Here is a 288358-nt window from a genome sequence, read left to right on the forward strand (position 1 = left end):
CAATCACAGAATTAACCAAGATTATAATATTTTGTTATACTACTGATAACATGTCCAAATATATATAGGATATAGGAAAAGTTAACAAGGATATGGTTAATATAGTTTTTATAATATAAATTTCGTTCATACAACGTTAATTTTAGCAGATTTTGTTTTACTCGCCAAATATTCATTATAACTCAGTTTAAAGTGAATCAAATTGCTATGGATTCATTAAGAAGTAAATTTTACAAAAAAAATTCTAAAAGTTTATCCCAAGTAGTAATTTTTAGAGCTTTACCCTCTTTTTGTGTCAGTGGACAGATTTAGAAAAATCCCAGCATCCACCCAATATATGATTTTTGATAAAAATACTTCCACTTTGTCTAAAATCATGAAAAAAATACTAGAAGTCTTATTTACATATATTAACATATTTCCAAAGTCTTAGCCTCGAACTCAAAGTCTAAGATAGGTTTTTAATTCCCAACCCAAAACAGCCCGCTTTTTACCGAATGGAGATTAAAGGATATATGTTAAGTTTCAAGGTGTTCTTCATATCTACAAGTTATAAGTTCTTATATTAACTTAATATAACATCATAATACATATAAATAAGTGTTATTAGAGTTAAGTTAGAAAGATTAGATCAGTTTTTCAAACAAGCTTGGTGTTCACCAAAATAAGTTCTAGTTTTTACAAGTTTTATAAGTATAATAAGATAGCAACTATACAAGGAATTGAACAAGGATTTTGAGAAGTATTTTACCTTGATTATGAAGAGGAAATTTACAACCATGGAATAAAATAAACAACAATTATTCAAGCCATAAAAAAATAAATTTAAAATTTATAACAGTGATTTTTTTTTAGATTTTATTCGTGTGTCATGAGGTAATCAACAAAGTTGACTTTCAAAACCATAAAGGTTTTGACTTTTACCAATTCACCACAAAGCTAAATCTAAAGAAAATCACGTGACAATTAAGATGGTGTAAAAGCGGCTCGGATACCACTGTTGGAAAACCATGTGTACTTTTACCAATTTCAGATTAACGCAGCGGATAGTTAAAATAATAATCTTTTATTATTTCATAAAAACATTTACAAGATTATATATTCATATATTTAATGAAACATGCACACGATTAATTTATCCCAATGATCCAATTACACCATAATATTTGTCATGAATATAAAAAAAGAGTAGTTAACGATATACCTTTCTTGGAGAAACTGATGAGACGGAGAGAAACTTACGATCAAAAGTATGACCGTTTCTTTGGATAGTCCACACTACACTTCAAACGACCGTCAATGGATGCTAGTCCAAACTCAAATGTCGTATTAATATAATCCAATTATATTAATACATTAATCGATAATACTCTGTATGTGTATGTTGAGATTTATCAAAGGAAAGCAAAACAAATATGTTATTTTTCCTCTCTTCTCTCTTACTGATCTCATAACCCAACGATCATATATATATGAATATATGATATACTCTGTTTGTTTGGTAACAAAAAGCAAATCAAAAGAATATATTGTTTTTGTTGTGATTTAGGAGTTTATAACTACCTTTAATAATGTAGTCTCTAATTAGAGAATAATAGAAAGAAGAGAGAGAGAGAGAGAGAGAGAGAGAGAGAGAGAGAGAGTATATGTATATGAAAATATATATTCAAAGGTGCATCTTCTGCAAACTACATCTTCATATATTTATAGTACAACATAAGTTACTGTGCAATTCGGTGGAAAATTTATAGCCACAAAATTGGCAGACATATTTTACTTTCATAACACTCCTCCTTCGATGACAATTTTAGTTCATTATAGAGTGATGTGCGTAGAGGTGTATATAAAATAGTTATAATTTTTACAAGAAAATACTATTAAATATGATACAATTTTACACAAGATATTTATTTATTTATAGAATGGATATACCTAAACCTTGCTACAACACTTATAGGCAGTGTATCTAATCGTACAGTAGTGTAGTTTTTAGTAAGTCCGGCTCATTCTACAGGGAAAATTAAACAAGCTTAACGCTATATTAGTTTTAAATTTATAAAAATACAAATATATATATAAGTAATATTATTATTATAAAAGGGGGGTTTTACCGTTTAATGACCGGTTTGTCGATTTTAAAACTTTAGTCGCAGTTAAAACCTAATGTAAAATATTAAAAATAAATACAACTTAATTTAAAACGTAAAGTAAATAACGATAATAAAATTGCGATAAATAAAAATACGATAATTAAAAAGTACGATAATTAAAAGTGCAATTAATGACAATAAATAAAAGTGCGATAATTAGAAGTGCAATTAAATATGAAATAAAAGAATTATGCTTATTTAAACTTCCATAATCATGATGTTTGACGTGTTGATTTTTAGTTTATTCACATGGGTTAATTGTCCTTTGTCCTGGATTATTTAATATGTCCGTCTGGTTTTTGTCCATAACAGTCCATCGGTCATAAATTTAAAATGCGAGTGTCCTCGTCAAATCATCATTATATCCGAAGTCAAATATTCCAACTAATTGGGGATTTAAACTATAATTACACCAATTTTCCTTGTATATAATTCACCCCTGTTTTAATAAGTCCATTGACTATTAATCCATTCTCGTGTCCGGTTAAATGAACGATTATTAGTACTTATAAATATCCCGCCCATCGTGTCCGATCGAGTATATATGGTTATTTATAGGTACGTCCAATTGTAAATCTTTATATTAAATTAACAAACTATCATTTAATTAAACAAATATAAAGCCCATTAATAGCCCATAGTCTAATTTCCACAAGTGTCGTTCTTTTGTCCAAACCCCAATTATGGTACAAAGCCCAATTACCCAATTTTAGTATTTAGTCCAGCATCACGATTACTTCGGCATTAAATAAGCATAATAATAACTTAGCTATGAGACATTAAATTAAAAATTACATTAATCATAACTTACAGTGATTAAAAATATCGTAGCGTTACACGGACAGAATTTTGACTTACACCCTTACAACATTCGCTAACATACCCTTATTATTAGAATTTAAAATTAAAATTAAAATTAAAATATATATATATATATATATATATATATATATATATATATATATATATATATATATATATATATATATATATATATATATATATATATATATACGTGAGTGAATGAGAAGAGAAAAAGATGTGTTTTATTTGCTCAAAAACTGCAAAATTTATAGATGTGGCCTCACACCTACTGCCACTTTTTGCCTCACACCTACTGCGAAATTTATATATGTGCTTTTTGCCTTCCAGGCCATGCGATCGCATGGCCACTTTTTCCAGCTCACAAGACTTTGTTTCTTTGCTTGCCGACGGTTTATAATAATATATATAATATATAAATAATTTTAAGAATTATTTAAATATTATATTATATTCGTGTGCATAGTTGACTTGTAATTTTTAGTCCGTTGCGTCGAGCGTTGAGAGTTGACTTTGGTCCCGGTTCCGAATTTTCGAACGTCCTTGCGTACAATTTAATATCTTGTATTTTGCGTTTCGCGTCTTGTCCTCTTGTAATTTTGAGATGTTTCTTATCAATAATTGGAACCACTTTGATTGTATTTTGTACTTTTGAGCTTTTTGGTCGTTTGCGTCTTCAATTCGTCGGATCTGTCTTTTGTCTTCACCTTTTATTATTTAAACGAATATCACTTGTAAATAGAACAATTGCAACTAAAAGCTTGTCTTCCTTGAGGGATAATGCTATGAAATATATGTTCATTTTTAGCATTATCAAATATTCCCACACTTGAGCGTTGCTTGTCCTCAAGCAATATAGTCTTGAAATAAAAATACTAGAATCACTTCTTTATTCTTCACACTTTGTACATCAGTGATTTCTATACGGCGGTTTAAACAATGGCAGTAACGATGTGGTTTACAGTCCCACATGACTATAAAATTTAGATCCTTAAAGAAATTGAATCTTTATGAAAACATTTGATCTTTTGAAAATTCATTCTAACTTTTACCCTAGATAAGTTTTCCGGAATAACCCTTCACCGGTGTTTGCAAATTATTTTTGTGGGTTTGGTGGGTTTCAGATTTGAAAATTTTAGCTCAAAACTTGTGGTTTTGTGTCACTCACTTGCTAACCTTGTATTGGAAAAGCAACACGTCCAGTATACTTGTTCCGTATATTACCTTTCGGTAAACTACCGTCCGGTTACAAAGGAAAGCGTTGAACAAGCAACTGTTAAGGCAATGTCCCCTGACATGCTTTTAATTATGGTCTATAACGTGTCAGATGCAATTACTATCCTTGGTATGAGCAATAGTAAAGCTCACCCTTATAATTTTTCGGTCTGGCACAAGGTCCTGTCTTTGACCATGCTATGCAACCATCGTTCTTACAGTTGACACCCGATTTGATTCCGGTGACCTAATGAATTCTAGGTGAATCCCTAGAATTTTACATTCAATGGTAATGAATGCATTAAAAATGGGTTTTTAGAAAACAAATCGGTTTGTAATTTTGATCAAAATATTTTCTCGTTCAAGCTCGAGTTTAGATATCATCGAATTCCATGAGTTTGTAATTCTCAATCTTTAAGATCAATCTCTAGGATTGAGTAATATCAGGCTTAAAAGCTGATTTTTGATCTTTAAGGAGATTATCCTTTATGGGGATCTGATTCATTAGTCTTATCAAGCTAATTTGCACGGCGCCCTCCCCATTTTACGAGACAGATCCTCTCATGGTTAGGATAAGTCTGACCACTTGGCTACCCTGTTTGATGCTGAGGTCCGTGGATTTCCTGCTGATTTTAGAGATGACTTTTCTAGAATTTTCGTCAACCTACAGCTGGTCTGGATGACAACTTCTTGACCTAAATCAAGAAGCGCGTTTCTTTTTTGGAAGACTTTACTTCCTTTTAATGATGGAATTGATTCATCGTGTAGATCCATCTTTCTTTCAAATATATTACATTAAATTGGGTAAAACTGTTTAGATTAGTCCAAAGCAAAAGTATCTTCAGTTATTTGTACAAAAATATGTGATATATGTTTTAAATAACTTGGTAAATTTTCCCACACTTGGCTTTTATTTTCCTTTTTATTGTCCTCTATTCCATTTTAAATGAATTCTAACATTTTGGTTTGTTTCTCAATTTATGTCCTTTCCGAGGTAACAATAATTTCGGTGTCAACACCTAGTTTTATCATTTATAAATATGTATAAACATGATTTTGAGTTCATTTAATTGAAAATTTTGAAAAATTTTACTAGAATTGGGTAGTCAGTATATAAGACTAGGGCTGTTCTTTATTATCAGAGAGCACTAGATTCTAATACAACTACTGCGTTACTAGTATTTCTAATGGTAACCAAGTGTTTAAATTTAAAATTTTAAAAATCCGAAAGAATTTAACCCCTTCCCACACTTAAGATCTTGCAATGCCCTCATTTGCAAGAAATCAGTAACAATTTAAATTATTGAGGGTGATTAGCGTAGAAAAATGATTAAATTTTACCAAAGTTTTCAAACATATTGGCATTTGTTTGTTGAATGATAAATGATGCACATCATTTGTTCATTCCGTCTTGTTGTTACATCACATTTGTTTTTCATTTTATCGTCAAAATTAGTAGCATTTGCTGAACTTAATGCCAGTCTTTGAAAATGCGCTATTTTACCCTGTTGTGTACATGAAATAAAATACATACAATACAAATATAAACATGCATGGTAATTTGAAATGGGACTTTAAATCCCACTTTCAAATCAAATATGAAATATTAGTACAAAATAATAAAAATATTAAACAATACATTAATGTATCACAATATCATATGTTTAAACATAAATAAATAAAAATAATAAAAAGATGAAAAATCATAGAAATCACCAACCGGAACTAAATCAATCTGGATAGGGGTTCCAGTTCATGTCATCGTCTGGGTTCCATGGTTGGTGATAGGTGTACTGGTAGGCCTGGTTAGGGTCGTAGAGAGTATATGGTGGTCTCATCTCGGGCTGGTGTTGAGGATAGTAAGCGGGTCGGGTCGGAACGTAGTGATCCTGAGGTGACAGCCGGCTCATAATCTGACGCTGATGATAGTCTCATCTATCATGATGTCATTGCCTGGAATGCTCGTAATCATTTCGGGCTTGCCACTGCTCCATCCGACAAAATCTCTCCGCGTTTTTCATATCTACCTCATCTATACGCTGGTAGACATCAGTCATAGCCTCCCGAATGACATCCCTAATGTCATTTGCTTCCTCCATCTCCTCATCTGAGCCTCTCTCTACCTGAGGATGACTACCTTCATAGGGTATTGCCTGGTTGCGTCTACTCTTTAATACCTTAGCACCCGCATAAACCCTCAATCCTAAAAGCTCAACCTGTTCCCTACATTCCAAAAGTGGACCCCCTTGGTCCTTATATACACCTAAATACTCTCCAATGAGAGTAACAAAAATACCTCCTCCAATTATCCCCCCTTCCTGTATTCCTTCAACCATCTTAGATAAATAAAAACCAACACAGTAAGGGATATTAACAAAGCCTCTTGGGTCTCGAATACACTTTAAGTAAAATAAATCATGTAAGGTCAATTTTTCCTTGTTGTGACCTCTCTGTGTAATCGAGTTAGCCAAAAATCTATGAATTATACGAAGCTTGGCTCTGTTAATATGTAAGTAGGTATGTGTTCCTCCCCGCCCAAAAACATAATAATCGGACATACGCCTCCTGACGGCGTTCGCATCAAAATTCCTATCTACCCTTTCACCACGATAAATCAAATTCATACAATTGGGTAGTAGTAATTCAGCGGGCGTATATATCTGCAAAGCCCTGGCCGTGTCCAGCATGGACATTCTGTACATCCTACGGCCAAGTATAAATCTAAGAAAACTTCTATCATCTAATCTATCTACATCTACATTTAATGCTATAGTACTCATCAGCTCAACACACCATTCCTTATATACAGGTCTACGAATGGTGAATAAGCGTTCCCAATCAGTAAAAGAAGAACTGTCATACCTTTGGATCAAATGCTCCCTAACACGGTCAGCAAGTTGGACCCTTTCCAAAGGATTCCAATCAATTACCCTAGGCACCTCTACATCTTTCGTTACTAATTTGAATTTATTACTTTGATATGCCGGGTAATCTCTCCAGCTTCTATCGAATCTCAGATTAGGATGCAATGTATGTTCAGGAATCGTTGGGTATTCTACTGGTGAATGCATCAGAATTACTATGAATTCATTAGCAAACTGTAGCGGATCATAATAAGGTACATGTTGATCAGGCTAATGTTTTTGTTCCTGTTGTAGTTCTTGTTCGGGTTCTGGCTCGTATTGCGGCTCATATTCTGGTTCAGGTTCTTGTTGTGGTTGTCTAGATGATGATGAAGCACCAGCAGTATCAGTTTTCTGTAAAACACATCAAACACAAAATTTGTGCATCCAAATATGCATTAGTGTTAGCAAAATAACAACTTAAATTAACCACAATAACATGTTCAATCAAATTTAAACTTATACACAATTTCACATTTTTTTACAATTCTACACTTTTTCAAATAATCTCATATGAAAATGTATACAAAGTTCATAAGCATTTAACTCAAATAACATGTAAAAACAACCTTTACTTGCAATTAAACAAGTCTCTAATGGCAATTATATCAAATTAATCAAGTTCATGAATTTTAGACTTAAAAAGTCTACTTTAATCTCCAAAAATCATGTTTAGGATCAATGTTTGGATCATTTAGCTACCTAAACATGTTACACTACTTAATTTAGCAATAATTCATGACAAAAATCGGCCATAACCTGTTTATATCAAAAAGCCCCAAATTGCTCAAGAACACAAACCCTAGATTCCTAAAAATTTTGAAGTTTTTGGCTTCAAATCATGTTAAATAGCATCAATCTAGGTTATACATGCATAAAATACTAACAATTTAACACTACTTACACTAGAAACTAACAAAATTGCATTAGGTAAAATATTGGTAATTATCACAAAAACTAGGAAATTTTAGAGTTTAGGGGTGTAATTTTTACCTTTTTGTTGAAGAATCCGAACCTAGGCATGATTAGAGCAAGAAATTTGACGAATTACGGTGAAAAAATGGGGAAATTTGGTGAGGATTTGAGAGATTTTCGTGTATGTGTGTGTGTATTGTGGAGAGAGCAGAGCAACTCGCTGGGTTTTATCATTCTGGCCTGAATTTTATCCCCATGCAATCGCATGGCACCAAAGGCCAAACTCCAAGCGATCGCATGGAGTCCGGGTACAGTGACTTTTCACTTTTTTTTTTTATATATATATAAAAACCTTACACTAATAAATCATATAATTAATTAAAAATTAAAATTTTATTTCTTTTAGGAGTGAGGGCGTTTCAGATCGTTGTCCTAGTCCGTCCCTCGACAAAATTTTAAAATGTGTCAATTTTAAGCGCAGTTTTAAAAGTAAAGATTTTCGGGTTTTTTAAATGTTTTTGGCATACTTTAGTTCAATAAGATTAAAAATAATGATAATAAAAGTTCTCGTCCCTCCCTCGGGTAACGCAATTTCGGTTCAACGACCTACTCTTCAACTTACGACGAATTTTAAAAATCATATTTTTAACTTAGCGAAATAAAGTAAATTTTTGTTTTTAAATTCACACAAAACATAAATTTAAAATGCATAAAATTAAAAATTCATATTATTAAAATTTAAAAAAAAAAATTTATATTATACTTTTGTTTTTATACATACAAACTTATATTAAAAAAATATTAATTTTTCAAATATTTACAAACTTAAATATATTGATTTTAAAAAGTTTACAATAATATTTTAATATTAATTTTAAAAACAAAGTAAAAATAAAATTAAAAATCTTTTTAGTCTTTTATCCCACTTTAATCAATCAAATATTATCAAAAATATACGCCCCTCTTTTCGGTAAAGTAATTTCGGCTATATTACCTAGTTTAACTCATGACGAATTTTTGAAATATTTTGGGTTGATTGATTAAAGATATTTATACCTTAAGAATAAATGGTAAATTTCGCAGTGATGTAATAAATTTTTGTATGATATCAATAATTTCGGTCAAAAAACCTAATTTTATTGAGTACCAATTTAATACTTTATAGCGAATGATTTAGCGTTTATTATCAAAAGGTTCAAAGCAATAAAAATAAAAATAAAAACTGTACATATTTACCTGTGAAATAGAATTCTTAGTGACCTGCTTTAGCCCACTCATAAGATAGTCGGACTAATTGGTTTTCCATAGCTACATAGGCGTAACCTCGAGCATTCAATGTTTTTTCTTCGAAACATATGAACGGTCCATCTCTGTATAAAGTAACGAATTCGGTATTGGAATATGTTTGATTATTTGAACATTTACCTTCGTGTGACTATTTTCCGCATTTGTGACATCTTTCAAAGTGTCGTCCTCTTCTTTTTGCTGCGGATTTTGATTTTCCTTTACCAAACTGTAGCTTATTATTTTCGTTCCTGGATTCTTTTCTTACTCCGTCCAATTTACCTCTGATTAATGATACTATTTCACTTGGAAGGGTGTCATTATTTCGTTTAGTGATTAAAGCGTGTAGCATTAGACCATGGTTTAATTCACAGGAAGTCTTCATCTCGTAAAACCTAAAAAAAATAAAAATTCAGAATGGGGGGAGAAGACTAGTTCTTTAGGGTCTGCTAGGGAAAGACCATTCGGATTCCATTCTCGGAAACTACACAAAAACAGAACATCTAACTCTAACAGAAATACATATTATCCTTTAAAAACTTGATTCTCCCCACACTTAGTTAGATGTGGTGTTGAAATTGTGATTAACTTCGTTGTCAACTTCCATCGGACTATCTATATAATGTTTAACTCTGTGACCATTAACCTTAAATTCAATCCCATTTGAATTTATTAATTCTACTCTTCCGTATGGGAAAACTCTTTTGACTATAAATGGTCCAGACCATCTTGATTTCAATTTTCCAGGAAATAGCTTGAATCGTGAATTGAAAAGAAGAACTCTGTCTCCTTCTTTAAATTCTTTTGAACTTCTGATTCTTTTATCATGCCATTTCTTCGTTCTTTCCTTATAGATTAACGAATTTTCGTATGCTTCTTGTCTTAATTCTTCTAATTCATTTAGTTGACTTAATCGTAGACGTCCGGCTTCATGTAAATCAAGATTACATGTCTTTAAAGCCCAAAATGCTTTGTGTTCAATTTCTACTGGAAGATGACATGCTTTTCCGTAAACGAGTCTAAAAGGTGTGGTTCCACTTGGAGTTTTGTAGGCTGTTCTAAAAGCCCAGGGTGCATCCTCCAATTTCATGGACCATTCCTTCGGATTTGATCCTACGATTTTTTCTAGAATACGTTTTAATGCTCGGTTGGTATTTTCAACTTGTCCACTTGTTTGTGGATGATAAGCAGTGGAGATTTTATGAGTTACTCCATATCTTTTGAGAACTTTCTCAAGTTGATTATTACAAAAATGAGTACTCCGGTCACTTATTAAAGCTTTCGGTGTTCCAAACCTTGCAAAAATACGTTTTAAAAAGTTAACTATAACTCGTGCATCGTTAGTTGGGAGAGCTTGTGCTTCCGCCCATTTGGATACATAATCAATGGCAACGAGAATGTACAGATTATTATGAGATTTTGTAAATGGACCCATAAAGTCAATACCCCAAATGTCAAATACTTCACATACTTGAATGACATTTTATGGTATTTCATCACGTTGACTTATTTTTTCGGCCCTTTGACAAGCATCACAGGATTTGCAAAGAAGGTGTGCGTCTTTGAAAATTGTAGGCCAATAGAATCCAGCATTGTAAACTTTTCTTGCTGTGAGTTGAGGCCCATAATGCCCTCCTGTTGGTCCTGTGTGACAACGGTTTAAGATTTGACTAGCTTCATCTCCGAATACACATCGGCGTATTATTCCATCGGGACAACTTTTAAACAAATGTAGATCTTCCCAGAAATAGTGTTTTATATCACTAAAGAATTTCTTTCATTTTTAGTACGATAATCCTTTTTCAAGGAATCCACATACTAAGTAGTTTGCATAGTCTGCAAACCATGGAATTTAATTATAATCTATCTTCAATAGATATTCATCAGGAAAGTTGTCTTGTATAGCCGATTCATTTAGAACTTCTAATTCGGGATTTTCAAGACGAGAAAGATGATCATCGGCGAGATTTTCTGCTCCCTTTTTATCTCGGATTTCAATATCGAACTCTTGTAAGAGTAAGATCCAACGAATTAATCTTGGTTTAGCATCTTGTTTTGAAAATAGGTATCTAAGAGCAGAATGGTCGGTATAGACCACCGTTTTTGCTAGAACGAGATATGAACGAAATTTGTTAAAAGAAAAGACAATAGCAAGGAGTTCTTTTTCAGTAGTTGTGTAATTCGTTTGTGCTCCTTGTAACGTCTTACTAGCATAATAAATAAGTTGAAATCATTTTTCAATCCTTTGTCCTAAAACGGCTCCCATTGCAAAATCACTTGCATCGCACATTAGTTCAAACGGTAGATTCCAATTTGGAGTTATCATGATCGGCGCATTAGTGAGTTTTTCTTTAAGAATATTAAAAGATTTGATACATTCATCTGAAAAGATGAATGGAGCATCCTTTTCTAGGAGTTTATTCATAGGAGTGGCAATTTTAGAAAAATCTTTTATGAAACGTCAGTAAAAACCAGCATGCCCTAGAAAACTCCTAACTCCTCTAACATTGGTGGGATGTGGAAGTTTAGCAATTACATCTACTTTAGCTCTATCCACTTCAATTCCTTCCTTTGAAATTTTATGACCAAGAACGATGCCTTCTTTAACCATGAAATGGCATTTCTTCCAATTAAGTACTAGATTTGATTGTTCGCATCTAATAAGCATTCGTTCAAGATTAACTAGACATGATTCAAATGTATCACCGAAGACTGAAAAGTCATCCATGAAAACTTCCATGCATTCTTCTATCATGTCGTGAAAAATCGCCATCATGCACCTTTGAAGGGTTGCAGGGGTGTTGCAAAGTCCAAATGGCATGCGTTTGTAAGCAAAAGTACCATAAGGGCACGTGAATGTGGTTTTCTCTTGGTCCTCGGGTGCTATTGGAATTTGAAAATATCCGAAAAAACCGTCAAGAAAACAATAGTAACTATTTCCGGCTAATCTTTCCAACATTTGATCAATGAAAGGTAAGGGAAAGTGATCTTTTCTGGTGGCATCATTTAATGTTCTATAATCAATACAAACACGCCATCCTGTTACAGTCCTAGTAGGAATAAGCTCATTTTTCTCATTTGTGATGACAGTCATGCCACCCTTCTTAGGTACGCATTGAACTGGGCTTACCCATGGACTATCAGAGATTGGATAAATTAAACCTGCATCAAGCAGTTTAATAATTTCTTTCTTAACAACATCTTGCATATTAGGATTTAGTCTTCTTTGGCGTTGCACATACGTTTTATGACCTTCTTCCATAAGGATTTTATGTGTGCAATACGAAGGACATATTCCTTTAATATCATGAATTTTCCATGCAATAGCTGCTTTATGAGCTTTTAGCACAGAAATAAGTTGAGATTTATCATTTTTAGTAAGAGAAGACGATATTATTACAGGTAATTCAGATTCACCATGTAAATAAGCGTATTCCAAATTGTTTGGAAGTGGCTTTAATTCTAATGTCGGTGGTTCTTCTATCGATGATTTGTATCGATATCTGTCTTCCTCTTTTAGCATTTGAATTTCTTCTGTTGTTGGTTCATATCCATTAGCCATAAGTGTAGCTATCATTTCAGTTTCATCAATTGGTTCAGTTCCTTCTTCTAAAGAACATTCTCCTGTTCCTTGTAATTCTGGAAATTCTTCTAACAATTCTGCATGTGATTCTATAGTTTGAATATAATAACATGTATCATCTGCAGATTGCGGTTGTTGCATTGCTCTATCAACAGAAAAGGTAACACTCTCGTCCTCTATACTTAGGGTCAGTTTCTTACCGAACACGTCTATCATTGCTTTAGCCGTGTTTAAGAATGGTCTTCCTAATATGAGAGGAACTTGAGAATCTTCTCCCATATCCAAAATAACAAAATCTACTGGAAATACTAAAGTACCAACTTTAACTAGCATGTTCTCCATTATCCCTCTAGGATATTTTACTGATCGATCGGCTAGTTGTATACTTATTCTTGTTGGTTTCAATTCTCCAAGGTCTATTTTAGTGTATAATGAATACGGAATTAAATTTATACTAGCACCTAAGTCTGCCAATGCTTCTATTGAACTAAGACTACCCAGAAAACATGGAATCGTGAAACTTCCTGGATCTGATAATTTTTCTAGTATCTTATTCAACAGCACTGCAGAACAATTAGCATTCATTGTAACAGCCGAGAGTTCTTCCATTTTCTTTCTATTTGTGATTAGATCTTTCAAAAATTTAGCATATCTAGGCATTCCTGAAATCACATCAATGAAAGGAAGATTTACATTTATCTGTTTAAACATATCCAAGAATTTAGATTGCTCGGCTTCAAGTCTCTCTTTTCTCATTTTACTCGGGTAAGGAAGTGGTGGTTGGTATGGTTTAACATAAGGTTTAGCCTTAACTGTGTTATCTTCATTAACCTTTTCAACTACCGGTTCTTTTTCCTTATCTTGATCAGATTGTAGTTCTTGTGGAGTAGGAATAGCTTCATCAGAAATTATAGGTATTTCAGGTGGTTTAAGTGTAATACCACTTCTCGTGGTAATGGCTTTAGCTGTTTCATTCCGGGGGTTAGCATTAGTATCACTAGGTAGACTTCCCGGTTTTCTTTCACCTATCAATCTTGCTAGGTTGCTTACTTCTAGTTCCAAATTTTGAATAGAAGCTTGTTGATTTCTAAATGCTTGAGCATTTTGTTCATTGGTTTGTTTCTGAGATGTGAAAAACTGTGTTTGAGATTCAACTAGCTTTGACATCATATCTTCTAAATTTAGCTTTTTATCATCGGTTTGTGGTGGTTTGTTTTGAAAAATAGGTCTTTGCTGATTGTAAGTATTATTGGATACTTGTTGATTACTAGGACCTTGTTGGTTGTTGTATGGAACATTTCGGTTATAATTCTGGTTTTGATTGCAGATCGGTCTTGGCGGTTGATAATTATTCTGATAATTATTTCCAGGCCTTTGGTTTATGTATGAAACATTCTCTCTTTGTTCCATTGTTAGTTCAATACTGAGAGAATCTTTTGTCAAATGTGGTCCTCCACACTGCTCACAACTAATTCGTATTGAGTGTATATCATTAGTCATCTTTTCCATTCGTCTCTCGACAGCGTCTATCTTTGCAGAAATGGAATCTAAGTCATGGCTAGAATCGGCTCTAGCTGCTTTAGATGATCTAACGATATCTTTTTCTTGGTGCACTCATGTGAGTGGGAAGCAGTGTTATCAATAATTTTGTAAGCATCAGTTGCGGTTTTCTTCATAATGGAACCACCAGCTGCTATATCGATGTCTTTTCTTGTAGTGATGTCGCATCTTTGGTAGAATATTTGTACTATTTGACAGGTGTCTAAACCATGTTGCGGACATCCTCTTAATAACTTTCCAAATCTTGTCCACGCCTGATATAAAGTTTCATTTGGCTTTTGCGTGAACGTAACAATTTCTCCTTGAAGTCTTACGGCTTTAGATGCCGGAAATAATTGTTTAAGAAATTTTTCAACTAAAACGTCCCATGTATCAATCGCCCCTTCAGGTAACGATTCTAACCAATCTTTGGCTTCTCCCTTTAAAGTCCAGGGAAATAACATGAGATATATCTGTTCATCCTCCACTTCTCTTATTTTAAATAGAGTACAGATCCTATTAAAGGTACGAAGATGTTCATTTGGATCTTCCTTCGGCGCACCACTAAATTGGCATTGATTAGTTACCATGTGTAGGATTTGTCCTTTGATTTCATAATCTGGCGCATTAATGTCTGGTTGAGTAATTGTGTGACCTTGGCCAGTGCGTTTAGCTCTCATTCGGTCTTCCATACTTAGAGGTTCCAGATTTTCCATGATTGGAATGGTTGATTCTGAATCACTAGAGGATTCTGATTTAATGGTTGGTTCCTCGACAATCTCTGTTTGAATGATTGGTGGTTCCGGAGGAAAGATTAATGGTTCAGGATCTCTGAATTGTCCCTAAATATTCTCCGGATTCTCAATTGTGAGGTCGGGTTCAAAAAATGGATTATCGGAAATTTGAATTGGAGTACTTGGCCGACTAGATGACGATTCTAAAGAAAAATCAACGGCGACAATATTTGCGAGATGTCTTAATCGAGTTACATGTGGTGAACGTACAAAAGGTGGTGAACGTTTTGCTCGGTGCATTCACTGAATATCCTATTAGTTATAAAAGATAAAAGTTATTTAAGTTATCAAATTAATAGACTTTTCTGCTTTTGCCCACGTTTCGAATAGCCAATAGATGCAGCAGGGAGCCAGAACCCTTTAAATCGGAAGCTCACAACTCAGCCACTAACAAATCCAACTATTACTACGAAGCAGAAAATTTGGATGTCTATCAATTTAACCAATTAAAATAATTTTTCGTTGAAATTTTAAAGAAATTTAGAGAAGAAATAGAAAATTCTACGTCCTAAAAACTAGAATGTCGAGAAATAAGAAAGAAAAAGAGCGCGTCGGAAAACGTTGAAAAATAAATGGAAGGTCGAAAAATAAAAATAAGAAAGTAGCGCGTCGATACTTAAAAAGGAACTAAAAACTAAGAATTAAAAGTTGCATCTAAAAATATTAAAGCTTAAAAGAAAAACTATATCCCAAATGGCAATAACTTAAAAAGGTACTAAAACTTAAAAAGGCGTCGCAAAATTCTAAAGCACCTAAATCTTAGTCAAAAGAAAAAGCACTTAAGAGATTTTACAGCAAAGCCTAAAAATCTAGAAATAAAAATAACTATGGCAAAAACTATATCTTAGAACTAAATACGAGCGAAAAATACAAAAATTACGCTAAAACGAATAAAAAGATACAAAATATAAAAATAAACTTAAAGTTGTAAAAAGTACAATTTTTATAAAAATATTATTTTTATAATATTTATTTTATAAAACTATTAATTTTATAATTTATTAAAACTAATTAAACTAAATATACAAAATAAATAATAAAACTAAACTAATTAATTAAATAAACAACCCTAATTAGGGTTTTAAAAAATAATAATAATAATAATTACGTAATAATTGCTGAACTAGGGTAAAACTGTGGCGTGTCAGACAAGGCCATGCGATCGCATGGTCCTCACGTTAAAAATCCATGCGATCGCATGGATAAAGATTTCGGGCCAGGCTTTGGGCTGCTACAGTACGGAGCCTCGTGGTTTTTATATATTTTTTTTTCTGATTTAGATATTTATATAATATATTTATATAAATTAAATAAAACTTATATTTTTACAAAATAAAGATAAAGAAACTTTATAGAACTTATATATTTAACAAACTCTTAAAAATACTTAAATTTTGTTTTTTTTCTTTTTATATTTTTGTATTTTTAAAATTAAAAACGCATATTTTTACAACAAAATAACTAAAACTTACTAAAAATCTTTTTTTTTATAGCGTTGCACTTTCGGCATTTATGTGTTCCCCGGCAGCGGCACCAAAAATACTTGATGTGCGTAGAGGTGTATATAAAATAGTTATAATTTTTACAAGAAAATACTATTAAATATGATACAATTTTACACAAGATATTTATTTATTTATAGAATGGATATACCTAAACCTTGCTACAATACTTATAGGCAGTGTACCTAATCGTACAGTAGTGTAGTTTTTAGTAAGTCTGGTTCGTTCCACAGGGAAAATTAAACAAGCTTAACGCTATATTAGTTTTAAATTTATAAAAATACAAATATATATATATAAGTAATATTATTATTATAAAAGGGGGGTTTTTACCATTTAATAACCGGTTTGTCGATTTTAAAACTTTAGTCGCAGTTAAAACCTAATGTAAAATATTAAAAATAAATACAACTTAATTTAAAATGTAAAGTAAATAACGATAATGAAATTGCGATAAATAAAAGTGCGATAATTAAAAAGTACGATAATTAAAAGTGCAATTAATGACAATAAATAAAAGTGCGATAATTAGAAGTGCAATTAAATATAAAATAAAAGAATTATGATTATTTAAACTTCCATAATCATGATATTTGACGTGTTGATTTTTAGTTTATTCCCATGGGTTAATTGTCCTTTGTCCTGGATTATTTAATATGTCCGTCTGGTTTTTGTCCATAACAGTCCATCGGTCATAAATTTAAAATGCGAGTGTCCTCGTCAAATCATCATTATATCCGAAGTCAAATATTCCAACTAATTGGGGATTTAAACTATAATTACACCAATTTTCCTTGTATATAATTCACCCCTGTTTTAATAAGTCCATTGACTATTAATTTATTCCCGTGTCCGGTTAAATGAACGATTATTAGTACTTATAAATATCCCGCCCATCGTGTCCGATCGAGTGTATATGGTTATTTATAAGTACGTCCAATTGTAAATCTTTATATTAAATTAACAAACTATCATTTAATTAAACAAATATAAAGCCCATTAATAGCCCATAGTCTAATTTCCACAAGTGTCGTTCTTTTGTCCAAACCCCAATTATGGTACAAAGCCCAATTACCCAATTTTAGTATTTAGCCCAACATCACGATTACTTCGGCATTAAATAAGTATAATAATAACTTAGCTACGAGACATTAAATTAAAAATTACATTAATCATAACTTACAGTGATTAAAAATAGCGTAGCGTTACACGGATAGAATTTTAACTTACACCCTTACAACATTCGCTAACATACCCTTATTATTAGAATTTAAAATTAAAATTAAAATATATATATATATATATATATATATATACGTGAGTGAATGAGAAGAGAAAAAGTTGTGTTTTATTTGCTCAAAAACTGCGAAATTTATAGATGTGGCCTCACACCTACTGCCATGCGATCGCATGGCTTTTTGCCTTCCAGACCATGCAATCGCATGGCCACTTTTTCCAGCTCACAAGACTTTGTTTCTTTGCTTGCCGACGGTTTATAATAATATATATAATATATAAATAATTTTAAGAATTATTTAAATATTATATTATATTCGTGTGCATAGTTGAATTGTTATTTTTAGTCCGTTGCATCGAGCGTTGAGAGTTGACTTTGGTCCCGGTTCCGGATTTTCGAACGTCCTTGCGTACAATTTAATATCTTGTATTTTGCGTTTCGCGTCTTGTACTCTTGTAATTTTGAGACGTTTCTTATCAATAATTGGAACCACTTTGATTGTATTTTGTACTTTTGAGCTTTTTGGTCGTTTGCGTCTTCACTTCGTCGGATCTATCTTTTGTCTTCGCCTTTTATTATTTAAACGAATATCACTTGTAAATAGAACAATTGCAACTAAAAGCTTGTCTTCCTTGAGGGATAATGGTATGAAATATATGTTCGTTTTTAGCATTATCATAGAGCAATTAGTACTGCCTCGTTAAAAACTTTGCTAAAGAAAAACCCAGTGGGATAAAAACTTTAGTCAAGGGAAAAAGAGTGCAGTATAGAGTTAACTCCCCCTCAAGTAGACATCGCAGAGTCATCACATCTTTTGAACTTGCCTCATGCCAATATTGTGAACATATGTTCTGAAAACAGCGTTTGACAGTGCTTTGGTATAAAGATCAGCAGAGTTGTTGATTGAACGTATCTCATTTTAATCTGGTTGTCTTTTACGAGATCTTGAGTATATGAGAAGAATTCGAGGTTTTCATCTAAAACTGTATTATCTAAATCTTTTATGTACAAGTTTAGCCCCTGTGATTTGTCTACAGTCTCCTTCATGGTTTGCTCAAACCCTTGTTTCAATTCCTATTCCCTTTTAGTCTTTTCCGAGCCTTACCAACATACCATTCTTTTCCATCAAACTTATGACCGTTAAGACCGTCTATAGCTTTGGCGCCTCGTCAGTATTTATATTTTGTTCTGTCACTTTTGATACTCTTCTTTCATTTGTATTATGTAAGCTGCATTATCTTCATATATAGTTGTTGGTGAAGATAGTTATTGGTCTTTTATAGCGTTCTAGTCCACAAGAATCAATAATGATTTGTGTCATTGATCTCAACCAAACACATTTTCAAGTAGTTTCATATAATGCAATCACTTCGTCATAATTTGATGATGTTGCAACAAGTGTTTGTTTTAAGAACGCCATGATTTTGTGGTACCTCCATTTAGGAATACATATCGAGTTTGAGATTTATCTTTATGAGGATTTGATGAATGACATGCATATACATAATCAACCAAATCTTGTTTTGAAGCGTTAGAATAAAATAATTTTAAATCAGAAGTTCCTCAAGGGTATCAAAATATCTGCTTGATCCCATTTCAATGTCTTTTTGTAGGGGTTGAGCTTAACCTTGTCAACAAATTAACTGCAAAAGAAATGACAGGTCTTGTACAATTTGTAAAATACATAATAACCCCAATTGCACTAAGATATGGAACTTCTGATCCGTAAAGATCTTCATGATCTTCACGGGGATGAAGTGGATCAGTGTCAATATTGAGTGATATATCAACCAATGGTTTTGTCTTTAAAAATATTTTAATATCTTTTTGGTATAGTTTGTTTGATGTACAAGTAAACTATTAGGCATATGCTCAATTTACAATGCAAGGCAATACTTGGTTCTTTTTTTTTCAAGATCTTTCATTTAATTTTTTTTTTTTTTAGAAGTTGAATGATTTCATAGATCTCTTTATTTGTTCATATGATGTTATGATCATTGACATAAACAACTTACAATCACATATCCGAACATTGTTTTCTTAATAAGAACACATGTTTAAATAAGATTATTTGTATACCCTTTTTCTTATGAAGTAATCACTTAATCAGTTATACTATTGTATCAACCCATATAAAAATCTTTGTGATTCAATGAAATACATTTCTTTGGGTTTTGGATTAGATGTTTCTGATACCTTAACCCTTCATGGATATTCATGTATATATCACTATCAATTGATTCATTTAAATAAGTAGTAATAACATCCATGAGATGCATTTCTAAATTTTTAGAAACTGTTAGGCTGATTAAGTATCTAAAAGTGATTGCATCCATAACAGGAGAATAAGTTTTCCTCATAATCTATTCATGGTCTTTGAGAGAAATCTTGAGTTACAAGTCTAGCTTTACCTTGTAACTTCATTTTTTCTCATTTCTTTTTCGGATAAAAATTCATTTTTTATCTCATACGTTTCACATCTTTAAAAGTGATAACGATTGATTCGAAAACTTTTCTTTTATTGAGCGATTCTAATTCAGCTCGTATTGCTCCTTTCCATTGAGTCCAATCATGTCTATTTTGACATGCAATGTGTAACATCCCGCCTTTTTCCGTTTACTTTCCGTCTATTTATTTTAAAGTCCCTTATATAGTTATAACATCTTCCGTTAATACGCATTTTAAAATATTTCGTTTAGGTAATTCGCGCACCCGCTTTTAAACTTGAGGGACTAAACTTGCCAAGAGACCAAAGATTTGACTAGGTCAACTAGTCAAACCTTTCTCCTCCACTCACTCATTCACCTCCCTTTTTTATCTTTGATACTTCCATTTTCTCTCAACTCACTCAACATAAATTCATCATCTAAATCCGATATAGCAAGCGTTCTTCAAAACAAATTACATATTTGGAATCCTTGCAACTTCTTCTTCGATTGCATACCAACTTCATCTTGTTTGGATAACTTTCTAAAAATACTAGATTCTTTGTTCTTGATGTTTTTAACTTATAAAAGTGTTAATTAGTGTCTATGGCTGTAATGACCCGCACTTTTTCGATCGTTCTATACTTATAAGATTAATATTTACATAAATTAAACCTTACCAACATGATAAGCAATCCAAATTGTTGAGACTTATGTTTTTGAAATGAGTTTTACACAACGTTTGACCGTCTAGTTTGACCGATGATATCACGAACTATATAACATATGATAATTATACGTTTGTGTATATATATGTATATATACATATTTAACATGATCTAAGGATGTTTTAATATCTCATTTTGTATTAATAACAATAAGTTATAAGTATATTTTGAAACTACTAACTTAAGTTTTCAAAACGATAACCATACGTAACGTTATTTGACATAAATACTTATAACATATAATGTATATACATATATCGTATATGTAATGTATTTAATCACTTTTAAGGACTTAAATACATAAAACAATATAAGTATATTCACAAAAGATAGCTATATTTGAATTCTCATTCCATTTTTCACAAGATTTCTATACGTATATCTAGAGTACATGTACTCGTATCATACCTAACCTCTATACGTATTTACTATTGGTATATACACATCAAATCACCACCAACCAGCCCTTGTTCAATGCCTTATGTATAAGGTAACTACTTTTGTTATCTAGTATGACAATTTCACATGATTAAAAGATTTTTTCACAAAATTACAAACTTATACACCTTTTACACCACCATTTATACTCCATTCCATTTTCATTTTACTACACATTTCTTTAACCAAAAACACACTCTTAAGAAACTCCATAACCATTCAGCTAGTATCCATGAAGATCTAGCCATAAAAATATCACTTAAACACCATAAGAAAAACCTTACAAAAACACTTCAATAATCCTTCCAAAAATACAAGTTTACTTCCAACCTTTCAATCCAACTCCACCACTCTTTTGATTCTAAGATTTTTCTCATCTCTTACAGTAACTTTGTCCAAGTAACTTGAGGTAGTAACCCTATTCATAATCTTATTCAATTCATATTCATATAGCTATCTTATTTTGTGGTATAAAATTTTAACAACAAGAACATAGTTTGAATGTTTTCAAACTTGTTTGCAAACTAAATAGATCCTTCTCACTTAACTTTTAAAATACTTCAAGACCTGTAATATTTCATAAATATATGCTAATTTAACAAGGTATAACTTGGTTTTTCAAAGAACACCTTAAAAACTGAATTTACGACGTTGGAGTGCAACCGGGGGCTGTTTTGGGTTGGATAATTAAAAACCATCTTAAACTTTGAATTGGAGGTTTATTTTCTGGAAAAATGATTTTTACTATGAATATGATAACACATAAAAATTTCATGATTTAACTCAAAGTATAAGTATTTTTAGAAAAATAATCATTTAAGGTTGTTTACATGATGGAAAATGATTAACTTCATAAGTTTTACTAAAGTTTGACCTATGACCTGTGATTTCGAATACAAACTAAGGTATTTACAGTTCATAATCTTAAAGAGGGACTCGATCCAAGGAAGTGGCAAGTTGAATCAACGAAAACGGAATTGTAACGAAGAAACTATGACCAAAACGAGATCGGATATCTAAGACTAGTTTAGCCACGAAAATAATTGGAGAAAATTTAAAAAATCACATCTTTCTAAAATAACATGATATTTTATATATATGTACTCATAATTTAATTTTATATGGTTCAGGATCACCCGTAAACAATACGAGAAGATTAATCATAAGATCCCATGATTGTACGCAACACGTCATTTGACAACACCGGTACTTTATGTACGCAACACGTCATTTGACAACACCAGTACCGTGGGTCAAGATTAATCTCGACCAATACATATACGATGGGGGTTTTTTTCATTGGGGGTTTATTAAACACCTAAAAATGAACCATTAAAATTGAATTACTAACATCGGACTGCTAACTACGGACTAAGGAATTATTAAAAGTATTAAAAGTATTATAAGTATATATATGTGACGTTTGTTTAAAAAGAAAAGGTATTGATATATTATATATGGATAGGTTCGTGATATCAATCGGAGACCAAGTCGAAATTACATATCTTCAAGACAAAAGTGAGTATATAGTCCCACTTTTAAACTCTAAGTATTTCGGGATGAGAATACATGTATTTTATGTTTTACGTTATGGACACAAGTAACTGAAAAATATATTCTACGTTGAGTTATACCACTGGCATACTTCCCTGTAGCTTGGTAACTATTATTTACAGCGGTATTGTAAACGCGAATCCTGTTGATAGATCTATCGGGCCTGACAACCCCAACCGGACTGGACGACCAGTATTCAACGGTTGCACAGTACTTCGTTTCGTGACTACACTTGGTACGGTGTAGTAAGATTTCATAATAAAGGGAATATGCGACGTGATTAAATGTTAAGTATGGTTACCAAGTGCTCAACCACTTAGAATATTTTTATTAAAATGTTTACATATGAAATCTTGTGGTCTATATATATATATATTGCTGCCGGCATTAAACCTATATCTCACCAACTTTATGTTGACGTTTTAAACATGTTTATTCTCAGGTAATAATTAGAAGCTTCCGCTGCAACATGTTGAATTTAAGCAGGATCTTGCGTACTCATATTTGTGTCAAAAACAAAACTGCATATCCGAGGATTTGTATTGTAAAATATGCTAGAAATCGTGTTGTTATCATCATATGTAAAGTTTGTAAGTCTAAGATTATCGCTAAACGATAATCATCTTTTTATTGTCTAAAGCTTGTATCAAAAATAAGAATTATGGTTTGTAATGTAAAATATATGCAGTTGTTCTTTTAAAAATGTCGCATATAGAGGTCAATACCTCGCTATGAAATCATACGTTATCTAACACGTTCTTATGGTTAAGGACGGGTTATGACATGTGGTATCAGAGCGGTGGTCTTAGCGAACCAGGTTTGCATTAGTGTGTCTAACTGATAAGTCGTTAGGATACATTAGTAAGTCTGGACTTTGACCGGATCTGATTTAACAACCATTGCTTATCATTGTTGGTTAAAATTTATATGTAAATATTATGTAGTACTAATGGGTTAGTTGTTGTGTGATAGATGTCGGGCTCAAAACTTATTATCACATTCAGCGACTCCGAATCAGAATCTTCAGATGGTGTTTCAGTCATTAACCTATCCGATGACGAAAATAATATCTTTGGGGAAGACTCACAAATTCCGGATGAACCGACTATAGAGAACCCGGAAAGTGAACCCGAGGAGGAAAGTGAACCCGAGGAAGAAATACAGGAAATTACAAAAGACAAGTTCGAACTAGGAAAGAAACGAAAGGCTAATGAATTAGAAAATTCAAATCCCGAAGAGGATGATGTGGCACCAACTCCACTAGACACTACCACCCCTATTCCCGCTATTCCTATTCGTTCTATCCCAGCATCTAGTTCTTCAGCCCCACAGCCAAAATATAGGGAGACACCGCCAAAATATAGGCAGACAGCCAGGATAAGCGTTAAGCGATTCTTTGAACCTAAACGTCCTAGAAAATAGACCAAACGATGCGCTGCCATATTAAACCATGGGATCATATAATGTTTTGTATAATATTATTAGTGTGGTTTGCTTAATGTTCGATGTAAGATAAGCATATGTAAAATAGTGAAGTGTGAAATGCAATAATTTTCCATGGTTAAGTATTATTTGGGTGGTAGTAATTGATTTTCGTACTAAGCTATTAAGTATGAACTTTAACGGGTAGGTACTACCCTAGATATAATTATAAAATGCTAATAAGAAGAAAAGGCTTTTATAATAATAACTGGTTCATATTATTAATAAGCTACGATGTACTGTAAATACATACTACATCTATAATATTCCATGTGAATAATTATTTTTTTTTTCATTCTTATTGAAGATTATGGCGCGATTGAACCGAATGACGGAACAAGAAATCCAGGAACTCATCAATCAGCGAGTGAACGACAGAATGTTATGGGTCGAGGCTGCAAGAGCTGCTGCAGTTAACCCAAATCCTCATGTAGGATGCACCTACAAAACTTTTCAAGCTTGCAAGCCCTCATCATTTAGTGGAACAGAAGGACCGATCGGTTTAACCCGGTGGATAGAAAAGATGGAGACTGTGTTTAAAATCAGTGGTTGTGTTGAGAAGGACATGACCAAGTATGCATCGTGCACTTTACAAGATAGTGCACTCACGTGGTGGAAAAATTTTGTGAAGGCTGTAGGAGGAGATGTAGCTTATGATACTCCATGGGAAGAATTCAAAACAATGTTAATCAACGAATATTGTCCAAGGAACGAAGTTAGGAAGTTGGAAGATGAATTACGAAGTCTGAAGGTTATTGGTACTGAAATCACCAAATACAATCAGCGATTCATGGAATTAGTTTTGCTATGTCCTGAATTGGTTCCAACCGAAGAACGGAAGATTGAAATGTACAAAGATGGTTTGCCCAAAAAGGTCAAGGCAAATGTTACAGCATCGAAACCTAAGACAATTCATGAAGCTATAACCATGGCAAACGAGCTAATGGATCAGGTCATCATGGATAAGAAAGTATTCAATACTGATGTGAAGGTATCAGGTAACAAAAGAAAGTGGAATGGAAATTATGATCGAGGTAACCAACAACAATCTTTTAAGAAACAAGAAATCACGCAAGGCGCGGGTAGTGGTTTAAGCTTTGGTTACAAAGGACAAAATCCTTTATGTAACTGATGCCACAAACATCACTCTGGCTACTGTAATGTGGTATGCAACAAATGTAATCGAAAGGGTCATCTTGCTGAAGATTGTAGGGCTCTCGTTACAAATACAAATGGTATCAAGACTCCTGCCACCAATGCAAATAGAACTGCTTTGGCTACCATTACTTGTTATGGGTGTGGAAAACAGGGTCATTATAAGAGCCAGTGTCCGAATCCAGAGAAGAATAATGGATCTGCACGAGGAAGAGCATTTGTTATTAATGCTAGAGAGGCGTGTGAAGACCCGGAGCTTGTTACGGGTACGTTTACCATTAATAACTTATCCGCATCTATTATATTTGATACTGGTGCTGATAGAAGTTACGTGTGTAGAGACTTTCACGCTAAATTGAATTGTTCATCATTACCTCTAGATGCTAAGTACATGATTGAGTTAGCTAATGGTAAACTAATTAAAGCCGATAAAATTTGCCGTGATTGTAAAATAAATTTAGCCGGAGAAACATTTAAGATTGATTTGATACCCGTAGAATTAGGAAGTTTTGATGTAATAGTCGGCATGGACTGGATGTCCAAAGTAGGAGCTGAAGTTGTGTGTGCCAAGAAGGCAATTCGCATTCCTTGTAAGGATAAAACGCCAGTAATGATTTATGGAGAGAAGGGTAACTCAAAGCTAAAACTCATTAGTTATTTGAAAGCTCAAAAGTGCTTGAAGAAAGGGTGCTATGCTATCTTAGCACATGTTAATAAAGTCGAAACGAAGGAAAAAGTGAAGAGCATTAATGACGTGCGTGTGGCAAGAGATTTTCCTGAAGTCTTTCCGGAAGAGTTGCCGGGATTACCTCCATTTAGATCTGTAGAATTTCAAATAGATTTAGTACCAGGAGCTGCACCAGTTGCCCGTGCTCCATATAGACTTGCACCGTCCGAGTTAAAAGAACTTCAGAGTCAGTTAAAAGAATTACTGGATCGTGGATTCATACGACCAAGTACTTCACCATGGGGAGCTCCGATTCTATTTGTTAAAAAGAAAGATGGATCTTTTAGGATGTGTATAGATTATCGTGAATTAAATAAGTTAACTATCAAGAATCGGTATCCACTACCGAGAATTGATGACTTATTTGATCAACTGCAAGGATCACGTGTTTATTCGAAAATCGACCTAAGATCGGGCTATCATCAACTACGCGTCAAAGAAGAAGATATACCGAAAACTGCTTTTCGGACACGTTATGGTCATTACGAATTTTTAGTCATGCCGTTTGGATTGACGAATGCGCCAGCTGTATTCATGGACCTCATGAATCGAGTTTGTAGTCCATATTTAGATAAGTTTGTTATTGTTTTCATTGATGATATTCTTATCTATTCCAAGAGTGAGCAAGAGCATGAACAGCATTTAAGGTTGATATTAGAGTTGTTGAGAAAAGAACAGCTATATGCTAAATTTTCTAAATGTGCTTTCTAGTTGAAAGAAGTGCAATTTCTTGGCCACGTTGTTAGTAGCAAAGGAATTCAGGTTGATCCAGCTAAAATTGAGGCCATTGAAAAATGGGAGACTCCTAAAACACCAATGCAGATACGCCAATTTTTGGGTTTAGCCGGTTATTATAGAAGGTTCATTCAAGATTTTTCCCGAATAGCTAAGCCGTTGACAGCATTAACGCAAAAAGGGAAGAAATACGAATGGACCTCGGAGCAGGAGAACGCATTTCAATTACTGAAGAAGAAGTTAACTACGGCGCCTATTTTATCGTTACCTGAAGGGAACGATGATTTTGAAATATATTGTGACGCTTCGCGACAAGGTTTTGGTTGTGTTCTTATGCAACGAAAGAAAGTTATTGCATACGCATCCCGACAATTGAAGATTCACGAGCGGAATTATACGACGCATGATCTAGAACTGGGAGCAGTCGTGTTTGCGTTGAAGATATGGAGACACTACTTATATGGGGTTAAATGCACTGTGTTTACTGATCATAAAAGCCTTCAACATATTTTTGATCAGAAACAGTTGAACATGAGGCAACGTAGGTGGGTCGAGCTGATAAACGACTATGATTGTGAAATTCGTTATCATCCCGGGAAGGCGAACGTGGTGGCCGATGCTTTAAGCAGAAAGGAACGGGAACCAATTCGAGTACGAGCGATGAACATAAAAATTCGCATGAATCTCAACTCACAAATCAAAGAGGCTCAACGAGAAGCTCTTACTAAAGAAAACATAGGAAATGAAATAATGAAGAAGTATGAGAAGCAACTCGTTATACGAGAAGACGGAATTCGATATTTTGCAAACCGTATTTGGGTACTGAAGTTGGGTGGATTAAGGAAGTTGATATTGAACGAGGCACATAAGACAAGATACTCGATACATCCTGGAGTTGGAAAGATGTATCAAGATCTTAAGACACATTATTGGTGGCCTAATTTAAAGACAGACGTTGCAACATATGTTGGGGAGTGTTTAACTTGTTCCAAGGTCAAAGCAGAACACCAGAAGCCGTCAGGGTTACTTCAACAACCAGAAATCCCAGAATGGAAATGGGATGGTATTACCATGGATTTCATCACAAAGTTACCTAAGACTGTATGGGGTTATGACACCATTTGGGTAATAGTTGATCGTCTCACCAAATCTGCACATTTCTTGCCTATAAAGGAAACAGATAGAATGGAGAAACTATTACGACTGTACATAAAGGAAATTGTTTCAAGGCATGGAATACCTATTTCCATTATATCTGATCGTGATAGTAGATTTACCTCAAAGTTCTGGCAATCACTACAAGAGGCCCTAGGAACTCGTTTGGATATGAGCACCGCATATCATCCGCAAACCGACGGGCAGAGTGAAAGAACAATTCAGACTCTTGAAGACATGCTCAGGGCATGTGTGATCGATTTTGGAAACGGATGGGATAAGTATCTACCATTAGCAGAATTCTCGTATAATAATAGTTATCATGCGAGCATTAAAGCTGCACCATTCGAAGCATTGTACGGAAGGAAGTGTAGATCTCCTATCTGTTGGAATGAAGTAGGAGATCGACAATTAACTGGTCCCGAGATCATACATGAAACTACTGAAAAGATAGTACAAATCAAGGAGAGATTGAAAACAGCCCGTAGTCGCCAAAAGAGCTACGCCGATGTTCGAAGGAAACCATTAGAGTTTCAAATCGGTGACATGGTTATGTTAAAGGTGTCACCATGGAAAGGTGTAATACGTTTTGGAAAAAGGGGTAAACTAAACCCAAGATATGTTGGCCCGTTCAAGATCATCGAACGCATTGGACCGGTAGCTTATCGACTCGAGTTACCGCAACAACTCGCCGGAGTACATAATACCTTTCACGTCTCAAACCTTAAGAAGTGTCTTGCAAAGGTAGATTTCACCATTCCTCTTGAAGAAATCCATGTCGACGAGAAACTACAATTCGTCGAAGAACCAATCGAAATCATGGACCGTGAAGTTAAACAGCTCAAGCAGAGCAACATACCGATCGTTAAGTTTCGTTGGAATGCTCGAAGGGGTCCCGAGTTTACTTGGGAACGAGAGGATCAGATGAAACAAAAGTATCCACACTTGTTTCTCGATGACGCAAAATAGGTACAATTTTAAAATTTCGGGACGAAATTTATTTAACGGGTAGGTACTGTAATGACCCGCACTTTTTCGATCGTTCTATACTTATAAGATTAATATTTACATAAATTAAACCTTACCAACATGATAAGCAATCCAAATTGTTGAGACTTATGTTTTTGAAATGAGTTTTACACAACGTTTGACCGTCTAGTTTGACCGATGATATCACGAACTATATAACATATGATAATTATACGTTTGTGTATATATATGTATATATACATATTTAACATGATCTAAGGATGTTTTAATATCTCATTTTGTATTAATAACAATAAGTTATAAGTATATTTTGAAACTACTAACTTAAGTTTTCAAAACGATAACCATACGTAACGTTATTTGACATAAATACTTATAACATATAATGTTTATACATATATCGTATATGTAATGTATTTAATCACTTTTAAGGACTTAAATACATAAAACAATATAAGTATATTCACAAAAGATAGCTATATTTGAATTCTCATTCCATTTTTCACAAGATTTCTATACGTATATCTAGAGTACATGTACTCGTATCATACCTAACCTCTATACGTATTTACTATTGGTATATACACATCAAATCACCACCAACCAGCCCTTGTTCAATGCCTTATGTATAAGGTAACTACTTTTGTTATCTAGTATGACAATTTCACATGATTAAAAGATTTTTTCACAAAATTACAAACTTATACACCTTTTACACCACCATTTATACTCCATTCCATTTTCATTTTACTACACATTTCTTTAACCAAAACACACTCTTAAGAAACTCCATAACCATTCAGCTAGTATCCATGAAGATCTAGCCATAAAAACATCACTTAAACACCATAAGAAAAACCTTACAAAAACACTTCAATAATCCTTCCAAAAATACAAGTTTACTTCCAACCTTTCAATCCAACTCCACCACTCTTTTGATTCTAAGATTTTTCTCATCTCTTACAGTAACTTTGTCCAAGTAACTTGAGGTAGTAACCCTATTCATAATCTTATTCAATTCATATTCATATAGCTATCTTATTTTGTGGTATAAAATTTTAACAACAACAACATAGTTTGAATGTTTTCAAACTTGTTTGCAAACTAAATAGATCCTTCTCACTTAACTTTTAAAATACTTCAAGACCTGTAATATTTCATAAATATATGCTAATTTAACAAGGTATAACTTGGTTTTTCAAAGAACACCTTAAAAACTGAATTTACGACGTTGGAGTGCAACCGGGGGCTGTTTTGGGTTGGATAATTAAAAACCATCTTAAACTTTGAATTGGAGGTTTATTTTCTGGAAAAATGATTTTTACTATGAATATGATAACACATAAAAATTTCATGATTTAACTCAAAGTATAAGTATTTTTAGAAAAATAATCATTTAAGGTTGTTTACATGATGGAAAATGATTAACTTCATAAGTTTTACTAAAGTTTGACCTATGACCTGTGATTTCGAATACAAACTAAGGTATTTACAGTTCATAGTCTTAAAGAGGGACTCGATCCAAGGAAGTGGCAAGTTGAATCAACGAAAACGGAATTGTAACGAAGAAACTATGACCAAAACGAGATCGGATATCTAAGACTAGTTTAGCCACGAAAATAATTGGAGAAAATTTAAAAAATCACATCTTTCTAAAATAACATGATATTTTATATATATGTACTCATAATTTAATTTTATATGGTTCAGGATCACCCGTAAACAATACGAGAAGATTAATCATAAGATCCCATGATTGTACGCAACACGTCATTTGACAACACCGGTACTTTATGTACGCAACACGTCATTTGACAACACCGGTACCGTGGGTCAAGATTAATCTCGACCAATACATATACGATGGGGGTTTTTTTCATTGGGGGTTTATTAAACACCTAAAAATGAACCATTAAAATTGAATTACTAACATCGGACTGCTAACTACGGACTAAGGAATTATTAAAAGTATTAAAAGTATTATAAGTATATATATGTGACGTTTGTTTAAAAAGAAAAGGTATTGATATATTATATATGGATAGGTTCGTGATATCAATCGGAGACCAAGTCGAAATTACATATCTTCAAGACAAAAGTGAGTATATAGTCCCACTTTTAAACTCTAAGTATTTCGGGATGAGAATACATGTATTTTATGTTTTACGTTATGGACACAAGTAACTGAAAAATATATTCTACGTTGAGTTATACCACTGGCATACTTCCCTGTAGCTTGGTAACTATTATTTACAGCGGTATTGTAAACGCGAATCCTGTTGATAGATCTATCGGGCCTGACAACCCCAACCGGACTGGACGACCAGTATTCAACGGTTGCACAGTACTTCGTTTCGTGACTACACTTGGTACGGTGTAGTAAGATTTCATAATAAAGGGAATATGCGACGTGATTAAATGTTAAGTATGGTTACCAAGTGCTCAACCACTTAGAATATTTTTATTAAAATGTTTACATATGAAATCTTGTGGTCTATATATATATATATTGCTGCCGGCATTAAACCTATATCTCACCAACTTTATGTTGACGTTTTAAACATGTTTATTCTCAGGTAATAATTAGAAGCTTCCGCTGCAACATGTTGAATTTAAGCAGGATCTTGCGTACTCATATTTGTGTCAAAAACAAAACTGCATATCCGAGGATTTGTATTGTAAAATATGCTAGAAATCGTGTTGTTATCATCATATGTAAAGTTTGTAAGTCTAAGATTATCGCTAAACGATAATCATCTTTTTATTGTCTAAAGCTTGTATCAAAAATAAGAATTATGGTTTGTAATGTAAAATATATGCAGTTGTTCTTTTAAAAATGTCGCATATAGAGGTCAATACCTCGCTATGAAATCATACGTTATCTAACACGTTCTTATGGTTAAGGACGGGTTATGACAATGGCTCAAGTCTAACATGAATATGTGATTTATATGCTCGACCTTGTTATTTTAAGTAACTAACATGAACTTAAAATTTGGTGTGTTTGATCTTGTGATTTGATTGCTTAAATGTTGTTAGATGTTAAAAGTGCATGTATTAAATGTGTTACTAGCATCACTAGCTTCAATTTGGTGTGTAGGTTGACATGGAAAAGCTTCATAAACATAATTGTTAAGTTTATGATTTTGAGTTAGGGTTTGATAGACGTAAAATGAACTTTTGATGCATTGAATGCTTTGCAATGTTATTTGTAAGTGTCTAGTTGTATTGTATGCGTAATTACCTACGAAACGGCGTATCATATGTGTGCATTTAATTCTCTAATCATCAATATGCATTTATGAACTTGAAGCATTTATGATGAGCATTAATTTATCATTCAATTTAGAAATTTGATTATTGCAAATGATGAATTTGATTGATGAAACGTGTTTAGTTGTATTCCTCGTCAAATTACCTTTCCAACGATATAAGATACGTGTTTTGAATGTTTACGGTTCGTAATTTGTGTTTGAATGAAATTTGGTTTTGAGACTTAGACATTTGAAACAGCCCAGACACCAGCTCACGCTTAATGTCGCGGCGCGGCCCTCATTTGTCGCGGTGCGGCAATGGCCGTGTTCAGGGACTGATTAACTTTACAATTTTACTAAAAATTATAACTATGCTACGCACCTCCAATTAACATGTAACTTGTTCTAACATGCTTATATATGAATAATTAGCTTAGAAAAATAATTCGAGACCCGACCCGAACGTGTTGACTTTTTCGTTGACTTTGACTTGACCAAAGTTGACTTTTATTCAAACGTAACTGATGCTTTGTTTAAACCATTCTAGTCTTCTTGTATACTTGATTCTTGCATGAAACTTGACAACTTGATTCACATGCTATATAATCGAGTCGTAATGAGCCATAGGACTAATTGAACACTTTGACCGACTTCACACTTTACCGATATTGATATAACCTATTGTTTAGGTCGAGACTAGCATTCATTCTTGCACACATTTACTTTGTGAAGTACTTTTACATTCGTGCACTCAAGGTGAGATCATAGTCCCACTTTTACTCTTTTATACTTATACTTGGGATGAGAAAACATAAACGATTTATACTTCTATACATTGACCACAAGTACGAAAACAAACATTTCACGTACGAGTTAGAACAAAAATCCTCACTTTAATTATCATTAGTTACACTTGTAGGGTGTAAGCGAGTAATTATGTTGTGTGGCCATACGGGTTTGACGAACCCTCATTCGGACGGTTCGCTACCGTTAGCGAATGAAATATAATTTTATCGGTATAGTGTATGTTCTAACACTATGGATTCAGAGGTAACATTCAGTTAAGCCTTGATAATTGGGTGCTCGTGATACAAACAACATCTTTGGAATGCAAACGATTTGGATAATCAACTTATACTAAATCTTGTGGTTCAAATACATACGATTACTAATACACCTATGATTTCACCAACGTTTTTCGTTGACAGATTTTCTATGTTTTTCTCATGTCCTTGAACGATATGTGTTACATGCTTTTGCTCACTATTTTGATACTTGCTTGGATGTCGAGTATACATGCATACATAGAGCATCTTTTGACTTTACATTTAACTGTGTCGCATCGGTTTCATTTGTACTCAAACGTTGTAACGTCACTAGTTGTTGAACTACTTTTGTGAACTTGAAACATCTTTACATTTGAAATGAATGCGACATATTTTTTTTGGTCAAACGTCATTTTAAAGACTTATGACCATGTAACGGGACCTAAGTAGACGGCGCCGTCAATGACGATTTTGTCGGGTCGCTACACAATGACAGATTTTGGTTCCAGATCATCATCTTTATTCATGATGTCATTATAAGATTATATGAAAAATCATTATTTGTCATTTTGTTTCAGTTCCATAATATTGCATAATTTATTGCAATTTATGTATTTACATCGTCAATATCCTCTGCAGAAGGAATATTGATTTGTGGTTTTTCTTGAACACTTTTTTTTATTTACCTCATTATTAGCTGATTTTCCTTTTCGAGGATTTTTATCTTTGGAATTAAATTGTCTTCCACGTTTCAGACGTGGCAAAAGACTCATGAGTGACATTATTGCCAGCTTTTGGAATTTCAATACTTTCTAGAGCATTTACTGCTAATATATATGATTTAGTCACTCTTTTTGCATCTGTAAATGCATCGGGCAATTTATTCGCAAGTTCTTGCATATGCATTATTATTTTTTAAATTTTTGTTTCGCATTCTTTTGTGCGAGTATCAAGATACCTTAATTGATGTTGACATCATGAAACATCATTTTATTTTATTTTTTCATTTCTCCCCCTAATCTAGGGAACAATTTTTCATTAAAATGACAATCAGCAAAAACGTGCTGTAAAAACATCACCCGTCATGGATTCAATATATCTTATGATTGAAGATGTTTCATATCCAGCATATATTTCAATACTTCTTTGAGAAACCATTTGTTGTGGTGGTGCAATTAAAAATACACTGCACAACTAAATGTTCTAAGATGGAAAATATTTGGCTCTAGACCAAAATTAAGTTGGTAATGAAGAATATTTATGACTTGCACTTGGTTTAATGCGAATTAATGTCGCATCATGTAAATTTACATGTCCCCATATAAATATTGAGAGTTTTATACTCATTACCAATTGTCTAGTTATTAGCTGCAAGCGTTTATCTATTGATTCAGCTAAATCAATTTTGTGTATGCACATGAGTAACTGAATGTTCAACAACAATCCATGTAGACATATAATAATCATTAAATGCTTGAGATGTTAACTCACCAGCATTATCAAGTCTCATCCTTTTAATGGTGTAATCAGAATAATGTGTTCTCAATTTAATTATTTGTGCAAAAAACTTTGCAAATGCCATATTACGGCTTGATAACACACAAACATGATACCATCCGCTAGATGCATCTATTAGAACCATGAAATATCAAAATGGTCCACATGATAGATGAATTGGTCCATATATATATAACCCTCAATATTCTTTTCATTAATCACCATATGTGCTTTTTCATTAATCACCATATGTGCTTTTTCATTAATCACCATATGTGCTTTTTCATTAATCACCATATGCGCTTTTCATCATATATCCTTTTCACCATATGCGCTTTTAATCATATGCGCTGCGCTTTTCATCATATGCACTTTTCATCATATGCGCTTTTAATCATATGCGCTGCGCTTTTAATCATATGCGTTGTGCTTTTCATTATATGCACTTTTCATCATATGCGCTTTTAATCATATGCGCTGCGCTTTTAATCATATGCGCTGCGCTTTTAATCATATGCGCTTTTCATCATATGCGCTTTTTATCATATGCGCTTTTAATCATATGCGCTGCGTTTTTCATCATATGCATTTTTCATCATATGCGCTTTTAATCATATGTGCTGCGCTTTTAATCATATGCGCTGCGCTTTTCATCATATGCGCTTTTCAGTGCTACATAGGTATTTCTCATTTCCGGTTATCATTGACTGATAATCATATCCATTATAATATATATCAGAGAAACTTAACAAATTTCTCTTTGATTTGAGAGAAAACAAAGCATTGTTTATCAGAAAATTCGTACCATTTGGTAATATAAATTTTTGCCTTTTCCGTTCCTTATATCAAGTTTGCAAGACCTGATATAGTATTTATAATTCCTTCATTTGATTTAAATCAATGAAATATTTCTTAGATTTGATCATAGTGTGTATGTTACCACTATCTGCAATACATAGGTCTTTACCATTTGATTGATGTTGTATTTCAGCAGGATTCATACTAAAACTTCAAATAAGATAAGCAAATAATGAGTTATATTTCAGCAAGATAATCAAATTATATTACCTGCAAACAAGTTACAATCTGAAGTACATAAAAGATAACACTTAATAAACATATGCGTTATGGTCTAAAACCATTTATTTATGAGTGATACATAACAAGCTAGGCATCTTAGAAAATTCAAACCATTCAAGTCTCAAGGTAGCTCAGGGTTTATTTAATCAAGATTATTCAACACATTCACTCTCGTTTTCTTTTCTTTTGGGACTTATTTGTAGAGATAAACAAGATGTTCATGTATTCAAGAAATACTATACTGATGATCCACGTTACCAGATCATTAATATGAATCTCCGGGATTCTTATAAGAGCGTCTACTAACATCTTCAATTTTATTCTTTCATGGATCACCGTTATTTCTTGATAATTAATATCGTATCTATCTTTGATTATTTTCCATAATACACTTGGATCTTCGATCATATAATATGTAGATTCTAAGGAATAGTCAATATGTTTGCTAAGAAAAATACTTGCTATTGCTTTCTCTTGTTCGGAACAATTGTTATTTTCATTCAGGGTTTCTAAAATACCGATTGATTCGAGATGTTTTTCTACATTCCTAACCCATGTTAAGTAGTTATTCCCACTTGATTCTAAAGGAGCAAATTTAAGCCTTTTCAAATTCGACATTTTCTATTATAAAAAAGATGAGCAACATAAATAATAATCATAATCAACTTCTATTCATAGACAAATAATAAAATGAAATTAGAATCATTTTAAATTCATAAGTAGCAAACAACATAATAATGGCATGATTACAAATGATAAAACCACAAGAGCATGATAGAATATAGGTTCACCCGGTGGTATATTAGCAACAATGATGATAGTTAGTATGACCAATACAATAGGAAAAAATCATCCTTGTGTGAATCATCTTTACAAAAAAACTTTTTGAGAGTGGTAATCTGAAAAAATGAAGATTGATTTGTGAAAATGTGAAAACGGAGAAGTTTACTTTATATTTAAAAAATATAGTCGTTGTAACGTTGTCAGTTGACGTTAACAACCGTTATGTATATATGGCCGTTGTAACGTCGTTAGTTGACGTTAAAGACTGTTATGTACTTATTGTATTAATAATAATTTTAATAAAAGAATTTTATTAGTACAAATACGATTACTATAAATACATTTAGTATAAATACATTTAGTATAAATACGAAGATTAAGAGAATAAACATATTATGCATAAATAATAAGTTTTAAGAATAAACATTAGCATGCATGAAATAAATAATGATTAATTGCATAAGTAATCATAAATGTTAGATAACATAAATATAAATGTTAGTGAAGTTAATAAGAGTTAGATTACAGAAATATAATTCAGGCGGTATAACCGACCATATATAACTTAAATAACATAAATATAAATGTTAGTGAAGTTAATAAAAGTTAGATTACAGAAATATAATTTTACTTATGATGATAATAATATTTACCTTACTAATAAATAATAGAAGATATCGTTAAAGAATTTCTTACCTTGATTAGTGATTTGTACTTGCTTAGATAAACCTTGATTATACGGAGCACTTCGTGCTAATAACGTGTTGTGATTTAGGAGTTTATAACTACCTTCTATTCTAATATTATATTTGTCTAATAAAATGATGTCATAAACAAGATTTAACCAAGCTTAAAAAAAATAAAAAATAAAAAAGAAAAAATGGAGAGGGCAATTGCTGATGTCATAAATGATTTTTTTTTGAATTATTTTTTACACCTTAATACTAAGAAAAATAGGAAGGAAAAAAAAAAATATATGGGACGGTACAATATCTTCACGCGTGCCTGACAAAGCCTGACTACAATTTTTCTCAAATACATTCATTCATCCTCCCAACTCTATTTCAAATTTAAAAAAAACCCTAAAGAACCCAATTGTTGAAATCTTTCTAACAATTATTCCTCAGATCACCGTTATAAACATAAATTTACAAGGCAAATTAGATTTTTATATGCTCATTTTGAAGAAGAACAAATCAGAAACATAGAGAGAGATATTAAACTCATCATCATCATCATCATCATCTTCATCAACCTGAATTGTTTTTGAAGTCATCAACAACCAATCGTCACCTGAATTCCTCTTCCTACAAAGGTATATTAAACTCTTTTAATTGATTTTTAAATTTTAATTGAAGATTCAAATAGAAGCTGCTGATGTAAGGCGATATATACAGGTTTATCAATATAATCTTTCTTTATTTTAATTGCTTCTGGTTTTTTCTTTTCGTTAAATTTTAATTGATAGATCGATTTTGTGACAGATGGTAATGTAATGTCAGGGATAATTTCTTGTAGAGTTTACATGCTCAAAAATTGGATGTGTGTTGGTGAACGTGCAAGATGGGGTGATAAAGACGACCAACAACAAAAAGAATTTTGAGGAATAAATAAGTGGGTAAGATTGCAATTACAATTCACCCTTGGTTCCCCTTTAAAGTTTGTTTTCGCAATAAAAATTTACTGGTCACTTTTTGACACTCATTTTTGTTCTAAAAGCGTTATTAACTTTGGTTAGTGGTTGTTCTACTATGGGTGGCTGTTTAATGCAGATGTGCAGGTGTGCAAGTGTCAAGAAAACGGTGATTATTCAAGTGCATGGAAGGTGTTCGATGAAATGTTTGAAAAAATAGAGTTACGTGGTATGGTTTTCGTTATATTTTCTTTCATTAGTTGATAAAGTTGTGATCTGTATATTCAGTATAGAAGTGCTTCATAAGCATTTGAGCTGACATATTGTGTGAAATCAATTTAGAACATATTGAAATAACCTAATGTGTTAAAGCTTACTGTCTTTTTAGTGATACATATTTAAATATTTAATATTTGTTTTCCACTGTGTATGATTTGTTCATTTTATTGCAGGAAAGCTCATTGAGAATATATATCATTTTTTGTGTGGCAAATGTATATGTTTATAAATACTGGGTTCTTAGAGTTTTAGTTTTGTTGGAGAATTTTAGTTGATTTTGTGCATGTAAGTAAGTTTTTATATGGTGTTTTTTGCTCAAGTTTTTGCTGCTAAAATTGCAGTACTATACTACATAATACAATTTTTTGCAATGTTTTCAACCTTTAACATGTTGGCTTTTCATAAGTTCTAAAAAAATCAAATTTGTTACTCATCAAAGTTAAATCAGTATCTTCGGAATCTAGCCTGTTAAAACATAGTTTGTGTATATTTATTGTTACTCATCATTGTTAAATTTGTTACTCATCATTGTGATAGTATTAGTTTGCAAGTTCAAACGACTATGTTATAACTAAGTTTATATGGGATTATTGAATGTTGAGTTAATTTGTATCTAATCTGCATGCAGGGATTCCTTCTTAAATCTGTCATAATTATTTTGTACGCCTATATAATTGAGGAGCTTCTCTCAATTGTATATACTTCAACTGTTAGTGAAGCTTGCTAAAACTATGGGAATTATTTTAAGCACATAGAAGGTCTATTTATTAGTTTAAATGACAAGCAAGTTTTTCATCTCTTTTGCTTTTTAGTATATATTATATATTATATATAATATAATATTATTTATGGAAACTCTTTTGTTGTTCCATTGACCCAATGAGCTAAAATATGTCTATAGATCCTTGAAAGTTTAAGATATTGGGCTCGAAAAAAAAAATCAAGGTGACAGACTGGGTATCATGTCCAAATGTGCAAGGAGCACATATAGTTATTATTTTATCTTTGTAATAAAGTTTAAGATGTTATGTGCTGAAAATGCACTGTGGATCACTTTTAACCCACTTGATCAACCCATTTCATTTTCAGCTTATATGTGACTACTCTGAGATTAAAAACGTAACCCAAGTCAGCATGTTAGTCAATGTGTTCAAATTGCACCACTCTGTTTTTTTTTTTTTTTTTTTTTTTTTTGTAACAGGTTCGTGCTAGAACCGAAACCAGTTGGCACAATTGTAACCACGGGGAATGAATGGTGTGAGTGACTGGCGTATTATGGAATGGGTTCCAAATTTAGTACGTTACTTTAAGTAATCAACATAGCGCAATTGCTTCAAGTATTCTTTCAACTTGGACAAGAACTTGATATCTTACACCGTTGATTGGCGCATTTGCGGCTGACTGGCTGATACTTATCTTGGACGCCATTGGACAATCGCCACCTTCTCAATCATTTACGCAATTGTGAGTATGATATAAATCACTGAATTTTCATACTAGACTATTGGTGGCAAAATGGGTGGGTAACAGCTCGAAAGTAATGACAATTTTGTTCCTATACAAATATATTGTTGAACTGTTTCAGGCTCCAAGACTATAGGTTGGCTGATATATGACACATATAATTTGTAGGTAACTATTTTAATTTAAACGTATGACCCATTAGATTAAACATAATGCGGGCTAGATGATTAATGGTTTCTATGCATTTCATTTAATAAGCTCATTTTAGTAACAAGTCTTAAGGTCAAATGAACTGCAAGAATTATGACAACACTGAATGCGGGAGGAAAGGAAGAGGTTACCAAATTCATTGTCACACTGCTAATATGATTTGTGACTTTCTAGAATCTTATTTTCTTTCTATTTATTATCATTTATATTTGAAAAGCTAAAATAATTGATCGTGCGTAAGCTATTTTTTGTATGATTTGAGAAACTGAAGTACACATGGGATGCTTACGACAATAACCTCTCTTTATCCTTTATCCTTTGTTTGTAAAAAACATTTCGAGGTAACAGTTGTCCCATATATTATTTTAAATTTAAAAGCTTTGTTTTTAATAGAGATAGGTAGATTGAATATTGGTGGTTATATTAATCGAATTGGTTGTCGTAGGTTAAATTTTTGTTTTGAGTACAAACCTATAGTGGAAAAACACAGACCATGTTTGGTGAAATTAATAGTGGCTCTCGCAGACAGTGGGTCAATTCGGGAATGACACCCAGGGTGTTTGAGTATATGATTACACGTATACAAAAGATAATGTTCATGTTTTTTTGTCGTTTTGTTGTGACGCTTCACTAAAGGCTTGAATGATCTACTTATAAGTTGTACAACTCGATTTTTACAGTGTTAGTTATTCTAAGCTCACTGTCAAGCTCCTTAGAACCATATGTGATCGTAACCTAATTATCATTTATGTGCATCAACCGAGGTGTCTTAGGATTAAAAAAAGGAAGGTAAACCGATCCTCTAGCGGCTCCCACACTATAAGTGTGTGAATTGATACTCCAATATTTATTGAATTTTAAGTGAAGTGAAGGTGGGATTGTCTTTGAGTGTCAACAGTTTTAAAGGTATGCATATACTTGTGTATCTATAAGTGCATGACCATTCAACTTTAGAAGACGAATAAAGAAATGGTGGTTGAATAATTGGCAAACTCTTGGTGGTGATTCATGAACATGAAAAGATTGATTTTTTAAATTATTATTATTATTTTTTTTTATTTTTTTTACGTAATATCTGAATTTTACTCGATCTTGGTGGGTATGATATGACGATTTAGGAATTTCTATATTTTAATATGCTCTATTTATGCACTCAAGAAGTGGTGTATTTTAATAATAATAGATATAGATATAGATAAAAGGGATAATGAGGAGTCCTCTTGCTGACATTTCTAATGGAAACGGTGTGTTTGTTGTATCTATAGGTGCACAAAAACCGGATCCGGACCGGATCCGGATTTAAAAAAACCGGACAAAAAAAATCCGGATTTTTCCGGATCCAGTTCCGGTTCCGGATCCGGTTCTCGGGGTCGGTTTTTTTTCGGATTTTTTTTCGGAATCGGATTTTTTTCGGATCTCGACCGGATTTTTTTCGGACTAAGATCTTTGTCGGATTTTGTTTTTTACTGGTTATATTTTTACCGGTTCGATTTTTATAACTTTTGAACAACAATAATATAATCAATATAAACAAAATATATAACGCTACAACAATTATAAATAATACAACAACATTTTTATTCAAATGATTAACCACTAAAGATAATATAAATAACAATAACAATACATTTATTTGAACGATACAAGTTACAACTATAAGTATACAAAAGTTAATACATTATTCGAGCTTCGGCATGGCCATCACCCGATAATGTATTACGAGCAAAGTATATTGAGCTTCGGCATTGCCATCACCCATTATACATTACTCGACTACTCGTCTTGCCTTCGTCGTTCGAAATAGTCTTCACTTGCTTCAAATTCGGGGTCATCAACCGCAAATGTTCGTTGGTAATTTGCAATATATTCTTCCATGTTAATGGGATCATATTCACCTTCCTCCACTTCGGTCTCGGTATTTCCTTCGGTTGATGAAGGTGATAATCCCGCTTCTATTTCTTCCATCTCTATAAAATCTTCAACGTCATTATCTAACGGACATTCTAATGACGTTTGATCTTGTATCCTATCTACCCCGTCCAAATAATCCTTCAAACATACGCATACTTCCACGGCTTGGGGGGTAAGTCTTGACCTTCTTTCCGAAATAATTCGACCGCTAAGAGAAAAAGCCGATTCGGAAGCTACGGTTGAGGCTTGAACGGCTAATAAGTCACGAACCATAGCGGATAATATTGGATAGGTGTCTTCTTTTGTTTTCCACCAAGCCAAAACATCAAAGTTGTGAAATTGTTCGGGATTCATGTTTAGTGCAAAGTTTCCAATTTTGTAATTTCTCAACTCGCTTGTGGGTGCCGATGTTCGGGCACGTTTTGAAGCGTCTTCACGTAATTGGTTAAAAAGAGTAATATTAAGGTCTCGGGCCCTTCGAGAAGATGATCCGCTCTCAAATTGGTCAACAATTGGGTTTGATTGTCGACCATAAGTTGTTGCATAAATTGAAAATAATTGCTCAAAGGTGTCATTAAATGCCAATATTTGGTTGTTTATATAGTTGGGTTCGGCGTCTTCGGGACCATGAATACAATCCAAATTTTGATATATTGTTGTCATCAAAAGTTCCACCCCACTAAAATTGATTTTCGGGTCAACAGCGGCCGCAAATAAAAAAACTTTGGGTATTGTTCCAAAATATTTTTTTAGTTTTTTTCTTATGTGAAAAACGGTTTGTCTAAAAATACGATTATTTGAGTTCGCAAATTCGTTAATTTTTTCCGTCATTATATAAAGTTGTTGTAAAACTAGTGAGCTAGTTGGGTAATAAACACCCGAAACTTTTGTCGTTGCCTCTTTAAAAACTTGTAAAAAATTTGTTAATGCTTCCAAGTCATCCCATTCGTCGTTATCAATCGGTTCGGAATATCCCTTTCTAATTAGTCTATTATTAAAACCGATTAAAGTTTCTTTTTGTCGTAATATATTTTCAAACATAAGACAAGTAGAATTCCACCTAGTATTATTATCAAAATAAGGACCTAACCAAGTGCCATTACAATTTTTAACAAAATTTTTATAGTTTTTATGTCGTTCGTTGCTCGTACGATATATCGTTACTAATAATTTTCTAAATTTATCTTTTAACGAACTACAATAAGTTAAACAATCTTGAACGGCCAAGTTTATAATATGAGCAACACAACGTGTATGTATAAACGCACCATTTAAAACCGGTTGCATTCGTATTTTTAACATATCCATGGCACTAGTATTATTAGAAGCATTATCTAGCGAAATAGTAAAAACTTTATCGATTAAATTATATTCAGTCAAAGTGTCTTGTATAATATTTCTTAAATTATTACCATTATGCGGATAAGCAAATAATTTAAAAGCGATAGTCCGTTTCATTAATAACCACGAATCGGGATGGAACCAATGAGCGGTAACGGCTAAATAAGAATTTGCCGTTCCGTGTGGTGCGGTCCAAACATCACAAGTTATAGAAACTTTATGTTTATATGTTCGAAAACCTTCAATTATATCATTTTTAGCTTTTTTCCATAATTTAAAAGCGTCACGTCTAAGAGTAGTACGACTTACATTGTCATATCGCGGTTGTAGTCGGTTGCGAATTAGCTCCGTAAGCTTTGGATTGTCGAAGTGGTTGAAAGGAAGCCCTTGTTGAATGACAAACCTTGCCAAATCTTGACGAAGAGCTTCTTGATCGTATACAAAAATCGAACCATCCCGACCAAGTGTAGGTTGTGTCGGGTCTTGAGCGGCCCCCGAACAACTTTTTGCAAGATGTTTTCTTAAAGTAGAGTTACCCGAAACACCTAGGAACTTACCACATCTCTTGCAACGAGCTTTTTCTTGATTATCGGTCATCACGCACAAGTCGAAATTAGCCCAAACGTCGCCTTTACGACTCGTATTTTTGATCGTACGAACATCGTTGTTGGTATAACGTTGTGAAGATTGGGCAACGGAAGCGGCATCGGAAGCGGATGCTTGTGAGTTATCCATTATAGGATTAGTAAGTAGAGTTTAGTGAGTAATTATAGTGTAATTATAGAGTTTTTTGAGATTTAAAGAGAATAGAGAGAATTAGATGGTGTGTTTTCAACCAAAACCCAATACCATCTATTTATACTACACTTGAAGGGGTAAAATGGTCAAAAAAAGTTCAAAAAACTGCAAAAAAAACGCTCCAAACGGCTAGTTTTTTTTTGATTTTCGAACAGCAAAAAAAAAAAAAAAAAAAAAAAAATCCGGTTTTTATCCGGTTTTCAAAAATCCGGATAAAATCCGGTTTTTATCCGGTATTTATCCGGTTCTGGGGCAACGGCTAGATCCGGTCGGATCCGGATCGGATCCAGGAACCGGATCCGGTTCTGACAGGATCCGGATCTGACAAGATCCGGTTTCGGATTTTTTTTCGGATTTTTTTCGGATCCGGTTTTTTTGTTCACCTGTAGTTGTATCATTCATCTTGTCAGTTTAGTAGACTTTTAAAAACATAGCATTGCTGTAATAATATGTTAATCTGTTATTCAGGATGGTACTAATAATTTCCCGAATGAATTTAATTTATTGTCGGATCAATGGTTTTTATTTAAGGTAGAAGTTTCGGACTTCAATATTGTTGTTGGCTAGATAAATTTAGTGGTTGACTTTGTAGTATTGGCAGCGTTTAAATAATTTCATCTGTTTCTTTATTTTCACCGTAACCTTCTTTTACTAATGATATGCTTCTTTGCAAGTGCACATACTTGAATATCCTTTTCACTATCCATTTAAATCGAGTCTTTTTAAGGTTTTAATGTATGCTTCTCTTTTTATTTTTATTTTTACCAGTATTTGAGAATGACTTTATCCATATTTGTTGGTTTAAATAAGTAAATTATTGTTATATTTTTTATAGGTTCGGGCGACCAATCACGTTGCCTTAGAAGATGTGATGATTTTTGGAAGTAATGAACTGTTAAGATGGTTTTCATGAAGTTTGTTAAGGTTTTGTATTTTAAGACTACGCTTTTAGATTGCAGTTTTTGATTGTCGTTCTTTCGAGTACTCGGTTAAACATTGTTGTTTTCTATTTCGTAGAACTTGATGAATTATGTTATTTTATCTACATGTTGATTATATAATACATCATTAAAAAAAACTTTCCTTTTAAAACCCGTGAATCCACGGGTCTTTGCACTAGTTAATAATGTAGTCTCTAAATAGAGAATAATATAAAGAAGAGGAAGAGAGAGAGAGAGAGAGAGAGAGAGAGAGAGTATGTGTATATGAAAATATATATTCAAAGGTGCATCTTCTGCAAACTACATCTTCATATATTTATAGTACAACATGCAATTTGGTGGAAAATTTATAGCCACAAAATTGGCAGACATATTTGACTTTCATAACAGTTTTCGATTTCTTTGTCTGTAATATCATATTTCGTTTGATTTGGTTTTAAAAAGTCGTATTTCTCAAATACTTTAGGGGTATGTTATGTAACTTATAATTAATAATTTATATCATGTCGCTTTCATGTGAATAATAAATTAATTAATTTCGTTTCATTTAATATTCATATGAATATGAATAGTAATGAATTAATTTCAATTTACTATTTTGTTACTTGAGTAATATATATACATCATATATATATTTTATTTCACGTCTCGGTGTATATGTGTGACCCCGAAGGCTCAAATGAAGTTGGCCATATAGTTATACGTTGTAATTTGCACGTTAATCCTAATCCTACAGTCACCGTATCGAATCGGTCCCAGAGTTTCCGTTAGTCGTTAGTGATTCTGCAGAAGGTGTGGAGAAGACGCATAACGCGATCGAGGTTTTGAAGCGAATTGGCGCGTATTCGGATGCCGAAAAGGCAAAGGATTCGATCGGAGTTCGTCCTGGAAAGGGGAAAATGAGGAACAGAAGGTTTATTTCACGTAAAGGACCGTTGATTGTATACGGAAACGAAGGAGCTAAGTTAGTGAAAGCATTTAGGAATATACCTGGTGTTGAAATTGCGAATGTTGAACGATTGAATTTGATGAAACTGGCACCTGGTGGACATTTAGGTAGGTTTATCGTATGGACGAAATCGGCATTTGAGAAATTGGATTCGATTTATGGTGGGTTTGATAAGATTAGTGAGAAGAAGAGGGGTTATGTGTTACATAGGTCTAAAATGGAGAATGCTGATTTAGCTAGGATTATTAATTCTGATGAAGTGCAGTCGGTTTTGAAACCGATTAAGGAGGAGGTTAAGAGGGCTGTGATGAAGAAGAATCCGTTGAAGAATTTGAATACAATGTTGAGGTTGAATCCGTATGCGAAAACTGCTAAGAGGATGGCTTTGCTTGCTGAGGAACAGAGGAAGATGTCTAAACAAGAGAAGCTTGATAAAAAGAGGCAACCTATTTCTAAGGTATTAAAGGCAACTTGTTTATTTTTGCATTCATTTTGAATTATTATTTGGATTGTAACTAATGTGTAGCATTATATACAGATGTGTATGTTGATTTATGAGGAAATCATTTTAAAGAATTAAGTTTTTAAATTGGTATTCTATTTTATGTTTAGTGTTTCATGTTAGTTTTGATTTAAATAAGTTTTTATTTATCTGTAGAGCTAACTTTCTATTGGTAAGACGATTTGAAAACATTTTTATCTGCTGTTATAACAACCCGAAAATTTCCGATAAAATTTAAACAAATTTTTGAGATGTTTCAATTATCTTTGACCAATTCCGACGATTCACGAACAAATAATTTTAAATGAATATATAAACTTGAAATATAATACGACTTAATTGTTATAATTAAAAATGTAAAACTTTATACAAGATAATATTGTTGTTATATTATTACTTTTATTATTATATTTAACAATATTATCATTATCATTTACAATTATCATTATCAGTATTGTCAAAAACAATACTATTATTAATATTGTTATTATTATTATCAAAATTATTATTATCATTATTTATCATCTATTATGATGGTTAGTAATATCATTAACATAATATATCATTAACATTATTATTAGTATTATTGTTAATACTTAACATGAACATTAATATAATAAAATATCATTATCATTAATATCAATATTATTATTATTATTATAAAAATAATACAATCTTTTATCATTATCATTAATAATACTATTATTATCATTTTTATTATCATTATTATTATTATTAAAAATCATTATTAATATAATTAGTATTATTATTAATATTATTATTATTATTATTATTAATATAATTATTAATTAAATAAAAAGGAAAAGAGACAGATACCTAATTTAGATATATCATTATCTGTTTTTTTTAATTTTTTTTATCTATCACGATCTGTATATTTTTGTTCCCTTTTCTGATCGTATCCATTGACATCTGCTTTCCAATTTTTTTTATTTATTTTATCTGTTTTATTTTATTTTATATATTTCTGTCTGATGGAATTAGGAGTCGACACCCATATTTTACATTATAAAAAAATTAATATAATTCTGTAATATGGAGTTCCAGTCATGTTCCAGTCGAATAACATTATCATTATCATTTATATATATGGTAGTAGATTGCTGCAAAGGAGAAATCAAAACAAAAATATATATATTTGTCCTCGTCGACCTCTGTTCTTGTATAGTCCTGCCATAAATCAAATTCGAATTCCATATCAAAATGTATAAATGTAGTTGTGTTAGGATTCATCCAGTCAAACTTCCTTCAAAATTTCATATCCCAATTCCTCATAACGAATCTTAATTTTGGAGTCAAACTTTATTTTAAAAAAAGTCAAAGGATGTGTTCATCAAGAAATTCGAAGTCGTTTCGATGTTTTCATTAAAATTAACGATTGAGAAAGTTTATACGAGCGATTTAAAACCTTTTTCGTGAAGAAAGTATGATCTAAAACATTTTGAAAAATGAAATTGATGTTTGAGTTATACATCGACTATTTTTCTGTTTCAGTTCCATTTTTTTTTTCTGTACATAATCTATTTTCACATTGAGGTTGTTGTTTGAAATCATAGAGTCTTTAATAAATTGTTGATTAGAAGGAATCGAACTCTGATTTTTCCTGGTCGACTTTCAAAGTGAGAAAGAAGAAGAGTAACACAGGATAATTGGGTTTAAATAAAACCGGTTATAAATTAAAACAGAAAAACAGACATGGTCAAGTGGTTTGAGGGGTGTTCGGGTTAATGAGAGGTCACGGGTTCGAGTCCCGTCTTTGGCATATTATTTTTAGAAAGGCTTCTAAGGTAGTTCCAACTCTATTTTTATTTTTATTATTATTAATTATTATTTTTATTTTTATTATTATTACTATTTTTATTATTATTATTATTATTATTATTATTATTATTATTATTATTATTATTATTATTATTATTATTATTATTATGAAAATAATAAAAGTTATTATTATTTTCATTAATCTTAGTATTAATATTTTTTTTTTAGTATTGTTATTAAAATTATCATTAGTAATAAGATTTTTATAATTATTATTATTATTATTAAGTGTGAAGTATTATTATCAAAATGATTATTTTCATTATCATTGTTATTAAATTTTTCATTTAAAAACTACAAGTATTATTATTAGAATTAAAATTATAGGAGTTATTAATAAAACTATCATTAATATTAAAATCATTAATATTAAAATTTATACTATCATTATTATTATTTTTACTAATATTATCTTAGTATTATTATAACTACTGTTTTAATAAACAAATAATATACATAAAAAATATATTTAAAATACATAACTTAACTATATAAAATTTCTTATGTATTTTTAAATATACAAAATAAATACCTTTAATTAAATAATAAAATACAAAAGCTATATCACTAACAATAAAATATATGTTCGTTCGATTTTGATTATATGTGTTAATAAATATACTTGATATAGGTTCGTGAATCCAAGGACAACCCTACACTTGTTCAGTGCCATCATACGCATAATTACTACAAACTATCATATCGTATCGTGAGTTTTCATAGCTTCCTTTTTATCTATATTTTTGGGCTGAGAATACATGCACAACTTTTATAACTGTTTTACATGTTAGACACAAGTACTCAAACTTTTATGCTGAATACGTGCTTTGTCATGCTAAATCCCTGCCGTAATATCGTTAATTGCTTGGTGAACGCAAACTTAGTTATTATGAATACCGCTATTGAGAGTAACGTCTCTAATCATTTGACCTCTGGTCTTTGGTTACATAATAATGATTCAAACTGACACTGACTGTTCAAGGTGTCTCGGGGTAAAATTCTGTTTAGTCGCGATATTACAAACTACAACAACTCTTTTTAGATTGATATGATGGGTATCAATCAACTTTAAACTGAAATCTTGTGGTCTAATGCTATACTGAACTATTGATTTATGATAAACCTATGAACTCACTCAACCTCGTGTTGACTTTTTAAGCATGTTTATTCTCAGGTACTTAAATATTGCTTCCGCTGTATATCTGCTGCTTTGATGATGATTGCTTGCTATGCTTGGAGTCTTCATTACATATCATATCAATTAAAGACATTTAATGTTCTAAATACAATGTAATCTATTTATCTGAAACAACCCAACCCGTATTCCATACGATAATTTTTTTTTATTATAGTACACATTTACGCACCAATTAAATATGTAAATCATTCCACAAGTTCCATTTAAACGTACATCAACTTAAACGTTTACAAAAAAGCACGAAGGCCATTAATTAAGTTTTATACAAGTTTGACCCACTACAATGATAGTTTATAATCCAAACGACCTCGGGCATGGTTTGGGGCTAAACTACCCAAAACGTTAGGCCAACTTCAAAAGCTAACACCAAAAGCACCCCCGACAACATAAGCGGGAGACCACTAGTCCAAACGTATGCCCTTACCCTTGTCCAAGCCGGAACCTATAAAATGGTAAACAACGAGAGGGTAAGCAAGGCTTAGTGAGTGCAACAATTATACATACATATATATAACCTACTTACTTGCAAACACTTACCAAATCTGCATACATACTAGTTACCTAATTAGCATACCCTTCACATGTATAACGCTAAGTATCACGATAACAAGGCTAGTATAACAATAGCTTATATCACAACAATACAATATGATAAAACACAAGTATAACGATGATGTTCACAACATCCGTAGTACTCAAGATCTCAAGGCTAGCCCAACGAATGGTATCGTCAACATCGAACTTAAATCCCATTCACCTATTTTAATGTGGTATCGTCAACACCGAACTTTAAACCCACATATGAGGTATCGTCAACAACGAACTTTAAACCCTCATCAACGTCACTACAATAATCGTATGGCATCGTCAACATCGAACTTTAATTCCATAAGTATGAGGTATCGTCAACAACGAACTTTAAACCCTCATCAACATCACAATATACTCTAGGGTATGTGATAATGCTAAAAACGAACATATATTTCATAGCATTATTCCTCAAGAAAGACAAGCTTTTAGTTGCAATTGTCCTATTTACAAGTGATATTCGTTTAAATAATAAAAGGTGAAGACAAAAGACAGATTCGACGAATTGAAGACGCAAACGACCAAAAAGCTCAAAAGTACAAAATACAATCAATGAGGTTCCAATTGTTGATAAGAAACGTCTCAAAATTACAAGAGTACAAGATTCAAAACGAAAAGTACAAGATATTAAATTGTACGCAAGGACGTTCGAAAATCCGGAACTGGGACCAGAGTCAACTCTCAACGCTCGACGCAACGGACTAAAAATTACAAGTCAACTATGCATATGAATATAATATAATATATAATTAATTCTTAAAATTAATATATATATATATATATATATATATATATATATATATATATATATATTATATTATATTATATTTAAATAAACGTCGGCAGAAGAAAATAACCAAAAGTGGCTCTCCCCAGCTGGCCATGCGATCGCATGGCCTGGAAGGCATAAATCCATGCGATCGCATGAGCCCCTTTTCCAGATCACAGGCCTATAAAAATCGAGCTTTGGTGCACCATTTTTCCATCCATAATATCAATCTCTCTATCTATATACGTAGTATATATTTATATTTATATTTATATTTTAATTTTAATTTTAATTCTAATAATAAGGGTATGTTAGCGAATGTTATAAGGGTGTAAGTCGAAATTCTGTCCGTGTAACGCTACGCTATTTTTAATCATTGTAAGTTATGTTCAACCTTTTTAATTTAATGTCTCGTAGCTAAGTTATTATTATGCTTATTTAATCCGAAGTACTCATGATGTTGGGCTAAAAATATTAAAATTGGGTAATTGGGCTTTGTACCATAATTGGGGTTTGGACAAAAGAACGACACTTGTGGAAATTAGTCTATGGGCTATTAATGGGCTTTATATTTGTTTAACTAAATGATAGTTTGTTAATGTTAATATAAAGATTTACAATTGGACGTCCCTATAAATAACCATATACACTCGATCGGACACGATGGGCGGGGTATTTATATGTACGAATAATCGTTCATTTAACCGGACACGGGAATGGATTAATAGCCACTAGAATTATTAAAACAGGGGTGAAATTATGTACAAGGACACTTGGCATAATTGATAACAAAGTATTAAAACCTTGGGTTACACTCAGTCGACATCCTGGTGTAATTATTAAACAAAGTATTAAAATCTTGTTACAGTTTAAGTCCCCAATTAGTTGGAATATTTAAACTTCGGGTATAAGGATAATTTGACGAGGACACTCGCACTTTATATTTATGACTGATGGACTGTTATGGACAAAAACCAGACGGACATATTAAATAATCCAGGACAAAGGACAATTAACCCATGGGCATAAAACTAAAATCAACACGTCAAACATCATGATTACGGAAAGTTTAAATAAGCATAATTCTTTTATTTCATATTTTATTTCCTTTATTTTATATTTAATTGCACTTCTAATTATCGCACTTTTATTTATTGTTATTATATTTAATTGCAATTTTAATTATCGTACTTTTTAATTATCGCAAGTTTATTTTATCGCACTTTTATTTATCGCAATTTCATTATCGTTATTTACTTTACGCTTTAAATTAAGTCTTTTATTTATTTAATATTTTACATTTTGTTTTAACTGCGACTAAAGTTTTAAAATCGACAAACCGGTCATTAAACGGTAAAAACCCCCCTTTAAAATAATAATATTACTTATATATATATTCGTATTTTTATAAATTAAACTAATATAGCGTTAAGCTTTGATTAAAAGATTTTCCCTGTGGAACGAACCGGACTTATTAAAAACTACACTACTGTACGATTAGGATACACTGCCTATAAGTGTTGTAGCAAGGTTTAAGTATATCCATTCTATAAATAAATAAATATCTTGTGTAAAATTGTATCGTATTTAATAGTATTTCCTAGTAAAATTTAAGCTATTTTATATACACCTCGCATAACATCAAGTATTTTTGGCGCCGCTGCCGGGGATCCATCTAGCTTAAAAGCCGGAAGCGCAACGCTAATATAAAAAAAAATTACGCTTTTGTAAAAATACGTTTTAATATATTCGAAAATATAAAAAGAAAACAAAAATATAAATATTTTTAAGAGTTTGTTAAATATTTAAGTTCTATAAAAGTTTATTTATCTTTATTTTATAAAAATATAAGTTTTATTTAATTTATATAAATATATTACATAAATATATAAAACAGAAAATTCAACACAGCAAAAAAAAAAAAAAACACTCGAGTCCGGTACTGTAGCAGCCCATGAAATGTCCCGTTCTTATTGATTAAAAACGTTCCATATTAATTGATTTCGTTGCGAGGTTTTGACCTCTATATGAGACGTTTTTCAAAGACTGCATTCATTTTTAAAACAAACCATAACCTTTATTTCATAAATAAAGGTTTAAAAAGCTTTACGTAGATTATCAAATAATGATAATCTAAAATATCCTGTTTACACACGACCATTACAAAATGGTTTACAATACAAATATGTTACATCGAAATCAGTTTCTTGAATGCAGTTTTTACACAATATCATACAAACATGGACTCCAAATCTTGTCCTTATTTTAGTATGCAACAGCGGAAGCTCTTAGTATTCACCTGAGAATAAACATGCTTTAAACGTCAACAAAAATGTTGGTGAGTTATAGGTTTAACCTATATATATCAAATTGTAACAATAGACCACAAGATTTCATATTTCAATACATATCCCATATATAGAGATAAAAATCATTCATATGGTGAACACCTGGTAACCGACATTAACAAGATGCATATATAAGAATATCCCCATCATTCCGGGACACCCTTCGGATATGATATAAATTTCGAAGTACTAAAGCATCCGGTACTTTGGATGGGGTTTGTTAGGCCCAATAGATCTATCTTTAGGATTCGCGTCAATTAGGGTGTCTGTTCCCTAATTCTTAGATTACCAGACTTAATAAAAAGGGGCATATTCGATTTCGATAATTCAACCATAGAATGTAGTTTCACGTACTTGTGTCTATTTTGTAAATCATTTATAAAACCTGCATGTATTCTCATCCTAAAAATATTAGATTTTAAAAGTGGGACTATAACTCACGTTCACAGATTTTTACTTCGTCGGGAAGTAAGACTTGGCCACTGGTTGATTCACGAACCTATAACAATATATACATATATATCAAAGTATGTTCAAAATATATTTACAACACTTTTAATATATTTTGATGTTTTAAGTTTATTAAGTCAGCTGTCCTCGTTAGTAACCTACAACTAGTTTTCCACAGTTAGATGTACAGAAATAAATCGATAAATATTATCTTGAATCAATCCACGACCCAGTGTATACGTATCTCAGTATTGATCACAACTCAAACTATATATATTTTGGAATCAACCTCAACCCTGTATAGCTAACTCCAACATTCACATATAGAGTGTCTATGGTTGTTCCGAAATATATATAGATGTATCGACATGATAGGTCGAAACATTGTATACGTGTCTATGGTATCTCAAGATTACATAATATACAATACAAGTTGATTAAGTTATGGTTGGAATAGATTTGTTACCAATTTTCACGTAGCTAAAATGAGAAAAATTATCCAATCTTGTTTTACCCATAACTTCTTCATTTTAAATCCGTTTTGAGTGAATCAAATTGCTATGGTTTCATATTGAACTCTATTTTATGAATCTAAACAGAAAAAGTATAGGTTTATAGTCAGAAAAATAAGTTACAAGTCATTTTCGTAAAGGTAGTCATTTCAGTCGAAAGAACGACGTCTAGATGACCATTTTAGAAAACATACTTCCACTTTGAGTTTAACCATAATTTTTGGATATAGTTTCATGTTCATAATAAAAATCATTTTCTCAGAATAACAACTTTTAAATCAAAGTTTATCATAGTTTTTAATTAACTAACCCAAAACAGCCCGCGGTGTTACTACGACGGCGTAAATCCGGTTTTACGGTGTTTTTCGTGTTTCCAGGTTTTAAATCATTAAGTTAGCATATCATATAGATATATAACATGTGTTTAGTTGATTTTAAAAGTCAAGTTAGAAGGATTAACTTTTATTTGCGAACAAGTTTAAAATTAACTAAACTATGTTCTAGTGATTACAAGTTTAAACCTTCGAATAAGATAGCTTTATATGTATGAATCGAATGATGTTATGAACATCATTACTACCTTAAGTTCCTTGGATAAACCTACTGGAAATGAGAAAAATGGATCTAGCTTCAAAGGATCCTTGGATGGCTTGAAAGTTCTTGAAGCATAATCATGACACGAAAACAGTTCAAGTAAGATTTTCACTCGAAATAAGATTGTTATAATTATAGAAATTGAATTAAAGTTTGAATATGATTATTACCTTGTATTATAAAGATAACCTACTGTAAGTAACAAACTTTTCTTGATCTTGGATGATTACTTGGAATGGATTTAGAAAACTTGAAAGTAAACTTGCAATCTTGGAAGTATTCTTGATTTTATGAAACTAGAACTTTTGGAATTTATGAAGAACACTTAGAACTTGAAGATAGAACTTGAGAGAGATTAATTAGATGAAGAAAATTGAAGAATTAAAGTGTTTGTATGTGTTTTTGGTCGTTGGTGTATGGATTAGATATAAAGGATATGTAATTTTGTTTTCATGTAAATAAGTCATGAATGATTACTCATATTTTTGTAATTTTATGAGATATTTCATGCTAGTTGCCAAATGATGGTTCCCATATGTGTTAGGTGACTCACATGGGCTGCTAAGAGCTGATCATTGGAGTGTATATACCAATAGTACATACATCTAAAAGCTGTGTATTGTACGAGTACGAATACGGGTGCATACGAGTAGAATTTTTGATGAAACTGAACGAGGATGTAATTGTAATCATTTTTGTTAAGTAGAAGTATTTTGATAAGTGTATTGAAGTCTTTCAAAAGTTTATAAATACATATTAAAACACTACATGTATATACATTTTAACTGAGTCGTTAAGTCATCGTTAGTCGTTACATGTAAGTGTTGTTTTGAAACCTTTAGGTTAACGATCTTGTTAAATGTTGTTAACCCAATGTTTATAATATCAGATGAGATTTTAAATTATTATATTATCATGATATTATCATGTATGAATATCTCTTAATATGATATATATACATTAAATGTCTTTACAACGATAATCGTTACATATATGTCTCGTTTAAAAATCATTAAGTTAGTAGTCTTGTTTTTACATATGTAGTTCATTGTTAATATACTTAATGATATGTTTACTTATCATAATATCATGTTAACTATATATATATCCATATATATGTCATCATATAGTTTTTACAAGTTTTAACGTTCGTGAATCACCGGTCAACTTGGGTGGTCAATTGTCTATATGAAACATATTTCAATTAATCAAGTCTTAACAAGTTTGATTGCTTAACATGTTGGAAACATTTAATCATGTAAATATCAATCTCAATTAATATATATATAAACATGGAAAAGTTCGGGTCACTACAGTACCTACCCGTTAAATAAATTTCGTCCTGAAATTTTAAGCTGTTGAAGGTGTTGACGAATCTTCTGGAAATAGATGCGGGTATTTCTTCTTCATCTGATCTTCAAACTCCCAGGTGAACTCGGGTCCTCTACGAGCATTCCATTGAACCTTAACAATTGGTATCTTGTTTTGCTTAAGTCTTTTAACCTCACGATCCATTATTTCGACGGGTTCTTCGATGAATTGAAGTTTTTCGTTGATTTGGATTTCATCTAACAGAATAGTGAGATCTTCTTTAGCAAAACATTTCTTCAAATTCGAGACGTGGAAAGTGTTATGTACAGCCGCGAGTTGTTGAGGTAACTCAAGTCGGTAAGCTACTGGTCCGACACGATCAATAATCTTGAATGGTCCAATATACCTTGGATTTAATTTCCCTCGTTTACCAAATCGAACAACGCCTTTCCAAGGTGCAACTTTAAGCATGACCATCTCTCCAATTTCAAATTCTATATCTTTTCTTTTAATGTCAGCGTAGCTCTTTTGTCGACTTTGGGCAGTTTTCAACCGTTGTTGAATTTGGATGATCTTCTCGGTAGTTTCTTGTATAATCTCCGGACCCGTAATCTGTCTATCCCCCACTTCACTCCAACAAATCGGAGACCTGCACTTTCTACCATAAAGTGCTTCAAACGGCGCCATCTCAATGCTTGAATGGTAGCTGTTGTTGTAGGAAAATTCTGCTAATGGTAGATGTCGATCCCAACTGTTTTCGAAATCAATAACACATGCTCGTAGCATGTCTTCAAGCATTTGTATCATCCTTTCGCTCTGCCCATCAGTTTGTGGATGATAGGCAGTACTCATGTCTAGACGAGTTCCTAATGCTTGCTGTAATGTCTGCCAGAATCTTGAAATAAATCTGCCATCCCTATCACAGATAATAGAGATTGGTATTCCATGTCTGGAGACGACTTCCTTCAAATACAGTCGTGCTAACTTCTCCATCTTGTCATCTTCTCTTATTGGCAGGAAGTGTGCTGATTTGGTGAGACGATCAACTATTACCCAAATAGTATCAAAACCACTTGAAGTCCTTGGCAATTTAGTGATGAAATCCATGGTAATGTTTTCCCATTTCCATTCCGGGATTTCGGGTTGTTGAAGTAGACCTGATGGTTTCTGATGCTCAGCTTTGACCTTAGAACACATCAAACATTCTCCTACGTATTGAGTATCTGGTTTTATGAGCTTCTCTAAGTACCATTACTCTCATATCTCCAAATTTTGGTACCCAAATCCTTTCAGCCCTATACCGGGTTTCGTCTTCCCGAATATTAAGATGCTTCTTCGATCCTTTGGGTATTTCATCCTTTAAATTTCCCTTTTTTAAAACTCCTTGTTGCGCCTCCTTTATTTGAGTAGTAAGGTTATTATGAATCATTATATTCATAGATTTTACTCGAATGGGTTCTCTGTCCTTCCTGCTCAAGGCATCGGCTACCACATTTGCCTTCCCCGGGTGGTAACGAATCTCAAAGTCGTAATCATTCAATAATTCAATCCACCTACGCTGCCTCATATTCAGTTGTTTCTGATTAAATATGTGTTGAAGACTTTTGTGGTCAGTATATATAATACTTTTGACCCCATATAAGTAGTATCTCCAAGTCTTTAATGCAAAAACAACCGCGCCTAATTCCAAATCATGCGTCGTATAATTTTGTTCGTGAATCTTCAATTGTCTAGACGCATAAGCAATCACCTTCGTTCGTTGCATTAATACACAACCGAGACCTTGCTTTGATGCGTCACAATAAATCACAAAATCATCATTCCCTTCAGGCAATGACAATATAGGTGCCGTAGTTAGCTTTTTCTTCAATAACTGAAACGCTTTCTCTTGTTCATCATTCCATTCAAATTTCTTCCCTTTATGCGTTAATGCGGTCAAGGGTTTTGCTATTCTGGAAAAGTCTTGGATGAACCTTCTGTAGTAACCAGCTAGTCCTAAAAACTGGCGTATGTGTTTCGGAGTTTTTGGGGTTTCCCACTTTTCAACAGTTTCTATCTTTGCCGGATCCACCTTAATATCTTCTTTGTTCACTATGTGACCGAGGAATTGAACTTCTTCCAACCAAAATGCACACTTTGAAAACTTAGCGTACAATTCTTCCTTCCTCAATACTTCTAACACCTTTCTCAAATGTTCACCGTGTTCTTGGTCATTCTTTGAGTAAATAAGGATGTCATCAATGAAAACAATGACAAACTTGTCAAGGTATGGTCCACACACTCGGTTCATAAGGTCCATGAACACAGCTGGTGCATTAGTTAAACCAAACGGCATGACCATAAACTCGTAATGACCGTAACGTGTTCTGAAAGCAGTCTTTGGAATATCATCTTCTTTCACCCGCATTTGATGATACCCGGAACGTAAGTCAATCTTTGAATAAACAGACGAGCCTTGTAGTTGATCAAATAAGTCGTCGATTCTCGGTAGTGGGTAGCGGTTCTTGATGGTAAGTTTGTTCAACTCTCGGTAGTCGATACACAACCTGAATGTACCATCTTTCTTCTTGACAAACAAAACAGGAGCTCCCCACGGTGATGTGCTTGGTCGAATGAAACCACGCTCTAAAAGTTCTTGTAATTGACTTTGCAGTTCTTTAATCTCGCTGGGTACGAGTCTGTAAGGAGCACGAGCTATTGGTGTAGCTCCTGGTACAAGATCTATTTGAAATTCAACGGATCGATGTGGGGGTAATCCCGGTAATTCTTTCGGAAATACATCTGGAAATTCTTTTGCAATGGGAACATCATTGATGCTCTTTTCGTCAGTTTGTACTTTCTCGACGTGTGCTAGAACAGCATAGCAACCTTTTCTTATTAGTTTTTGTGCCTTCAAATTACTAATAAGATGTAGCTTCGTGTTGCCCTTTTCTCCGTACACCATTAAGGGTTTTCCTTTTTCTCGTATAATGCGAATTGCATTTTTGTAACAAACGATCTCTGCTTTCACTTCTTTCAACCAGTCCATACCGATTATCACATCAAAACTCCCTAACTCTACTGGTATCAAATCAATCTTAAATGTTTCGCTAACCAGTTTAATTTCTCGATTCCGACATATATTATCTGCTAAAATTAATTTACCATTTGCTAATTCGAGTAAAAATTTACTATCCAAAGGCGTCAATGGACAACTTAATTTAGCACAAAAATCTCTACTCATATAGCTTCTATCCGCACCCGAATCAAATAAAACGTAAGCAGATTTATTGTCAATAAGAAACGTACCCGTAACAAGCTCCGGGTCTTCCTGTGCCTCTGCCGCATTAATATTGAAAACTCTTCCGCGGCCTTGTCCATTCGTGTTCTCCTGGTTCGGGCAATTTCTAATAATGTGGCCCGGTTTTCCACATTTATAAAAAACTACATTGGCATAACTTGCTCCGACACTACTTGCTCTGCCATTACTCGTTCCGACACCATTTGGTCCTTTCGTTCTATTAACCCCTGGTCCGTAGACCTCACACTTCGCCGCGCTATGACCATTTCTTTTACACTTGTTGCAAAATTTGGTGCAGAACCCCGAGTGATACTTTTCACACCTTTGGCATAGCTGCTTCTGATTGTTGTTGTTGTTGCGGTTATTATTGTTGTTGGGATGATTGTTGTAGTTGTTGTTGTTGTTGTTGTTGTTGTTATTGTTGGGCCGTTTGTTGTAGTTGCGATTGATGTTGCGATTGTTGGGATAATTGTTGCAATTATTGTTGTAATTGCTGTTGTTGTTGTATTGGTGATTCTTATCACCATTTTCCTCCCACTTTCTTTTGACTTGCTTCACATTGGCCTCTTCAGCAGTCTGTTCTTTAATTCTTTCTTCAATCTGGTTCACTAGTTTGTGAGCCATTCTACATGCCTGTTGTATGGAGGCGGGCTCGTGTGAACTTATATCTTCTTGGATTCTTTCCGGTAATCCTTTCACAAACGCGTCGATCTTCTCTTCCTCATCTTTGAATGCTCCCGGACACAATAGGCACAATTCTGTGAATCGTCTTTCGTACGTGGTAATATCAAATCCTTGGGTTCGTAACCCTCTAAGTTCTGTCTTGAGCTTATTGACCTCGGTTCTGGGACGGTACTTCTCGTTCATCAAGTGCTTGAATGCTGACCACGGTAGTGCGTACGCATCGTCTTGTCCCACTTGCTCTAGATAGGTATTCCACCATGTTAACGCAGAACCTGTGAAGGTATGCGTAGCGTACTTCACTTTGTCCTCTTCAGTACACTTACTTATGGCAAACACCGATTCGACCTTCTCGGTCCACCGTTTCAATCCGATCGGTCCTTCGGTTCCATCAAATTCCAAAGGTTTGCAGGCAGTGAATTCTTTGTAGGTGCATCCTACACGATTTCCTGTACTGCTAGATCCAAGGTTATTGTTGGTATGTAGCGCAGCCTGTACTGCGGCTATGTTTGAAGCTAGAAAAGTATGGAATTCCTCTTCATTCATATTCACAGTGTGTCGAGTAGTTGGTGCCATTTCCTTCAAAATAGTCAAATGGAACAAGTTAATCATACAGAATATTAAGAGTAGTTAATAGTATTTCGTAGCATAATATGAACTCATTTATAAAAGCTTTTTCTTCATATTAGCGTTTTATAAGTTTAAATTCGGGTAGTACCTACCCGTTAAGTTCATACTTAGTAGCTAATATACAATTCAACTACTACAATTCTATATGAAAAACTGATTATAATAATATTTCGCGTTCAAACTTTTACACAATATTTTACAAACTTACAATACCGCTTATTTTACATATAGCATGAAATATAGCACACAATAAATTTGATACAAGATGGTTGTGAAGATAATTCTAGCTAGTACACAAGTCGTTCAGCAAAGGCAATAAAGACACGTAATTCATACGTCCAGAAACAAGTCATGCATTCTGGTTTTACTAGGACTACTTCCCATCCTTGGTCTTGTGGAACATAACTGTTATGGCCGTTGATAAGACAACGTGTTGTAACGTTGTCAAAGGGACGAGGGTTACGTAATGTCCAACAGTCCCGTAACAATCTAAAAACCTCATTTCTTACCCCAATTACCGACTCCGTCACTTGTGGAAACGTTTTGTTTAATAGTTGTAGCCCGATGTTCTTGTTCTCACTTTGGTGAGAAGCGAACATTACTAATCCGTAAGCATAACATGCTTCTTTATGTTGCATGTTAGCCGCTTTTTCTAAATCACGAAGTCCAATATTCGGATATATTGAGTCAAAATAATTTCTTAACCCATTGCGTAAAATAGCATTTGGGTTCCCCGCAATATATGCGTCAAAGTAAACACATCGTAACTTATGGATTTCCCAATGTGATATCCCCCATCTTTTGAACGAAAGCCTTTTATAAACCAAGGCATTCTTGGAACGCTCTTCGAATGTCTTACAAACTGATCTCGCCTTAAATAGTTGTGCCGAAGAATTCTGACCGACTCTAGACAAGATTTCACCAATCATGTCTTCGGGTAGGTCTCTTAAAATATTGGGTTGTCTATCCATTTTGTGTTTTTATACTGTAAAATAGACAAGAGTTAGATTCATAAAAAAAAATACTTATTAATACAAGCAATTTTTACATATATCATAAAGCATAAACACACTATATTACATATATTACACCACACGAATACAACTATCTTATTCTGACTCGCTTGTTTCTTCTTCTTCGGTTTTGGTTCATTTTGCCAAGTTTCTAGGGATATATGATGTTCTCCTAATACGAGCCGTCGTTTTCTACATTGGTTTAGAAAAACCTGGTGGTTTAGAGGTTCCCGGGTCATTGTTACAACTTAAGGACTTCGGGGGTTGACGATACATATAAAGTTCATCGGGGTTGGAATTAGATTTCTCTATTTTTATGCCCTTTCCCTTATTATTTTATTTTGCCTTTTTAAATTCAGTTGGGGTAATTTCTATAACATCATCGGAATTCTCGTCGGAATCCGATTCATCGGAGAATTGGTAATCCTCCCAATATTTTGCTTCCTTGGCGGAAACACCATTGACCATAATTAACCTTGGTCGGTTGGTTGAGGATTTTCTTTTACTTAACCGTTTTATTATTTCCCCCACCGGTTCTATTTCTTCATTCGGTTCCGATTCTTCTTCCGGTTCCGATTCTTCTTCCGGTTCCGACTCTTCTTCCGGTTCCTCTTCGGGAACTTGTGAATCAGTCCAAGAATCATTCCAATTTACATTTGACTCTTCATTATTATTAGGTGAGTCAATGGGACTTGTTCTAGAGGTAGACATCTATCACATAATATCAAACGCGTTAAGAGATTAATATATCACATAATATTCACATGTTAAAAATATATAGTTTCCAACAAAATTTGTTAAGCAATCATTTTTCAAGTAAACACGGTCGAAGTCCAGACTCACTAATGCATCCTAACAAACTCGATAAGACACACTAATGCAAAATTCTGGTTCTCTAAGACCAACGCTCGGATACCAACTGAAATGTCCCGTTCTTATTGATTAAAAACGTTCCATATTAATTGATTTCGTTGCGAGGTTTTGACCTCTATATGAGACGTTTTTCAAAGACTGCATTCATTTTTAAAACAAACCATAACCTTTATTTCATAAATAAAGGTTTAAAAAGCTTTACGTAGATTATCAAATAATGATAATCTAAAATATCCTGTTTACACACGACCATTACAAAATGGTTTACAATACAAATATGTTACATCGAAATCAGTTTCTTGAATGCAGTTTTTACACAATATCATACAAACATGGACTCCAAATCTTGTCCTTATTTTAGTATGCAACAGCGGAAGCTCTTAGTATTCACCTGAGAATAAACATGCTTTAAACGTCAACAAAAATGTTGGTGAGTTATAGGTTTAACCTATATATATCAAATTGTAACAATAGACCACAAGATTTCATATTTCAATACATATCCCATACATAGAGATAAAAATCATTCATATGGTGAACACCTAGTAACCGACATTAACAAGATGCATATATAAGAATATCCCCATCATTCCGGGACACCCTTCGGATATGATATAAATTTTGAAGTACTAAAGCATCCGGTACTTTGGATGGGGTTTGTTAGGCCCAATAGATCTATCTTTAGGATTCGCGTCAATTAGGGTGTCTGTTCCCTAATTCTTAGATTACCAGACTTAATAAAAAGGGGCATATTCGATTTCGATAATTCAACCATAGAATGTAGTTTGATGTACTTGTGTCTATTTTGTAAATCATTTATAAAACCTGCATGTATTCTCATCCCAAAAATATTAGATTTTAAAAGTGGGACTATAACTCACGTTCACAGATTTTTACTTCGTCGGGAAGTAAGACTTGGCCACTGGTTGATTCACGAACCTATAACAATATATACATATATATCAAAGTATGTTCAAAATATATTTACAACACTTTTAATATATTTTGATGTTTTAAGTTTATTAAGTCAGCTGTCCTCGTTAGTAACCTACAACTAGTTGTCCACAGTTAGATGTACAGAAATAAATCGATAAATATTATCTTGAATCAATCCACGACCCAGTGTATACGTATCTCAGTATTGATCACAGCTCAAACTATATATATTTTGGAATCAACCTCAACCCTGTATAGCTAACTCCAACATTCACATATAGAGTGTCTATGGTTGTTCCGAAATATATATAGATGTGTCGACATGATAGGTCGAAACATTGTATACGTGTCTATGGTATCTCAAGATTACATAATATACAATACAAGTTGATTAAGTTATGGTTGGAATAGATTTGTTACCAATTTTCACGTAGCTAAAATGAGAAAAATTATCCAATCTTGTTTTACCCATAACTTCTTCATTTTAAATCCGTTTTGAGTGAATCAAATTGCTATGGTTTCATATTGAACTCTATTTTATGAATCTAAACAGAAAAAGTATAGGTTTATAGTCAGAAAAATAAGTTACAAGTCGTTTTTGTAAAGGTAGTCATTTCAGTCGAAAGAACGACGTCTAGATGACCATATTAGAAAACATACTTCCACTTTGAGTTTAACCATAATTTTTGGATATAGTTTCATGTTCATAATAAAAATCATTTTCTCAGAATAACAACTTTTAAATCAAAGTTTATCATAGTTTTTAATTAACTAACCCAAAACAGCCCGCGGTGTTACTACGACGGCGTAAATCCGGTTTTACGGTGTTTTTCGTGTTTTCAGGTTTTAAATCATTAAGTTAGCATATCATATAGATATATAATATGTGTTTAGTTGATTTTAAAAGTCAAGTTAGAAGGATTAACTTTTATTTGCGAACAATTTTAGAATTAACTAAACTATGTTCTAGTGATTACAAGTTTAAACCTTCGAATAAGATAGCTTTATATGTATGAATCGAATGATGTTATGAACATCATTACTACCTCAAGTTCCTTGGATAAACCTACTAGAAATGAGAAAAATGGATCTAGCTTCAAAGGATCCTTGGATGGCTTGAAAGTTCTTGAAGCAGAATCATGACACGAAAACAGTTCAAGTAAGATTTTCACTCGAAATAAGATTGTTATAATTATAGAAATTGAATTAAAGTTTGAATATGATTATTACCTTGTATTATAAAGATAACCTACTGTAAGTAACAAAGGTTTCTTGATCTTGGATGATTACTTGGAATGGATTTAGAAAACTTGAAAGTAAACTTGCAATCTTAGAAGTATTCTTGATTTTATGAAACTAGAACTTTTGGAATTTATGAAGAACACTTAGAACTTGAAGATAGAACTTGAGAGAGATTAATTAGATGAATAAAATTGAAAAATGAAAGTGTTTGTAGGTGTTTTTGGTCGTTAGTGTATGGATTAGATATAAAGGATATGTAATTTTGTTTTCATGTAAATAAGTCATGAATGATTACTCATATTTTTGTAATTTTATGAGATATTTCATGCTAGTTGCCAAATGATGGTTCCCACATGTATTAGGTGACTCACATGGGCTGCTAAGAGCTGGTCATTGGAGTGTATATACCAATAGTACATACATCTAAAAGCTGTGTATTGTACGAGTACGAATACGGGTGCATACGAGTAGAATTTTTGATGAAACTGAACGAGGATGTAATTGTAAGCATTTTTGTTAAGTAGAAGTATTTTGATAAGTGTATTGAAGTCTTTCAAAAGTGTATAAATACATATTAAAACACTACATGTATATACATTTTAACTGAGTCGTTAAGTCATCGTTAGTCGTTACATGTAAGTGTTGTTTTGAAACCTTTAGGTTAACGATCTTGTTAAATGTTGTTAACCCAATGTTTATAATATCAAATGAGATTTTAAATTATTATATTATCATGATATTATCATGTATGAATATCTCTTAATATGATATATATACATTAAATGTCTTTACAACGATAATCGTTACATATATGTCTCGTTTAAAAATCATTAAGTTAGTAGTCTTGTTTTTACATATGTAGTTCATTGTTAATATACTTAATGATATGTTTACTTATCATAGTATCATGTTAGCTATATATATATATATATATCCATATATATGTCATCATATAGTTTTTACAAGTTTTAACGTTCGTGAATCACCGGTCAACTTGGGTGGTCAATTGTCTATATGAAACATATTTCAATTAATCAAGTTTTAACAAGTTTGATTGCTTAACATGTTGGAAACATTTAATCATGTAAATATCAATCTCAATTAATATATATAAACATGGAAAAGTTCGGGTCACTACAGCCCACTCTGTGGCCCGAAACCCTAGCCCATGCGATCGCATGGCTGGATAACTTAGGACTCATGCGATCGCATGAGCCCGTCTGACACGCCACAGTTGACTGAGTACTGCAATAATTACGGTTTATAATTATTATTATTATATTTAAACCCTAATTAGGTTAGATTAGTTAAATATTTAATTTAGTTATTTATTTAATTTGTATTTTTAAGTTTAATTAGTTTTATAAAATATAAAATTAATAGTTTTATAAACTAAATAATATAAAAATAATATTTTTATAAAAATTGTACTTTTTACAACTTTTAGTATATTTTTATATTTTATACCTTTTTAATTGTTTTAGCGTAACTTTTGTAATTTTTGCTCGTATTTATTTTTAATTCATAGTTTTTGCCATAGTTATTTTTATTTCTAGATTTTTAGGCTTTGCCGTAAAATCCCTTAAGTGCTTTTTCTTTAGACTAAGATTTAAGTGCTTTAGAATTCTGCGACGTTTTTTTTAAGTTTTAATACCCTTTTTGAGATATTGCCATTTGGGATATAGTTTTTTCTGTAAGCTTTAATATTTTTAGACACCTTTTACCTATGTATCAATTATCATTCCAATTAGTAATCTCAATTTGCGATTATAATTTTAAGTTAGTGATAGTAATAAGGTTGGGTTAGTCGAGTTTTTTTTAAGTTTTATAGACATTTTTTTTTCTTTCTTATTTTTCGACGCCTTTTATTTTTCGATCTTTTCTTTTTCGACCTTTTTCGACGCGCTCTTTTTCTTTCTTATTTCTCGTCATTCTAGTTTTTAGGACTTAGAATTTTTTCTACTTCTTATCTATACTTCTTAAAATTACGAAAATTTATTTTAAGTGGTTAAATTGATAGACATCAAAATTTTCTGGTTCGTAGTAATAGTTGGATTTGTACGTGGACCGGGTTATTGGAGCCAAACAGTCCTCAATTATATTGAGACCAAACGAATTCTGCCCCTCTGCTGCATCTTTTGGCTATTCGAAACGTGGGGAAAATCAGAAAAGTCTATTAATTGGATAACTTATATAATTTTTTCTTTCCTTTTAAAAACTAATAGGATATTCAGTGAATGCACCGAGCAAGACGTTCACCACCTTTTGTACGTTCACCACCTGTAACTAGATCAAGACATCTAGAAAATATTATCGTCGTTGATTTTCCTTTAGAATCATCATCCAGTCGACCAAGTACTCCAATTCAAATTTCCGATAATCCATTTTTTGAACCCGACCTCACAATTGAGAATCCGGATAATATTCAGGGACAATTCATAGATCCTGAACCATTAAATTTTCCTCCGGAACCACCAATCATTCAAACAGAGATTGTTGAGGAACGAACCATTAAATCAGAATCCTCTAGTGATTCCGATTCAACAAATTCAATTATGGAGAATCTGGAACCTTTAAGTATGGAAGACCGAATGAGAGCTAAACGCACTGGCCAAGGTCACGCAATTACTCATCCAGACATTAATGCGCCAGATTATGAAATCAAAGGACAAATTCTACACATGGTGACTAATCAATGCCAATTTAGTGGTGCGCCGAAGGAAGATCCAAATGAACATCTTCGTACCTTTAATAGGATCTGCACTCTATTTAAAATCCGAGAAGTGGAGGATGAACAGATATATCTCATGTTATTTCCCTGGACTTTAAAGGGAGAAGCCAAAGATTGGTTGGAATCATTACCTGAAGGGGCGATCGATACATGGGACGTTTTAGTTGAAAAATTTCTTAAACAATTCTTTCCGACATCTAAAGCCGTAAGACTTCAAGAGAAATTTTTACGTTCACACAGAAACCGAATGAAACTCTATATGAGGCGTGGACAAGATTTGGAAAGTTATTAAGAGGATGTCCGCAACATGGTTTAGATACCTGTCAAATAGTACAAATATTCTACCAAGGATGCGACATCACTACAAGAAAAGACATAGATATAGCAGCCGGTGATTCCATTATGAAGAAAACCGAAACTGATGCTTACAAAATTATTGATAACACTGCTTCCCACTCACATGAGTGGCACCAAGAAAAAGATATCGTTAGATCATCTAAAGCAGCTAGAGCCGATTCTAGCCATGACTTAGATTCCATTTCTGCAAAGATAGATGCTGTCGAGAGACGAATGGAAAAGATGACTAAAGATATCCACTCAATACGAATTAGTTGTGAGCAGTGTGGAGGACCACATTTGACAAAAGATTGTCTTAGTATTGAATTAACAATGGAACAAAGAGAGAATATTTCATACATAAACCAAAGGCCTGGAAATAATTATCAGAATAATTATCAACCGCCAAGACCGATCTACAATCAAAACCAGAACTATAACCGAAATATTCCATACAACAACCAACAAGGTCCTAGCAATCAACAAGTATCCAATAATACTTACAACCAGCAAAGACCTAATTTTCAAAACAAACCACCACAAACTGATGATAAAAAGCCGAATTTAGAAGATATGATGACGAAGCTAGTTGAAACTCAAACGCAGTTTTTCACATCTCAAAAACAAACCAATGAACAAAATGCTCAAGCATTTAGAAATCAACAAGCTTCTATTCAAAATTTGGAACAAGAAGTAAGTAACCTAGCAAGGTTAATAGGTGAAAGAAAACCGGGAAGTTTACCTAGTGATACAAATGCTAACCCCCGGTATGAAACAGCTAAAGCCATTACCACAAGAAGTGGTACAACACTTAAACCACCTGAAATACCTGTAACTTCTGATGAAGCTATTCCTACTCCACAAGAACCACAACCTAAACAAGATAAGGAAAAAGAACCGGTAGTTGAAAAGGTTAATGAAGATAACACAGCTAAGGATAAACCTTATGTTAAACCATACCAACCACCACTTCCTTACCCAAGTAAAATGAAAAAAGAGAAACTTGAAGCCGAGCAATCCAAATTCTTGGATATGTTTAAACAGATAAATGTAAATCTTCCTTTCATTGATGTGATTTCAGGAATGCCTAGATATGCTAAATTTCTGAAAGATCTAATCTCGAATAGAAAGAAAATGGAAGAACTCTCGGCTGTTACTATGAATGCTAATTGTTCAGTAGTGCTGTTGGTTAAGATACCAGAAAAACTATCTGATCCAGGAAGTTTCACAATTCCATATTTTCTGGGTAGTCTTAGTTCAATAGAAGCATTGGCAGACTTAGGTGCTAGTATAAATTTAATGCCGTTTTCACTATACACTAAACTAGACCTTGGAGAATTGAAACCAACAAGAATAAGCATACAACTAGCCGATCGATCAATAAAATATCCTAGAGGGATAATGAAGAATATGCTAGTTAAAGTTGGTACTTTAGTATTTCCAGTAGATTTTGTTGTTCTGGACATGGAAGAAGATTCTCAAGTTCCTCTCATATTAGGAAGACCATTCTTAAACACGGCTAAAGCAATGATAGACGTGTTCGGTAAGAAATTGACCCTAAGTATAGAGGACGAGAGTGTTATGTTTTCAGTTGATAGAGCAATGCAACAACCGCAATCTGCAGATGATACATGTTATTATATTCAAACTATAGATTCACATGCAGAATTGTTAGAAGAATTTCCAGAATTACAAGGAACAGGAGAATGTTCTTTAGGAGAAGGAACTGAACAAATTGATGAAGCTGAAATGTTAGCTACACTTATAGCTAATGGATATGAACCAACAACAGAAGAAATTCAAATGCTAAAAGAAGAAGACAGATTTCGATATAAATCATCGATAGAAGAACCACCGAAATTAGAGTTAAAGCCACTTCCAAACCATTTGGAATACGCTTATTTACATGGTGAATCTGAATTACCAGTAATAATATCGTCTTCTCTTACTAAAAATGAGAAATCTCAACTCATTTCTGTGTTGAAAGCTCATAAACCAGCCATTGCATGGAAGATTCATGATATTAAAGGAATAAGTCCTTCGTATTGCACACATAAAATCCTTATGGAAGAAGGTCATAAAACGTATGTGCAACGCCAACGAAGAATAAATCCGAATATGCAAGATGTAGTTAAAAAAGAAATTATTAAACTGCTAGATGCAGGTTTAATTTATCCAATCTCTGATAGTCCATGGGTAAGCCCAGTTCAATGCGTGCCTAAGAAGGGTGGCATGACTGTCATTACAAATGAAAAAAATGAGCTTATTCCTACTAGGACTGTAACAGGATGGCGTGTATGTATTGATTATAGAAAATTAAATGACGCCACCAGAAAAGATCACTTTCCCTTACCTTTCATTGATCAAATGTTGGAAAGATTAGCCGGAAATAGTTATTATTGTTTTCTTGATGGATTTTCCGGATACTTTCAAATTCCAATAGCACCCGAAGATCAAGAGAAACCACATTCACGTGCCCTTATGGTACTTTTGCTTACAAATGCATGCCATTTGGACTTTGCAACGCCCCTGTAACCTTTCAAAGGTGCATGATGGCGATTTTTCACGACATGATAGAAGAATGCATGGAAGTTTTCATGGATGACTTTTCAGTCTTCGGTGATACATTTGAATCATGTCTAGTTAATCTGGAACAAATGCTTATTAGATGCGAACAATCAAATCTAGTACTTAATTGGGAGAAATGCCATTTCATGGTTAAAGAAGGCATCATTCTTGGACATAAAATTTCAAAAGAAGGAATTGAAGTGGATAGAGCTAAAGTAGATGTAATTGCTAAACTTCCACATCTTACCAATGTTAGAGGAGTTAGGAGTTTTCTAGGGCATGCCGGTTTTTACCGACGTTTCATAAAAGATTTTTCTAAAATTGCCACTCCTATGAATAAACTCCTAGAAAAGGATGCTCCATTCATCTTTTCAGATGAATGTATCAAATCTTTTAATATTCTTAAAGAGAAACTCACTAATGCGCCGATCATGATAACACCAAATTGGAATCTATCGTTTGAACTAATGTGCGATGCAAGTGATTTTGCAATGGGAGCCGTTTTAGGACAAAGGATCGAAAAATGATTTCAACCTATATATTATGCTAGTAAGACGTTACAAGGAGTACAAACGAACTATACAACTACTGAAAAAGAACTCCTTGCTATTGTCTTTGCTTTTGACAAATTTCGTTCATATATCGTTCTAGCAAAAACGGTGGTCTATACCGACCATTCTGCTCTTAGATACCTATTTTCGAAACAAGATGCCAAACCAAGATTAATCCGTTGGATCTTACTCTTACAAGAATTCGATATTGAAATCCGAGATAAAAGAGGAGCAGAAAATCTGGCCGCTGATCATCTTTCTCGTCTTGAAAATCCTGAATTAGAAGTTCTAAATGAATCGGCCATACAAGACAACTTTCCTGATGAATATCTATTGAAGATAGATTATAATGAAATACCATGGTTTGCAGACTATGCAAACTACTTAGTATGTGGATTCCTTGAAAAAGGATTATCGTACCAAAAACGAAAGAAATTCTTCAGTGATATAAAACACTATTTTTGGGAAGATCCACATCTGTTTAAAAGTTGTCCTTATGGAATAATACGCCGATGTGTATTCGGAGATGAAGCTAGTAAAATTTTAAACCATTGTCACACAGGACCAACAGGAGGGCACTATGGGCCTCAACTAACAGCAAGAAAAGTTTATGATGATGGATTCTATTGGCCTACAATTTACAAAGACGCACACCTTCTTTGCAAATCATGTGATGCTTGTCAAAGGGCCGGAAAAATAAGTCAACGTGATGAAATGCCACAAAATGTCATCCAAGTATGTGAAGTATTTGACATTTGGGGTATTGACTTTATGGGTCCATTTCTAAAATCTCATAATAATCTCTATATTCTCGTAGCCATTAATTATGTATCTAAATGGGCGGAAGCACAAGCTCTCCCAACTAATGATGCACGAGTTGTAGTCAACTTTTTAAAACGTCTTTTTGCAAGGTTTGGAACGCCGAAAGCTTTAATAAGTGATCGGGGTACTCATTTCTGTAATAATCAACTTGAGAAAGTTCTCAAAAGATATGGAGTAACTCATAAAATCTCCACCGCATATCATCCACAAACAAGTGGACAAGTTGAAAATACCAACCGAGCTTTAAAACGTATTCTAGAAAAAACCGTAGGATCAAATCCGAAGGAATGGTCCATTAAATTGGAGGATGCACTCTGGGCTTTTAGAACAGCCTACAAAACTCCAATTGGAACCACACCTTTTAAACTCGTCTACGGAAAAGTATGTCATCTTCCAGTTTAAATTGAACACAAAGCATTTTGGGCTTTGAAGACATGTAATCTTGATTTACATGAAGCTGGACGTCTACGATTAAGTCAACTAAACGAATTAGAAGAATTAAGACATGAAGCATACGAAAATTCGTTAATCTATAAAGAAAGAACGAAAAAATGGCATGATAAAAGAATCAGAAGTTCAAAAGAATTTAAAGAAGGAGACAGAGTTCTTCTTTTCAATTCACGATTCAAGCTATTTCCTGGAAAATTGAAATCAAGATGGTCTGGACCATTCATAGTCAAAAGAGTTTTCCCATACGGAACGATAGAATTAATAAATTCAAATGGAATTGAATTTAAAGTTAATGGTCACAGAGTTAAACATTACATAGATAATCCGATGGAAGTCGACAACGAAGTTAATCACAATTTCGATACCACAGCTAACTAAGTGTGGGGAGAATCAAGTCTTTAAAGGATAATATATATTTCTGTTAGAGTTAGATTTTCTATTTTCGTGTAGTTCTCGAAAATGGAACCCGAATGGTCTTTCCCTAGCAGACCCTAAAGAACTAGTCTTCTCCCCCCATTCTGAATTTTTATTTTTTTAGGAAATGAAGACTGCCTGTGAACTAAACCATGGTCTAATGCTACACGCTTTGATCACTAAACGTAATAATGACACACTTCCGAGTGAAATAGTATCAGTAATCAGAGAAAGATTGGACGGAGTAAGAAAAGAATCCAGATGCGAAGATAATAAGTTACAATTTGGTAAAGGAAAATCAAAATCCGCAGCGAAAAGAAGAGCACGACACCTTGAAAGATGTCACAAATTCGGAAAATGGTCACATGGAGGTAAATGTTCAAATAATCAAACCTATTCAAATACCGAATTTGTTACTTTATGCAGAGACGGACCGTTCATATGTTTAGAAGAAAAAACACTGAATGCTCGAGTTTACGCCTATGTAGCTATGGAAAACCAATTAAACCGACTATCTTATGAATGGGATAGATCATATAACTAAGAATACTATCTCACAGGTAAGTCTGTACAGTTTTTATTTTTTTATTTTTATTTTTAACATTTTGATAATAAACGCTAATTTGTTCGCTATAAAGTATTAAATTGGTATTGAATAAAATTAGGTTTGGCGACCGAAATTATTGATATCATACAAAAATTTATTACATCACTGCGAAATTTAACGTTTATTCTTAAGGATAAATATCTTTAATCAATCAACCCAAAATATTTCAAAAATTCGTCATGAGTTAAATTAGGTCATGGAACCGAAATTACTTTACCGAAAAGAGGGGCGCATATTTTTGATAATATTTGATTGATTAAAGTGGGATAAAAGCCAAAAAGATTTTTAATTTTATTTTTTTACCATGTTTTTAAAATTAATATATAAATATTAAATTAATATTTTGAACTTTGTAAAATTAATATATTTAAAATTGTAAATATTTGAAAAATTAATCTTTTTAATATAATTTTGTATGTATAAAAACAAAAATATAATATAAGTTTGGTGTGAATTTATAATATGAATTTTTATTTAAGTTTGGTGTGAATTTTTAATTTTATGCATATTTTAAATTTAAGTTTGGTGTGAATTTAAAAACAAAAATTTACTTTATTTCGATAAGTTAAAAATATGATTTTTAAAATTCGTCGTGAGTTGAAGACTAGGTCGTTGAACCGAAATTGCTTTACCCGAGGGAGGGACGAGAACTTTTATTATTATTATTTTTAATCTTATTGAATTAAAGTATGCCAAAAACATTTAAAAAATCCAAAAATCTTTACTTTTAAAACCGCGCTTTGATTTGATAAATTTTAAAAATTTTGTCGAGGGACAGACTAGGACGTCGATCCGAAACGCCCTCATCCTAAAAAAAACAAATTTCTAAAATTTTATTAATTTTATGTTTTATAAAGTATAATGTTTTATTTATTAAAAAAAAAAAAGGCAAAACACTGTAGCCGGGTACCCATGCGATCGCATGGGAATCACCCTATCCCTCCATGCGATCGCATGGAGGCAAATTCCAGGCCTGATACATACAGACAGCGAGTTTGTCTTCCTCACACCAACACACATACAAACACGAAACTCTCTCAAATCTTCACCAAATTTCATCATTTTTCCACCGTAATTCATCATTTTTCTTGTTCTAATCATGCCTAGATTCTCATTCTTCAGCAAAATGGTAAAAATTACACCCCTAAACTCTATAAATTCCTAGTTTTTGTGATAATAATCAATTTTTTACCTAATGCAATTTTGTTAATTTCTAATGTAATTAGTGTTAAATTGTTAGTATTTTATGCATGTATAACCTAGATTGATGCTATTTAACATGATTTGAAGTCAAAAACTTCAAAATTTTTAGAAATCTAGGGTTTGTGTTCTTGAGCAATTTGGGGCTTTTTGATATAAACAGGTTATGGCCAATTTTTGTCATGAATTATTGCTAAATTGAGTAGTGTAACATGTTTAGATAGTTAAATGATCCAAACATTGATCCTAAACATGATTTTTGGAGATTAAAGTGGACTTTTTAAGTCCAAAATTCATGAACTTGATTAATTTGATATATTTGCCATTTGAGACTTGTTTAATTATTAGTAATGAATATTTTCACATGTTATTTGAGTTAAAAGCTTATGAAATTTGTATACATTCTCATATTTGCTTATTTGAAAAGTGTAGAATTGTGAAAAATTGTGAAAATGTGTATAAGTTTAATTTTGATTTAACATGTTATAGTGATTGTTTTAAGTTGTTATTTTGCTAACACTAATGCATATTTGGATGCACAAATTTTGTGTTTAATGTGTTTTGCAGAAAGCCGATACTTGAGGTTCAGGAGCATCATCATCATCTAGACGACCAGCACCAGAACCAGAACCAGAAATGCAACACGAACAAGAACCACAACAACAGCCTGATCAGCACATACCTTATTATGATTCGGTACAGTTTGTTGATGAATTCATAGTATTCCCAATGAGGCCGCCAGTAGAATTCCCAACGATTCCTGAGCACACTCTGCATCCTAATCTAAGATTTGATAGGAGATGGAGAGATTACGAGACATATCAAAGGAACAAATTCAAATTGGTAACAAAAAATGTAGAGGTGCCAAGGGTAATCGATTGGACCCCTTTGGAAACGGTCCATCTAGCTTACCGTGTTAGACAGCTTTTAGTTCAAAGGTATGGCAGTTCTTCTTTTACAGATTGGGAACGTCTTTTCACCATTCGTAGACCTGTATATAAGGAATGGTGTGTTGAGTTGATGAGTACTGTATCACTTGATACAAATATAGTTAGAATAGATGATAGAAGATTTCTTAGGTTTATCCTTGGCAGTAGGATGTACAGAATGTCCATGCTGGACATGGCCAGGGCCTTACAGATATATACTCCTGGTGAGTTACTATTACCCGATTGTACAAATTTGATTCATTATGGTGAAAGGGTAGATAGTAACTTTGACGCTGACGCCATTTGGAGGCGTATGTCACATTCTGATGTTTTTACACGAGCAGGAGGACACTCCTATACACATATTGACAGAGCCGAGCTTCGTATTATTCATAGATTTTTGGCTAACTCGATTACACAGAGAGGTCATAATAAAGAAAAAATTACCTTACATGATTTATTCTACCTAAAGTGTATTCGGGATCGTAGAAGCTTTGTCAATATCCCTTACTGTGTTGCTTTTTATTTATCTAAAATGGTAGAGGGAATGCAGGACGGGAGTATAATAGGAGGAGGTATTTTTGTTACTCTCATTGGAGATTATTTAGGTGTTGATAGGAACCAAGGGGGTCCATTACAGCTTTGTAGAGAACAGGTTGAGCCCTTAGGATTGAAAGTTTATGTGGGTGCTAAGGTATTGAAAAATAGACGTAACCAGGCAGTACCCTATGAGAGATCTAATCCTCAGGTAGAGAGAGGCTCAGACGAGAAAGTGGAGGAGGCGGAAGACATTAGGGATGTCTTTCGAGATGCTATTCTTGACGTCCACGTTCGTATAGATGAGGAAGCAATGACGAACGCGGCCAGACATAGTATGTATGAGCAGTGGAACTCCGAGCGAGTATACGAGGATTATAAGCGATGCCAACACGATATCTGGTTAGTTCATCATCACCAAATCATGAGCCAGCTATCATATCAGGTACCAAATAATTACGTACCTACTCGACCTGCTCATTTTCCGCCACACAGCCCCGATATCCGACCACCCTTTAACCGGTATGACTATAATCAAGCCTATCAGAACACCTATAACCAACAATGGAACCCACCTGACGAGATGAACTGGAACTCATATCCAGACTGATTTAGTTCCATTTGGTTATTTATATGATTTTTATGTTTTTATCTTTTTACTTATACATGTTTAAACTTATGTTATTGAATATACTTATGTAATCTTTGTCATTTATATTATTATTGTGTACTAATATTTCACATTTAGGATTTGAAAGTGGGATATTAAGTCCCATTTCAAATTGCCATGCATATTTATATTTGTATGTATGTATATGGTAAATTGTACAAAACAGGGTAAAACAGCGCATTTTCAAATACTGGCATTAAGTTCAGCAAAAGCTACTAATTTTGACGACAAGATAAATGTGATGTAACAACAGATGGAATGGACAAATGATATGTACCATTTATCATTCAGCAAATAAACGCCAATATGTTTGGAAACTTTGGTAAAATTTAATCATTTCTACGCTAATCACCCTCAATAATTTAAATTGTTACTGATTTCTTGCAAATGAGGGCATTGCAAGATCCTAAGTGTGGGAAGGGGTTAAATTCTTTCGGATTTTTTAAATTTTTTTATCTTAAACACTTGGTTACCATTAAAAATACTAGTAAAGTAGTAGTTGTATTATAATCTAGTGCTCTCTGATAATAAAGAACAGCCCTAGCCTTATATACTGACTACCCAATTCTAGTAAAAATTTTCAAAATTTTCAATTAAATGAACTCAAAATCATGTTTATACATATTTATGAACGATAAAACTAGGTGTTAACACCGAAATTATTGTTACCTCGGAAAGGACATAAATTGAGAAACAAACCAAAATGTTAAAATTCATTTAAAATAGAATAGAGGACAATAAAAAGGAAAATAAAAGTCAAGTGTGGGAAATTTTCACCGAGTTATTCAAAATACATATCACATATTTTTGTACAAATAATTGAAAATACTTTTGTTTTGGACGATAATTAACTGTTTTACCCGATAAAAGAAAAGAAGAGATGGATCTACACGATGAATCAATTCCATCGTTAAAAGGAAGTAAAGTCTTTCAAAAAAGACACGCGCTTCTTGATTTAGGTCATGAAGTTGTCGTCCAGACCAGCTGTAGGTTGATGAAAAATCTAGAAAAGTCATCTCTAAAATCAGCAGGAAATCGACGGACCTCAGCATCAAACAGGGTCGCCAAGTGGTCAGATTTATCATAACCATGAGAAGGATTTATCTCGTACAATGGGGGGCACCGTGCAAATTAGCTTGATAAGACTAATGAATCAGATCTCCAGAAAGGATAATCTCCTTTAAAGATCAAAAATCAGCTTTTAAGACTGATATTACTCAATCCTAGAGATTGACCTTAAAGATTGAGAATTACAACTCATGGAATTCAATGATATCTAAACTCGAGCTTGAACGAGAAAATATTTTGATCAAATTATAAACCGATTTGTTTTCTGAAAACCCATTTTCAATGCGTTCATTACCATTGAACGACTGAACGTAAAGTCCTAGGAATTCACCTGGAATTCATTAGGTCATCTGAACCAAATCGGGTGTCAACCGTAAGAACGGTAGTTGCATAGCATGGTCGAAGACAGGACCTTGTGCCAGACCGAAAAATCATAAGGGTGAGCTTTACTATTGCTCCTACAAAGGATAGTAATTGCGTCCGACACGTTATAGACCATAATTAAAAGCATGTCAGGGAACATTGCCTTAACAGTTGCTTGTTCAACGCTTTCCTTTATAACCGGACGGTAGTTTACCGAAAGGTAATATACGGAGCAAGTATACTGGATGTGTTACTTTCCTAATACAAGGTTAGCAAGTGGGTGACATAAAACCACAAGTTTTGAGCTAAAATTTTCAAATCTGAAACCTACCAAGCCCACAAAAATATTTTGCAAACACCGGTGAAGGGTTATTTCGGAAAACTTATCTAGGGTAAAAACTAGATTTAATTTTCAAAAGATCAAATGTTTTCATAAAGATCCAATTTCCTTAATGGATCTAAATTTTATAGTCATGTGGGACTGTAAACCACATCGTTACTACCATTGTTTATACCGCCGTAAAGAAATCACTGATATACAAAGTGTGAAGAATAAAGAAGTGATTCTAGTATTTCAAGACTATATTGCTTGAGGACAAGCAACGCTCAAGTGTGGGAATATTTGATAATGCTAAAAACGAACATATATTTCATAGCATTATTCCTCAAGAAAGACAAGCTTTTAGTTGCAATTGTCCTATTTACAAGTGATATTCGTTTAAATAATAAAAGGTGAAGACAAAAGACAGATTCGACGAATTGAAGACGCAAACGACCAAAAAGCTCAAAAGTACAAAATACAATTAATGAGGTTCCAATTGTTGATAAGAAACGTCTCAAAATTACAAGAGTACAAGATTCAAAACGAAAAGTACAAGATATTAAATTGTACGCAAGGACGTTCAAAAATCCAGAACCGGGACCAGAGTCAACTCTCAACGCTCGACGCAACGGACTAAAAATTACAAGTCAACTATGCATATGAATATAATATAATATATAATTAATTCTTAAAATTAATATATATATTATATTATATTTAAATAAACGTCGGCAGAAGAAAACAACCAAAAGTGGCTCTCCCCAGCTGGCCATGCGATCGCATGGCCTGGAAGGCATAAATCCATGCGATCGCATGAGCCCCTTTTCCAGATCACAGGCCTATAAAAATCGAGCTTTGGTGCACCATTTTTCCATCCATAATATCAATCTCTCTATCTATATACGTAGTATATATTTATATTTATATTTTAATTTTAATTTTAATTTTAATTCTAATAATAAGGGTATGTTAGCGAATGTTGTAAGGGTGTAAGTCGAAATTCTGTCCGTGTAACGCTACGCTATTTTTAATCATTGTAAGTTATGTTCAACCTTTTTAATTTAATGTCTCGTAGCTAAGTTATTATTATGCTTATTTAATCCGAAGTAATCATGATGTTGGGCTAAAAATATTAAAATTGGGTAATTGGGCTTTGTACCATAATTGGGGTTTGGACAAAAGAACGACACTTGTGGAAATTAGACTATGGGCTATTAATGAACTTTATATTTGTTTAACTAAATGATAGTTTGTTAATGTTAATATAAAGATTTACAATTGGACGTCCCTATAAATAACCATATACACTCGATCGGACACGATGGGCGGGGTATTTATATGTACGAATAATCGTTCATTTAACCGGACACGGGAATGGATTAATAGCCACTAGAATTATTAAAACATGGGTGAAATTATGTACAAGGACACTTGGCATAATTGATAACAAAGTATTAAAACCTTGGGTTACACTCAGTCGACATCCTGGTGTAATTATTAAACAAAGTATTAAAATCTTGTTACAGTTTAAGTCCCCAATTAGTTGGAATATTTAAACTTCGGGTATAAGGATAATTTGACGAGGACACTCGCACTTTATATTTATGACTGATGGACTGTTATGGACAAAAACCAGACGGACATATTAAATAATCCAGGACAAAGGACAATTAACCCATGGGCATAAAACTAAAATCAACACGTCAAACATCATGATTACGGAATTTTAAATAAGCATAATTCTTTTATTTCATATTTAATTTCCTTTATTTTATATTTAATTGCACTTCTAATTATCGCACTTTTATTTATTGTTATTGTATTTAATTGCACTTTTAATTATCGTACTTTTTAATTATCGCAAGTTTATTTTATCGCACTTTTATTTATCGCAATTTCAGTATCGTTATTTACTTTACGCTTTAAATTAAGTCTTTTATTTATTTAATATTTTACATTTTGTTTTAACTGCGACTAAAGTTTTAAAATCGACAAACCGGTCATTAAACGGAAAAAAACCCCCCCTTAAAATAATAATATTACTTATATATATATATATTCGTATTTTTATAAATTAAACTAATATAGCGTTAAGCTTTGTGAAAAAGATTCCCTGTGGAACGAACCGGACTTACTAAAAATGTAACACCCCAGCTTAACATGACGACAATATTGTCCGCTTTGCCCGCAGGCGCACGGCTTTTTCTTGGCGACCACACACGAGAAGCACTTTCCCAGGAGGTCACCCATCCTGGTAGTGCTCTCGCCCGAGCACGCTTAACCACAACGTACTCGCACTTCTACTCAGCCTGTGATCCCAAAACGCGTTGTGTCATTTAAGCGTGAGTATTACCTTATAATCCCATGATCACTCATGTTCGTGGACGATGTGGGATTTGCCTAGGGTGTTACATTCACCCCCCCTTAGGGACTCATCGTCCTCGATGAGGTTTGCCCCACCACCCCCCAACGACACATGAGTGGCTCTGATACCATTCTGTAACACCCCAGCTTAACATGACCACAATATTGTCCGCTTTGCCTGCAGGCGCACGGATTTTTCTTCTCGACCACACACGAGAAGCACTTTCCCAGGAGGTCACCCATCCTGGTAGTGCTCTCGCCCGAGCACGCTTAACCACAACGTACTCGCACTTCTACTCAGCCTGTGATCCCAAAACGCGTTGTGTCATTTAAGCGTGAGTATTACCTTATAATCCCATGATCACTCATGTTCGTGGGCGATGCGGGATTTGCCTAGGGTGTTACATAAAACTACACTACTGTACGATTAGGTACACTGCCTATAAGTGTTGTAGCAAGGTTTAAGTATATCCATTCTATAAATAAATAAATATCTTGTGTAAAATTGTATCATATTTAATAGTATTTCCTAGTAAAATTTAAGCAATTTTATATACACCTCGCATAACATCAGTATGGTATCGTCAACATCGAACTTTAACCCATACCCCACAAGCAAATAAATCATATACATGCATATATAATTATTCCACTCACATTGTCACAAGGATGATGATTTAGCACTTCCGAGCTTCAACGCAATGTACCTAAATCATTAAGTGCACATTCAATTTCACAACTAGTGGGATTAACCACAATACTCCCACTTGAGCATTTAATGACCCAATTTGCATTAAATGACTCAACTACACACAACCGCCCATAAATGGCCAAGACTCGACTTTAATCACTAAGACTAGTGAATTAAAGTCTATTAACTTCAATTAGCACAAAACTTAGGGTAATTGATGTCGTAGCGTGGGGGTACGAAATAGTTTATATTTTTACTAGGAATATGCTACAATTTTACACAAGTTTTAATTATTTATTTACAAATGGGATATACCTAAACCTTGCTACAACACTATAGGCAGTGTACCTAATCGTAGAGTAGTATAGTTTTTAGGAAGTCCGGTTCGTTCCACAGGGAGCGGGCTTATTGCACACTATATTTTTAAACAACTATATTTGTACAAAATATATATAATTATATATAATAATATATAAAAGGGAGTTTACCGTTTAATGACCGGTTTGTCGATTTATATTTTAAGCGAAGCGTATAGTAAATGACGATATTTAAATAACAATATAAAATAAATAACAATAATTAAAATGACAATAAATAAAAGTACGAGGAAATATGAAATAAAATATATTATGCTTATTTAAACTTCCGTAACCATGATGGTTGACGTGTTGATTTTAGTTTTATGCCCATGGGTTAATTGTCCTTTGTCCTGGATTATTTAATATGTCCGTCTGATTTTTGTCCATAACAGTCCATCGGTCATAAATTTAAAGTGCGAGTGTCCTCGTCAAATTATTCTTATACCCGAAGTCAAATATTCCAACTAATTGGGGACTTAAACTGTAACAAAGTTTTAATACTTTGTTTAATAATTACACCAGAATATCGACTGCGTGTAACCCAATGTTTTAATACTTTGTTATCAATTATGCCAAGTGTCCTTGTTCATAATTTCACCCCTGTTTTAACAATTCCATAGACTATTAATCCATTCCCGTGTCCGGTTAAATGAACGATTATTCGTACATATAAATACCCCGCCCATCGTGTCCGATCGAGTGTATATGGTTATTTATAGGTACATCCAATTGTAAATCTTTATATTAAAATTAACAAACTATCATTTAGTTAAACAAATATAAAGCCCCTTAATAGCCCATAGTCTAATTTCCACAAGTGTCGTTCTTTTGTCCAAACCCCAATTATGGTACAAAGCCCAATTACCCAATTTTAATATTTTTAGCCCAACATCATGATTACTTCGTCTTAAATAAACATAATAATAACTTAAGTACGAGACATTAATTTAAAAAGGAGAACATAGCTTACATTGATTATTTATCGCGTAGTAGTACACGGACAGAGCTCCGACTTTAAAACCCGTAAAAATAACTTTTACATAACCCAAACTAATCTAATATAACACTAATCTATACTATATATATATATATATATATATATATATATATATATATATATATATATATATATATATATATATATATATATATTATTTATTTATATTATACTATGGAGTATTATTATTATTATTATCTTTAAACTTGCAAAATTCGCGGCCTTTTATAGGCATTTTGATTTCTGACAGCTCCGCGAGTCGTGGAGTTTTAAGCCTTCAAACTCCGCGAGTCGTGGAGTTTGAAAATCCAGTTCACAAACTTTTGGCTCCTAGCTTGTCGACATAATAAATATATAAATATAAAATATAAATAATTAATATAATTATTTATATATTATATTTTATTCTTGTGCATAGCAAAATTTTTGCACCGTTGCGTCGCGCGTTGAGAGTTGACTCATGTCCCGGTTCCGGATTTTCGAACGTCCTTGCGTACAATTTAATATCTTGTACTTTGCGTTTTGTAACTTGTACTCTTGTTATTTTTAGGCGTTTTTCATCAATAAATTGAACCTTTTGAATTGTATCTTGAACATTTGAGCTTTTTGGACGTTTATGTCTTCAAATCTTTGTTTTCGCCTTTTGTCTTCGCACTTATTTATTCAAACAAATACAATGAAAATATAATACAATTACATATGAAAACCTATTATTTATGAGAGATATTGCTATGAAATATATGTTCCTTTTTAGCCTTATCAAACATCCCCACACTTAAACGTTTCTTGTCCTCAAGCAATACATAACTTGAAATAATATAATACATAACACGAATCACTTCTTTATTCTTCACACTTTATACATCAGTGATTTTGAGATGGCGGTATAAACAATGATAGTAACGATAGAACCATGGTTAAAGGTGGGTGTGTCATCCACAGTTGCCTCGGGTTTAGGTCAACGACACTTGCAATCAAATAGCCGATTTACTTTCGGTTTCCAAAGCAAAGTGCACATTTGAAAGGCGGTTTACAGTCCCACATGACTATGAAAATTTAGATCCATTAGGAAATTGGATCTTTATGAAAACATTTGATCTTTTGAAAATTCAATCTAGCTTTTACCCTAGACAAGTTTTCCGGAATAACCCTTCACCGGTGTTTGCAAAATATTTTTGTGGGTTGTGTGGGTTTCAGATTTGAAAATTTTAGTTCAACACTTGTGGTTTTGTGTTACCCACTTGCTAACCTTGTATTAGGAAAGCAACACGTCCAGTTCACTTGTCCCGTATATTACCTTTCGGCAAACTACCGTCCGGTTGTAAAGGAAAGCGATGAACAAACAACTGTTAAGGCAATGTCTAATGACATGCATTTGATTATGGTCCAAAAACGTGTCGGATGCTATTACTATCCTTTGTAGGAGCAATAGTAAGATCATCCTATAATTTTTTCGGTCTGGCACAAGGTCCTGTCTCCGACCATGCTATGCAACCACCGTTCTTACGGTTGACACCCGATTTGGTTCAGGTGACCTAATAAATTCCAGGTGAATTCCTAGGATTTTACGTTCAATGGTAATGAACGCATTGAAAACAGGTTTCCAGAAAACAAATCGGTTTTAATTTTGATCAAAATATTTTCTCGTTCAAGCTCGAGTTTAGATATCATTGAATTCCATGAGTTTGTAATTCTCAATCTTTAAGGTCAATCTCAAGGATTGAGTAATATCAGTCTTAAAAGCTGATTTTTAATCTTTAAGGAGATTATCCTTTCTGGAGATCTGATTCATTAGTCTTATCAAGCTAATTTGCACGGTGCCCCCATTGTACGAGATAAATCCTTCTCATGCTTAGGATAAATCTGACCACTTGGCGACCCTGTTTGATGCTGAGGTCCGTGGATTTCCTGCTGATTTTAGAGATGACTTTTCTAGATTTTTCGTCAACCTACAGCTGGTCTGGACGACAACTTCCTGACCTAAATCAAGAAGCGCGTTTCTTTTTCGAAGACTTTACTTCCTTTTAATGATGCAATTGATTCATCGTGTAGATCCATCTTTTCTTTCAAATGTATTACTGTAAATCGGGTAAAACTGTCAATTTAGTCCAAAACAAAAGCACCTGCAATAACTTTACAGAAACATGTGATAGATAGTTTTTAATTGAATAACTTGGTACATTCTCCCCACACTTGGCTTTTTTCATGCGTCTTTTTATATCTTAATAAATAAATTCAAGCGTTTTAGTTGTTTCTCAATTTATGTTCTTTTCGAGGTAACGATAATTTCGGTATTAACACCTACTTTTCATCGTTCATAAATATGTATAAACATGATTTTGACTTCATTTAGTTGAAAATTTTTCAAATTTTCACAAAATTTGGCAAATAAACTAAGTGCAAACCCGAGAGAATTTATAACCCTTCCCCACACTTGAGATCATGCAATGCCCTCATTTGCATGAAATCAGACTATAATTATAAATTCATGAGGGTGATTAGTGTAGAAAAGTAATTAAAAATACCCAGTTTGTAATTACAAAGCTCGTCGAATGATAGATGGCGCGCCTCATCGTTCATTCCTTCTTGTTTTATCACACATATTTTTCTTCAAAAACGATTGCTTTTCTGAACTGTTTGCTAATCTTTGAATATACGTATTTTACCCTAAATTATCATGCATTTTTATTAACGAGTTATGCACTAACCCGAACCCCTAATTTAACGTTAAGTGGGGTTAGAATTCCCCACACTTAGCTGACGACATGTGAAGTCGGTAGAATAAGTTCTACGAATTAAAATAGTGAGCTAATTATTTACATCTCGGGTGGTGTATAATATATCAATGGGTTTAAAGTTTAGACTCACCCGATCATCACTACTCAATTCTTTTTTAAGTGTAGCTTTTAGTAAATGGATATGTCTCTTTTCTGGTTCTTGGTCAAATGGATCGATATACACCGACATACATATTTCTATAGGGTGGACAATTCCTAACATTTCCTTTCGTTCATTCTCGGGATCAAAGTTTTCACCTCTATTACCCAGTTGGGTGAAATTTGAGGTGTCAATATCTATTACAGCTTGTAGTTCATCTTTGGTAGATGACTTGTCTATTGAGAATATTGAGTTGGAAGGTTGTGGAATGGTGAATTTCGGGATCGAAGCAAATTCTTCTTCATTAATGGTACTTATTGGTCCTACCATTTTGGTCTCGAGGGTAAAATTTTCAACGTTATCGTTTTCCCAAGAGTACCAATTTGTCACCCTTATTTCTTCTTCATCCATAGATGGATCGATGATTTCGTCGGTAGAGGCTAATGTGTCGATATGTTGTGAAATTGGTAAGACTGAATAAAAAGTATCATCGGGATAGTTGGTGATTTCGGAGCTCTCGAATTCATCAAAATTCGATGATATGAGATTTTCTTGCACAATACTCCTCAGATCAACAGGTGTGTAGTCTGATAGAGTTTCAGCTTGCCGGTTTACAAACTCTCTCATTTGTTCATTTTGAGCATTGAGTTCTTCGAGTTTGATTTTCATATAATCTAAAGAATTTTCAGGCACATAATTTTCCTCGTCTTCTGGTTGTTGAGTTTGGATATATTCTTGGAAATAATCCCAATTAGAATTGTATTCCTCATAATCGTTCCATTCAGGTTCCATGGGTGCATAATTTTCCATAGGAACGTAATAATAACATTCCCATGTTGAGTGATAATCTCCACAGATTTCACAACCAGTTATTGTTTCGTCATTCGTGATCCAAGATTGACCGAACGAATTGTCACCAACACCCGTTTGAGAGTATTGATTAAATTGATTTCGGATGTCATAAAGAGTTTCCATAGCCTTGTTTTCAAAATTTTCCATTTTATTGCGATGGCCAAATTTTAGCTACAATGTGGTGCATTTACTAATTATCCTATTAGTTATAAAAATAGAAAAACTTATATAAGTTGTCCAATTAATAGACTTTTCTGCTTTTGCCCACGTTTCGAATAGCCAAAAGATGCAGCAGGGAGCCAGAACCCTTTAAATCGGAAGCTCACAACTCAGCCACTAACAAATCCAACTATTACTACGAAGCAGAAAATTGTCAACGTCCATTAATTTAATCACTTAAATAATTTTTCTTTCCGTTTGAGATATTAGATAAGAAATAGAGAAAATTTCTAAGTCCTAAAAACTAGCGTGTCGAGAAATAAGAAAGAAAAAGAGTGCGCGTCGAAAAATGTCGAAAAATAAAAGTAAGAAAGATAGCGCGAAAAACGGCGTCGCAAAATTCTAAAGCACCTAAATCTTAGTCTAAGGAATAAGCACTTAAGGGATTTTACGGCAAAGCCTAAAAATCTAGAAATAAAAATAACTATGGCAAAAACTATATTTAAAACTAAATACGAATAATAAAAATACAAAATATTACGATTACACTAAATAAAAGGATACAAATTATAAAAAGTGATAAAATTACTTATTTTTATAAAAAATATTATTTTTATATTTTTATTTTTATATTTTATAAAAGTATTAATTTTTTATATATTAAAACTAAATATAATTAATTATAACTAATTAATTTAAAAACTTAAACTAAATAATAATAATAATAAAGTAATTAGGGTTAAATAATAATAATAATTAATAATATTCCGTAATAAATGCGAAGTAGGGTTCCTGGGTGCGCCTGTCAGGGTGGCTCCGCGAGTCGTGGAGTTTTAAGCCTGCAAACTCCGCGAGTCGTGGAGTTTGAAAGACGTTTTTTTTTTATATTGTTTTTCTAAAAATATATATAAATATATTAAAAATATAGAGTTTCGCCGACTTCCCCGGCAGCGGTGCCAAAAACTTGATGTCGTAGCGTGGGGGTACGAAATAGTTTATATTTTTACTAGGAATATGCTACAATTTTACACAAGTTTTAATTATTTATTTACAAATGGGATATACCTAAACCTTGCTACAACACTATAGGCAGTGTACCTAATCGTAGAGTAGTATAGTTTTTAGGAAGTCTGGTTCGTTCCACAGGGAGCGGGCTTATTGCACACTATATTTTTAAACAACTATATTTGTACAAAATATATATAATTATATATAATAATATATAAAAGGGGGTTTACCGTTTAATGACCGGTTTTTCGATTTATAATTTAAGCGAAGCGTATAGTAAATGACGATATTTAAATAACAATATAAAATAAATAACAATAATTAAAATGACAATAAATAAAAGTACGAGGAAATATGAAATAAAATATATTATGCTTATTTAAACTTCCGTAACCATGATGGTTGACGTGTTGATTTTAGTTTTATGCCCATGGGTTAATTGTCCTTTGTCCTGGATTATTTAATATGTCCGTCTGGTTTTTATCCATAACAGTCCATCGGTCATAAATTTAAAGTGCGAGTGTCCTCGTCAAATTATTCTTATACCTGAAGTCAAATATTCCAACTAATTGGGGACTTAAACTGTAACAAGGTTTTAATACTTTGTTTAATAATTACACCAGAATATCAACTGCGTGTAACCCAAGGTTTTAATACTTTGTTATCAATTATGCCAAGTGTCCTTGTCCATAATTTCACCCCTGTTTTAACAATTCCATAGACTATTAATCCATTCCCGTGTCTGGTTAAATGAACGATTATTCGTACATATAAATACCCCGCCCATCGTGTCCGATCGAGTGTATATGGTTATTTATAGGTACATCCAATTGTAAATCTTTATATTAAAATTAACAAACTATCATTTAGTTAAACAAATATAAAGCCCATTAATAGCCCATAGTCTAATTTCCACAAGTGTCGTTCTTTTATCCAAACTCCAATTATGGTACAAAGCCCAATTACCCAATTTTAATATTTTTAGCCCAACATCATGATTACTTCGTCTTAAATAAACATAATAATAACTTAAGTACGAGACATTAATTTAAAAAGGAGAACATAGCTTACATTGATTATTTATCGCGTAGTAGTACACGGACAGAGCTCCGACTTTAAAACCCGTAAAAATAACTTTTACATAACCCAAACTAATCTAATATAACACTAATCTATACTATACTATATATATATATATATATATATATATATATATATATATATATATATATATTTATTTATTTATTTATTTATTTATATTATACTACGGAGTATTATTATTATTATGTTCTTTAAACTTGCAGAATTCGTGGCCTTTTATAGGCATTTTGATTTCTGACAGCTCCGCGAGTCGTGGAGTTTTAAGCCTTCAAACTCCGCGAGTCGTGGAGTTTGAAAATCCAGTTCACAAACTTTTGGCTCCTAGCTTGTCGACATAATAAATATATAAATATAAAATATAAATAATTAATATAATTATTTATATATTATATTATATTCTTGTGCATAGTAGACTTGTAATTTTTGCACCGTTGCGTCGCGCGTTGAGAGTTGACTCATGTCCCGGTTCCGGATTTTCGAACGTCCTTGCGTACAATTTAATATCTTGTACTTTGTGTTTTGTAACTTGTACTCTTGTCATTTTTAGACGTTTTTCATCAATAAATTGAACCTTTTGAATTGTATCTTGAACATTTGAGCTTTTTGGACGTTTGTGTCTTCAAATCTTTGTTTTCGCCTTTTGTCTTCGCACTTATTTATTTAAACAATTACAATGAAAATATAATACAATTACATATGAAAACCTATTATTTATGAGGGATATTGCTATGAAATATATGTTCCTTTTTAGCCTTATCAGTAATCCATACCCATTTTATCTAATTAGGTCAACTAGTACATTTTGACCCATTTTATATTACTTAGACTCACAATCAAGTCAAACTTAACCATTAACACTTCTTTCATAAATCTTAAAGTGCATTAGTGACTAACAACACCAATTGACACTTACAACCTCAAATCACAAGGCCAAAACCCTAGATTGTGGCCATTAGGGTTTCATAACAATAACATAACCTAAATTCACCCATTTTACCCTCAAATGGGTCATACATACCCCACATGAACCAAACCCTAGCTTAAACAAATTAAAACTCAAAACATAGAGTTAAGACTTACCAATACAATCACAACGTAGCTAGAGACGTAGGGAACAACTTTAAAACTTGGATTCGGGTGAGATTTGGTCTCCTTCTTTTCCAAGTGAGCTTTCTCTCACTAAACCCTAACTCTCTCTCTAAAATTGAATGTGGTGTAGGTGAAGATGTGTTAAATGAGTTAGAATAACTCATTTATCAGTTTTCTAGATCTAAAACCGTCCACAAGTGAAAAGACTTAAACATCCTCAAAGATGCCATTTAAATTGGGTCAAATTTGTCAAACAGCGACATCTGTCGCTTTTCGCGACAACCTGTCGGGTAACGCGACGCCCAAACGCGACAAACCACAACAGAACACAATAACCTCGACAGAACTGGGGGTTCTGGAGCTGTCGCGTTCCAGCCCACTTTGTCGCGTATCGCGACGCACCAGGACGAGATGAAACTCACTCAGACGCGACAGAAGGCCTGATCAAACCATTTTCCAATATTTTCACACATTAAACTAAAATAAACGATCATAGATGCAATAATAAACGTACACGAGGTAAATTACGTACCTTAAGTCATATCCGAGGAAAACGGGATGTTACAACTCTCCCCCACTTGAATCGAAGCGCGTCCTCGCGATCCAAGCCGCATGACAAGAGGGTAGGTAAACCAACACGAATTCTTCGGGCTCCCAAGTAAATTCGGAACCTTTACTATGACGCCATTGAACTTTAAAAGTTCTCACTTCTTTATTTCTCAACCTTTTGACCTTCTCATCAAGTATGGCAATCGGTTCCTCGATGTACTCTAACTTATTATTTAGCTCAATCTCGTCTAATGGCACCCAAGATGAATCATCCGCAAGATAATTACGGAGATGCGAAACATGAAATGTATTATGGATCCCCGCAAGCTCTTCGGGTAATTCCAAACGATACGCGACTTCACCAACACGAGCTAAAACCTTAAATGGTCCAATAAACCGAGGAGCTAACTTTCCTCGTTTCTGAAACCGAATAATACCCTTCCATGGCGAAACTTTGAGCATCACCATGTCACCTTATTGAAATTCGATCGTTCGTCTACGTTTATCGGCATAAGATTTTTGCCTATCTTGAGCCTTTTTCAAATACTCTCGAATCACATCAATCTTGCTATTCGTCTCTAAAACCAAATCGGTACTCCCGATTTCCTTTTGTCCCACTTCACCCCAACAAATCGGGGTTCGACACCTACGCCCATAAAGCATCTCATAAGGTGGCATCCCAATACTAGTATGATAACTATTATTGTACGAGAATTCCACCAAAGGTAAGTGCTCGTCCCAACTACCACCAAAATCGATAATGCACGCACGTAACATATCTTCTAAAGTTTTATTCGTACGTTCGGTTTGACCGTCCGTTTGAGGATGATACGCCGTGCTCAATTTCAATTGTGTACACATATCCTCATGAAACTTTTCCCAAAATCGAGATGTAAAACGAGTATCTCGATCTGAAACAATCGATATAGGAACGCCGTGTCGAGAGATGACTTCCTTGATAAACAACTTAGCCAAGGTCTCTGACGATATCGCTTCCTTAATGGGAAGAAACAAAGCACTCTTTGTCAGTCGATCAACTATAACCCAAATCGAATCAAACTGGGTTCTCGCCGTTTTAGGTAACTTTGTGATGAAATCCATGGTAATGTGCTCCCATTTCCATTTCGGGATTTCTAACGGTTGTAACTTATCGTACGGCTTTTGGTGTTCGGCCTTAACTTGCAAACACGTGACGCATTGCTCAACATACTTCACAACATCACGTTTCATGCCAGGCCACCAATAATCTTTCCTTAAATCAAGATACATTTTTATAGCGCCCGGATGAATGGAATACTTTGACTTATGTGCTTCATCAAGTAGCACTTGTCGGTAATCACCCATCTTAGGCACCCACACTCTTCCTTGAAAAGACAACAAACCACGCGAGCCCATAGTAATGAACTCCGATTGTCCCACAATTCGCTCCGCATGCTTGTTGTGAACGTAAGCCTCTATTTGAATCACACCGAGTTTTTCAAGAAAATCGTTAGTAATAATCATACGTAACAATCCCAATCGTAACGCCGGGTGATGACTCTTTCGACTTAACGCATCCGCGACCACATTCGCCTTACCCGGATGATAAAGTATTTCACAATCATAATATTTCACCACATCCATCCACCTACGTTGACGATAATTCAAATCTCGTTGATTAAAGAGGTGTTTCAAACTCTTATGATCCGAATAAATCGTACACTTGACACCATACAAGTAATGGCGCCAAATTTTCAAAGCATGCACAACTGCCGCCGACTCAAGATCATGAGTCAGATATCTCGTCTCGTGTTCCTTTAATTGTCGAGAGGCATAAGCGATGACTTTACCTCTTTGCATTAGAACACATCCGAGTCCTTTTAACGAGGCATCACAATAAACCGTCATGTCTGTAGTGACCCGAACTTTTTCATGTTTATATATATTAAATGAAATTGTTATTTACATGATTAAGTGTTTCCAACATGTTAAGCAATCAAAATTGTTAAGACTTGATTAATTGAAATAGGTTTCATATAGACAATTGACCACCCAAGTTGACCGGTGATTCACGAACGTTAAAACTTGTAAAAACTATATGATGACATATATATGGATATATATATAGTTAACATGATATTATGATAAGTAAACATATCATTAAGTATATTAACAATGAACTACATATGTAAAAGCAAGACTACTAACTTAATGATTTTGAAACGAGACATATATGTAACGATTATCGTTGTAACGAAATTTAATGTATATATATCATATTAAGAGATATTCATACATCATATTATCATGAAAATATAATAATTTAAAATCTCATTTGATATTATAAACATTGGGTTAACAACATTTAACAAGATCGTTAACCTAAAGGTTCCAAAACAACACTTACATGTAACGACTAACGATGACTTAACGACTCAGTTAAAATGTATATACATGTAGTGTTTTAATATGTATTCATACACTTTTAAAATACTTCAAGACACTTATCAAAATACTTCTACTTAACAAAAAAGCTTACAATTACATCCTCGTTCAGTTTCATCAACAATTCTACTCGTATGCACCCGTATTCGTACTCGTACAATACACAGCTTTTAGATGTATGTACTATTGGTATATACACTCTAATGATCAGCTCTTAGCAGCCCATTTGAGTCACCTAACATATGTGGGAACCATCATTTGGCAACTAGCATGAAATATCTCATAAAATTACAAAAATATGAGTAATCATTCATGACTTATTTACATGAAAACAAAATTACATATCCTTTATATCTAATCCATACACCAACGACCAAAAACACCTACAAACACTTTCATTCTTCAATTTTCTTTATCTAATTGATCTCTCTCAAGTTCTATCTTCAAGTTCTAAGTGTTCTTCATAAATTCTACAAGTTCTAGTTACATAAAATCAATAATACTTTCAAGTTTGCTAGCTCACTTCCAATCTTGTAAGGTGATCATCCAACCTCAAGAAATCTGTGTTTATTACAAAAGGTTATCATTCTAATACAAGGTAATAATCATATTCAAACTTTGGTTCAATTTCTATAACTATAACGATCTTATTTCAAGTGATGATCTTACTTGAACTTGTTTTCGTGTCATGATTCTGCTTCAAGAACTTCGAGCCATCCAAGGATCCGTTGAAGCTAGATCCATTTTTCTCTTTTCCAATAGGTTTATCCAAGGAACTTATGGTAGTAATGATGTTCATAACATCATTCGATTCATACATAAAAAGCTATCATATTCGAAGTGGTAAACTAGTAATCACTAGAACATAGTTTAGTTAATTCTAAACTTGTTCCCAAATAAAGTTAATCCTTATAACTACACTTTTAAAATCAACTATACACATGATATATATCTATATTATATGCTAACTTAATGTTTTAAAACCCGGAAACACGATAAACACCATAAAACCGGATTTACGCCGTCGTAGTTACAACCAGGGGCTGTTTTGGTTTGGATAATTAAAAACTATGAAAAACTTTGATTTAAAAGCTATACTTATGGAAAAATGATTTTTCTTATGAACATGAAACTATATCCAAAAATCATGGTTAAACTCAAAGTGAAAGTATGTTTTTCAAAACAGTCATCAAGATGTCGTTCTTTCGACAGAAATGACTACCTCTTTCAAAAATGACTTGTAACTTATATTTCTGACTACAAACCTATACCTTTTCTGTTTAGTTTCATAAAGTCAAGTTCAATACGAAACCGTGGCCGCTTAAATCACTCAAAACGGATTAGAAACGAAGAAATGGCGAGCAAAATAAAATTGGTAAAAACTACTCATTTTAGCTACGTGAAAATTGGTAACAAATCTATTCCAACTATAACTTAATCAACTTGTATTGTATATTATGTAATCTTGAGATACCATAGACACGTATACATTGTTTTGAACTATCATGTCGACACATCTATATATATTTCGGAACAACCATAGACACTCTATATGTGAATGTTGGAGTTAGCTATACAGGGTTGAGGTTGATTCCAAAATATATATAGTTTGAGTTGTGATCAATACTGAGATATGTATACACTGGGTCGTGGATTGATTCAAGATAATATATATCGATTTATTTCTGTTCATCTAACTGTAGACAACTAGTTGTAGGTTACTAACGAGGACAGCTAACTTAATGAACTTAAAATATCAAAATGTATTAAAAGTGTTGTAAATATATTTTGAACATACTTTGATATATATGTACATATTTATTATAGGTTCGTGAATCGACCAGTGGCCAAGTCTTACTTCCCGACGAAGTAAAAATCTATGAAAGTGAGTTATAGTCCCACTTTTAAAATCTAATATTTTTGGGATGAGAATACATGCACGTTTTATAAATAATTTACAAAATAGACACAAGTACGTGAAACTACATTCTATGGTTGAATTATCGAAATCGAATATGCCCCTTTTTATTAAGTCTGGTAATCTAAGAATTAGGGAACAAACACCCTAATTGACGCGAATCCTAAAGATAGATCTATTGGGCCTAACAAACCCCATCCAAAGTACCTGATGCTTTAGTACTTCGAAATTTATATCATATCCGAAGGGTGTCCCGGAATGATGGGGATATTCTTATATATGCATCTTGTTAATGTCGGTTACCAGGTGTTCACCATATGAATGATTTTTATCTCTATGTATGGGATGTATATTGAAATATGAAATCTTGTGGTCTATTGTTACGATTTGATATATATAGGTTAAACCTATAACTCACCAACAATTTTTGTTGACGTTTTAAGCATGTTTATTTTCAGGTGATTATTAAGAGCTTCCGCTGTCGCATACTTAAATAAGGACAAGATTTGGAGTCCATGCTTGTATTATATTGTGTAAAAACTGCATTCAAGAAACTTATTTCGTTGTATCATATTTGTATTGTAAACCATTATGTAATAGTCGTGTGTAAACATAATATTTTAGATTATCATTATTTGATAATCTACGTAAAGCTTTTTAAACCTTTATTGATGAAATAAAGGTTATGGTTTGTTTTAAAATGAATGCAGTCTTTGAAAAACGTCTCATATAGAGGTCAAAACCTCGCAACGAAATCAATTAATATGGAACATTTTTAATCAATAAGAACGGGACATTTCAGTTGGTATCCGAGCGTTGGTCTTAGAGAACCAGAATTTTGAATTAGTGTGTCTTATCGAGTTTGTTAAGATGCATTAGTGAGTCTGGACTTCGACTGTGTTTACTTGAAAAATGATTGCTTAACAAATTTTGTTGGAAACTATATATTTTTAACATGTAAATATTATGTGATATATTAATCTATTAACGCGTTTGATATTATGTGATAGATGTCTACCTCTAGAACAAGTCCCATTGACTCACCTAATAATAATGAAGAGTCAAATGTAAATAGGAATGATTCGTGGACTGATTCACAAGTTCCCGAAGAGGAACCGGAAGAAGAGTCAGAACCGGAAGAAGAATCGGAACCGGAAGAAGAATCGGAATCGGAAGAAGAAATAGAACCAGTGGGGGAAATAATAAAACGGTTAAGTAGAAGAAAATCCTCAACCAACCGACCAAAGTTAATTATGGTCGATGGTGTTTCCACCAAGGAAGCAAAGTATTGGGAGGATTACCAATTCTCCGATGAATCGGATCCCGACAAGGATTCCGATGATGTTATAGAAATTACCCCAACACAATTTAATAAGGCAAAAGAGAACAATAAGGGAAATGGCATAAAAATAGAGAAATTTGATTCCAAACCCGATGAACTTTATATGTATCGTCAACACCCGTATTTCTTAAGTTGTGACAATAACCCGGGAACCTCTAAACCACCAGGTTTTTCTAAACCAATGTGGAAAACAACGGCTCGTATTAGGGGAACATCATATATCCCTAGAAACTTGGCAAAACGAACCAAAACCGAAGAAGAAGAAACGAGCGAGTCGGAATAAGATAGTTGTATTCGTGTGGTGTAATATATGTAATATAGTGTGCTTATGCTTTATGATATATGTAAAAATTGCTTGTATTAATAAGTATTTTTTTTTATGAATCTAACTCTTGTCTATTTTACAGTATAAAAACACAAAATGGATAGACAACCCAATATTTTAAGAGACCTACCCGGAGACATGATTGATGAAATCTTGTCTAGAGTCGGTCAGAATTCCTCGGCACAACTATTTAAGGCGAGATCAGTTTGTAAGACATTCGAAGAACGTTCCAAGAATGCCTTGGTTTATAAAAGGCTTTCGTTCGAAAGATGGGGGATATCACATTGGGAAATCCATAAGTTACGATGTGTTTACTTTGACGCATATATTGCGGGGAACCCAAATGCTATTTTACACAACGGGATAAGAAATTATTTTGACTCAATATATCCGAATATAGGACTTCGTGATTTAGAAAAAGTGGCTAACATGCAACATAAAGAAGCATGTTATGCTTACGGGTTAGTAATGTTCGCTTCTCACCAAAGTGAAAACAAGAACATCGGGCTACAACTATTAAATAAAACGTTCCCACAAGTGACAGAGTCGGTAATTGGGGTAAGAAATGAGGTTTTTAGATTGTTACAGGACTGTTGGACATTACGTAACCCTCGTCCCTTTGATGATGTTATAACACGCTGTCTTATCAACGGCCATAACGGTTATGTTCCACAAGACCAAGGATGGGAAGTAGTCCTAGTAAAACCAGAATGCATGACTTGTTTCTGGACGTATGAATTACGTGTCTTTATTGCCTTTGCTGAACGACTTGTGTACTAGCTAGAATTATCTTCACAACCATCTTGTATCAAATTTATTGTGTGCTATATTTCATGCTATATGTAAAATAAGCGGTATTGTAAGTTTGTAAAATATTGTGTAAAAGTTTGAACGCGAAATATTATTATAATCAGTTTTTCATATAGAATTGTAGTAGTTGAATTGTATATTAGCTACTAAGTATGAACTTAACGGGTAGGTACTACCCGAATTTAAACTTATAAAACGCTAATATGAAGAAAAAGGTTTTATAAATGAGTTCATATTATGCTACGAGATACTATTGACTACTCTTAATATTCTGTATGATTAACTTGTTTCATTTGACTATTTTGAAGGAAATTGCACCAACTACTCGACACACCTTGAATATGAGCGAAGAGGAATTTCGTGCCTTTCTTGCTTCAAACATAGCCGCATTACAGGCTGCGCTACATACCAATAATAACCTTGGATCTAGCAGTACAGGAAATCGTGTAGGATGCACCTACAAAGAATTCACTGCCTGCAAACCTTTGGAATTTGATGGAACCAAAGGACCGATCGGATTGAAACGGTGGACCGAGAAGGTCGAATCGGTTTTTGCCATAAGTAAGTGTACTGAAGAGGACAATGTGAAGTACGCTACGCATACCTTCACAAGTTCTGCGTTAACATGGTGGAATACCTATCTAGAGCAAGTGGGACAAGATGATGCTTACGCACTACCGTGGTCATCATTCAAGCACTTGATGAACGAGAAGTACCATCCCAGAACCGAGGTCAATAAGCTCAAGACAGAACTTAGAGGGTTACGAACCCAAGGATTTGATATTACCACGTACGAAAGAAGATTCACAGAATTGTGCCTATTGTGTCCGGGAGCGTTCGAAGATGAGGAAGAGAAGATCGACGCGTTTGTGAAAGGATTACCGGAAAGAATCCAAGAAGATATAAGTTCACACGAGCCCACCTCCATACAACAGGCATGTAGAATGGCTCACAAACTAGTGAACCAGATTGAAGAAAGAATTAAAGAACAGACTGCTGAAGAGGCCAATGTGAAGCAAGTCAAAAGAAAGTGGGAGGAAAATGGTGATAAGAATCACCAATACAACAACAACAGCAATTACAACAATAATTGCAACAACTATCCCAACAATCGCAACATCAAACTCAACTACAACAAACGGCCCAACAACAACAACAACAACAACAACAACAGCAACAGCAACTACAACAATCATCCCAATAACAATAATAACCGCAACAACAACAACAACAACAATCAGAAGCAACTATGCCAAAGGTGTGAAAAGTATCACTCGGGGTTCTGCACCAAATTTTGCAACAAGTGTAAAAGAAATGGTCATAGCGCGGCGAAGTGTGAGGTCTACGGACCAGGGGTTAACAGAACGAAAGGAACAAATGGTGTCAGAACGAGTAATGGCGGAGCAAGTAGTGTCGGAGAAAGTTATGCCAATGTAGTTTGTTATAAATGTGGAAAACCGGGCCACATTATTAGAAATTGCCCGAACCAGGAGAACACGAATGGACAAGGCCGTGGAAGAGTTTTCAATATTAATACGGCAGAGGCACAGGAAGACCCGGAGCTTGTTACGGGTACGTTTCTTATTGACAATAAATCTGCTTACGTTTTATTTGATTCGGGTGCGGATAGAAGCTATATGAGTATAGATTTTTGTGCTAAATTAAGTTGTCCATTGACGCCTTTGGATAGTAAATTTTTACTCGAATTAGCAAATGGTAAATTAATTTCAGCAGATAATATATGTCGGAATCGATAAATTAAACTGGTTAGCAAAACATTTAAGATTGACTTGATACCAGTAGAGTTAGGGAGTTTTGATGTGATAATCGGTATGGACTGGTTGAAAGAAGTGAAAGCAGAGATCGTTTGTTACAAAAATGCAATTCGCATTATACGAGAAAAAGAAAAACCCTTAATGGTGTACGGAGAAAAGGGCAACACGAAGCTACATCTTATTAGTAATTTGAAGGCACAAAAACTAATAAGAAAAGGTTGCTATGCTGTTCTAGCACACGTCGAGAAAGTACAAACAGAAGAAAAGAGCATCAATGATGTTCCCATCGCAAAAGAATTTCCCGATGTATTTTCAAAAGAATTACCGGGATTACCCCCCACATCGATCCGTTGAATTTCAAATAGATCTTGTACCAGGAGCTGCACCAATAGCTCGTGCTCCTTACAGACTCGCACCCAGCGAGATGAAAGAACTGTAAAGCCAATTACAAGAACTTTTAGAGCGTGGTTTCATTCGACCAAGCACATCACCGTGGGGAGCTCCTGTTTTGTTTGTCAAGAAGAAAGATGGTACATTCATGTTGTGTATCGACTACCGAGAGTTGAACAAAATTACCATCAAGAACCGCTACCCACTACCGAGAATCGACGACTTATTTGATCAACTACAAGGCTCGTCTGTTTATTCAAAGATTGACTTACGTTCCGGGTATCATCAAATGCAGGTGAAAGAAGATGATATTCCAAAGACTGCTTTCAGAACACGTTACGGTCATTACGAGTTTATGGTCATGCCGTTTGGTTTAACTAATGCACCAGCTGTGTTCATGGACCTTATGAACTGAGTGTGTGAACCATACCTTGACAAGTTTGTCATTGTTTTCATTGATGACATACTTATTTACTCAAAGAATGACCAAGAACACAGTGAACATTTGAAAAAGGTGTTAGAAGTATTGAGGAAGGAAGAATTGTACGCTAAGTTTTCAAAGTGTGCATTTTGGTTGGAAGAAGTTCAATTCCTCGGTCACATAGTGAACAAAGAAGGTATTAAGGTGGATCCGGCAAAGATAGAAACTGTTGAAAAGTGGGAAACCCCGAAAACTCCAAAACACATACCCCAGTTTTTAGGACTAGCTGGTTACTACAGAAGGTTCATCCAAGACTTTTCCAGAATAGCAAAACCCTTGACTGCATTAACGCATAAAGGGAAGAAATTTGAATGGAAGGATGAACAAGAGAAAGCATTCCAGTTATTGAAGAAAAAGCTAACTACGGCACCTATATTGTCATTGCCTGAAGGGAATGATGATTTTGTGATTTATTGTGATGCATCAAAGCAAGGTCTCGGTTGTGTATTAATGCAACGAACGAAGGTGATTGCTTATGCGTCTAGACAATTGAAGATTCACGAACAAAATTATACGACGCATGATTTGGAATTAGGCGCGGTTGTTTTTGCATTAAAGACTTGGAGGCACTACTTATATGGGGTTAAAAGTATTATATATACCGACCACAAAAGTCTTCAACACATATTTAATCAGAAACAACTGAATATGAGGCAGCGTAGGTGGATTGAATTATTGAATGATTACGACTTTGAGATTCGTTACCACCCGGGGAAGGCAAATGTGGTAGCCGACACCTTGAGTAGAAAGGACAGAGAACCCATTCGAGTAAAATCTATGAATATAATGATTCACAATAACCTTACTACTCAAATAAAGGAGGCGCAACAAGGAGTTTTAAAAGAGGGAAATTTAAAGAATGAAATACCCAAAGGATCGGAGAAGCATCTTAATATTCGGGAAGATGGAACCCGGTATAGGTATGAAAGGATTTGGGTACCAAAATTTGGAGATATGAGAGAAATGGTACTTAGAGAAGATCATAAAACCAGATACTCAATACATCCTGGAACGGGGAAGATGTACAAGGATCTCAAGAAACATTTTTTTTGGCCAGGTATGAAAGCCGATGTTGCTAAATACGTAGGGGAATGTTTGACGTGTTCTAAGGTCAAAGCGGAGCATCAGAAACCATCAGGTCTACTTCAACAACCCGAAATCCCGGAATGGAAATGGGAAAACATTACCATGGATTTCATCACTAAATTGCCAAGGACTGCACGTGGTTTTGATACTACTTGGGTAATAGTTGATCGTCTCACCAAATCAGCACACTTCCTGCCAATAAGAGAAGATGACAAGATGGAGAAGTTAGCACGATTGTATTTGAAGGAAGTCGTCTCCAGACATGGAATACCAATCTCTATTATCTCTGATAGGGATGGCAGATTTATTTCAAGATTCTGGCAGACATTAAAGCAAGCATTAGGAACTCGTCTAGACATGAGTACTGCCTATCATCCACAAACTGATGGGCAAAGTGAAAGGACGATACAAACGCTTGAAGACATGATACGAGCATTTGTTATTGATTTCGGAAACAGTTGGGATCGACATCTACCGTTAGCAGAATTTTCCTACAACAACAGCTACCATTCAAGCATTGAGATGGCGCCATTTGAAGCACTTTATGGTAGAAAGTGCTGTTCTCCAATTTGTTGGAGTGAAGTGGGGGATAGACAGATTACGGGTCCGGAGATAATACAAGAAACTACCGAGAAGATCATCCAAATTCAACAACGGTTGAAAACCGCCCAAAGTCGACAAAAGAGTTACGCCGACATTAAAAGAAAAGATATAGAATTTGAAATTGGAGAGATGGTCATGCTTAAGGTTGCACCTTGGAAAGGCGTTGTTCGATTTGGTAAACGAGGTAAATTAAATCCAAGGTATATTGGACCATTCAAGATTATTGATCGTGTCGGACCAGTAGCTTACCGACTTGAGTTACCTCAACAACTCGCGGCTGTACATAACACTTTCCACGTCTCGAATTTGAAGAAATGTTTTGCTAAAGAAGATCTCACTATTCCATTAGACGAAATCCAAATCAACGAAAAACTTCAATTCATCGAAGAACCCGTCGAAATAATGGATCGTGAGGTTAAAAGACTTAAACAAAACAAGATACCAATTGTTAAGGTTCGATGGAATGCTCGTAGAGGACCCGAGTTCACCTGGGAACGAGAAGATCAGATGAAGAAGAAATACCCGCACTTATTTCCAGAAGATACGTCAACACCTCCAACTGCTTAAAATTTCAGGATAAAATTTATTTAACGGGTAGGTACTTGATGTGTGCAGCGGGGTGTACGAAATAGTATTAATTTAAATACGAAATACGACGAAATATTACACAAGCTTTAATTATTTATTTACAAAATGGATATACCTAAACCTTGCTACAACACTATAGGCAGTGTACCTAATCGTAGAGTAGTATAGTTTTTAGTAAGTCCGGTTCGTTCCACAGGGAGCGGGCTTATTGCACACTATATTTTTAAACAATTATATTTGTACAAAATATATTATATTGATAATATATAAAAGGGGGTTTACCATTTAATGACTGGTTTGTCGATTTTATATTTTAAGTTACAATTAAAACCTAATGCAAAATATAAATGACGATAATTAAAATAGCGAAAAATAAATGACAATAAATAAATGACGTTAAATAAAATAGCGAGTAAATAAAAGTACGATGAAATATGAAATAAAATATATTATGCTTATTTAAACTTCAGTAACCATGATGGTTGACGTGTTGATTTTAATTTTATGCCCATGGGTTAATATTCCTTTGTCCTGGATTATTTAATATGTCCGTCTGGTTTTTGTCCATAACAGTCCATCGGTCATAAATTTAAAGTGCGAGTGTCCTCGTCAAATTATCCTTATACCCGAAGTCAAATATTCCAACTAATTGGGGACCTAAACTGTAACAAGGTTTTAATACTTTGTTTAATAATTACACCAGGATATCGACTGCGTGTAACCCAAGGTTTTAATACTTTGTTATCAATTATGCCAAGTGTCCTTGTACATAATTTCACCCCTGTTTTAATAATTCCATAGACTATTAATCCATTTCCGTGTCCGGTTAAATGAACGATTATTCGTACATATAAATATCCCGCCCATCGTGTCCGATCGAGTGTATATGGTTATTTATAGGGACGTCCAATTGTAAATCTTTATATTAAAATTAACAAACTATCATTTAGTTAAACAAATATAAAGCCCATTAATAGCCCATAGTCTAATTTCCACAAGTGTCGTTCTTTTGTCCAAACCCCAATTAAGGTACAAAGCCCAATTACCCCGTCTTTAATATTTAGTCCAACATCATGATTACTTTGGCTCAAATAAGCATAATAATAACTTAAGTACGAGACATTAATTTAAAAAGGAGAACAAAGCTTACATTGATTATTTATCGCGTAGTGTTACACGGACAGAGCTCCGACTTTAAAACCCATAAAATAACCTTTACATAACCCGAACTAATCTAATATAAAACTACCCTATACTATATATATTATATATATATATTTATTTATTTATTTATTACAGAGTATTATTATTATTATTTTTATATTTTTAAACTCGGCAGAATGCATGGCCTTTTATAGGCATTTCTGATTTTTGCAGCTCCGCGACTCGTGGAGTTTTAAGCCTGCAAACTCCGCGAGTCGTGGAGTTTGAAAATCCAGCTCACATAATTTTGGAACCTTGCTTGTCGACATATTTTATATATAAATATAAAATATAAATAATTAATATAATTATTTATATATTATATTATATTCTTGTGCATAGTAGACTCGTAATTTTTGGTCCATTGCGTTGGGCGTTGATAGTTGGCTCGGGTACCGGTTCCGAATTTTCGAACGTCCTTGCGTACAATTTAATATCTTGTACTTTGCGTTTTGTAACTTGTACTCTTGTCATTTTTAGACGTTTTTCATCAATAAATTGAACCTTTTGAATTGTATCTTGTACATTTGAGCTTTTTGGACGTTTGTGTCTTCAAATCTTCGTTTTCGCCTTTTGTCTTCGCACTTATTTATTTAAACAATTACAATGAAAATATAATACAATTACATATGAAAACCTATTATTTAGGAGGGATATTGCTATGAAATATATGTTCCTTTTTAGCCTTATCAAATATCCCCACACTTAAACGTTACTTGTCCTTAAGCAATACATAACTTGAAATAAAATCACACTTCACTCGAATCACTTTTTTATTCTCACACTTTGTACATCAGTGATTTTGATATAGCGGTATAAACAATGATAGTAACAATGGTTAAAGGTGGGTGTGTCATCCACAGTTGCCTCGGGTTTAGGTTAACGACACTTGCAATCAAATAGCCGATTTACTTTCGGTTTCCAAAGCAAAGTGCACATTTGAAAGGCGGTTTACAGTCCCACATGACTATGAAAATGTAGATCCTTAAGGAAATTGGATCTTTGTGAAAACATTTGATCTTTTTGAAAATTTAATCTAGCTTTTACCCTAGATAAGTTTTCCGGAATAACCCTTCACCGGTGTTGCAAAATATTTTTGTAGGTTTTGTGGGTTTCAGATTTGAAAATTTTAGCTCAAAACTTATGGTTTTGTGTCACCCACTTGCTATCCTTGTATTAGGAAAGCAACACATCCAGTTTACTTGCTCCGTATATTACCTTTCGGTAAACTACCGTCCGGTTGTAAAGGAAAGCGATGAACAAGCAACTATTAAGGCAATGTCCCGTGACTTGCTTTTGATTTTGGTCTATAAACGTGTCGGATGCTAGTACTATCCTTTGTAGGAGCAATAGTAAGATTATCCTATAATTTTTTCGGTCTGGCACAAGGTCCTGTCTCCAACCATTCTATGCAACCACCGTTCTTACGGTTGACACCCGATTTAGTTCAGGTGACCTAATGAATTCCAGGTGAATTCCTAGGATTTTACGTTCAATGGTAATGAACGCATTGAAAATAGGTTTTCAGAAAATAAATCGGTTTTAATTTTGATCAAAATATTTTCTCGTTCAAGCTCGAGTTTAGATATCATTGAATTCCATGAGTTTGTAATTCTCAATCTTTAAGGTCAATCTCAAGGATTGAGTAATATCAGGCTTAAAAGCTGATTTTTAATCTTTAAGGAGATTATCCTTTCTGGGGATCTGATTCATTAGTCTTATCAATCTAATTTGCACGGTGCCCCCCATTGTACGAGATAAATCCTTCTCATGGTTAGGATAAATCTGACCACTTGGCGACCCTGTTTGATGCTGAGGTCCGTGGATTTCCTGCTGATTTTAGAGATGACTTTTCTAGATTTTTCGTCAACCTACAGCTGGTCTGGACGACAACTTCTTGACCTAAATCAAGAAGCGCGTGTCTTTTTTGGAAGACTTTACTTTCTTTTAATGATGGAATTGATTCATCGTGTAGATCCATCTTTTCTTTTCTTTCATCGGGTAAAATAGTTAATTTAGTCCAAAACAAAAGCACCTGCAATAAACTTTACAGAAACATGTGCTAGATAGTTTTTAATTGAATAACTAGGTACATTCTCCCCACACTTAGTTTCTTTCTTTGCCTTTTTATTCTCCTTTATTGCATTTTAAATGAATTCAAGCGTTTTAGGGTGTTTCTCCATTTATGTCCTTTCCGAGGTAACGATAATTTCGATATTAACACCTAATTTTCATCGTTCATAAATATGTATAAACATGATTTTGAATTCATTTAGTTTAAAATTTTTCAAATTTTCACAAAATTTGGCAAATAAAACCAAGTGTAAACCCGAGAGAGTTTATAATCCTTCCCCACACTTAAGATCATGCAATGCCCTCATTTGCATGAAATCAGACTCTAATTATAAATTCATGAGGGTGATTAGTGTAGAAAAGTGATTGAAAATACCCAGTTTGTAATTACAAAGCTCGTCGAATGATAGATGGTTTGCCTCATCGTTCATTCCTTCTTGTTTTATCACACATGTTTTTCCTCAAAAACGGTTGCTTTTCTGAACTGTTATCTAAGTTTTGAAAATACGTCTTTTACCCTAACTCATCATGCATTTTTATTAACGAGTTATGCACTAACCCGAACCCCTAATTTAACGTTAAGTGGGGTTAGACTTCCCCACACTTAGCTGATGACATGTGAAGTCAGTAGAATAAGTTCCACGAATTAAAATAGTGAGCCAGTTATTTACATCTCGGGTGGTATAAAATATATCAATGGGTTTAAAGTTTAGACCCACCCGAATATCACTACTTAATTCTTTTTTAAGTGTAGCTTTTAGTAAATGGATATGTCTCTTTTCTGGTTCTTGGTCAAATGGATCGATATACACCGATATACATATTTCTATAGGGTGGACAATTCCTAACACTTCCTTTCGTTCATTCTCGGAATCAATGTTTTCACCTCTATTACCCAATTGGGTGAAATTCGAGGTGTCAATATCTATTACAGCTTGTAGTTCATCTTCGGTAGATGACTCGTCTATTGAAAATATTGGGTTGCAAGGTTGTGGCTGGATTGAAGCAAATTCTTCTTCATTAACGGTACTTATCGGTCCCACCATTTTGGTCTCGGGGGTAAAATTTTCAATGTTATCATTTTCCCAAGAGTACCAATTTGTCATCCTTACTTCTTCTTCATCCATAGAGGCTAATGTGTCGATATGTTGTGAAATTGCTAAAGCTGAATAAAAAGTATCATCGGGATAGTTGGTGATTTCGGAGCTCTCGAATTCATCAAAATTCGATGATATGAGATTTTCTTGCACACGACTCCTCAGATCAACAGGTGTGTAATCTGATAGAGTTTCAGCTTGCCGATTTACAAACTCTCTCATTTGTTCATTTTGAGCATCAAGTTCTTCGAGTTTGATTTTCATATAATCTAAAGAATTTTCAGGCACATAATTTTCCTCGTCTTCTGGTTGTTGAGTTTGGATATATTCTTGGAAATAATCCCAATTAGAATTGTATTCCTCATAATCGTTCCATTCAGGTTCCATGGGTGCATAATTTTCCATAGGAACGTAATAATAACATTCCCATGTTGAGTGACAATCTCCACAGATTTCACAACCAGTTATTGTTTCGTCATTCGTGATCCAAGATTGACCGAACGAATTGTCATCAACACCCGTTTGAGAGTATTGATTAAATTGATTTCGGATGTCATAAAGAGTTTCCAAGGCCTTGTTTTCAAAATTTTTCATTTTATTGCGATGGCCAAATTTTAGCTACAATGTGGTGCATTCACTAATTATCCTATTAGTTATAAAAATATAAAAATTATTTAAAGTTATCAAATTAATAGACTTTTCTGCTTTTGCCCACGTTTCGAATAGCCAAAAGATGTAGCAGGGAGCCAGAACCCTTTAAATCGGAAGCTCACAACTCAGCCACTAACAAATCCAACTATTACTACGAAGCAGAAAATTTGGATGTCTATCAATTTAACCGCTTAAAATAATTTTTTGTTTTTAATTATTAGAGAAGAAGTAGAGAAAATTTCTAAGTCCTAAAACTAGCGTGGCGAGAAATAAGAAAGAAAAAGAGTGCACGTCGAAAAAACGTCGAAAAATAAAAATAAGAAAGAAAAACGTCGAAACTTAAAAGTCTAAAAATTAAATCTAAAAGTTACGCCTAAAGGTATTAAATCTTACAAGAATTCTATATCCAAAACGGCAATAACTTAAAAGGCACTAAAATTTAAAACGACGTCGTAAAATTCTAAAGTGCCTAAATCTTAATTTAAAGAAAAAGCACTTAAGGGATTTTACGGCAAAGCCTAAAAATCTAGAAATAAAAATAAGCTACGGCAAAATACTAAATTTAAAACTAGCTACGAACAATAAAAATACAAATATTATGCTAAAAATAAAAATAAAAATAAAAATAAACTTAAAGTTGTAAAAAGTACAATTTTTATAAAAATTTTATTTTTATATTTTTATTTTATAAAAGTATTAATTTTTATATATAATAAAACTAATTAAAAGTAATTATTACAAATTTAATTAAAACTAAAAATTAAATATTAAATTAATTAAACCTAATTAGGGTTTTAAAATAATAATAATTAATAATATTCCGTAATAAATGCGAAGTAGGGTTCCTGGGTGCGCCTGTCAGGGTGGCTCCGAGAGTCGCGGTGCCACGTAGAAGAAAATCTCCGCAAGTCGCGGAGTTTGCAAGACGTTTTTTTTTTAATTTTATATTGTTTTTCTAAAATGATATATAAATATATTTATACAAAAATAAATTAAAAATAAAGAGTTTCGCCGAGTCCCCGGCAGGGGCCCCAAAAACTTGATGTGTGCAGCGGGGTGTACGAAATAGTATTAATTTAAATACGAAATACGACGAAATATTACACAAGTTTTAATTATTTATTTACAAAATGGATATACCTAAACCTTGCTACAACACTATAGGCAGTGTACCTAATCGTAGAGTAGTATAGTTTTTAGTAAGTCCGGTTCGTTCCACAGGGAGCGGGCTTATTGCACACTATATTTTTAAACAATTATATTTGTACAAAATATATTATATTGATAATATATAAAAGGGGGTTTACCGTTTAATGACTGGTTTGTCGATTTTATATTTTAAGTTACAATTAAAACCTAATGCAAAATATAAATGATAGTTGGGGTTGGAGACAGATGTTAAGATTAAGGGATATTATGAAGCCTCATGTTCATATTGATACTAATGGTGAATTCTGGTGGAGAACTAGTAACAATAAACTGAAGCCTTACTCTTCTAACCTAGTGTGGAAAGATCTAAGGGACAATGTTGCTAAGGTAGAATGGTATCATGTTGTATGGTACCCACAAATAACCCCAAAACATGCCTTTATAAGTTGGTTAGCTGTGCAACAGAGACTGCTTACCCAAGACAGGCTTATGAAATGGTATCCTCATGAGGTATTCAAGTGTAATTTATGTGGTAAACATGAAGATTCTCAGTCACACTTGTTTTTTAAATGTGAATTTACAAGTCAAGTTTGGGAAAAAACAAAGAGCTTGATTGTGTATAAAGGACTGCACAATGATCTATTGAGTATTGTTCATGATTTTTCTAAGTACACTGCAGTTAAGGACATCAGAAATATTTCAAATAAAATTGCAATTGCAGCAGCTGTTTATTTTGTGTGGATGGAAAGGAATAGAAGACAGTTTATGAAGCTGATGAAATCTGTTGATGAAGTGTTTCAGGATATCAGAGAATATATTCGAGTTAAATTGGTGAGCATTAAGGTTAGAAGTACTTCAAATGTTCATCAGATAGCAAGTCTTTGTGATTTGGTAATTGTAGGCAATAGTCTTCAATTGATGTAAGTGTATTGTATTTTGCTGTATGCTGCCTTTGGGTAGTAGTTGGTCTTTTGTATTTGGGTAAGGATATACACTGCCCCATCTTGTATTTGGTTCAATTTTAATATATTCTTGCAAAAAAAAAAAAATTATAAATGACGATAATTAAAGTAGCGAAAAATAAATGACAATAAATAAATGACGTTAAATAAAATAGCGAGTAAATAAAAGTACGATGAAATATGAAATAAAATATATTATGCTTATTTAAACTTCCGTAACCATGATGGTTGACGTGTTGATTTTAATTTTATGCCCATGGGTTAATTGTCCTTTGTCCTGGATTATTTAATATGTCCGTCTGGTTTTTGTCCATAACAGTCCATCGGTCATAAATTTAAAGTGCGAGTGTCCTCGTCAAATTATCCTTATACCCGAAGTCAAATATTCCAACTAATTGGGGACTTAAACTGTAACAAGGTTTTAATACTTTGTTTAATAATTACACCAGGATATCGACTGCGTGTAACCCAAGATTTTAATACTTTGTTATCAATTATGCCAAGTGTCCTTGTACATAATTTCACCCCTGTTTTAATAATTCCATAGACTATTAATCCATTCCCGTGTCCGGTTAAATGAACGATTATTCGTACATATAAATATCCTGTCCATCGTGTCCGATCGAGTGTATATGGTTATTTATAGGGACGTCCAATTGTAAATCTTTATATTAAAATTAACAAACTATCATTTAGTTAAGCAAATGTAAAGCCCATTAATAGCCCATAGTCTAATTTCCACAAGTGTCGTTCTTTTGTCCAAACCTCAACTAAGGTACAAAGCCCAATTACCCCGTCTTTAATATTTAGTCCAACATCATAATTACTTTGGCTCAAATAAGCATAATAATAACTTAAGTACGAGACATTAATTTAAAAAGGAGAACATAGCTTACATTGATTATTTATCGCGTAGTGTTACACGGACAGAGCTCCGACTTTAAAACCCGTAAAATAACCTTTACATAACCCGAACTAATCTAATATAAAACTACCCTATACTATATATATTATATATATATTTATTTATTTATTTATTACAGAGTATTATTATTATTATTTTTATATTTTTAAACTCGGCAGAATGCATGGCCTTTTATAGGCATTTCTGATTTTTGCAGCTCCGCGAGTCGTGGAGTTTTAAGCCTGCAAACTCCGCGAGTCGTGGAGTTTTAAGCCTGCAAACTCCGCGAGTCGTGGAGTTTTAAGCCTGCAAACTCCGCGAGTCGTGGAGTTTGAAAATCCAGCTCACATAATTTTGGAACCTTGCTTGTCGACATATTTTATATATAAATATAAAATATAAATAATTAATATAATTATTTATATATTATATTATATTCTTATGCATAGTAGACTTGTAATTTTTGGTCCATTGCGTCGGGCGTTGATAGTTGGCTCGGGTACCGGTTCTGAATTTTCGAACGTCCTTGCGTACAATTTAATATCTTGTACTTTGCGTTTTGTAACTTGTACTCTTGTCATTTTTAGACATTTTTCATCAATAAATTGAACCTTTTGAATTGTATCTTGTACATTTGAGCTTTTTGGACGTTTGTGTCTTCAAATCTTCATTTTCGCCTTTTGTCTTCGCACTTATTTATTCAAACAATTACAATGAAAATATAATACAATTACATATGAAAACCTATTATTTAGGAGGGATATTGCTATGAAATATATGTTCCTTTTTAGCCTTATCAGTACTGTAGTGACCCGAACTTTTCCATGTTTATATATATTAAATGAAATTGTTATTTACATGATTAAGTGTTTCCAACATGTTAAGCAATCAAACTTGTTAAGACTTGATTAATTGAAATAGGTTTCATATAGACAATTGACCACCCAAGTTGACCGGTGATTCACGAACGTTAAAACTTGTAAAAACTATATGATGACATATATATGGATATATATATATAGTTAACATGATATTATGATAAGTAAACATATCATTAAGTATATTAACAATGAACTACATATGTAAAAGCAAGACTACTAACTTAATGATTTTGAAACGAGACATATATGTAACGATTATCGTTGTAACGACATTTAATGTATATATATCATATTAAGAGATATTCATACATCATATTATCATGATAATATAATAATTTAAAATCTCATTTGATATTATAAACATTGGGTTAACAACATTTAACAAGATCGTTAACCTAAAGGTTCCAAAACAACACTTACATGTAACGACTAACGATGACTTAACGACTCAGTTAAAATGTATATACATGTAGTGTTTTAATATGTATTCATACACTTTTGAAATACTTCAAGACACTTATCAAAATACTTCTACTTAACAAAAATGCTTGCAATTACATCCTCGTTCAGTTTCATCAACAATTCTACTCGTATGGACCCGTATTCGTACTCGTACAATACACAGCTTTTAGATGTATGTACTATTGGTATATACACTCCAATGATTAGCTCTTAGCAGCCCATGTGAGTCACCTAACACATGTGGGAACCATCATTTGGAAACTAGCATGAAATATCTCATAAAATTACAAAAATATGAGTAATCATTCATGACTTATTTACATGAAAACAAAATTACATATCCTTTAAATCTAATCCATACACCAACGACCAAAAACACCTACAAATACTTTCATTCTTCAATTTTATTCATCTAATTGATCTCTCTCAAGTTCTATCTTCAAGTTCTAAGTGTTCTTCATAAATTCTACAAGTTCTAGTTATATAAAATCAAGAATACTTTCAAGTTTGCTATCTCACTTCCAATCTTGTAAGGTGATCATCCAACCTCAAGAAATCTGTGTTTCTTACAGTAGGTTATCATTCTAATACAAGGTAATAATCATATTCAAACTTTGGTTCAATTTCTATAACTATAACGATCTTATTTCAAGTGATGATCTTACTTGAACTTGTTTTCGTGTCATGATTCTGCTTCAAGAACTTCGAGCCATCCAAGGATCCGTTGAAGCTAGATCCATTTTTCTCTTTTCCAGTAGGTTTATTCAAGGAACTTAAGGTAGTAATGATGTTCATAACATCATTCGATTCATACATAAAAAGCTATCATATTCGAAGTGGTAAACTAGTAATCACTAGAACATAGTTTAGTTAATTCTAAACTTGTTCCCAAATAAAGTTAATCCTTCTAACTACACTTTTAAAATCAACTATACACATGATCTATATCTATATGATATGCTAACTTAATGTTTTAAAACCCGAAAACACGATAAACACCATAAAACCGGATTTACGTCGTCGTAGTTACAACCGGGGGCTGTTTTGGTTTGGATAATTAAAAACTATGAAAAACTTTGATTTAAAAGCTATACTTCTGGAAAAATGATTTTTCTTATGAACATGAAACCATATCCACAAATCATGGTTAAACTCAAAGTGAAAGTATGTTTTTCAAAACAGTCATCAAGATGTGACGCCCCGTACTAAATCATCATGTACGGACCATCAACAACAGGATCATTACAAGGTTAAATACTATATGCGTTTTCAAAACAGAGTTTACATTCATAAAGAAAAGTGACGTCATAACATACGTCAATTGTTTTACAAATCAAAAGTATGCTTCGCTAAGTAGAAGCATTAAATAAGTGTACGTGACCATAATGGTCGTTACATAACATAAGTTCATAAGTAAAAAGTTTGAATGCAACATAAGTAGTCATGCGATAACAACTCTAGGCAGCGGGTTCTACAGCACGACTAGTAAGATAGCGGAAGCGACTTCAAGCACCTGAGAAAATACATGCTTAAAAAGGTCAACACAAAGGTTGGTGAGCTATAGTTTAAGTATAACAGTTATGTAAGTAGGCCACGAGATTTCAGTGCTACAACGAGCGTTTCAAATGTATGTAAAAGTATATGCTTAACCGTGGGCACCCGGTAACTAACTTAACGTTTAATGTACCCCCTTAAAGTGCACTTGGCAAGTGCGTATAACCTCGAAGTATTAAACACTCGTTAAATGCTAGCGCTACTAGCCCGAGTGGGGATGTCAAACCCTATGGATCCATATCTAAGATTCGCGTTCACGGTTCAAAAACCAATGATTAAACGTTACCGAGCTAAAGGGAATGTTTCTGCCGTTATATAACCCACACATATATAAAGTTTAAGTACTCGTGCCTAGTATGTAAAACATAAAATCCGCATGTATTCTCAGTTCCCAAAATAAGTTAAAGTAAAAAGGGAATGCTATAACTCACAATGATTAGACGTAACGGTAAGGTAGTAGTCGGGAAAGTGGTGTGCAAGTAACGGTCCAAACGTCCTCAACCTAAGTCAAATAGCACTAAGTCAATAAGTCGTCTCAAAAGGTTTACAAGTACGTAATTAAGGTCATAAGGGTCATCATCAATCATCATTAAACAAAAGGTAACAAGTAAGACTCGTTTATGAAAGTCGTTTAAAACAAAGGCTGACTTCGGTCAGTCACCACGGCCTCTACCCTTACTGAATTAAGGTGAGACCAGTGGTCATGGCTCCGTCTATGAGTCCCTTAAGTGTGGTAAAATTTACAGAAGCAAACTCGTCTTGGTTTGACCGTGGCGACGGTCTAAGTGCGAGTAGGTCAGAAATTTCTGCACAACGTTAAAGGACATGGTAACGATCGGAGGGCCATAAATCCTAAACCGTAACTCGGATTAAGACGAGTCCTATATGAAAAGTTATCTACTCGAAAAGTTCTATCTAAAAATCAAGGTTAGAACAGCCCAGGTCTACTGGTCTGTTCCAGAAGCATCAGGTCAGTAGGTCTTGGACAGAACAGTGGGTTTTGGAGAGTTCCGGTTGTCTCGGTGCTTGATGTTCATCACGGTTCTCATCCTTGATGCGTATAGCTTCAAGTGTACAACTCGTTGATGTGTTAACATCATTTTGACCAAGGTTTGTCCATCATAACTCAAGTGCAAGTGTTGTAAGTGTTTGATGAACCAAGGTTCCATGTAAGTTTATGAACAAGTTCATGAACACTAAGAAAGATCACAACCAAGTGTTGGATCCATGATACTTGCACCAAAGTGTAAGCTCTTGTTGGTTTCATGTCCTTGTTCAAATGTGTAGTAAGCAACTAACAATAAGAAATAAAGAAAATGAATGATAAGCCTAAACCAACCATGAAGGTGGTATTCTAGTAACATACAACAAACAAGAACACAAGTAACAAAAATTAAAGATTATAAACTTTAAATCTTTGAAACAAAATATGTAGAACATAACTAGATAGATTATGTTCTTGGATGTTCTTGATAAATACAAGATATTATGAAGAATCAAAACTAGGAAGTTAGATTCTTGTAACTTGGTAATGAAAGACAAGTAAGTAAGTAAATAATAACTAGTAATCAAGACAAGTAATTAATCTTTAACAAGAACAAGTAATAACAACAAAGATTGATGATGATTATGGGTCTCATGGCCATGGTTTTTAGGGAGAAAGAAGAAGAAGATATGTCTTCAAATTACTTACAAAGAACAAAGAACTTGAGAGAAAAAGAGAGAAGAAAATTGCAAGTAAAGTGAGTGTGTTTGAGAAATGAGTGAGCAAGTAATATGTGAATGAAAAATGAAAGCCAAAACACCCCATAAGGGCACCCTAGGCCACGGCCAGCAGAGAATCAAGGGGGGAAGGGAGAAGTTTGGTGGTCATTTGCATGTAAAGAAGGCTTAAAGTTGGACAATAAGGTGGTGTGCATGGGGATAGTGAGCCAACAAGATTCCAAATGGTCAAACTAGTTAGTTCCAAGCTAAATGATACTTACAAGCTTCAAGAGTGGGCTAATTAATCCAAGTAATAAGTAGGGTGGGCTTATACAAGTCCATTAACTCTTAAAAGGCCCAAGTAGTGAGTAGTTAGCTAGTAATCCACTAAAAGTCCAAGTTAAGCCCAAGTAACTAACTAACCATTATAGTTAACCTAAATGATTAATAAAATTAATCATGAATGTAAATAATACTTGAAAATATTATTCGTGCAAGTTCCGGGTGTCACCAAGACGTTTCGGGCATTTAAAGTTCAAGTACGGACAGTTAAAGCAACATGTAAATGTAATCGCATACATTCGTTTAATCAAGCGTATTAATAATAATAATTATTAATAAATAACGTTGGAAAAACCAGGGTCGTTACATTACCCACCTGTTAAAGAAAATTTCGTCCCGAAATTTTAAGCTGAAGTAGATGGAGGAGTCGGGAAAAGATGAGGATATTTCCGCATCATTTGATCCTCTCGCTCCCAAGTAAACTCAGGTCCTCGTTTGGCATTCCATCGTACTCGTACAATCGGAATCTTGTTGCGTTTCAAAGTTTTGATCTCACGATCCATAATCTCAACAGGTTCCTCCACAAAGTGGAGTTTGTCATCAATAGTAAGTTCTTCCAATGGTATGATGAGTTCGGGTGCAGCAAGGCACTTCTTCAAGTTTGACACATGGAAGGTAGGGTGAACTGAGCTCAATTGTGCTGGTAGATCCAAACGGTATGCAACTGGTCCAACACGTTCCAAGATCTCGAATGGACCAATGTATCGTGGGTTCAACTTTCCACGTTTTCCAAAACGGATCACACCTTTCCAAGGTGCAACCTTCAACATTACACGATCACCAACATTAAATTCAAAGTCTTTCCGTTTAAGATCGGCATAGCTCTTTTGGCGATCACGGGCAGTCTTAAGTCTAGCTTGGATCTGAGCAATCTTCTCCGTGGTTTCGTGAACTACCTCGGGTCCGGTGATTTGCTTTTCGCCTACTTCGGCCCAACAAATAGGAGATCGGCACTTACGACCATACAATGCTTCAAAAGGTGCAGCATTAATGCTTGAGTGATAACTGTTATTGTACGAGAATTCGGCGAGTGGCAAATGCCTTTCCCAGGCCTTTCCAAAATCAATGACACATGCACGCAGCATGTCCTCCAAGGTCTGAATCGTTCGTTCACTTTGCCCGTCAGTCTGAGGATGATAAGCAGTACTCATGTCAAGACGAGTTCCCATGGCTTCTTGCAAAGAACGCCAAAATCTGGAAGCAAAACGGGGATCGCGATCGGAGATGATTGATAAAGGTACACCATGACGAGATACAACCTCTTTGATGTACAGCTGAGCAAGTCTTTCCATTGTATCAGTTTCCTTCATCGCTAGGAAGTGTGCAGATTTGGTGAGGCGGTCAACAATAACCCAAATAGTATCGCATCCGCCCACTGTCTTCGGCAGCTTAGTAATGAAATCCATTGTGATCCTTTCCCACTTCCATTGTGGGATTTCCGGCTGTTGAAGTAACCCAGAAGGTCTCTGATGCTCGGCTTTAACCTTCGAGCAAGTCAAACACTTACCAACATAAGTCGCAACGTCCTTCTTAAGATTCGGCCACCAATACTGTTCTTTAAGGTCGTGGTACATCTTACCTGCACCGGGGTGAATCGAATATCTTGATTTGTGTGCTTCATCAAGTATCAGGCTTCGTAGATCTCCATAGTAAGGTACCCAAATTCTTCCGGCATAACATCGAAGTCCAGACTCTCTAACCTCGAATCGAGAGACAAGTATGTTCAAATGCTCGTGGGATATGTTCTCCTCCTTGAGAGCCTCAACTTGGGCTACTCTGATCTGGTTGTTGAGGTTCGAATGGATGGTGATGTTCAGAGCCCTAACACGGAGAGGTGCCGTCCTCTCCTTTCGGCTTAAAGCGTCAGCTACAACATTGGCCTTGCCAGGGTGATAACGGAGTTCACAATCGTAGTCGTTGAGCGTCTCGATCCATCGACGCTGTCTCATATTCAATTGCTTCTGATCGAAGATGTGCTGGAGACTCTTGTGATCGGTGAAGATAGTGCTCTTAGTTCCATACAAATAATGTCTCCACAATTTGAGTGCAAAGACAACGGCTCCAAGTTCAAGATCATGTGTAGTGTAGTTCCGCTCGTGAATCTTCAATTGGCGGGAGGCATAGGCAATAACCTTTGATCGTTGCATCAATACACAACCAAAACCACTCTTCGATGCATCGCAATAAACAACAAAGTCGTCACTGCCTTCAGGAAGTGATAGGATAGGTGCGGAGGTTAACTTCTTCTTCAAAGTTTGGAATGCTGATTCGTGTGTGGGTTCCCAAATGAACTTCTTGCCCTTGTGAGTCAGTGCGGTCAAAGGACGCGCAATCAGAGAAAATCCTTCGATAAACCTTCGATAATAACCGGCGAGACCTAGAAATTGGCGAATATGCGTTGGAGTAGTGGGGGTCTCCCACTTGCTGATGGCTTCAATCTTGGCGGGATCAACTTTGATACCCTGGTCGCTCACCACATGACCCAAAAACTGTACTTCCTTCAACCAAAATTCGCACTTGGAGAATTTGGCGTAAAGTTGCTCTTGTCTTAAGAGTTCAAGCACTAGCCGAAGGTGTTGCTCATGTTCTTCTTCGCTCTTAGAGTAGATGAGGATATCATCTATGAAGACGATAACAAACTTATCCAAGTAAGGCTTGCAGACACGATTCATGAGATCCATGAACACGGCAGGTGCATTTGTCAAACCGAATGGCATCACGAGGAACTCATAATGACCATAACGGGTCCTGAATGCAGTTTTCATCACGTCACTTTCCTTCACCCTCAGCTGGTGATATCCGGATCGCAAATCGATCTTTGAATAAACGCTCGATCCTTGTAGTTGATCAAAAAGATCATCAATTCGTGGAAGAGGATACCGATTCTTGATAGTCAATTTGTTGAGTTCACGGTAGTCGATACACATACGGAAGGATCCATCCTTCTTCTTTACAAACAACACAGGTGCGCCCCAAGGCGAGAAGCTTGGTTGGATAAACCCTCGATCTAATAGTTCTTGTAGTTGACTCTGTAATTCTTGCATCTCGGAAGGTGCGAGTCTATAAGGTGTGCGAGCTACAGGTGCAGCTCCTGGCACTAAGTCAATCTGAAACTCTACTGCCCTCGGTGGCGGTAATCCAGGCAGTTCTTCGGGAAAGACATCAGAAAACTCGTTCACAATACGCACATCGTTCACGTTCTTCACCTCAGTTTCTACCGCTTTCACATGTGCTAGGACAGCAAAGCGTCCCTTCTTCATAATCTTTTGTGCTTTCACGCAACTAATGAGGTTCAACTTCGAGGTACATCTCTCTCCATAGATAACCAGTGGTTCGCCATCTCCTTGTGGTATGCGAAGTGCTTTATCTCCACAGATAACATCGGCCTTTATCTTGCTCAACCAATCCATACCGACGATCGCGTCAAAACTTCCCAGTTTGATAGGTATCAAATCAATTTCGAAATCTGCACCAGCTATGTTGATAATAGCTCCACGACTAATATGGTCAACCTTTTCAAGTTTTCCATTGGCGACCTCGACAAGCATACTTTCCTTCAAAGGAACTAACGACCAATCTAACTTATCACAAAAATGTCTACACACATAGCTCCTATCGGCACCAGTATCAAATAGGACAGAAGCTAAAAGATTGTTGATCTTGAATATACCTGTCACCAAGTCGGGGTTGTCGCGAGCGTCCCTTGCATTAACATTGAAGGCTCTAGCACGTGGTGGTCCGCCATCCTTACGCTTGTTAGGACACTCATTTCTGAAATGGCCCGTCTTTCCACATTCATAACACTTCTTAGGCCCATTGTTGTTGTGGTTTGGCTTCACATTCAAAGTGGTAACCTTGCAATCCTTGCCAACATGTCCAGATCATTGGCACTTCTCACAGATAACATTGCAATACCCAGTGTGGTGCTTGTAGCACCTATTGCATTGTGGTAAGGTTCCTTTGTAGTTCGGATTGGTGCGGTTGTTGTTGTTGTTGGGGTTGGTGTTGTTGTTGTGCATGTTGTTGTTTTGCCTGAACCCTTCATGTCGTTTTGCCAGGTTTTGATCATAGTTCCTACCCCTGTTGTTGTTGTGGTTGTTGTCCCATTTCCTCTTTTCACCACTAACAGTTTCAAACTTAGCCTTCTCCGGCTCGTCAAGGATAATTTGATTCAAGAGAGTATGCGCCATGCGCATTGCTTCGGGAACGCTTGGCGGCTTGGATGAGGTAACATTACCCTTGATGGACTTAGGAAGTCCCGAGAAGTATTTCTCCAAACGCTTAAATTCGGGGGTGACCATGGTTGGACACATAAGAGCCAATTCCAAAAACCTACGGTTGTAGCTGTTAAGGTCGTTCCCTACGGTCTTCAATTGCATAAATTCGATTTCCATCTTTTGAATCTCGGTTCTCGGACAGTATTCCTCGATCATAGCACATTTAAATTCTTCCCAAGGCGTAGCATACGCCTCATCAATTCCTTTCGCTTGGGCCATGGTATTCCACCATGTGAGCGCGCCATCAGACAGCGTGCAAGATGCAAATTTCGTTTTGTTAGCCTCAGAACAATTGCTAACCCTGAATACCGATTCCAACTTTTCGAACCATCTGGTGAGACCGACGGGTCCCTCAGTGCCACTGAAGTAGTGTGGCTTGCAGTTTTGGAATTCCTTGTAAGTACACCCATCTCGGACGACAGGTGGATTGACAGGCGGTGGTGGTGGAACTTGGGGTTGTCTTTCAGCTAGTGCAGCAGCGACTCGCTCGTTAATCATTTCCTCAATTTGTGCCGCGGTGGGGATAGATCTCCCGTTGGCCATGATGTTCTATACAAACATTTTGACTCAAGTCAAAATCCATTATGCAAATAATAATAATATAGTATATAACAACCAACATGAAAACAGCACAACACATGTTGATTAAGTAATGCAAGCATATATAAGTACCACAAAACCATGATATGATAACGTAAATAGAACACTTGCGCACAAAGTAACAACACAAATTCCATTCATTAATGATAATAAGTTCATACATTACAATAAGTTCGTACATTACATAAGTGAAATATGAAATTACAAAAGAGATTACAATACAGAATCTAGTACAAAGTCCTACGGCGATGGTGGGTACAAGATGTCCAAAACATGAGTCATCTGCTCCTCGAGCTCAGTAACTCGAGTCTGGAGAATCTCAATCTCCCGCCTCATTTCCTCATTAGAGGAAGATGGTGGGGCAGGTGGTGCTGGCGGTGCAGGTGGAGCCGGTGGTGCTGAAGTGGATGGTCCGGCTCTGGGTGGAGACGGTAATATCAGTGGATCGGCGGGGTACGGCACCAGCCGTTTACGTGCAGTGATCCTACGACGCCGACCATAAGCGTCAGTGACAGTACGACCAGGAATTATGCCAGCGAAGCGATACCGCTTCTTCGGCGGGGTAGAAGGTGCCTGAATCGGTCGGTCAGCGGGATCCTCCTCATCACTGGAGTCGTCAGATGAGGTGTCGTCTGAAGAAGCATCGGTGGAAGAACCGTCGTCTGAATCATGCGGTGGTGGCGCGGGTGGCTCAACATATCCGAAAGCGGCCAACATCTGTCGGTGTCGGCCTGGCGTAATCACGGCTAAGCGGCCGTCGGCAGTGCGTCGGCAAGGTGTGCGCCAGTGGTTACGGAAGGGACCTTCCCCGAACTCCGCGGGGATCTCCATGCCGCCAATGCGAGCCAGTTGCCTCAGGGGTCTGGAAGAAGACGCCGGGATAGGCACACTAGAGCTAGCTCCAGAACTAGAGGCGCCGGGGTCGCCAGTGGGTGTCGGGGCCGGAATGTCAGCAGCAGCAGCAGTAGCAGCAACAGGTGCAGCAGTGGGAGGAACAACGGGGCCTGAGCCGCTCGGGATGTCAGTAGGTGGAACGTCCGACATCTGAACAAGGAAAAATAAATTTTCCATGTCAGTATGTCATAAAGCTAGCAAATAATAGGCCAACAGTTTAAATCATGTATAACAATAAGTAGCATGGCAATATCAGTAATCGTACGAAACTAGCATGCAATCGAAAGCAAGTAATAGCATGCAGTAGTGAAATCACGTAGTAGCATACGGCATATAGCAGTAACAGTAAGCAGCAGCATGCAGTAAGTTCAGCGGAAACAAGTAAACTAACAAGTTGTAGATTAGTCCTATTAGTGAATCCTACTCGGGTCGGTCTTAGACTCACTAATGCAACCTAATTCCCTACAACCAATGCTCTGATACCAAATGTGACGCCCCGTACTAAATCATCATGTACGGACCATCAACAACAGGATCATTACAAGGTTAAATACTATATGCGTTTTCAAAACAGAGTTTACATTCATAAAGAAAAGTGACGTCATAACATACGTCAATTGTTTTACAAATCAAAAGTATGCTTCGCTAAGTAGAAGCATTAAATAAGTGTACGTGACCATAATGGTCGTTACATAACATAAGTTCATAAGTAAAAAGTTTGAATGCAACATAAGTAGTCATGCGATAACAACTCTAGGCAGCGGGTTCTACAGCACGACTAGTAAGATAGCGGAAGCGACTTCAAGCACCTGAGAAAATACATGCTTAAAAAGGTCAACACAAAGGTTGGTGAGCTATAGTTTAAGTATAACAGTTATGTAAGTAGGCCACGAGATTTCAGTGCTACAACGAGCGTTTCAAATGTATGTAAAAGTATATGCTTAACCGTGGGCACCCGGTAACTAACTTAACGTTTAATGTACCCCCTTAAAGTGCACTTGGCAAGTGCGTATAACCTCGAAGTATTAAACACTCGTTAAATGCTAGCGCTACTAGCCCGAGTGGGGATGTCAAACCCTATGGATCCATATCTAAGATTCGCGTTCACGGTTCAAAAACCAATGATTAAACGTTACCGAGCTAAAGGGAATGTTTCTGCCGTTATATAACCCACACATATATAAAGTTTAAGTACTCGTGCCTAGTATGTAAAACATAAAATCCGCATGTATTCTCAGTTCCCAAAATAAGTTAAAGTAAAAAGGGAATGCTATAACTCACAATGATTAGACGTAACGGTAAGGTAGTAGTCGGGAAAGTGGTGTGCAAGTAACGGTCCAAACGTCCTCAACCTAAGTCAAATAGCACTAAGTCAATAAGTCGTCTCAAAAGGTTTACAAGTACGTAATTAAGGTCATAAGGGTCATCATCAATCATCATTAAACAAAAGGTAACAAGTAAGACTCGTTTATGAAAGTCGTTTAAAACAAAGGCTGACTTCGGTCAGTCACCACGGCCTCTACCCTTACTGAATTAAGGTGAGACCAGTGGTCATGGCTCCGTCTATGAGTCCCTTAAGTGTGGTAAAATTTACAGAAGCAAACTCGTCTTGGTTTGACCGTGGCGACGGTCTAAGTGCGAGTAGGTCAGAAATTTCTGCACAACGTTAAAGGACATGGTAACGATCGGAGGGCCATAAATCCTAAACCGTAACTCGGATTAAGACGAGTCCTATATGAAAAGTTATCTACTCGAAAAGTTCTATCTAAAAATCAAGGTTAGAACAGCCCAGGTCTACTGGTCTGTTCCAGAAGCATCAGGTCAGTAGGTCTTGGACAGAACAGTGGGTTTTGGAGAGTTCCGGTTGTCTCGGTGCTTGATGTTCATCACGGTTCTCATCCTTGATGCGTATAGCTTCAAGTGTACAACTCGTTGATGTGTTAACATCATTTTGACCAAGGTTTGTCCATCATAACTCAAGTGCAAGTGTTGTAAGTGTTTGATGAACCAAGGTTCCATGTAAGTTTATGAACAAGTTCATGAACACTAAGAAAGATCACAACCAAGTGTTGGATCCATGATACTTGCACCAAAGTGTAAGCTCTTGTTGGTTTCATGTCCTTGTTCAAATGTGTAGTAAGCAACTAACAATAAGAAATAAAGAAAATGAATGATAAGCCTAAACCAACCATGAAGGTGGTATTCTAGTAACATACAACAAACAAGAACACAAGTAACAAAAATTAAAGATTATAAACTTTAAATCTTTGAAACAAAATATGTAGAACATAACTAGATAGATTATGTTCTTGGATGTTCTTGATAAATACAAGATATTATGAAGAATCAAAACTAGGAAGTTAGATTCTTGTAACTTGGTAAAGAAAGACAAGTAAGTAAGTAAATAATAACTAGTAATCAAGACAAGTAATTAATCTTTAACAAGAACAAGTAATAACAACAAAGATTGATGATGATTATGGGTTTCATGGCCATGGTTTTTAGGGAGAAAGAAGAAGAAGATATGTCTTCAAATTACTTACAAAGAACAAAGAACTTGAGAGAAAAAGAGAGAAGAAAATTGCAAGTAAAGTGAGTGTGTTTGAGAAATGAGTGAGCAAGTAATATGTGAATGAAAAATGAAAGCCAAAACACCCCATAAGGGCACCCTAGGCCACGGCCAGCAGAGAATCAAGGGGGGAAGGGAGAAGTTTGGTGGTCATTTGCATGTAAAGAAGGCTTAAAGTTGGACAATAAGGTGGTGTGCATGGGGATAGTGAGCCAACAAGATTCCAAATGGTCAAACTAGTTAGTTCCAAGCTAAATGATACTTACAAGCTTCAAGAGTGGGCTAATTAATCCAAGTAATAAGTAGGGTGGGCTTATACAAGTCCATTAACTCTTAAAAGGCCCAAGTAGTGAGTAGTTAGCTAGTAATCCACTAAAAGTCCAAGTTAAGCCCAAGTAACTAACTAACCATTATAGTTAACTTAAATGATTAATAAAATTAATCATGAATGTAAATAATACTTGAAAATATTATTCGTGCAAGTTCCGGGTGTCACCAAGACGTTTCGGGCATTTAAAGTTCAAGTACGGACAGTTAAAGCAACATGTAAATGTAATCGCATACATTCGTTTAATCAAGCGTATTAATAATAATAATTATTAATAAATAACGTTGGAAAAACCAGGGTCGTTACACAAGATGTCGTTCTTTCGACAGAAATGACTACCTCTTTCAAAAATGACTTGTAACTTATATTTCCGACTACAAACCTATACCTTTTCTGTTTAGTTTCATAAATTCAAGTTCAATACGAAACCGTGGCCGCTTAAATCACTCAAAACGGATTTGAAACGAAAAAATGGCGAGCAAAATAAAATTGGTAAAAACTACTCATTTTAGCTACGTGAAAATTGGTAACAAATCTATTCCAACCATAACTTAATCAACTTGTATTGTATATTATGTAATCTTGAGATACCATAGACACGTATACATTGTTTTGAACTATCATGTCGACACATCTATTGTGACGACCCGGAAATTTCCGACCCAATTCAAACTTCAATCTTTATATGTTTCCGACACGATAAGCAAAGTCTGTAATGTTGAGTCTCGAAAACGTTGAAATTTATATTCAGTTACCCTTTGACTATTACCGACGATTCACGAACAACTATTTGTAATAGATACATGTATATTTAAATCTATGAAAATATAATAGTAATTGGAAATATAAATTGAAATATTATATGTTATTGTTAATAAAATTATTTAGGTAAAATAAAATAAATATAAGATATTATAATAATAATTATTTAAAACATATCTATATATATATATATATATATATATATATATATATATATATATATAAAGTATATTAAATATATATTTTGTAATTTCGAATCTATTTAGTAAACGTCAGAAACACTCAAATGTCATTCGATGGATATTAAACAAGTTAAATACGAACTTAAGTGATTTTAAAATAAACGGTGATACGAAAAGAAGTTATATAAGTTATAGGCTTATTAAAAGTATATTTAGGATCTAATTATTTAATTTTAACACTTTTTATATTTCACCCATAAATGGGAGGGACAGTTGATGTAATTTTTATTTAATAAATTAATGATCGAATTTTATACCATAATGACTGAAATAAATAAAGGAATTTAAATTAAAAATATGGGATTTTTCTGAAAGACTTTTATCCGCCACTAATTATCAACGGGATACGAAATAGTAGCCCGTGAAAACTGTCGGTAGAAAGAAAACAAGAAATCAGGCTGCTAAACTATTTCATTTCAATTCATGAATCATTGGTTGGTTTTACTGTTTGTCCTTTTTGATTCTTACTTCACTGAAAATAAGATTACAGAGTATATATAATATACATATTCTTATGCATTCCATACAAAACCAAAACTTGCATCACTATCTGTATTTTTTTGTTTGATTCCTTCTGTCTAAATTTTGTTACACTTGTCCATCAAACTTTTAAACTTTCTGCATCTTGTTTCTTATATCATTATGTGAGTAATAGATATAGATATTTATATATATTATGGGATAGGGAATATGCATATACATAGGTACAACATCTTTCTTCTCCTACTTTATATCTCTTCTTCATATTCAACAAGCCACCAAGGTCCACTGCCATCACCAACCCTCTTTACCATCCTACAACCACCATGTACGCCATCATTAAAACCATTAAAGCTATTGCTTTACTACAACTGTAAACCACGACTTTCTTCCTAATCATCAAAGCTAACCGACACCATTAAACTACTATAACTTGTTGGTGTTTGTATTTGAAAACCACTTTCCATAACTCATCTTTTTGCTGCTCAAACAGAACACAAACACCTATTTGTGCTACTACTCGATGCTATTTTATGTTACTATAAACCATCTTGTAATTTCCTACTGTGACTACAACATCTATTAAACTTCGATCACCACTACCATCCATATACCCATTGCTAGATTAACATCACTATCATCAATCATTTTATTTTTATATTTGTTGTTTCCTGTTTCGTTTAGCAACCCAGAACCGAGACCACCACATGAAAACCCACTTATTTCCATCAAAACCCACTTACTATTATTTCAGCCTTCTTCTCTGTTACAGCCAAACAGACCCTCATTACCCATTTATGTAATCAAAACAACCTACAAATGTTTTATTTTTATTTTTTTTGTTGTTGAGACCATTATCGAACACCATAACCAAAACCACCCTACCGCTATATTTTTCCCATTTCTATTTCGATTAACCTTGATCACCACCATGTTTAATCTCGAACCATAACCCACACCCTAACCCGTCTTTTCCTCTCTCCTCTCTCTCTCTTAAATTCTTGTATCCAAAACCCGTTTCATTCCCAATTTTATTTCAGTCACCTGCGTTACGGCTTTATTCTATTCATGATGATGACTATGATGAACGAGTATGATGATGATCACAGTGATCATGATGATGATCATAACGATGTTTAACTATGATGAAGTTATGTTCCTGTTATAATAAAGAAGACAAAGAGGTTTTAACGATGAATGTACGATGATGCGTAAAGTTTCTGTTTTCTTTTCTGTTCCCTATTACCAGACAACACCCTATACATATTTCATTGAATCACGATTAAGTGGGACCTTGTGGGATTCCTAAAGTCGGCAACTACAAAAGGCAATGGAGTCCAGTTTGCTATCTGATCGAATTTTATTTAAGCTATGTTAGTGGACTAGCTAAAGGATCCATTTAATCAAATGGACTATTAAATGGGCTCCTAAAGACCTAAATTGGGCTGCTCGACATGTTAAACTCACACCCCACGTAAATTGTTTTTATCTCGAAGCCATAGATAATGATGAAGACGATGGGCTGAAATAGTTGATGAAGAACGTGAGTTACTATGATAGATAAAGATGATGATACAGGGAACTCGACGAGGATGATGATAATAGTTGTTGATACATAAAAAATAACGAGGGGTTATAACCATTTAATTTACTAGTTAAATCAGAAAAGTAAACGACAGTGCAGTGGTTAGGAGTGTTGCGGGTTTTCGAGAGGTCGGGGGTTCGAGCCTCGTATGAGGCACATTTGTTTTTTTTAGAAGCCCTTCCTAAGGTAGCTTTCTATTTTTATTGTTATTATTATTATTATTATTATTATTATTATTATTATTATTATTATTATTATTATTATTATTATATTTATTATTATTATCATTAATATTAATATTATTATTGTTATTAGTATTATTATTATTATTGTTAATGTTATTGTTATTATTAGTAATTATAATTTTTATTATATATACAAAGATTAATACTATAATTGTATGATTATTACTAATATTATTATTATTATCATTATTAGTATTATCATTAAATATTTTTATTATTATCGTTATTATTAATTTTTATAAGACTATTACTAATATAAGTATTAGTTACCAATTATTATTACTAATATCATAACCTTAGTTACAATTATGATTATGATTATTATTAATGTTATTACTAATATTATTACCAATTAAAATATTATTACTAATTAATATGACTATTAATATTATTAATATTAACAAGATTTCTATTATTATTATTATCATTAGTATTATCACTAAAATCATTAGTAGTAAAATTATTATAGTTATTATTCTTAGAATTAGTATTATTAATACCATTATCACTAAAAGTAACATTATTTTCAAACCTGTCGTTTTTGTTAAAATTAATATTATCATCAAAAGTAACATCTGTACTATCATTATTATTATTAGTAGTAGTATTATCAATATCGTTAAAAATTTTATGATTTAGAAAATAAACGTTTTAAAGATATTGTTAAGGTTATAAATATAAAAATAAAGATTTCATATACACAAAAAAATATGTAAAATTACATAACTATGTTAATATTTCATGAAACTTATAAATTATTAATATATCAAATACCTCATTAACTATAATATATATTTATTCGATCACGAGTATATGTTTTAATATATATATATATATACAAATGATATAGGTTCGTGAATCCGAGGCCAACACTACATTGTTCAATATAGTCATATGTATTTTTACTACAAAATACATTAGGTGAGTTCATTTGAATCCCTTTTACTCTTTACATTTTTGGGACTGAGAATACATGCGCTTTTATAAATGTTTGACGCAATAGACACAAGTACCTTAACTGCATTCTATGATAGAATTATCTGGGATTGGGGTTGATTATTATGACACGCATTAGCCCCCGGTTTCCGTCAGAGCGTGTGAGCTCCCGAGCCGGGTGGATGGTTTATTATTTACGACATTTTGGCACCGGTTGGCCTATATTTTATAAACATGTGTTCAGCCGTGGGGTGTAAAGACTGGCACAGAGGTTCTATATTTTGAAGGCACATGTATTCAGTCGTGGGGTGAAAGACCGGCACAGATGGTTACTATTATATTTTGAATCCTCACCAGGTGTTCTTCATATGAAAGATATTTTTTTTGTGCAGTTGGAATGGGACTTCTGCACGTTTTATAATATTTAAAATCTTGTGGTCTATTAAAATGATGAAAATGAAATGATTACTATAAACTGATGAACTCACTAACCTTTTGGTTGACACTTGAAAGCATGTTTATTCTCAGGTTTGAAAGAAATCTTCCGCTGTGCATTAGCTCATTTTAAGGATATTACTTGGAGTCATTCATGACATATTTCAAAAGACGTTGCATTCGAGTCGTTGAAGTTCATTAGAGATTATTATTAAGTAAATGACGGATTAGGTCATTTATAGTTGGATATTACGAAATGGTATGCATACCTGTCAACTTTCGATGTAATGAAAGTTTGTCTTTTAAAAACGAATGCAATGTTTGTAAAATATATCATATAGAGGTCAAATACCTCGCGATGTAATCATATGTAATGTTCTCGTCCATATGAATTTGGTCGGGGCATCACAGGTGGTATCAGAGCGGTGGTCGTAGCGAACCAGGTCAACATTAGTGTGTCTAACCGGTAGTTGTTAGGATACATTAGTGAAGTCTGGACTTCGACCTAGTAGTTGTTAGGTTATATTAATAAGTCTGGACTTGAACCTGGCCTGCATGTCAAAATTTTTGCTTATCATTTCTTGTTGAAAATTACCTGCTTATCATTCTTAGTCTAGACACATCTTACTGCATTGATTACATGAATAGTGTATAGACAAAAATTCATATCTTAGCGTATCTGCTAATCCATATCTTAGTGTATCTGTCACTATAAACTTTGCCTGATATATTTCGTAAATTTCTCCGTAATCTACGAAATCTTTTGTTCTATATATATATAGATATTCTATGTAATTAGAATATCATCTGATATCCGAAAATCATTTCATATCGAAAAAAAAATCCTTTATTCAAGCGTACGCAATGGAACTCACAACTAGTTCAAGTTCATCGGATTCCGATATGGAGTCCCACTCCAGCTCCGAAAGCAGTGTCACCAGAATGAATCAATCAATCAGCCATCCCCAATTCATCTGATGAGTTCGTAGTCGACCAAATCAATGGAGACGAGAAGAAGGCAATCCTTTCATCAACCAAATTTCCCACTTGGCAAAGAACCTGAAGCACTTACCGGTGAACCTATTAGAAACACCATTTTCACCCTTATTTCCAGAATATCTCGCCATGATTATATTCTATCAAAAATTCTAATCCTTATTCGCTCGCTCGTTCTTATCGACAATCATCCTGGAATAATAAGTCAACGAGCTTCGCACCCGAGTCGTAGCATGGGAGAATATGGTGCAAAATGTACCAGCTTCAGCAACATTACCGGCATCAACAGTACCACCAATAACAACATCCGCATTCCAAGCCTCAATTTCACAATCTGTCCCACGAACATCAACATCATACGCACCATAGATACCAAGGAGTACCAACAGTAATGAACAATGAAGTATTGATCCGTAACTTCATCAATATTCTGCGAAGAATATGTGGATCCTAATAGTTTTAGAGATTACTTATTCTAGCTCAAATCGAAATTCAAATGAGTCTAATATTATATTGACTCATTAAATCCATGATTACATCTGAAGAAAATATATATGTACGTATGTGTTCATAAAGATTGTAATTAGAAATTCTTTTGTACAGACTGTTAATGGTGAAAATATTTTAACGGGTAGGTAATACCTGAGGAATATTTATACTTCACATTAATAAGTTACACTGTACATTCTTCAAATCTGACTCAATAGTCATTTCCTATCCTACTTACATCCACAGATATATGAATCCGTTCACCACAGGATAACCATTTCCATTCAAATTTTATATTTGGATTTTGACCTATCAGAATCCAACAAGTGGCATAATGAAGAAAACATTGGACAAAATAAAATTTGCTAGAAACAAACAAAGTAACTATGAGAAATGTTGTTAAGAATCCACGCTAACAAAAATCCTAGCTAACTGTTCCTAGCTAACTGTGGACTAATCAACTGAGGACTACCAACAGTGGACAATTAAAAATGAATTAAAATATTGATTATAACATATGAAACTAAACATCTCTTCAAGTTTGCCGCTTGGTTTTCATCTTAAACTTCATTTGTATGTTGACGATTACAATCTGCATTCAAACCTTTCATTATTCTTGAAAACACCTCAATCGAGAGGATGAACCAACCGTATTTCATCTACGGAAGGAAAGATTTATGCATATAGTTATGCACCTGAAAAACTCTCGGAACCTAAGTAAATGTTTAACGCGTAGCTGTGCTAATTTCCTTTAGCATTATTACAACAACAACAACAACAATACCCAAATCCCACAAAAGTGGGGTATGGGAGAGGTGGGTGTAGACAATCATTCCTCGTACCCTAGATTAGAAGGAAGTCGCTACTCCACCCGCGAGTATAGAACCCGCGCCTAGATAAGGTCGTCCCTCCCTCTACTCTAGAGCAAAAGAGATTGCTTTCCTTTAGCATTATTATTACCGAAAATAACTTTTCAATCTCTTTCCAAATTAGCCAATTTTGTCACAGCTCCAGCAAATCAACTGCGATTTTTATTCGAATTAGCCTTATTATAACCTTGATATATAAGTTTATCTTTCGTCATCGTTACCGAGGAACCTTTCATATCTCGTCACGTTAGTAGTAAACTTACCAACAACTTCATTACTCATTGGCTTAAGACTCTACGAAGAACCATTATAATTGTCATTAAAACCTTACCATATACTCATCCATATCTTATAACGAGAATTACCATACCAATTACTAGGAATTAGCAATCAGTATTTTGAATCTCGCAGCGTTTCTACATCAAAAGTTATATATACATATAACATTTATCCCTTAGAATTATGATCTCTCATCCTGAAACTCTGAACAAATTACAAGGACTAAACTTGTACATAAAGAATCCTAACGATTCTGTTTCTGATGAAATCTTTAGCAAATATCTTGCTCATTAATCGCTCTAAATCATCGTGAATGAATTTCTGCATCGCAATTTGATTCAAAAATTCTAAGATATTATCGTATCTTTCAATATTAGTATCCTCAATACTTCTGAAGATATCTTCATAAATATTCTTGTCCGATATTAATTACCTCTCCGCGCTATCAGTGTTACATCATATAAGAAACCGTTAGTTTCTATATTCTGTAAACTTTCGAGTTTAAAATATGAATGTTTTTGAAGTAGTGTTGGGAACTGATGCATGAGTTAGTATAATATAATGACACTTGATCAACGTGATTATATTATAGTAATTCATGTTGAGTTTCTAATGAAACGTGATGATTCACAGAACATACCGTCATCATGTGCCATTTACACGACTCTTACATTCAACACAATCTCTAAACATATTAAGAACATATCTTATTGATAGTTCTATCTTTTCAGATATTCTGGTAATTTACCAAATCAAGATCGTGCCAATACGATTCCCTTCTTAATACATTAACTATGTTCATCCAAAACTTCATACTTACGAATTCTGGACCATTACTCACTTTACTAGAGGTCGAGAAGAGAATAAAAAGGCAAAAAGCTTCGAAATATAAGGGAAGATATAAAGCCCAATGACAACTCTGAAATTACAAACCATATATATCGATGCATATGGCAATATAAAGATACGAGAGAACTAGAAACACTATAAAATCAAGAGTATAGTAGAAGTAAATAGATTCTTCTGGTGGCAGATGAAAGAGAAGAATGACATATATGAAGGTTAGGATTATATCGAGAATCAGAACTGGATGGAGCATATTGACAAATACTTTAAAGTGTGAATTGAGGGAGAAGGAATAGAAGATGTGAGATATGGAAAATAAGGGGGTGAATTTATAGTGAAATATCTGACAAAGAAATCGAAACAGATTACCGCATTTAATCAAAGAAGATTCTGATTTCCTTAATCGCCGAAGAATCAAATCTTATTATGAAGATTTTCTTTAAATCCCTTGAATTCCGGAAGTCAATCATAATGACGTCATCGGTTAAAACGAATATACATTTGTTCATTTCACTCATTTGCAATAGCTTCACATATACTCTTCACGTAATCAAATTGTTTTATCTATATTACCCAATGATGATAAAACTCTAATTATCAACTCATATTCGTCATAAAAACATTCTTATTGTTAACCATGACGACCTCTATCAAATTTCGGGGACGAAATTTCTTTAACGGGTAGGTACTGTGACGACCCGGAAATTTTCGACCCAATTCAAACTTCAATCTTTATATGTTTCCGACACGATAAGCAAAGTCTGTAATGTTGAGTCTCGAAAACTTTGAAATTTATATTCAGTTACCCTTTGACTATTACCGACGATTCACGAACAACTATTTGTAATAGATACATGTATATTTAAATCTATGAAAATATAATAGTAATTGGAAATATAAATTGAAATATTATATGTTATTGTTAATAAAATTATTTAGGTAAAATAAAATAAATATAAGATATTATAATAATAATTATTTAAAACATATATATATATATATATATATATATATATATATATATATATATATATATATATATATATATATATATATAAAGTATATTAAATATATATTTTGTAATTTCGAATCTATTTAGTAAACGTCAGAAACACTCAAATGTCATTCGATGGATATTAAACAAGTTAAATACGAACTTAAGTGATTTTAAAATAAACGGTGATACGAAAAGAAGTTATATAAGTTATAGGCTTATTAAAAGTATATTTAGGATCTAATTATTTAATTTTAACACTTTTTATATTTCACCCATAAATGGGAGGGACAGTTGATGTAATTTTTATTTAATAAATTAATGATCGAATTTTATACCATAATGACTGAAATAAATAAAGGAATTTAAATTAAAAATATGGGATTTTTCTGAAAGACTTTTATCCGCCACTAATTATCAACGGGATACGAAATAGTAGCCCGTGAAAACTGTCGGTAGAAAGAAAACAAGAAATCAGGCTGCTAAACTATTTCATTTCAATTCATGAATCATTGGTTGGTTTTACTATTTGTCCTTTTTGATTCTTACTTCACTGAAAATAAGATTACGGAGTATATATAATATACATATTCTTATGCATTCCATACAAAACCAAAACTTGCATCACTATCTGTATTTTTTTGTTTGATTCCTTCTGTCTAAATTTTGTTACACTTGTCCATCAAACTTTTAAACTTTCTGCATCTTGTTTCTTATATCATTATGTGAGTAATAGATATAGATATTTATATATATTATGGGATAGGGAATATGCATATACATAGGTACAACATCTTTCTTCTCCTACTTTATATCTCTTCTTCATATTCAACAAGCCACCAAGGTCCACTGCCATCACCAACCCTCTTTACCATCCTACAACCACCATGTACGCCATCATTAAAACCATTAAAGCTATTGCTTTACTACAACCGTAAACCACGACTTTTTTCCTAATCATCAAAGCTAACCGACACCATTAAAATACTATAACTTGTTGGTGTTTGTATTTGAAAACCACTTTCCATAACTCATCTTTTTGCTGCTCAAACAGAACACAAACACCCATTTGTGCTACTACTCGATGCTATTTTATGTTACTATAAACCATCTTGTAATTTCCTACTGTGACTACAACATCTATTAAACTTCGATCACCACTACCATCCATATACCCATCACTAGATTAACATCACTATCATCAATCGTTTTATTTTTATATTTGTTGTTTCCTGTTTCGTTTAGCAACCCAGAACCGAGACCACCACATGAAAACCCACTTATTTCCATCAAAACCCACTTACTATTATTTCAGCCTTCTTCTCTGTTACAGCCAAACAGACCCTCATTACCCATTTATGTAATCAAAACAACCTGCGAATGTTTTATTTTTTTATTTTTTTTGTTGAGACCATTATCGAACACCATAACCAAAACCACCCTACCGCTATATTTTTCCCATTTCTATTTCGATTAACCTTGATCACCACCATGTTTAATCTCGAACCATAACCCACACCCTAACCCGTCTTTTCCTCTCTCCTCTCTCTCTCTTAAATTCTTGTATCCAAAACCCGTTTCATTCCCAATTTTATTTCAGTCACCTGCGTTACGACTTTATTCTATTCATGATGATGACTATGATGAACGAGTATGATGATGATCACAGTGATCATGATGATGATCATAACGATGTTTAACTGTGATGAAGTTATGTTCCTGTTATAATAAAGAAGACAAAGAGGTTTTAACGATGAATGTATGATGATGCGTAAAGTTTCTGTTTTCTTTTCTGTTCCCTATTACCAGACAACACCCTATACATATTTCATTGAATCACGATTAAGTGGGACCTTGTGGGATTCCTAAAGTCGACAACTACAAAAGGCAATGGAGTCCAGTTTGCTATCTGATCGAATTTTATTTAAGCTATGTTAGTGGACTAGCTAAAGGATCCATTTAATCAAATGGACTATTAAATGGGCTCCTAAAGACCTAAATTGGGCTGCTCGACATGTTAAACTCACACCCCACGTAAATTGTTTTTATCTCGAAGCCATAGATAATGATGAAGACGATGGGCTGAAATAGTTGATGAAGAACGTGAGTTACTATGATAGATAAAGATGATGATACAGGGAACTCGACGAGGATGATGATAATAGTTGTTGATACATAAAAAATAACGAGGGGTTATAACCATTTAATTTACTAGTTAAATCAGAAAAGTAAACGACAGTGCAGTGGTTAGGAGTGTTGCGAGTTTTCGAGAGGTCGGGGGTTCGAGCCTCGTATGAGGCACATTTGTTTTTTTTAGAAGCCCTTCCTAAGGTAGCTTTCTATTTTTATTGTTATTATTATTATTATTATTATTATTATTATTATTATTATTATTATTATTATTATTATTATTATTATATTTATTATTATTATCATTAATATTATTATTGTTATTAGTATTATTATTATTGTTAATGTTATTGTTATTATTAGTAATTATAATTGTTATTATATATACAAAGATTAATACTATAATTGTATGATTATTACTAATATTATTATTATTATCATTATTAGTATTATCATTAAATATTTTTATTATTATCGTTATTATTAATTTTTATAAGACTATTACTAATATAAGTATTAGTTACCAATTATTATTACTGCTATCATAACCTTAGTTACAATTATGATTATGATTATTATTAATGTTATTACTAATATTATTACCAATTAAAATATTATTACTAATTAATATGACTATTAATATTATCAATATTAACAAGATTTCTATTATTATTATTATCATTAGTATTATCACTAAAATCATTAGTAGTAAAATTATTATAGTTATTATTCTTAGAATTAGTATTATTAATACCATTATCACTAAAAGTAACATTATTTTCAAACCTGTCGTTTTTGTTAAAATTAATATTATCATCAAAAGTAACATCTGTACTATCATTATTATTATTAGTAGTAGTATTATCAATATCGTTAAAATTTTTATGATTTCGAAAATAAACGTTTTAAAGATATTGTTAAGGTTATAAATATAAAAATAAAGATTTCATATACACAAAAATGTATGTAAAATTACATAACTATGTTAATATTTCATGAAACTTATAAATTATTAATATATCAAATACCTCATTAACTATAATATATATATTTATTCGATCACGAGTATATGTTTTAATATATATATATATATATATATATATATATACAAATGATATAGGTTCGTGAATCCGAGGCCAACACTACATTGTTCAATATAGTCATATGTATTTTTACTACAAAATACATTAGGTGAGTTCATTTGAATCCCTTTTACTCTTTACATTTTTGAGACTGAGAATACATGCGCTTTTATAAATGTTTGACGCAATAGACACAAGTACCTTAACTGCATTCTATGATAGAATTATCTGCGATTGGTGTTGATTATTATGACACGCATTAGCCCCCAGTTTCCGTCAGAGCGTGTGAGCTCCCGAGCCGGGTGGATGGTTTATTATTTACGACATTTTGGCACCGGTTGGCCTATATTTTATAAACATGTGTTCAGCCGTGGGGTGTAAAGACCGGCACAGAGGTTCTATATTTTGAAGGCACATGTATTCAGCCGTGGGGTGAAAGACCGGCACAGATGGTTACTATTATATTTTGAATCCTCACCAGGTATTCTTCATATGAAAGATATTTTTTTTGTGCAGTTGGAATGGGACTTCTGCACGTTTTATAATATTTAAAATCTTGTGGTCTATTAAAATGATGAAAACGAAATGATTACTATAAACTGATGAACTCACCAACCTTTTGGTTGACACTTGAAAGCATGTTTATTCTCAGGTTTGAAAGAAATCTTCCGCTGTGCATTAGCTCATTTTAAGGATATTACTTGGAGTCATTCATGACATATTTCAAAAGACGTTGCATTCGAGTCGTTGAAGTTCATTAGAGATTATTATTAAGTAAATGACGGATTAGGTCATTTATAGTTGGATATTACGAAATGGTATGCATACCTGTCAACTTTCGATGTAATGAAAGTTTGTCTTTTAAAAACGAATGCAATGTTTGTAAAATATATCATATAGAGGTCAAATACCTCGCGATGTAATCATATGTAATGTTCTCGTCCATATAAATTTGGTCAGGGCATCACATCTATATATATTTCGGAACAACCATAGACACTCTATATGTGAATGTTGGAGTTAGCTATACAGGGTTGAGGTTGATTCCAAAATATATATAGTTTGAGTTGTGATCAATACTGAGATATGTATACACTGGGTCGTGGATTGATTCAAGATAATATATATCGATTTATTTCTGTACATCAAACTGTGGACAACTAGTTGTAGGTTACTAACGAGGACAGCTAACTTAATGAACTTAAAATATCAAAATGTATTAAAAGTGTTGTAAATATATTTTGAACATACTTTGATATATATGTACATATTTGTTATAGGTTCGTGAATCGACCAGTGGCCAAGTCTTACTTCCCGACGAAGTAAAAATCTATGAAAGTGAGTTATAGTCCCACTTTTAAAATCTAATATTTTTGGGATGAGAATACATGCAGGTTTTATAAATAATTTACAAAATAGACACAAGTACGTGAAACTACATTCTATGGTTGAATTATCGAAATCGAATATGCCCCTTTTTATTAAGTCTGGTAATCTAAGAATTAGGGAACAAACACTCTAATTGACGCGAATCCTAAAGATAGATCTATTGGGCCTAACAAACCCCATCCAAAGTACCGGATGTTTTAGTACTTCGAAATTTATATCATATCCGAAGGGTGTCCCGGAATGATGGGGATATTCTTATATATGCATCTTGTTAATGTCGGTTACCAGGTGTTCACCATATGAATGATTTTTATCTCTATGTATGGGATGTATATTGAAATATGAAATCTTGTGGTCTATTGTTACGATTTGATATATATAGGTTAAACCTATAACTCACCAACAATTTTTGTTGACGTTTTAAGCATGTTTATTCTCAGGTGATTATTAAGAGCTTCCGCTGTCGCATACTTAAATAAGGACAAGATTTGGAGTCCATGCTTGTATGATATTGTGTAAAAACTGCATTCAAGAAACTTATTTCGTTGTATCATATTTGTATTGTAAACCATTATGTAATAGTCGTGTGTAAACATAATATTTTAGATTATCATTATTTGATAATCTACGTAAAGCTTTTTAAACCTTTATTGATGAAATAAAGGTTATGGTTTGTTTTAAAATGAATGCAGTCTTTGAAAAACGTCTCATATAGAGGTCAAAACCTCGCAACGAAATCAATTAACATGAAACGTTTTTAATCAATAAGAACGGGACATTTCAGTGTCTTCCACCCCTTCCGGCAAAACCAACACCGGAGCTTGACACAACTTATCTTTTAGCAATTGAAAAGCAATTTCTTGCTCGTTCTCCCAATTAAATCCCGCGTTCTTCCTTGTCAACTTCGTCAATGAAGAAGCGATCTTAGAAAAGTCTTGGATAAACCGACGATAATAACCGGCCAATCCGAGAAAACTTCGGACCTCCGTAGGCGTAGTCGGTTGTCTCCAACTCTTCACCGTTTCTATCTTCCCCGGATCTACTTGAATACCATCTTTGTTCACAATATGACCAAGGAATTGAACCTCCCTTAGCCAAAATTCACATTTGGAGAACTTAGCATACAACTTCTCCTTTCGTAACTTCTTCAATACTTCACGCAATGACATTCATGTTCGTTCATACTCTTTGAATAAACAAGTATGTCGTCAATGAACACAATTACCGACTTTTTCAACATAGGTTGGCACACTCAGTTCATAAGATCCATGAATGCCGCCGATGCATTCGTAAGACCAAAAGGCATAACTACAAACTCAAAATGCCCATAACGCGTTCGAAAAGCCGTTTTCTCAATATCTTCCCCACTGACCCGCATTTGGTGATAACCGGACCGTAGGTCAATCTTTGAGAAATACGTTGCACCTTGAAGTTGATCAAACAAATCGTCAATCCTAGGTAACGGATAACGATTCTTGATCGTCACTTTATTCAACTCTCGATAATCGATGCACATCCGCATACTACCATCCTTCTTCTTCACAAATAACACCGGAGCGCCCCATGGCGAAGCACTCGGTCGAATAAAACCCTTTTCAAGTAACTCTTGGGTTTGAGTTAACAACTCTTGCATTTCCATTGGTGCTAAACGATAAGGAGTTTTAGCAATTGGAGTAGCTCCCGGAACCAACTCAATGCGAAATTCAACTTGTCTTTCACCCGGTAACTCGTTCGGAAAAACGTCTTCGAATTAACTAACCACCGGAATTTCACGAATGGGTGGTGGCTCATGACGAGTATCAACAACATGGGCAAGAAAAGCCATGCCACCACTAACAAGAAAACGACGTGCCCGTGCAAAAGAACATATCGGCACAAGTCTTCTTCGCTTATCACCGTGAATAATTAACTCTCCCCCACAAGGGGTCTTCACACGAATAGATTTTTCATGGCATGCAATATCGACTCTATTTCGATCGAGCCAATCCATACCAACAACGATATCAAAATCGCCCAAAGTCATAGGGATGAGATCAATTTTAAAGTTTTCGGCACCAAAAATGACATCACAATTCTTACACACATCAACCACTAGCACCGTCTTGCCGTCCGCTATTTCAACTTCTACCGGACGACTTAAATTAGCTAACGGTCTATCAAGTTTAGGCACAAATTTTGGAGACACAAACGACAAATTTGCACCGCTATCAAATAAAATCCTTGCCGGATTAGAATTGACCATGAAAGTACCTGAGACTACTTCGTTTGATTGTTTGGCTTCGTCATTGGTCATCAAATAGTTGCGACCTCGAGCCGTACCCGTCGCCTTCTCTAGTCTTTTAACATTATCGTTGTTCAAATCGGGACACTCTGACTTTCGGTGTCCTTCTTTGTTGCAATTAAAACAAGTGAGCTTGTTTGTTGAATTTGGCTTCGGGCAATCTCGAGCCATATGTCCACGTACCCCACAATTGTAGCAAGTAGGGAAAAAGTTCCCAAAACCACCGGTAGCGCCCTTCTTCACACTATTGACACTTTCGGAACCCTTTTTGTTCTTGTTCTTTTTATTTGAAAAATTCGAATAACTCGAACCTTCAAACTTTCTTTTTGAAAAAGTGAAATCACTCTTTCTCGGAACCTCCGGTTCAAAACCCCGAGCCAACTCGAATAGCTCTTCAAAAGTCTTAGACATTCCCCGACTAATCTTACCCTTTAACTCATCGTTCAAGGTACGGTAGAAATCTTTCATTAGCTTGTGATCGTCACCAACATATTCCGGGCAAAAGCGAGTCTTTGCCAAAAAGGTAGACTTGAGAGTAACCAAGTCCATCGAACCTTGTTGCAAATGATGCAACTCGTCCCGGATTCTATCAAGGTCAGAAGAAGTTCGGTATTCTTGGAAGAATTCCTTCTTAAACTCCTCCCATGTCAAGCTCATGCATTGCTCTTCACCATACAACTTGATTTTATCGTCCCACCACAACTTTCTTTCTTCACGTAACATGCTAGACCCATATCTCGTCTTCTTCTCGGGAGGACATTCCGCGGTACGAAAAGCTCCCTCGATATCGGAAATCCAACAAGTGCTTTTCAATGGATCCCTCACCCCATTAAACATCGGAGGTTGAGTATCCTTGAAATTCTTGTAGTGGAAGTCCCGCCTTCCACCCCCACCATTACCTTCACCCCCTTCGCCTCGAGGATAAATGTTTATAGCCACTAAAGCCTCCTCTATTGCGGCTTTCATTCGATTGTTGATCATTTCGGTCACTTGTCCCTCGACCGACTCTTGGAAGACCTTCCGGACATTGTCAAGAAAATCCTTCTTTAAATTTTTAAAGATGGCCTCAACCTTGGCCGTGAGTTCAACATCCTCACTCGTACCACCGTTATCATTATCGTGTCCGTTTCTCGTCTTCATTCTATAAAACGGAAAAGATTAAACAAAGAACGAAAAGACATAACATGTAAGTATATACATGTACACCACACTACTCCATCTCGCTCGACAATCGTCGTACATTACTTGTTTGACACGATTTGCACCCGTAACAACGGTAGCTAATCGTTGTTACGTGAGCACGTCGCATTAACTCGCTAGTACAACGTCCGTCTTGCTTGATGATTGCTAAACACAACACAAAACAATTAGCACAAGGTTAGTTCACATAAACCAAAGCACTAACAATTCCCGATTAGACCCAAAGTCCTACAAGTCCCGCATAAAGCGCTCACACAATAAAGTCCAAGTCTAGGCACCTATCTAAAGTCGCCTAAATCCCTTAGACCATGCTCTGATACCACTTGAAACAACCCAACCCATATTCCATACGATAAATTTTTTTTTATTATAGTACACATTTACGCGCCAATTAAATATGTAAATCATTCCACAAGTTCCATTTAAACGTACATCAACTTAAACGTTTACAAAAAAGCACGAAGGCCATTAATTAAGTTTTATACAAGTTTGATCCACTACAATGATAGTTTATAATCCAAACGACCTCGGGCATGGTTTGGGGCTAAACTACCCAAAACGTTAGGCCAATTTCAAAAGCTAACACCAAAAGCACCCCCGACAACATAAGCGGGAGACCACTAGTCCAAACGTATGCCCTTACCCTTGTCCAAGCCGGAACCTATAAAATGGTAAACAACGAGAGGGTAAGCAAGGCTTAGTGAGTGCAACAATTATACATACATATATATAACCTACTTACTTGCAAACACTTACCAAATCCGCATACATACTAGTTACCTAATTAGCATACCCTTCACATGTATAACGCTAAGTATCACGATAACAAGGCTAGTATAACAATAGCTTATATCACAACAATACAATATGCTAAAACACAAGTATAACGATGATGTTCACAATATCCGTAGTACTCAAGATCTCAAGGCTAGCCCAACGAATGGTATCGTCAACATCGAACTTAAATCCCATTCGCCTATTTTAATGTGGTATCGTCAACACCGAACTTTAAACCCACATATGAGGTATCGTCAACAACGAACTTTAAACCCTCATCAACGTCACTACAATAATCGTATGGCATCGTCAACATCGAACTTTAATTCCATACGTATGAGGTATCGTCAACAACGAACTTTAAACACTCATCAACATCACAATATACTCTAGGGTATGGTATCGTCAACATCGAACTATAACCCATACCTCACAAGCAAATAAATCATATACATGCATATATAATTATTCCACTCACATTGTCACAAGGATGATGATTTAGCACTTCCGAGCTTCAACGCAATGTACCTAAATCATTAAGTGCACATTCAATTTCACAACTAGTGGGATTAACCACAATACTCCCACTTGAGCATTTAATGACCCAATTTGCATTAAATGACTTAACTACACACAACCGCCCATAAATGGCCAAGACTCGACTTTAATCACTAAGACTAGTAAATTAATGTCTATTAACTTCAATTAGCACAAAACTTAGGGTAATCCATACCTATTTTATCTAATTAGGTCAACTAGTACATTTTGACCCATTTTATATTACTTAGACTCACAATCAAGTCAAACTTAACCATTAACACTTCTTTCATAAATCTTAAAGTGCATTAGTGACTAACAACACCAATTGACACTTACAACCTCAAATCACAAGGCCAAAACCCTAGATTGTGGCCATTAGGGTTTCATAACAATAACATAACCCAAATTCACCCATTTTACCCTCAAATGGGTCATACATACCCCACATGAACCAAACCCTAGCTTAAACAAATTAAAACTCAAAACATAAAGTTAAGACTTACCAATACAATCACAACGTAGCTAGAGACGTAGGGAACAACTTTAAAACTTGGATTCGGGTGAGATTTGGTCTCCTTCTTTTCCAAGTGAGCTTTCTCTCACTAAACCCTAACTCTCTCTCTCTCTCAAATTGAATGTGGTGTAGGTGAAGATGTGTTAAATGAGTTAGGATAACTCATTTATCAGTTTTCTAGATCTAAAACCGTCCACAAGTGAAAAGACTTGAACACCCTCAAAGATGCCATTTAAATTGGGTCAAATTTGTTAAACAGCGACATCTGTCGCATTTCGCGACAACCTGTCACGTAACACGACGCCCAAACGTGACAAACCACAACAGAACGCGATAACCTCGACAGAACTGGGGGTTCTAGAGCTGTCGCGTTCCAGCCCACTTTGTCGCATATCGCGACGCACCAGGACGCGATGAAACTCACTCAGACGCGAAAGAAGGCCTGATCAAACCATTTTCCAATATTTCCACACATTAAACTAAAATAAACGATTATAGATGCAATAATAAACGTACACAAGGTTAATTACGCGCCTTAAGTCATATCCGAGGAAAACGGGATGTAACATTATCTTCCGCTGCAAAACTCAATAAAACGTCTCATATAGAGTCGTTCTCGTTTATACAACTGTGATTTGATATAATTAGTCACAAATACCCCAGGCCCTATTTGGGGGTGTGATAGATTGGTATCCGAGCAGGTTGTTGTAGAGAACCAGGATTGCATTTTATGTGTGCCTTATACAATTAGGTACCTTAGCAATGTAGGACTACAACTTTCCTTGACCATAGTGCCTTTAATTGTTGCTTTTAATTGTTAAATGCTACACTATACTTTAGAAACTTTACATATCTTAGAATGTCAAACCAATCTAAGAACTCTGCTCACTTTCCTAAGTACTATCCAATTCTGCCACCACATTTAAATGCGACACCATGATTTTTGAAATTCTCGACATTCCTTTGTCATCTATCATGGTTTTGTGTATTACATATGTATTACATGAAATGTTATCCATGATTCTTGAAATCTCTACTATTTATATTCATTACTTTCAAAATCTTTGCTTTCTCGTTATTTTTGCTCATTGAATTTTCTTGACGAGTGGCGTCTACGAAACTCTAGAATGGAAGGGTTTGGATTACCGATTTAAAGGATCCTATAGCTCAAGCCCCTAGACCTGAATAGGCCATTACGAATTGAAAGTCTTTAATCAAAAGTTTATCTGATTACATACTTATCATTTTTAAATCTCGACACGTCATACTGCCATTATTGCATAAACGGAGTATAGACACATCATATCTTATGATATCTATCCCAATACACTTTTTAACACTTTTTCTAAATTTCCTCTGTAAATTACGAAAATCTTTTGCTATATATACTTATTCAAAGAAACGAATATATCATTCAGTATCCATCACTCATTTCATATCAAACCCTACTCCAAACACATAATATGGATTCCTCGAACTCCTCGAGCTCCAATGGCAGCGTAACCGGAAAGAACAGACCAATTAGTCATCATCTATTCTGGATGAATTGGGGATGGGTTCGTAGTCGACTCAATCAATGGAGGCAAGAAGTAGGTGATCCCTTCCACCAACCAAATTCACCTCTTGGAGAAGAACCTGAAGCACTTACCGGCGAACCAGTTCGAAACACCATTTTCTCTCTTCTTTCCAGGGTATCCCGTTACGAATATATAATATCGAAGATTTTAGATCTTATTCACCCCCTTGTTCCAACCGCCAATCATCCCGGAATAATAGAAGAAGTCAACGAGCTTCGCGCTCGAGTGGTAGCTCTGGAGAATATGGTGCAAATTCTACAAGCATCAGCAGCACCAGCAGCATAACCAGCACCACCAGTACCAGCAATACCACCAACATCACCAAAACCGCAAGCACTGAAGGCACCAGTATCAGCAACAGCAACACCAGTACCATCTGCACCATCAGCATCACAAACAACAGCATCAGCTTCACCAACAACAACATCAGCATTCCAAGCCTCAACATCACACTCGGTACCTCGGATATCAACATCATATGCCCCAAAGATACTAAGGAATATTAGCAATAATGAGTTAAGATGTATTGACTCATTCTTAGTGAAGAATTATATATGTATACTTTATATATATATGATTTGGAACAATAATAAATCTTGTCGTACTAAGCAATTACGTGTGAATCTTAACTAGTAAGTACTACTTGGTTAATTCATATCACTAATATGCTATGATGTACACCCTTCGTTAATGACTTAACAATTGTTAATCAATGCTTCAACACAATAAACTCCATTTCATAATAAATCAAGTGTAACGATAAATGTATTGATTCATAACTTCAGTAGCGAAATATTTCGCAACAATTATGAAATCTCTAAGGTTTTGGAGATTATTCATTCTCGTTTCAACCGTAAATCAAATGAGTTTAATATTATATTAACTCATTAAATCCATAATTACATCTGAAGGAAAATATATTTGTACGTATATTTTCATAAAGACTGTAATTAAAACTCTTTTGTACAAACTGTTAATTGTGAAAATATTTTAACGGGTAGGTAATACCCTAGAAATATTTATATCTCACATTAATATGTTACATTGTACATTCTTCAATTCTGATTCTTATGAATTGTATTCATTCGTATTCTGTGATGAATTATCACATCAAACCACCGAAATTATCATTTCTTCGACAACCGTTAGATCCATTGATGGATACATCTTACGCTTAAACACTTTAAATTCAAAATTCTTGAAAACATCCTTTGTATCTTGACGATCACAATCAGCGTTTAATCATCTAAAAACGAAATTTCTTGAAACCATCTCGGATTGATAACCAATGATTCAAATATGACTGCATTAAATGCAGAGGAAACATCAAAGCTATAGATGGTCTTAATGGTCAAAAGTTTGATGATAAAGAATGACGTATTGAAAAAGCTCAGATTTGGAACTGAAAAATAGATTGAGCTAACCATGAAGGAGACCAAGGACAAATACAAGGACCAAACCCTATATTCAAAGAATCCAGGTAATTCTGGATCCGATGAAATCTTTAGAGAATATCTTGCTCCGAAGTCATGTTAAAAGCTTGCAGAAAATTTTTCTTCACCAACTTTCTAACTTAGAAATTCCGAAATATCATCATAAATATCTTCGATATTTCTGAAGATATTTTCATAAATATTCTAGTCCGAAATTATATACCTCTTTGTGCTATTTGTATTACATTATATAGGAAACTTCTGTAAAACCTAAGTATAAATTGTGAATGATTTGAAGTAGTGTTGGGAATTGAAGCATGAGTTAGTATAATATAAGGACGTTAGGCCAACGTGATTATATTACAATAAGTCATGCTAAATTTTTAATGGAAGATGATGATTCATAGACTCTATAATCATCATTTGCCATGTTACACGACTCTTACATTCTACTTAATCTCTGAACATATCAAGAACATATATTTTTGATAGTTCTATTCTCAGTGATTCTGGTAATTTAACAAATCAAATCATGATATTACGTTCCTTTCTGCTTAGAACATTAGGTTCATTCGAAACTTCATACCTACGAATTCTGGACCATTACTTGCTTTACAAAAGCATGAAGCTTCGACATATAAGGGAAAATATAAAGCCCGATAACAACATTGAAATTACAAACCGTGTATATCACTGCGTATAGAAATATAAAGACACGGGAGAACTAAAAACACAATAAATCCTAGAGCATAACAGACTCCTCTAGTGGGAGTTGGAAAAGAAGGAAGATTGTGGCGATAACCAATATAAGGTCAAGAACAAGAACTGGATTGAGCATATTAACAAATCTTTTGGAAGTATGAAGTTAGGAAGAAAGTATAGAAGTAGTGAAGATAATGAAACGGAAGAAGCTAATTTATAGCAAAAATTCCAAACATAACAATCGATGCAATTCACCGCATTTAATCAAAGAAAATCCTAATTTCCGTAATTACTGGAGAATCAAATCTTATAAAGATTATGAAGATTTCTTTAAATCCCTTGAATTCTGGAAATCAACTTTAACCATGTCAAAAGATAAGGCAAACATTTAATTTTCTCATTTCAATCTTTTACGATAGCTTCGTTTATACTCTTTCTATAATCGAATTACTTTATCCATATTGTTTAATGTCGATAAAACTCTAATTTTCAACTCATATTCATCATTCTTGTTGTAAAGAATGACGATCTCTATCAAATTTCATGACTATGATTTTCATGAACTCTTCTCTATTTTGTCTACTCTAATATTGTGACATAAACGCTCAAGGTTTAAATAAGCTCAATATTATTCATAACACATTTGATATGTATTGAAATGCTTGTATAGCGTCATCATCTCTTTCTGAGGAAACCTAATCAATGACACTCTTGTAAATCCTTTAGATAACCTCCGCATTAATAATAAAATGCACTTCGTAGAATTTATGGATCATATGATTTAAACTCTTAAAACAAAACAATATTCTATCCGTTGAAATTCATGCAAGGCCCCGAGTATACCTGGGAACGTGAAGACCAAATAAAATGAAAATATCCTCACCTGTTTACAAACAATGCCGATTAATGGCAACAACTAAATTTCGGGACGAAATTTCTTTTAACGGGTAGGTACAATAACAACCCGGAAATTTCCGATAAAATTTAAACAAAATTTTGAGATGTTTCAATTATCTTTGACCAATTCCGACGATTCACGAACAAATAATTTTAAATGAATATATAAACTTGAAATATAATACGACTTAATTGTTATAATTAAAAATGTAAAACTTTATACAAGATAATATTGCTGTTATATTATTACTTTTATTATTATATTTAACAATATTATCATTATCATTTACAATTATCATTATCAGTATTGTTAAAAACAATACTATTATTAATATTGCTATTATTATTATCAAAATTATTATTATCATTATTTATCATCTATTATGATGGTTAGTAATATCATTAACATAATATATCATTAACATTATTATTAATATTATTGTTAATACTTAACATGAACATTAATATAATAAAATATCATTATCATTAATATCAATATTATTATTATTATAAAAATAATACAATCTTTTATCATTATCATTAATAATACTATTATTATCATTTTTATTATCAATATTTTTATTATTATTAAAAATCATTATTAATATAATTAGTATTATTAATATTATTATTATTATTATTAATATAATTATTAATTAAATAAAAAGGAAAAGAGACAGATACCTAATTTAGGTATATCATTATCTGTTTTTTTTTTAGTTTTTTTTATCTATCACGATCTGAATATTTTTGTTCCCTTTCCTGATCGTATCCATTGACATCTGCTTTCCAATTTTTTTATTTATTTTATTTGCTCTATTTTATTTTATATATTTCTGTCTGATGGAATTAGGAGTCGACACCCACATTTTACATTATAAAAAAATCAATCCAATTCTGTAATATGGAGTTCCAATCATGTTCCAGTCGAATGACATTATCATTATCATTTATATATATGGTAGTAGATTGCTGCAAAGGAGAAATCAAAATAGAAATATATATATTTGTCCTCGTCGACCTCTATTCTTGTATAGTCCTGCCATAAATCAAATTCGAATTCCATATCAAAATGTATAAATGTAGTTGTGTTAGGATTCATCTAGTCAAACTTCCTGCAAAATTTCATATCCCAATTCCTCATAACGAATCTTAATTTTGGAGTCAAACTTTATTTTAAAAAAAGTCAAAGGATGTGTTCATCAAGAAATTCGAAGTCGTTTCGATGTTTTCATTAAAATTAACGATTGAGAAAGTTTATATGAGCGATTTAAAACCTTTTTCATGAAGAAAGTATGATCTAAAACATTTTGAAAAATGAAATTGATGTTTGAGTTATACATCGACTATTTTTCTGTTTCAGTTCCTTTATTTTTTTTTATTTCTGTACATAATCTATTTTCACATTAAGGTTGTTGTTTGAAATCATAGAGTCTTTAATAAATTGTTGATTAGAAGGAATCGAACTCTGATTTTTCCTGGTCGACTTTCAAAGTGAGGAAGAAGAAGAGTAACATAGGATAATTGGGTTTAAATAAAACCGGTTATAAATTAAAACAGAAAAACAGACATGGTCGAGTGGTTTGAGGGGTGTTCGGGTTAACGAGAGGTCACGGGTTCGAGTCCCGTCTTGGGCATATTATTTTTAGAAAGACTTCTAAGGTAGTTCCAACTCTATTTTTATTTTTATTATTATTAATTATTATTATTATTATTATTATTATTATTATTATTATTATTATTATTATTATAATTATTATTATAATTATTATTATTATTATTATGAAAATAATAAAAGTTATTATTATTTTCATTAATCTTATTATTAATATTTTTTTTAGTATTGTTATTAAAATTATCATTAGTAATAAGATTTTTATAATTATTATTATTATTAAGTGTGAAGTATTATTATCAAAATGATTATTTTCATTACCATTGTTATTAAATTTTTCATTTAAAAACTACAAGTATTATTATTAGAATTAAAATTATAGGAGTTATTAATAAAACTATCATTAATATTAAAATCATTAATATTAAAATTTATACTATCATTATTATTATTTTTACTAATATTATCTTAGTATTATTATAACTACTGTTTTAACAAACAAATAATATACATAAAAAATATATTTAAAATACATAACTTAACTATATAAAATTTCTTATGTATTTTTAAATATACAAAATAAATACCTTCAATTAAATAATAAAATACAAAAGCTATATCACTAACAATAAAATATATGTTCGTTCGATTTCGATTATATGTGTTAATAAATATACTAGATATAGGTTCGTGAATCCAAGGACAACCCTACACTTATTCGGTGCCATCATACGCATAATTACTACAAACTATCGTATCGTATCGTGAGTTTTCATAGCTTCCTTTTTATCTATATTTTTGGGCTGAGAATACATGCGCAACTTTTATAACTGTTTTACATGTTAGACACAAGTACTCAAACTTTTATGCTGAATACGTGCTTTGTCATGCTAAATCCCTGCCGTAATATCGTTAATTTCTTGGTGAACGCAAACTTAGTTATTATGAATACCGCTATGTCACGACCCGGAAAATTTCGACTAATTTTAAATCAAACTCTCGATACGATTTAATATCTTAGACACGATAAGTAAAGTCTATAAGGTTGAGTCTAAAAAATTTTGAACTATTTCATATATTCAATTGACCTTCGACTGTTCTCGACGGTTCACGAACCACTATTTGTAAATAGATACATATGTATATATATATATATATATATATATATATATATATATATATATATATATATATATATATATATATATATATATATATATATATATATATATATATATTGAAATACTAAATGATTTAGTTGTTAGAATTAATTATGTAAAATAAAATAAAAATATGATATTAAAATAATAATCATTTACAATATATTCTTATATAACTAAAATATATTAAAAATAAATATTAACTGATTGTAATACTCGTTTGATGTAATTTTTATTTAATAGTTAATGCTCGAATTTTATGACATAATGAGCGAAATAAAGAAAGTTAATTACTGTAAAAATATGAGATTTTTCTGAATACTTTTTATCCGTCACTGATCAACAACGAAGTACGAAATAACACCCAAAATTTAACGATGGTACATAAATGTGAGATGAATAATTGAATCTTAATCAATCATATTACTGTAACCTTTTTGAAAATCATACTCTATTAATTTGAATGATACAAAGTGAATTGAAAGGTTTCTGTTAGTTTCATGTACCATCATCCTTATTCCTTGTTTACTATTAACAGATATATATGTAAAGTATATCAACACCAAAAGTTTAGGAGTTTATTTGACTACATCCTTGTGATATTGATCTTTATGGATCGGAAATCATTGTTTAGTTAGTTACCTCAATGATAGGTAACAATACAGTGTATATATTGACATTATTGTGGAATGAGAACTTCACGGGATCATTGAGATTACTATTAGGAATATTATATTATTACTTTTAATTATTATAAATCTTATATATATACACACCACTGCATACATGATAACACACACATATACAAATCACATGTAGAATCACCACAATCACCGACGGTTTATTTAACCACCATCTCTCCACCGGCCACCATATGAACCACCTTTGAACACCCGGCAATCACCACCATTGATCAAGAGAACCACCTGCGTTTTTCTATTTCAATGGAAACTCAAAACCACAACACCGAGCACCTCTCCATCACCACAGACCACCGTAAATCCCTATTGTTTTCTTCGGTTTCCACTCCTGTTGAACATCTTAAACTACCACTGTTCTTGCTACTGTATGCAGTCGTGATCACGATAACCGACACCATCACAAGCTAACCACCTTCGCCACTTTGATTAATCCACCACCACCACCACCAAGAAACCTCCTTTCTTTCTCCATTTGAACTGTCACCCTAAGTCTTTCTCTCTCTCATCTTCAAACCACCTTAACATTTTTGTTTTCAACTACGGTTACAAACCTACAAACTAGCAACGAAAATCATCAACAACCAACAACATGAACCACCACTTTTCTATCCTTCTCTCTCATGCTCTCTCTCTCTTAAAACTGTTTTCTGTTTCAAATCAACAAAGCTACTGTAGCAGCTGAAACGGTTCTGTTTTGTTCGAGGATGCTGCTATACAAATATTTCTGTAACCCATTCAAACACCCTACAACAAAAACATTTAAGTCATATCATGAGTTAATATTTCGGTTACTTTTATTATTCGAATCCTATATGATTGTTATTATCCTAATCGATTTAAAGGAAAAAAAAAAGAAATGAAATCGTTGCTTACTGTGGTTTGTATTCCCCACATGACACCCACTTATTTCATAAAGTGAAACCATAATGTTTGGTGATGACGAGTGCTATTGGTAAATTATTCTGTTTATATTTCAAATAAGAACCCAACACCAAAACCTCACCTAATCCGCTTGTTATGAGATAATGGCCAAAGTCTGTTGCAGTTGGGCTGTTAATAGGCCGTCGAGTTTAATTTTGTTATTTGGGCCGAAACCCAATTTTATTTAAGTGAAAAGCGTCATGAATCGGGAGGGTATTATGATAACTAATGTTAAACAGTTACATAAGTACGATCGAACGAGTTGAAACAGAAATGAAGTGACAGAGTATTGGTTGGGCATGTTGTGTTTAAATGAGAGGTCTCGGGTTCGAGCCCCGTTGTGGGCAATTCTTTTTAAGAAAGGCTTTTAAAAAGGGTATACAATTTTACATGTTTATTTTCATTATTATTAATAATAATATAAATACTATACTTATTATTATTAAAATGAGTGTTAGAATTATCATTACTATTAATATTATTATTAATATTATTACTAAGTATTACCGTTAAATTATCATTTTCAAAATTATTATTATTATTATTAATATAAATACTATACTTATTATTATTAAAATGAGTGTTAGAATTATCATTACTATTAATATTATTATTAATATTATTACTAATTATTACCGTTAAATTATCATTTTCAAAATTATTATTATTAACAAAAGTATTTTTATTAAAAATTATCATTTTTATGAAAATTATCATTTTTGGAATTACTATTATTATTATTATCATCAGTATTATTACTATTACTATTAGTATTAACAATATTATTATTATTATTATTATTATTATTATTATTATTATTATTATTATTATTATTTTTAACATTATTATTATATTATTATTATCTTCAATATTTTAGTATTATTATAACTATTATTTTAAAAACAAATAAAATTAATCAAAAATAAGCCTAATAACATATGATACAACTATATTAATGGAATATGAGTTCTAAAATGATATCACTAAATAAATACATATATAAATTTGTTCGATTACCATTATATGTATTAATATACATGATTGAATAATAGGTTCGTGAATCCAAGATCAACCGTACACTTGTTAAATGATGTTATATGTATTTTTACTACGAAATACAGTATGGTGAGTTTCATTTGCTCCCTTTTTAATTACTTTTGCAATATATATTTTTGGGCTGAGAATATATGCGCTGCTTTTATAAATATTTACGAAATAGACACAAGTACTTAAAAATATATTCTACGTTGAGTTGTACCACTGGCATATTTCCCTGTAGCTTGGTAACTACTATTTACATGGGTATTGTAAACGCGAATCCTGTTGATAGATCTATCGGGCCTGACAACCCCAACCGGACTGGACGACCAGTATTCAACGGTTGCACAGTACTTCGTTTCGGTGACTACACTTGGTACGGTGTAATGAGATTTCATAATAAAGGGAATATGCGACGTTGATTAAATGTTAAGTATGGTTACCAAGTGCTCAACCACTTATAATAATTTTTATTAAAACGTTTGTGTATATGAAATCTTGTGGTCTATTAAGATATTGAAATAATTATTATGATAAACCTATGAACTCACCAACCTTTTGGTTGACACTTTTAAGCATGTTTATTCTCAGGTACGAATTAAGTCTTTCGCTGTGCATTTGCTCATTTTAAGGACATTACTTGGAGTTGATCATCGCAATGGGACCAAATGTTGATGACTTCGTCCAGGGGATAAGGACGGGTCGTCACAGGTGGTATCAGAGCGTTGGTCTTAGCGAACCAGGTCTTGCATTAGTGTGTCTAGCTGATAGTTGTTTAGATGCATTAGCGGGTCTGGACTTCGACCGTGTCTGCATGTCAGAAGTTTTGCTTATCATTTCGTGTCGAAAATTACCTGCTTATCATTCTAAGTCTAGACACGTCCTACTGCCTTTATTGCATAGATAGTGTACCGACAAATCCATATCTTAGCGTATCTGCTAATTCATATCTTAGCGTATCTATTACGATAAACTTTGCCTGATATCTCCCGTAAATTTCTCCGTAATTTAAGGAATCCTGGTACTATATATATCTATGCATAATATGCATTGAGAATACCATCCAACTATCAGTTGCTGTCACTAAACGTTTCATACCAAAAATATTTTTCTGTGATCGCGAAAGATGGCCTCTACGAATCGTCCAAGTTCCTCTGACTCCGAAGACAGTGTGACGGGAGCACACCAACCAATCAACTACCGTGATTACTGGAGAAGATGGAGGTGGGTTCGCGACATACTCACCCTATGGAGAAGGGAAGAAGGTACTCCATATCATGAACCGAATCTACCACCTAACCTTGGAGTACTCGACCCGCTCACCAGAGAACCTGTTCGCAACACCGTTTATACCCTTTTTGCGAGAATTTTTCGTCTTGAGACTACCATTAACGGAACTAGAAAAGATATCTGATCTCTACCTCACACTGATAACCAACCAGGGTTAGTAGAAGAAGTTAAAGAACTTCGAGCTCGAGTGCTAACCTTGGAGAATATGGTTCAAAACTTACAAGCACCAGCTGCATCACCGGCACTAACAGTACCACCAACATCAACATCAGTACCACCAACAACTCAAGTTTCAACATCACATGCCTCAACATCTCATTCTGTACCTCGAGCATAATCATCGTTCTACGTATCGTTCTATCTACTTTATCTTCGTTCTACATATCGTTCTACATCGATTATCTTCGCTCGTCAGGGCGATTATGTAATTTCTAAAGTTTTAGAGATTATGTAATCTAGTACTAATGATAAATCAAATAAGTTTAATATCTTACTGACTCATTAAATTCATGATTACATCTGAAGAAAATATATATGTATATATGTTTTCATAAAGAATGTAATTAATAATTCTTTCGTACAAATTGTTAATGGTGAAAATATTTTAACGGGTAGGTAATACCCGAGGAATATTTAGATTTCACATTAATAAGTTACACTGTACATTCTTTCAAATCTGATTCAACAGTCATTTACTATCCTGTTTACATCTACAGATATACGTATCCATTCACCGCAGAATAATCATATTCATCCAATTTCATATTTGGATTTTGATTTATCAAAAATCAAGTGGCTTAATGAAGGAAACATTTGACAAAATAAAATTTGTTAGAAACAAACAAATTAACTATGAGAAATTTTGTTAAGAATCCACGCTAACTGTTCCTAGCTAATTGTTCCCAGCTAACTGATTACACTTTATTTATCGCAATTTAATTATCGCAATTTACATTCTCGCAATTTTATTTATCGTCATTTAATTTCTGTTATTTACTTTACGCATTTTATTTATCGTCATTTAATTTCTGTATTTATTTTACTCACTTTAAATATTGGGACACGTATACAAGGTTTTGACATATCATATCGACGCATCTATATATATTATTTGAAATCACCATAGACACTCTATATGCAGTAATGATCGAGTTCTCTATACAGGGTTGAGATTGATTCTATAATAATATATATACTTTGAGTTGTGATCGAGTCTGAGACGTATACGGGTCACGACACGTATTAATTAATTCAAATATAATATAATAAAATATATACGAATTACTGGACTGTTAACTGTGGACTATCGACTGTGGACTAATAACATTGGACAATTAAAATGAATTAAAATATTGATTATAACATATGAAACTAAACAATTCTTCAAGTTTACTACTTGATTTCATCTTAAACCTCATTTGAATCTTAACGATTCCAACCCATGTTCAAATCTTTCATGATTCTTGAAAACACCTCGATCGAGAGGATGAATCAGCCGCACTTCATCTACGGAAGAAAAGATTGATGCATATAGTTATGCACCTGAAAACCCTCGGAAACTGAGAAAACGTTTAACACGTAGCTGTGCTAATTCCTTTAGTGTTATTATTACCCAAAATAATTTGGGTAATCCCTTTCAAATTAGCCAATTTTGTCACAGCTCCAACAAGTAAACTTTGACTTTTTGTTCGAAACAACCTTATTATGACCTTGATATATATACGTACTCATTTATTGTTACTAGGGAACCCTTTTATATTCCATCATACTACCATCAGCGTTTAATCATATAAAAACACAATTCTCTTGAAACCACCTCGGTTTGATAACCGATGACCCAGATCTGTTAACTTTGAAAATACTGACGAAGCAGCATGTTGTAGATGGTCTTAATGGCTAAAAGTTGATGATAAAGAATGGAATGTTGGGAAAGCTCGATAGAAAATTTGGTACTGAAAAACGGATTGAGCTAACCATGAAGGAGACCAAAAACAAATACAAGAACCAAACCCTATATTCAAATAATCCTGATGATTCTGTTTCTGATGAAATCTGTAGAGAATATCCTGCTCCGAAATCATGTTAAAATCTTGCGGAAAATTTTTCTTCATCAACCTTCGAACTTAGAAATTCCAAAATATCATCATAAATATCTTCGATATTTCTGAGGATATTTTCATAAATATTCTTGCCCAAAATTTTCTACCTCTTCGTGTTTTCTGTATTCCATTATATTGGAAACTTCTGTAAAATCTGAGTATGAATTATGAATGAATTGTGGAGAAGTGTTGGAAACTGATGCATGGGTTAATATAATATAATGACGCTTGACCAACGTGATTATATTACAGTTAGTCATGCTGAATTTCTAAGGGAATGTGATGATGGTTCAGAGATCATACCCTCATCATGTGCCATGTTACACGACTCTTTCATTCTACTTAATTTCTAAGCATATCACGAAAATATTTCCTTGATATTTCTGTTTCCTCGTAATTCCAACAAATTGTTAATAAATCGTGCTATTACATTTTCTTTTTGATTAGAAGATTTTCTTTAAATTCCATGAATTCCGAAAATCAACCATGACTATGTCAAAAGTTAAGACGAACCTTAATTTTATCATTTCGCTCTTTTGCGATAGCTTCACTCGTACTCTTCGAGTAATCGAATCGTTTTATCTATATTAATCAAAAATGATAAAACCCTATTTTGTCAACTCCTAATCGTCATGAAAAAATTCTTATTGTTAGCCATGACGACCTCGATCAAATTTCGGGACGAAATTTCTTTTACGGGTAGGTACTGTCACGACCCGGAAAATTTTGACTAATTTTAAATCAAACTCTCGATACGATTTAATATCTTAGACACGATAAGTAAAGTCTATTAGGTTGAGTCTCAAAAATTTTGAACTATTTCATATATTCAATTGACCTTCGACTGTTCTCGAACCACTATTTGTAAATAGATACATATATATATATATATATATATATATATATATATATATATATATATATATATATATATATATATATATATTTTGAAATACTAAATGATTTAGTTGTTAGAATTAATTATGTAAAATAAAAAAAAATATGATATTACAATAATAATCATTTACAATATATTCGTATATAACTAAAATATATTAAAAATAAATATTAACTGATTGTAATACTCGTTTGATGTAATTTTTATTTAATAGTTAATGCTCGAATTTTATGACATAATGAGCGAAATAAAGAAAGTTAATTACTGTAAAAATATGGGATTTTTCTGAATACTTTTTATCCGTCACTGATCAACAACGAAGTACGAAATAACACGCGAAATTTAACGATGGTACATAAATGTGAGATGAATAATTGAATCTTAATCAATCATATTACTGTAACCTTTTTGAAAATCATACTCTATTAATTTGAATGATACAAAGTGAATTGAAAGGTTTCTGTTAGTTTCATGTACCATCATCCTTATTCCTTGTTTACTATTAACAGATATATATATGTAAAGTATATCAACACCAAAAGTTTAGGAGTTTATTTGACTACATCCTTGTGATATTGATCTTTATGGATCGGAAATCATTGTTTAGTTAGTTACCTCAATGATAGGTAACAATACAGTGTATATATTGACATTATTGTGGAATGAGAACTTCACGGGATCATTGAGATTACTATTAGGAATATTATATTATTACTTTTAATTATTATAAATCTTATATATATACACACCACTGCATACATGATAACACACACATATACAAATCACATGTAGAATCACCACAGTCACCGACGGTTTATTTAACCACCATCTCTCCACCGGCCACCATATGAACCACCTTTGAACACCCGGCAATCACCACCATCGATCACGAGAACCACCTGCGTTTTTCTATTTCAATGGAAACTCAAAACCACACCACCGAGCACCTCTCCATCACCACAGACCACCGTAAATCCCTATTGTTTTCTTCGGTTTCCACTCCTGTTGAACATCTTAAACTACCACTGTTCTTGCTACTGTATGCAGTCGTGATCACCATAACTGACACCATCACAAGCTAACCACCTTCGCCACTTTGATCAATCCACCGCCACCACCACCAAGAAACCTCCTTTCTTTCTCCATTTGAACTGTCACCCTAAGTCTTTCTCTCTCTCATCTTCAAACCACCTTAACATTTTTGTTTTCAACTACGGTTACAAACCTACAAACTAGCAACGAAAATCATCAACAACCAACAACATGAACCACCACTTTTCTATCCTTCTCTCTCATGCTCTCTCTCTCTCTTAAAACTGTTTTCTGTTTCAAATCAACAAAGCTACTGTAGCAGCTGAAACGGTTCTGTTTTGTTCGAGGCTGCTGCTATACAAATATTTCTGTAACCCATTCAAACACCCCACAACAAAAACATTTAAGTCATATCATGAGTTAATATTTCGGTTACTTTTATTATTCGAATCCTATATGATTGTTATTATCCTAATCGATTTAAAGAAAGAAAAAAAAGAAATGAAATCGTTGCTTACTGTGGTTTGTATTCCCCACATGACACCCACTTGTTTCATAAAGTGAAACCATAATGTTTGGTGATGACGAGTGCTATTGGTAAATTATTCTGTTTATATTTCAAATAAGAACCCAACACCAAAACCTCACCTAATCCGCTTGTTATGAGATAATGGCCAAAGTCTGTTGCAGTTGGGCTGTTAATAGGCCGTCGAGTTTAATTTTGTTATTTAGGCCGAAGCCCAATTTTATTTAAGTGAAAAGCCTCATGAATCGGGAGGGTATTATGATAACTAATGTTAAACAGTTACATAAGTACGATCGAACGAGTTGAAACAGAAATGAAGTTACAGAGTATTGGTTGGGCATGTTGTGTTTAAATGAGAGGTCTCGGGTTCGAGCCCCATTGTGGGCAATTCTTTTTAAGAAAGGCTTAAAAAGGGTATACAATTTTACATGTTTATTTTCATTATTATTATTAATAATATAAATACTATACTTATTATTATTAAAATGAGTGTTAGAATTATCATTACTATTAATATTATTATTAATATTATTACTAAGTATTACCGTTAAATTATCATTTTCAAAATTATTATTAATATTATTAATATAAATACTATACTTATTATTATTAAAATGAGTGTTAGAATTATCATTACTATTAATATTATTATTAATATTATTACTAAGTATTACCGTTAAATTATCATTTTCAAAATTATTATTATTAACAAAAGTATTTTTATTAAAAATTATCATTTTTATGAAAATTATCATTTTTGGAATTACTATTATTATTATTATCATCAGTATTATTACTATTACTATTAGTATTAACAATATTATTATTATTATTATTATTATTATTATTATTATTATTATTATTATTATTATTTTTAACATTATTATTATCTTCAATATTTTAGTATTATTATAACTATTATTTTAAAAACAAATAAAATTAATCAAAAATAATCCTAATAACATATGATACAACTATATTAATGGAATATGAGTTCTAAAATGATATCACTAAATAAATACATATATAAATTTGTTCGATTACCATTATATGTATTAATATACATGATTGAATAATACGTTCGTGAATCCAAGATCAACCGTACACTTGTTAAATGATGTTATATGTATTTTTACTACGAAATACAGTATGGTGAGTTTCATTTGCTCCCTTTTTAATTACTTTTGCAATATATATTTTTGGGCTGAGAATACATGCGCTGCTTTTATAAATATTTACGAAATAGACACAAGTACTTAAAAATATATTCTACGTTGAGTTGTACCACTGGCATATTTTCCTGTAGCTTGGTAACTACTATTTACATGGGTATTGTAAACGCGAATCCTGTTGATAGATCTATCGGGCCTGACAACCCCAACCGGACTGGACGACCAGTATTCAACGGTTGCACAGTACTTCGTTTCGGTGACTACACTTGGTACGGTGTAGTGAGATTTCATAATAAAGGGAATATGCGACGTTGATTAAATGTTAAGTATGGTTACCAAGTGCTCAACCACTTAGAATAATTTTTATTAAAACGTTTGTGTATATGAAATCTTGTGGTCTATTAAGATATTGAAATGATTATTATGATAAACCTATGAACTCACCAACCTTTTGGTTGACACTTTTAAGCATGTTTATTCTCAGGTACGAATTAAGTCTTCCGCTGTGCATTTGCTCATTTTAAGGACATTACTTGGAGTTGATCATCGCAATGGGACCAAATGTTGATGACTTCGTCCAGGGGATAAGGACGGGTCGTCACACGCTATTGAGAGTAACGTCTCTAATCATTTGACCTCTGGTCTTTGATTACATAATAATGATTCAAACTGATACTGACTGTTCAAGGTGTCTCGGGGTAAAATTCTGTTTAGTCGCGATATTACAAACTACAGCAACTCTTTTTAGATTGATATGATGGGTATCAATCAACTTTAAACTGAAATCTTGTGGTCTAATGCTATATTGAACTATTGATTTATGATAAACCTATGAACTCACTCAACCTCGTGTTGACTTTTTAAGCATGTTTATTCTCAGATATTTAAATATTGCTTCCGCTGTATATCTGCTGCTTTGATGATGATTGCTTGCTATGCTTGAAGTCTTCATTACATATCATATCAATTAAAGACATTTAATGTTCTAAATACAATGTAATCTATTTATCTTCCGCTGCAAAATTCAATAAAACGTCTCATATAGAGTCGTTCTCGTTTATACAACTGTGTTTTGATATAATTAGTCACAAATACCCCGGGCCCTATTTTGGGGTTTGACAGCTGTAGTGCTGTTTTAGATGTAAATGATCAAAACTTTTTTATTACTGATTTGAGGGTTTTGATATTTAGATGTTTTTGGTAACTCTGACTAGAAGGTAGATAAAATGTGGATGATATAGCAACTTAACTTGAGAAGATTCAAACTATTATCTATGTTTTTGCTCTTTTGAGTAGAAGACACTCAGAAAGTTCATATAAATTTACTTTATTTGTATCTTGATGCCTGCAAAACTTGTTTCTTTAATGCCATTTGTTTGTCTGTGGAACTGATTTGTTGTGATAAAACTATCTTTATTTTGGTGTTTGGATAAGTTTTGGTGGTTGGATAAAATTGTGTACAGTTTGCTCTGAACAATTTGAAGGAAGTCTTGGTTGCATTGTGTGCCTGTTTAGAATTAAAAGTTATTATACTGGTACAAACTCAGAGTAAATTGAAATACGATGTGTGTTTTAGTGACCTTTTGGAGATGTAAAATTGAATTGAGATTTATATATGATATTTAAGAGTGAACTTTGTTTGAAATCTTGATTTTTATTTACTGCAATTTTTTGTACTTGATATTAAATAGGAGGAAGCTACCATGATCAAGGCTGCTAGCAAATCATGGTACAAGACTATGATTTCTGATAGTGATTATGCAGAGTTTTATATTTTCACCAAGTGGCTTGGAGTTTCTCAGTAATCTTTTTTTCTTCATATGGTTTTAAGTTTTGCACATTAACTTTTTAGGTTTTGAGATAGAACATTAAAATAAGCACTATGTGTTATTTTTTAACTTGGATATCTATATCTAGGTTTATGTAGTTGTTTTGGCAACAAGATTATTTTTGATTAAGTTTGAGTGATAATTGGATACAGACTATGTTGCATTTAGTAGAGTCACAAATAATAATTTGCACATAGGATTGTGTAAAACAAATTAACAATGTTATAACTGTAACATCACTGAATAGGAGGTAACCCATAGGAAAAATCTCAACATGACTTACCAATTTGGAGGTTATAACATGCTAAATTTGAAGGTTTTACTGGTTGTTACATTGTCCTGTTTATAACTGCATAACGTAATCTTCGTCATCATCTCATGTATATATATCACTTTTTTTTTTTGTTATTTAATTTGACTAAAACTTGTTTGCTAGGTTTTATTCGTTGTGATTTTAATTCATTATCTGACCCCATGACTTGTGGAGTTGTGGGACTGGCTGTCTTCTGTTATTTCTAAGGTCCTGAATTAGGGGCTGTTTATAAACAATGTTTTTGAACTTATCGGCCCAGTGGACTTATTCGGTCACCACAAAAGCCTGTTTACTTGAAGCTTAAAATAATTCCTGTCCCAGTTGCTTTTTCAGTCATCTACAAAACATTTGTAGTTCTTATTCAGCTCCATTTAATGTCAAAATGCCCCCATTTACTATTTTTTTTTGTCTGTTAGTACTCATTTACCTTTTCTCTTTATATATCTTTCTCTCTTTCAAGATTGTTGCATCTCTTCTACATAACTTAATCACTTGTAATTTAATACTCGTATTGAAATTGAAACCAATATGAAAATCAACTCATACCTGAAATTAAACTTGTCCATCATCCAAAACTATAAATCCACCAACATTTATTGCTATTTTTTAGTAATACTCTTCAATAGATTCAAGCAAACTAGTAAAGAAATTGTGTTACACATCGTTAAGGTTAAATTAATAAATTTTGGTGGATGTATCAAAAATTGTATTGGAAATATCAACTCCCAAAGCTTCACATTTTTTAGTTAAAAGTCAAACACTTGCAAATCTACATTAGGGTTTATGAAGTATCGTTTTTGTTTCTGAAGATGCCAAACTTATCTAACAGGACTACAGAAGCATAGCCATTTGTTGAACTGCCAATGGCCTATAAGCCTCCCTATAGACCTGACATGCATTTAATGATGGTACTAACAAATTTGCCTAACGCTTGCGGCTTCAAATAAGTTATCAATAACTAATGTCTCTTGAGAAATCTACAAACGATTAATAATATTAGTATCTTGCAAAATTCATGCATCTCACAATCTTAATCCGTCTTCATTTAATGGCCACAAACTTTATTTTATCCCTAAAACATGCGCTAGATCCTTTTTGTTGCGAGTCACAAACATTAGTTTGGCGGAGACGCGTTTATGTATATTTGTTTTCGATAAACAGAGAAATCTTACTTGAGCCAACTTTGTTAACATTACATGCAAATCCGCACCTCACAATTACCTCTCAAACTTGTTGACCCAACCAGACTGAGCCACATTGCACAAATGATATTTTCCGTGATTTTAAATTAATAAACTCATCAAAAAATTATGTATATTTCTAATATAATTGGCCTAAATTTATTTCTTAAACAAAATTTCCAATAAATGAATATTTTATAGAAAAATATCTTCTAGGTAAATATTACCCTACATCTAGTCATAAAATTTGTCAAATTAGCTAAGCAACTAAAGTCTACTTTTAATTGTTAAAGTATATCCCCTTTTAACTTGATGAACTAGTTAATTCCACAAACACATAAATAAGCTATACCCTAATAAACATATATCAATAATATCATAATGCAATTATTAAACTATGTCATTCTCTTTGTCACATTCTATTTTAATTATTTTTCATTAAATGGCAACAATTAAAAAAATAGAACAACGGTGCAGTGGCGGAACTTGAATCTGAATACAGATGGGGCGAGTGTAAAAAATTAATAAATTTATCAAAGTCAGCAGGGTGAAACCTTAAAAAAAACCTTATTTTTTGGTATAAAAAAAAAATTTTGTGTAAATTTTTTTTCCCGTTAAATCTAGGTGGAACGGATACCCCACTACTGCAACGGTGTAACCTTGAGCTGTTTCCGAAACTATCTAAAACGACGTCCAAGATGGCACCGAGGAGTAAGGAAATAGTAATTGGGACATTTTAAATTGAAAATGACAATGAAACGTTATATGCTTTAGAGACTTTTACCCAATAAAAAATAACGACCTTTGAAACATCTCACACGGTACCCATTGACATAGACCCAACCCCGAATTGCATGGTAATGTTTCATAAAGATATACTATTACAACTCTAAGACCATTCGTAATGGTGAGCGGTGTCACTTTTGGTGTCACTTGCCTTTTTGCACTTTTTTGATGAGTAGAACGTGTTACGTTTCTGAATGAAGTAGTGGTGGTGTTTCTTTTTTGGTGTTACTTTTAGTGGAATGCTGAGGTGACATTTATTTTTTTTTAATTTTTTAATTTGTTTTATTTTTACTTATGTAATTAATATGCAAATTTTTTTTAAATAAAACAGCATATAATTTATGGAGTAATACAAACATAGAAATAAAATAAATGGAGTATAAATATAATAAATCCATACATACATTGATACATATCTCGCATATACATTTACATACATATCTCGCATATACATACATATCTCCCATATACATACACCCAAATCAGATCTGTATATACATACACCCAAATCAGATATATACATACATACACTCGCAAATCAGATCTATACATACATACACTCGCATATACATATACATACATACACTCGCAAATCGTTAAATTCTCCATGGATCTACCTCCAGATTGTTGGGTGCAAACCCAATCCCACATTGGTTGGGGATAAATGTCAAAATCAACATATAAGCTCATGAGTGTCTCTCTCTACTACCAATTGGTTTTAGAGTAATGTGGGAGCTCATGGCTTATATGTTTGGTGCTTGTTGGGCTATAACCGGTCCTTTCAGTGGTATCAGAGCAGGTTAGCCTAGAATTATGTGGATTAATCGCCCCAGTTAGACAACGATAATGGATCATTGTGTGTGCCTTATATCAAAAGATCTCCCTGATTTGGCCTTGGTCAGGTTGAGAGTTGCGGGTAATGGCCGGCGATATAAGATGAATGGATCATGTGCGGAATATCGTTGAAGGGGAGGCCTGGTGATGTGGTCTTCGGTTTGAGGGGAGGATTGTTGGGTGCAAACCCAATCCCACATTGGTTGGAGATAAATGTCAAGATCAACATATAAGCTCATGAGTGTCTCTCTCTACTACCAATTGGTTTTAGAGTAATGTGAGAGCTCATGGCTTATATGTTTGGTGCTTGTTGGGCTATAACCGGTCCTTCACAGATGAGCTTCAATTTCTATCCACCACATGCCACGTGTAACAAACGGCTGTTACTTGCTTCGTTTCTTTCCGACTAACGCCGCCCAAACGCCACCTTGTGACGCCTTGTTACGCTGGTTCCGGCGTCTCTTGGGCTCCACGTCGGCCATGTGACGCCGTTACTTCATGTCGATACAAATGGTCTAAACAAAAACTTAAACTATCACAACAACAACAACAACAACAACAAGCCCAATCCCACATGTGTGAGTGTGACGATCGCTCCAAATCCATATGGACAATACGTCATTCATTGATTTCATTGCGAGGTATTTGACCTCTATATGATACGTTTTGTAAACATTGCATTCTTTTGAAAAGGCACACCATAAATGAATATTTAAATCAAAGGTTTTCAACATCTGATGATTTCTACATATAGACAGTCACTGTAAATAATAGCTTACAATAGTACTTCCGTTGACAGTACAGTCAAAATAAGATACATGGTGATGATTTGGTGAATGCAACGTTTCCTTGAAAAATATGCCATGTATGACTCCATGCACATAGCTTGTCTAACATATAAGCAAACAGCGGAAGACTTCTAGGAAACCTGAGAATAAACATGCTTCAAGTGTCAACACAAAGGTTGGTGAGTTCATAGTTTTAATATTACACATAATCCGTATATCAATGTGGATTACAAAAGTTCAGTTGTTTTATTCAAAACGTTTATCAATAGGTTTTACATAAAAGGGGGATCACAAGATTTCAGTTGTTTCATCCGAAACGTTTATCAATCGGTTCTACAAAATTGAGCACCATGGTAACTAAACTTTAATGTTTATATAATTTGTACCCTTTGTATAATCATCTTAATAATACACGCAAACCAACGTGTACGCTTCTCAAATAGCATACGTCCGTTAAAAGGCTAGCGCTCTAGCTCGGACGGGGATATCAAGCCCTATGGATCCATATATAACTACTCGCGCCCACCAGTTCTTATAACTGGCAGTTAACAGTTACCAAAGCTAAGGGATTTTTGGTTCAAACTCAGTGTAGAATTTAGTATGTACTTGTATCCATTGCGTTTAAAATAAAGTGCATGTATTCTCAGCCCAAAAATATATATTGCAAAAGCAATTAAAAAGGGAGCAATGAAACTCACGCATATAAATATTGTATATCGGTTAATAAAGCATTTGCATGTATTCTCAGCCCAAAAATGTAGAGAGTAAAAGGGATCTTATGAAACTCACAGTTTAATATTGATATACAATATTGCAGGAAAGCACGTAGACGCATTGGAGATAATAAGCACGAGGTTTGATTCACAAAAATACCCCCGAATATTACCCATAACCTCCTTGGCAATAACCCATATTTTCCTTAGCTCTAGCTTTCTCGGAAACTCGTTTTGAAAAATTACTTGGACAGCACTCCGTCGTAATATTTTATGTACATTATTATTTTTGTATCGCAAAAATAATAACACTAATAATAAGAATAATAAGATTAATAATAATCTTATTAATAATAATAATAATAATAATAAAATAAATAAATACGGAGTAAAAATAATATATATGTGTGTGTGATTTATCTGGCCAAAACTCGAGAATTTATAGCACTTGGCCTGAAATTTTGCCTCATGCGATCGCATGGATTTTGGGCATGATGGCCATGCGATCGCATGGCCTCAATTTCCAGCTCAGAATCATTTGTCCATTTGTTTGTCGACATGATAAAATATTAATATAATATATATAATTTAAATAATTAATTATATATTATATTAAATTCACGTGCATAGTTGACTTGTAATTTTTGTTCCGATAAGTCGTACGTCATCACTCGACTTATGTCCCGGTTCCAGTTTTTCGAATGTCCTTTCGTACCTTTAGAAAACTTGCATTTTACGTTTCGTGTCACGTACCTTTGTCAAAATATAGTCTTAAATTATCCATAAACTATACCACTCATAGTATATCTTAAACTTTCAAATGTTTTGGTCATTTACTTCTATAAATCATCGTCTCGCTATTTGTTAATATATATATAATATATACATTTTCATTTTGAAATAGTGTTACTGTAGCAAGTTACTGTAGCAAAGTCATTTTTTACTGTAGCAATTCACTGTAGCAAAGTCAATTTCAATGTAGCAAATAGTGATTTTTGAAAACACTGTAGCATTTTGGGTACTGTAGCAATTTGAAAATACTGTAGCAAATTAGTATTTTACTTGTTCATCTTAAACGTTTTAGTTAACTTATCTAAATATCAATCGAATCAATAATCGAATGTTACTATCGTTTACTAAATAACTTGAAATCATATATATTCAAATAGATATATAAACCAATAAGTTTAATGTACGGTATCATGCAATTAAAACTTTGTTACGTTTTCAAGTTATAGTATATATATGTATCTGTTTACATATAATGGTTCGCGAATCGTTGAGAACAACCGAAGGGTAATTGAATAGTTCAAAATTTTGAGATTCAACTTCATAGGCTTTGCTTATTGTGTCGAAGTCATTAATCATTTAAGATTAAGTTTAAATTTAGTCGAAATTTCCGGGTCATCACAGTGAGGTATGTGGGAGGTGAGACGTAGACAATCCTTCCTCTATCCTAGAATAAAGAGAAATCATTTCTCCAGCCCGAATGAAACACTCACAAGAGTAGAGAAGGTCCTCCCTCTCTTTGCTCGACGGATAGAGAGATTGCTTCCAAGAGGACCTCCGGCCCAAAAAGTAGGATAAAATAAAACAAAAATAAAAATAGATAAAGTAAATAAAACAAAAATAAAAACTTAAACTATCATCTTCCATTTATTATTACAAACCAGGTTTGTCAAAATAAAATTGAACTTCAAGGACTAAAAAGTAAAATTCTTAAATTAGAGGGATGAGACCCTATTCCGAGTGCAAATTTGGTATGACGTCTTATTCTTCCTACATTTAGCGACTTTTGTATTGGGTTGCGTGCCGGGATAGATTGTACGTTATCCATCTATTCCACGTCAACCAGAATAAACAAGAATTATTGTATACCTCCTATCAATATTATTTATTTACTCTTATCTATTTTCCGATATGTTCCCTTTATACTTAAATAATAATTTATATATTAAAAAATGAGTTTAAAAGTAATGACATAATTTCAAAAGTTCACTTATCTTTTTTTTTTTTTAACGGCGTTAGATCATTTCTTTCAACGACCCCTCATCATTTACACGTAACACAAACGTTCGGTCAGAAATCCGAATTATTTTATTGAACAAATGAAAAAAGTATATACTAATTTAATGTGAACAATAAAATCAGAATCATTATCACTTTTCCTTTTATAATACGGAGTAATACAAACATACGAATCCCGATTCAATGGTTATCCCATAATCAATTAATTACATTTAACATAGTACTGTAATGACAATGAACATGGGCATATCACCTTTGAAAATCACTTCCTATACATTGCTACAATTTACCAAAAATGTTAAAACAATCAAGCATAAGTTTATACGGAGTATTTATTTAATTTAATAACAAGATGTTTGCCCATTTTGTGTTCATACAATGTCACACCAACCAGTTACCAATTTTTAAAATTTTATTATATTATATACACTTTATTTACTTTATTATACTTTATAATTAAATAATTAACAATAAATAATACTCCCTAAATAATAATACGAGTAATATAATAATAAATATTAATATTAATATTAACATATTAATAATTTATAAATATTTAGTTACGGAGTATTTTATATATGGAGTATGTAATAAAAAATAAATAACATAAAAAAACTCCCATACTTCCACGTTCATACCCAATATTCAATAATTCAATTCAATAATAAATAATAATAATAAGTAGTAATAATAAATAAATATTATATTTATATATATATAAATATAAATAAATATTAAATAAAACCAAAATCCCATCAATTTCAACTAAACATACATATATAAGCACCACCGTCATCTTTCTTCTTCATCTTCTGATCTTGATTTTATTTTCATTTTTTTCTTTTAGACAATTCATCAAACATGTCATCTGCACTAAATTCCAATCAAATCAAATTCAAGGATACCGTTGACGATGAACAACCGACCACCCGAAGACTCCGCAACCTCTCCCTCCACCTCACTCCACCGTCCGATCACCGTTACAACCTCGAGTTCGAACCTTGCTCCGGCGGCCGTACAAAAATGATCGTCGACGCTGAAAAATTGACAATTTATTTAAGGGGAAAGCATAAAGATATACAAGAAAAGGTGTTTGAGTACTTTAATTCAAGAACTGATCTTCAAACACCGATAGAGATATTAAAAGATGATTATAGAGAACTTTGTATGAAACAATTAGTGGGACTTGTTAGAGAAGCTGGAATTAGACCTTTTAAATATGTTGTTGATGATCCTGTTAAGTACTTTGCAATGGTTGAAGCTGTTGGTAGTGTTGATATGTCTCTTGGGATTAAATTGGGTGTTCAATACAGGTAATTCTTCAATATTTTTTTAATAAATATTAAGTTCATCTATAATTTTTTATTGTATTTGTAATTGTAATTGATTATGTTAATTAAATTTAACATTGGTATAATTTTACGTTTTTTAGCACTTTTTTTGTTTGTAAATTTCTAATTTTTTATTTATTTAATTTTCGGTATTAGTATGTCAGTTTATTTTGTTAGAAATTGGACCATATAAATAGATTATTTTTAGTAGTGGGGTATATAAATTTTAAGTTGTAGCCTTTTGTGGTTGATTTTTTGTATGTATGTTGTTGAGAGTTGTGGATATATGCTATAATTTAACCTATCAAGATGCTGATCTTAATGCTAGTTTTTGTTAGTTTGTTATTCAGTTAGTATCTTAATGTGTTAACAGGAGTAATTCATGATTTATTTTTCCATATATCATGAATTTGATTCTAAATCTTGTAGATTAAAATCATGTTTATGCATTTTACCTTAATTGTGCGCCTCATTTTTCTGGTGCTTATGATTTAAGCATGGATCTTGAAGTTAATTGTATGGTTACGTGTACTGAAGCGAAGAAATTGCAGGCTTTTAAATGATGTTATTAATTATCAGTATAACTTGTAATGGCAGAGATAAGGTATATTATGTATAAACTTACACATTTGAGAGGAAAAATAATGTTGTTATGATTATTATTCCAGGCACACATTGCCACAGTTCCTTTATTAAGGTTTAAATTAACAAAAACTATGTTGCTATTTTTAGCAGATTTGGCTTAAAACTAACACTAAGATAGTATAAATATAGAAACTAATGTGAAAATCCCAGATTTTACTATTTTACATTAATAATATCTCTATGCTTTTGCAGTTTATGGGGAGGCTCAGTGCTAAATTTGGGTACCAAGAAACATAGGGATAAATACTTTGAGGGCATCGACAATTTAGAGTATCTCGGTTGTTTTGCCATGACAGAGCTTCACCATGGTATGTGTTTTCCATTACCTCTTGATAGAAGTGGCAAAACGGGCGGGTTGGGTAGTGGCTAAAGATGGGTTTGAATCAAACTGGGTCGGGTCAGCTCAGCTCACCCTAACAATTTATGTCCCTTTATTATATATAAATAACATTTTATAAATTATGTCTAGAAAACTACATTATTGAATTAGTGACTTAATGTTGTAGTATAATTTTAATTTCTTCTAAATAGTATATAACCATTGGGATACAAGTTATACAATTTGGACTCGTTTAATCGTTTATTGACTCGTTATCAAACAAAGTCAACCCGAGCTGATAACATGGTCTCGTTTGACCCTTTAGGTTCAAATGTTCAGGGTATTCAAACAGTTGCTACTTTCGATCCAATAACGGACGAATTCATAATCAATACACCAAACGATGGAGCCATCAAATGGTGGATTGGAAATGCGGCAGTTCACGGAAAATTTGCGACGGTTTTCGCCAAATTAATGCTGCCACACGACAAAAAGGGCGTTTCCGATATGGGTGTTCATGCGTTCATTGTTCCAATACGAGATCTAAAAACGCACGAAACACTTCCCGGGGTTGAAATAAACGATTGTGGACATAAAGTAGGTCTAAACGGAGTCGATAACGGCGCGTTAAGATTCCGTAATGTAAGAATCCCACGCGATAATCTTCTTAACCGATTTGGTGACGTGGCAAGAGACGGAACATATACGAGTCCTCTTCCAACTATTAATAAACGATTTGCCGCCACTTTAGGTGAACTTGTAGGTGGACGAGTCGGGCTTGCTTATTCGTCAGCCGGTGTACTCAAAATTGCTTCAACTATCGCTATTCGATATTCGTTACTTAGGCAACAATTTGGCCCTCCGAAAAAGCCCGAAATTAGCATACTTGATTACCAATCGCAACAACATAAGTTGATGCCGATGTTGGCGTCGACTTATGCGTTTCATTTTTCAACTGTTCATCTGGTTGAAAAGTATGCTGAAATGAAGAGAACCCATGATGAACAATTAGTGGCCGATGTTCATGCACTTTCGGCCGGGCTTAAATCGTATGTGACTTCGTATACGGCTAAGGCATTAAGCATTTGTAGGGAAGCTTGTGGTGGCCATGGCTATGCAGCTGTTAATCGATTTGGAAGCTTGAGGAATGATCATGATATTTTTCAGACGTTTGAAGGAGACAACACTGTGCTTTTACAACAGGTAAAATTTCATTAGAGGTGGCAAATGGGCGGGTCTGGTCAATGTGGGTAATCTCTTTGTACTTTCGGAACAAGTGGGTTGAAACCTGAATTACCAGTATATTAAACATCAGTCTAATGAATGATTTGTTAAAATGGGTCAGTTCAGAATAAGCAGTTTGTTATTATGAATTGAAAGTTGAAATGTTACAGATTCAAATTATTTCAGTGATTCTTTAAATAGAGATTTATTTATTATATCAGGTTTTAAGTAATAAAAGTACATTGTAGCATCTGTCGGCCGGTGTAAATCTGTATTCGACCTGTTTTCAGTGAAACCTACCCTTAATCGACCCATTCATATTAAATGGGTCGAAATTGCTATGTACCGTTATCTCTATGCTTCTTAAATACATGTTGTGGCTTGGTTTAGTACGTAGTAAATTACAGTAATAAGTATCGTCTTTTTGTTTGTATATTTAAGGTGGCGGGTGATCTATTGAAGCAGTACCAGGAGAAATTTCGTGGTGGAACGTTTTCGGTTACATGGAACTATTTGAGAGAGTCGATGAATACTTATCTTTCGCAGCCAAACCCTGTTACCGCTAGGTGGGAAGGTGAAGATCATTTACGAGATCCTAAATTCCAATTAGACGCTTTCAGGGTAATCTTTTATATCTTCTGCCATGTATAAAAGTCCATGTTTGACTATGAGTTTTAAATGAGTTAGTTTTGTAAAAAAATTCTGTCAAAAGTTATTCTTGGTAGACATTAGTATTTGACAAATAGTTAAACATTTTACATATACTATCTCATAAGTTAACATTTGGATTCTTCTAGATTATAAATTTAAGTACATCGATGGCGTTAATATGTGCAGTATCGAACATCGCGGTTGCTACAAAGTGCTGCTGTGCGACTACAGAAACATACCAAGACTCTTGGAAGCTTTGGTGCATGGAATAGATGTTTAAATCATCTTTTGACGCTTGCAGAATCTCACATTGAAACAGTCATTCTTGAAAAGTTCATTGAAGCCGTTAAGAGGTATTTTAATAAATAGTTGTATGTACAGGTAGCTAAATGCACAAGTTAGATGGGTTGGGTAATGGGTTGCAATGGGTTCCATTCAAAACAGAACTTTTCAAGTTGAGTGGTGATTTGTACACCACCTCTGTTTTGCCATACACCAATATTTTTGACCATTTTACCATTGACGGAATTAGTTTACTTGATGAAAATAGTTTATTCGAGAAAGGGTAAAATGGTCCAAAAAATTGGTTTGGTAGTGTATAGCAAAAAGGAGGTGGTGTATCAACTCCATTTCAAGTTAGGTTGACCCAGAACTCTTCTACAATATTTTTTTCCTTTACTTTTTTTTACTTTTATTTTTTATTTTATAAAAACTTGGTGGGTCATATAATCAAATATATGATTGTATAATATATAATAGCTAGGTTGTATTTTCAGTAACCTAATGTTTTGAATAAAATGAATTAGGAGATTGTATGCTTTGAAAATACACAATGACTGAACTCTGTCTGTTTCAGTTTGAGATATTTGTGGTCAAACGTAGCTTAAATTGATCCTTTTGCAAGTTAATGGGTCGAAATTGCCATCTTGATTTCAGCTGTCCAGATGAAAGTTCTCGAGCTGCTTTGAAGCTTGTTTGTGATTTATATGCCTTGAATCGGATATGGAACGATATAGGAACTTATCGTAATGTGGATTATGTTGCCCCAAACAAAGCCAAGGTAATAATAATTACACCAGTATCATAATTTACCATTTTCATGCAGGATTTATTGGCGACTTGACTGACTCTTAGAGCCTAAATTAAATTTCAGGCAGGATTTAAAACCCATGGAAATTTGATTTTACCATTTTCATGGCGTCTCAATTTTATTTTTTATTTTATTTTATTTTTTAAAAAACTTTTTCCTACTTATTGGCCGGAGGTCCACTCAGAAGCAATCTCTCCATCCGTCGAATAGAGAGAGGGATGATTTTCTCTACTTTTGAGAGTGTTTTTACTCTAGGTGGAGAAATGACTTGACTTTATTCTCGGATAGGGGAAGGATTGTCTACATCTCACCTCCCCATACACCACTTATGTGGTATTGGGTTTTGTTGTTGTTGTTGTATCATAATTTACTTGCGGGTGTTTGGATGTTCTTTTTGAAACTGATTTGTCTCGTAACAAAGTTTTTAACTTTCGGATAAACAGATTGGGTTACTGATTCGTTGATAATTTTTATCTTCTACAACCTGTATTGTTTCATCCAATATATCTAATCTATTATTTACTTATCTCATGTTTCCTTTATAAAACACACATCCAACATCCTCTTTAAGTTTGCAAATGTATTTTTTTTTTCTTTCTACATGTAGGCAATACACAAGCTGGCAGATTATTTAAGTTTTCAGGTGAAGAATATTGCTAAAGAACTTGTTGATGCGTTTGATTTACCCGATCATGTGACAAGGGCACCGATCGGAAAACAGTCACCAGGTGAAGCTTATACAGAATACACTCAATATGCTGGTTTCTAGCTTCCAATATACAAAGAAAGCGGATCATACGTGATAAACAGAAAAGAAAAAAAGGTAAGACTATGATCAAGTCTGAAAATAAGAAGACAAAATGTTTTTAAATTTGTTGATGTTTTTCTCCCGTAAGTCATTGACTATGTTTAAATTTCAACTATTTCATTAATGGCGAATTGCTGCTACATTTGTCTGTATCAACTATTTTGGCTGCCAAATGCACTACAAAATGGATTTAGAAATGGAGTCATCAACCTTTTGAATGATCATAATTGACATCTAAGTAAATTATCAAATTGCGAGTTGAACCGAAGTACCCAACACAATACTAAAACAAATGGTTCTATAAGAAAAAGTACTGAACAGTTGCGTTTTGCCATACAGTTAGGCATTTATAATTATTTCTTGGTCTGGACAAAAATAGGGTCTAAAAAAGCTTTTTAATAAGTAGTTGTTTTAAAGCTGATTAGATTTGATGTCTACTTATGTCCCTTGAAGTTTGAATCACAGACCTAGCCAAACCAGGCTCTGGCTGGGCCTGTGTGGACCAAGGATCCATTACGAAGTGTTCAGTTTTGGGTCGAGCCATGATTAATAATGATGTACATAGCATCCCTACACACTAGTTCTCATTTAGCCTTGCCGGAAACCGAGTCCACACTCATCATGCCCTCCACCTCCGATCATATCTTCGTGGACCACACTTAGGGTGCTTGAATATTCAGCATTCAGTGCGTTTGTTTCTGACATCTGAATGACATATGGTGCTAAATGGTTCAGTGCTGAACCATTCAGAGTTGAAACACTCTCTTAACCATTAAGCACTTAAATGGTTAATATCATCATTTCAAATGATTATCAAATGATGATATAATTGGTAAAATTACTTTAAAAGGGCTCTTAAAATCCTTCATATGTATAAATACATATAAAGTTTCCCCTGATATATATATATATATATATATATATATATATATATATATATATATATATATATATATATATATATATATATATATATATATATATATATATATATAGTGGTAGGATCAAGAGGGAAGTAACCATTCGGGGGGAAGCGGGGGGAAGCAAATTTTTTTTTTTTTTTCGTTTTTTGAAAAAACTTTGTTCACGAATATTATAGATGAGATGAAAATATGAACATTTAGTAGAGACACTTTGTGATAAATGTTTTTATTTTGGCGGGAAAACGCTCGAAGAAGTAATATATAACAATTATCGTGTTTTTCGAGCGTATTTTGAGGTTTTAGCTATTGGGGTTTAGATATTAGGGTTTAGATATTAGGGTTTATAGGGTTTAGATATTAGGGTTTAGAAATTTAGGGTTTAGGGTTTAGATTTAGGGTTTAGATTTAGGATTTAGACACGAACGGTTTAAAGTTTAGGGTTTAGGGTTTAGGGTTTGGTGTTTTGGGTTTATTCCCTAAACCCTAAACCCTAAACTCTAAATCGGGTTAAATTTTACTTCACAAAACATGAAGAAAAAAAAACATTCATATTTGTCACGAACAATATTATCTTGAATGTTATTTTTGTCGATCGTTTTCCCGCCTAAATAATAACATTCATCACGAAGTGTCTCTTCTAAATGTTCATATTTTCGTGTGATCTTGATGCCGGAAAAAATTTTTTAAAAAAAACGAAAAAAAATAAAAATTTTGCTTCCCTCAGCTTTACTTATCCACATATATATATATATATATATATATATATATATATATATATATATATATATATATATATATATATATATATATATATATATATAAGAATTATATGTTCATCACTGTAATAAAAAAACTAAAAATACAACACACAGACTTCATTTTCATGTTTCATGTTGTAATAAAAACAACCCATAATAAATACTACAAATCACTAAAAATTTCATATGCTAAAAGCTCTAGATGGTCGCCTATAACTTGAGTACGCATTTCCCGCAATCTCGCTTTGCTGTTTTATATCCTCATACATCTTCAATGAATCTTCAGAGAACTTGGTCAAACGGTCAAGAACCTTGGTCAAACTCGAGCGAACCATGCTTAAATTCGACCCTGAAACTTGATGATTCTTCATCTCCTCTCCATTTTCAATCAAACCAACATCGTTGTTCTCATAATTTTCTACAGAAAGTCGTCGAATATGACATAAAAGGTCTTTAATTGCATCACTAAGTTTTTGAGTAGGCAGACTTCGAATCCCAGTTGACCAATCACGACATATGACGAAAATTGGTGGGCCCACTGCCCGTTGAGGACAGAAGACTCTTCTGTTCTTGACACGTTCCTTTGGTTGACTAATGCAGTTTTGAAGCCAACTATTGATTGATTCAATGTATGAATTATAGCATTTGACTAAGTTTGAAAAACTCGACCCGAAGCATTCAGTTTCGTGTTGCAGGTCAGTCATGGTCTGGTGGTTTTTGGTGTCGTTGGGAGTTCGAGTTTTCGAAATGTTTGAATGGTAAGCTGATGATATTCTTAAGTATTGATCATGGTGGCATTTCATCATTGACTTCCACATTTTAATTAATCTGCATCATATACACAAAAAAAAAAAATATATATATAAATCGAACTGTTATTTTGGTACCTATAAAACAAACCAGATTGAGTTGAACAAAAAGTTTTATATCATCTGCAGAAACACACTGTTATTACAATATCAAATAGTCTTTTAGCAGCTATCGACCCGTTTGACTAATGTGACCCATTGATAAAATAAGACCCTTATTGACCTATTCATAAGTAAATTGGTCCAGATTTTCATCTGTAACATTCATTTTACTGTAAATTATGACAAACTTTCAAGTAATTTTAGTTCTTTATTTAAAACCTTAAGCAATTTTTGAACTTGAATTTTGATGTTTACCCTTGAATGAATTCCACGAGTTGAGGTTGTAACTCTTCGTCCCTCATTTTCTCAATCCGTTTGGATATAGAATCAACCGTATGCAATGAAACATTCAAACGTGCATGCAGATCTTTAGTCACAGCTCGAGTTTTATCAATCAAATCAGGTTTGAGATCCTTTGCACATTGGTGTCTAAGTTCTTCACACTTTCTATCATACTCCTTCCTTATACATTCGCTTGCCTGCACAATTAAAAAAATAATAATAATTAAATAATGTTTATAAAGTTATATAAAAATGACATTTAACCCTAAATGTGAAACCAAAAAGGAAGGGTACCTTCACTTCATCATAAAGCTTTCTTTCCCAAGCATATAACCTTTCAAGAGTTAAAGAATGGCTTCCTGAAATCATGCAAAACTCTTCTATGAAATTGTTTTCATTTTCATTCGTTCTTGGTTCGCTCAGAGGATTCGATAATGATGAATTTAAAGACGTTGATCGGTTCCATGTAATTACCTTTGCCATCGGTTGAACTTCTACATAAGAAAAAAATAACTATTTTTCAGAAATACAGTAAATCATCCCAAGATAGACTAGTGGTTGGTTCATGGTATCAGGTTCGAGCCTCACTAATAGCATATTCTGAGTTGACCAAGAGAAATGGGTCGGAAATAGTCAAGGGATAACCCAGTTTGACCACGTAGATCTAAGTAAAAATACTCGCGTCCCAGGTAGCATTTACGAATTCATTTCACTACTAACTTCATGCCAACATCAAGGGATAATAACTAAAAACCACAATTTGAAACCTCTTATAGCAAAATCTCAAAACTTACCATGCACGACGAGTGTATTTTCTTTTCGGAAACAAGTTAGGAGTGACATAGATGATCCTGTTGAGCTACCTAAATCAAACCATTAACACTAATCAAACAAATAATACATCAAATTACCAATACAAAATAATATATGAAACACGATATACCTTTAGCTTCCGAATAGCTAACTTGAATCTTACTCGCCTCAAGCATCCTCAAGACTTCATTCCCAGATTTTGAAGCTTCAATGAAATGACCCTCAATATCTTTAATACTAGAAAGAAAATCTTTAGCTCTATTAGTGATCAACTCTGTTTCTTCATCTAATAAATTAGCATCTTTCAAATCACATTGCTGAAGCTGACCGTTTTTGCAGATTAAATCAGACGTGTTCAAGTTGTTATCAGTCACATTATCCTCACAACGCCTATTTTGATCCTTTTTTATCGTTTCAGGAGGTGTAACAAAACCTCCTAAATCGGCATCTACATTAGTGTCGTTACAATTTACTCGAAACCTATCAAGACCCATTAATCTAAAGCTTCCATCGGTGGGATTAAAGTAGTCCCAAGACAACCGTGGAGGCGGTGGTGGCAAAGGTTCAAGATCATCTACATAAACCTTGTTGTTACTACTACTAATCATGGATGGATTAGGATTAAGATTGAGATTAACAGTTTCTGCACCAGCCTCACTTGATTTAGTATGATTCGGTGTCGAATTATTAGGTGAATGTGGCGGTGAACTGCTAGATAGGCAGCCATTTCCACAAGAAGCAGCATTGATGTCAAGTTGTAGTGGAGATGTTTCCAAGGATACTCGAGTTTCTGCAAATTTACGGAGGGCGATTCCTATATTTTGAAGTGATTGAAAATAAACTACATGAGCTGCTGCTAAATTGTACCTTGAATCAATTGCTTGTTTCATGAACTTTTTTCTTTCTTTGCATAAACGCAAAGGTTCACACGTCTCTACTTTTGAATTCGATACACCCATTTAGCAAATAACAGAACCCCAAATGGGATATCCACAAAAATATGAACTTTTTTCAAGAAAAATGTTGGGTTTTTCAAGAAAATGCAAAATCTGAAGAACCCAAATGAAAAAAGTTATCAAGATAACATTTTGAGAGGCAAAATGAGTTGGGTTTTTAAAGAAAATGCAATTTGTGAAGAATCCAAATGAAAAAATTATCAAGATAACACTTTAAGAGGCAAAATGAGTTGGGTTTTGGTATGAAAAACAGGTGTATTTGCTGTCACAAAGTAGTTGAAATGCAGAAGGCTAAAAGGAAACTTAAGATTGTGAAATGCATGAATTGAATATCTGGGAATCTGATTTACTTTATGAAAAGATAAGAAATGAGACTTTTATGAATGTGGGTCATGGTGGTTTTATGTAAAAAGTTGAAGGAATCTAATAGTATGACTCAATAACAACCCAAATGTTGTTAATCTGATTCTCTTCCTACAAAGGGTCTAGTAGTGTGCCACCTTTGTTAAAAATAAAGAATGCTACTTTCAGTACAAAAGTGTATTATAATAATTAAAGATTAAAGATAAGGATTAAAAGTGAAGACTTTATGACATGTAAAAATAAGTATAAAAACTCCAAGTTAGGTGCTTTTAACAGCTCCAATTATTTTCCGATACTCATGTACTCCGTATCATCTTACTTAATGTCGCCTATTACCAATAAATTACTACCGTACATAATAAGGTCTGAATAATACAAAGCCGTTAAAATTTTAAAATGGAGAGGAATTTACATATACACATACATACATAAATAGTCATGTATTTTAAATCTGCAGAAATAATATTTAATGAAAGTTTTAAATTGTCCAAACTTATAACCAGAATGTGATCGAAGAGTATATGAACAGTGACATCTATTCAATATTTGCACACACATGTACACAGTGTTGGTATGCACAAGAAATATACATATACATATACATTATACATATAAATGAATATAATTTGTAATTAGTACGTAGTATAATTTTATAAGGGTGTATTCATCAACTATTTTTTTCTTTGATGGAAATTGGTACGTGTACTGAAAAATTGGCAAAAAGTTCAATCATAGAAAATTATTATATTCAAACAATGTTTTGTTATATGGTGATGACACTTGTATTCTCATTTCCGTTAGCTCGTTGTTTCGTTAGTTGATCTTTAGCCTCTCTCATGGCTTTGCTTACCTCCTCGTATTCTGGTGATTCTTTCGCTAAGACCTCGTAATCGTCTATGGAAGCTTGCCATTTTCCCAACTATTTTGTACACATAAAAGAGAAATATCAGTAATTATTAGCCTATATAAGCTAAAACAAAGAAATCAAGTGAAGAGTAGCCTTCTGCCAACATCATGCTGATGTCAGCATATCGTTAGCTATTTCGTCCTCTTTCTATTTATTTATTTTTATTTTTAATTATCACCCGACCACCATGCACGGGCTTCCTAAGTCGTTTAGACTATATATAGGAAAATACACCCTTTTCAAACTTCTAAGAGTAAATACAGTTTTTAAATTTTTTCGAACAAAATACACCATATGCTATACCTGCACAATTTTACGTTTGCACTCGTTATGATATGTGTTTCTGAAATGTTACCGAGTAAGTGAGGTAACATACATGTGAATCACGTCCGAAAAAGAAAAAGAAAAACGTGTTCGGATACGTTCGTTCGTACGTAGTGAAGAGGTCGTAATAATTTTATCGGCCATCGAAAATTAGTGGTGTCCGAACATATCCGAACAAAGACTTGTGCGGGTATGTTCGGACGCAGTGAATGTTGTTGTAACTAATTTTATTGGTCACCGAAATCAATGGTGTCCATACATATCTGAGTTCGAGCATGTTTGTGTTCGGACATGTTCAGACGTGGTTTACAGCTACGACCGGTGGCGGTACTTAGTTATACCCGGAGGAGGGGTGCCCGCCCCGTCCGGATTTAAAAAAATAAAAAATAAATTACACTAATTTTTTTATACTAAAAAATAAGGTTTTTTTTTAGTGTTTACCCCCTGCCACTGGTTTCACCCCATCTGTGGTTGGCTCCAAGTTCCGCCACTGGCTACGACAGGCCAGTTATTCGGTAACGTTTCAGAAAAAGCAGGTCATTCCAAACAAAAAAATTGTGCGGATATGTTCTAACAAATGGTGTATTTTGTCAAATTTCGTTAAGAAAAGTGTATTTTCTTATATAACTTTGAAAAAAATGTGTATTTTCGTCGATTTTCCCCCTATATATATCAGCACAGTGCTATGTATTTACAACAATGGGTTCAGTATAAGGGTGCAGTGGTTCACCTTAGCATTGCATTCAGCTCTTCGTAGTCTTGCTTTGCTATAAGTGGGACGCGTATTCAAGGCCACAGTGCAATCCTCAATGGCTTTTTCAAACTGACCAAGTTTGGTTCGACATGCAGCACGGTTGCAGAGCAATACAGAGTTGTATGGGTCTTGGTCAAGTCCTTCGCCGTATGCAATGAAAGCCTCGGAGTATTTAAAAGCCTTAAATAACTCATTTCCCTTAGACCTGGCTCCCATTACTGACCTTGTTCGATTTACTATCATGTTCACATCTTTATTGTTCGGGTCCATTTTTACTGCCATTTGAGCCGCCTCAAACGCATCTTCAATCCTGGAGTTTGTTATATATGTAACTTCACACAATTAGCATACATATAGCATATGATATATATCATATATGATTACATATGATTATGTTACATTTAAAATGAAATGTTTATAATTAGACATATCATGTTTTCAATTAATTTGGTAAAAGTTAGAATTGATGGTAACTTTGTACATGAGTATGTTGTATACCATGACCAAATCAATAAGAGTATAACCTAAATTTGAAGATTTCAACTTCTTTCAAATTGGTTACATTTCTAACTTATGGTTGGTGAGTCTTTTATATCTTATTGGTAAAAAAAAGTAACTTTAGTAGTTGATATCAAGTAAAATATTCAAATCATTTGAATTAGTTGATATCTACCATTTTCGAGTTCTGATTGGCCTGTAATTAAAAAAAAATATCAAGATGGCAAATCCGTTTTAAAAGCTTCTAGATGATGTAATGTTATGAAGAAACTTGGTTCTGAATATTATCTAACTTTGACAAAGCAAACAGAAAGTAACAACAAACATATTTTAAACAGAACAGTAGTATACTGTCATGTTTGTTACAGATTTGAATTGGTTAATATTGAAGTGGTCTTTAATACTAGATTTTCAACAAATGCAACCAGTCATGGGTTTTAAACTTTTTAATTTTATTTAATTTATATTTACGTTTTCTGTTATCCTGATGAACGTTTAAAATGTACCTGCCAGCTGCCAGATCAATGTGAGCGCGTATAACCATCATATAAGCATGGGTGATCGGTCCATAAAACTTAATACAGTCATCTACATCAAACTTTGGTGCACTGCTCAACACTTGGTCTGCTTCATGATGCCTATTTAACTTCAATAACCCCTCTGCTTTCATGGTATATATCTTTATATAAATAAAAATAAAAAGAAATAACATTAGTTTAAAAGTCTCATCATGCCAAAACTAAAAAACAATCTATTATGATGACTTTTCTATCTATACAATTACGAGAGTGATCTGTAAACCACTAAAATTTATCCATACACCAATAAAACTGCTTTAGAGGTTGTACAGTAACACATTCTAGTGCATATTTAATGTTGTACGGATAATTTTAGTGGTGTACGGAGCATCGCTCATATAATTACCTGTAGTGCAGAATCTGCACCAGCAGATATAGCTATACTGGTCTCCTTAATCAATGTGTTCCAATCTCGTCGTTTCTTTGCCTCGTTGCAGCGACTAAAATGCCCCTGAAGTTTTCGAGCTTTTGTTATTAGATCGGGCTCGGCTTCTGACCCAGCCTGTTTATAATGACGCATTGTTTTGTCCGCATCTCCTAATCTGTTATCACATTCAAATTTTATGCACATGAATTGCAACACGCCGATTGATTCTAGACAACCTTTACGACATAATCACAAATGCAGAAGTATATAAAATCTTGAAACTTATAAATTCTTGTTTCCTGAAGCTAGCCTAAACTTTCTTATTTTTTTCAAAAGGGTATTTATTATTTTTGTTTGTATGTAATTTCAAAAAAAAATTATGCATCTACCTATAATGCTTAAATATGAAAAACTGCAAATTTGTTTTAGTGGCATGTATTATAAAAATCAGGAGGATAAAAATAGTATGAATTATGATCAATGATATATAACCTGAGATATAATGTGGCTAAACGATTATGAGCCCGTTGGTAAAAGGGTTCGATTCTGATTGCTTCTCTAGCTTCGAAAACAGCTTCTAAAAGCCTCCCTAAGCTTGTTAACGCTGCACTTTTATTACTTCTATACGATGCTTTTTCAGGATCAATTGAAATCGCAGCATCATAAAGTGATAACGCTTCAGCAAATCGTCCGTTTTTATAATCTTCATTACCCATGATCTTCAACTTCTCAGGGTCCATTCTTGTAGAAAGAGCTCTACAATAAGAAGTTGGTTTTATTGCTTTATGTGATTCTTTGTTTGTATTCCTAGTTATATTCCCAATCCCCTTTGGTAAAGATCGCTCCTTCAGCTCGGTTTTTGGTTGATAATTGACATTGCTAGATTTCGGTTTCCCTAAATTACCCAAATTTCCTAAAACCTTCATGTTGGCAGCATAATTTGAACGTTGTTGTTCGTCAATCATGGTTTCAAGCTCTCCTGATATCCCAAGTGACCCTTGAGGAAGCTTTTTGCTTTTACCATTTGTTTGAAAATGTTGTTGACCCATTTGACCATTCGACCCGTTTGATCTAACTTTTACATCATGTGTAATTTTCTTAACTTCTTGTTGTTGAGGAGGAACATACAACGGTGGGGTGGTCCGATCTGATCTCTTTTGCGCTTGTTCTGCATTTAATGAAGAATCAAATGATGAACCACTTGACCCTTTTCGTCTTCTTGAATCGGGTTTTTTGCTGCTTGGAATTTTAGGCAAGTCAAGCACAACGTCCGTTTGTTCTGTGCTTGACGAATAATCGGACAATGCACCACTTGACCCGTTTCGTCTTCTTGAATTAGATCTTTGGGTGCTTGGAGTTTTAAGTAAGTCAGGAACACTGTCTACAATCTCTAGTGATCCTGTTGAGGCTGATCGTCTCGATCTTCGTCCAAAAACAGCACCAAATACACCACACGCGTACTTATTCGTCTCGTTATTAGACATGTTTAATGTTTGTCTATTAAACCTTTGATGACAAGTTCAATAGTTGAAATGTTGAATGAGATAGATATGTAAAGATTTGGTAAAAGAATGTAGGTTGGTTTTATATTGAAGTTTTGCATGAAAAAGTCTTGGGTAGGAATTCTTACAAATTAATTAATTGTCAAATTTAAGAAGAAATTTGTTAATCAAATATAATTTGATGCCTTGTGTAACAATAATGTTAATTAATCCTTCAAAATACATGCATAAAAAAGCAGTAGAAAATAACCAAACACCAAATTACCATCCAATTTGAATTTAGACATTAATTGATTTTGGTTTACACTGTAAAGTACTCAAAATTTATTGTAAATTACTGTATTTTTATTTTGGTTATTGTTATTACGAGTAGTACAATATTATTATTACGAGTATTTGATTTGATATTGATATATGATTTGATTTGACTTTTAAGGAATTACATTACATTATTTAATCTAAGTTATTTAATAAAGGTTGAATGAATATATGTTGTGTAGATTGTGGGAGGGGAGCAAGAAAGCAGTTCACGGAATAAAGCTGTTTGATAGTATTTTGTATTCTCTTATGTTTTATTAAAATAGAAATAAATAATACAAAATCATATAATTAAAGAGACTTTTAATGAAGAAGAGGGGTTCACGTTGATATATGCAGTTGAACTATATATCCAACACCCCAGCCACGTCTGTTGGCTGCCATCCAACCTGTAACTAATCGACGATCGTATCTTATTTTCCTTTCTCTCAATTTAAATTCAAAATCTTATTCTAATTCTTATATAAATATAATGCGATCCGTTGGTCAATATGATCAACGATAGGGATGATGATTGGTCATTTAAATCCAAAGTTTAGTAAATTTTGTGAAGGAGTGAATCGTACAATACCTCTCCTTTTTATATACCACGTATATAATAATTATAATTATAATTATAATTTTGATTATGATTATTATTGATGCTTATCCTTGTTAAATTACTATTACTAATTTCCTTATAATACTATTAGCCACTCAAAAATAGGTCGTCGCGTTTATTAAATTCGCCAAAACGACATCATTCCCTTAATTCCTAGTTAGCGACTCAAAAATACATCGTTGCTTTTATTAAATTCGCCAAAACGACATCATTCCCTTAATTACTAGTTACTAATAATAGCAAAATGGGTGTCTGTCATTTAGTTTTTAAAATATCGTTTAATACTTGGTAAAACAATGTGGGCAGCAGCTTGTGCAAAAAAAATGGCCTTGTCTCAAAGGCCTAATCACTAGTTAAATAATAATAATGTGAGCTCGTTAAAGCAAAATCAACATCAATGTCTAACTATGCAGTATCTACTATCTAACTTCTGGTTTCTAATAATGAAGCATCACTGTCAACTTGTTATATATAACTACCAGTAGGAAAAGCTTTTGATCAAAAGCGACACCGAATTATAGCAAACCGCTAGTAATAATTGAAATAACCACAAAATAGGACACCGAGATTTAACGTGGAAAACCCCAAAAGGGTAAAAAACCACGGGCAAGGAAAGAAACGTTTCACTAATAAGAATAATAGGAATTACACTTATCTCTAATTACAAGGATAAACATTAATCTTTATATCTCTTGTAATTAGGAGATTACTCACAAACTCTCTATTTAATCTATTAGAACAAGAATGGAGAATGAATTATGGGATGAGAAATGAGCATGGTTAAGGCTCATATTTATACTACTAGAAATGTGGTAGGTGAATGTGTAAGGAAGTTTACCTAGTCAAATTTGTCTACACAAATTGTAGGCACCAACTTATTACCACAATATACATGTGGTGTTTGACCAAATGTATCAACCACCCACCTTTCACCATTAATATTTCAACAATCTCCCACTTGAAGATTTGATTGAAGCCCAATAAATCTTCACACGATAATCCTTCCTTGCCAATGATGTTGCTTACTTCTCTGCTAGGCCGCATGAGGAACGGCACCAAATAAACTTGTCACGATTGATTGACTTTGTTAGAAAATCAGCCACATTTTTATCAGTATGAATTTTCTGCATATCCACGGCTCCTTCTTCCACTTTCTCACGAACGAAGTGATACTGAACTCGTATATGCTTTGTCTTTGAATGAAATGCCGGATTCTTTGCAAGATGCAAGGCACTCTGGTTGTCACAAAATAGAGTGATATTCTTTTGTTTGTGTCCGAGTTCCTCCAACAACATCTTCAACCATACTGCCTCTTTAGTAGCTTGAGTAGCTGCTACATATTCTGCCTCTGTTGTTGACGTCGCCACAACTGACTGCAGTTTTGAAACCCAGCTTACTATTCCACCACAAAGTGTGAAAACATATGCAGTGGTAGATTTACTTTTATCGACATCACCGGCATAATCTGAATCAACATATCCTTTGACAATAAATTCCGGTTCTCCATAACATAATGCAACATCTAAGGTTCCCTTGATGTATTTAAGGATCCTCTTTACATCATTCCAATGCTCTTTACCAGGATTCGCCATGTACCGACTAACTACTCCCACTGCATGTGTAATGTCTGGTCTTGTACATATCATTGCGAACATTAAACTTCCCACTGCTGATGCATACGGTACGTGAGACATCTCCTTCCTCTCGTATTCACTGCTAGGACGCATAACGGAGGATAACTTGAGATTAGTAGGAAGTGGGGTTGAGATTGGCTTACTATCTTGCATATTGAAGCGCTGCAAGACTTTCTTCAAATAATTCTTTTGAGAAAGCCAAATCTTCCTAATATCTCTGTCTCGGTGAATTCGCATCCCTAGAATCTTGTTTGCGGCACCCAAGTCTTTCATTTCAAACTCCCTAGCCAATTGAGCCTTCAGCTTATTAATACGATCTTTGTTGGGGCCTGCAAGCAACATGTCGTCTACATATAACAGTAAAATAACAAAATCATTGTCCCCAAACCTCTTGAAATATGCACAAGGGTCTGCATAAAGTCTGTTATATTCAAGGATCATTATGAAAGAATCAAATCTCTTGTACCAACATCTCGGCGCCTGTTTGAGACCATACAGAGATTTCTTTAACCTGCAAACCAAGTTCTTTTTTTCTTGTAGTTCAAAACCTTCTGGTTGAAGCATATAAATTTCTTCTTCAAGATTTCCATGAAGAAATGCAGTTTTCACATCTAGCTACTCTAGATGCAAATTAAATGTAGCACACATCGCTAGAACTACTCGAATTGTTGTAAGTCGAACCACAGGAGAAAATATTTTATTAAAGTCTGTACCTTCTTTCTGAGCATATCCTTTAACCACCAGTCTTGCACGATACCGCTCCACTTGATCATAGCCATTTCGCTTGATCTTATACACCAATTTATTTCCAATAGGTTTTCTACCTTTCGGCAATGGCACAAGTTCCCATGTTTTATTTTTATGAAGAGCTTCAATTTCTTCCTGCATAGCTGTCATCCACTGAGATGCATATGAATGATTCAGTGCCTCGCGAAGAGTTCTTGGCTCTCCTTCCTCTGTTAGAAGACAATATGCAACATTGCTTCCCATAATATAATCCGAGTGCCACCCTGGACGTTTCCTTTCCCGATTAGAAATACGAGTCGCTGGAGCTTCATCAACGACTACTTGACTTTCATCGTGCTCTGGTGCTGCTTCAGAAGAATCTTTATGAAATTCATTACCCACCTGTATCGGTATAGTTTCTTTTGAAGTGCTAACATCTTCAAGATCTTTGTCTTCTGTAAAGACAACATCTCTGCTGATGACTACTTTGTGGGCAGTGGGGTCCCACAAGCGATACCCCTTAACTCCATCAGCATAACCCAAGAACAAACACTTTCTGGACTTCAGATCCAACTTTGTCGTTTCTTGAGAATTGTACATTGCGTACACAGGACTTCCAAATACATGAAGGTCAGAATAATCAACTGGTTTTTCAGTCCACATTTTCATCGGCGATTTCAACTCAATTGCAGTTGATGGTGACTGATTTATCACGTAACAGGCAGTACTTACTGCTTCTGCCCAGAATGATTTTCCCAAGCTTGCAGTTGCCAACATCGCCCTTGTTCTATCTAACAAGGTTCTGTTCATCCGCTCTGCCACTCCATTTTGTTGAGGAGTGTATGCTGTCGTGAACTGCCTTTTGATACCTTCTTGTTTGCAGAACTTATCAAATTTATCACCAGTATATTCTCCTCCATTATCAGTCCTTAAGCACTTGATCTTTTTACCAGATTCAAGTTCAACCCGTGCTTTGTAAACTTTGAAAACTTCAAACACATCCGCCTTTTTCTTGATTGGGTACACCCAACATCTCCTAGTGTAATCTTCAATAAATGATACAAAATACTTTGCTCCTCCTAGGGATTGAACTGGTGCTTGCCACACATCAGAGTGAACCAATTCTAGAATCAATTTACTTCTAGAATTTGATGTGTTAAACTTCAGGCGATGCTGCTTGCTGATTACACAATGTTCACAGAAAGGTAGCGATACCTTTGTAAGACCAGGAATAAGATTTCTTTCAACAAGAATCTTCATACCTTGCTCAGACATGTGTCCAAGCTTTTGATGCCATGTCATAGCAACTTTATCACTTGAACTATTCGAAGCAACAGATGCTTTCGATTCCTGTACCGTCTCACCTTTCAGAATGTATAAATTAGCACCCACCTTTTCTCCTTTCATAAATACAACCGCGCCTTTCTTGATTATCATGATCTTCTCATGTATCACCATCTTACAACCAAGATCATCCAATTGTCCTAAAGACAATAAGTTCTTCTTCAAACCCTCCACGTGTCGTACACCTTGAATAGTACGAACTGTACCATCGTGCATCTTCAGAATGATATCTCCAATTCCAATGATCTTTAGTTCATGATCATTGCAACTGTATACAGATCCTCTTGAGATACGTTCATATTATTTGAACCATTCTCTTCTAGGGGTCATGTGAAAAGTAGCTCCCGAGTCAAATAACCAGACATCAACAAATGTCTTTCTGCCTTCATTTGCTACCACTGCTTCACTAACCAAAGCAGTCCCATCATCTGAAGTGCTTGCAATATTTTCTTGAGGATTTGAGTTATTTAAACTCCGACAATCCTTCTTCAGGTGACCTTTCTTGCCACAATTGTAGCATGTATAGGTCTTCTTCTTTTTAGACTTCGGTTTACCATGATTGTGACTCCCACTTGGGCCACGTTCCGTTGATCTCCCTCCTGACACCACCAAGGCCTCCACTTGTCGTGAACCGGCCTGTTTGTCCTCCTTGTTATTGCGCCGATTTTCTTCTTCTAGAATAGCAGCCGCAACTTCATCATAGACTAAATACTCCGAGAGAACATTATTGGTTAAGTTAATAATGAGTTGATCATACGAATCAGATAGACTCTGAAGTAAAAGTTCAGCACGTTCTTTTGGCTCTATATTGCAACTTAATGAAGCGAGTTGAGAAAATAGAGTATTCAAAGAATTAATGTGCTCATTAACTGAAGTAGATTCATTCATGCGTAGCGCATAAAGTTTCCTCTTAAGGAATATCTTGTTGTGGAGTGATTTGGTCTCGTACAATTTTACGAGGTGATCCCAAATCTCTTTCGCCTTCTTCTTTTCTTCAATGCTAGACAAAACGCCATCTGCTAGTGCCAGATGAAGATTTGCGATAGCCTGGCAGTCCATCTCTTCCCATTTTTCATCAGTGACTTCGGCGGAACGTCCACTGATGGCCGCCAAACACTTATCCTTTCTCAGGATAGCTTTCATCTTTAGTTTCCATAACGAGAAGTTACTCCCGTTGAACTTTTCAATTTCGAATTTCGTAGACATTGCTATAATCACAATCTTCTTTTCGACAATACTATTTTTCTGAGAAATAGTACCCGGGAACTTTTATCGAGTGAAATTAATCTTACTTATTTTCTGATGTGGACGATCCACTCCCGTGACAACCACAGAGCATACGATAAGTAGATTAATACACAAAAGATATTAGTCCTTAGCTCTGATACCACTTGTTGATCAAAAGCGACACCGAATTATAGCAAACCGCTAGTAATAATTGAAATAACAACAAAATAGGACACCGAGATTTAACGTGGAAAACCCCAAAAGGGTAAAAAACCACGGGCAAGGAAAGAAACGTTTCACTAATAAGAATAATAGGAATTACACTTCTCTCTAATTACAAGAATAAACATTAATCTTTATATCTCTTCTAATTAGGAGATTACTCACGAACTCTCTATTTAATCTATTAGAACAAGAATGGAGAATGAATCATGAGATGAGAAATGAGCATGGTTAAGGCTCATATTTATACTACTAGAAATGTGGTAGGTGAATGTGTAAGGAAGTTTACCTAGTCAAATTTGTCTACACAAATTGTAGGCACCAATTTATTACCACAATATACATGCGGTGTTTGACCAAATGTATCAACCACCCACCTTTCACCATTAATATTTCAACAAAAGCTTGTGTCTTGCACGATTTTTGAACTACGTTTTAGTATTTTGATATTCATAATTGGTTGGATAATCGGAATACCTAAAATCCTGATAATGCCGAGGATGTTAATATGTCGATTAATTCATCATTTTTGAAGTTGCATTGACATGGTTAATAATCATTTTGCAAGCACACAACGTAGTCAAAATTTATATTTTCTTAATTGCAATACCTAGAGAAATGAACAACAAATGTATTAGCTATGGACGGTTTCGGTACTGGTACCGTACCGTACCGAAACTGAAAATCCCGATGCCGAATTTTTACAAAAGCTAGAACCGAGTACTGTACCGAATTTTACAAACGGTATGGGTTCGGTACTGGTATCAGTACAGGTATTTTACCTTTTTGAAACCGAAAATGAGCTTTCTCGTAAATTTTTATGATTTATAGTGACGATTGGTTAATATTTATATGTAAAAATAAACGCAGATCGTGTAAATAAACAAATTCATTTATATACTTGAACCAAATAAAAAGTCTAACATCACATTAATCACAGTAGTTTCATTTCATTTAAAAGAATAGCTAATTAACGAATCAAAATATTTAATTTATGGTTTTGTTCCCAGAAAAAAAGATTGTTCCTAATGGTTTAATATGGTTAGATTTTGTGGGGTTTTATGAATTTTAATGGAAATGATCGGTACATAAAGGATCACTCCCGAACAGGAAAGCCTTTCACCTTTTATAAAGGATCATTATGGGCCTACAAAATGGTTTTATTTGTTGAAATGATCTGTTAAAACTGAGGAACTAATTAATATCAGCGTTTAATTTGATAAAATTAGTTGATAGTCAACATCATTCATTTACTAGGTCGGTATCCAAAATCAGTGATTACATTTTGCGGCTTTGTAGTTTATTTTTTAATTTCGGTATCAATAGTCTGTTTACCCGGTACCGAAGCCGAACTCTTCTCATATCAAGAACCAAAACCGATACCGAATAGCGTCGGTATGGTATTTCAATACCGGTACCGGTACGGTACGGGTACGATTTCGGTTTTTTGGGATTCTTGCTCATCCCTACTATTATTTAATAACTATGATAATGATAAAGCTCAAATATAAATTTTGTGATTCTGTTTTTCGTGTTGTCGTTTTGCACTATTCACAGTGGTAATTTCGTAATTTTTTATGCTCTTTTGCATCATATAGTCTGTAAAGTAATGTTCAATTTTTTTTTCCTCTGTCACATTGATGATGTTGAAGCATTCAGCAAGATGTGTTAAACCATTTAAGGAAACTGCATATATTATATGTACAATGCTCCAGGCCTCCAACTATTCAACTAGATTTGCAAAGTATGTGGTTATACTCTAGCATGTATATAGCAACATTCGTTGACATAATTTGCATTTCCCATCTACAGTAATTATCGGGTTAGAGACCTGGTTACACACTGTAGTTAGACTTATCGGTACTTAACTGAACTCTGCCTACATAAGTGTGAGGTGGAAAACTCATGGGTTCACTTAACCCTGCCTAGTGTGATGATACCTTACTCACACGATTACGTTTTATTAGACTTGAATACACATAAAATAATATACAGACCCCATAGCTCTTTAAAATACTTGGAGTTGATGTATACCTAGCAACATAAGTTTGGGTAACTTTCAGCAATGTGATCAATGAAAACAATCGAAAAGTAACTGGATACGGATAAAATGAAACATGACTCATCACATACTCGAATTATCGAAAAGCAAACACACTTTAATATATAAAAATACTGAGGAAGATAATGACAGTTAAAGATGAAGGTGTTCAAGGGCAGAAAAGCATGAAACTCCTAATAGATATAGCAGTAGTCTGGCAATAAGTAGGAATTACAATAAAAACGAAAAATTACGAAAACATAAATAAGGGCGCCATTGAGTAATAAAAAACAATTACTCGTCAGCCTTGGGTGCTTCTTTAATCTCTTCGGCAGTGTCATCCTGTGTTCAATTCAACATTATAATCACTGATCAGTAAAAAGTTATTTTAAATCAACAAAATTCATATGTTTACGAAGATTTGCCCAAAAACCTGCATATCAGAAGTCCACAAAGTGAGGTTATCACGAAGAAGCTGCATGATAAGAGTACTGTCCTTGTACGAATCCTCTCCTAAGGTATCCAATTCAGCAATTGCTTCATCAAAAGCCTGCAAATACAAAACAAAACACCAGCCCACAATACATCAAAACTTTCGGTTCATAACTTCAAGCTTACGAAAATACCACCAAGTAAAAAAGTAACATATATAAAGGTAAAACGTATATGCGAGTACTCTTATCTCACCTGCTTTGCAAGATTACAAGCACGGTCAGGTGAGTTCAGGATCTCGTAGTAGAACACGGAAAAGTTAAGTGCCAGTCCGAGACGGATCGGATGAGTGGGAGCTAGTTCTGCATTAGCTATATCCTGCATAGATTAAAACTTCAAATCTTAATCAGTTGCTTTTTCATTTCATAACCTTAAAATTTTTAGAACTAACTAATATCCATGGAAAAGTTTAACTTATTATGTAAATATGTACAGTAGTAAGTAACAAGCACGATAAATTTCACTGTAAATATCTCATATCATACTCAAAATACTATCGCGTACATGATCGTACCACTAGAAAATCAACCACTGTATATGCCATCATAGACAACATGTATCATATAACCAAGGAAATTTGCAAAAAATAAGACAAGCTAAACACAATTTCTGTTTAAGGTACATAACTTTTTAATATAGAATTAAGACATACTATCGATCTCTTTAAGTATCAGCAGATGACATTAGCCCATTAAAATTATACAAACATACATTACCATTACCAATATAGCTAATAGACAAAACTTGTCTTATTTTTTATGAATAGTACTATTTAGTTTTTCAATTTTTGCAAACCAACCCCTAACTTTCATTAAAATACAAATCGAACCCCCTACTTTATACCTATATTATAACTTATTATTTATCCCATCACTAACACCAAAAACACCCACCACGCTTTACCGGCTTCTACACTGCGCTCAAACAATAGGACCCACATAAGCCACTACTGTGCTACATATTTTTTTTTTTGTCTCCAACGATAAAAGAAGCAACTTTCTTAAAAGGAACCATCCTTCAATGCTACCAAAAGATGTCGAAAAATATTTTTTTTTATAAAATAGATCAACTAACTTTAACGCTAAAAGAAGCAACTTTCACAAAAGGAACAACCATTCAATGTTAGATGTCGAAAAAAATTCTTTTTTCCAAAATAGATCCACAAAAGGAAAGACTTTTTTTTTTAACTCGCATTCAAAACGGAGTCCCGAAGCGAGGGCTCCACAACTAGTTATTATTTCTAAATACCAAGAATATTTATCAATCTGCACCAAACAAACAGTAGCTAACACAACTTAAATCACATGGTGTACAATTGTACAAACCTAATCATATATCATATATATCATAGGGAATATCATATATCATATAAAAGTAACAATACAAACCCTAATTACTTTTGATAATATAGATACACATAAATAAAAGTTAATAACAAGAGTATGTTCAAACCCTAATTAATTAGCATTGAACAGGTAAAACCCTAATTAATTTAACAAAGTGCGTAGTAAAATTAACCTGAGCAGCTTTATAAGCAGAAAGAGTATTCTCAGCAGCTTCTTTCCTTTCAGATCCAGTTTTAAACTCAGCCAAATACCTAAAATAATCCCCTTTCATTTTCAAATAAAACACTTTTGAATCACCATTACTTGCAGATCCGATTAGTTTCGTGTCCAACACTTTGAGTATTCCATCACATATCTTCGATAGCTCCGATTCAATCTTAGATCTGTAATCACGGATGCTTGACACGTGTCCTTCATTACCTCTACTCTCTTCTTTCTGTTCAATCGATGATATGATTCTCCACGAAGCTCTTCTTGCTCCGATCACATTTTTGTATGCAACTGAAAGAAGATTGCGTTCTTCGATTGTTAATTCTTCACCACCGTCGGCGGACGTCACTACCTTTTCCATAAATTCGACCATTTCTTCGTAACGTTCGGCTTGTTCGGCGAGTTTCGCCATGTATACGTTCTCTTCGCGTGCAGATGCCATTGATTTTGTTAAGTTTGATTGATTTGTGTGGGTGTGTGTGAAAAGGGATGTGTTTTTGTTGATGATGTTTGGACCCTAATTTTTTAATTTCAATTTATTTGGGAAAATGAGTGACATGGGGATATTAGTACTGCTGGATGATGCCAAATTTGCAAGTGGTGAAATTACAAAATTATTTTAATGAGAGGAAGGATTGATGCGCGTTGAAATATCCTTGCAAATAATTAATGGTTTCAATATATACTACTACTACTAGTACAAAAATAATAATAATAAAAAAAAAAAATTGTATTCTATACTTTTATACAAGGTTGCAAAATTCGCTATTCGGAGATCAATCGGTCGGGACTTTGGAAAGATTAATCAGCAATTCGGGGATTAATCGGATTGTACTGTATACATTTAAATATTAAATTTTAAAAATTATATGTGTAAATATGGAAAAAAGACCATAAATATAAAAATAAACCTTAATATAATTGTCTAAAATTGTTCATTTTGCTCCAAAACTATAAAGTTCTAGTTTAAATTCATGTTAAAATGTTATCCATCGTTTACTTTGACCGATTTGGTTATTAAATTCGGTTTTGACCCATCAATTGACGTTGACCGTTTAATTAAACGGATTTTTAGAAATCGGAACGGATTGTTCTTAAAAATGATTAATCGGAAATTAATCAGCGAGTAATCGGGATTTTTTACAACACTGCTTTTATACAATCAAAATATATAGTCCCTCCATCTCAGATTAATTGTCTGGTACTCCCTCCATCCCATAAAAAAAGTTTACATTACTATTTATATTTATCTTAAAATAAATGTTTCTTTTGTAAAATAACACTAAAAAGTCGCTGAAAATTTAATACTACCCTTTTTATATATGGAAGTCAGCAAAACATTTACTCATAATTTCTTCTGTCATTTACTTTGTTAAGGAAGCTAATTAATTCAGATAACATATTAAATGAAGGACAAAATAGACAATTTAACAACATATCTTAAATCAAACATTTTTTGTTGGGGGACACTTTTTGTGGAACGGAGGGAGGGAGTATTTTTTTTACCAGGTTGTCCCAAATTAATTATCCACTTCCAAATATGAAAAGTAAATTTAATGAAGTTTATAATATTGTCTCTCTTTTTTTTAGAAAGGCGGCAAATTTTATTAATCAAAGAACAAATGATACACTAGCTTTAGAGGATAAAGCTTACCGAGAGAAAAAAAGAAAAAACAAACACGACAGAAATCTAGAAATACAAACAGGACAATAAATCTAACAACGACAGAAATCTAGAAAAAGTCAAGCAGGAAAGTGGAATTTATCCATGATCATCTATGGCGTATGGGCTATCCAACCATTGTAGCCATTCAAACGTGGTTGCCTTCGATCTATTTTTGAGCCATTCGAAGCTCCACACTTGTATTTCTTGGAGTGCAAAAGGCCCGGACCAGGAGGAATTACGAAAGAGTGTATTGTTTCGATTTTGCCAAATTTTATAGGCCACTATCCAAATGCATGCTTGTCTGATTTTCGAGAAGGGTGAGCTATCGGACGGATTGGAGGAGCCTCAGATTATATTCTGGATGCTTTGCGGTACACACGATCCCATGCCCCACCAACGAAAAAACTGAGACCAAACGTCTTTTGCAAATGCACAATGTATCATTGTATGCTCTAGATCTTCGATATCGTTGTCACATACGGGGCATCGAGTAGAATTTATATCGATTCCCCTTCTATCCAACTCCGTTCTCATCGGTAGTCGATTTCTATGAGCACTCCATATGAATATCTCTATCTTTTTTGGAACATAATTATTGCGTGTAGTAGCCATGGCCGCTGAGTAAGTGTGACGACCCAGAAATTTCCGACCAAATTTAAAACTTAATCTTTATATGATTTCGACAAGATAAGCAAAGTCTGTAATATTGATATATATATATATATATATATATATATATATATATATATATATATATATATATATATATATATATATATATATATATATATATATATATATATATATATATATATATATATATATATATATATATATATATATATATATATATATATATATATATATATATATATATATATATATATATATATATATAACCTTTGACTATTGACCGGCGATTCACGAACATCTATTTGTAAATATATATATATATATATATATATATATATATATATATATATATATATATATATATATAATAAGTTGGAATATTAATTATTAAAATTAATTATAAATAACTTGCAATGTGTATTTAAAAACTGATTTATGTATATTAAATAAAGATATATACATATATATAATTTCAAGTTATTTAGTAAACGATAGTAACATTCGTTTATTGATTCGACTGATATTTAGATACGTTAACTAATACGTTTAAGATGAACAAGTAAAACACTAATTTGCTACAGTATTTTTGGATTGCTACAGTACCCGAAAAGCTACAGTGTTTTCGAAAATCACTATTTGCTACATTAAAAATCATTTTGCTACAGTAAAACACTATTTCAAAATGAAAATGTATGTATATTTTACAAATGTTATAAAATATAATATTAACTTAGATATAAAAAGGTTTTGATTTAAAATAATATTATTATATATTAAGACGTTAATTTATAGAAGCAAATGACCAAAACACTCGAACGTTCAAGATACACTTCGGGTTACATCGTTATTGGTAATGTAAGTCTATATTTTGGCAAAGGTACGAGTCACAAAACGTAAAGTACAAGTTTTCTAAGCATACGAAAGGACGTTCGAAAAATCAGAACTGGGACATTAGTCGTGTAGTGACCCGAACTTTTCCATGTTTATATATATTAAATGAAATTGTTATTTACATGATTAAGTGTTTCCAACATGTTAAGCAATCAAACTTGTTAAGACTTGATTAATTGAAATAGGTTTCATATAGACAATTGACCACCCAAGTTGACCGGTGATTCACGAACGTTAAAACTTGTAAAAACTATACGATGACATATATATGGTTATATATATAGTTAACATGATTTTATTATAAGTGTGTATCTCATTAGGTATTTTAACAATGAGCTATATACATAAAAATGAGACTATTAATTTAAGAAACTCGAAAACGATATATATAACGATTATCGTTATAACAACGTCTTACTAGGTACATATGAATCATATTAAGATATTGATACACTTGGTTAATTATGTTAAATTATAAGTAAATATATTATTAAGTGTATTAACAATGAAATACATATGTAAAAATAAGACTACTAACTTAATGATTTCGAAACGAGACATATATGTAACGATTATCGTTGTAACGACATTTAACTGTATATACATCATACTAAGATATATTATATATCATAATATCATGATAATATAACAATTTAACATCTCATTTGTTATAATAAACAATGGGTTAACAACATTCAACAAGATCGTTAACCTAAAGGTTTCAAAACAACATTTACATGTAACGACTAACGATGACTTAACGACTCAGTTAAAATGTATATACATGTAGTGTTTTAATATGTATTCATACTCTTTTGAAAGACTTCAAGACACTTATCAAAATACTTCTACTTAACAAAAATGCTTACAATTACATCCTCGTTCAGTTTCATCAACAATTCTACTCGTATGCACCCGTATTCGTACTCGTACAATACACAGCTTTTAGATGTATGTACTATTGGTATATACACTCCAATGATCAGCTCTTAGTAGCCCATGTGAGTCACCTAACACATGTGGGAACCATCATTTGGTAACTAGCATGAAATATCTCATAAAATTACAAAAATATGAGTAATCATTCATGACTTATTTACATGAAAACAAAATTACATATCCTTTATATCTAATCCATACACCAACGACCAAAAACACCTACAAACACTTTCATTCTTCAATTTTCTTCATCTAATTGATCTCTCTCAAGTTCTATCTTCAAGTTCTAAGTGTTCTTCATAAATTCCAAAAGTTCTAGTTTCATAAAATCAAGAATACTTTCAAGATTGCAAGTTTACTTCCAAGTTTTCTAAATTCATTCCAAGTAATCATCCAAGATCAAGAAACCTTTGTTACTTACAGTAGGTTATCTTTCTAATACAAGGTAATAATCATATTCAAACTTTAATTCAATTTCTATAACTATAACAATCTTATTTCGAGTGAAAATCTTACTTGAAATTGTTTTCGTGTCATGATTCTGCTTCAAGAACTTTCAAGCCATCCAAGGATCCGTTGAAGCTAGATCTATTTTTTTCATTTCTAGTAGGTTTATCCAAGGAACTTGAGGTAGTAATGATGTTCATAACATCATTCGATTCATACATATAAAGCTATCTTATTCGAAGGTTTAAACTTGTAATCACTAGAACATAGTTTAGTTAATTCTAAACTTGTTCGCAAATAAAAGTTAATCCTTCTAACTTGACTTTTAAAATCAACTAAACACATGTTCTATATCTATATGATAACTTAATGATTTAAAACCTGGAAACACGAAAAACACCGTAAAACCGGATTTACGCCGTCGTAGTAACACCGCGGGCTGTTTTGGGTTAGTTAATTAAAAACTATGATAAACTTTGATTTAAAAGTTGTTATTCCGAGAAAATGATTTTTATTATGAACATGAAACTATATCCAAAAATTATGGTTAAACTCAAAGTGGAAGTATGTTTTCTAAAATGGTCATCTAGACGTCGTTCTTTCGACTGAAATGACTACCTTTACAAAAACAACTTGTAACTTATTTTTCCGACTATAAACCTATACTTTTTCTGTTTAGATTCATAAAATAGAGTTCAATATAAAACCATAGCAATTTGATTCACTCAAAACAGATTTAAAATGAAGAAGTTATGGGTAAAACAAGATTGGATAATTTTTCTCATTTTAGCTACGTGAAAATTGGTAACAAATCTATTCCAACCATAACTTAATCAACTTGTATTGTATATTATGTAATCTTGAGATACCATAGACACGTATACAATGTTTCGACCTATCATGTCGACACATCTATATATATTTCGGAACAACCATAGAAACTCTATATGTGAATGTTGGAGTTAGCTATACAGGGTTGAGGTTGATTCCAAAATATATATAGTTTGAGTTGTGATCAATACTGAGATACGTATACACTGGGTCGTGGATTGATTTAAGATAATATTTATCGATTTATTTCTGTACATCTAACTGTGGACAACTAGTTGTAGGTTACTAACGAGGACAGCTGACTTAATAAACTTAAAACATCAAAATATATTAAAAGTGTTGTAAATATAATTTGAACATACTTTGATATATATGTATATATTGTTATAGGTTCATGAATCAACCAGTGACCAAGTCTTACTTCCCGACGAAGTAAAAATCTGTGAAAGTGAGTTATAGTCTCACTTTTAAAATCTAATATTTTTGGGATGAGAATACATGCAGGTTTTATAAATAATTTACAAAATAGACACAAGTACGTGAAACTACATTCTATGGTTGAATTATCGAAATCGAATATGCCCCTTTTTATTAAGTCTGGTAATCAAAGAATTAGGGAACAGACACCCTAATTGACGCGAATCCTAAAGATAGATCTATTGGGCCTAACAAACCCCATCTAAAGTACCGGATGCTTTAGTACTTTGAAATTTATATCATATCCGAAGGGTGTCCCGGAATGATGGGGATATTCTTATATATGCATCTTGTTAATGTCGGTTACCAGGTGTTCACCATATGAATGATTTTTATCTCTATGTATGGGATGTGTATTGAAATATGAAATCTTGTGGTCTATTGTTATGATTTGATATATATAGGTTAAACCTATAACTCACCAACATTTTTGTTGACGTTTAAAGCATGTTTATTCTCAGGTGAATACTAAGAGCTTCCGCTATTGCATAGTAAAATAAGGACAAGATTTGAAGTCCATGTTTGTATGATATTGTGTAAAAACTGCATTCAAGAAACTGATTTCGATGTAACATATTTGTATTGTAAACCATTATGTAATGGTCGTGTGTAAACATGATATTTTAGATTATCATTTAATCTACGTAAAGCTTTTTAAACCTTTATTTATGAAATAAAGGTTATGATTTGTTTTAAAAATGAATGCAGTCTTTGAAAAACGTCTCATATAGAGGTCAAAACCTCGTAACGAAATCAATTAATATGGAACGTTTTTAATCAATAAGAACGGGACATTTCAGTTGGTATCCGAGCGTTGGTCTTAAAGAACCAAAAAATTTGCATTAGTGTGTCTTATCGAGTTTGTTAGGATGCATTAGTGAGTCTGGACTTCGACCGTGTTTTCTTTAAAAATGATTGATTAACATTTTTGTTGGAAACTATATATTATTAACATGTATATATTATGTGATATATTAATCTCTTAACATGTTTGATATTGTGTGATAGATGTCTACCTCTAGCACAAATTCCATTGACTCACCTAATAATAACGAAGAGTCGAATATATATTGGACTGATTCACAAGTTCCCGAAGAGGAACCGGAAGAAGAATCAGAACCGGAAGAAGAATCAGAACCAGAAGAGGAGGAACCGGAGGAGAAAATAGAACCGGTGGGGGAAATAATAAAACGGTTAAGTAAAAGAAAATCCTCAACCAACTGACCAAGGTTAATTATGGTCAATGGTGTTTCCGCCAAGGAAGCAAAATATTGGGAGGATTACCAATTCTCCGATGAATCGGATTCCGACGAGAATTCCGATGATGTTATAGAAATTACCCCAACTGAATTTAAAAAAGCAAAAGAAAATAATAAGGGAAAGGGCATAAAAATAGAGAAATCTAATTCCAACCCCGATGAACTTTATATGTATCGTCAACCCCCGAAGTCCTTAAGTTGTAACAATGACCCGGGAACCTCTAAACCACCAGGTTTTTCTAAACCGTTGTGGAAAACGACAGCTAGTATTAGGGGAACATCATATATCCCTAGAAATTTGGCAAAACGAACCAAAACCGAAAAAGAAGAAACGAGCGAGTCGGAATAAGATAGTTGTATTCGTGTGGTGTAATATATGTAATATAGTGTGCTTATGCTTTATGATATATGTAAAAATTGCTTGTATTAATAAGTATTTTTTATGAATCTAACTCTTGTCTATTTTACAGTTTAAAAACACAAAATGGATAGACAAACCAATATTTTAAGAGACCTACCCGGAGACATGATTGATGAAATCTTGTCTAGAGTCGGTCAGAATTCCTCGGCATAACTATTTAAGGCGAGATCAGTTTGTAAGACATTCGAAGAACGTTCCAAGAATGTCTTGGTTTATAAGAGACTTTCGTTTGAAAGATGGGGGATATCACATTGGGAAACCCATAAGTTACGATGTGTTTACTTTGACGCATATATTGCGGGGAACCCAAATGCTATTTTACGCAACGGGTTAAGAAATTATTTTGACTCAATGTATCCGAATATAGGACTTCATGATTTAGAAAAAGCGGCTAACATGCAACATAAAGAAGCATGCTATGCTTACGGGTTAGTAATGTTCGCTTCTCACCAAAGTGAGAAAAAGAACATCGGGCTACAGCTATTAAACAAAATGTTCCCACAAGTGACGGAGTCGGTAATTGGGGTAAGAAATGAGGTTTTTAGGTTATTACGAGACTGTTGGTCATTACGTAACCCTCGTCCCTTTGACGACGTTACAACACGCTGTCTTATCAACGGCCATAACGGTTATGTTCCACAAGACCAAGGATGGGAAGTAGTCCTAGTAAAACCAGAATGCATGACTTGTTTCTGGACGTATGAATTACGTGTCTTTATTGCCTTTGCTGAACGACTTGTGTACTAGCTAGAATTATCTCACAACTATCTTGTATCAAAGTTATTGTGTGCTATATTTCATGCTTTATGTAAAATAAGCGATATTGTAAGTTTGTAAAATATTGTATAAAAGTTTGAACGTGAAATATTATTATAATCAGTTTTTCATATAGAATTGTAGTAGTTGAATTGTATATTAGCTACTAAGTATGAACTTAACGGGTAGGTACTACCCGAATTTAAACTTATAAAACGCTAATATGAAGAAAAAGCTTTTATAAATGAGTTCATATTATGCTACGAAATACTATTAACTACTCTTAATATTCTGTATGATTAACTTGTTCCATTTGACTATTTTGAAGGAAATGGCACCAACTACTCGACACACCGTGAATATGAATGAAGAGGAATTCCGTACTTTTCTAGCTTCAAACATAGCCGCAGTACAGGCTGCGCTACATACCAACAATAACCTTGGATCTAGCAGTACAGGAAATCGTGTAGGATGCACCTACAAAGAATTCACTGCCTGCAAACCTTTGGAATTTGATGGAACCGAAGGACCGATCGGATTGAAACGGTGGACCGAGAAGGTCGAATCGGTGTTTGCCATAAGTAAGTGTACTGAAGAGGACAAAGTGAAGTACGCTACGCATACCTTCACAGGTTCTGCATTAACATGGTGGAATACCTATCTAGAGCAAGTGGGACAAGATGATGCGTACGCACTACCGTGGTCAGCATTCAAGCACTTGATGAATGAGAAGTACCGTCCCAGAACCGAGGTCAATAAGCTCAAGACAGAACTTAGAGGGTTACGAACCCAAGGATTTGATATTACCACGTACGAAAGACGATTCACAGAATTGTGCCTATTGTGTCCGGGAGCGTTCGAAGATGAGGAAGAGAAGATCGATGCATTTGTGAAAGGATTACCGAAAAGAATCCAAGAAGATATAAGTTCACACGAGCCCGCTTCCATACAACAGGCATGTAGAATGGCTCACAAACTAGTGAACCAGATTGAGGAAAGAATTAAAGAACAGACGGCTGAAGAGGCCAATGTGAAGCAAGTCAAAAGAAAGTGGGAGAAAAACGGTGATAAGAATCACCAATACAACAACAACATCAATTACAATAATAATCGCAACAATTATCCCAACAATCGCAACATCAATCGCAACTACAACAAACGGCCCAACAACAACAACAACAACAACAGCAACTACAACAATCATCCCAACAACAATAACAACCGCAACAACAACAACAATCAGAAGCAGCTATGCCAAAGGTGTGAAAAGTATCACTCGGGGTTCTGCACCAAATTTTGAAACAAGTGTAAAAGAAATAGTCATAGCGCGGCGAAGTGTGAGGTCTACGGACCAGGGGTTAACAAAACGAAAGGAACAAATGGTGTCGGAACGAGTAATGGCGGAGCAAGTAGTGTCGGAGCAAGTTATGCCAATGTAGTTTGTTATAAATGTGGAAAACCGGGCCACATTATTAGAAATTGCCCGAACCAGGAGAACACGAATGGACAAGGCCGCGGAAGATTTTTCAATATTAATGCGGCAGAAGCACAGGAAGACCCGGAGCTTGTTACGGGTACGTTTCTTATTGACAATAAATCTGCTTACGTTTTATTTGATTCGGGTGCGGATAGAAGCTATATAAATAGAGATTTTTGTGCTAAATTAAGTTGTCCATTGACGCCTTTGGATAGTAAATTTTTACTCGAATTAGCAAATGGTAAATTAATTTTAGCAGATAATATATGTCGGAATCGAGAAATTAAACTGGTTAGCGAAACATTTAAGATTGACTTGATACCAGTAGAGTTAGGAGTTTTGATGTGATAATCGGTATGGACTGGTTGAAAGAAGTGAAAGCAGAGATTGTTTGTTACAAAAATGCAATTCGCATTATACGAGAAAAAGGAAAACCCTTAATGGTGTACGGAGAAAAGGGTAACACAAAGCTACATCTTATTAGTAATTTGAAGGCACAAAAACTAATAAGAAAAGGTTGCTATGCTGCTCTAGCACACGCCGAGAAAGTACAAACTGAAGAAAAGAGCACCAATGATGTTCCCGTCGCAAAAGAATTTCCCGATGTATTTCCGAAAGAATTACCGGGATTACCCCCACATCGATCCATTGAATTTCAAATAGATCTTGTACTAGGAGCTGCACCAATAGATTGTGCTCCTTACAGACTCGCACCCAGCGAGATGAAAGAACTGCAAAGCCAATTACAAGAACTTTTAGAGCGTGGTTTCATTCGACCAAGCACATCACCGTGGGGAGCTCTTGTTTTGTTTGTCAAGAAGAAAGATGGTACATTCAGGTTGTGTATCGACTACCGAGAGTTGAACAAACTTACCATCAAGAACCGCTACCCACTACCGAGAATTGACGACTTATTTGATCAACTACAAGGCTCGCCTGTTTATTGAAAGATTGACTTACGTTCCGGGTATCATCAAATGCGGGTGAAAGAAGATGATATTCCAAAGACTGCTTTCAGAACATGTTACGGTCATTACGAGTTTATGGTCATGCCATTTGGTTTAACTAATGCACCAGCTGTGTTCATGGACCTTATGAACCGAGTGTGTGGACCATACCTTGACAAGTTTGTCATTGTTTTCATTGATGACATACTTATTTACTCAAAGAATGACCAAGAACACGGTGAACATTTGAGAAAGGTGTTAGAAGAATTGAGGAAGGAAGAATTGTACGCTAAATTTTCAAAGTGTGCATTTTGGTTGGAAGAAGTTCAATTCCTCGGTCACATAGTGAACAAAAAAGGTATTAAGGTGGATCCGGCAAAGATAGAAACTGTTGAAAAGTGGGAAACCCCGAAAACTCCGAAACACATACGCCAGTTTTTAGGACTAGCTGGTTACTACAGAAGGTTCATCCAAGACTTTTCCAGAATAGCAAAACCCTTGACTGCATTAATGCATAAAGGGAAGAAATTTGAATGGAAGGATGAACAAGAGAAAGCGTTTCAGTTATTGAAGAAAAAGCTAACTACGGCACCTATATTGTCATTGCCTGAAGGGAATGATGATTTTGTGATTTATTGTGACGTATCAAAGTAAGGTCTCGGTTGTGTATTAATGCAACGAACGAAGGTGATTGCTTATGCGTCTAGACAATTGAAGATTCACGAGCAAAATTATATGACGCATGATTTGGAATTAGGCGCGGTTGTTTTTGCATTAAAGACTTGGAGGCACTACTTATATGGGGTCAAACGTATTATATATACCGACCACAAAAGTCTTCAACACTTATTTAATCAGAAACAACTGAATATGAGGCAGCGTAGGTGGATTGAATTGTTGAATGATTACGACTTTGAGATTCGTTACCACCCAGGGAAGGCAAATGTGGTAGCCGACGCCTTGAGCAGGAAGGACAGAGAACCCATTCGAGTAAAATCTATGAATATAATGATTCACAATAACCTTACTACTCAAATAAAGGAGGCGCAACAAGGAGTTTTAAAAGAGGGAAATTTAAAGGATGAAATACCCAAAGGATCGGAGAAGCATCTTAATATTCGAGAAGACGGAACCCGGTATAGGGCTGAAAGGATTTGGGTACCAAAATTTGGAGATATGAGAGAAATGGTACTTAGAGAAGCTCATAAAACCAGATACTCAATACATCCTGGAACGGGGAAGATGTACAAGGATCTTAAGAAACATTTTTGGTGGCCGGGTATCAAAGCCGATGTTGCTAAATACGTAGGAGAATGTTTGACGTGTTCTAAGGTCAAAGCTGAGCATCAGAAACCATCAGGTCTACTTCAACAACCCGAAATCCCGGAATGGAAATGGGAAAACATTACCATGGATTTCATCACTAAATTGCCAAGGACTGCAAGTGGTTTTGATACTATTTGAGTAATAGTTGATCGTCTCACCAAATCAGCACACTTCCTGCCAATAAGAGAAGATGACAAGATGGAGAAGTTAGCACGACTGTATTTGAAGGAAGTCGTCTCCAGACATGGAATACCAATCTCTATTATCTCTGATAGGGATGGCAGATTTATTTCAAGATTCTGGCAGACATTACAGCAAGCATTAGGAACTCGTCTAGACATGAGTACTGCCTATCATCCACAAACTGATGGGCAGAGCGAAAGGACGATACAAACGCTTAAAGACATGCTACGAGCATGTGTTATTGATTTCGGAAACAGTTGGGATCAACATCTACCGTTAGCAGAATTTTCCTACAACAACAGCTACCATTCAAGCATTGAGATGGCGCCATTTGAAGCACTTTATGGTAGAAAGTGCAGGTCTCTGATTTGTTGGAGTGAAGTGGCGGATAGACAGATTATGGGTCCGGAGATAATACAAGAAACTACCGAGAAGATCATCCAAATTCAACAACGGTTGAAAACCGCCCAAAGTCGACAAAAGAGCTACGCTGACATTAAAAGAAAAGATATAGAATTTGAAATTAGAGAGATGGTCATGCTTAAAGTTGCACCTTGGAAAGGCGTTGTTCGATTTGGTAAACGAGGGAAATTAAATCCAAGGTATATTGGACCATTCAAGATTATTGATCGTGTCGGACCAGTAGCTTACCGACTTGAGTTACCTCAACAACTCGTGGCTGTATATAACACTTTCCACGTCTCGAATTTGAAGAAATGTTTTGCTAAAGAAGATCTCACTATTCCGTTAGATGAAATCCAAATCAACGAAAAACTTCAATTTATCGAAGAACCCGTCGAAATAATGGATCGTGAGGTTAAAAGACTTAAGCAAAACAAGATACTAATTGTTAAGGTTCGATGGAATGCTCGTAGAGGACCCGAGTTCACCTGGTAACGAGAAGATCAGATGAAGAAGAAATACCCGCATTTATTTCCAGAAGATACGTCAACACCTCCAACTGCTTAAAATTTCGGGACGAAATTTATTTAACGGGTAGGTACTGTAGTGACCCGAACTTTTCCATGTTTATATATATATTAAATGAAATTGTTATTTAAATGATTACGTGTTTCCAACATGTTAAGCAATCAAACTTGTTAAGACTTGATTAATTGAAATAGGTTTCATATAGACAATTGACCACCCAAGTTGACCGGTGATTCACGAACGTTGAAACTTGTAAAAACTATACGATGACGTATATATGGTTATATATATAGTTAACATGATTTTATTATAAGTGTGTATCTCATTAGGTATTTTAACAATGAGTTATATACATAAAAATGAGACTATTAATTTAAGAAACTCGAAAACGATATATATAACGATTATCGTTATAACAACGTCTTACTAGGTACATATGAATCATATTAAGATATTGATACACTTGGTTAATTATGTTAAATGATAAGTAAATATATTATTAAGTGTATTAACAATGAAATACATATGTAAAAATAAGACTACTAACTTAATGATTTCGAAACGAGACATATATGTAACGATTATCGTTGTAACGACATTTAACTGTATATACATCATACTAAGATATATTATATATCATAATATCATGATAATATAACAATTTAACATCTCATTTGTTATAATAAACAATGGGTTAACAACATTCAACAAGATCGTTAACCTAAAGGATTTAAAACAACATTTACATGTAACGACTAACGATGACTTAACGACTCAGTTAAAATGTATATACATGCAGTGTTTTAATATGTATTCATACACTTTTGAAAGACTTCAAGACACTTATCAAAATATTTCTAGTTAACAAAAATGCTTACAATTACATCCTCGTTCAGTTTCATCAACAATTCTACTCGTATGCACCCGTATTCGTACTCGTACAATACACAGCTTTTAGATGTATGTACTATTGGTATATACACTCCAATGATCAGCTCTTAGCAGCCCATGTGAGTCACCTAACACATGTGGGAACCATCATTTAGCAACTAGCATGAAATATCTCATAAAATTATAAAAATATGAGTAATCATTCATGACTTATTTACATGAAAACAAAATTACATATCCTTTATATCTAATCCATACACCAACGACCAAAAACACCTACAAATACTTTCATTCTTCAATTTTCTTCATCTAATTGATCTCTCGCAAGTTCTATCTTCAAGTTCTAAAAGTTCTTCATAAATTCCAAAAGTTCTAGTTTCATAAAATCAAGAATACTTCTAAGATTGCAAGTTTACTTCCAAGTTTTCTAAATCTATTCCAAGTAATCATCCAAGATCAAGAAACCTTTGTTACTTACAGTAGGTTATCTTTCTAATACAAGGTAATAATCATATTCAAACTTTAATTCAATTTCTATAACTATAACAATCTTATTTCGAGTGGAAATCTTACTTGAAATTGTTTTCGTGTCATGATTCTGCTTCAAGAACTTTCAAGCCATCCAAGGATCATTTGAAGCTAGATCTATTTTTCTCATTTCCAGTAGGTTTATCCAAGGAACTTGAGGTAGTAATTATGTTCATAACATCATTCGATTCATACATATAAAGCTATCTTATTCGAAGGTTTAAACTTGTAATCACTAGAACATAGTTTAGTTAATTCTAAACTTGTTCGCAAATAAAATGTAATCCTTCTAACTTGACTTTTAAAATCAACTAAACACATGTTCTATATCTATATGATATGCTAACTTAATAAACACGAAAAACACCGTAAAACCGGATTTACGCCGTCGTAGTAACACCGCGGGCTGTTTTGAGTTAGTTAATTAAAAACTATGATAAACTTTGATTTAAAAGTTGTTATTCTGAGAAAATGATTTTTATTATGAACATGAAACTATATCCAAAAATTATGGTTAAACTCAAAGTGGAAGTATGTTTTCTAAAATGGTCATCTAGACGTCGTTCTTTCGACTGAAATGACTACCTTTACAAAAATGACTTGTAACTTATTTTTCCGACTATAAACCTATACTTTTTCTGTTTAGATTCATAAAATAGAGTTCAATATGAAACCATAGCAATTTGATTCACTCAAAACGGATTTAAAATGAAGAAGTTATGGGTAAAACAACATTGGATAATTTTTCTCATTTTAGCTACGTGAAAATTGGTAACAAATCTATTCCAACCATAACTTAATCAACTTGTATTGTATATTATGTAATCTTGAGATACCATAGACATGTATACAATATTTCGACCTATCATGTCGACACATCTATATATATTTCGGAACAACCATAGACACTCTATATGTGAATGTTGGAGTTAGCTATACAGGGTTGAGGTTGATTCCAAAATATATATAGTTTAAGTTGTGATCAATACTGAGATACGTATACACTGGGTCGTGGATTGATTCAAGATAATATTTATCGATTTATTTCTGTACATCTAACTGTGGACAACTAGTTGTAGGTTACTAACGAGGACAGCTGACTTAATAAACTTAAAACATCAAAATATATTAAAAGTGTTGTAAATATAATTTGAACATACTTTGATATATATGTATATATTGTTATAGGTTCGTGAATCAACCAGTGGCCAAGTCTTACTTCCCGACGAAGTAAAAATCTGTGAAAGTGAGTTATAGTCCCACTTTTAAAATCTAATATTTTTGGGATGAGAATACATGCAGGTTTTATAAATGATTTACAAAATAGACACAAGTACGTGAAACTACATTCTATGGTTGAATTATCGAAATCGAATATGCCCCTTTTTATTAAGTCTGGTAATCTAAGAATTAGGGAACAGACACCCTAATTGATGCGAATACTAAAGATAGATCTATTGGGCCTAACAAACCCCATCCAAAGTACCGGATGCTTTAGTACTTCGAAATTTATATCATATCCGAAGGGTGTCCCGGAATGATGGGGATATTCTTATATATGCATCTTGTTAATGTCGGTTACCAGGTGTTCACCATATAAATGATTTTTATCTCTATGTATGGGATGTGTATTGAAATATGAAATCTTGTGGTCTATTATTACGATTTGATATATATAGGTTAAACCTATAACTCACCAACATTTTTGTTGACGTTTAAAGCATGTTTATTCTCAGGTGAATACTAATAGCTTCCGCTGTTGCATACTAAAATAAGGACAAGATTTGGAGTCCATGTTTGTATGATATTGTGTAAAAACTGCATTCAAGAAACTGATTTCGATGTAACATATTTGTATTGTAAACCATTATGTAATGGTCGTGTGTAAACAGGATATTTTAGATTATCATTTAATCTACGTAAAGCTTTTTAAACCTTTATTTATGAAATAAAGGTTATGGTTTGTTTTAAAAATGAATGCAGTCTTTGAAAAACGTCTCATATAGAGGTCAAAACCTCGCAACGAAATCAATTAATATGGAACATTTTTAATTAATAAGAACGGGACATTTCAAGTCGAGCGTCAACGTACATATTATCGGACCTAAAATTACAAGTCAACTATGCACATGAATATAATATAATATATATATGTATAATTAATATAAATTATATATATATATATATATATATATATATATATATATATATATATATATATATATATATATATATTATAATAATAATATGTCGAAAAACAAGAAAACAAAACATATTGGATGCGTACCACCTGGCCATGCGATCGCATGGCATTATGCCTTTAGACCCATGCGATCGCATGGGGTCTGAATTCAGCAAAAGTGTATAAAGCTCGATCAGTTTGGCCGATTTCTTCACACTCTATTCTCTTATTTCTATTATGCTCTCTAATATATATATATATATATATATATATATATATATATATATATATATATATATATATATATATATATATATATATATATATATATATATATATATATATATATATATATATATATTATTAAGATTAATAATATTATTAATCTTATTATTATTATTAGTAGTATTAATGTTATTTTTATTAGTATTATACATAAAATACTACGACGAGGTCATGTCCAAATGATTTCAAACCGAGTTTTCGAATGAGTCAAAGCTAAGGAAACTATGGGTTATAGCTATGGAGGTTATGGGTAATGTTCGTGGATATTGTTCGTAAGTCAAACCTAGTGTTTATCATCTCCGTTACGTCTACGTACTTTCCCACTATATTGAATCACAATATTGATACGTGAGCATTCATATCTTATCTTTTATATATTAATAGTGTATCCATGTCTAGTGCTCGAGTATATATGTTTATACATGCTTGTATGCTAAATTTTGTCGTTAGATAGTTTTATGAAGAATCACGAATTTAATACATATACTACTGATATAAGGTATATGATATGCATGTTATTGGAAAGCTGGTGAAAAATTAATAACTTTTCATTTAGAAATCGCGTGATTTCGATGAACGGATTAAAAGATATAGTCAACTGAATTATGGTTAACGTTAATTGAAATTGTGTTTGAAACTGTAAATTAATATTTAAATAACTTGTTTATGAGATTGATATATTGGATTTTTAGATATTACTAATCGAGTAAATGAATTTCTATATAAGGCACGTTTTGTCTTGTTGAACAATTGTCAAAGTTGACTGTCTTATCATGTTTCAAAGCTTTATAAACACTATAATCTGATTTTACAAGTATCAGAAAACTATGTGAAATAATAAATCATGTTCGATTGCCATGATAATTCAAATATAATATAGCTCCTGAAATAAATAATATTTTGAGGTTGATAAACTATAAATTCGTTCAATTATCAAGACTTATACTATGTTAATAAACATGTATAGATTTAAAGATCATATTGGGTCAGGTTGACTTTTGAGATGACTTTTGTTAACTTCTGCATGTCGGTCTCGAGCATTAGGATTGTGATACACTATGACCTGACCTAGCTTGTTAGACATGTATTGACCAACATATGTTCTCTAGGTTGAGATCTACGGTTATTTTGCATTCCAAGTTTTGGTCACATTTTGAGAAATGACCTTATGTGTGTGATGACCCGGAAATTTCCGATCAAATTTAAACTTTAATCTTTATATGTTTCCGACACGATAAGAAAAAATCTGTAATGTTGAGTCTCAAAAACTTTGAACTATTTATATGAAATCATTTGACCTTTGACCATTCCCGACGATTCACGAACAATTGTGTGTAAATAAATATGTAAATAAATATTTATATGTAAATATAAAAATAAGAGTATATATTAATTTGAATTAATATTATGCCATTTAATCATTTGAATTAAATATATAGATTAAATACGAAATAAATAAGATATTATTAAAATAAATATATATAAATATATATATGAATTCTGTACACAATTTATATCATATGTATGTTGTAATATATATAAATTATAAATATTTAATATTCAATAAATGTTATTATATGATATATATTATATTATTAGTAAATATGATATAATTATTAAATATTACAAAATTAATAAATTGTAATATTAATATATTAAATGTGGTTACAACTTAAAAATATAATTGTTATACTAATATTATTATTACTTCTATTAATATTCATATTATTATTAATTCGATTATTATGATTACTAAAAATTATTTTTTTAATATTATTATTATTAAAATTATGATTTTTTTTGTTTTTAATATGATTACTATTATTATTAGTATTATTTGGATATTATTATTATTATTAATGTTCTTATTATTAATTTTTATTATTATAAATTTATTTACAGCGCTATAATTACTGACATAACTATATTTATTTACTACAAAAATTAAGTACAGAATCACACAAAATCAAATTCTGTTGCACATTCACATTGAGCAGTATTACTTTTGTTTATGTCTACAACTTGTTAATATTCAAATCAAGGATCGTACAGACCAATTTCAAATTCTGTTTAACATCTCCATCTACTTTATATTTTTTTTATTTATCCTCTTGATTGATTCTAGCTGTCTGATTCCATCTGTCGACCATCTTCATCATAAACAAACAATTATCTCATTAGACAGGAATCATTCAATCCTTCTCCTCTTACTTTGATCACCCACCGGTTATAACTATCACTTCATCACCTTCTACCACCATTGAACACCATCATAAACCGCAATACCAAACCCATCATCCAGGTTTACTTCTCTTACTTTGTTTCTGTGAATAAATATAGAGTATCTCAAACCACTCGATTTATGTATATACATATAATCAGACATACACAAAATATATTAACTTACCTCATATTCTTGTTTGAATCAATCACCATGTAAACCGCCACCTACACTTCTAAATTTTTCTGTTTTTTTCTTGTCTTGAACACAACAAACGCCACTATATCTTCCTCTCTCACGATCTCTCTCTTTTATCAACTCTCTCTAAATTGAAGTCGTGAAACATCATGTATTGGTTCTGTTTATATACCAAACGAACCTCCATCATCATTCTTCTCAAACCCTACCATTACCCATCAACCGTCCCCCTCATTATTATTATTTTTTATTTCCTTCGAGAACCTGCAACTATCCTTATTGTTGGGTTTCAAACCATCAAGAATCAAAACCCCATTTAAACGAGCTTGTATCTGCTGTCACATGTTATTGATCGAAACCCTCATCCTATCACTATATTCTCTTTTCCTCACTACAGCTACTGCTATTTTTCTTTCCTGTTTCGATTTCAGTTTCAAACGAAGGAGGAGGAGAGATTGACTGTTGCACATCGAATAATTTCTTCTTTCCTTTTCTATCACCCAACACCGACACCTTTTAAATTGTTTAATGAATCATGATGGAAAGAAAAACATAGTTATGAGCTGTAAAGAAAAGAAAGAAAAAGAAAAAGGGTTGGGGTATTATATAAATAATACATGCCTGTTAATGAACCGATGGTTTTTTTTCCATTTTATATTCTCACGGGCCAAAATCATTAATTAAGTGGACTGATGAGTTTAAAGTTGGGCCGAAATCTTTTATTTTGAAGTTGGGCCGAAGTCTTTTATCTCGGTGTTGGGCCGACTATGGCTGCTGCTTGTTCATTTATACTTCTGTTACCGAAAATCAACACAACCTTCCATTTGAATTCGTTTATACGTTCTATAGTTTAGGATTATGTAAAACGATGATGATTATGAAACGTTAGAAGGTGATGATAACATAAGAACAATGATGATATCATAATAATGAAAAACAATTATGATAATTATTGAAAATACATAATGATTATGATGGTGATGTTATGATCAAGTTGTGATGATGTTGGTAATATTATGATCATATTACAGATTCGTTGTTAATGAAGTAGGAGGTTTAAATGGGTTTTGATTTGGGTTTTAACTTAAGAAAGAGAGAAAGAAGAACAGACAAATATGAGGGTTATATAGTTTTAAATCAAGGAATATTTCAGAAAATTATAGGTAGAGGAATGGTTAAGGGGGTTGTGTGTTAAACGAGGGGTCTTGAGTTCGAGCCCGGCTTGTGACAGAATTTTTTTTTATAAAGCTTAATGAGGTAGTTACCTAATTATTACTATCATTTTATTATTATTATTATTATTATTATTATTATTATTATTATTATTATTATTATTATTATTATTATTATTATTATTATTATTATTATTATTATTATTATTATTATTATTATTATTATTAATATTAATATTATTAGTAAATCATTATTATTATCAAAATTATTTTTTTAAACAAATAAATAATTTTTGCATAAAATATACTTATTACATATATTATAAGTATATTAATATTTCACGTAACTATATATATCAAACCTATTAATATTATTTATATAAATACTTACATATAACAAACTATTGATTTTTAAATATAACACTAAATAATTATATATATATAAATATGGATATACTAATATAACTATAAAAATATTAATCACTTTGAATGTATACACAAGTTAAAAATATATGTTATTAATATAAAAGTAGCGTAATTAATAAATTTATATACATATTCATTTCATTACGATTATATGTAATAATGAATATGCAAATGATATAGGTTCGTGAATCCGATGTCAACCCTATACTTGTTCAATGTCGTTCTATGTATTTTTACTACAAAATACATTAGGTAAGTTCATTTGAATCCCTTTTACTCATTACATTTTTGAGCTGAGAATACATGCGCTGTTTTTACAACTGCTTTATTAAATACTTTTGAAATATATTTTTGAACTGCGAATATATGAAATGCTTTTATAAATGTTTGACGAGATAGACACAAGCAAAACATTCCTCGAAAGAATTATTATGCAAACAGGAGTTCTGCGGATTATTATTGAATTATGTGGACATGATAATTTCCACCATTGAATTATGTGGACATGATAATTGCCACCATTGAATTATGTGGACATGATAATTGCCACCAATTGATATGAATGTTATGTATCGAGAGAATGATTTTATACACAGGTTATGTGTATGTTATTTTTGTGCACAAGATATGTGTACGGATACTAAGATTTATGAAAGATGATTTTGTACACGAGAAAGGTGTACTGTATTTAAAAATATTGCATGTACATTACAGGTGGTTATAGGATTCGGGACCATTTGTACCATGCAGCATTTAAATTTTGTGGTCTATCAAAATGATGAATTTTATTGTTTTAAGATAAACCTATGAACTCACCAACCTTTTGGTTGACACTTTTAAGCATGTTTATTCTCAGGTATGAAAGAAACCTTCCGCTGTGCATTTGCTCATTTTAAGGACAATACTTGGAGTCGATCATCGCTCTGGGATCAAAGGTTGATGATTTCGTCCGGATGGATTAGGACGGGTCTTCACAGTTGGCATCAGAGCTGGTATAACGCCGTCCATGTGTGGCGGGTTAGTCGTAAAGGAGGTTCTCACAGTGTTACCTATGATGAAGCATTGGCTCTTATTCCTTGCGATCCCTTACAAGGGTTGGCAGTAGCCGAGAGGCAGGCCCTAAAATCAGTATCTGAGGTACACTCAGTGGTCACTAGGCGGTTAGCTGGGAAGGCACTGGGTGGGACGGTGGTTGTCCCCAACTGTTTCACAGTTGGTATCAGAGCAGTGGTCTTAGCGAACTAGGTCTTGCATTAGTGTGTCTAACTGATAGTTGTTTAGATGCATTAGTGAGTCTGGACTTCGACCGTGTCTGCATGTCAAAAGTTTTGCTTATCATTTCTAGTCGGAAATCATCTGCTTATCATCCTTAGGAAATTACCTGCTTATCATTCTTAGGGAATCATTTGCTTATCATTCTAAGTCTAGACACATCTTACTGCAATGACTGCATGAATAGTGTATAGACAATTCATATCTTAGCGTACCTGACAATTCATATCTTAGCATATCTGTTACTGTAGACTTTACCTGACCCGTAGATTCCTCCGTATCTTATGGAATTTTAGTATTATATATGCATATATAAATTATGTATTGCAGGGTACTAATCTACATCCTATAATCTGTTTCTTATCGAAAATTCTTCATTTGATCGTACGAGATGAATCCCTCAACTAGTTCGAATTCCTCGGATTCCGACAGCTATTCCGATATGGAGTTTCACCTAAGCTCCGAAAGTAGTGTCACCAGAACGAATCAACCAATCATCCATCCCCAATTCATCTGATGAGTTCGTAGTCTACTTAATCATTGGAGACAAGTAGAAGCGATCCCTTTCATCCGCCATATTGCCCTCTTGACGATGAACCTGAAGCACTTACCGGAAAACCTGTTCGAGACACCATTTTCTCTCTCATTTCCAGAGTATATCATCACGATTATATTCTATCAAAAAAAAAAAAATTTCTAAACCTTATTCATCCACTCGTTCCTACCGACAATCATCCCGGAATAATAGAAGAAGTTAGTGAATTTCGCGCTCGAGTAATCAATTTGGAGAATATGGTGCAAAAACATACCAGCTCCAGCAACATCACCGTCACCAACAGTACCATCAGTAACAGCATCCGTACCATCGACAAACCATTTCTCAACATTTCATTCAGTACCTTGAGTATAATCATCGTTCTACGTATCGTTCTACATCAAATATCTTCGTTCTTCATGGCGATTATGTAATCCCTAATGTTTTAGAGATTATGTACTCTAGTTCTAGCAGTAAATCTGATGAGTTTAATATCATATTAATTCATTAAATCCATGATTACATCTGAAGAGAATATATATGTAAGTATATTTTCATAACGATTGTAATTAAAAATTCTTTTGTACAAACAATTAATGGTGAAAATATTTTAACGGGTAGGTAATACCCGAGAAATATTTAGATTTCACATTAATAAGATACACTGTACATTCTTCGAATCTGATTCAACAGTCATTTACTATCCTACTTACAACCACCGACATACGTATCCGTTCATCGCAGAATAACCATTTTCACTCAATTTCATATTTGGATTTTGACCTATCAGAATCCAACAAGTGGCATAATGAAGAAAACATTTGACGAAATAAAAATATGATAGAAACAAACAAATTAACTACGAAAAACTTTGTTAAGAATCCACGCTAACTGTTCCAGCTAACTGTTCCTAGCTAACTGATTACATTTATTTATCGCAATTTATTTATCGCAATTTATTTATTTATCGCATTTTAATTATCGCAATTTACATTCTCGCAATTTTATTTATCGTCATTTAATTTCTGTTATTTACTTTACGCACTTTATTTATCGTTATTTAATTTCTGTTATTTATTTTACGCACTTTAAATATCGCGACACGTATACAAGGTTTTGACATATCATATCGACGCATTTATATATATTATTTGGAATAACCATAGACACTCTATCTGCAGTAATGATCGAGTTCTCTATACAGGGTTGAGGTTGATTCTACAATAATATATATAATTTGAGTTGTGATCGAGTCTGAGACGTATACGGGTCACGACACGTATTAATTAATTCGACTATTGTATATTAAACTATATATGAATTATTGGACTGTTACTGTGGACTATCGACTGTGGACTAATAACATTGGACAATTAAAAGGGATTAAAATATTGATTATAACATATGAAACTAAACATTCTTCAAGTTTGCCACTTGAATTCATCTTAAACTTCATTTGTATCTCGACGATTACAATATGCGTTCAAATCTTTCATGATTCTTGAAACCTCTCGATTAAGAAACAACTGAGAAGATGAACCAACCGCACTTCATCTATGGAAGAAAATATTGACGCATATAGTTATGCACCTGAAAACTCCTGGACCCTAAGTAAAAGTTTAACACGTGTCTATGTTAGCTCCTTTGGCATTGTTATTACCGAAAATAACATTGCAACTCTTTTTCAAATTAGCCAATTTTATCACAGCTTCAACAAATCAACTTTAACTTCCATTCGAATTAGCCTTATTATAACCTCGATATATAAGTTTGCCTGTCGTCATCGTTACCGGAGAACCGTTTATATTTCACCACATTAGCAGTAAAATTACCAGCAACTTCAATGAATTTGGAATTTCCGAAAAATCATTATATTCATTGAAACCCCATCTTGTATTCATCTATACCCTGTAACAATAATTGCCATACCAATTACCGGGAATCAGCAATCAGTATTTTGAATCTCGTAGCATTTCTACATCAATAGTTATATGTATACATATAACAATTATCTCCTAGGATTACGATCTTCAATTCTGAGATTTTGAAAAGGCACCCAGTTTACGAATCGATACTCTGAATGTTGGAAAAGCTCAGAAACGTTGGAACTGGAAAATGGATAAAGTTAAGCATGAAGGAGACCAAGGACAAATACAAGGACCATACCCTATATTCAAAGAATCCAGATAATTCTAGATCCGTTGAAATCTTTAGCGAATATCTTACTCCGAAGTCATGTTAAAATCTTGCGGAAAATCTTTCTCCATCAACCATCGAACTTAGAAATTCCAAAATATCATCATCAATATCTTCGATATTTCTGAGGATATTTTCATAAATATTCTAATCCGAAATTATATACCTCTTCGTGCTTCCTGTGTATCATTATATTGGAAACATTCAATAGAAAATTTAGTACCGAAAAGCAGATTATGCGAAATTATGAAGAAAGCCATGGACAAATCACAAAGAATAAGTTTGACTTCAAAGAATCCAAATGATTCAATGTCTGCTAAAGTCTTTAGTGAATATCTTGCTCCTTACTCTAAACCCTTGCAGACAATAGTCTCCATCATCCTCTGATCTTAGATATTCAAAGATATTATCGTATCTTTCATTATAAATATCCTCTATATTTATGAATATATTTTCATAACTAATCTTATATGAAATCATTTATCACTTTGAGCTATCAGTGTTACATCATATGAGAACTATTAGTTCCTATAGTCTGTAAACTTTCGAGTTTAAAATATGAATGTTTTTGAAGTAGTGTTGGAAACTGATGCATGAGTTAGTATAATATAATGCACTTGATCAACGTGATTATATTACAGTAATTCATGCTGAGTTTCTAATGGAACGTGATGATTCACAGAACATACCGTCATCATGTGCCATTTACATGACTCTTACATTCTATCCAATCTCCAAACATAGCAAGAACATATTTTCTTGATAGTTCAATCTCTTCGGATATTCTGGTAAATTACCAAATCGAGATCGTGCCATTACGATTTCTTTCTTTGAACATTAACTATGTTCGCTTCAAAAATCCATACCTACGAATTTCGAACCATTATTCGCTTGACTTGAAGTCGAGAAGAGGAGACAAAAGTATGGAACTCTTGAATATAAAAGAAAATAAAGCTCGACAACAACACATAAATCTACAAACCGTGTATATCAATACGTATTGCAACGTAAAGACACGGGAAAATTAATAACACTATAACCCCAAGATAATAGTAGAAGTAAATAAAATCCTCCGGTGGTAGATGAAAGAGAATAATGACAGATATGAAAGTTAAGAGGATATCAAAGATCAGGATGGGATGGAGCATATTAACGAATGCTTTAAAGTATGAGTTGAGGAAGAAAGAATAGAAGGTGTGAGTTGTAAGGAAACAACGGAGGTGGATTTATAGTAAGATATCGGACAGGGCAATCAAAACAGATGATCGCATTTAAAGCGGATCCTAATTCCCTTGATTACCGAAGAATCAAATCTTATTATGAAGATTTTCTCCAAATATCTTGAACTTGGAAATCAATCCTATCTACGTCAAAAGATATGACGAATCTATACCTACTCATTTCACTCTTTGGTGATAGCTTCACTCGTACTCTTCACAAAATCAATTGATTTTATCCATATTACTCAATGATGATAAAACTCTATTTATCAACTCATATTGGTCATGAAAACATTCTTATTGTTATCCATGACGACCTCTATCAAATTTCGGGGACGAAATTTCTTTAACGGGTAGGTACTGTGATGACCCGGAAATTTCCGATCAAATTTAAACTTTAATCTTTATATGTTTCCGACACGATAAGCAAAAATTTGTAATGTTGAGTCTCAAAAACTTTGAACTATTTATATGAAATCATTTGACCTTTGACCATTCCCGACGATTCATGAACAATTGTGTGTAAATAAATATGTAAATAAATATTTATATATAAATATAAAAATAAGAGTATATATTAATTTAAATTAATATTATGCCATTTAATCATTTGAATTAAATATATAGATTAAATACGAAATAAATAAGATGTTATTAAAATAAATATATATAAATATATATATGAATTCTGTACACAATTTATATCATATGTATGTTGTAATATATATAAATTATAAATATTAAATATTCAATATATGTTATTATATGATATATATTATATTATTAGTAAATATGATATAATTATTAAATATTACAAAATTAATAAATTGTAATATTAATATATTAAATGTGGTTACAACTTAAAAATATAATTTTTATACTAATATTATTATTACTTCTATTAATATTCATATTATTATTAATTCGATTATTATGATTACTAAAAATTATTTTTTTAATATTATTATTATTAAAATTATGATTTTTTTTTGTTTTTAATATGATTACTATTATTATTAGTATTATTTGGATATTATTATTATTAATGTTCTTATTATTAATTTTTATTATTATAAATTTATTTACAGCGTTATAATTACTGACATAACTATATTTATTTACTACAAAAATTAAGTACAGAATCACACAGAATCAAATTCTGTTGCACATTCACATTGAGCAGTATTACTTTTGTTTATGTCTACAACTTGTTAATATTCAAATCAAGGATCGTACAGACCAATTCCAAATTCTGTTTAACATCTCCATCTACTTTATATTTTTTTTATTTATCCTCTTGATTGATTCTAGCTGTCTGATTCCATCTGCCGACCATCTTCATCATAAACAAACAATTATCTCATTAAACAGGAATCATTCAATCCTTCTCCTCTTACTTTGATCACCCACCGGTTATAACTATCACTTCATCACCTTCTACCACCATTGAACACCATCATAAACCGCAATACCAAACCCATCATCCAGGTTTACTTCTCTTACTTTGTTTCTGTGAATAAATATAGAGTATCTCAAACACTCGATTTATGTATATACATATAATCAGACATACACAAAACATATTAACTTACCTCATATTCTTGTTTGAATCGATCACCATGTAAACCGCCACCTACACTTCTAAATTTTTCTGTTTTTTTCTTGTCTTGAACACAACAAACGCCACTATATCTTCCTCTCTCACGATCTCTCTCTTTTATCAACTCTCTCTAAATTGAAGTCGTGAAACATCATGTATTGGTTCTGTTTATATACCAAACGAACCTCCATCATCATTCTTCTCAAACCCTACCATTACCCATCAACCGTCCCCCTCATTATTATTTTTTTTATTTCCTTCGAGAACCTGCAACTATCCTTACTGTTGGGTTTCAAACCATCAAGAATCAAAACCCCATTTAAACGAGCTTGTATCTGCTGTCACATGTTATTGATCGAAACCCTCATCCTATCACTATATTCTCTTTTCCTCACTACAGCTACTGCTATTTTTCTTTCCTGTTTCGATTTCAGTTTCAAACGAAGGAGGAGGAGAGATTGACTGTTGCACATCGAATAATTTCTTCTTTCCTTTTCTATCACCCAACACCGACACCTTTTAAATTGTTTAATGAATCATGATGGAAAGAAAAACATAGTTATGAGCTGTAAAGAAAAGAAAGAAAAAGAAAAAGGGTTGGGGTATTATATAAATAATACATGCCTGTTAATGAACCGATGGTTTTTTTTCCATTTTATATTCTCACGGGCCAAAATCATTAATTAAGTGGACTGATGAGTTTAAAGTTGGGCCGAAATCTTTTATTTTGAAGTTGGGCCGAAGTCTTTTATCTCGTTGTTGGGCTGACTATGGCAGCTGCTTGTTCGTTTATACTTCTGTTACCGAAAATCAACACAACCTTCCATTTGAATTCGTTTATACGTTCTATAGTTTAAGATTATGTAAAACGATGATGATTATGAAACGTTAGAAGGTGATGATAACATAAGAACAATGATGATATCATAATAATGAAAAACGATTATGATAATTGTTGAAAATACATAATGATTATGATGGTGATGTTATGATCAAGTTGTGATGATGTTGGTAATATTATGATCATATTACAGATTCGTTGTTAATGAAGCAGAAGGTTTAAATGGGTTTTGATTTGGGTTTTAACTTAAGAAAGAGAGAAAGAAGAACAGACAAATACGAGGGTTATATAGTTTTAAATCAAGGAATATTTCAGAAAATTATAGGTAGAGGAATGGTTAAGGGGGTTGTGTGTTAAACGAGGGGTCTTGAGTTCGAGCCCGGCTTGTGACAGAATTTTTTTTATAAAGCTTAATGAGGTAGTTACCTAATTATTACTATCATTTTATTATTATTATTATTATTATTATTATTATTATTATTATTATTATTATTATTATTATTATTATTATTATTATTATTATTATTATTATTATTATTATTATTATTATTATTATTATTATTATTAATATTATTAGTAAATCATTATTATTATCAAAATTATTTTTTTAAACAAATAAATAATTTGTGCATAAAATATACTTATTACATATATTATAAGTATATTAATATTTCACGTAACTATATATATCAAACCTATTAATATTATTTATATAAATACTTACATATAACAAACTATTGATTTTTAAATATAACACTAAACAATTATATATATATATATATATATATATATATATATATATATATATATATATATATATATATATATATATATATATATATATATATATATATATAAATATGGATATACTAATATAACTATAAAAATATTAATCACTTTGAATGTATACACAAGTTAAAAATATATGTTATTAATATAAAAGTAGCGTAATTAATAAATTTATATACATATTCATTTGATTACGATTATATGTAATAATGAATATGCAAATGATATAGGTTCGTGAATCCGATGTCAACCCTATACTTGTTCAATGTCGTTCTATGTATTTTTACTACAAAATACATTAGGTGAGTTCATTTGAATCCCTTTTACTCATTACATTTTTGGGCTGAGAATACATGCGCTGTTTTTACAACTGCTTTATTAAATGCTTTTGAAATATATTTTTGAACTGCGAATACATGAAATACTTTTATAAATGTTTGACGAGATAGACACAAGCAAAACATTCCTCGAAAGAATTATTATGCAGACAGGAGTTCTGCGGATTATTATTGAATTATGTGGACATGATAATTGCCACCATTGAATTATGTGGACATGATAATTGCCACCATTGAATTATGTGGACATGATAATTGCCACCAATTGATATGAATGTTATGTATCGAGAGAATGATTTTATACACAGGTTATGTGTATGTTATTTTTGTGAACAAGATATGTGTACGGATACTAAGATTTATGAAAGATGATTTTGTACACGAGAAAGGTGTACTGTATTTAAAAATATCGCATGTACATTACAGGTGGGTATAGGATTCGGGCCCATTTGTACCATGCAGCATTTAAATTTTGTGGTCTATCAAAATGATGAATTTTATTGTTTTAAGATAAACCTATGAACTCACCAACCTTTTGGTTGACACTTTTAAGCATGTTTATTCTCTGGTATGAAAGAAACCTTCCGCTGTGCATTTGCTCATTTTAAGGACAATACTTGGAGTCGATCATCGCTCTGGGATCAAAGGTTGATAATTTTGTCCGGATGGATTAGGACGGGTCTTCACAATGTGCTGCTAAGGTGAGTTTATAGATCTCTTTTTAATTGCTTTTGCAATATATATTTTTGGGCTGAGAATACATGCAATTTATTTTAAACGCAATGGACACAAGTACATACTAAATTCTACACTGAGTTTGAACCAAAAATCCCTTAGCTTTGGTAACTAGTAACTGCCGGTTATAAGAACTGGTGGGCGCGAGTAGTTATATATGGATCCATAGAGCTTGACATCCTCGTCTGTTCCAGGTATAGAAACCTTAGCCTGAACTATAAAACAGACGTATGCTATTTGAGGTTAATACACGTTGGATTGCGTGTATTGTACATGTTGGTTGCATGTATGTTAAAACAGGGGTACTTATAATAACGTTAAAGTTTAGTTACCAGGGTGCTCAATTTCGTAGAATATTTTGATAAACGTTTCTGGATGAAACAATTGAAATCTTGTGATCCACATTTATATACAGATTATGCGCAACATTAAAACTATGAACTCACCAACCTTTGTGTTGACACTTTTAAGCATGTTTATTCTTAGGTTCCTAGAAGTCTTCCATTGTTTGCTTATATGTTATACAAGCTATGTGCATGGAGTCATACATGCTTTATTCGAGAAAACGTTGCATTCACAAAATCATCACCATGTATCTTATTTTGACTGCATTGTCAACATATGTAGTATTGTAAACTATTATTTATGGTGATTGTCTATATGTAGAAATCATCAAATGTCAAAAACCTTAGAATTTGATATTCATTTATGGTGTGCCTTTTCAAAAGAATGCAATGTTTACAAAACGTATCATGTAGAGGTCAGTACCTCACTGTGAAATCGATGAATGATGTATTCGTCCAAATGGATTTGGACGGGTCATCACAGTTGGCATCAGAGCTTGAGGTCATAGTGAACCAGAATTTGCATTAGTGTGTTTAACTGGTAATTGTTAGGATGCATTAGTGAGTCTGGACTATGACCGTATCTGTTTTTACCGAGTTTTACTTATCATTTCTTGTCAGAAATTACATGCTTATCATTTTTAAGTATAGACTCGTTTCCTGAATTTATTGCATACATAGTGTACAGACGAATTCATATCTTAGCATATCTATTACTGTAAACTTTGCTTGACATCTTCCGAAAATTCCTCCGTGATTTATGGAATTTTGGTATTATATATACATATGTAAATTATGTATTGAAGAGTACCAATCTAAATTCTATAATCTATTTCATATCAAAAATCATCTCCCTAATTATACAAGATGGATCCCGTATCTAGTTCAAATTCCTTAAACTCCGACAGCTATTCCGATATGGATATTCACCTGAACTCCGAAGACAGTGTAACCGGAATGGATCAACCAATCAGCCATCACCTATTCTGGATGAATTTGGGATGAGTTCGTAGCCTACTTAGTTATTGGAGACAAGAAGAAGGTGATCCCTTCCATCCACCCCATTTCCCTCTTGGCGAAGAACCTGAAGCACTTATCGGCGAACCTGTTCGAGACACCATTTTCTCTCTCATTTCCAGAATATCTCATCACGATAATATACTATCTCAAATTCTGGATCTTATTCATCCGCTCGTCCGAACCGCCAATCATCCCGGTGTAATAGAAGAAGTCAACGAGCTTCGCGCTCGAGTATTGGCTTTGGAGAATGATATTGCTCTAAACATACATATTATTCGACGCAATATCACTTATATTTCATAGGTTTTTATCATCTACAAAGACATTCAACGCGCATTTCACGAGAAAAACGACAAAAGTGGATAAGAGCTTACTATTTGAAGATTCGACGATAAAATGATAGTTTTAAACCAGATTTATATCAAGAAACGTTTATCCGAATGAAAGTACAAGATAAATGAAGAAAAGAAGTTCAAATGTAAAGTGCCAAGTCAGTACACGTCAACACGGAATCAACAAAGAACAACTGAAAAAGAAAAATGAAGAAAATTTCTGTTTACTCTTACACGAATCGTGTAGTGGTACACGAATCGTGTAGAATATCTGGTCTTACACGAATCGTGTAGCCATACACGAATCGTGTAATGTTAGGCCAAAGTACTGTTCCGGATTTCCAGAAGGGGCGGCTGGCTTTATGGTTTTAAAACATTTCTTTTCAAGTGGTGCAGACTTTTGACTCAAACATTCAGCAAATGGACTAGCTTTTTGACCAACTAAACTTCACCAACTACTAATTTTTCAAGCATAAATATGGAGTACGTACAGAGATCAAGAGACATATATTACACACAGGAGATTACAACACAAAATTACTATACACATACTATTGTCACTTTTATTATCAGTATTATTTACATTTCAGTTTCAAAGTTCAATTATTAGGATTAGTTTCAAATATTAAGGGGGTATTGTTCGTGATAAAGGGTGTTATTGTACGCGTGAAAGGGGTGTTATTATTGTAATTTTTCTACCGTTTGAAGTTAATGCAAGTGAAGATATTTTAGTAAGTTTACTCTGTTAAAATTAGCGTTGTTATTATGTTTGCATATCTATATTTTTATGTCTACCCTAGTGTAATGAATAGCTAAATTTCCCTAGTGTTTGCTTAAATGTAGAGCCCCTAGTGAAATGGATTGTTACCATCTGTAAAAGTTAAAATGTAACTTTAGTATTTTTAATATTGAGCCTAGTTAAAAAGAACCATTTTTATGTAATTAGGTATTTAACCCTTGCCACTTAATTTATTAAATTCAAATAACGAAAGTTATTTTTATTTACATAAATTAAGCTTCAACATTAAAAGTGATCTAGACGAATTTATGGATAATTTATTAACACCAATTTAGAAATAAACTTCGGTGGTTTGGGTGATATCAATAAATTACATGACAGTGAAATTATAAAAAGGGAAACCGTTATAATTTGGGTATTGGCGAAGGTCAAAACTAGGCTAGGTCTCAATTTAAATACTTGGGGAATAGTAGCTTTCTAAAAAGAATCCGATGAAAATTAGATTTTATTTAGTTAAGTTGTAACCTTATGTTTATTCGAGAGAAAAATGTAAAGTTTGATACTAGAACATTTTAATAGGGTGTAAAACTTAAAACAATCCATGGACCTAGGGGTGACACAATTAAGTAAACACTCCCATTTATCTTATTTATATTTGTTATAAAAGTATTATTATTATTATTTACGATTTACCATTTTAAAATATTAGAAAAATACATAAAAACATTTAATTTTCGTAACAGTTAAGTTGTCACATATTTTTACACGTACACGAATCGTGTATCATCACACGAATCGTGTAAGGCTAAAACGCGGCTACAGTACATCTAGGTTAAAATTAGGGTTTTTGTTATTTAATTATATTTATATTTAGGTTATTAGTTAATTTAGTTATTTTAATTAAGTTAATTAGTTAAAGTTATTTAAAATACTTAAAATACATGTTTTAATCCTAAAATTAGTATTACTTATTATAGGTTTATAAATTGTAATTAGTTTATAATTAGTAAATTAATTAAATTCCTTTTAATTTGTATTAGTTTTACTAAAAATGCATTTTAGTTAATTTAAATAAGTTTCTATTGTAATTGCTCAAAACAAAATTCTAAATATATAGTTTCATTAAAAATTACTATTTTACTAATTACCATTTAGTAACATAATTAATGCATCATAATTAGTTTATTTTCATTTAGTTCCTTTTTAAGTTAATTTTTGTAATCTTGTAATTTTATTTAGTAAATTAGTTTTAGTTATTTTCTTTTACTGTTATTTTACAATTGCCTAATCCAAAACTCCCTTTAATTAAGTTTGACATCAAAGACTATTAAAAACCATTAAACACTCCATCTCCCTGTGGAACGAATCGGATTTACCAACAAACTAAACTACACGGATAGGACTAGTTGCCTATATATATGTGTGAAATCAACCTGAAATCAATAAAATACCACATATACAATAAATCAATTCGTGTAACAAAACAACTCAAATCCGTTCATAAATAAAGGTTACGTTTCCGTACATCAACTCTTTGGCGCCGCTGCCGGGGACTTGGCAGTTAAATAAATAGATAATTTTTCTGATTCGTAGTAGTAGTTGGATTTGTACGTGGACCGGGTTGTTGGATCACCAATTTTATTAGTCAATAGAAGGATCCTGCCCCTCTGCTGCATCTTTTGGCTATTCAAAACGTGGGCAAAATCAGAAGGAAAATCTGTTTGTTTAAGGGTTTTTATCATTGTTTTTATGTTATTCGATCCTCTCGAGGATATTCATTTCCAAGAAAGTTCAAAGTTTTTGAATAAATCCTTTAATTCTTTGTACAATTTCCCAAATTGTATGATCCGTTCAATCCTAAACTCGTTAAACTTAATCCGGAACCTCAAAGAATTAATAAAGGACAAAAACAACAAAAAGAAATAGGAAGTACTAGTAATTTTAAAACACCGAAAAACACTAAAAAAAAAAGAGAAACAAGTAGGTAACCCTAGATAAACCTTTAGTGAAGTGATCTCATAATAGAAATTAATGTATGAACTTACGTTCCTCCAACGCTGAATTAACTCCCTCACATCCTGAACCCGAAAGAAAATTCCACAAACGCTTAAGAGCTCAAGAAGTAGAATCTCTTGCTAAAAATTTAGAGTCACTTTTCTTAGAATCCGACTCTGAACCAATAATTCAACCAATCATAGAGCCGATTGATAATGCTAAAAACGAACATATATTTCATAGCATTATTCCTCAAGAAAGACAAGCTTTTAGTTGCAATTGTTCTATTTACAAGTGATATTCGTTTAAATAATAAAAGGTGAAGACAGAAGACAGATTCGACGATTTGAAGACGCAAACGACCAAAAAGCTCAAAAGTACAAAAGACAATCAAAAAGGTTCCAATTATTGATAAGAAACGTCTTGAAATTACAAAAGTACAAGATTCAAAACACAAAGTACAAGATATTAAATTGTACGCGAGGACGTTCGAAAATCCGGAACCGGGACCAGAGTCAACTCTTAACGCTCGACGCAACGGACTAAAAATTACAAGTTAACTATGTATATAAATATAATATAATATATAATTAATTATATTAATTATATATATATTATATATATATATTAAAAACCGTCGGCAGCAAGAAACTCCAAGGGTGTGAGCTGTAAATATATCTCCGCGACTCGCGGAGTTTTAAGGGCATTTTGCCGCGAGTCGCGGAGCCCCAATTTTCAACTCTGGCTATAAAGCCAACCGAATTCTGATCAAAATATATCATCTTTTTTTTTCTTCTCATTCATACGAGTAATATATATATATAATTTATATTTTAATTTTAATTTTAATTTTAATTTTATAATAAGGGTATGTTAGCGAATGTTGTAAGGGTGTAAGTCGAAATTCTGTCCGTGTAACGCTACGCTATTTTTAATCATTGTAAGTTATGTTCAACCTTTTTATATTAATGTCTCGTAGCTAAGTTATTATTATGCTTATTTAAAACGAAGTAATCATGATGTTGGGCTAATTACTAAAATTGGGTAATTGGGCTTTGTACCATAATTGGGGTTTGGATAAAAGAACGACACTTGTGGAAATTAGACTATGGGCTATTAATGGGCTTTATATTTGTTTAACTAAATGAAAGTTTGTTAATGTTAATATAAAGATTTACAATTGGGCGTCCCTATAAATTACCATATACACTCGATCGGACACGATGGGCGGGGTATTTATATGTACGAATAATCGTTCATTTAACCGGACACGGGAATGGATTAATAGCCACTAGAATAATTAAAACAGGGGTGAAATTACATTCAAGGGTAATTGGTGTAATTGTTAACAAAGTGGTAAGACCTTGGTTTACACGCAGTCGATAACCTGGTGTATTCATTAAACAAAGTATTAAAACCTTGTTACAATTCGAATCCCCAATTAGTTGGAATATTTAACTTCGGGTATAAGAATAATTTGATGAGGACACTCGCACTTTATATTTATGACTGATGGACTGTTATGGACAAAAACCAGACGGACATATTAAATAATCCAGGACAAAGGACAATTAACCCATGGGCATAAAACTAAAATCAACACGTCAAACATCATGATTACGGAAGTTTAAATAAGCATAATTCTTTTATTTCATATTTAATTTCCTTTATTTTATATTTAATTGCACTTCTAATTATCGCACTTTTATTTATTTTATTTAATCGCATTTTTAATTATCGTACTTTTTAATTATCGCAATTTTATTTTATCGCATTTTTATTCGCAATTTCATTATCGTTATTTACTTTACGCTTTAATTTAAAGTCTTGTATTTATTTTATATTTTACATTAGGTTTTAACTACGACTAAAGTTTTAAAATCGACAAACCGGTCATTAAACGGTAAAAAACCCCCCTTTATAATAATAATATTACTTATATATATATTTGTATTTTTATAAAAGTAAACTAATATAGCGTTGAGCTTTGTTTAAAGATTTCCCTGTGGAACGAACCGGACTTACTAATTGTACGATTAGGTACACTGCCTATAAGTGTTGTAGCAAGGTTTAAGTATATCCATTCTATAAATAAATAAATATCTTGTGTAAAATTGTATCGTATTTAATAGTTTTTCCTAGTAAAATATAAACTATTTTATATACACCTCGTTCGACATCAAGTAATTTTTGGCGCCGCTGCCGGGGACTATCTTAAAAGCCGGAAACGCAACGCTAATATAAAAAAAAAAAAGATTTTTATCTACTTTTATTAAAAGTCGTTTTTTGTAAAATTACGTTTTAAAAATTCGAAAAATATAAAAAGAAAAACAAAAATATTAGTATTTTTAAGATTTTGTTAAATAGTTAAGTTTTATAAGTTTCTTTATTTCTATTTTAGTTTATAAAAATATAACTTTTGTTTTAAACATCTTTTATTTATATAAAAAAAAACAGAAAACATAAAAAAAAAAAATAAAATAAAGAAAAACGCGTAAAAAGTGAAACCTGTCAACTGAATTCTGGAACCCCGCGACTCGCGGGGATTTCTTCTTTAATTGCCGCGACTCGCGGAGGGCATCTGACACACGGACAAAAACCCTAATCAAGCATTGATTACGGGTTATTTTTAATTATTATTATTATTAAAACCTAATTATTATTATTATTATTATTAGTTTTAATTTTACTTTTACTTTTTATTTATATATATTTTAGTTAAATTAGTTTTATTAAAATTGTAAAATTAATAGTTTAATAAAATAAATAATATAAAAATAATATTTTTATAAAAATTATACTTTTTACAACTTTTTGTATATTTTTATATTTTGTACCTTTTTAATCGTTGTAGCGTAATATTTGTATTTTTAGCTCATATTTAATTTTAAACTTAGTTTTTGCTATAGTTATTTTTACTCCTAGATTTTTAGGCTTTGCCGTAGAATTTCTTAAGTGCTTTTTCTTTAGACTAAGATTTAGGTGCTTTAGAATTTTGCGACGCCTTTTTAAGTTTTAGTTTCTTTTTAAGTTATTTCCATTTGGGATTTAGTTTTTCCTTGTAAGCTTTAATATTTTTAGACCTTTTACTATGTACCAATTATCATTCCAATTAGTAATTTCAATTTGCGATTATAATTTTAAGTTAGTTGTAGTAATAAGGTTAGGTTAGTTAAGTATTTTTAAGTTTTTATAAGTTTCTTTTATTTTTCCGTCACCTTTTATTTTTTTTCAACCATTTTTCCTTTTTCGACCTTTTTCGACGAACTCTTTTTCTCTCTTATTTCTCGCTATTCTAGTTTTTAGGACTTAGAATTTTTTTTTCTACTTCTTATCTAAAATTCTTAAAATTACGAAAAATTTATTTTAAGTGGTTAAATTGATAGACATCAAAATTTTCTGGTTCGTAGTAATAGTTGGATTTGTACGTGGACCGGGTTATTGGAGCCAAACAGTCCTCAATTATATTGAGACCAAACGAATCCTGCCCCTCTGCTGCATCTTTTGGCTATTCGAAACGTGGGCAAAATCAGAAAAGTCTATTGACTGGATAACTTATTATAATTTTTCTTTCTTTTTTAAAACTAATAGGATATTCAGTGAATGCACCGAGCAAGACGTTCATCACCTTTTGTACGTTCACCACCTGTAACTCGATCAAGACATCGTTTAACAAATATAACCGCCGTTGATTTTTCTTTAGAATCGTCATCCAGTCGACCAAGTACTTCAGTTCAAATTTCCGATAATCCATTTTTTGAACCCAACCTCACAATTGAGAATCCAGAAAATATTCAGGAACGGTTCATAGATCCTGAACCATTAAACTTTCCTCCGGAACCACCAATCATTCAAACAGAGATTATTGAGGAACGAACTATTAAATCAGAACCATCTAGTGATACCGATTCAACAAATTCAATTATGGAAAATCTGGAACCTTTAAGTATGGAAGACCGAATGAGAGCTAAACGCACTGGCCAAGGTCACGCAATTACTCATCCAGACATTAATGCGCCAGATTATGAAATCAAAGGACAAATTTTACACATGGTGACTAATCAATGCCAATTTAGTGGTGCGCCGAAGGAAGATCCAAATGAACATCTACGTACCTTTAATAGGATCTGCACACTATTTAAAATACGAGAAGTGGAGGATGAACAGATATATCTCATGTTATTTCCCTGGACTTTAAAGGGAGAAGCCAAAGATTGGTTGGAATCGTTACCTGAAGGGGCGATTGATACATGGGATGTTTTAGTTGACAAATTTCTTAAACAATTCTTTCCTGCATCTAAAGCCGTAAGACTTCAAGCAGAAATTGTTACGTTCACACAGAAGCCAAATGAAACTCTATATGAGGCGTGGACAAGATATGGAAAGTTATTAAGAGGATGTCCGCAACATGGTTTAGACACCTGTCAAATAGTACAAATATTTTACCGAGGATGCGACATCACTACAAGAAAAGACATAGATATAGCAGCTGGTAGTTCTATTATGAAGAAAACCGAAACTGATGCTTACAAAATTATTGATAATACTACTTCCCACTCACATGAGTGGCACCAAGAAAAAGATATCATTAGATCATCTAAAGCAGCTAGAGCCGATTCTAGCCATGACTTAGATTCCATTTCCGCAAAGATAGATGCTTTCGAGAGACGAATGGAAAAGATGACTAAGGATATTCATGCTATACGAATTAGTTGTGAGCAGTGTGGAGGACCACATTTGACAAAAGATTGTCTCAGTATTGAATTAACAATGGAACAAAGAGAGAATATTTCATACATAAACCAAAGGCCTGGAAATAATTATCAGAATAATTATCAACCGCCAAGACCGATTTACAATCAAAACCAGAATTATAACCGAAATATTCCATACAACAACCAACAAGGTCCTAGCAATCAACAAGTATCCAATAATACTTACAATCAGCAAAGACCGAATTTTCAAAACAAACCACCACAACAAACCGATGATAAAAAGCCGAATTTAGAAGATATGATGACGAAGCTAGTTGAAACGCAAACGCAGTTTTTCACATCTCAAAAACAAACAAATGAACAAAATGCTCAAGCATTTAGAAATTAACAAGCTTCTATTCAAAATCTGGAACAAGAAGTGAGTAACCTAGCAAGGTTAATAGGTGAAAGAAAACCGAGAAATCTACCAAGCGATACAAATGCTAACCCCCGGAATGAAACAGCTAAAGCTATTACCACAAGAAGTGGAACAACACTTAAACCACCTGAAATACCAGTAACTTCTGATGAAACTATTCCTACTACACAAGAACCACAACCTGATCAAGAGAAGGAAAAAGAACCGGTAGTTGAAAAGGTTAATGAAGATAACACAGTTAAGGATAAACCTTATGTTAAACCATACCAACCACCACTTCCTTACCCGAGTAAAATGAAGAAAGAAAAACTTGAAGCCGAGCAATCCAAATTCTTGGATATGTTTAAACAGATAAATGTAAATCTTCCTTTCATTGATGTGATTTCAGGAATGCCAAGATATGCTAAATTCTTGAAAGATCTGATCACAAATAGAAAGAAAATGGAAGAACTCTCGGCTGTTACTATGAATGCTAATTGTTCAGCAGTGCTGTTGAATAAGATACCAGAAAAACTATCTGATCCAGGAAGTTTCACAATTCCATGTTTTCTGGGTAGTCTTAGTTCAATAGAAGCATTGGCAGACTTAGGTGCTAGTATAAATTTAATGCCGTATTCACTATACGCTAAACTAGACCTTGGAGAATTGAAACCAACCAGAATAAGCATACAACTAGCCGATAGATCAATAAAATATCCTAGAGGGATAATGGAGAACATGCTAGTTAAAGTTGGTACTTTAGTATTTCCAGTAGATTTTGTTGTTTTGGACATGGAAGAAGATTCTCAAGTTCCTCTCATATTAGGAAGACCATTCTTAAACACGGCTAAAGCAATGATAGACGTGTTCGGTAAGAAACTGACCCTAAGTATAGAGGATGAGAGTGTTACCTTTTCAGTTGATAGAGCAATGCAACAACCACAATCTGCAGATGATACATGTTATTATATTCAAACTATAGATGCACATGCAGAATTATTAGAAGAATTTCCAGAATTACAAGGAACAGGAGAATGTTCTTTAGGAGAAGGTAATGAACCAATTGATGAAGCTGAAATGTTAGCTACACTTATAGCTAATGGATATGAGCCAACAACAGAAGAAATTCAAATGCTAAAAGAAGAAGACAGATATCGATATAAATCATCGATAGAAGAACCTCCGAAATTAGAGTTAAAGCCACTTCCAAACCATTTGGAATACGCTTATTTACATGGTGAATCTGAATTACCTGTAATAATATCGTCTTCTCTTACTGAAAATGAGAAATCACAACTCATTTCTGTGTTGAAAGCTCATAAACCAGCCATTGCATGGAAGATTCATGATATTAAAGGAATAAGTCCTTCGTATTGCACACATAAAATCCTTATGGAAGAAGGTCATAAAACGTATGTGCAACGCCAACGAAGACTAAATCCTAATATGCAAGATGTGGTTAAGAAAGAGATTATTAAACTGCTAGATGCAGGTTTGATATATCCAATCTCTGATAGTCCATGGGTAAGCCCAGTTCAATGCGTACCTAAGAAGGGTGGCATGACTGTCATCACAAATGAGAAAAATGAGCTTATTCCTACTAGGACTGTAACAGGATGGCGTGTATGTATTGATTATAGAAAATTAAATGACGCCACCAGAAAAGATCACTTTCCCTTACCTTTCATAGATCAAATGTTGGAAAGATTAGCCGGAAATAGTTACTATTGTTTTCTAGATGGATTTTCCGGATATTTTCAAATTCCAATAGCACCCGAAGACCAAGAGAAAACCACATTCACGTGCCCTTATGGTACTTTTGCTTACAAAAGAATGCCATTTGGACTTTGCAACGCCCCTGCAACCTTTCAAAGGTGTATGATGGCGATTTTTCACGACATGATAGAAGAATGCATGGAAGTATTCATGGATGACTTTTCAGTCTTCGGTGATACATTTAAATCATGTCTAGTTAATCTGGAACGAATGCTAATTAGATGCGAAAAATCAAATCTAGTACTTAATTGGGAGAAATGCCATTTCATGGTTAAAGAAGGCATCGTTCTTGGACATAAAATTTCAAAAGAAGGAATCGAAGTGGATAGAGCTAAAGTAGATGTAATTGCTAAACTTCCACATCCCACCAATGTTAGAGGAGTTAGGAGTTTTCTAGGGCATGCCGGTTTTTACCGACGTTTCATAAAAGATTTTTCTAAAATTGCCACTCCTATGAATAAACTCCTAGAAAAGGATGCGCCATTCATCTTTTCAGATGAGTGTATCAAATCTTTTAATATTCTTAAAGAGAAACTCACTAATGCACCGATCATGATAACACCAAATTGGAATCTACCATTTGAACTAATGTGCGATGCAAGTGATTTTGCAATGGGAGCCGTTTTAGGACAAAGGATTGAAAAACGATTTCAACCTATATATTATGCTAGCAAGACATTACAAGGAGCACAAACGAACTATACAACTACTGAAAAAGAACTCCTTGCTATTGTCTTTGCTTTTGACAAATTTCGATCATATCTCGTTCTAGCAAAAACGGTGGTCTATACCGACCATTCTGCTCTTAGATACCTATTTTCAAAACAAGATGCTAAACCAAGATTAATCCGTTGGATCTTACTCTTACAAGAGTTTGATATTGAAATCCGAGATAAAAAAGGAGCAGAAAATCTCGCCGCTGATCATCTTTCTCGTCTTGAAAATCCCGAATTAGAAGTTCTGAATGAATCGGCCATACAAGACAACTTTCCTGATGAATATCTATTGAAGATAGATTATAAAGAAATCCCATGGTTTGCAGACTATGCAAACTACTTAGTTTGTGGATTCCTTGAAAAAGGATTATCGTACCAAAGACGAAAGAAATTCTTCAGTGATATAAAACACTATTTCTGGGAAGATCCACATCTGTTTAAAAGTTGTCCCGATGGAATAATACGCCGATGTGTATTTGGAGATGAAGCTAGTAAAATTTTAAACCATTGTCACACAGGACCAACAGGAGGGCATTATGGGCCTCAACTAACAGCAAGAAAAGTTTATGAAGCTGGATTCTATTGGCCTACAATTTACAAAGACTCACACCTTCTTTGCAAATCCTGTGATGCATGTCAAAGGGCCAGAAAAATAAGTCAACGCGATGAAATGCCACAAAATGTCATCCAAGTATGTGAAGTATTTGACATTTGGGGTATTGACTTTATGGGTCCATTTCCAAAATCTCATAATAATCTATATATACTCGTAGCCATTGATTATGTATCTAAATGGGCGGAAGCACAAGCTCTCCCAACTAACGATGCACGAGTTGTAGTCAACTTTTTAAAACGTCTTTTTGCAAGGTTTGGAACACCGAAAGCTTTAATAAGTGATCGGGGAACTCATTTTTGTAATAATCAACTTGAGAAAGTTCTTAAAAGATATGGAGTAACTCATAAAATCTCCACCGCATATCATCCACAAACAAGTGGACAAGTTGAAAATACAAACCGAGCTTTAAAACGTATTCTAGAGAAAACCGTAGGATCAAATCCGAAGGAATGGTCCATTAAATTGGAGGATGCACTCTGGGCTTTTAGAACAGCCTACAAAACTCCAATTGGAAACACACCTTTTAGACTTGTTTATGGAAAAGCATGTCATCTTCCAGTAGAAATTGAACACAAAGCATTTTGGGCTTTGAAGACATGTAATCTTGATTTACATGAAGCCGGACGTCTACGATTAAGTCAACTAAACGAATTAGAAGAATTAAGACATGAAGCATACGAAAATTCGTTAATCTATAAAGAAAGAACGAAGAAATGGCATGATAAAAGAATCAGAAGTTCAAAAGAATTTAAAGAAGGAGACAGAGTTCTTCTTTTCAATTCACGATTCAAGCTATTTCCTGGAAAATTGAAATCAAGATGGTCTGGACCATTCATAGTCAAAAGAGTTTTCCCATACGGAACGATAGAATTAATAAATTCAAATGGGATTGAATTTAAGGTTAATGGTCACAGAGTTAAACACTACATACATGGTCCGATGGAAGTCGACAATGAAGTTAATCACAATTTCGACACCACAGCTAACTAAGTGTGGGGAGAATCAAGTCTTTAAAGGATAATATGTATTTCTGTTAGAGTTAGATTGTCTGTTTTCGTGTAGTTCTCGAAAATGGAACACGTATGGTCTTTCCCTAGCAGACCCTAAAGAACTAGTCTTCTCCCCCCATTCTGAATTTTTATTTTTTTTAGGTTTTTACAAAATGAAGACTGCCTGTGAACTAAACCATGGTCTAATGCTACACGCTTTGATCACTAAAAGAAATAATGATATACTACCGAGTGAATTAGTATCAGTAATCAGAGAAAGAATGGACGGAGTTAGAAAAGGATCCAGATGCGAAGATAATAAGTTACAATTTGGTAAAGGAAAATCAAAATCCGCAGCAAAAAGAAGAGCACGACACCTAGAACGATGTCACAAATGCGGAAAATGGTCACATGGAGGTAAATGTTCAAATAATCAAACCTATTCAAATACCGAATTTGTTACTTTATGCAGAGACGGACCGTTCATATGTTTAGAAGAAAAGACAATGAATGCTCGAGGTTACGCCTATGCAGCCATGGAAAACCAATTAAACCGACTATCTTATGAATATAATAGATCATATAACTAAGAAATCTATTTCACAGGTATGTCTGTACAGTTTTTATTTTTATTTTTATTTTTAACCTTTTGATAATAAACGCTAATTTGTTCGCTAAAAAGTATTAAATTGGTATTAAATAAAATTAGGTTTGGCGACCGAAATTATTGATATCATTCAAAAATTTATTACATCACTGCGAAATTTAACGTTTATTCTTAAGGTATAAATATCTTTAATCAATCAACCCAAAATATTTCAAAAATTCGTCATGAGTTAAATTAGGTCTTGGAACCGAAATTACTTTACCGAAAAGAGGGGCGCATATTTTTGATAATATTTGATTGATTAAAGTGGGATAAAAAGACAAAAAGATTTTTAATTTTATTTTTACCATGTTTTTAAAATTAATATAAATCTTAAATTAATATTGTAAACTTTGTAAAAACAATATATTTAAAATTGTAAATATTTGAAAAATTAATATAAGTTTGGTATGAAATATGAATTTTTAAATTAAGTTTGGTGTGAATTTTTAATTTTTAAAATATGAAATTTTAATTTTATGCATTTTAAATTTTGAGTTTGGTGTGAATTTTTAATTTTGAATTTTATATTTAAGTTGTGTGAATTTAAAAACAAAAATTTACTTTATCTCATTAAGTTAAAAATATGATTTTTAAAATTCGTCGTAAGTTGAAGACTAGGTCTTTGAACCGAAATTGCTTTACCCGAGGGAGGGACGAGAACTTTTATTATCATTATTTTTAATCTTACTGAATTAGAGTATGCCAAAAACATTGAAAAAACCCAAAAATCTTAGCTTTTAAAACAATCGCTACAAAAAGACAAATTTTAAAATTTTGTCGAGGGACGGACTAGGACATCGATCCGAAACGACCTCGTCCTAAATAACAAGGGAAACAAAATTTTAAAATTAATTTCTTAATTGTTTTATAAGTTAAGGATTATAAAAAAAAAAAAAAAAAAAAAAAGAGTAAACTCCGCGACTCGCGGAGTTTGCAGTGCAAAACCTCCGCGAGTCGCGGAGGGACCAAAACCCAGAAAAAAATAAAAACAGCTGAAACGATCAGTAAACTCCCACCAACAAAAACACAGAAAAATACTGCGAAAAAGAACTCGAAAAAACCCGAAAATCACCCCCAAAAATCCCAATTTTTAACCGTTAATCACCAAATTTTTTGCTAAAATCATGTTGAGAAGGATGATATCTAAGAACTACTCAAGAAAAACGGTAAATTTCTACACCTAAACACCATTTAATTCGAATTTTAGTGTTCTTGAGCTATTTTTTCCCCAATTTAATTTTGATGCTTTTTAGTGTAATTAGACTTAAATTGTTTATGTATTATGCTTGTATAACCTAGATTGATGTTGTTTAACATGATTAGAAGCTTTAAACTTCAAATTTTGAATAATCTAGGGTTTGTGTTCTTGAGCAATTTGGGGCTTTTTGATATAAACAGGTTATGGCCAATTTTTGTCATGAATTGTTGCTAAATTGAGTAGTGTAACATGTCTAGGTAGTTAAATGATCCAAACTTTGAGCCTAAACATGATTTTGAGAATTAAAGTGGACTTTTTCAAGTCTAAAATTCATGAACTTGATTTTTGAAAGATAATGCCATTTGAGACTTGTTTATTTGCTAGTAATGATTATTTTGACATGTTATTTGAGTTGAATGCTTATGAACTTGGCGAAAATTTTCGTATATGCTTATTTGAAAAAGTGTAGATTTGATAAAAATGTGAAAATAAGCTTAAGTTTGATAAAAATTGATAATGTCATTGTAATTATTTTGATTGATGATTTTGCTGACACTAATGCATATTTGAATGCACAAAATTTGTGTTTGATGTGTTTTGCAGAATGAAAGGGGTGAATCTTCATCCCAAGCCCGCCATGCTCCTGCTGAGAACTTGGAACAACAGGAGGTAGATAACTACTACAAGCAGGATGTACCTCATCCAGTCATGACCTTTTCAGATATGCACTTGGAACAGTTGCACCCGAACCTGAGATTTGACAGACTTTGGATAGATTATCCAAAATATCAACGGGGTTTGCATACTCTTCATTCCAAGGTTGTTGAGGTACCAAGGGTCATAGAATGGGGACCCTTAGAAGCTGTAGAATTGGCTGGGCCAATTAGGGAATTACTGGTACAGAGGTATGGTAATTCTTCTTTTAATGACTGGATATGTTTATTCACCATACGCAGACCTGTATATAAAGTATGGTGTGAAGAGTTGTTATGTAGTATAGAGTTGAATGATCGGGTAGCTAGTTTAACCGATCGTTCTTTTATTAGATTTTTGTTAGGCGGTTCGATGCGCCACATGTCTTTACTGGACATGGCTCAGGCTTTACGTATATATACGCCTGAGGAATTAGCGTCTGCCGATTGTAGAGGATTGATACTAAACGGTAGAAAGATAGATGAGAATTTTGATACACACGGTGTGTGGAGTCAAATGACAAGCCATCACCGTTTCAAAGGGGGAAACTACTCTTATTTGGATATAGATAGAGCCGAATTAAGAGTAATACATAGGTTTTTAGCTAATTCGATTACACAAAGGGGTAAAAACAAAGAAAAGGTAAATGAACAAGATTTGTTTTACCATATGTGTATTCGAGACCCACACAGCGCTGTAAGTATACCATATTGTGTGGGTTATTATTTATCAGCTATGGTTCGGGGGATGCGTCCACATAGCATAATAGGAGGTGGTATTTTTATTACTTTGATTGGTGAATATCTCGGTGTGGATATAAGTCGGGGGGGATTATTAGTAGAAGAGCCGGAACCCCGCGACACTATAGGCTTAAATGTATACCATGGTGCGAAAGTTTTGAAGCGGCGAAATAACGCCGCAGTACGATACAATGGTAGACATCCACAGGTAGAGAGAAACCAGCAGCAAGGTAATATAGGAGGGGGGAATGAGATGCAAGAAATGCATAGGTTTATAGCTTCTCAGGAATACGAAAATGCTAGACAGAGAGCATTTGAAGATTGGCAAGTTCATCAGAACCAGATCATAGCGCATTGCCAACATATAGGTAGAAACTATATTCCTACACCGAAACCCGTCTTCCCTCCTTGGTCGATAGAGATGCAGCCACCATATCCTACGTATGACCCTGCCGAAGCATTCTATAGCACTTATGGTTATGCGTGGAACCCCTATTGGTACCAATATCATCCTTAGTTTACTTATTTTTTTTTTTATTTTGTAATTTGTAATTATTGATATGTTTAATATTTTTGTTAATATTGTAATCATTTTTATAATTATCTAACTTTTATTCTTAGATTTTAATAATTTTTGAATGTGGGGTAATAAACCAAACTTCAAAAATATGTATATATGTTTGTAGTTTATCTTATGTACACAACAGGGTAAAACAACGCATTTTCAAAGACTGGCATTAAGTTCAGCAAAAGCAACTAATTTTGACGACAAGATGCAAAATATATGTGAAATAACAACAAGACGGGATGAACAAATGATGTGCACCATTTATCATTCAGCAAACAAACGCCAATATATTTGGAAACTTTGGTAAAAATTTAATCATTTTCACACAAATCACCCTCAATAATTTAAATTGTTACTGATTTCTTGCAAATGAGGGCATTGCAAGATCTTAAGTGTGGGAAGGGATTAAATTCTTTCGGATTTTAAAATTTTTATATTAAACACTTGGTTACCATTAAAAATACTAGTAAAGCAGTAGTTGTATTAGAATCTAGTGCTCTTTGATAAAAAAGAACAGCCCTAGTCTTATATACTGACTACCCAATTCTAGTAAAATTTTTCAATTAAATGAATTCAAATCATGTTTATACATATTTATGAACGATAAAACTAGGTTTTAACACCGAAATTATTGTTACCTCGGAAAGGACATAAATTGAGAAACAAACTAAAATGTTAAAATTCATTTAAAATGGAATAGAGGACGATAAAAAGAAAAATAAAAAGCCAAGTGTGGGAAAATTTACCAAGTTATCTTAAACATATGTCACATATATCTGTAACAAATAATTGAAAATACTTTTGCTTTGGACTAAACTAAACTGTTTTACCCAATGAAAGAAAAGAAGAGATGGATCTACACGATGAATCAATTCCATCATTAAAAGGAAGTAAAGTCTTCCGAAAAAGAAACGCGCTTCTTGATTTAGGTCATGAAGTTGTCGTCCAGACCAGCTGTAGGTTGACGAAAAATCTAGAAAAGTCATCACTAAAATCAGCAGGAAATCCACGGACCTCAGCATTAAACAGGGTTGCCAAGTGGTCAGATTTATCCTAACCATGAGGAGGATTTATCTCGTACAATGGGGGGGCACCATGCAAATTAGCTGGATAAGACTAATGAATCAGATCCCCAGAAAGGATAATCTCCTTAAAGATTAAAAATCAGCTTTTAAGACTGATATTACTCAATCCTAGAGATTGACCTTAAAGATTGAGAATTCAAACTCATGGAATTCAATGATATCTAAACTCGAGCTTAAACGAGAAAATATTTTGATCAAAATTACAAACCGATTTATTTTCTGAAAACCCTATTTTCAATGCGTTCATTACCATTGAACGTAAAATCCTAGGAATTCACCTGGAATTCATTAGGTCACCTGAACTAAATCGGGTGTCAACCGTAAGAACGGTGGTTGCATAGCATGGTCAAAGACAGGACCTTGTGCCAGACCGAAAAATTATAAGGGTGAGCTTTACTATTGCTCCTACCAAGGATAGTAATTGCGTCCGACACATTATAGACCATAATCAAAAGCATGTCACGGGACATTGCCTTAAACAGTTGCTTGTTCAACGCTTTCCTTTACAACCGGACGGTAGTTTGCCGAAAGGTAATATACGGGACAAGTAAACTGGACGTGTTGCTTTCCAAATACAAGGTTAGCAAGTGGGTGACACAAAACCGCAAGTTTTGAGCTAAAATTTTCAAATCTGAAACCCACCAAACCCACAAAAATATTTTGCAAACACCGGTAAAGGGTTATTCCGGAAAACTTATCTAGGGTAAAAACTAGATTTAATTTTCAAAAGATCAAATGTTTTCATAAAGATCCAATTTCCTTAATGGATCTAAATTTTTATAGTCATGTGGGACTGTAAACCATATAGTTACTACCATTGTTTATACCGCCGTATAGAAATCACTGATGTACAAAGTGTGAAGAATAAAGAAGTGATTCTAGTATTTCAAGACAATATTGCTTGAGGACAAGCAACGCTCAAGTGTGGGAATATTTGATAATGCTAAAAACGAACATATATTTCATAGCATTATTCCTCAAGAAAGACAAGCTTTTAGTTGCAATTGTTCTATTTACAAGTGATATTCGTTTAAATAATAAAAGGTGAAGACAGAAGACAGATTCGACGATTTGAAGACGCAAACGACCAAAAAGCTCAAAAGTACAAAAGACAATCAAAAAGGTTCCAATTATTGATAAGAAACGTCTTGAAATTACAAAAGTACAAGATTCAAAACACAAAGTACAAGATATTAAATTGTACGCGAGGACGTTCGAAAATCCGGAACCGGGACCAGAGTCAACTCTTAACGCTCGACGCAACGGACTAAAAATTACAAGTTAACTATGTATATAAATATAATATAATATATAATTAATTATATTAATTATATATATATTATATATATATATTAAAAACCGTCGGCAGCAAGAAACTCCAAGGGTGTGAGCTGTAAATATATCTCCGCGACTCGCGGAGTTTTAAGGGCATTTTGCCGCGAGTCGCGGAGCCCCAATTTTCAACTCTGGCTATAAAGCCAACCGAATTCTGATCAAAATATATCATCTTTTTTTTTCTTCTCATTCATACGAGTAATATATATATATATAATTTATATTTTAATTTTAATTTTAATTTTAATTCTAATAATAAGGGTATGTTAGCGAATGTTGTAAGGGTGTAAGTCGAAATTCTGTCCGTGTAACGCTACGCTATTTTTAATCATTGTAAGTTATGTTCAACCTTTTTATATTAATGTCTCGTAGCTAAGTTATTATTATGCTTATTTAAAACGAAGTAATCATGATGTTGGGCTAATTACTAAAATTGGGTAATTGGGCTTTGTACCATAATTGGGGTTTGGATAAAAGAACGACACTTGTGGAAATTAGACTATGGGCTATTAATGGGCTTTATATTTGTTTAACTAAATGAAAGTTTGTTAATGTTAATATAAAGATTTACAATTGGGCGTCCCTATAAATTACCATATACACTCGATCGGACACGATGGGCGGGGTATTTATATGTACGAATAATCGTTCATTTAACCGGACACGGGAATGGATTAATAGCCACTAGAATAATTAAAACAGGGGTGAAATTACATTCAAGGGTAATTGGTGTAATTGTTAACAAAGTGGTAAAACCTTGGTTTACACGCAGTCGATAACCTGGTGTATTCATTAAACAAAGTATTAAAACCTTGTTACAATTCGAATCCCCAATTAGTTGGAATATTTAACTTCGGGTATAAGAATAATTTGATGAGGACACTCGCACTTTATATTTATGACTGATGGACTGTTATGGACAAAAACCAGACGGACATATTAAATAATCCAGGACAAAGGACAATTAACCCATGGGCATAAAACTAAAATCAACACGTCAAACATCATGATTACGGAAGTTTAAATAAGCATAATTCTTTTATTTCATATTTAATTTCCTTTATTTTATATTTAATTGCACTTCTAATTATCGCACTTTTATTTATTTTATTTAATCGCATTTTTAATTATCGTACTTTTTAATTATCGCAATTTTATTTTATCGCATTTTTATTCGCAATTTCATTATCGTTATTTACTTTACGCTTTAATTTAAAGTCTTGTATTTATTTTATATTTTACATTAGGTTTTAACTGCGACTAAAGTTTTAAAATCGACAAACCGGTCATTAAACGGTAAAAAACCCCCCTTTATAATAATAATATTACTTATATATATATTTGTATTTTTATAAAAGTAAACTAATATAGCGTTGAGCTTTGTTTAAAGATTTCCCTGTGGAACGAACCGGACTTACTAAAAACTACACTACTGTACGATTAGGTACACTGCCTATAAGTGTTGTAGCAAGGTTTAAGTATATCCATTCTATAAATAAATAAATATCTTGTGTAAAATTGTATCGTATTTAATAGTTTTTCCTAGTAAAATATAAACTATTTTATATACACCTCGTTCGACATCACCGATTATTAAAGAAGAAGAAGAAATGGCTGATACAAATCAAACGATGGAAGCATTAATGAAGGCCACAAGAAAAGGTCAAGGCCACGCAATCATCCAACCCACGATGAGTGATGGCTTTGAAATAAAAGGTCAATTTTTACACATGGTAACTAATACATGTCAATTCGGTGGAGCCCCAAATGAGGATGCTAACGAGCATCTTCGTAAGTTTGTAAGCATTTGCAAGCTTTTCAAAATCAAAGATGTCACCGATGAAGTTGCATGTTTAAAAATCTTTCCATGGTCCTTAAAAGATGATGCAAGAGATTGGCTAGACTCATTACCAGAAGGTTATATTGAAAACTGGAATGATATGATGGATAAATTTTTGTCAGAATTCTTTCCTGCTTCAAAAGAAGCAAAATTACAAAGTGACATAAATCACTTTAAACAAAAGCCTAATGAAACTCTTTATGAAGCTTGGACCCGATTCAATAAAATGCTTCGAATATGTCCTCAACACGGGTTGAATACATTCCAAAAGGTCCAAATATTCTATAAAGGAGTCAATGTGGCAACTAGAAAAGATATAGATGTTGCAGCCGGAGGTTCGATCATGAAGAAAACACCTGAAGACGCTCACACAATCATTGCTGATTTAGCTTCCCATTCTCATAATTGGCATCAAGAAATAGAATTTTCTAGATCATCAAATGTTGCTAGTATTGAAAGCAATGATGAAATTGCTTCTTTAAAAGTTCAAATAGCAAATCAAGCAAGGCAAATCGAGAAAGTAACCAAGGAAATGCATGCTATCAGAGTAGGATGTGAACTGTGCCAAGGTCCCCATCTTACTAGAGATTGTGATCAAAGTACAATGGAAGAACAAGCAAATTTCTTAGGATACTTACGAAAAGGTGAAATGAACTTCAGTGATTTTCCAGCTATAGAAGCAAACAACCGAAAATATCCTCCTATAAACAGCTATCAAGTAGGAGGACCTTCAGGATCAAATAATAATAACTATCAAAATAATAATAACTATCAAGGAGGAAATCCAGGTTACCAAAATAACCGGAATTTCCCAAATCAAAATCAAAGAAATCCGCCACCAGGTTATAATAACCGAAATCAACCTCAACGAAATTATCAAAATAATTTCCAACACAATCAACCACAACCACTAGCATTCAATCAACCACAACCATTAGCAATTATGCAACCTCAACCTGAGAGGAAATCTGGTTTAGAAGATCTCTTAAGAGATTTTATGGTTAAGCACGAGCAAAATGCAGAGCTCCAAACTCAGCAAATCCGAAATCAACAAGCCACAATACAAAACTTAGAAAGGGATGTTGGAAGGATATCACAGTTACTATCAGAGAGACCACCAGATACTCTCCCCTCAAATACTCAAGTGAATCCCAACAACCCCCAAACAAGGAACGAGCATGTAAATGCTATAACTACTAGAAGTGGCTTAACTACTAAACCGGAGACTCTTAAGTCCCCGGAAGTTTCTTTATCTCCTTGTGTTTTACAAATACCGGTTGATGAAAATGAGCAAGTTGATAAAGAACAAGAGAAAGATGATCCACCTGAGGTCATACCAAAGAAAAGTGAAGAACCACCAGTAAAGGTGCATAAGGAACCTATTCCTTACCCGAAAGCATTAAAGAAAGACAGACTCGCAAGGCGGTATGAGAAATTTGCGGACATGATTAAGCAAATTAGCATTAACATGCCACTCGCGGAGGTTCTTAGGGATATGCCCAATTACGGGAAGTTTTTAAAGGATCTCATATCCTCGAAGGGTAAATACCACGACGTTTCTGCCACATTCCTCCATGAGGAATGTTCGGCCATCTTAAAGAAACAAAATGTACCTCCAAAATTAGGAGACCCTGGTAGTTTTATCATACCATGTATGATGGGTGATTCGGTAGTGTACGATGCACTAGCCGACCTAGGTGCAAGTGTTAACTTAATGCCTTACTCGTTATATTTAAAACTTGACTTAGGAGACTTAAAACCAACCCGGATGGGTATTCGATTAGCAAACCAATCATTTGATACTCCCATAGGTATAGCCGAGGATATACTTGTAAAAGTTGGCTCACTTATCTTTCCCGTCGACTTTGTTATTCTAGAAATGCAAGAGGACACAAAAGTTCCTATCATTTTAGGACGTCCTTTCCTAAACACTGCAGATGCTATCATTAATGTCCAAAAAGAACAATTGAGTCTAGGTGTTGGAAACGAGAGAATAATTTGTCACATTGACAAAGCCATGAAAAGACCCACTTCTACCGATGACTCTTGTTTTCAAATTGATGTTATAGATCTTTGTGTCGAGAATGAATTGAAGGAGCTACTTGAAATTGATATCCCGGGGTTAGCCCCGGTAAGTGAGAATGAATACTTCAATATTGATAAAGATTTTGATGAGTTGATGAAGGTGGTCACGGATGACGAGACCATAATAGAAGAAATTCCCATGGAAGAGGAATCGTTTGAGGAAATCAAAAATGAAGATAGATTTCGTATAAAAAATTCCTTAGAAGAACCACCCGTACTAGAGCTTAAAGAGCTACCCAAACACTTGGAGTATGCTTATCTCGAAGGTACATCTAAATTACCAGTAATTATTGCTTCACATCTTTCAGATAATGAGAAGGATAAGCTAATTTCTGTATTAAAAACCCATAAAAAGGCTATAGCCTGGAAAACAACCGACATTCCGGGAATAAACCCGTCTTATTGTACACATAAAATTCTCCTTGAGAATGACTACAAACCCGTAGTACAAAGACAACGCAGGCTAAATCCCAACATGAAAGAGGTTGTTAAAAAGGAGGTCGTCAAGCTTCTTGACGCCGGGTTAATCTACCCCATCTCCGATAGTCCATGGGTTAGTCCAGTACAAGTAGTACCCAAAAAGGGGGGTACAACTGTTATATTAAATGAAAAGGACGAACTCGTCCCAACTAGAACAGTTACCGGCTGGAGAGTCTGTATTGATTACAGACGTCTAAATGATGCCACTAGAAAGGATCATTTCCCGTTACCTTTTATTGATCAAATGCTTGAACGATTAGCGGGAAAAGAATATTATTGCTTTTTAGACGGTTTCTCCGGTTACTTCCAAATTCCAATTGATCCCAACGACCAAGAAAAGACCACATTCACTTGTCCTTTCGGTACCTTTGCCTATCGCCGCATGCCGTTTGGTTTATGCAATGCACCCGGAACCTTTCAAAGGTGCATGATGGCAATCTTTGATGATATGGTAGAGGATTGTATGGAAGTCTTCATGGATGACTTTTCCGTGTTTGGAGACTCCTTTGAATCGTGTCTTTTCAATCTAGAACGTATGCTTATCCGATGTGAGAAAGCAAACTTGGTCCTAAATTGGGAAAAATGCCACTTCATGGTGAAGGAGGGCATTGTACTTGGTCACAAAATATCTCGTGCGGGAATAGAGGTAGATAAAGCTAAAATTGAAGTTATCTCTAAGCTACCTAAACCATCAAATGTTAAAGCAATTAGAAGCTTTCTTGGTCACGCAGGATTCTATAGGCGATTTATCAAAGATTTTTCTAAAATCGCCCGCCCATTGACCAAGCTTCTTGAAAAGGATGCTCCATTTGACTTTGACACTAATTGCGAGAATGCATTCTCGATTCTAAAGTCAAAACTCACACAAGCTCCCATTATGGTATCTCCAGATTGGAGTATGCCATTTGAGCTAATGTGTGACGCAAGTGACCATGCTTTAGGTGCTGTTTTAGGACAACGTCCCGATAATCATTTTCTTCCGATTTATTATGCAAGTAAAACTCTAACGGGAGCCCAAATTAATTATACCACCACGGAAAAAGAACTCCTAGCGGTTGTTTATGCATTTGATAAATTTCGGTCATATTTGGTGTTGTCCAAGACCATTGTTTACACGGACCATTCAGCACTTAGGTATTTATTCTCGAAACTAGATGCAAAACATCGTCTCATACGTTGGGTTCTTTTACTTCAAGAATTTGACATTGAGATACGTGACAAGAAAGGAGCTGAGAATCTAGCTGCCGATCATTTATCCTGACTTGAAAACCCCGAATTAGATAAACTTGATGACACAATCATCAAGGACACATTTCCTGACGAATCTCTAATGAGGGTTGAAAAAGAATCTGAAATCCCATGGTTTGCCCATTTTGCAAACTATCTTGCTTCAGGCATCCTACAAAAAGGACTTACTTATCAGCAAAAGAAGAAATTCTTTGCGGATTTAAAATCTTATTTCTGGGAATACCCAGACCTATTTCGTGTTGGTGCGGATCAAATAATTCGCCGTTGTGTGTACGGACAAGAAGCTCAACAAATTCTTGAGCATTGCCATCAAGGGCCAACCGGCGGTCATTTCGGACCAAACCACACTGCAAGAAAAATCCTTGAATCGGGCTTTTATTGGCCCACGATCTTTAAAGATGCCCATGATTTCGTTCGGACTTGTAACGCATGCCAACGAACGGGTAACATCACGAAAAAGGATGAGATGCCTCAGACCGGCATCCAAGTTTGTGAAATCTTTGACATTTGGGGAATCGATTTCATGGGACCCTTTCCAAGTTCACATAAGTGCAAGTACATACTAGTAGCCGTTGACTATGTATCCAAGTGGGCTGAAGCAAAAGCTTTGCCTACAAATGATGCTAGGGTGGTGGTAAACTTCTTGAAAAATCTCTTCTCACGCTTTGGGATCCCAAAAGCACTCATATCCGACCGAGGAACACATTTTACCAACAACCTTCTTGAAAAGGTGTTGAAGAAGTATGGCGTAACTCATCGTTTCTCTACTCCGTACCACCCGCAAACAAGTGGTCAAGTGGAGAACACGAATCGTGCCTTAAAACGCATACTTGAGAAGACGGTTAATAACAACCCTAAAATCTGGCAGCGCAAGTTAGATGACGCGTTGTGGGCTTTTAGGACTGCGTATAAAACACCAATAGGTACCACACCATTTAGACTTGTATACGGTAAAGCGTGTCATCTACCTGTTGAAGTTGAACACAAGGCGTACTGGGCTATGAGAGAATGTAATACTGACCTTGTACAAGCCGGAGAAAATAGGTTATCACAACTTAACGAACTAGATGAATTAAGATTACAAGCCTACGAAAATTCTAAAACATATAAAGAAAAAACTAAAGTATGGCACGATGCACGATTAAAAAAGAAAGAATTTGAACAAGGGGATAAAGTATTGGTATTCCAATCACGTTTCAAGTTTTCACCTGGTAAACTTAGATCCCGATGGAATAGGCCATATATAATAAAACAGTTTTTTCCATCTGGATATGCAGAGTTGTATGGTAAAGATGGTGGAACTTTCAAAGTGAACGGACACAGACTCAAGTTATACTTTGAAGAAATCAATACTACGGAAAGAGACGAAACCACCTTCTACCCTAAGGACAAATAAATTCAGGGTAACTCTAAGGTTTTAAACTCCATTCTCGATTTTTATTCTTATCTTTAAGAGTGGGGTTAGATTGGTCTTTCCCTAGCAGACCCTAAAGAACTAGTCTTCTCCCTCCATTCTACCTTTTTAATTTCTTTTTGTTTTTATTGTGTAATTTCAAGATGCGCAGTCAGTATATCTACAACCATTTCATTTTAAAGTGCGATAAGATTTTACCGAGGGATGTGGTGTTAGATATTAAGAAAAGATGCGATAAGGTGAGGAAAGAAGAAAGACAGAAACTAAATAAGACAAACTATGCAAGAGGAAAATCTAAATCAGCTAAAAGGCGTAGAGCACGTAATTTGGGTAAATGTGTGAAATGTGGAAAACCGACTCACTCCGGAGATTGCCCAAAGAACCAAACGGACTCTAATTACGAGTACGTAACCTTATGCCGAGAAGGGCCTTTAAAATGTGCAGAAGAAAACCTCTTAAACCAGCGAGGTTACGCCTACGAAGCAATGGGGAGCGAAATAATGCGACTCCACTACGAGGCGAGCCAACGAGGCTTCACTCTTTAAATCTTTTTCTCGCCAATTGTGTATTTGTGCATTTTTTTTTTGTGTGTAATGTTTTGGTGTGTTTGGTTTGTTTTTGTTTATTGTATGTTCTATTAAAACGGTCTACCATTTAAAAGTGATGAACCTTGAGTTCAATATGTTTTCATTAAAAACGATAAATGTTAAGTGTTACAACTGAATTATCGTTTTTCAAATTGCACGAAATTTCTTATTGGATTCATAAGATATCTGTTAAATAGTAAACCACGAAAACAAAAAAAAAAAAAAAAAAAAAAATTTCTTTCTACTAAATTGAGGTGAAACGCCTTGAGTTTAACTTGTTTCTTTGAAAATGAAAATGTTAGGTGTCACAACTGAATTTTTATTTTTCAAAAATTGTACAGAATATTTGTTAAATTCTAAAAGTCTGTAGTAGATTGCAAAAATATACTCTTTTATCAATAACCGTAAAAATATATAACTTGTAAATCTTTGTCGTGGATAATGATAGGTTTGACAACCGAAATTAATCTCTACCTAGACGATAGGAAACAAAGTTTTAAGTTTGAAAATTAGTTGATTTAAGGGTATATAACAAAAATAGAGTGAATTTTTATTTATTTAATTTTTATTTTTCATGTACTTGTTTTTATTTTATTTACTTTCGATAAAACTATAAAAACTTTAAACTTTTAATTAATTGAATTTTATAAATTGAAATTAAAAATTTATAAACGGATTAAGATCAGGTGTAAAAACCGAATTTCCGTTACAAATATAAATTTATAAAAGATATTTTGAATTCAATTGATTTTAAGTTAAATAAAAATAGAGTGTATTTTACATTATGTAATTTTAATTTTTTATGTACTTGTTCTAAAATTAAAAATGTTAATATTTTTAACACAAAAAAAGAGTGTTTTTATTTTATTTTTGAATTTGTTTTCAGAAAAACATTAAAAACTTTAACTATTAATGAATTGAATTTTATAAATTTATTTTTACGATTTATAAACGGATAAAGAACAGGTGTAAAAACCGAATTTCCGTTACAAATATAAATCTATAAAAGAGATTATAAATTTAATTAATTATAAGTTATGTATAAAAAAAAAAAAAAAATATACAACTGGAAATTAAGCCTTACACGAATCGTGTAGTGGTACACGATTCGTGTAAGGCCAAAAAACCTGAACATAACTAAACGAGCAGCAGTCTGTTTTCAACACTCCTCTCCCAATTTTTTTATGCTGCGACGAGACCAAACACCCAAAACACCCAAATTCGCACCAAATACTTAAATTAACACTCTCAATCTTCTCTAATTCTTCAATCTTTCATCATGCCTAGATTGGTAAGGATTTTTAACCCATTTTTATTAGTGTTCTTCAAGTTTTTCATTATTTTTCTTTATAGTTATAATCCGAATTTTGTGCATGTTTTTGTTGATTTTTGCTTGATTATTGTTATATATATGTTGTTAGTAACATAATAAACCCGATTAGCATAAGAAATTGATGTTTAATTGGTGATTGAAAATTAGGGTTTATACAAAATTGGGGAAAATTGAGAAATTGAAACTGAGGTGTGTTAATTTGGTTGTAATTAGTTGTTTTTGAGTGTTTTGTTAGTAGATAGAACTTGTGAACATGATTTTGATTGCTTGATTGTGTGATTTTTAATTTTAGCCTAAATTTGTTAAGTTTTGTCATTTCTATGAATCAAGTATGCGTTTTAATGATGTTAAGGATGATTTAGAAGCTGAGATATGCGCAATGTGATTGAATTGAATTAGATATGCTTAGAAAAATTACGTGTTTTCACTTGTGAATTATACTTTCTATATGAAACTTGATTTTTGATTTGTGATTTTTTGGTTTGTTTTTGCTTTGTTTTGAATTATAGAACTAAATCTTCCAAGTTTGTTGAATTAAATTGATTAAGGTGGTGTTGACAACAAAGTTGTTTGTTGAAATTAGAATCTTTGCTAACATTGACACATCCTATTGGGATGATCTCCTTGTTTTGAAAATGTTATGCAGGGACCAATTAGAATGAGGGCAGTGAACCAACAACAAGATCAAGTTACGCCCGAAATGGAACAACAGCTTTTGCAACTACACCCGATTCTTCAATTTCCTATGGAATTAAGCCAAAGGGTACAAAAAGTTAAGGATTTACTTACTCTGGTAAATCGAACAATCAATCAAGTTTGCATTGTTGATTGGACTCCCCTAGGTCCCCCAGTTAATTTAGATACACAGATAAAGAATACTTTAACCCAAAGCTACACGGATGAATTTGGGGTAATTAGGTATTTTAATGACTGGGAGAGATTATTTCGTTTGACTGCTCCTGTATATAGGGAATTGTGTTTAGAATTTTACTCTACTGTTAGGATGAATACCCGCCTCGCAACTGTCCAAGATACTAGTTTCCTACAATTCCGACTGGGTGGGGTTGATAGAGTAATGTCCCTAGGCGACATAACTATGGCCTTAGGGATTTATGAGGGTGATGATATGATTGCTCCAGGTTTTTGGGAATTTATATTTACAGGAGCTAGGTATTCAGGAGATTATGATTCTGTCAGCGTCTGGCGATCTTTTTCCGGAAGAAATTCATATACAGCAGGCCGAGAATCATACCTTAAGATCCAAGATATTCGCTATCGATTAATTCATAAATTTATAGCGAACACGATTAACCAAAGGGCATTCCTTACTACAGATAGGATTAATTATGTCGACCTTTGGTATTTGGATGTTATTAGAGATAGGGAAACTAATATTAGTATACCCTATGGAGTGGCCTACTTTTTGGCCAATGTAGGTAAGGGTGCTCGAGGAGACAGTGACATGTCGGGGGGGTCACTATATCACGTGTTTGGCATCCTGGTTCGATATCAACCCGAACGACTTCGCACCTCCAATCCAACCGATAAATCAACAGGTTCGCACCTTAGGATTGGATGTGTATAGGACAGCTAAGGCCATACGTGTGAGGGCTGAGGTGATTAGTTTAAGGCCACAGGAAGTTGCGCCTCAGGAACCCATGGAAGAGGATGACGAACCCGAGAGGGAAGCCAGGAGGATACGACGAGATACAGATCAGGCTAGCTCGTCTCATACAGGTACTTCTAATTTTGATATGCTCCAAAACTCATTTAACTCATTGAGTTTGGATGTACGTAACTCTTATCAAAACTGGGGAGTCAGATCAGAAGATCAGTACACGGCTTTATCTCGGCAGTTAGGGGACATTAGGCATACCCAATTAGACATCAGGCAGACCCAATTAGATCAATATAGTATGCTGTCCAACATCCGATATGATCAGAGGGGAATAGGAAATCAATTAGAGTGGGCGCACCAACAGGCATATTTATACGCGTCTAACCCACAGTCATACGCACCCTCAGCCTTTCCATCATATCCCCCATGGCAGTCACCCAATGACCCTCTACCTCCACCATATGATCACAACGCCGCCATTGCCGCGAGTCAGGATGCATATTGGCGTTTCTACGAGGAACAACGCCTAAACGAGCAACGTCAACGACAGCAGCAGGAGGAGGGCGAACGAGGAGGCCCATATTGGAGCCCATTTGATTAGTTCTAGTTCTATTGTTTTGAACATTTACATTTTTATTTTTATGATTTGTAATAACATATAATTGTGTGGTGTGTATTTTTACATTTTTATGTTTCTTATGTTTGATTATATTTTTGCAAGAAATTAGTGTGGGGTAAAATTGTTTTGTACGACTGAAGTACAACCCCATATCTTATATGTTTTTAACATGGTTTTGACAGGTACAAACGGAAATGCAATAAGATGAAACGAAACCAAACAAGGATATGCATTGTGATACAAAAATTGGATACAATCATAGGTAAAACAATTTGAAAAAAAATTCAAATCGGTTAACAAAGGAAGTTCTAAAAACCTTACACTTTTTAAGCTCTCACATTTATATATTTTAATCTATTTTGTTGTAATGAGGGCATTCCAAAAAAAATAAGTGTGGGGTGGGGATATAAATTTTCGAGAACTTATAACTTGGTCATTTTTACGAAAATTGAGAAAATTTTGAAAAATTTTAAACAAATATACTTGTCAAAAACAGAAAGTATCATCGCTATACCCAAGAAAAACAAGTTATTTGATTAAAAACATATGAAAAGGTAAAACCAACTATAAGAAAGGATAAAAGAAAAAGAAAACACGTTTTTAAAATCTCAGAATGTGCAATTAAATCAATTTCAGCACAAAACTACAGATTGAGATTTGACAACTCATGGCTCATCAGGAATATCTGGATTTTCAAATTACGGAAACTTGTCTTAACAGACTTGTTATCCTTTTCAAAAAATCAAAATGTTTTAATGAAAGATCCTGTTTTCCTTAGGATCAAATTTTTCATTCCATTGAAATCTATTGTCCCGTGTACCCAAAAGCGTGAGTATTCAGAAAAGCGTGTGTTTCATGAAATTGTGATTCGTGTTGGTGTGTATACTTCAAAGTGTGAGTGTGTATCAAGTGTGTGTTATACGAGAAAAGCGTGTGTTCAAATGTGTGCGTGTGTACTATATACAAATCTTAAACCAACTTTTGAAACACCCTTCAATTAGAACCACCATCATAACCAAACACTTCCGATTACCTCTCAACCAAATCATTACCTAAACCACCATCCATACTATTCAAATACACGATATATCCACCGACGATTCAGAAACTTACGAAATATCACAATACATTTCGGTTCACCATATTAAGTTCTTACGAAATTGCATTGTCATTTACCATGTATTTTTCAAGTGAAGATATTTTAGTAAAAAAAAAAAAAAAAAAAAACTATATATATATATATATATAACTATTTTCCTGTATCATTCCTATCTTACTCCTTCAACACCGGAGATTTGTAAAGGTTTGATACTTGTTCCGTGTCGCTATCATTACCAGATTAGCTGTGGATGACACCAAAACACTCACAATTGATAAGTGCTATCTCATCGCGTTCTCTGAACCGAGAAAGTATGTTTACCGGGGTAGTATGTTATCCGTGCGGTTGTTCAAAACCAGAATAACTTTGAATGCACATGACCTTATTAACTAAAATTTCGGAAAATGAGTCTAGTGTAAAAGCTAGCTTGTTATCCTGTTTAAAATGATAAAATGTTTTCTTAAGGTCCAATTTTCCCTAAGGATCCAAATTTTTAAAACCCTAATCACGAGTTTCATGTTTGTTTCTGTTGTCAGAATTTCATTTCGTGTGGTGTGCGTGTGATCCAATAAATACTGTGTTGTGTAATATATTTCATATAGCGTGTGTTTCATTTCGTGTAGTGTGTGTTGTGTAATATATAATGTTCTAACTCTGTTAAAAGATGTAATTGCTTGAGGACAAGCAACGTTCTAGTGTGGGGTATTTTGATATTGCTCTAAACATACATATTATTCGACGCAATATCACTTATATTTCATAGGTTTTTATCATCTACAAAGACATTCAACGCGCATTTCACGAGAAAAACGACAAAAGTGGATAAGAGCTTACTATTTGAAGATTCGACGATAAAACGATAGTTTTAAACCAGATTTATATCAAGAAACGTTTATCCGAATGAAAGTACAAGATAAATGAAGAAAAGAAGTTCAAATGTAAAGTGCCAAGTCAGTACACGTCAACACGGAATCAACAAAGAACAACTGAAAAAGAAAAATGAAGAAAATTTCTGTTTACTCTTACACGAATCGTGTAGTGGTACACGAATCGTGTAGAATATCTGGTCTTACACGAATCGTGTAGCCATACACGAATCGTGTAATGTTAGGCCAAAGTACTGTTCCGGATTTCCAGAAGGGGCGGCTGGCTTTATGGTTTTAAAACATTTCTTTTCAAGTGGTGCAGACTTTTGACTCAAACATTCAGCAAATGGACTAGCTTTTTGACCAACTAAACTTCACCAACTACTAATTTTTCAAGCATAAATATGGAGTACGTACAGAGATCAAGAGACATATATTACACACAGGAGATTACAACACAAAATTACTATACACATACTATTGTCACTTTTATTATCAGTATTATTTACATTTCAGTTTCAAAGTTCAATTATTAGGATTAGTTTCAAATATTAAGGGGGTATTGTTCGTGATAAAGGGTGTTATTGTACGCGTGAAAGGGGTGTTATTATTTTAATTTTTCTACCGTTTGAAGTTAATGCAAGTGAAGATATTTTAGTAAGTTTACTCTGTTAAAATTAGCGTTGTTATTATGTTTGCATATCTATATTTTTATGTCTACCCTAGTGTAATGAATAGCTAAATTTCCCTAGTGTTTGCTTAAATGTAGAGCCCCTAGTAAAATGGATTGTTACCATCTGTAAAAGTTAAAATGTAACTTTAGTATTTTTAATATTGAGCCTAGTTAAAAAGAACCATTTTTATGTAATTAGGTATTTAACCCTTGCCACTTAATTTATTAAATTCAAATAACGAAAGTTATTTTTATTTACATAAATTAAGCTTCAACATTAAAAGTGATCTAGACGAATTTATGGATAATTTATTAACACCAATTTAGAAATAAACTTCGGTGGTTTGGGTGATATCAATAAATTACATGACAGTGAAATTATAAAAAGGGAAACCGTTATAATTTGGGTATTGGCGAAGGTCAAAACTAGGCTAGGTCTCAATTTAAATACTTGGGGAATAGTAGCTTTCTAAAAAGAATCCGATGAAAATTAGATTTTATTTAGTTAAGTTGTAACCTTATGTTTATTCGAGAGAAAAATGTAAAGTTTGATACTAGAACATTTTAATAGGGCGTAAAACTTAAAACAATCCATGGACCTAGGGGTGACACAATTAAGTAAACACTCCCATTTATCTTATTTATATTTGTTATAAAAGTATTATTATTATTATTTACGATTTACCATTTTAAAATATTAGAAAAATACATAAAAACATTTAATTTTCGTAACAGTTAAGTTGTCACATATTTTTACACGTACACGAATCGTGTATCATCACACGAATCGTGTAAGGCTAAAACGCGGCTACAGTACAGCTAGGTTAAAATTAGGGTTTTTGTTATTTAATTATATTTATATTTAGGTTATTAGTTAATTTAGTTATTTTAATTAAGTTAATTAGTTAAAGTTATTTAAAATACTTAAAATACATGTTTTAATCCTAAAATTAGTATTACTTATTATAGGTTTATAAATTGTAATTAGTTTATAATTAGTAAATTAATTAAATTCCTTTTAATTTGTATTAGTTTTACTAAAAATGCATTTTAGTTAATTTAAATAAGTTTCTATTGTAATTGCTCAAAACAAAATTCTAAATATATAGTTTCATTAAAAATTACTATTTTACTAATTACCATTTAGTAACATAATTAATGCATCATAATTAGTTTATTTTCATTTAGTTCCTTTTTAAGTTAATTTTTGTAATCTTGTAATTTTATTTAGTAAATTAGTTTTAGTTATTTTCTTTTACTGTTATTTTACAATTGCCTAATCCAAAACTCCCTTTAATTAAGTTTGACATCAAAGACTATTAAAAACCATTAAACACTCCATCTCCCTGTGGAACGAATCGGATTTACCAACAAACTAAACTACACGGATAGGACTAGTTGCCTATATATATGTGTGAAATCAACCTGAAATCAATAAAATACCACATATACAATAAATCAATTCGTGTAACAAAACAACTCAAATCCGTTCATAAATAAAGGTTACGTTTCCGCACATCAGAGAATATGGTGCAAAGGTTACAAGCACCAGCAGCATCACCGACATCAACCGTACCACCATAATCAACAACAACGGTACCATTGCCACCATCAACAACCTCCGCATCCCACACCTCAACATCACAACCTGTACCTCGAGCATCAACATCATACGCACCATAGATACCAAGAAGTACCAACAACGATAACCTATGAAGTATTAATTTATAACTTCATTGGAGAAACATTCTGCGGCGATTATGTAATCTCTAAAGTCTTAAAGATTATCTATTCTAGCCTTAACCATAAATCAGATGAGTAGACCGAAATGATAGAAGGAAGAGTAGAAACCCTGACAAGAATGGTGCGTGATTTACAAGCTAGACTTGTTATACAAGCGCCACCGGTAGTACCACCAGCATCACCATCAATATCACCAACACCAGCAACACCTGTAGCACCACAAGCTACACCAGCTCCATAACTACCAATGATATCGACAACACAATCACCAATGGGTATATTGAAATAACGAGTTATGAAGTATTAACTCATTATTTCTAAAGAATTTATATTATATATATATATGAATTCTGGAAACCATAATATATCTTTTCGTATTAAGCTATTATGTATGAAATGAAAAAGGGTAGATACTACTCGGTTAATTCATATTACAAATGTGCTATGATGTACATTCTTCGTTGACGACTTAACAACCGTTAACTATAATCTCTGCTTCAACTCAATGAATTTCATTTCATAATAAACCAAGTGTATTATTCAATTATATGCTTGATTGTACATTTTCATCTTCAATGTACTCGAAACTTTCTAGAAAACATCATTCGTACCTTGCGAAACTCACAAGAATTCCACGAGCACCAACATCATTCACCGAGGAATATCAATAAGAATAGATAATGAAGTATCGATTACATTAGTAAAATAATTCTCAAGGATTATGTAATCTCTAAATGTTTTAGAGATTATTCATTTCTAATCCAGCCAAAAATCAAATGAGCTTAATATGATATTAACTCATTAAATCTGTATTACATCTAAAGAAAATATACATACATATATTTTCATAAAGACTGTAATAAAATTCTCTGGTACAAAATATTACTTGTGAAACTTTTAACGGGTAGGTAATACCCGAAAGATATATAAATTCACAATTAATATGTTACATTCTTCGATTCTGATTCAGCAAATCATCAACTATACTGTGACAACCTGAAAAATTTCGACTAATTTTAAACCAAACTCTCGATATGATATTATATTTTTGATACAATAAGCAATGTCTTTTAGGTTGAGTCTCAAAAATTTTGAACTGTTCAATTGACTATCGACCGTTCCCGACGATTCACGAACAACTATTTGTAAATAGATATGTACTTATTTAATATTTAATATGTATTAATTTGAAAGGTTATATGATTCAATTATTAGAATTTACCATGTAAAATAAAATAAAATATGATATTATAATAATTCTTATTTAAAACATAACTATATATAAATAATGTAAATATTAAATGATTATAATACTCGTTGGACATTTCGATTATTATTTAGAGAAGTTTAATTCAAACTTATATGATTTTAATACAAACGGTGATCTAGAAATGAGTTAAATAAATTATAGGCTTTAAAAAAATGTATTTAGGAGCTACTTATTAAATTTTAAAACTTTTTATATTTTACCCAGGATCGAGCGCGGGTAGTGATTTATTTATTTTATTTATTTAATTTATGACTGGTTTTTACACCATAATGATCAAAATAAATAAATATAATTACCATAAAAATTTGGAATTTATCTGAGTAATTTTTATCCGCCACTGAATTAACGACGAAGTTCGATGTAGCATCCCGTGAAAACTGTCGGTAGAATAGTTCATGAATGAGGCTGCTTATTGTTCCATCTGCACGTTTTTTATGTTGTACTATATTATTACTTTATGTTATATGTATATACTATGGATATATAGATAGATTACAGCTAAGAGTCACCACTTGTATTTTATATCTTTCTGTTACAACTGTACCCTTTTAGACTTTTAACATATCATATGATCATATGAAAATATATATATAATCGTGATACTTGATCAACCCATTTCATCAAATAACAACAAACCCCATCCTTGTTCCTTCTTTTCTATATATTCGGCAACCACAACCGCCACTCCACCGGTTATCATCTCCTTCATTCAAACAAACCACCACCATCGAAACTCAATTAAATCGCCATCACCATCTCCAGTGATCATCTAGACAACCCACCATCTTGTTCATTTTTATTTCGACCACCTTTACAACACCACTTGTTGCTATCAAAACTCCTACACTTATATTTTTTTTCTGTTAAACGAGCACCAACACCACTCCAAAACCCTACTGCTATACCCCAAAAAATTTTTCGGCTGTTTTCGCTACTGCAACACCATAAACCCATCACCCTTGTAAAGCTATCACCACCTTTACCCAAATAAAGTCGCTACTGCAGTTTTCTTTATAACCAAACCATTTCTCTCTAATTTCTTTACTCGATCAAACTCACTTGAAAGACTACAATACTTGTTTGTTTATATTAATAAGGTGATAGATATTAAAGTTGATATATGATTACCACTACAGCGTGTCTCTTTTGTTCCTTCCTTCTTTTGGCCGACAACTCCCCACTCACTCAAAATTTCTTTTTTTTTTCTTTCAAAAGCATATGTTACGGTATTACATAAATTAGTAATGTGGCAGCCATTTTCTAGCAATCAATGAATATGGATTATCTTTTTAAAAACCATGACCCACCCAAAAGTAAAGCCACCGAAATATTATCCTTCTCTAGACAAGTGGGACGTTTTTTTATTTATTTATTTGAAGGACCTTGCTGCTCCTCACTTCCTTGTTTCAATATTAAAACAATGAGTGAAAGTTCTTTTTTTTTTGTTTTTTTGTGCTTTTAGCGGACAAAGGATAAACAATTAAACCATTTGTTTCATTCTTTGGTTTATACTACTCGACAACTGGTTCCATTTTTTTTCTATATTTTTTTTACGAAATCTCAGCTGGACCATATTCTAAAATTGATAACGGGTTACTAGTTGGGTCGTGGACTCAGTTTAATATGGGTCGGCTCTTATATATGTGGTTGGGCCGTGGGCTTTTAAAGAAGGTGAGGTACCAATATTTTTTTTTACGCATAATGGATAGAAGGTTATTAGTGATAAGTGTGATTATTATCATTATCATCATATTTATAAGATGGTGTTAATGATGATAAGAGGTAGCGAGGATGATGAAGATGATAAGAAATGATATAAGTTATGATGATGACGAATTTGTGATGATAATGATAACTTGATTATGATAATGGGATGTGACAAGATTTAAGGTAGGGTCTCAATATGAGGCAAAGGTTACAGCTGGACGAATTTTTTTTTTTTTTGATATACATTCGATTGAGCTTAAAGAAACTAAACAAATTACCATGTGAAATTGAGCTGTGTAATGTTTAAATGTTGGGCCGAGATCAAATCTAGACAGTTGGGCCATCCTTGTTTTAAATGGATTTAGGAATTCATGTTGGTCTAGATCAATAACAAAATATATGGTTTTAATTCGGCGTATATGTCAGAAAAACGAAAATGGAAGAATGGTTAAGGTGTTAGCGGGTGAGCGAGAGGTCTTGGGTTAGATGCTGGGCAATAACAATTTTTTTTTTTTTGGAGATTATTACTTTAAAGGTAGTCTTCTTTATTTATATTTATTATTATTATTATTATTATTAATTATTATTATTATTATTATTATTATTATTATTATTATTATTATTATTATTATTATTATTATTATTATTATTATTATTATTATTATTATTATTATTACTAAAATAAGTATTAGTATTATCATTATTATTATTTTATTATCATTATTATTATTACTACAAATAAAATGACTAAGGTTATTATCAAAATTATTATTATCAATATCATTATTAAATATAATTATTAGTATTATTATCATTATTTTAGTATTATCATAATTATTATTTTGAAAAACAAAAAATAATTATATAAAAAATATAATTATGACATATATCATAAGTATACCTAATTCACTATTTTAATATAAAAATAACATATATAAATATATATTGTATTAGAAGTAATAAATACATTAATATTTTTGACAAATAATATATTTTAGAATTAATATATATAAACTGGATTGAATACCATTATATGCTCATTATGTGTTTTAATATATATTACTGAAATAGGTTCGTGAATCCGAGGCCAACCCTGCATTGTTCAGTTCCGTCGTATGCATATTTTTACTACAAAATATCGTATTGTGAGTTCATTTACTCCCTTTTACTCTTTATATTTTTGGGATGAGAATACATGCACTGTTTTAAAGACTGTTTTACAATATTTATATGCGTGAGTTCATTTGCTCCCTTTTACTCTTTATATTTTTGGGTTGAGAATACATGCACTATTTTAAAGATTGTTTTACAATATTTATATGCGTGAGTTCATTTGCTCCCTTTTACTCTTTACATTTTTGGGACTGAGAATACATGCGTTGTTTTTACAACTGCTTTATTAAATGTTTTGAAATATATTTTGAACTGCGAATACATGAAATGCTTTTATAAATGTTTGATGAGATAGACACAAGCAAAACATTCCTCGAATGAATTATTATGCAGACAGAAATTCTGTGGATTATTATTGAATTATGTGGACTTGATAATTGCCACTAATTGTTGTGAATATTTTCCCCCTGATTATTATTGCTTGGTAACCTAAGAATTAGGGAACATCACTAGTTTTGAGAATTAGTGCACGCCTAATTCACGCGAATCCTAAAGGTAGCTACCGGGTTTAACACCCCCACCCAGAATGTTCACTAGACGGAAGGGCTAGTGGGCATGGTGTTTAGTACTTCGAAGTTTATATGATTATTATACAGACGAGATGTTCTGTTTTGGGGATATTATTATGCGCATTATATGTTAAGGTCGGTTACCAAGCCAAGCTATGAAAGCAATGAAAAGTGAATGTTATGTATCGAGAGAATGATTTTATACACAGGTTATGTGTATGTTATTTTTGTGCACAAGATATGTGTACGGTTACTAAGATTTATGAAAGATGATTTCGTACACGAGAAAGGTGTACTGTATTTAAAAGATATCGCATGTGGGTATAGGATTCGGGCCATTTGTACCATGCAGCATTTAAATCTTGTGGTCTATCAAAACGATGAATTTTATTGTTTTATGATAAAATTGTTAGGACCCCGAAGTTGTAAAGTGTTTATGTGAAATAAGCTTAAATGAAGGTTCCTTAGAAGAGGGCTATATAAGGAACCTAAGTAGTCCTAATTAGATAGCCATTGCATTGTAAACGAGTTCTAGAAGCTGTGGAATGTAATTTTACCGATTCTCTCTAATACTGAGTCTCATTCTTACATACCGAATCTCTCTTTTTCTTATCATTTCTCTCAATCTTAACATGATCTGACCTATCATTTGGTATCAGAGCTTCCAGGAAGTGATTCTACATCACTATATCGATCCAGAGATTGTAGATTACAGAATCTGAATACTCTCGGTATTTTGAATCACATTCGGTATTATCGAATTTGATAATCTGACGTTCAGATTCTTGTGATAAGTTCAGCGAAGGTGCGTTAGGTCTTTTTGAAAGAGTTTCGATCATCATTACAGCTTTTTAACTTCAATTATGGAGAATCAACAAGTTGATTTTTAGAGTTTGTGGCTAAAACTCTCGGTATTGCTTAATTCAAGCTTGATTCTGGATTTTTGTGAAGATTTAAAGATTCAGTTGTGTTCGTGAGGTGTTAAATCATATTTCTGACGGTTCAATTTCTTCAATTCATCAAGTTTTGAAGATTTGATCAACACTCGGTATCGTAACTGTCATACCGAGTCTGCTTCATTACTTAAATTCATCTTAAGTGTTGCAGATTGTGGTGTGATCGTGATTCTATCACATTCGGTTTGATTATACGCAGCTAATTGGTGTGGTTTGAGAAAGGATTCTGTCATATTTCTAAGTTTTAAATTTAGACTCGGTATTGTCAACTGCTACAGTTGACATTCGGTATCCTATACTTGCGGTATCTTTGATATTTTGTGTGATACTAACTTGTTTTCTTGTGCAGCAAAGTTACAGAATCTAATTCAAAAGGATTGAATTGAGTTTGAACTTCAAATTCATACAGAATCTGACTACCGAGTCAGATACAGAATCTGAGTTTCTGTATCACTTAATCCATTGTTTTAAGTGGTTACAGGCTACAATTCTTGTGATTACCGAATCTATACTGAATCTGGGTGTGTCACTTGTATTTCTGATCAGTTTCTTATACAGAATCTGATATACAGAATCTTTACCGAATCTGCTACAGTACCGAATCTGATACAGAATCTGACATTCTGATCAGATTGTTGTGATTTTTCATCTTAGATTTGTGTAATACAGAATCTTTACCGAATCTACCTCATTTTCAAGATGTCTACTCAAGATACTTTGATCATTGGATCAGATTCCCGTCCTCCAGTGTTGTTTGATGGCAAGTACACTCAGTGGCTTCACCGTATCACTCAGTACATAGACTATAAGGGTAAGAAAGCAAAGTACATTTGGGCTTCTCTGAGAGATGGTCCAGTTGTTGATTATCATTCGGATACTGGTATGCCAATTCCAGTCTATGAACTTTCTGGTGATAAGCGTGAGAGAGCTCAGGGTGACATAGAGGCAAATAATATTGTTATGTAAGCTATCCCGTATGAATTGTTTTAAAATGTTGATAGCAACACAACAGCAAAAGATATATGGGATGAGATCAAACGACAGCAAGAAGGTTATGACATGTCAGACGTTACTAAATTGAATAAGGCTCTGGGATTCTATGAAGATTTCAAGCAGGAAACTGATGAACCACTCAAGGATACCTATCGTCGTTTCAATGGTGTTCTCAATGAGTTGAAAAGGTGCAAGATCATAAAAGTAAATGCTGAAGTCAACATGAAGTTTCTCAAAAAGCTCAATGCTGATTGGCTTCTTTATGGAACCATTGTTCGATCTACTAAAGAGATTGACAAGTTGACTATTCATGAGCTTGTTGGAGTTCTTATGAATTACCAACCTGAAGTGTCTAAACTTCAAGAAGGAAGGAAAGAGTCTTCTCCGGGCGATCCACTTGCCCTAATTGCCAAAAAGAAGAGCAAATCGTTGACGTCTTCCAAAAGCTTGTCCAAGAAAGTGCTTGTAGAAGAATCAACTGATTCAGAAGATTTGAATCTTTCTGATGTTGATGATTCTCACCTTGAATTAGTCAAGATGGCAGCCATGTTCACAAAAGCCTTGAACAAACACAAGTTTAAAGGCAAATCAAGCAATCAACGCAAAAACTCGTCATCTTCCTCGTACTACAAGAAAGCTGATCAATCTAAACAACAACGTGCTAATGATTCCAAGAAGGAAGATTCAATTTGTTTCAATTGTGGAAAAGCTGGTCATTACTCTCGTGAGTGCAAGATGCCTAAGAAGAAGGACGCAACTTACTACAAGAAAAAAATGTTGATGGCTAAGATTGTGGAAACTGGGGGAGAGCTAAAACCGGTTGATGATACTTGGTTTAACTGGACTGACGATTCAGATTCAGAGGTGGAACATGCAAATGTTTGCAAGGTGACAAAGGTCATCAAAGCTAAGGAAGCAATGGAGAATTCTGACTCAACATCTGATGATGATGAGGTACAATCAACTGAATTCTCACTTGATTTTATACAAATGCAAAATGACTTGATGAAGAATCTGGTCTCAATGTCAAAAGAAGTCAAAGGCTTAAAATCTGAAAACAAGGTTTTAAAAGATAAAATCAAAATGAATGAGACCAGACCTTCCTCATCCAAATTGCAAACGGATGTGCAACGATTGACTCTCCAACTCAACTCTACGGAAACTGAGTTGGAAGATCTGAAAAAGACAATTCATCCGATTAAAGTTGAAAGAACTGATTATCGTTTAAAATCGGAACGACTTGCAGAAAAAGTTCAATTTTTAGAAAAAGATCTTTCTGATTTGAAAAACCAACATGAACCCACACTTTCAAAACTAAACAATAAAATCGTTCAATTGGAAAACACCATAATTGAAAAGAACACTGAAATTTCTTTATTGTCAAAAGAATCTTTTCAAATGAAAGCACAACTTGCTCGATATGAGGAAAAACTCTATCGAACAGAGCAATCCAAAGCTATCATGGATATGGAACTTTCAAAACAAACGATTTTCATGAATAGACCAAAAACGATTCATGGTGAAAAGTGGGGGTTGGGTTATGAAGATCCGAAAATTTTGGAAGATGCTTCCAAAAAGATTCCAGGATTATATCATTCTGATTATTTTCAAGCCGGTTTACCATCGCATTTTGTACATGCTTCTGATGCTGATTTTGATGATATTATTGTGAATCGTAAATCTAGGAAATACCATCAAATTAGCTTAATGTATGAAAAAATCAATGCTAAGATAGGTAAATCGAATCCTGATTTCTTGAAAAATCTTGTTGAAAGTGAAAAGAACATGCAACGTGAAGATTATGTGCCTAAGCGTAGACTGGTTTATATCCCAACACTCATGCTAGAAAAATACATTTTAATGCTTGAGAATGAAGTGTTTAACAAACCTAGTTCTAGCATTACTGCAATAGATGAGGTGTTTGATGAACCAATTTTTGATGTGAAACCAATTCTACCAACTTTACCTGCATGTCCAGATGATGTTTTCCGTGAAGACCTAGCACATGAACTAACTGTCTTCTTTGAGACAGATTCTCTAGGTCAAAATTCTTTAGATGAAAAAGTAGAACCTCAGAATGAACCGAACATTGAACCTTTGATAGATTTTGAAAGTCAACTTGATCCTTTGCATGCTTATTACTTGCATTTGCCTGCTGTACGTGATTTGAATCGTATAGTAGCTCAACTTGAACAGGAGAATATTGACTTGCAACTTAAGTGCCAATCATTAGAACAAATGCTTGCTTTGTGTGATAAATTGCCTTCACTGCCTAAGAAAGAATGTACTTATGCTTTTAAGGAGGGTGACGTGATAGTTTCTGCTTAAGAATTATGTCTTGAGATTAAAAGCTTAAAACAAAAGATAATTCAACTGAAACAGGCTAACACACTTAAGCAAACGTCTAATGTTGCAACCAATGTGCTTGAATGTACTGGTGGGATTACTAAGAAGGGGAAGGGAACTACAACATCTAAGGATGTAAAACCCATTACTATTCTTAAAAATCCTCTACGTTCTCAATTTGGCAATCATGGTTCGAAAGTTGTTTCTACAACTCAGTATATTGTTAAAAAGGTTCATTCTCCAAATGGTTCTGTGTTAACTGAAAAGATTCCTATGATTCCTATGACAAAAACTTCAAAAGCGAGTGTTTTAAAGAAATCAGTTAAGTCCACAACACACACAAGTTCTAAACCTGATTTAAGTGAGTATGATGCAAAAGAACGTACAATCAAATTGGAAATTCTGCAAAATCAGTCATCTCATGTGTCAACTGAAAAGTTTGGACGTCTAACTAACAAAGGTGTTTTTCGTGTCACAGGTCATAATCCAAACTTGAATTACAAATCTGTATGGGTTCCTAAGTCCATGACTAAGAAAGTAGCAACCAAACCAAAGCAATCTGCTAGTCAGCCTAGGAAATCATCTCATGTTTTTCAATTTTTGTCTGTGAACAAAACATCTACTTGGAATAAATTGTGTGTTAAGACTTCTGATAACGATGTAAAGATTGATATTGCGTATGATGCTTCATGTAATGTGGTTTTAAATGATGCTTTATTGTCTAAACTGCATGATGCTTTACGTGATTATTTCATCATTGATCCAAAGTTTGTTGTTAATCTAAAGTTTATTGCTGGTACTAACCGAAAAGGACCCAAGAAACTTTGGGTACATAAACTCTAGGAAATTCACATTTACAGGGTTTCGACGTCTGTGTTTGGTATATCGATTCCGGTTGTTCTCGACACATGACGGGCGATAAATCCTTGCTTGTCAACTTCATTGACAAATTCCTAGGAACGGTTACATTCGAAAACGATGAGATTGCAGCAATAACGGGTTACGGAGATTTTGTGCAAAATGGCATAACAATCAAACGGGTTTCATATGTTGAGGGTTTGGGGTGCAGTTTATTTAGTGTGAGCCAATTCTGCGATGGAGATCTCAAAGTTTTGTTTAAACGTAGACAATGCTCAGTGCAATCCACCGAAGGGAATGATCTTCTTGTTGGTAAACGTTGTGCTTTACTATATACTATTGACCTCAATGATGCACCATCACATGCAACCATGTGTTTGGCCACTCGTTCTACCAAAGAAAATTCATGGTTATGGCATCATCGGATGTCACGCCTGAATTACAAGGGTATCAATCGACTAGTCTCTAAAGATTTAGTTGATGGTATTCCAACCTTTCAATATGATAAGCATCATATGTGTCCATCATGTGCGATGGGTAAGCTGAAACAGACCAATCATCCGCTTAAGCAAAACCCCAGTACTTCATCATCTTTGCAATTATTGCATATGGACTTATGTGGACCCATGCGTATCTCTAGCCTCGGTGGCAAGAAACATGTGCTTGTCATTGTTGATGACTATACCCGGTTTACATGGATTTTTCTTTTGCGAACTAAGTCAGAAACCCCCGCCATTATCATTGAGTTCATTAAAAAGATTCAACGCTCTTTTAACAAACATGTTAAGAGCATCAGAACTGATAATGGGACGGAATTTAAGAATGACCCGCTTGATAGTTATTTGAAAGGCCAAGGCATTGAACATCAGTTCTCTGCTGCTCGAACCCCCCAACAATGCTTGCCTATTCCAATTTACCTCAAAAAATGTGGGGGGAGGCCATTTCAACTGCATGCTATACCCAAAATCGTTGTATTGTAAACAAACGTTTTGATAAAACTCCATATGAGTTATTATATGGTAGACGCCCGAATGTCAAATATTTCCTTGTTTTTGGTTGTGTATGCTATGTGCTTAACGATTTTGACAGCCTCGGAAAGTTTGATCCTCATGGCGATCAGGCCATATTTCTTGGTTATTCCTCGAACAAAGTTGCTTATTGTATTTATCATAAGCGGACAAAGATGATTAAAGAGAGCATTAACGTCAAGTTCGATGAATTTTCGGGAATGGCTTTTGAACAACTCAGTTCAAAACCCGATCCTAACCTGGCTACTACTTCTTCCACGCAAAACTCAATTTTATCGAAGAAGTGTGTTCCTACGGTTACATCAGAGGAACTGGATATCTTGTTTGATAGTCTTTATACTCCTCAACGGGATTCAAATGTTCAAGCCGTACCGGTTACACCATTACAGTCAACTACTGTGGAGACTCTTCAAAGTTTTTTTGATGAAGATTCAACACCAACTGATTCACCTGTTGCTTTTTCATCCTCCCTCCAACCTCCTGTTACTGATAATCTTGAACAAGATCAAGATTCATCATTTGATACAACTCCAGCTATTTCTACAGATACTCTATTGAATCCATTAGATAATGTTACATCAGATCAAGCAGATCAAGGCTCAACGTCAACAACGGTTGATGTTCCGATGGATACAATTGATGTTCAACCTCTTCCCCACACCCGATGGACTAAAAGTCATCCAATAGATCTTATTATTGGTGACGCATCTGCTCCAGTTTCAACTCGAAGGGCTAATCAGAATATGTGTCTATTCACAGCCTTTCTTAGTAAGATTGAACCAACAACGGTTGCTCAAGCTTTACTCGATCCATACTGGGTAGTTGCAATGCAAGACGAGATCAATCAATTTGAACGATTGAAAGTATGGCGATTAGTTCCAAGACCAACGGGTCAACGACCAATAGGGGTTAAGTGGATTTTCAAGAACAAGAAGGATTCTGATGGAATTGTGGTTCGAAATAAGGCACGTCTTGTGGCCAAAGGATATCGACAACAAGAGGGCATTGATTATGACGAAACGTTTGCTCCAGTTGCTAGGATTGAGGCAATTCGTCTTTTCCTTGCATTTGCTTCTCATATGAAGTTCACGGTGTTTCAAATGGATGTCAAAACTGCTTTTCTGAATGGTTAACTTCAAGAGGAAGTCTATGTTGATCAACCAGAAGGCTTTGTCGATCCCATTAATCCAAACCACGTTTACTACTCGGAGAAAGCTTTATACGGTCTGAAGCAAGCACCGCGTGCATGGTACGAGACCTTAACAAAGTATTTGCTGGACAATGACTTCTCTCATGGAACGATTGATACAACGCTATTCATCCGTAAAAACCACGGTCACATTCTCTTGGTTCTAATTTACGTTGATGATATTATTTTTGGTTCCACGTCCCCGGCCTTATGCAAAGAATTTGGTGACCTTATGGCCATCAAATTCGAAATGAGCATGCTTGACCAGTTAACTTTCTTCTTGGGGTTACAAGTAAAACAATTACCAAATGGGGTTTTTATCAGTCAAACAAAGTATATCAATGATATGCTAAAACGTTTTAAAATGACTGCTTTAAAACCAATGACAACCCCAATGAGGACTTTACTGGATGCTGTTACTAATGGGGAACCCTTTGATATTACGCTTTATCGAAGCATGGCTGGTTATTTAATGTATCTGACTGCAAGTCGACCAGACATTACACTTGCCGTAACTGTCTGTGCCCGCTTTCAGTCCAACCCTAAGAAATCTCACTCCAAAGCGGTTGTTAGGATTTTTCAATACCTTAAAGGTACACCTAACCTTGGGATCTGGTATCCTCATGGATCCAATTTCAATCTCACTGCTTATACTGATGCGGATCATGATGGTTGCCATGTTGATAGAAAGAGCACATCTGGATCAATTCAGATGTTGGGGAATAGGCTAGTTGGTTGGTCTTCCAAAAAGCAGAACTGTGTGTCTTTATCAACAGCTGAGTCTGAGTACATTGTTGCAGCTCACTGTTGTTCACAAGTTTTGTGGATGCAAACTCAACTCTTGGACTATGGCTTTAAGATTTCTAAGACCCCGATCTATTGTGATTCACAAAGTGCTATTGCAATAACTAGCAACCCGGTTCAGCATTCTAAAACAAAACACATAGATATTCGTTATCATTTCATTAAGGACCATGTAGAGAAAGGGGATGTAGAGTTATACTATGTGCCTACTAAAGTGCAATTAGCTGACATGTTCACTAAACCTTTAGATGAACTTAGGCTAAAATTCTTGATCAAAGAGATTGGCATGGTAGAGTATAGTGCTTGATATTCCTTAGATCTGTTGGGACTTATTTTTGGGATCTTGTGTTTAGGGGTAGTAGATACTTTCTAGGGGGAGCAACTAAGTTTCAATGCTTTAGATAATTTTTCTTTAAGGGACTGCCTTTAGATTAATGATAACTTCCTAGATATATTTGTTCAATGGTTACGCAAGGGGGAGGTAACTCATTGATATCCTATTTCAAGGGGGAGTTAATTCATTTTTTTGGGAACATAATCAAAATGCTGATTTACTTTCTTGTATATCACATTTTGAGGGGGAGAAAAAGGGAGAAAATGAGAAAATTATTCAAAAATATTATTTTTCAAAAGTGAATTCAAAATTTCTTTGTTTTTATCTGAAATAATTCACTATGGCTTGTATACATCTCAGTATGCAACCCGTGTCAACAATTGGTATCACTGAAGATTTGTACTTTGTATAAAATTCAAAGTTCTTTTAAGTACAAATCTTATTTTGAAAAATTCATAAAAATTGGAAAAGATAAAATCCAAAAAAAAAAAAAATTTAATTTTACTGAATAAATGCTATTTTTAGCATTTTACCGAGTCTGACAACCAACAGTACAGATTCGGTAAGTTCAAAGTTTTCAAAAATTGTCTCAGAATTGTTTTTCATAAAAAGATTGAAATGGATTTCAAGAGAAAAAATCAATTTGTCAAGATTTGGAGTTAAATTGTTAAAGTTTTAAAAAATTGGACTGTATTCGGTATATTAGGCCCATTCTGTAAAGCCCATTCGGTATTTTACCATCGGTATCTATAAAAGGAGACTCAAAGTCAAACATTACTCTCTTACTGTTATTAATTACCTACCGAGTCTGTTGATTATACCGAATCTGCCTAATTCTACCGAGTCCGTCATTCTGTTTCTTCAAATTCTTGGTAATTGTTCATTTTAATCAATGTTTAAGATATATATAATTGTAGATCTGAGATAATTAAGTTTTTATCAACCAGAAAAGATCAAAAATAACTGCATTATGACCTTTAATTTTTGAAATCTTGTTGATTATACCGAGTCTGAGTCGATTTCAATTAATCTTTGATTAAACTCAATTGATTTGGAAAATCAACATGAAATCTTGTCTAATCTGAGTTAAATTGACTGATCTATCATTTGACCGAGCCTGATTACATGTTTAATTGCTTATTTGATGAATTCTGTATCTACCGAATGTGTTCTTATCCTGATACTGAGTTTGTTCATACAATTAACATGTTAATATGCTTGTAATTGAATGGTTAATTGATCATGGTTGTGAAATTACATGATATGTGATAGAATATGCATGTTTGAGTGACTTTCTGTTAACTGTTGAAGATACCGAATCTGGTTTTCTTTCTTGATACCAAGTCTGAAATTTGGTACCTTGAAATTTTCTGATTTTTATCTTCAAACACTTAACATATTTATTCTATATCTTTCTGATATGAAAACTCAAGCTTATTTGGTTACAGAATCTAAAGTTTTCATAAATACCGAATCTGCTTGAATTGTGCTAAAAATTGAATAAGTGTTGTTCTGATTCCTTGTGTTATATAATTGACTTTACATGATGATTTTGTACTAAAATGAATATCATATAAATGTCATGGTTGTCAATTATTTGTTCATATTTGGAATAAATGATTTTTATATCTTAGAAAAGTCATAAAAATTATAAAATTTGAAAAATATAAAAAGGATTTCAAAGGAAGTAAGAATAGAGAAATGTGCTTTATGATAACATTTTGTGGTCTTCTATTTCTTATGTATACAGCTAAATGGCGAATAATCACTTTATCAATTCTGAAACCAATATTCCCTGCAATTATTGGACTGCAATTCTAGAGAGGCATACTTTATGGCCTGCTCTGAGCTCCACAGTTAGTGTGCCAGAAACAAACTTGGATATTCTTAACAGATCAATCAGATTTGTGGAGGCCACACAACCAAATGCTACTAATCCACAGGGTGAACCAGCCAGATTTGAATTTAGGCTGAGGGGAGTACAAGGATTCAGGAGTATCACAAAAGCAGACTTCAGGAGGATATTCAGACTTCCTCTTGTACAGAATGCTCCTGCTTTTCCTGCCACACAGCAGATGATGTCTTCAATCTTTTCTCTTGGATATGTTGGAGCAACTAATGTTCCACCTGCTAAGTTTCAATAGAAGTATCTGCACTCCAGATGGTATGTGATATTCTCAATCATCAACAGATGCTTGTTGATGACAAGAAGTGGATCTGATAGCTTAACTGTGCCGATGCTCAAACTTTTCTACTCATTCACAAGAGTAGAGAATCCTGATTATGCAGAACTTATATGGGATTTGGTTCAGGCACAGGTTGAAAAGCCAAGGGGTTCATACATCCATTGCGAAAGGTTTTTCTGTATCTTTATCCATGATGCTATAAATGCTTGCAGAAATGCAAATATATTTGTACCAGGTACACATGGATTACAGATGAAAAGGTTTGGAGAGCTGAAGATGAACACCCCTATGGTGTCTGATAATCAATTCACTGCGCCAATTCCAAATTGGCTAGTGAGGCTAGCTGATCCCCAAGACGCTCGTATGCGTTCTTATTTTCAGGTTGTAGGAATACCTCTTCCGAACCCGGTACAACAAGAACAAGTTGAACCTGCTGTGGTTCCAGCCCCAGAGGTTGTAGAGGAACCTATAGTTCAACCACCCGGGCCAGCTAATCCTCCACTTAGGGTGAACCTCAAACAATCTAGGGTAGCACACCAAGCTCAACCCGTGAGGATCAGGGAACCTAGTTCAACTAGGATTGATCCAACCCTTTCCACAACACCCGAAGTAAGCAGTGACACTTCAGCAACAGCATCTGAATCATCTCCTGAACATTCTCCTAAGAGAACTCGATACATGCCTGATGAGATGATTCAGACTCCGCCAACCCAACGAGTAACTAGATCTAGGACTTCGAAACCCATCGTCCACCAAACAGTTACTCCAACCATTGGTGATACGGACCAAGACCTAGAGCCAATTAGGTCACCTTCACCCATCTCCGTATCACATCCAAGAATAACAGTAAGCCCTACACTAAATGAAGCGCAAGCTTCGGTAGGCAAGAGATCTAAACGCACGGATGGTAAAAAGACCACTAAGCCCATCCAATCTAAACAGGACTTAAGAATAAATCCCACAAAGCAAGATGCTTCGGCATCTAAGGAAGTAAAGTCTTCCTCTGCAGTAAAGTCTGCGTTGACTCAATCGATTGAGGACACTCAATCATTGAAGTCCAGAACGGCCGAAGGGGAGCCGAAAAATCTTGAAAAGGTACCCTGCGTATCGGCTGGAAATCCTCCTCTGCCTCAACGTACAACAGGGTCTCGAGGTCTGGCTTATCTTGATGAGGAAGATCTGCCGCGTCCCATGGAAACGAGTCAACATGACAATCCTTCGGGATATTTATCAGACTTCCAGCAGACAGTTCCCTTGGTTCATGAAAGTGATCCATTGGTTCAAACCACTTCTCTTCCGGATTCTGAATCTCAGGGTCTGGAGGAAGAGTCTTTAACTGAAAGAGATGTGCCACCTCATGGTATATCAATGATTTCAGGAGTCGGGGATAGCAATATCTCTGTGAGAACTAAAAAGACGGGTAGTTCTACTACTCTGTCAGAGTCCCATGAGACCAAAGTCATGGAGGCGGATGCTTCGAAAGAAACTTCGCCGGTGACAACTTCGGTTGTTACCCAACCTCCATCAGAAGGGGATATTACGAATCTGACTAGTAGTATGTATAGCCCTACATATAAGAATAATACCGCACAATCATCCTTACCTGCCCTCACGGCAACTTAAACACTTCCACCAACATCGCCTTCAACAGTTGCTGCTGCTGGTGTTCCTATTGTTACTTTTCCACCTTCACCCTCTCGTTTACCACATTTCTATGATGCTTTGGAGCAAGAATATTTCAGTCGTATGTTTTCTAGAGTCAATCTAGATGTTCTTCGACGCACTTCGCTTCAAGCATTGTTTCATGCTCGTGTTCAATATCCACTTAATTCCTGCTCTTCTCCGTTGAGTCCTCACCGTGATGATGAACATGACGATTCTGATCCTCAGAATAGCCATGAGGGGGAGATAGGAGTAGATGGAGAATATCTAACGGAAAACATTTCAACTAAGGGTGGTGGTGTAAGGTCTTCATCAGCTTCACAAGCTCAACAAGTTCAGATGGAATCAGAAATGGTTACTACACATGATGAAATTGATGATAAGGAGCCTGAGCAAGTTATAATTCCAATTGTTCATAATGAGGCTGATAGTGGACTGGTAGATGAGGATTTGAACTTGAGTGATTTCTATCTTGAAGAGACGGATGACGATGGATTTGTCATTCTAAACAAGTTATCATCAGTATCTTCAATTCCGGAAGATGTAGAGATTGTAGATGAAGAGAATCCTGAACCAGTAATAGAAAGTGATGATGAAATGGATTCTTCTGATGACGATGAAGACAATCTTTATGTTAATCCAAATGAAGATGAGATCTTTGATCATATTGAAGATGATGATGTTCCTAATGATGATGCAACAAATCCTACTGGTCATTCATCAAATTCTACACCTTCATCGAGTTCAAATCCAACAAATGCTAATGAAAGTTCAACTTCTGGTACATCTACATCAAGTGAAACAGTGGATTCCAGATTCAAATACAACCATGGAATATTCTTTAAGAATCAGGAGTAAAGATTATTGTTGGGAGTAGAACATGATTTTATAACATTACGAAACACATTCATCGAGGAAAATGCTTACAAGATCTTCCGCATCAATGAATTACCAATGAGTAAAAGGTTTACTTATATAGGTTCACGATTGGTTCCAGCAAGTGAAAGAAATTGGTATGAGTTTATATGGAGGAAACATATCAATAAAGATGAAGATGATCTGTGGCTTCAAATAAAATATCGTATTTCAGAAGTGTTGAATATTACTCGAGTCGGAGTAGAGATAAGCGAAAAGAAAGACGTCATCAGTAAGTTCCACGTTATCAGAGAAGATGAGAAAGAGTACAAGTTCACTGAAACAGATTTTCATAATCTAGATATGCTTGACATCATTCACATCTACAACTACCTCAGTATCATCACCATACGACCTTTTGATAGGGCTCAAGCTTTGGAAGCTGTGAAAAGATACATGATGGAGACAATTGAACTGATGAGATGTGAAGATTTTCAAATAGGTCTCGAAGTAAAAAGGAAAAAGATTCGAATTACGTGTCCAATTCAATTTACAGAGGGACTGAAGGATATGAGGATGTTTCAAATGCAATTCGAACCCGAAGGGTTTGTTTTTGTAAATTCTCAAAAAGAAAAGGTGTTCATTCGTACTGAAGAGCTGAACAAATATTCAGATGGAACACTTAAGGCTGCACTGAAGTATCTTAAGATTCATCAAAGCAAGTTCCATGACATTGATATGATAATGGGTCTTGGAGAATTCATAAAGCATATAAGAGATCGTCTGAAACTCCGGGTTCGTACAAGACAGTTTGAGATACTTCGTGGATAGAGAAAGAGAAGATATTTCAAGGAAATGGATGAATATCCATTACATGAGGGAGATCCAAGAAAAGCGTGGGGTGTCTGGAAACCTTCTAAGCAAATTTCAGAAAATTAAGTAGAAGTTTCAAAACCAGATGGCACACGATGGAAACTAACGTTTGGACCTCTCAAGATTACAAAATAGGATTATGTTGTAAAGTTCACATTTAACACTAAGGGGGAGATTGTTAGGACCCCGAAGTTGTATAGTGTTAATGTGAAATAAGCTTAAATGAAGGTTCCTTAGAAGAGGGCTATATAAGGAACCTAAGTAGTCCTAATTAGATAGCCATTGCATTGTAAATGAGTTCTAGAAGCTGTAGAATGTAATTTTACCGATTCTCTCTAATCCCGAGTCTCATTCTTACATACCGAATCTCTCTTTATCTTATCATTTCTCTCAATCTCAACATGATCTGACCTATCAAAACTTATGAACTCACCAACCTTTTGGTTAACACTTTAAAGCATGTTTATTCTCAGGTATGAAAGAAATCTTCCGCTGTGCATCTGCTCATATTACATGGAGTCGTTCATGGCATATAGAGGTCAGAACCTCGCAATGGGACCAACTGTTGAAGACTTCGTCCAGATGGATTAGGACGGGTCATTAGATTTGGTATCAGAGCGGTGGTCTTAGCGAACCAGGTCTTGTATTAGTGTGTCTAACTAATAGTTGTTTAGATGCATTAGTGAGTCTGGACTTCGACCGTGTCTGCATGTCAAAAGTTTTGCTTATCATTTCGTGTCGAAAATTACCTGCTTATCATTCTTAGGGAATCACTTGCTTATCATTCTTAGTCTAGACACATCTTACTGCATTGATTGCATGAAAAGTGTATAGACAAAATTCATATTTTAGCGTATCTGCTAATTCATATCTTAGCGTATCTGTTACTGTAAACTTTGTCTGGCATATTCCGTAAATTCCTCCATAATCTACGAAATATTTTGTTCTATATATATAGATATTCTATATAATTAGGATACCACCCGATAGCCAGAAATCATTTCATATCGATAAACCCTTTACTCAATCGTACGAAATGGAACTCGTCACTAGTTCAAGTTCTTCGGAATCCGATAGCTATTCTGACATGGTTGTTCACCTAAGCTCCAAAGCAGCGTCACCAGAATGAATCAACCAATCAGTCATCATCTATTCTGGATGAATTGGGGATGGGTTCGTAATCGACTTAATCAATGAAGAATAGAAGAAGGCGATCCTTTCCACCAATCGAATTCATCTCTTGGCAAAGAACCTGAAGCACTTATCGGCGAACCTGTCCAAAACACCATTTTCTCTCTCATTTCCAGAGTATCTCGTCACGACTATATACTATACCAAATTCTAGATCTTATTTATCCGCTCGTCCGAACCGACAATCACCCCGGAGTAATAGAAGAAGTCAACGAGCATCGCGCTCGAGTAGTGGCTTTGGAAAATTTGGTGCAAAACTTACTAGCTTCAGCAACAACATCGGCACCAGCAGTACCACCAGTATCATTAGCTGTATCACCAACAACACAAGTCTCAACATCACATTCTATACCTCGAGCATAATCTTCGTTCTACATATCTTTCTACATCTTAGTCTACATCAACTTTCTTCGTTCTACATCGATTATTTTCGTTCTACATATCGTTCAACATCATTTATCTACGTTCCACATGGCGATTATGTAATCTCTAATGTTTTAGAGATTATATTTTCTAGTTCTAACGGTAAATCAAATGAGTTTAATATTATATTGACTCATTAAATCCATGATTACATCTGAAGAAAATATATATGTATATATATTTTCATAAAGATTGTAATTAAAAATTCTTTTGTACAAACTGTTAATGGTGAAAATATTTTAACGGGTAGGTAATACCCGAGAAATATTTAGTTTTCACAATAATAAGTTACACTGTACAATGCTCAATTCAGATTCAACCATCAGTTAATATTTTACCTGCAAACATAGATATACGTATCCGTTCATCCACAAATAACCATTTTCACTCCAATTCAATTCATATTCGGATTTTGACCTATCAGAATCCAAATCAAGATTTAACAAGTGGCATAATGAAGAAAGTAATGAACAAAATAAAATTTATTAATAACCAATTAATTAGCTACGTAAAAACTTTAAACCTATACTAACCTTAAAAAAAAGGGTAGGAAATATTAAATATAACTTTTTGATTTAAAATATCGTTGATAAGTTACATCTACTCAGTTAAATATTTCCTCAAGTTTGCTACTTGATTTCATGTTAAATAATCATTTGTATCTTGACGATTACAATCTGTGTTCAAACCCTTCAAACCCTTGAAAACACCTCAGATTGATAGCCAATGATTCAAATATGAGAGTGCTGATGAAGCAGCAAAAACTATAGATGGTCCTAATGACCAGAAGCTTAATAATAAAGAATGGTGTGTTGAAAATGCTCAGAATTAGTACTGGAAAGCAGATCATGCAAAACTATAAAGGAGACTGTGGACAAATCACAAGGACTAAACCTGTACTTAATGAATTCAGATGATTCTGTATCTGATGAACTCTTTAGCGAATACCTTGATCCTTGTTTATTCTAAATCCTTGCAAAAAAGTTCTGCATCATCCTTTGATTCTAGATATTTTAAATTCTAAGATATCATCGTATCTTTCATTATAAATACCTTCGATATTTCTGAAGATACCTTCATAAATATCTTTGTTCGAAAATATCTATCTCCTCGTGCTATCTATGTTACATCATAAAAGAAACTGTTTTAGTTTCTATCCTTCTGTAAAATTTGAGTTTAAATTATGAATGTTTCTGGAGAAGTGTTGGGAATTGAAGCATGAGTTAGTATAATATAATGACGTCCGGCCAACATGATTATATTACAGTAAGTCATACTGAATTTCTTAATGGAACGGGATGATGGTTCACAGATCACACCTTCATCATGTGCCATGTTACACCACTCTTTCATTCTACTTAATCTCTAAGCATATCACGGAAATATTTCCTTGATATTTCTGTTATTCCGTAATTCTGACAGTTTGCTAATAAATCATGCGATTACATTTTCTTTCTGATTAGAAGATTTCTTTAAATTCTTTGAATTTTGGAATTCAATCGTGACTACGTCAAAAATTAAGACGAATCTTTATTTCTCATTTCACTATTTCGTGATAGCTTCACCCGTACGCTTCACGTAATCGAATTGTTTTATCCATATTACTCAATAATGATAAAACTATATTTATCAACTCATATTCTTCATGAAAATATTTTTATTGTTAGCCATGATGATCTCAATCAAATTTCGGGACAAAATTTCTTTAACGGGTAGGTACTGTGACGACCCGGAAAATTTCGACTAATTTTAAACCAAACTCTCGATATGATATTATATTTTTGACACAATAAGCTGTAGTGACCCGAACTTTTCCATGTTTATATATATTAAATGAAATTCTTATCTACATGATTAAATGTTTCCAACATGTTAAGCAATCAAACTTGTTAAGACTTAATTAAATGAAATAAGTTTCATATAGACAATTGATCACCCAAGTTGACCGGTGATTCACGAACGTTACAAAATTATAGAAACTACATGTTATGGTATATATATAGACATATATATATGGTTGACATAAGATTATGATGAGTAAGTATCTCACTAAGTATCTTAACAATGTGTGATATACATAAGAAATGAGATTACTAAGTTAAGAAACTCGAAATGATATATATATAACAATTATCGTCATGATAACGTCTACTAAATACATATGTATCATATTAAGATACAGATACACTATATTTAACATGATAAAATGATATTTAAATATATCATTAAGTGTGTTAACAATGAACTACATATGTAAAAACAAGACTACTAACTCGAGAATTACGAAACGAGACTTATATGTAACGATTATCGTTGTAACGACATTTAAATGTATATATATCATATTAAGATATATTAATATATCATAATATCATGATAATATAATAATTTAACATCTCATTAGATATAATAAACATTGGTTTAACAACATTTAACAAGATCGTTAACTTAAAGGTTTCAAATCAACATTTACATGTAACGACTAACGATGACTTAACGACTCAGTTAAAATGTATATACATGTTGTGTTTTGATATGTATTCTTACACTTTTGAAAGACTTCAAGACACATATCAAAATACTTCTACTTAATAAAAATGCTTACAATTACATCCTCGTTCAGTTTCATCAACAATTCTACTCGTATACACCCGTATTCGTACTCGTACAATACAAAGCTTTTAGATGTATGTACTATTGGTATATACACTCCAATGATCAGCTCTTAGCAGCCTATGTGAGTCACCTAACACATGTGGGAACCATAATTTGGCAACTAGCATGAAATATCTCATAAAATTACAAAAATATGTGTAATCATTCATGACTTATTTACATGAAAACAAAATTACACATCCTTTATATCTAATCCATATACCAACGACCAAAAACACCTACAAACACTTTCATTCTTCAATTTTCTTCATCTAAGTGATCTCTCTCAAGTTCTATCTTCAAGTTCTAAGTGTTCTTCATAAATTCCATAAGTATAGTTTCATAAAAATCAAGAATACTTCCAAGTTTGCAAGTCTACTTCCAAGCTTTCTAATCCATTCCAAGTAATCATCTAAGATTAAGGAACCTTTGTTATTCACAGTAGGTTATCTTTCTAATTCAAGGTAATATTCATATTCAAACTTTGATTCAATTTCTACAACTATAACAATCTTATTTCGAGTGAAAATCTTACTTGAACTTGTTTTCGTGTCATGATTCTGCTTCAACAACTTTCAAGCCATCCAAGGATCCTTTGAAGCTAGATCCATTTTTCTCATTTCCAATAGCTTTATCCAGAAAACTTGAGGTAGTAATGATGTTCATAACATCATTCGATTCATACATATAAAGCTATCTTATTCGAAGGTTTAAACTTGTAATCACTAGAACATAGTTTAGTTAATTCTAAACTTGTTCGCAAACAAAAGTTAATCCTTCTAACTTGACTTTAAAAATCAACTAAACACATGTTCTATATCTATATGATATGCTAACTTAATGATTTAAAATCGGAAAACACGAAAAACACCGTAAAACCGGATATACGCCGTTGTAGTAACACCGCGGGCTGTTTTGGGTTAGTTAATTAAAAACTATGATAAACTTTGATTTAAAAGTTGTTCTTCTGGGAAAATGATTTTTATTATGAACATGAAACTATATCCAAAAATCATGGTTAAACTCAAAGTGGAAGTATGTTTTCCAAAATAGTCATCTAGACGTCGTTCTTTCGACTGAAATGACTACCTTTACAAAAATGACTTGTAACCTGTAATTCCGACTATAAACTTATACTTTCTCTGTAAAGATTCATAAACTTAAGTTCAATATGAAACCATAGCAATTGAATTCACTCAAAACGGATTTAAAATGAAGAAGTTATGGGTAAAACAAGATTGGATATTTGTTGATTATTTTAGCTACGGGAAATGTTTAACAAATCTATACAAATCATATCCTAGCTAACTTATATTGTATTATACATGTATTCTAATATATTATGTAATCTTGGGATACCATAGACACGTATGCAAATGTTTTGACATATCATATCGACCCATGTACATACATTATTTGGAACAACCATAGACACTCTATATGCAGTAATGTTGGAGTTAGCTATACAGGGTTGAGGTTGATTCCAAAAATATATATACTTTGAGTTGTGATCTAGCCTGAGACGTGTATACACTGGGTCGTGGATTGATTCAAGATAATATATATCGATTTATTTATGTACATCTAACTGTGGACAACTAGTTGTAGGTTACTAACGAGGACAGCTGAATTAATACGCTCAAATCTTTAAAACATAATAAAAATGGTTGTAATTATATTTTGATCATACTTTGATATATATGTACAAATTTGTATAGGTCCGTGAATCGATCCGTGGCCAAGTCTTATTTCCGAGGAAGGAAATATCTGTGAAAGTGAGTTATAGTCCCACTTTTAAAATCTAATATTTTTGGAATGAGAATACATGCAGGTTTTATAAATGATTTACAAAATAGACACAAGTACGTGAAACTACATTCTATGGTTGAATTATCGAAATCGAATATGCCCCTTTTTATTAAGTCTGGTAATCTAAGAATTAGGGAACAGACACCCTAATTGACGCGAATCCTAAAGATAGATCTATTGGGCCTAACAAACCCCATCCAAAGTACCGGATGCTTTAGTACTTTGAAATTTATATCATATCCGAAGGGTGTCCCGGAATGATGGGGATATTCTTATATATGCATCTTGTTAATGTCGGTTACCAGGTGTTCACCATATGAATGATTTTTATCTCTATGTATGGGATGTATATTGAAATATGAAATCTTGTGGTCTATTATTATGATTTGATAATATATAGGTTAAACCTATAACTCACAAACATTTTTGTTGACGTTTTAAGCATGTTTATTCTCAGGTGATTATTAAGAGCTTCCGCTGTTGCATACTAAAATAAGGACAGATTTGGAGTCCATGCTTGTATGATATTATGTAAAAAACTGCATTCAAGAAACTTATTTTTGATGTAATATATTCTTATTGTAAACCATTATGTAATGATCGTGTGTAAACGGTATATTTTAGATTATCATTATTTGATAATCTACGTAATGCTTTTAAACCTTTATCGATAAAATAAAGGTTATGGTTGTTTTAAAAATGAATGCAGTCTTTGAAAAACGTCTCATATAGAGGTCAAAACCTCGCGACGAAATCAATTAATATGGAACGTTTATAATCAATATGAACGGGACATTTCATAAGCAATGTCTGTTAGGTTGAGTCTCAAAAATTTTGAACTGTTCAATTGACCATCGACCGTTCCCGACGATTCACGAACAACTATTTGTAAATAGATATGTACTTATTTAATATTTAATATGTATTAATTTGAAAGGTTATATGATTCAATTATTAGAATTTACCATGTAAAATAAAATAAAATATGATATTATAATAATTCTTATTTAAAACATAACTATATATAAATAATGTAAATATTAAATGATTGTAATACTCGTTGGACATTTCGATTATTATTTAGAGAAGTTTAATTCAAACTTATATGATTTTAATACAAACGGTGATCTAGAAATGAGTTAAATAAATTATAGGCTTTAAAAAAATGTATTTAGGAGCTACTTGTTAAATTTTAAAACTTTTTATATTTTACCCAGGATCGAGCGCGGGTAGTGATTTATTTTTTTATTTATTTAATTTATGACTGGTTTTTACACCATAATGATCAAAATAAATAAATATAATTACCATAAAAATTTGGAATTTATCTGAGTAATTTTTATCCGCCACTGAATTAACGACGGAGTTCGATGTAGCATCCCGTGAAAACTGTCGGTAGAATAGTTCATGAATGAGGCTGCTTATTGTTCCATCTGCACGTTTTTTATGTTGTACTATATTATTACTTTATGTTATATGTATATACTATGGATATATAGATAGATTACAGCTAAGAGTCACCACTTGTATTTTATATCTTTCTGTTACAACTGTACCCTTTTAGACTTTTAACATATCATATGATCATATGATAATATATATATAATCGTGATACTTGATCAACACATTTCATCAAATAACAACAAACCCCATCCTTGTTCCTTCTTTTCTATATATTCGGCAACCACAACCGCCACTCCACCAGTTATCATCTCCTTCATTCAAACAAACCACCACCATTGAAACTCAATTAAATCGCCATCACCATCTCCAGTGATCATCTAGACAACCCACCATCTTGTTCATTTTTATTTCAACCACCTTTACAACACCACTTGTTGCTATCAAAACTCCTACACTTATATTTTTTTCTGTTAAACGAGCACCAACACCACTCCAAAACCCTACTGCTATACCCCAAAAATTTTTCGACTGTTTTCGCTACTGCAACACCATAAACCCATCACCCTTGTAAAGCTATCACCATCTTTACCCAAATAAAGTCGCTACTGCATTTTTCTTTATAACCGAACCATCTCTCTCTAATATCTTTACTCGATCAAACTCATTTGAAAGACTACAATACTTGTTTGTTTATATTAATAAGGTGATAGATATTAAAGTTGATATATGATTACCACTACAGCGTGTCTCTTTTGTTCCTTCCTTCTTTTGGCCGACAACTCCCCACTCACTCAAAATTTCTTTTTTTCTTTTCAAAAGCATATGTTACGGTATTACATAAATTAGTAATGTGGGAGCCATTTTCTAGCAAGCAATGAATATGGATTATCTTTTTAAAAACCATGACCCACCCAAAAGTAAAGCCACCGAAATAATATCCTTCTC

General features: G+C 33.4%; 4 protein-coding genes across 4 annotated transcripts; 2 read left to right on the top strand and 2 right to left on the bottom strand.

The window, feature by feature from the left end:
• The first annotated feature begins 45530 nt into the window (after positions 1–45530).
• On the top strand, positions 45531–162391 carry LOC139889691 (large ribosomal subunit protein uL4-like). The gene is made up of 3 exons (XM_071872627.1): positions 45531–45544; positions 46308–46977; positions 162119–162391. Exons 1-3 carry the CDS (start codon positions 45531–45533, stop codon positions 162230–162232), a joined length of 798 nt encoding a protein of 265 aa, XP_071728728.1. The 3' UTR covers positions 162233–162391.
• A 7278-nt stretch (positions 162392–169669) lies between these two features.
• On the top strand, positions 169670–175168 carry LOC139893078 (acyl-coenzyme A oxidase 2, peroxisomal). The gene is made up of 7 exons (XM_071876213.1): positions 169670–170212; positions 171068–171183; positions 171520–172397; positions 172860–173039; positions 173256–173422; positions 174006–174129; positions 174767–175168. Exons 1-7 carry the CDS (start codon positions 169761–169763, stop codon positions 174926–174928), a joined length of 2079 nt encoding a protein of 692 aa, XP_071732314.1. The 5' UTR covers positions 169670–169760; the 3' UTR covers positions 174929–175168.
• A 1655-nt stretch (positions 175169–176823) lies between these two features.
• Positions 176824–184885, bottom strand: LOC139889692 (uncharacterized). Its single transcript, XM_071872628.1, has 11 exons — positions 184642–184885; positions 183894–184563; positions 183381–183576; positions 182963–183135; positions 181935–182268; positions 180766–180892; positions 178785–179411; positions 178636–178704; positions 178136–178335; positions 177815–178038; positions 176824–177476 (listed from the first exon to the last, which is right to left on the bottom strand). Exons 1-11 carry the CDS (start codon positions 184883–184885, stop codon positions 176831–176833), a joined length of 3510 nt encoding a protein of 1169 aa, XP_071728729.1. The 3' UTR covers positions 176824–176830.
• Positions 184886–193113: 8228 nt separating this feature from the next.
• Positions 193114–195603, bottom strand: LOC139893079 (14-3-3-like protein). Its single transcript, XM_071876214.1, has 4 exons — positions 195027–195603; positions 193704–193826; positions 193450–193566; positions 193114–193358 (listed from the first exon to the last, which is right to left on the bottom strand). Exons 1-4 carry the CDS (start codon positions 195504–195506, stop codon positions 193311–193313), a joined length of 768 nt encoding a protein of 255 aa, XP_071732315.1. The 5' UTR covers positions 195507–195603; the 3' UTR covers positions 193114–193310.
• Positions 195604–288358: the final 92755 nt, after the last annotated feature.

The sequence above is a fragment of the Rutidosis leptorrhynchoides genome, chromosome 2 (assembly GCF_046630445.1).
Source record: "Rutidosis leptorrhynchoides isolate AG116_Rl617_1_P2 chromosome 2, CSIRO_AGI_Rlap_v1, whole genome shotgun sequence".
In the NCBI taxonomy this organism is placed as follows: domain Eukaryota; kingdom Viridiplantae; phylum Streptophyta; class Magnoliopsida; order Asterales; family Asteraceae; genus Rutidosis; species Rutidosis leptorrhynchoides.

What these genes read in the sequence shown, in the direction of transcription:
- LOC139893078 (XM_071876213.1), top strand. Translation starts at nt 169,761, where the DNA reads ATGTCATCTGCACTAAATTCCAATCAAATCAAATTCAAGGATACCGTT. An exon ending in ACACTGTGCTTTTACAACAG is followed by an intron (nt 172,398 to 172,859) that starts GTAAAATTTCAT and finishes TGTATATTTAAG; the next exon opens with GTGGCGGGTGATCTATTGAA. An exon ending in TCCAATTAGACGCTTTCAGG is followed by an intron (nt 173,040 to 173,255) that starts GTAATCTTTTAT and finishes TAATATGTGCAG; the next exon opens with TATCGAACATCGCGGTTGCT.
- LOC139889692 (XM_071872628.1), bottom strand. Translation starts at nt 184,885, where the DNA reads ATGTCTAATAACGAGACGAATAAGTACGCGTGTGGTGTATTTGGTGCT. An exon ending in TGACTTGCCTAAAATTCCAA is followed by an intron (nt 184,564 to 184,641) that starts GCAGCAAAAAAC and finishes ATGCAGAACAAG; the next exon opens with CGCAAAAGAGATCAGATCGG. An exon ending in GTGCAGATTCTGCACTACAG is followed by an intron (nt 183,136 to 183,380) that starts GTAATTATATGA and finishes ATTTATATAAAG; the next exon opens with ATATATACCATGAAAGCAGA.
- LOC139889691 (XM_071872627.1), top strand. An exon ending in AGAGGCAACCTATTTCTAAG is followed by an intron (nt 46,978 to 162,118) that starts GTATTAAAGGCA and finishes GATATTAAATAG; the next exon opens with GAGGAAGCTACCATGATCAA.
- LOC139893079 (XM_071876214.1), bottom strand. Translation starts at nt 195,506, where the DNA reads ATGGCATCTGCACGCGAAGAGAACGTATACATGGCGAAACTCGCCGAA. An exon ending in CTTGTAATCTTGCAAAGCAG is followed by an intron (nt 193,567 to 193,703) that starts GTGAGATAAGAG and finishes TTGTATTTGCAG; the next exon opens with GCTTTTGATGAAGCAATTGC. An exon ending in TGTGGACTTCTGATATGCAG is followed by an intron (nt 193,359 to 193,449) that starts GTTTTTGGGCAA and finishes AATTGAACACAG; the next exon opens with GATGACACTGCCGAAGAGAT.